This window comes from Lagopus muta, chromosome 3, assembly GCF_023343835.1.
Source record: "Lagopus muta isolate bLagMut1 chromosome 3, bLagMut1 primary, whole genome shotgun sequence".
NCBI lineage: Eukaryota > Metazoa > Chordata > Aves > Galliformes > Phasianidae > Lagopus > Lagopus muta.
In genome coordinates, this window is record NC_064435.1 from 66798662 (window position 1) to 67042454 (window position 243793).

At 38.6% G+C, this 243793-nt stretch overlaps 1 protein-coding gene across 12 annotated transcripts; it reads left to right on the top strand.

Annotated features, from left to right (window-relative positions):
• The first annotated feature begins 87213 nt into the window (after positions 1-87213).
• On the top strand, positions 87214-238319 carry COBL (cordon-bleu WH2 repeat protein). Of its 12 annotated transcripts, none has more exons than XM_048940233.1 (17): positions 87214-87513; positions 127853-128059; positions 135311-135521; positions 136041-136269; positions 138408-138452; positions 140374-140468; positions 143776-143859; positions 165584-165778; positions 188256-188394; positions 190385-190438; positions 191281-191451; positions 212873-213176; positions 225527-225630; positions 226874-228891; positions 229515-229634; positions 231769-232020; positions 236987-238319. In XM_048940233.1, exons 1-17 carry the CDS (start codon positions 87470-87472, stop codon positions 237002-237004), a joined length of 4290 nt encoding a protein of 1429 aa, XP_048796190.1. In that variant the 5' UTR covers positions 87214-87469; the 3' UTR covers positions 237005-238319. The 12 variants fall into 12 exon arrangements, with proteins under 12 accessions (XP_048796190.1, XP_048796191.1, XP_048796198.1 ...); XM_048940234.1 differs by having other exon boundaries at positions 225530-225630; XM_048940239.1 differs by lacking the exon at positions 87214-87513 and adding an exon at positions 87855-87873.
• Positions 238320-243793: the final 5474 nt, after the last annotated feature.

Below are 243793 nucleotides of genomic sequence, written 5' to 3' on the forward strand. Positions count from 1 at the left end.
TTATTTGCTAAGCAAGTTTCTGTCTAAGCCCATTTTTCTAATGAGTATTAAATTTTATTCTGAGACTGAAAGATAAACACATTGTAAATTTTGAACTCCCAGAGAAATTAAATATTTTTTTGTTTTCAATTAGATTTTCTCTGCATTGACTTTATATAGGACAGCTTCAAGACTGTTCCTTGCTACAATCAAATATTTCAGGGAGAGATGATGGAACAATAACTTTTATCCATGTTTAATATTCTGTAATAGTAGTATCTAGCTATACCAATCTGTAGCATTGCATTGATGTTCATGGAAACCACTAAAACTAATCTTTCTGCCCTTTAGCTTGCAAACAGCAAAGAATCCTTCATTCAAGACTAAGTCCTAAGTGAGGTTTGCAGCATAAAGACCACAAGTTCCTGGGCTCAGAGGAATTCCAATGAACAGTAACTGAGAAATAGCAATTGTTATTGGCAGCAGGCTCAATGGAGAGCTGCATTTCCATAAGAGCTTTCAGGGTACATAAAACAAAAGCGTAAACAATTTTTTTTCCAATTCAGATTCAATCCTTCTCTAAAACTTCTTTAGTTTTTTCAAACTCTCTCTATTACTTTAATTACAAGATCTCAGTATCTGAAGAGCAACTTGTTTGTAACTAACTTTTTGTTTGGAGATGGCCTACAGAAAGTCACAGAGTTATCTAGATCTGTGTGCATGACAGGAGGACAGCAGACCCACAGGCCCACTGGCCCAAAAAAAAGAAAGAAAGGGGGGCTGGGAGGGTGTTGATGGTTTTATGGTTTGGCCTGGTTCTGTGACTTAATAGGGCAGGGGGCCCACAGGCACATGCCCTGGGAAAGGGGAAAAGGCGGAAAGGCAGGGAGATGGGAGCTGGGCCAGGTCGTGAGAAAAGCGAGTCCCGTGACTTGCCAGGACTTTTATTTTCCCCTCTAAAAGCAAAGTCCTTTGGGATATGTAGTTCTTGTCTTCTGAGAGCCAGATATTTAGAAAAATGGCGGTCCACGGTAGTGGGGCTTTAACTCCTTACCTCCCAGTGCTTTACATGATGTTATGATGTAGAATGCTAATAAAATCATATAAATCATATAAAAAAATCACAAAACCATGAAAAGAAAGAGGACCAGAAGCTCAAGATAAGACATAGGAATTCCATATACTCACTTTATGTGCTCAAAATATTTTATTTTGCCTGCACTTTTTTCTTTCTGTAGCATTACAGGCAAGAGTTAATTATGAACTTAGATCTATGAAAAGTTGGCTCTAAGTGAAATAGAAGAAGGTTTTTGGAATGTATTACATATAACCAGAACCACCGAATGACTACTGCTTGTCAATAGGCTAGAAAGTTGCTACAGATAACCAAAATGTACTGGGAGGGAGCAAGATTTCTGGAGGAAGAACAAGCATAAATAGTGTTTTAAGGTTTTGAATTGAATATATTTTAATGTTAAATACATGCATGAACATATGCATGCATCCCAGAAACATTTATTTCACTTTTTTTTTTTTTAACTTTTTGTTTCTGTGTACTACCTCACTAGATGCTACACTAAATTTTAGTGCATGGGGTTTTTATGATGGTTTGAGTGCACTGTTCAACAGCTTGTCTTCTGTTGAGTAACAGAGCTTTTATTATACTGCCTGAGAGATACCACAAAACATACAACTCTCTCTGAGGAGTTTGCAATCTTCAGCATTACTTAACATAATATGCTTCATTATAAGGTTGTTTTGAATTTGATTACATAAAAAACCTTGCTATGATCTTAAAAAAGTTTTCACAGAACCTAGAGGACAAAGTGGTGTAGACTGAAGGGCCCTCTGTCAGGTAATCTTATAGATACAGTCATTTTATTTTGATTCTGACCCTTAGGAGAGTCACTCATGAGAGGATATGAAAAAAGTTGTATAATGACCAATGCCAGAATAGGAAGATACAGCCCTTTCTAGTGGCAACCATAAAAAGAGCTGCCCAATTTTGGCAATAAACTCGATCTGCAATATACAAAAGAGATGATGCCTAGATTTAAATCCTTATTGTACGATGGGACTATGCCTTACTTTGCAAAAGCGGAGCACGGTAGCAGCAGGATATCTGAGCTGTTTTTCAATGCACTGACACTAACTTACAGACATCTATACAAAATAACATCCAGTATAGGTTAGGAAATCAAAGCATAATATTAATTTTGCAGTCACTTGTGCAAACTGAATTCTTTTTGTTCAGTCCTCCTTGCCATTATATTAGCAACAACAGAGTATGAAGTTCATGGAGTTTGCATTCATGTAAACTCAAATCCATCATCTTCTACAGTTACCTCAGAAGACTAAAATTTCCTCTGCTGATAACCACTGAGAGGATAACACATATTCCCATCAGCCTGTAAAGTGGTTAAACCTGGAAAAAAAGGTGTCGAAGGAAATACAGACAACATTTTCTTCATTAATATTTCAAAAAGAAAGCTAAAAGACAGGGAAATATCCTTGAAAATCACAGCATCAAGTCCAGAACAGAAATGCACATAGAAAATGTAATACCGAAATACTAAGCTACTGTACTATAATAAACAGAGTATCAAAAGGACCTTTTCATGAATGTGGGGATCTAAAACATCCCTTTCCAACACTGAAAACTTTGGGTATGAATGAAATGGTTGGAGATTTCAGAAATAGAAACAAAGTGCTAGAAGAGAAGTGCTAGAGAAAGAAAAGAGAAACAGAAAGACGAAAGATTTGGAACAATATGCTATGCTGTGCTTAGTAGGTAATAATTTCAGAAAGATATTTAAAAGAAACAGAGATAAAATTTTATTTTTGGTCTGTCCTTCTTTTAGAAAGCACCTGATTCTTTCAATTAATTGATTTGAATGACAGTCGTCAACAGCTAATGAGCTACAGATGTCCAAATCTGTAAGCTGCAGTCAGGAAAACATAGCTTATTTATTAGTCTTTTACAGGGATTTTTTATTTTTTTTAAGGATCTTTTTTGTCAGTTCTTTTTTGAGTTCAGCGTCTTCTGACTTTGCAAAAATCTTTAGCTCCATCTTCAGAGCAATAACGTGCACACATCTTCAAACTAGAGAGGTAGGGATCTATTAACCATGATCGTAGTGCATTGGAAAGTAACAGCTCAGATGCCTTGGAAAGATGAAAGCAAGAGAGAATTTAAACCAAGTATGAGGCAGAAAACTTTGAAGTACAATTCTTTCCATGGATTGGCCCTGATTTTGACAATTACTTGTGCTACGTTCATTTGGGGGAGTTCTTTTACAGTTTAAACATACATGGGTGCAAGTACTTCTCTGAACAAGGTTATGTTCTGCCAACGTGCACATAAAATATCAATGAAAAATTCTTGGAACAGTTGAGATGTAAGAAAGGAGGATGTGCAGTGAAATATAGTGATTTGTTTAACTGGGAACTGAGTAGCTTAAAACTGGTGATGAAAGTTGGCACTCAACTGTTTACACTAGAGGCTGAATACTTAGGAGCCTACAGTGAAAATAGGAAGCTGCCATTTGGCAGAATTAACAGGTCTGTTGTCATCTGCATGACAGCTGGATTATAGAGTAGTAAAGCTAAGGAAGTTAGAGGAGCATAGAATAAACTAATTCTCAGTTGAGTGTATGGCTGCTTTTAATGTCAGTATTTTAAAGGCATTTCCTCACTTGGTTGTAAGTGCCAGGTCTCTTTTTGCTAGTGGCTTTTTTCTTCCTCCAACTCGTACAGATTTTGACTGAGATCAAGTAGAGATATGAACTGTGCTTTGGGGGATGTTGCACTCTCTGAATTGTCCATGAAAACAAACAAGTTTAGTGGATTTGCTACTATTTTAATTACTCAGTTTACAGTATTTTCAGAACACACATCAAACAAATAACACTTGCAAGTAGCCAGCTGAGGATCCAGTTTTAACCTAACCACATGGGTATTGAAGAACATACCTAAACCTTTATGGTCTGGATCTAAATATATCCAATCAGCTTAATGTACTGCAAGTCATATTCTCATACAATGGACTGCCTCTCTCAAATTTAGCAAAGTATAAATGCTGTAATTAAAAAACTGTGATGCCAAAAAAAGAAAAAAAGAAAAAAAAAAAAAAAGAAAAAAAAAAAAGCCCACATGAAATTTAATGTTTGTGTTGTTTTTTTTCAATAAAGGAAATTTCAGCTTTAATAATAGCCAGAATAGAGCTTAAAACAATTGAAATAAAACTGGATACATTATATTCAAGACAAGTGTCGCAAAGTGACCCTAAATAATTGTCAATTGTCCTCCTTTCTGTACCCTCTTTCAGATTCAGGGGTATATACTTTGCTGGGGAGTTTGCTACCTTGAAGTCAGGCTGTTAAAGGGGATAGCTTTCACACCTGTGAACCTGCTCCCATTGATTGACGGCTCTGCAAAGCATGTTTGGACTGGTTCAATCAAACATAAAAACTGCAAAAATCATAACCTGTTTGTGAGCTACCTAATAAAATCTACTCCTGACATTCCTCTTTCTACTGATCTCTCTCTTCACGGGTCACAAGCAGCATGTTCTGTTCAGCTGGTACTTTCTTCTTTACCTGTCAAATCCAAGTCTGTCTAACAAGGGAAGCACAGATAAAGGAGTTGAACCTCAATAAATACCAAATGAATAGTTAAAATAGAACGTGGAGAAGGCATGTGTATGATGTATCAAAGCAGCAGCTCTGGTAGCTCAAATCCTACTTAATCCCTATAGATATGGAATTGTGACAGAGAATACAGGGAATTCATTAAAGCATGGCTAGAAGTAGAAAATACCCCACCAAGAAAAATAAATGGCAAACACATATGTGGGAGTTCTTTTCTTATATAAAAGAATTCTTTCTGGAAAGATAATTGCCCTGTAATCTCCTCCACTAGTAATTCAGCAAGCTGAAGGGTCATATGCACCTTGAGGGACAATGTTTTAACAGGAAAAATACAGCTGTTCTCCCAGTCCCACACCATCATGAAGAAGAAACACCACCTCAGAATAACACAAATCCATATGAACTGATAACACTGGGAACTTTGAAGCAATTCTTCAGGCACTTCATTACACTCAGAATGAAGTCAAACCACCAAAAGAGAAGGTATTTCATAGGATCACCAAAGTTGGAAAAGACCCACAGGATCACCCAGTCCAAGGCTCTTGCCCCAGAGTAATTTCCTATTAGGGTTCTCTATGTTTTACTCATTAGAGTGCATGTGTAACAATATTGGTCCTTCAAAAATGCCCAGAAACCTGAAATAAAGCCATTCTTGCCATCTGTAAAGTGTATTAAATGAAATGAGGAGAACTGAAACACTGATTAACTAGGCAAATTATCTAATGCTCTAGGTGTGGTGCTCTGTGATATTAATTAGGTTATTTTGTAGTTGAGCTGATTTTGTAGTCTCATATAATGCTTATTTTTAAATAAGCCACTTTCAATCATTGCTTCTACATTACTTTTGTTTATTCATAATGCTAGAATGCATTCTCTGATTCTTAATTTTCATTTTAAGTAGTTTGAGTTATCAATATGATTGTGTCAGCACAGTAAAGTGAATACACAACTCAGATCTTGCGACTTGATGACTAATGAGTAATAGCTACACTTACAGATGTATCCATGATACTATGATAAGTCCACGTACAGTGGATTGTAACTGTCTGCCCATTATCTTCCAAGATGTGAACTCTCTTGTCAGGAATATAATGTGGATAGCTGAAGTAAGGCAGTCATTTTGCATAGCCACATAATATTTTTAACATTTAACATTAATAGTAATTTTAGTATTTTTCTAACCTTAGTAGGATTTGAGGGAAAGAAGTAAATATTCTGAGACAGAAGAATGTTAAAAAGAAAAATGTTCAACTAATAAAGAAAATGTTTTTCTGGGGCAATCACTGCTAACTGTAGCATAAAAATTCCTGCCCAACCAGACCAATTGGAAAAGTACTCCCCATCTTTTCTCCTAAATAACAAATTTAAACCAGGGACCAGAAACTTAATAGTTTTACAGTTAACAGCCTTTGCATATACCATGCAACAAGCCAGCCTGAAAATTCACTTCTATAGAGATTTTTTCCGTCTAGCTTCAAATTTCCACCACTGTGGTGGCCTACCTCTTCTAACACCGAAGATGCTTGAGATACAAGAGAATTCAGAAAAACTAGAAACTATAGCTTGATGTCTCACTGGATTTCAGTGCAAGTGAGCTATGGGAATCTGCAGAGCTTCATTCAACACACGACATTTGGAATTTGGAAAATAACTCCAGTATATCCAAGGCACTAAAGACTACATTAAAGATAGAGCTTGGCTGAAGGGGTGAATGAGGTAGCCTTTGGAAAGCATAGCGTTAGAGTTGATAGCACTAGGATACATGGAAATAACAAATGTTTCCACCCTTCAGGGGAAAAACAAAAAAGAAAAAGAAAAAAAAGAAGGAAACCTAATTTTTAGTGGGTTATAGGCCTGTTTCATATTATCACAAGTTCATTTTTACTTGCATCTCGGAAAGTATTTGCACGCTTCTAGTTTCAGAGTGCTTGAATAGGAGATGCAAATCACAGCCCTCAATCCAAAGACAGAGAAATAGAAATCAAGAGATGAGAACCAACCTGAGCAAAGTCTTGCTATAATGTAGTGGAATAAACAGGAACAAAAGATTATTTTGCTGAGGGGAAAGGGCTGTCCCTATTTAGCAAGACATGCTGCCTTCCATTATAAATACTTTTTTAAAGATAACTGTGGAAAATGCTGGCTTTCAATTGTGCACCTGGTTCAGAAGATGCTATCCTTTTGTGTTTAGCATGGACAACATTATTAACCACAGAATCACAGAATCACAGAATTGTAGGGGTTGGAAGGGACCTCCAGAGATCATCAAGTCCAACCCCCAATGATCAGCATTTCAGAGGAAACTGATTTTACATCTGTATTTCTAGAATCTGCTATGCTGAGCAGAGCTATAAGCATTCCATGTATTAAATTATAAATTTTTAGAAGTTATAAAATGTGTAGTTCTACATACTCAGCTTTTCTACATAATACTGTAATGTGTGTATAGATACGTTTGTAGTTTTGTTTGTTTTTTGTTTGTTTGTTTTCCTTTCCCCTAATAAGAACATGAAAATATCTTTCCCTCATGTTTTTAGAGCCAGCTTGTTCGACAGGGAAGCACAACTTGTAGCAAGCACATAACCACTCCTTAGCCTGATGAATTTACCTTTAGAGATTTCACAAAGCTCAGCTTGCTTGCAAATGCAGAGTTCCTTTTGTTGTTTCCCTGTGTTCCTGGATTGTACCATGCACCATTCCATTAGTTCACAGCTTAGTGCTCATTGAACTATCATCATTCTTTTCGTGCTTAATAATGTTTACTAAGGTTTTAACAGCATTCCTGCACACAGCAATAACTGTAGCTGACAGATGAAAACCACAGCCGTTTCAAAGCCATTTCAAGTGCAAAACAATGAGCTTACGTATCCCTGAGAAATTGCTCCAGTTGAAAAACTCAAGTTAAAAAGGAAGAAACCATGCATGTTAATTAGAAATATACAAAAAATACATTACTGACGTATATTCTCACATAGCAAAATGCAGTACTGTGATTAATAGGTTTATTTCACAGAGAGTATTGAACTGTTTTATAGCTTTGCTTCAGAAGTCTATGTAAGTCATTCGAATCATCACGTTTAAGTCAGGGTACACTTTCAGTACTCCATGAGACTGGTAGAAAATTATTTTGTTCCTTTCTCCTTCATCATATCCCAGCCTCCTACAGCATCTCCCTTTTGAACCTTCCATATCATCCTCTGCATCCAAGCCAAAAGTCTTCCCCTGATGCCTATAGGGGTATTCAGCACTGCCCATGCGTGGCTTCACTGGGAGTACCGGGCTTTCCTTGAAGGCTAAGTAGGAAACGGAGAGAAAATGCAGAGAGCCGTTTCCACGGCCGAAGGTTGTTGCCGGTGAGCTCAGAAGAGGTTAAAAGAGCGACAAGCTGCTGCCACCTGCTGATGATCCATTTCCAGACTCAAACCAAAGCTATCGCATTAAGCAGTAATTGCAAATAATTTCATTCTTCAGGGAAAAGGGAAGAAACGGCGTGCTGCGTTTAGCCCAGTGGGGGCAGGCACTACTGAGACACTGGGCACTAGAGCCAGGGCTGTGGTTGCTAACATTCTTTGGCTTTTCGACCCCGCAATCTCAGTTCTGTCAATGACTTGTGTCACCTTGAGAAAGCCAATTAAGCTGTTTAATGTAATCTTCCAAGCAGTAAAAAGGAAATAAAGCATGTGGTATTTTTCACAACAGATTCTAAAGGTGCAGAATGTATTGAAGTAGTTGTTTTGGGTTGTACATTCTATTATTATCTTTAGATCTTAATTCTTTCAGAAGGCTGTTTTAATAAAGCTCCCACTGTAATGAAATGTTCATGCTTTGTTAATGAGTAAGTATTAATATTCAACTGTGAGGCAGTAAGTCTGCTCCAATCATATGTATAACAGGCTGAAAAGAGAATATGCAGAGGGAGGAAGCAGTAATGCAACATTTTTGTAGAGGTTTGCATCCACAAATTGTATATGGCTTTGTACTCTACACAGTGGTCAATGGGGAGTCACCAAAAATACTACAAGGCTTTTCTGGGGACCTGCTTTTTAAGGGTATGAGCAATCAGCGAGTTTCAAATCAGAGGTCAGAATGGCATGTTACTTGTTTACTAATCAGTATTGATTCATGAAACTCTGTTCCTTTACTAGAGGCAATACAGCAGATATATATGTGTTGCTCTGAAAGTAATGCCTCCCATTTATCTCCATGGTTACTACAACAGACATAAAAAACACAATAGCACTATTTGATAAAGCAAATTCACAGCTACAAAACACTATTTTTTTACATAATCACCATCATTAGCTATGCATTTTCATCAGTGATGAACAAGAGCCTGCATGCCATGCTCATAAAAATCTGCATAGCCATCTGGAATATGGTTTGTCTTTCACGCCACTGTCACCATTGCTGAAACACATCATCCAGCACCTCAATGTGCTCACATCCACTGTTTGGTCTCCATAAATGTTCAGCAAGTGTTGTTGAATGTCAATGGGTGACATTTTTTCTGCATGTAGGAATTTTAATCCACACCTCTGTTCCAGCCTCTTTGCTGCCATCTGTTGCACAGTAACCCAAAGTAATGGATTATTGTTGGGAATGTTCAGACTCTGCTACTGTACTACCAACATCCACCTCTGACACTATGGGCCAACACCAGAAAATAAGAGGTATTACTTCAGGAGTGGCCCTCATAATAAATAGTAGTCAAATAGCTACCTGCTCTGATGGTGTTTCTATCTCTATATGTCAGATATTTCTTGAATAAAATCCTTTCCAGCCAGAATAATTGCAATACTAACTGCCCTAATCTTCCTGTCCAACAGAGAAGGGTGAGTTGCGCAAGTGGAACTGCTGACAGATTACCTTCTGTCACCCAAATGAGCATCCCTGTGAGAGGCAATTAGATGGCCCTGAGTGAGGACAAATTGAGATGGCTCACAAGCTGGTTTACAGGGGCAGTAGCAATTCTGAATCTTGCAGGTGGCTTAGAACTTGCCACTGGCATGAAAACTGAGTTTTTTATTGTTAGTTATACTTTGGAGATTGCACATACTTAACACCAAAGTAAGCACTCATGATCTAACAAGAGACCAAAAATAAATATGAAGTCCTCTAGTTTTCTCTATCCATTTTCAATCATTTCAAAACCAAACGGCACCACCAGCAGATGTTCAGATGTGTATTTGATCTACATAAAATAAGCTGCAGATACCAGGAATTCTGCAACTGTTTAAATGTGTATGTACTCTTTCAGGCAAATGAGCAAGATCAGGTAATGCTACGTGTAGGCAATGTCACACTGGGCACAGACTACCTGCTTGCAACATACACAATGCAGCTATTTCAGGGAGCTGAACCTTTACTTCCAGTCTTAAAGACAAAAGGCAGGGCTTCCTCCTCTGGTGCTTCTTTACTTATTTCATTTTCTCACATGTAAAATTTTATCTATATGGTTTTATTTCTCCCACTTGTATTTTGTCCAGATGAAATCCATGTTAAGAGCATTTTGGAGCCTCTTGGCTGTTCCAAATTAAAATTAACTTCAGGGGACTCACTGGGAGATTCATCTTGTTGCAAAAAACAATGCCACTCTTACAGGATGAGCTGTGCTCTGTACCTCACTGTGACAAACCCTGACATAAGTTAATTCTTCCCTTTATCTATGTGAAATTAAATAATAATAATATTTTAAGAAAAAAAAAAAAAGTGAGTCTTCTTTCTACTGTGAAAGAAGGATCTCTGTACTACAGTCCCCATCTACAACCAGGTAATAACAGTGCATTTTTATTTTCAGCCAGGAAACTTTCTATTAGTCAACTGAATAGTACAAGTTAGAAATTACCTTTTTATTCAAAGAGAAGCTGGAGTGTGAAGAAAATGTTGCTGCTGGTTTTAGTAAGGGTTTTGTTGGCTATTGGTATTGGTCTGAATGTAAAACAAAAGCCTTATCCAAGTTCTCATGAATACAGAGATTTTTAAATCACGACAAGCTGGTTAATTTTTAATGCTGTTTGTAAGTACACTGAAGTTTTTGTTTTCTGCTTGGACCACAAAAAGAAGGGAGAGAGACTTCTTTTGTTTGCTGATTATCTAACCGGAGTAAGGCATTGCCATTTTCTTCTTTGAGCCACTTTTCCTACCTTGAATGAGCCACCTGAATTTCAGTACCTTTGTTTCTCTGTTTGTTAAGACAGAGACAAGTCTGCTTCCCTTGTAAGTAAATCTTTCTGAGCACTAAATAAATACTCAAGACTCACCAGCTAATATGTAGAATATTGTAAGTCCTGTTCAGATGATACTTTCATCGCAGCTGAATATCAATAAATGCCAGAAATTCTGAGGAAATACAATCCTTTGAGATTTCCATGGAAACTGGAATGCCCAGACAAGCTGCAGAGTAGTTCAACTAAACAACTGAGACAACTCAAGTTCCTCACTGCTAAACCTATTGCAATAAAGTTACATCAGTTCATGCCCTGCATCTGTTGGTTTGAGGAACAGACTTGTTTGTTCACTTGGGAGCTGGGAACTGTACTACTCAGAGAGGAGAGAAACACATAGCAGATGTTGGAAGGTTGATCTGGACCTCATTCGTTATTTTTACTTCCATTTTCCATCACTTCTTTCTGGTAACTTTGTAAACAGAAATTAAAAATTTAAATCACATGTAACAGAGTTGTATCATGATGCTTTCTCTCAAGAGGAGTGACGGAGCAGCATAGATTAGCTTAGAACAAAGAACACAAAGGTCTCGGGACAACTGCAAATGAGCAAATCAACTGGGGAATATCAGATATTTGGTCTTTCTGTTATGGTGTTGTCACAATAGCTTATCACAGAATCAGTTGCTGATGTTGGACAGAGCCCTTAAAGAATTTCTAGTCTATTTCACCTGCTCAGAGTAGGGTGACCTGGAGCAGGTTGCTCATGTCTGCATCAGCTGTATTTAAAGGACGGAGAACAGATTGTTCCAGTGTTCAACTACCCTCTTTTTGTTTTTTTCTTATTTTAAGTGAAATATTCTTAATTTCATGCTGTTGTGTCTATTGCCTCTTGTCCTGTCATGAGGCATCTCAGAGAAGCATCTGAATGCACCTTTAACTATTCACCCCAGTCAGAAATTTATACCCACTGATAAAATCCCTCCCTGAGCTACCTTCTCCAGGCTGAGCAATCCCCAGTTCTGTCAGCTTCTCTTCATGTGATACAAGCTGCAATATCTTAATCATCTTTGTGGACCTTTTCCAGCTCACTCCAGTATATCCAATTCATTGTTCCACAAGACCCCAGACTTCTTAACTACAAGGGCAGATTGCTGGCTCATGTTCAAGTTTTTGTTCACTAGTTTTTGTTCTCCAGGTCCTCTTCTGCCAAGCTGCTTTCCACATACACATTCCAAACCTTCACTGCAGCATCAGGATTTTCCTCTCCAGTTACAAAACTTGACATTTTCTTTTGTTGCACTTCATGAAGCTTCTGTCAGTCCATTTCTGCAGCCTATCAATGTCCCTCTGTGCAGTGTATCAACCACTGCTCCCAAGTTCACATCACCTACACATTTGCCAAAAGTGCACTCTGTCCCATTGTTAAGGTCATTAATGACACTATCAAGCAATACTGACCACAGCATCAGCACCTGGGGTATTTCATTACAGACAGACCTCCAGCTGGATTTTGTGCTTATGACCCCAGCAGTTTTCAGCTCAGCTCATAATCCTCTTGTCTAGTCTGTACTTCCTCATTTGATCTATGAAGAATTTTTAAAAACAGTGTTCTACTGAAGCTAAGATAAATAAAATCCATTTCCTGCTTTATTATTTAAGTCTGCTGACTTTGAAACACAAGAAGTAATAAATGAGATGCTATAGGGGCAAAGGTAGTAAGATATGTTAAATTGAGATGCATGGCTTTTCTTAGATATGTTCACTCCAACACAGGCAGTATTTTGGAACAGTCCAAATAGGTTTATTGGCATGCAACTAATTTTCCCAATTGCAACAGATGGAAAAATATTGCCAAAACAATTGAAAGTGAGGGCTGTCAAGGTCATGGTCCTGATCATGGAATGTTTTTCAATGGCTCCCTCCTGACATGCTGTGTTGCTACAATGATTATCCACCTGCCTTAACAGCAACTTCATAAACACCAAGGAAAGCTAATCCCTTTGGCTGTAATATTCATCCCAAATGTTAAACTGCTAGATGAAAGAGGGTTATACTCGACAGTTCTAGTTCATTAAAGGGTTTCCTGGACAGATCTGAAATGATATTACAGAATATCTGGAACTCTAGAAAAAAAACATGTTTATCAAACATCCTAAGCAAAGTAAGGAAATTATCAACATAAGCAAGCACAGCAATTTGTGCTGATAAATCTCACCCAAAATTTCTGATGGAAATTGTATGTCTTTATTATACACAAAGCCAAAAGAAAAGTCATTGTGTAATGTTTCTCCTTTGCAAGATATGGATACTATCATAACACACTATCAAAGCACAAATTGAGGACTGTGTCTCCATGTTAATTTAATTTAGAAGCCCTGCATGTTAATACCTGCCAACTATAAACAGCATAATGGACTTAGTCACCTAGAAGATACTGCAATTCAGGCAGCAGCAGAAGGGTCTCCATGGACAGGGATCCCTTTTCCCTCAACTTATTTTTCTGTTCCCTTTCTTTGCAAAATAAAGCATAATCTATAATCTATAATGGATTTCTAAAGCTCTTGCTGAGTAATTCATTCAGCAGATACATAGCAAGCAAATACCTCTCCATTTTTTGCAAAACTGGTTTGGGTCTTGGAATGACATATAATTACATTGCATATATGTATGTTCACGTCATGCAGATAAAAATATTTTGTTTGTGCCTTTTAGTTTATTTCCTACTAGCTATGCATTTTAAGTTGAATTACTCTGCATAGGACTTTGGAAATCATAGCCAAGACAATTTTCAGATAACTCTCAGTAAAATGAATTCTGCTAAGATGAGTTATTTCAATCACAAAGGGACTTGCTGGTTTGGGTGTTTGCCTTCTAGCACAGTAGGGTAAAGTTCCAGGACTGGAGATGCTGAACACTGCTGTGATGCAATGAATAAGTAATAGTGCCTGATCCAAAACCAATTAAAAGCAACTCAGTTTTAAATCATGCTTAAGCACAAATGATAAACTGGAAACAAATCATAACATCATGCAAAAAATTCAGCTGTTAGATGTTGGTAGATATATTTCTTCCTAACCAGGCATTTCATGGTTTGTACTCAGGCTCTTTAAGAATGTTGACAAGGGACTTTTCAAAAAGCAAACAAAGTCTCCCAGTCTCTAAAATGAAATAAGGAGAAAGGCACCAGGAACAATTCTTGGCAAGTTGTCAACATCATGGTGTTGTGCAGCCTATCCTGACAGATGTATAGCTACCGAAGTACTTTAAAACGGTACATCTTCCCTTGATGTGGGAAGACATCAACAGTGGAGTTGTGTAAAGCAGGATGACTTTAATTTCCTGAAAATACTTAAGAGACAACAGTCTTTTCTCACAGCTAAATACCATTTAAAGACTTAAATCACTCGGGTAATTTGAATTTGTACATTACAGAGCAAGAATCCCATCTCAACCAGGACTGATAATGCAAAGACTTGCACATAAGAAGAAATCTAAAATGTAGTTCCACTTTTGGGAAAAATCTGTTACCTAAGGGAACTAACCAGTCCAGTTTAACTGATAATAAGCCAAACTAGGGTTTTGCTATCACGGTAGAGGGAAGAAGTCTCCTAAGACAAGAAGAAAATAAACTTGTCACTTTGGGTTCACACTGGAAATGTGAGTGTTGCAAAGGCAGAATTCCACAGATAATAGTAAAGAGATGTGGTTTGTTTATTTTTACCCTTCTGTGCGAAGGAAGCAAGTTGTTATTTTCTGTTTCTTTGGTTTATTTATCTTCTCCCCTCTCACACTCCCTTTGTTTTCTGAGTTCCTGGGGCAGGAAATATTCCTTATTCAACTCCAGTAAAGAGCCTTGAGCTACACCACAAGCACAGCTGTCACTGGTAAACAGACTGAAACGCAGACTCAAAATAGGATGAATGCAGTTAAACTCTTACCTTCCTGAAGTTTGCAAGCTCATTTTATTTCATATCCATGAAAATATCAGGTACTCAAGGTCCAAAATCTATTTGAATTTTCATATGGGTGTGCTCTAATTTAAAAATAAGACTTAGATGGTTGCAAATGTATTTTCAGTTGTACAATCTAATTCTAAAAAGATAGCTATATTGAATAATAGAATAATGGAATGATCCAAACCGCCTGCCATAGAAAGGGACATCTTCAACTAGATCAGGTTGCCCACAGCCCCATTCAACCTGTCCTTTAACACCTCCAGGGATGAGGCATCTACAGTTTCTCTGGACAACAGTTTCCATTGCCTCACCACCCTTGAGTAAAGAATTTTTTTCTGAATATCCTACCTAAAATTACCCTCTTTTATCTTTAAACTGTAGCCCTTGTTACCCTATCACTATGCTCCCTGACAGTCCTTCTCCAGCTATATTACAGGCCTCAAAGAGATCTCCCTGGAGCCTTCTCTTCTCTGGGATGCACAAACCCAACTCCCTCAGCCTGGCTTCATTAGAAAGGTATTTCAGCCCTTTGATCGAATTCCAGTCATGAAACATATCACAGATAAACAAAAGGATACTTTCCAAGCCTTTTCATTGAGATAGCCCACAGTTTAGAAGAACCTTGGAATTTTCTTCTCAGGAAGGTGGACTTGGAAGCGAATGTCAGCACCTCGCTCTTTGTAAGAGTTTCAATAGATGTAGCCCATTTTTCCCCTGAAGACCAGTTTAGATTCCCTGCTGTAAGTGAGGAGGGGGACTGTGGTACTTCAGAATAACAATTTTAGCAGGAGTTTAAGTGCTCTAACAGGAACCATGGAAGAATTTGCTTTGTTACACAGCATTGCAAACTTTCTTGGACACTATTCTTACTTTATGAGACTTTAAAATACAGAACCTGAAGCAACTAAATAGATGTTCCTGAGACTCTGATGAAGGTATGATATTCACAATGATGATTCAATAAATGCTTTTCTGATTCTCTTTGCACTGTATTCAAAGCTTGTTTTCTCTACCCTTTCCCTCGTTAGTCACATTTTCAGTGTGGTCAGATATCCTCTTCAGCCTCTCATCAGAGTTCATGTCTCTTCATTGCACAGACTGGCGCTGGCACTCCAGGCTTTTATTACAGTTTCTGAGTTTTTCCTCAGCTACTTGTCCATTTTTTTTTTACCACTTTGCACAACAGTGAAATTGGTCACTGAACTGCATCTCTTGGTAAAACATGTATTAGAAGAGTGCAGCCACACCAAAGGAAAAAAAGTATGCTGCAATTTGTTGTTGTTTTTTATTTTGGTTTGGTTTTTCATTTTATTGTGTAACAACTTCTCTATCTAAATCAGGTGTTATAATTTTTCTGAGAACTTTTTTTATCCATGGTTCCCCTTTCGCTCAGTTCAGTGTGTTTTCTAAAATTATCAATAATTCACAACCTATAATGGAGCCAAGAAACATTTTTTATTCATAAAGATTTTTTTGTTTGTTTTTTTTTCAAGGCAATCTCAGGCTTGGTTTGTACATATGCAACAGGAATAATATATGAGCTTGAACTTTAATGGCATATAGAGCATGCAGCCTTGAATATGTTATTGAATATAAAGCTGTGAGGCAACTTGCATTGGAGAAGAGCATCTAATTCATTTGGACCATAGATCCCTACAATACGTGACTATCTACAGATATACATTATTTCCACTGCGTTGACCCTGTCAAGAAGTGCATACTCATCATCTCATCTTAAAATGTTAAGAAATTGCTGGAGAACATGTCAAATAGAAAATCCATCAACACTGCTTTCCCTGAAAATACCACTCTGCCTGACTAATGGCTGCTTAAACTCAGTAGCAGTGAGTTTGTGAGAGTCTAGCTGACAGCACATGGCCCTGAGGTCCTCAATAACACACATAGGGCAGGGAGCAGTCTGGCAGAATGGCTTTGAAACATGAGAGAATCTGAAACTCTCTGCATGTATGGTCCTGTTTAGCTGCAGGGCTGTCAGGAGTCATTGACACCAATTACATGGGCTCTGCTGTCCTTGCACAGACAAGACCAGAAGATAAAGACACAGTTCTGGCATCTGAGATCTACGTGATCACATTTAGACATCTTTGAAGACATCACAGAAGCTTAGAACCAAACAATCACAAAATGGCTTGGGTTGGAAGGGACCTTAAATATCACCAGATTCTGCGCTTGCAACCTTGGATATACATCCAAACCAGGAGGCAAGATGCTGGAGGGCAGCTGAATGGAAAGGGATCTGGGGGTTCTTGTTGATGGCAAGTTGAATACGATTCAGCAATATGCCCTCGCAGCCCAAAGGGCCAACCATAGCCTGGGGTGCATCATGCCCAGTACTGCCAGCTGCGCCAGGGGAGTATTGTCCTGATCTGCTCTGCTCCGCAATCATCTGTCAGCATACAAAGACAAATAATAGGTCTGTTGTAATTAATATCCTACAGCTTTGTGGCATAGCCTGTAAATCTACAGGGAAAAGTTGAACAAATCAAGCTATTCAATTCACAAACTGAACTTAGCCAAGTCTTCCCCAGATTTTCTCTGTTACTCACTGGTGGTACAAACACTTTCTAGCAGTAAAAGAGTACCAAAATTTGGTGTCTGCACTGAATCATGTCCAGCAGAAGCCTGTTTCTAGTCCAGTAGATCAAAATTGGGTGTTCTTAATATTTCCCCATATCAAATCAGTATTAAATTTGTGCATCCAACTGAACACACTCTCTCTCATACACTTGTTTCCTTGAGGTTAATTCACTTACAAAAGAGCAGAATCAATGAGGTGCACTGAGTTAAGGCCTAAGGATACTATAACCTTGCTAATTGACTCCGGTCCACAAAAAGTAAGGAATTAAGTCAGGTTATTTGGAAGGTATAAAACAGAGAATAGAGTTTCATGGTAGCAATCCAAGGCAGTTTTTCCTTCTATAGCATCCAGAGTGCCAGAAAATCATAGAATCATAGGATCATTTGAGTTAGAAGTAACCCTTAAAGGCCGTCTGGTCCAACTCCCCTGCAGTGAACAGGATACCTACAGCTAGATCAGGTTGCTCAGAGCTCCTCACAGCCTGTCCTTGAATGTCTCCCAGGATGAGGCATCCACCACCTCTCTGGGCAACCTGTTCCAGTGCTTCACCATCCTCACTGATAAAGCATTTTCCTTATCTCCAATCTACATTTTCCCTCTTTTAGTTTGAAATCATTCCCCTTTGTCCTGTCACTAAAGACCCTGCTAAAGAGTCTGTCCCCTTCTTTCTTACAGCCCCGAATAGATACTGGAAGGCCTCTATTAGGTCTTCAGGTCTTCCAGAGCCTTCTCTTCTCCAGAATGAACAGCCCCAACTCTCTCAGTCTGTAAAAACAAGCTGTAAACATAGATACACAGCAGTAAATTAAAATTAAGGCACACAGCTGAAACTGTGTCCTCTATACTGAAAGATGCTAATTATAAATCTGGCACCTAGAGTCAATCATATTATTACAAACATATCTTTTTTTTTAATCAGAGTGCTGCAGAGTCACTTTCTGCTAAATTTTAAAATATTTTAAGAATGTTGTTTCATTGGACTCAGCGGAAAGGGAAAGGGACATGTTTGTCTTTTGTTTTTTTTTTTTACCCCCTGAAATACAGAAATACTCTTCAGTTCAGAGCCTTACATTGAGGTAAGAAATTTACTTATGAGTCATATGTGTCATGGCTTTGCTAAACCTCTCCAGGGGCTGACTGGGAGGTTATTTTGAAGGCAGATATTCTGGGCCATGAGTATGAGTATCCAGGGAACAATGGATAAGCTAGAAGGCTGCAGACAGGTTAAGACAGCACAGAATTGCTACTCCATTTACATAAGGATTGAAATAGTCTCCTGCATACCCAGTGCCTACAGTAGTGTTACCAGCCCCAAGCTATTACAGTATTTAAGCATGCTTGCTGAGGGGGCTGAAACTGCGCATTATTCTCAAGATAGAAAACAAGCTGCTTTCAGAAAATAATGCTGACAGCCTAAGCAGAGAGGTCAAGGAGAAAGCTGCTTTAATTCAATCAAGTAATTCAGGTTTTCCAATAGATCTTTTACTAAGCAGAGAAGATAGTAGCCACATGGATTTCAAGGAATACAAGTAAGTCAACACTGTCTGTTTTTAAATCAATCTCCTTTCTTACTAGGATTTCCATTGTTCCAATACATTTAGTGGAAGGCAATTAAATGCAATTTAGCAAAGAGTATTCTTGGTTTTGTTGCCCTCTTTTTCTTATTGTTTGATTAAAATAAATTAAAATTAACTATAATATCTATTCTATATGTGACCCAAGACAATTCCTCTTCACTCTTCACAGCCCAGGAAAGCAAAAGGTTAGTAACCCATGTTCTAAAGTGTTCTCAGGTGTCTACAGACATCCACAGCTTTGTGTCTCTGGGATGGAATAATCAGGCTCTCCCTATGGCTTCCCTTTCCCAGCACAAGACTGAGCACTGCAGAGCTGCTCAGCAGCAGCAGAGGAAACTTCCTGCCTGCCTGAGCCCTCTTCAGCAAAACACTTAAGACCATGTTCAAGTGCTTTTTCAAGTTGCAGCCTCTGGGACAAATAAGGAGGGGCAGCTTTAACTGTGCTCTTCAGACCTCTGTGAAAAATGTGATGCAGAGCACCAAGGTGAAGTGACTCAAATGAGATAAGCAACCAAAACCTGCACACAGCTGCGTAACAGAGCCTTGGATTGTCCCTCCCATCTGGAAATAACATTCACTGCAGAAATTTGAAAGCAGAGCAGATGGGACTTGAAGTAGCAGAGGGAAAAGAAGAGAAAGTACTTTTCAGTCAAAGCAACACAGAAAAAGAAGAAACTTAATTTGCAAATAACAAATAATAATGTGTCTGCAAGAGTGCCGTACAGTATTCAGCACTCCGCTGCTTCATGGCGGACCTTTGTGCCTTCAGTCCCTGAGTTTTTGCTCTACCTGACAATGATATACAACCACTGAGTAAAACTCTTAAGCACAATTTTCTAAATCTTTATTTATATTGAGGCAGATTATTTATCTTTTTGACAATATTAATCACCCAAAATATAATTTTTAAATTAAAAACTCTGTAATACTGTTAACCAGAAATACTGCATCCAGCTGAGAATATTTATCTTCTGCGTTGTTTTCCTCATAGAACAAAGTTATTACATGATTCACTTGACTATATCTCTATTAATTATGACATAGTTTTGCTATAGTTTTCTCAGTCTTTTGTAAACTATATGTAAGAGTTGACTCCTTCAGATTCTCTGCAAGGAGGGAAGATTTAGGTTAGATGTTAGGGGGAAGTTCTTTACTAGGAGAGTGGTTAGGCCCTGGAACGGGCTGCCCAGGGAGGTTGTGGATGCCCCGTCCTTGGACGTGTTTAAGGCCAGGTTGGACGGGGTCCTGGGCAACCTGATCTGAATGTGTATGTTTGGTGGCCCTGCTAGGCAGGGGGGTTGGAACTACAAGATCCTTGGGGTCCCTTCCAACCCGGGTGATTCTGTGATTCTGTGATTCTGTGTGTGTGAAATTCTGTGGTTAGAAATGGTGGGTTTTTTTCTGAAGAGGAATATGTTCTGCAAATTGTTAGAATACTCAAATATTTTGAGCATACAAATCTTTAGTAAGCTGGGCAGAATAATCTAATATAAAGTATAGCGTAGAGCTCCTGAGTACCTGTGCTAATTAACATTCATATGGGCCAGTTCCATACCCAGGATCTGGTATAAACTATTTCAATAATACATCATAGATATTACTGCTATTTCACACAGATTTCCTTTCCTCCATTTCTGTAGTTAAAGTTAGGAATGGCAAGTCAGCCACTTTGGGTTCCTTCCTGAGCATCTCTATGATCATAGTAGAAAACAACAAAAATATCAATGGGAAAGGGAATATCTAATTAAATTTACAATGTCCTACCTGTGTTTCTATAACCACTCACTAGAACGCTTGAAATATTCTTCTTGAAACCTAAGAAGAAAAATCAAAACACACAAATAAAATACGCCCCCAAAAATCACCATGTTAAGACTTTGCTGATCTATTAGATTTTTAGACGCAGCTGCACTGCAACAGTACACTTCCAAAATAGATTACAGAATTGTGATTAATTTGTAATCTTTAGGCCTACTGTATTAGATAAATTCTGATTCTTTTTTTTTTTTTTTAATACTAATTTTTGGATGGCAAATATCAAAGCTCTCAGAAAGTTTCACAAAACAAGATTGTCTTTTGCTTGTATAATATGTTGTGCCTATTGTATGGGAACTGCTGAGTCACGGCCTGAACCTCTGAATGATCACCAGGTGAAGGCAATTCACCTGTGCTGCCGGAAGGGGTGGAGCCAGGCTTCACCTCTCCTAGATCTATTTAAGAGCTGGCTACCAGTAGGGAAGGATCTTGTCTTGAGATCCCCTCTTCTGGTGTTTTTTGTGGGTGAGCCTAGCATACAGGTAAGCTTTCTATTTATTCTCTTTTGTTGTCTTAGTCTACTTTGCCTAACTCTCTTGTTCTGTTTTGTGATTGTAACATCTTAATATCCATTAATTACACAGCCTATGGACTAGAAATGATTATCAATTGCCAAGTAAGTTGGCACAATTTCACTGTATTTCAAATTATCATCCTCCCTTTCAAGTTAATTTACCATCAGTTTGTGTGCATTCATGCTCTATTGTAAGGAAATAGTTAGCTCTGGAAAATATATTTTATCAAACTGGTTGTTTTAACATGTCAACCCATAAGAAATGTCATTTAGACAGCCACATGGAATAACACTGTCAATGATCATCAGGTACAGCTCAAAGACCAAGTAGGAAGCAAATTAATAGAAGACACATTCAATTTGTTTTTCTACAGAGAGAATAAGTCATTAGTTTGCATACTTTAATTGTAATGGAACATTCAGTTCTATCCTGACCTTTTCTAAAATGTAGTGTCTGATTTTTAACAGATATTTTGGCTTTGCTCCTGCCATTTTGCCTAAAAACATAGAAAATTGATGGTCTTTATTTTCCACATAGGTTCATAGAAGTTGGTGAAAGTACACTCATGTTTAGGCTGTGTTGAATTTCACAGTTTAGTAAAATAACCTCTCTAGAATATTAAGAAGTCTTTTTTTCCTTCAGGTTTTTATACTTCTAAGAAAGCTGCAAAAAAAAATATTCCTCCTTAAAAGCCTAAGTAAATCAATAATTTAATCCTTAGCAGGCAACAATAAACAAATAGTGCTACCACTTTTCCATCACTGTTCTTGTATATTTTTTGACAGAGCCTGCTGCATGAGCAGTAATCTCAGTGCTCTATTTTTGTAATACTTCCTGTTGTCCGGAGATTTGGCTAAGCACGCTGTTGAGAAAGCATTTCAGTGTTACCTGATACCATGTTTTTTCCCATATTGAAATGCTTTTGTCTTTATCCAACAACAACAAAGTGAACAATTTACCTTGTATCTTCAATTATCATTATTAGACCTGAAGCAATTAATAATCATTTTATTCTGTTTTCTGCACCTTCTTTGGGTCTATTTCCTCCAACATAATTTTCCTCTCTTTTCACCATATCTCTTTGGTCTGTACTCAGTTTTGTTTGGATATAGCTATAAAGGTGATGATTACTCAATACTCACACTGAATCATTACTTTATTACGTTTGTCCTCCATGAGAGAGTATAGCATTACTCTTGTAGCAGGAATGCTAAGTCATTGCCCTGAAACAGTGATTGAGCACCTGGTGGGAAGGCATTGCTAACCAGGGGAGCTCAGCTGCATGCAATGTACTTGAGTGAGCAGGAGTGGAGCTAGGATGCACCCCTTCCCAGACTTCATTTAAGGGTTGGCAAGGGAGGTAGGGGTTTCTTACTGAATACTCCTCCATACCTGAGGTCTTATAAAGGTAAATGGTTTCTTTTCTTTGTTTTTGTTGCATTTAAGTAAATTCTTGCTTGCTGTAGCCTGGAACTTTGTTGTCATTACATTGATGTGCTTTCTATCGTGTTATATTCATCTAATTAATTTTGAACTGTAACAGTTCTTAGAGTTGAAGGCCTTACAAGATCAGGAGTAGTTTGAGTTTTTTCATTTAATGAGCTTTAGTTGGGCATAGTTTTCATTAAATTGCTGGTTTCTGTCACGAGTGTGACAGTTGCTTCTCTAAATATGTATGTGTCTATCAAAAATTCTCCCCAAAAGTCTACCAGTAAATTCAATGATAATTTCACATGAGGAAGCATCCTAGCATGTTCAAGGGAAAGAGTTAATTCTTAAACTTTGTCAGTAGAAAAAAAAATCTTAGTAATTACTTAGTAATTGTAAAGAAAATCAGTATATGTTTGTGATCAGTTTCTTTCAATTTACATGTGATGCATTGTATGGGAACTGTTGAGTCACAGCCTGAACCACTGATTGATCACTTGGGGAAAAAACTGGGTCAGCCCTGGGAGCACAGGTGAAGGCAGTTCATCTGTGTGACCGGAAGGGGTAGAGCTGCACCTCTCTTAGACCCCATTTAAGAGCTGACTGCCACTGGGGAAAGATCTCTTTCTGGAGATCCCTCTTTTGTGATGCTTTCCTAGTATTTCCTAGAATCTTCTCATATGGTGAGCAATCTTCTTCCCTTTCTTTATAGATCCTTTCTACTGTGCCAGTCCTTCTGTTATCACACCTCTGTTGTAACACTTTTCCCATCGTATTGCTATATGCATGAAACAGATTTTTGGCATACGTGTACACTTTTAAATAAGGTGTGTAGCCCATTCTTCATGCATTTTATATTTCATTTCATAACTCAGCCAAACCACAATAAAGAAAATATCTAGCTTGTAAATGGCAAGTTAGAGCAAAAAGCTTTCAGTTTCACTTGCAGTTACAGAGAACCAGAAGAGGTCCTCTTCAAATTCACTATGATCACAAAGCTGGAGTGGCCATATAGTTTGCGTACTTGAACAACCCTTGTCTGTGTTTTTAGAAAACGTTTAAATATGTTTGCAACTTTCAGTACTATGTCAATAATACCTGTCTTCAAAAGTTATCTTGAAAAAAGACTTTTTCAGCGCCTTTCAGATTAATAAGCAATTGTAGAAAATAATTCTTTTTTTCCTCTGAGGCTTCAATTTACAAGAGTAACAGCTAAGCACAGAAGAATAAAATCTGTCTGCATCTACTGGTAGGCAGCACCACGTAGCTTAGTGAAAGAAGGGTGCAGCTCTACCTTGGTGCCCGTTGATAGAAGCAAAATCCATCCACAAGAGCTTAAATTCCCTACCATTCATATGTATGGTGGGAAATTACTACTTTTGTGATAAGAGGTTGAATTTGTTTGGTTCTCTCTGTAAACCAAGAGTGAAGGAGAAAGTGTAAATGTGCAATCTCTGGTCTGCTGTTGAAATGCATTTTGAAGTCCTGCTTACAGTTTAATTGAATGTGACAACGTAGTCCAACATGAGGGCAGGAAAATGTCAAGAAGGGGGAGGAATAAAACAGCAGTTATTGGCATTATGAAAAGCTTACGAGTTTCTTAATTGGTTACTTGGGCACTCATCCATAGAACCCTTCAGCCACCAATCAATTACTAAATTCAGAGATGTTAAGCGCCTATGTATCTTTGATGCTGTAGACACAGTCAAGGCAGGGGCTTATTAAAAATAAATGCAATGCCACTTTGCTGAAACAGAGTGGATCCTGTTTAAAAATGAAAAGGGCTATTGCTTCATCAGGAGGAAGGAGGTGAAAGAGATTTGTGTCATACTGTTGAAGCAAATATAGGATTGGGAAGGAGATGTGAAGCTGAGACAACTGTGTCTCCTTTGGTTTCACAGAATTTGAAAGAGAGAGAAGAGCAACAGATTAGAGGGATTTGCTAATTTGGGTTTGATTTGATAATGTGAATGCTTACTACTCTGAGGGAGGAGTCAGTACTGCTATGACTGGCTGAATCAGACTCTGAGTAACCTGATCTTGCTGTAGATGTCCCTTTTTATTGCAGGGAAGTTGAACCAGATGACCTTAAAGAGTCCATTTCAACTCGATTCTTTAACTCTATTATTCTACAATAGATTAGAAATTGCTGTAATTGTATAGCATCTCCTCTTTCTTACCACTTTAGACAAATAGTGTCTAATGGGAATTGTGTCTAATATTGGACAGAGGAAGGAAAGGAGTTCCCTGAGCTCCAGATCAGAAAAGCTTTCATTTGAACTCCCAGCTACCAGAAACATTTTTGTAGCCACGCTATTACAGAAAAAATATTTGGAGAAACAGGCAGGTGTAAATTCAGTTCCACTTCAAATTATAGATTTCTGCTGCTGACTGATTAAACTTGACCGATTTCCATTGCTGAGATCTGCCCCAGAGTACTTGCCAATTTACTTTTCTATTGGAGCTACATTTCTCTTCTTTGTTGAATAGTATTAGAAATTGTGTAGACCTGCCAAATTGATCAGTGTGATCAGCAGATGGGAGAAACGTGGTTTGAGCTTTTCTTTCAGATTGGTCATATGGAGACCAAGTAACACCTCTGACAAGTTGCATAGATTTATACTGTGCAGGAGGTATTTTGTCTAATTTATTCCATTTTGAGCATACTATTTTGGAGAGTGAGGAGTTTGGCAGTTACATTTTTCTTTTTCCCTTTCCTTCTGCTAGCACTAACTCATGACAGCTAATTTTCTCAAAATAACTTTACACAATAAACTTGATATTTATTCTTGTCAATATTTTATTCATCAATTTGATTCCAAGCTCTCCTATTCTCATGTTTACTAAAGCATTCTATTTGACAAATTGGAGAAATAAACCCTTTTACTTCCAACTGCTCAGTAATTAATGCCCTCGTGCCATTTATGAGTAACAAACTCATAGGAAAATCCTTTCCTCCATAAAAGAGGGCTTGAAACCCAGGGCTGGATTATTATCTGCTCAGCCATGCAGCTTAGGAGAGAAGGAATTGACTAACACAAATAGAAGGATGACAGGCTCCTTTCCCTCTTAGTAAACCCTTGATCTTTGGATCTTCATTTCCTATGAGAGTTGCTTATCCAGTATGCTGAGCTGTCAAGTGGGGCATGAGGTCAGAAATATGCTCTGTGTTGTTTTGCTTATGTTTTCTGTATTTCAAATATCAGAAAATTAAATATTTTCTGAAGTTAATAGTCAGTGAAGTATCTCAGCCTTCTAGGCTAAGGAGAGAACTCCTTACCTAACTACTCTCTCCCAGTTTCTTTTACCTCCTACAGTTGTTCCTTTCTGTGAAGAATGTTAAACAAAGTTTTTTAAAATATTTTTCTGTTTAAGTGTTGAACCTAAAAGTCATTTTTCATGGAGATTTAATCAAAAAATAAGCAAACTGGCCCTGAGAAAATGTGCTGAGAGTAATACATTAAGTTCCTTGGTGTTGAACAGTGAAAGAAAGAAGTATGAGACGGTCATATTTTGTTATATCTCTTGAAATGCTCTGAACATGTAGTGAGGTGCAGGTAGGCAAGTGAAACACAGTACACAGATATCCCAGCTTTTGGGCAGAAAAGTGTGGAAGCCCTTTTTACCAGGTGACAGTAGAACAAAAGTGTCAATCCTGTAGCCAAGCTAAATCCGCAGGACCTGACAGATCTGTGCTTACCTCTTTGTCAGTTCTTTAAAATCCTCTTTTTTTCCGCCACAGTGTCCATGTGTGGTTTGTCAAAGCATTCTTTAAGATGTGGTTGCCAGTCAGTCCCCACAAATCCACTGTCTCATCAAAGCGATTGATTGCTGTCAAGCTGGCTTGAGACAAGGTTCACAATGAGCTGCATCTATTTATCATGCTGAGGTATGTATGTAAAGTGTGGGAAACAGTATACATGGAAAATAAACAGAATGTGTAAGGCCTCTGAACTGTAATGAGTTGTTTCAGCAGCTGAGAAAGTGCATTTAACCTTCTATCTTATAACCTGTATCTTAATTACTTAATATGATCAAGCATGGAGACTTTCAAAATGTGCATTAGGAATTCCAGAAAGACAAAACAGTTAATAGACAAAAATAATGGTATCCAATTTCTTTCTACTGACCTGGAAAAACAAGTCCTCTTTAGAACAGGAGGGATAGGTCTGGTAGGTTAGATCTTAACACAACCAGATATAACATTGCTCTTCTGCATCTTTCAAGCTAGTATTTTTTTAATCCATATTGCACTGCACATGATTTTAAGGTTCAGGCAGCACAAAGTTCTCCATTCTTTCAGGGTAGTGATGCTTCCATCAGGAGACTGTAGAGCGTGGCAGTGCTGCTTGGCCAGAGCATTGCTTTAACAGGTAAAACAGGTCCTCCATGCTGATCAGGGAATCAGCAGACATGGAGATTTCTGTGGTAGAAATAACCGGTGGCAACTCAAGTTAGCCCATTGAGGTGCCTGGGAGCTGTAGGAAAATGGTAAGAGTGTCCTTGAGTCCCAGCTACACTGAGCAGATCATCTCTCTGAGAAAGTGTGAAGTACTTGCTATTTAAGCAGAAACAACACAAGATTTCTACAGGAAGCAATGCTTGTGACTACCTTTAGTTTAGAGCACTAGCTATGGAGGTCTTATAGAAAACCGTGTTTTCACAGTAAGCAGCGTCATTTTCCCACAAACTCTTCTCCCAGTATAATTCAGGTCCCTTAAAACTACAGTAAAAAAAAAAAATCCATTCGACCAGATGTGTACTTATTCTGTAAGCCTGGCTCTCTTTTTCTACAATTTATAGATGTGTATATATCTATACATACACACAAATACATGTGTTTGAGTGTATTATTTATGTAATTACAGTTGCAAGTACTATAACTTAAAAATACAATAGACAGTGTAATGTAGATGTATGCATGTTTTACTCTTCTACTAGTCTCTAACTATGCAATCAAAAATAAGAAGATTGAGACTGTTACTTTTTAATTGATCAAAGGGGGGGGAGAAGGTGGTAGTTTATTTTACACACTAGAGTTTTTGTTGTTCTACGAATGAACTAGAATAATCTCAGCCACTGAGTCTGCCCATGATAGCTGCTAACCACTTTAAAAGATGTAAAACAGTAAAAGCTGTTTAAGTGGAAATTGCTTGCCATTTTCATTTATGCTCAAAGGTAATGGTAGCAAGTTTCACAGTCGGTGCAATGGCCTCACTGCATTAGCCTACCTTCTGTTGTTATATGCGATTCTGCTCTTTCCAAACACTTGTACATCAAACGGGATTTTTCTTTTCTCTAACCTGAATCTCCTGTTAATGTCACCTTTTGTTTCTGCCATGGTAACTACTCCCACAAAGACAACTTTCACAAAGGCTTATGGTCTTCACATCAATAGAACCCAAAATAAATATGCGTAAGGAAAGAGCACCCACTTACAAAGATCCATCTTCACTAATTAGTGATTGATAGGAAAAACAGCCATGAAATGAATGATGAATCCAAATTATTCTGCTGCTTGACTGAGTTCGAAAGTTATCCTCTAAAATGTTCATTCTCCTGTCAAAATGATAACGGTAGACATTGTTCTCGGAATCTATACCACAGAAAATGTATTTATTATACTTCATTAAGAAAAAGCACTGACTTCAAATTTTGGATGATTTTCTATGTACCATTAACAGAACACTACCTGTATTCAGAGGCTCATGTGAGTGCCCTGTTTTTCAGTGAGCATACAGATTATGGTATCGTGTAGCTGCTGTGACAAAAATAAGGATTGGCAATAAAGACTGATTGATTGAAGATACTGATGATATTGGAATAGGACTTCAGCTAGCGTAAATCAAAGCAGCTGAGCTGAATATCTAGTCCATTATTTCCAAAAGCCATTGTTCATTTTCCTCACCTTTGGTCTACTGCCAAATATGAGAAGATTGCACTGGTAGCTGTATGCATTCACCTGAACAGTAACACAATACCAAAGCACAATAGGTGATGCAGAGGACCAGGAGGCAAACAAGATTGTCTGTGGAGTTCATATGCATGGATGACCAAATTATTAAATAATGCCTGTAGTTGTTATCAGGATGACACCTGATTGAAAGTAGATGAGGATTTGCCAATGGCAAAGGGGAAGCCAAGTATCTATGGATAATGAGATTTCTGCACCACTACATGTTTTATGCTATTGTTAATGTTTTGTCTTCAATATCCTGTAAGCTTATTAAAGGAACTAGGAGTCTGTTTAAAGAAAGCTGCCACTTCTTAGTTTCTATGCATGATATTTGCATAGGTAATTGAAAGTATTAAAACTTAAAAGAATTGGTGGGTGAAATTAACATCTCTGTGGTAGTTCCTCAGAATTATCAGAAGAGGGGTGGCCAGCAGGGACAGGGTGATTGTCCCCCTCTACTCTGCTCTTGTGAGGCCCCATCTGGAGTACTGTGTCCAGGTCTGGTGCCCTCAGTACAAGAAAAACAGGGAGCTGTTGGAGAGGGTCCAGAGGGGAGCCATGAAGATGATCAGGGGACTGGAGCAGCTCCCCTGTGAAGACAGGCTGAGGGAGCTGGGCTTGTTCAGCCTCGAGAAAAGAAGGCTGCGGGGTGACCTCATTGCAGCATTTCAATACCTGAAGGGAGCCTACAAACAGGAGGGGAATCAACTCTTTGAAAGGGTAGGTAACTGCAGGACAAGAGGAAATGGCTTTAAGTTGAGGGAGGGAAGATTTAGTTTGGATGACAGGGAAATTCTTTACAGAGAGAGTGGTGAGGTGCTGGAACAGGCTGCCCAGAGAGGCTGTGGATGTCCTGTCCCTGGAGGTGTTCAAGGCCAGGTTGGATGGGGACCTGGGCAGCCTGGTCTAGTATTACATGGGGAGGTTGGTGGCCCTGCATGTGGCAGTGGGGTTGGAGATTCATGATCCTTGAGGTCCCTTCCAACCCTGGCCATTCTGTGATTCCTGGTAGTAGTGGAAGTACAGGTTATCAGGAATATCATACTAACAATAACAAACATTTTAAGTGAAGTGGTGTTTTAAATAAGTCACTGCTGGGCTAAGTTAAAAATGTTTATATACTGAAGAGATTTTTCACGTCATTGAGATGAATTGACACTAGGCAATCTATTGTTCTCTAAAAATTTCTGCTTGGGTTTCAATAGTTTTGCATGGCCTATGCTTTTAGCAGGAGAAACATTTGTTTTTCATGTTTGAATGATTATTGTGTAAATTATTATTCGAGCATTATATTTTCACAGATAGAGGCTAGCAAACAGATTTGTATTGATAGTAAATCCTCTGGGAAGTAAATCTTAGATATTCAAAAAAAATTTGTAGATTTATGCTCACGGAATATCTTCAGCTCAGAAATTCAATGAATTCATTAAATAGTTTCAGCTCAGAAAAGATACTCTGTCACAGAAAACTGACTGAGGAAGACGGGTTAGCGTGGGTGTGCTCAGTAGGGTGAGGAACAGTAAGAAATGTGGAAGGAAATCAAGGAAAGCAGAAGGCTCAGTTTAAGCTTCATTTATGGCTCTTATATTTTTCCTGTAAAACTGTAAAATACAGAAGCGTTTGATTGGGTAACCCAGTAAACCTTGTTATTAGTTCATGCCCTAACTGAGTAACTGGAGAAAAGTATGCTCCAATCACCTTTAAATGCTGGTATTCAGCTCTGCAGCATTTAGACATTAGCTAGGGAGAAAGAATATAATATTCTGAATTTGACACTTGGTGTTTGTACTGACCCACAGCAGAAAGAATTGCTGCTCCAGTTTTCAAGCTCCTATAACACATAGTATTTCACTTGTTCCCATCTGCACTGTCACTCTACATGTCTGCCTAGGCTAACTACATTCTATTTTTTCTTTCTTGATGCTTAGAAAGGACAAAGTATAGCTGGTTCGCTGAGTGTTTAAAGAGGAACAGATTTGCTGCCATTTACAAACTACCCTGCAGATCAGTCTCTGCATTACCTCCACTTGGCGTTGCAGTAGATGGAGGAATTACTTTTACTACACCGCCATTGTTTTTTCCTCACTCAAAAACTTTGTGTTACCTCACACATATAAGTATATGCAATGTAAGATGAAGTAACTCATTCTTACAGAATCATTAAGGTTGGAAAAGACTTCTAAATCTGGTCCAACCATGGTGAGACCCCCTTCACCATGCTTGATAACATCCTCCACTGCCACTTGAGCACCTCTGAGACAGTGAATCCACCATCTCCACAGGCAGCTTGTTGCAGTGCTTCACCACTCTAAGAATATTTTTTTCCTAGTATTCAGCCTGAATGTACTGTCAGTGTTATTGCAGCAACATGTGATTTATTTATGATTCAATTCCAGCACAGTTGAGCTACAAACTGTTCACTTTGAACAGTGGAATTTGTTAGGATTTCAAAGTCCTTATTATAAACTGCAGGCCTGACCCTTCTGTTATGTCCAGCATTATCAGATATTTCCCAGATAGCTGTTGGAGGCTGAGTGTTCTACCTTACCTCTTCTCCCCCAGCAGTGCTGTACTAAGGCAGAGCCTCAGAGCAGCTATATAAGCATGGAGTGTTGTCAGTAATGCACACTGGGAGAGATGCAGCTCTGCAGTATGGAAACTTAAAATCACATTGACCATTCCAAGGGATATAACTCCTTGAGAGCAAAGTTGTATCCCCTTCTGTTCCTCTTGCTGCATCTCTTTGCAGCAAGATGCAAAAAAAAAGCTCTTTTTTCTTTGGAAGAAAAAATACTTTTTTACAGGACTTGATCCACACCGAGGCATTAAATTCAACTGGAATATAAATATCTAGTGAGAGTAATAGTAAAAGCTCCATAGGGAAAAAAAGTTTCAGTTCATACAAAGCACATTTTAGTTAAATCGTTCGTATATTTCTGAAACCAGTGAAGAATTTTGCTGGCACTCAATTTGAAGTCCTGTGAAGAGTCACAGTGCAGCTCCAGCTTGGCCTTTCCTACCAGTGAGGTTTCACACAACCCTCAGCTCATCCACAGCAGAATCCTGAAGCTCCTTAATCAAGGCATTAGCATATTCCAGCAGAGTGCTAACAAAACTGGGACTAAAATATGCAAACCAACATCAGGAAGGAGTGTTTTCAGCATACTTACGCTCTGCAAATGTTAAATAGCACTCAGAAAGTAATTGCAGATCTCAGACATAATCCACATGCCTTGTTCTAGCTCTAGAAGTGACTTGGGGTGAGTCTTTATCTGAGGAACAGGCTGCTAGGATTTTCTTACAAGAAATGAAATGCTCATCACCTGTTGCAGTTGTCTTATGCTTATTTGGCAGCTACTAATTCTTTAGATAAACTTCAAATGAAAGGAATTTAGCAGCTAGATAGTCTCTGCAGCTGAGCCTGGCAGAATTGTTTATTGAAGACACTCCAAAAGGTTTCCAGCTGTTTTTAGCACCTGCTCTACTTGAGAACCCAGTGAAGAAAAATGGAAACAGCTGAGGCCAGATGCCTGTTCTAGGATTCATTTTGCTGTGGATCAGAGCAATGCATCTTTGGATATCGGAGGAATATGTGCTCAGTGTGGGGTGGCTGCCAGGAACTCATTTACGTCCTTCAGGTGGCAATCATGGCAACAAGGAACAGCCTTAGCTATTGTTAGTGTTAGCAAACTGTTCCCTATATTGGCTGAGTTTAATGTAGTCTAAAAATTATTGCAGTTTTATTCACCTGTGCAGTCTAGAAGGTAAATTTTGTTCCTGGATGTGATGAGAAAAGTGTAAATGGCATATAATCTCTTTAAACAGTTGAAGTAAATAAGATCTACTTAATAGAGTCCAGTTCCTTAGGGCTGGTTACAAAGCCATAATTCTAGAGTGAGATTCCTGCTGAGGAGCAAGATGCAAGAGCATCAGGAGGAGCTGAACCTAAAAGAGACTTCCTGGGTGTTAGAGATCTTTCCCTAGAAATTATCTTAACTGAAGGACACTTCCATTACATGTAAGATAGAGTGGCAGCTGATTTAGTTCAGCAGCTCAAACTGACTGATTCTTTGGTGAGTTGATGGTTGAACTATGATGATCTTAGTGGTCTTTTTCAACCTTAATGATTCTGTAATACATTGTCCATGAAATAAAGACTGTCAGTGAGAAGTTGTTATTAGAGTGGCTGTTGGTCTGAGCTAGGTCAAGACCAGGTTACTGCAAAAAAGCATCATGAGTTCATAAGAAGGATTAAAACATCAACTAACGCTTCCTAGGAAGACAAATATTAATCGAGATTTGTGAAGAGTAGGAATATAGTAAAGAGTGTAATACAAACATCATCAGTTGGTAGAAACTGACTTATGTGAGATCATAGAAGGCATATACTGTCTTACAAAATTAATCATAAGTGATCCCTGTGCTCATCTTTCATATCAAAACTTCTGTCATTGGTGCCACCACTAGAGAAAGATGTGTGAGAATGTGTCCTTTTTCTTAGGCATGAATGGGCTGTTCTGTCCTCAGATCCCCTCTCCCAATTGGCAATTTCTTTTTCTGGATTTGCTATTTTACCTGTAAATTTGCTTTTTATTTTCCCCTCTGTTATTAGCTGCCTGCCAAAGCTTCCTTTTTTTAATCACGAGTCTTCTATATTTCATTGCCTGATATTGTCATAATCTCCTGTTCCTTCAGCATCTTTCTCTCTGATCTCACTGATTTTGTTTTGCTTTCTGATCTCGGTCTTCTCTCCAGTGCAAGCTAATCCTTGCATTACACAACCACATGCCAGTTTATACATTTGGTTGCTTATTCCCTCTCATTTCCTTTTGTTTCACACATTGTATTTTAATGTTTCTGCTGTTCACCTTTTCCCCACTTTCCTCCCTGCTGCTCAGAGTTCCTTAGATCTAGTGCATTAACTTTAACCTCAACTTGGGCTTTGGGCTGCCCAAAACTTGCTCATTTTTGCTTTCAAGTAGTTTACCTGTTATTAGTTTGTTTTGTTTAAGAACAAGTTGTGACAATGTTTGTCAGCCTTCAGATGCAGTGGAAGTGCAGTAGGTTGAATAATTTTATTAAATAATATGCTCTCTTCCTGGTTCTTTAAATATTTAAAATCACTTTGCAACTTTTTCCACACAGTACACAAGCAGAAAGCAATTGGGCAAAAATAGCAGTCATTAGCTCTAGAGATGCAGTAAGCACAGCAGGTAGCATATATGATTCAAATTCAAACTACCTCTTCTCAGAAGGAGAGTCTGGAAGGGTTATGCAGTCTCTGCAGTAGACAGGGTATCATCTGAATGCTCATTAAAGTAAAACATAAGGGCTGATCCTTATGTCTTTATTGGCATAAGTAGACAAAATTAATTTGGGTTTCAGGATTGCTATTCTTAAAAAGATGGGGAGGGGGAGAGGGGAGGTGAAATAAACCTAAGAAAAAAATCTAGAATAATGAAATTAACTAAATGTTACTTAACTGTATTTCAGACTCTAAATGATGGAACGTTGACCTTCACAAAAGTGTATATAAAAGTAAGTAAAATGTATTTTGAGGGAAATAGATTGCTTCCCTCATCAGTATGCAGTGTGTATTCATCCCATACTGTTTTTAACATGTTCACTGTCTCTTGGGGAAAAGGTACATAGCTCATATTTGCAACAGAACATTAAAAAGGTGTGCTATTGATTGGTTTTGTTGGCTGTGCACTCTTTTTGCTATGTTAATTACCTTCCTTTTCCACCTGCTTCATGAAGGTCAAAAGTTAGCTTGTGAGCAGTAAATAGACCCCATCTGACAGACCCAAAGAAGAATTTTCTTGAAGGTCAGGCCATAATACCATGTGCCAGAGAGCATGACCACAATGCAGGTACATCAGAGCTGTTCCCAGGAACTGCAGGATTTTTGGCAAGCAGGAAGGCAGTGTCTCCACACAGCTGCACATTCAGTAGGGCCATCTAAGTCTGTCAATGGCCTCCAGAACATGTTACTGAGTTGTATAAATGCATTTCTTTCCTGCACAACAAAATCAAGCAGGTTTTACAGAATTTAATATCCCTTGGTTTCAGGGGTTTCAGACCCCTACATTAGCACGTTTAAAAGCAGCATCCACTGAACTTGTGCTTTTGCTGTGAAACTGATGACGGGAATGTTAATAAAGTAAGGGTAAGCTGGAGCACTGGCACAGACTGAAGTATGTGTGCTATTGAGACAGGATTTCTGCAAAACGTTTTATAAAAGACTTCTCCACAAGGTCTGCGAGATGTCTCCAGCCATAGGGAGATTGCTGCTGTTTGTAATGCTACTTCAAGTCCTCACAAAATTGTCTTCAAGTCTATTAACGTGAGCAGAAAACAAAAGATAAGGAAGAGGGAAGTTTATATTCCAGCAGCTTGGTATCCAGGGAGTTAAAAAAAAAAAAGTGTGCAGACCATCAACCTTTGAAAATCTTCCTGCCTACAAGCCATTTGCGGCATCTTCTATTATGTATAAGGTGTTTGCTGGTTTCTGTCTCCAGCTTTCATGAAGAAAAAAAATAAAAATCTCAATTGACACTAATTGGTTGCAGTCTCAATGAAAGGTCAAGGATTAAAGGTGGAAAAAGCCACAACTAACCTTCTGCTTGCAAAGTTGCTTTCACTACATGTGGGAGGAAGAATGCCAGAGACGTGGTGGGGTAAAGTTCACTCTGCTTTATTCCAGAGCTACAGAAATAGCTGTCCCAAGGAAAAGGCCAGAGGACTTCTGTGCCCAGGTATTTCAAGGCTTCACCTTTCCTGCATTTCCCTCAGTGATTTTTATAAATAATTACCAACATGCCATTAACTGCAGCATTATGCTGCAGCCTTCACCAAATCAAGCCTTTCTATCTATATCAAGCAGGATAATATATCTCAAAGTCAAGAGGAAAACTGCACCAGGCAACATGATAGCAACTCTAAGCCTTCTGGATATATTGCACCATAAATACTAGCAACCTCTGCGTTAGAGCTTTTATCAAATCCTGGGCCTGTATATAAGTGACTGGCGCTTCCACAAATCTGTAAAATGATACCATAAATCACTCTTTCTGATGTCACATTATTCTGAACTGCCATCCAAAAAGAACACAGGATGGTCAATAGTTGGGATGACAGATTGAGCAGCCACTCCAGCAGCTTTGAGACATACACTCATCTCAGGTTAATCAACGTAAAGGGAATAAAATATCCAACTCTTTGATACTGTTATTCAAAGCTCCTCTTTGGCAGAGTAGTAAAATATATATGGCTAATTTGGAATTCAGATTGCCTTCAACAGCAGTTCTTCCGTGCTTAAAAGTAGGCATGTGTTTAAATGCCTTGCAGGAATGGAACCTGGAAGGAAAAATGGGCTAATAAAGATTTAGGAGTCTGAGCTGACAGACTGACCAATTTTAAATTCAGACAAAGATGTTGCTTTTCGTGTTCAAAGGAAGAAGGCACGTATTGTTCATGTTTGCTGCTTTGTGAGCAATTGTACTTGTGCTGTTGGCGTTACCCTCCTGTAATTTCTTTCCTTATCCAGTTAAGGCTGTAGCTAAATTTCCCCTCATAAATCTTTCTCCCCTAAACAATTCAATTGCTTTCACTTACCTCCACCATTATTAGCTGAGTGTGCAATTTCAAAGTGTGTTTCTTCCCAGCATTCAAACCTGTGGTCGTGTGCTGACTTGAAAGTTAATTTCTAAGTGAAATGTAGTTCACTGGCACTCAGCTTCCATGAACATGGTGGAACAGGACGTGAAGCTTTCTGAGAAAGCCTTCATGTAACCAAGGGTGCAGAACAATAGTGATGCATTTAAAAGAAGTATGGAGACAGCGTACACTGACTCCTATGTAAGCATTGTATAGCTATGGCTAGCTAAATCCATGCCCAAAAATGAGGTTGTTGTGAAATCAGGCTGAGATCAATATGTGAGGTGTATGTAGGTAGACGTGTGTTGTCTGAAACAGAAAGACCTCTGTGGATGTGTAGGCTATTACTGAAAAGTTCCAAGAAATTTGGCCTACAATTGGAGAATCATCATCCTTATCCAACTATATCTAAATTCACACCAGCTGTTGCATCACGTTTAACCTTGTACTTCAAAAATTGCTAGAATAATACAAAATCAGTATCCAAATAATACTGAATCTCATTTGATATTTCAGTGCAAGGTATGAAAGAACAGCAACAATTCTGCAAGAATCGATTAGCATAAAGTCCAAAGACTGCACTTGGGCAGGTCTTTAGCGAGCTCTATTTGATATATAACAACCTTTGAAATTACAGCAGTCTATGGAAATTTAAATAACCAATGCATTATGAATGCATTTTCAAAAAATCTCCCTTAAATCTGTATACTGGAAATATTTTGAAAAGCATAGATTTTGAAACACAACACAGCGAAACAAGTATCCCTTACGTGTCCTCCTTTCTTTTTGTGTCTTTACTGTATTTATCGGCGCTCCTTCACTTGAAAGTGTAATTTTCAGAATGCTTTTGCTGTACCTTAACCTTTGCTGTATCAAATTTGTCTTTTTCAGTCTGTCTTTCTCCTCTACACATTCTCAATCTATAATTTCCAAGGGGATTTTCCTTTCCTGGGGGCACTGTTTCATGTTTCACCATTTCACCTTTTCTCTCTGCTTTGTTTCTCTGCAGATTCTGTGACTGCATACATATGCTCTCTGCCAATCTCTTCCCTTTTTCAGTTCCCTAGTTTACACGTTAGAGTTCAGAAGCATACTGAGTTTGTTGTCCGTACAGCTCCTACATCTTTCCAGCTGGTGTTGTTTCATGTTTAAATAGTTCCTCTCTTGAGTTACATCTATGCCACCATGCCAGGGATACCGATACCTCAAGATCGTGAAACGATGCTGCATAAGGCACTGATTCACAGTATTTTAAACTGTTAATATTTTTCTTCATATGTCCTTTTATCATATGCATAATATGCATAATGCATAATATGTCCATTTAGTGTTTCAGTAAAGCTACAAATGCATTCTGGCTCAGTTCAAACTACCACTGCAAAGGAAGATTTTGTTCCAGGTTGCAGGCTCTGTCCCTGCTCTCCAGCAGCAGCATTTAGATTATATAAACACCACCTTTAAAATGAAAAACTAGAAATGGAAAGAGTAAATACCACATATAAATATCACATCCCTTCTAGATTTTCATTTGTTTTTCAGGATTTCTGCTGTTTTTTCAAAACCCATATGCCTTAGCAAACTGATAATCTGAAGATGCTTAAAATAAGATGCACTAAAGTAGGTTGCCTAAAGAGACTGTGTATGCCCCATCCCTGAAGGCATTCAAGGGCAGGCTGGATGTGGCTCTGGGCAGCCTGGTCTAGTTCGTGCAGATAGCGGGGGGGTTGAAACTAGATGGTTTTTGAGGTCTTGTTCAACCCAGGCCATTCTATGATAAGAAGGAAGTGCAAATTATTTCTGTTCATATAAAAATCCTTTTTTTCTCTCCCACCTTGGAGAGTCTCTGTATTCCAAAACTCTTCCAATCATTTACTACAAAACAACATTCTATATTTTAAAGGCTGACAGAAAAATAAACCTGTCAAAATGAATATGGTATTTCAGAACTATAATTTTGCAAACAAAGTGGAAAGTTTTTGGTACTTGTGATACTGATAACAAATGCTGTTTGTTGAACAAGCAATTAAGCATTTTCCAGATGAAGCATCACTGAGAGTTGTTGCAGATTATTTTTAGCTCTTGCAGATTTTCATATATTTATCATACCAAAATGCAGTCAAGCAGTGACACCCAGTGGCTTCAGAATTCTTACTTCATTTTCTATCAGAGAAATCTTGCTTTTCGCTCTGGGTTTCAAAGCTCAGTGTTATTTAAAAAGGGTAAATAATTTCCACCTGAACAGATAGTTGAACCTAGTAGTTAGGTATAGTGGTTACATATGGCGATCTGAAGTAGTCTCATTGGATGGGTGACACTGGGTGAAATGGTTTAATCACCACAATGACAGACACTACTCAACTATGTATCATGGGGCTTGCTCAAGGAATCCACTCAAATACACTATGTAGGTAAGCCACTAAGCTAAGGGTACATCTGTAAATCTGTGCTTAAAATCCTTTACTTGTCAGAGAGAAAGAGAATTTTTCAGTTTTTAAAGACTGAAATTCATGGATGAAAAACACTGTGTAGATGCAAAATCTATTAATATTTATGATATCAGTAAAAAATAAATAAGTAGCAGCATTAGTATTGGAGGTTAGGATGACAGCTTGACATTCTCAAAGTCATCTGGAACTTAAACTACAAAATAAACAGAAGTTCTGCCAAAACAGATTTTCCTATCAAAGGTGACCAAACTATAATTTCCACAGAGGCATACCTTGAAGATAAATTGTCTGCCTAACATGAAAAGTAAATATAAGAAGTCTTATTTAGCAGTTGCTGTGTCTTGGAGACAAATAAATTTGACATTTTTCTTTTTCAAATCAATAGCTTTGCTGTATTAAAAAAGGAAAACATTTCAGTTGCATCATATTGAAGGCCTTTTAAAATCAAGTCTAATAACTGTTCTCAGGGCATGGTACATTTAAATTATCCAGTGACTAAACAAAATTAGGATCAGCTCTTCTTCAAAGATATTGCTAATATCACTAAGTGTTGCAGAGTGGTTAAAAAAAAAAAAAAGCTATAATATGATAGTAGCAATCCAATGCATGCTCTTCTCTTTCTGCAAGTTATTGGAGTTGAGGGAAAAAATACTAGTTTGATTTGCAGTTTCCAGATGAAGAGAAATCTACTTACTTTGGCTTCTGCTTCCTTGCTTTGGCTGCATACAGTGCTTTTATATGAAAACCACAATAGAGTGCTGAAAAGTTGCAATGGGGACAGATCATAGCTTGCTCGAGTGTTTGTTAGATAAAAGCTCCAGTCTCAGGGGTTGCTCCACCTAGAGGACTGCACTAACTGACTTCCCTCTTCTTTGCTCTTATCAAATCTAAATGGCAAAGGAGTCAAAGCAACTGACTTGTTTGCATCCATCTTTCTTATGCATTTCACTTCAGTGTTTTAAATGAAGGAGTTCTGACACAACCCACAAAATGGATAGGAGTATTTTAATATCATTTTAATGGAGAACCAAGGTGTGGCTGCCTGTTGCTAGGGGGGGTTTCTTCTCTCCAGGCAGGACCAGTTAATGGCTATGTACTCCAAGTTCTGTGAACACGTTTGCATCCTGCTGGAGAGTGATGGAATGAGGATCAGCACAAACACAGCTGTTGACCTTCAGGATTTATAATCTGATATTTCTACATCTCTGGAACACCCTGTATCACTTTATTTTGGTTAATTGGTAGTTTGATTCATGCATGTTTTGAGTCCACGTTCATGTTCATACAGTACTTTATTATCAACAAGCAGAAATGTTCTTTCTGCACCTTGGTGAAGCAGCAGAAGAGTACTAACCAGACTTCCTTTTCTTTGTGTTGCAAAGATGCTTCTCTGTCAGTTCATTGTAACCAGATGTTTTTTGGGGAAATTAAAGAGTGTGGGAGCTACAGTACATCTACTTCAGCATATGGGCTATATGATCAAATATAAGTTTTATTAACTGAACTCAGGAAAAAGATAAGGAAGTCCATACCCCATAGACTCACACATCTCACACAGCATTATTTATCAGACATTTGTTATCTGCCCAGGGCAAAATGTGCAAGAATGATGCATCACATCATTCCTGAAAATATCAGTGTATGCCTACTTCAGAAAAAATTTTGAAAAGCAATTATGACATATAGTCTATACTCTCATAGCAATGCTAGCAAGTAGTTGCATCTAATTAGAAATTCGTAACAGCTTCCAAGCCAATGAAAAATAAAAACATCTATTGTTGAGGGTTTTTCTCTCAGCTGAATACCTCTTTTTACATTTTCCTTCTTTAGAAAAAAAATGCAGTAGTGTGTTTGGTTTGGACAACAGATGCTGATATGGCTTGTTTTATACTGAGGTGCCAGCTGTTCCTTATGTTCCAAAAACAATGCCAAACCTGCTGTTAGGAGACTTATTATCCATTGGTAAGTTGTTCCAAGTGGGCAATTATTCTCAGTGAAGTTTTTCCTCTTTTTTATGGATGCTTGTTTTTCTGCCAGAGGTCGCTGCTGTTACTGTTACCTGCAGTGACTGGATGTCTGGAGGAATAAGCCATACAGTGTTCTAGGAAGCAGAACTACAAGTGAAAAGCAAACAGTGCATTAAGCAAAATGGGTAGTAAGTTTTTCTATAACCATAGCTACATTGTCACCTCCATTAGTTCTGCAGAGGAGAGGGGGACTGCAGTGCCAATGTTGCTTTCAGAGAAAAGCAGTTTAATTTGGCAGAAGCAAAAGCTCTTTTCCATTTGCAGAAGTGCTTTCCCAGCACAGTAATAAGACAGAAGTTATGGTGACCTTGCAAACAGAACTTCTGTTTTGCTCTTCCTTTCTCTCCATCTACATCTTCACAAACAACCAGCTTCATACACATTTGTGTCCTCTGATTTCTAACTTTTCTTCCTTCATCTCAGTTATAACTAACAAAATCAGTTTCTGTGGTTACTTAGATTATCTAATGGGAAGAGCTTAGGGCTCTTCCACTATATCTGGTAGCTGTCAAATACATGAAACCTGATCCTCAAACCCTAAAAAGCCTACAGAAGAGTCTGATCACCCCAGAAGTAGGTATCCCAAGAGCCAGGTCCTCATTTTGAGTTATGTGAAAATCTTCCACAAATGCAGTTCCTAATTGTGTTTCTTGAGAGAGTTCAAATTATACATTTTATACGTTCTGCTGTTTTAGAAAAGATCATTTCTGTAACATTTATGGCTTCATAAATAATGACAGACAATAATGACATTTCAGGAGTTTCCTCTGACTTGCTTTCTCTGTTTCCACAAACAAAAAAAACTTTGTTTTCAAATGGAGAGAATGCATTTTCTCCAGAGATCAAACTGTGGAAATATCAGATTAGCAGACACCAATAATTCAGTAGTCAATATTGTTGGTTCACATTTTTTCTCTAACATCCAGTCACGAATGTTGGGTGAAATTGCAGCTGCATCTGTTTGTTTTAACAAAATGCAGCCCAGCAAACATCTGATCCTGATCTGCACAGCTGTCTGCTGGAAATGACTCATTCTGCTGTGACGAAGATGGTAAATGAACATCAAGCTCTGGAATAAATAAGTCATAACACCATCTCTAATCTTTGCTGTTTCTCTAAAATCCAGGTTGAATTTAACCATTTTCATGAACATTTCTGTCTCCTGAAGTTATAACATGTAATATCACTGAGAAGACTCAAGTGGCTAAAGAAACTACTTTAAGACTACTCATCTGAGGCTTCATGATTTATAAAATTTTCTCTATAATTTCTCCAGTATAGCATCTCCTCACTTCAAATAGGAATACTTGTGAAAGAATTGTTATATCACTTTAAAATATGAAAAACACATATAACATTAGGATGAGAACTAGCAGTATAAACACTGCTTTCAAACTAGCATACATTATTCATGCAGGCTCTAGTTCGATAACAGGACAAATACTGCATTCAATACTTACCCTCTTTATGTCTGGAAGAAAGTAAATCAAAACAGAATACCTGCTGATGTTCTGAAAACAAAGCAAAGCCCATTCATTTTCAGGTAATTCACCATCCCTTTTTCAAGTCAAAAATTACATTCCTGTGGGCAGCAAAGACCTTGGGAGTTTTTAGGTCTGCGCATACACACATCAATTCTCAACTGAACATTCTCTTTTAGCAATATAAAGAAATAAACAGCTTAAACATACAAATAAAAATATCCCACAGGCAGCTATTTATATGAACAACTTAGTGTTTAATGATGAAAAAGACATTTAAGAACAACCTTATTTTTTCTACTCAAATGTTGAGGTTTTTGTTTGTTCCAAAATGGGAAAGCTGAACAGGAATACATGGTTTACTAAATGACATATCTACCACATGAGAAAAGGAATTATTTGGCAGTTAAAGTGGTATTGCTTCAAATCTGTGGGCTTTCTCAGCTGGTTGGAGCAAGCAATAATAGATCTTTGTTCAAACACACACCTAATGTGGATGCTGTTAAGGAGGACGTTGCAGCCTTCAGCTGCAATGACCAAAAACATAAGCTTTCTGAGAGGAAAACATAAATGGCTATGACTAACAAAATGGATAGGAATAAAAGATTAGGATAAAATAACATAAACATGAACCATAAATTCTTTTCTGAGTCCTTCAGGTGAATGTTACTGTTGTCTTTGCCATGGCCAAAAGTCTGTTGTTCCCCCTTCAAACCTGTTTGAATTCCCGAGAAGAAATGTTGCTAAATGTTATCACCTGTGTCTCACACACATCCCTATTAACGTTGCTAATGGCTTCATTTTGTCCTCTGGCTTATAAAGAGCCTTCAGAGGAAAACTTTGATTCTTACTGTAATGAGCTTTTTGGATGAGTTTTTGGCTTATGCTGTGCTTGAAGGTAAAAGGAATTTTGATGCTCCAGAGTCTTTGATAGTGAGTGTGGACAGACTTCAGAAAGAGACTGTATAACTGTAAGCACAGTGAAAACAAAAGGAAACTACAGTACTATGTGGGTTGCTCAGCGCTTGAGTACTTTTAACCTTAGTTTATGGCTTTCTGTTGGCTATGCCTCACGGAACAGAGATTGAAATAACTCCTCTCCCAAGTAATCTGGAAACTAAGGAATTGCAGTATAGTTGACAATGACCAAGCAAAAGCCCAGAGAAAATTCTGGGGAAAACAAGCAAATAAACCCGTTTTTAAAAAATCCAGCCTGTATTAATCAGGAAGTGTTGATTGAAAAGGCTGTTCTGTTGTTCAGAGGTAAAAGTTTCTGTATTCCTCAGAATGGTAGGAAATTAATATTGCTGGTAGGAAATTAAGCATCACTTGCCCACTCCCTCTAGATTGAGTGGGGAAGAGAGCTGGAAGAGCAAATTTAAGGGCAAAAAAAACTTACTAGGGAAAATAAAAGCTGCACATGAAAGCATAGCAAAACAAGGGGTACATTCAGTACTAAACATCAGTAGGCAGGTATTCAGCTGGTTTCAGGAAAAGAGTGTTTTATTGCATGTATTAGTCATTGGGAAGACAAGCACCATCGCCTAAACATCCCCTCTCCTCCTTCTTTCCCCTAGGTTTATTGATGAGCATGATGCCATATAGTATACGGTCATATCTCTCTTTTCAGTTTAGGTCATGTGTCCTGGTTCTGTCCCTTCTCAGCTCCTTATGCACCCCCGGTCCCCCCACTGGCTGGGCAGCGGGAGAAACTGTCATTTGCTCTATGCAGTGATGCTCAGCAACAACTAAACCATCTCTGTCTTACCAACACTGTGTTGGTCACAAATCCAAAGTATAGCACCATACAAGCTATTTTAAAGAAAAATAAGCCCATTACAACTAAAATAAGTATGCTCAATCTTTCATGTAAAACAAACAAACAAAAAATTATTTCAAAGAACAAGCTGGAATGTGTCAGTTGGTTGTTGGGTTGTTTGTTTTGGTTTTTTTTGTTTGTTCATTTTTTATTTATTTTGGGTAGGGTTTTTGCTTTTTCTTGGTTGGATAACAGAAATAAACAGGATAGTTGTTTTGTCTATCTGAATAGATTGGAGGAAAAAGAGAAGAATTCTGGTAAAGAAATGATTAAAACAGGCAGTCAGGGTGTATCTCAGAGAAGCCGGCTTATTCAGAATGCTGAATCCTTGCTCTTCATGGGCCAGAATCTCAGGTAGCTGCTACTTAACGTTAGTTAGCTAGGAAATGCTATGAAATAAGACAATGGCAAATATCACTTACCTGTATGATCTCCTTCATTCCTTGTTTTTTCTTAGTGACCTGTCTTTGCTTAGTCAAACTTCACCATCTCTCAGACTGAACACATCGTACAAGCAATGGTTGTTTATACAGTTCATTACTCTTTTTAATTGACTTTGCTCTTTCGACTGAAAGGTGGCCTCATATATCTAATTTACTAATTTGCCTCTTCATTCTTTTCACTTCTAGCATTCTTTAAGTAGATCTTGAAGTTTCTCTTGTTAATCATTCAAAAACATAACTACCTGAACACCACTAGGAAGTGTTTCTAATGCCCTGAGTTCTTCTGTTTGTGTTATAAAATCATGGGGATTTAAAAAAAAAAAAAAAAGAGAGAGAGAGAGAGAGAGAGAAAAAAAAAACATAGTTTATATAAACAGCTTGATATTTTTAGAGCATGGGGACAAGCAGATCAGCTCTTAATTAGAAACAGATTAAACTCTGATCACTCCTGTAAAGCTCTCCAGTGCTGACTGAAGGTAATCCTTACAAGCTTTGCCGTGAGCGCTGAGATGCTGCCACTGACTTTGCATTTAAAATCAAAGGTCAGAAAGTCAAAGCAGCAAACTAAAATTGGGAAGGTTTAGATCCTACTGGGCCACGGACACAAATGAAGTGCTACTGGGGAACACAAAAGAACAGTAATCCAAACTACAAATTGAATGCTGAAGTACTCCTCAGATGTTGAGATCAGCTCATTGATTAATGGTAATGTATGAATATAATGTATGAATATATTTATTTCATGACAGCAGAAGTTATATAGAACTATAGAGTGGTATACTTCAGCTCTGAGTAACAGAAATAAGAATCTCTGGTTCTGTGTTTTTTGGTCATGTAACTTAGTGGTAGCTTTGAAATGCAGTGCAAAGTTCTGCAAGATGTAAATTATGGTGTGTGTGTGTGTATATAATATATATTGAAACTGTCCTAATAGTCTTTGAGGTGTTTATGCTGTTTGTATGATGATAACTGATTCACGTTGTTATATCCACGTGTATCTTTGTACTTCAGCTTTGCTAGGAGAAAAAAAAGAAAAGAAAAACTTAAAGAACAGCCCCTTAAGGACATAAGGATACATTTTTATGTGCAAGACAAGCTTCAAAACACAGCAGTGAAGAATATCCTCAAATATACTATTACATAACAGTAATTAAAATATTGTTTGAAACTGTATTGGCAAAGGTATCCTTGCATGAAACTCAGTGTGATGAGGTAAAACACAAAGCTTTCTCACTGATTAACCAGAAAAATAAAAATAGCAGTTCTCATGAGAAAACCATTTATGAAAGCATTCCTTTGTGCTTTATTTACTTTATTGTGCTTTAACAGCTTCTGAAAAGTCTAAGGTTTTAAATATTCTTTGTACTCATGTGAATGTACCTCATTTAACAGTGCCTACTGTAAAACCTCTCTGAAGATATCTTCAAAGCAGTACAACCCAGTGACAGGTCAGAAGACTTCAACTCTGTAACTTACTTGACAGCAGTTTTCCTTCAGCTTTCAAGAATATTTTGCCTTACAGAGTAACAGAAGTTTATGGAGCTTAGTGGCATTATCTTATTAATTGCTGGGAAGTTATTACAGGGACCTCCTAGACCCTCACTGATGGATATAATAATTAGATGGCATAAATGAACAAAGGCAAGCCTAACTGCCATGATCTGCAGAATGTCTTCTGCAAGAGAGAGGCAATCAAATGCAGAGACAAGAAAGCACCACAATTTTTCTCTTCCTTGCTCAGATTGAAGTGCATTCAAGCATTTGAGATTAAAAGAAACTAGTCTTGGAAGAAGCCTTGTTTTATTAATCAATAGATAGCATGTGTAGATGCGTATGCAGCCCTTTCTAATGCTGTCAAGGTGATGGGAGACTTAGGTAAGGTTACTTGACAAACTAACTGTGAAGGGAAGGAGGAGTTTTGTGGTCTTTGTTTTTTGGATAGGTCCAAGATACAGAGTTCCTGACTTTAGCTTCAGTCAAAAGATTGCACTTCCAGTTTGACCAGCTTTTTAAAAACACTTAGTACATTATCTAGGCAGCATGTTACCAAACTGTGTGTATAGCTTGAACAGAAAGGAATGCTAGCTCAGAATTGAAGCTCAAAATTATTAAAGTTGTCCATATATCCAATAAAATCTGAATTCCTGCTCTGTTTACTCACTTGCATACATCCATTAGTTCTCTTTTCCTTAAGAATCTTGCTGCTTTCTACTGAAAAATTTATTGCATGCTTAAATAATGGTCTTTAATAAGTATCAAATATCTTGCTGAAATAAGGTGTTCTATAAGTGCTGGATGAAATGTAGATTCTTTTTCCATAACGATGGGGCAAAACCTTTCAGAATTGTTTACAGAAAACCTCATTGTACTCCAAGTTGCAAACAACAAGAACTAAAGACAATAAAAGAAACCACTTCTGCTCCCTTTAATAATTAAATTATAACAGCTGAAAGTACACACTCTGGATCATAAGTTTGTATGTGTATTTTTCTTTCCTTTATAAGCATCTCTTCACATGAGATACAGAAGAATTTTTATTTTAATAGAAGCACCCTCAAAAACAGTAACATCTTGTGTAGCAATGATTCCCAATTCCCAGTGATTCCCAGACTCCCAGGGAATTCCCAGGAGGGGAAAATGTTGAATGGACTGATTATAAATCAATAAACAGACAACGACAGAAGAATACATGGGTATCTGTTCACATCTGAAAAAGACATGTTAGTTTCTTTTTTCTTTTTCTTTCTTTTTCTCATTTTTTTTTCCTTTATTTTTAAATACAGTAATCATGGAGTCGTGGGAAGGCTTTTGTTGTAAGGGACCACAAAGCCCACCCAGCCCCAACCCTGTGCCATGGGCAGGGCTGCCACCCACCAGCTCAGCTGCTCAGGGCCCCACTGAACCTGGCCTTGAGTGCTTCCAGGGATGGGGCACCACAGCTTCTATGGGCAGCTGTGGCAGTATGTTATCTTTTATTAATCTTTTCTGTTTAACTTTGCATTATTATGCTGGAATTAACAGAGATTTCATTTTACTTTCAGGGTATCAGTCTTGGAATACGTAAGTTAGTAACAGAGACGTTTTCCTTCTGTATTGTTGAGTTTTCCCTGGGAGATTATTTGTCAAAAAAAAAAAAAAAGTGAAAATTAAAACGATCGAATGGAGTAAAGCTTTGAAAACCGGAATTTAGAATGAAAAGCTCTGAGTTAGAGAAGGAAGATGTTCTGTTTGGTTCGTACCTTATTTTATAGGATTTTCTTAGATCGAATTCTCCAGAGGCACAGAGAGGCACAGAGCAGAGCATGTGCACTCGATCAAGCCGAGTGTGAGGACAGGCCTCTGCCACTAGAGGGTACTGCACATCCAGGTTTTTTTAGGGTTTTTTTTTTTTCCTCTCCTTTTAAAGTATTTGGTACGTAGCGTTCTGTACTGCGGTGCATCTAACACAATTTGCTGTTTTGATTCCAAGCTCTCTAGTTACTTGTTGGATGAATGTGATAATCCTGTTAAAATAAATAAAAGTCTTAGGGAAATGACTAGAAGATGACTGCCTAGAGTTTGTTTGGAGACTGTTTTCTTGCCTTACACAGAGTCTTTTCTGATTGAGCTTTGCTTAAAATAAAACATGTTTATATCTTCGGTGTTGTTTGGCTATTGTCTTATTTTCTTTTAAGACACATAGCTCCACTTTTGAGATGTTGAATAAGGTAGATTCATGTTTTGTTCCAACCATCTTTTAAAATAGCTTTTGCACACACTAATATGCCTGGGTTTTCTGGTAACGTGGAATGGGTGTGCAAAGCAGTAGCTCATGCTCATCGGGTTGATCCACACCTGTAAATGTTATTTTAATTGCTGTGGACACCTATTGGCACTTCACAGCCAAAGCTGTTATACCTAAGAAACATGAAACTGTGGTGACAAAGCTGTAAATGTGCAGCCAGGAAACAAGACAAAAAAAAACCAAAAAACAAAAAACTGGATTTTCAGTGCTTATATCACCACTGAAAGCCAGAAAGGATAAGCATGCTAGATGCTTGCTTGAGAGGATACCTCTTCTTACCCTTCAGTCTCACCAAAACAAAGCAAAGAATCTACATCCATTTCTTTCTAATCTGTAAAGTTTTTCAGGGAAATTTCAAGGCTTTGCAGCTATATTTTTACAGGTATTAAGAGCTACAAAATGAGCTTTGAAAAGCTTACGATTTAAACTGATCACTGGAGAGAGTGGAGGCTGGATATAAGGGCTATGCTTCCCATGTTACCACACTTACCTTCAGCTGACATGTTTGATAACTTTGTATGAGCCAGCATAATGGGATTCTCAAAGCTCCTTTCCCACTGAACCAAAGCTTGGTTCTGTGCTTTATGCCAGTCTGTTCTGGAGTACACCTGGCTTTTGAGTGCTGGAAGAAGAATACTGTGCTGCTTTGTAGTGGGTTTTTTTTGGGGGGGGGTATGCTCTTTTCTAGAGGATCGATTTGGCTGGAGAACTGTATTTGAAATAGGTTGTGTTTCCCTTTGCATGTGAGTGAAATGGGGTGCTTATCCAATGAACTTCCAGCAGGATTATTCTGCTGGTGAGGCACAACTGTGTGTAGTTGTACTGTTCTACCTTCTCCTTGGGTTCGGCCCAGAGACCACCCTGCATCCACAAGCAGCATGTGGCTCTATGCGTCAGCTGTGCTTGCTCAGCCCCACAGGCAGGAATGTCTGATGTGAGAAAAAAACCTTCCCCCGCTAAGAAGTGTGTTGCAGTTAATTAGTTCTAATACAAAATAAACAGGTGTCCTTTTCCAACAGGATGTAGATGCTTCCTCCCACCTAGAAGCTAGCATTCTGCACATCAGCTGTGTACACATGTACTGTGAGATGTGCAGCCTTCTCCCATTCAGAATAAAGAGGAGTTTAAAAAAAAAAAAAAAAAAAAAAAAAAAAAAAAAAAAAAAGCCAGAAGATATTTATAAACTTTCTCCTCTTCAACTCTGTAGCAGAAATGCTAAGTTATAACCTGAACCAGTGATTGAACACCTGATGGGAAAGCAGGGCCAACCCAGGGAAGTTCACATGTATGCAGTGCACCTGAGTGACTGGAAGGGGTGGAGCAAGGACCTACACCTTCCCAGACCTCATTTAAGGGTTGGCAGTGAATTAGAAGGTATTTTGATGGAGATCCTTACCTGTCTCGGGCTTTCCAAAGGTAAGCAGTTCTTTTCCTTCATTTCTGTACCCACAGCTGTTGTATCTGGGCTTGTCCTTATTTCCTGTAGCTAAAGACTTTGCTACCTTATTATTATTGCTGTAATTTTCCATCATGTTGTAGTGTTACAACCCCAAGTTTGAAGTTGATGCTTTACAGTGATGGCTGTATCCTATTTCCATTTGGTCTATAACACGCAGCCTAGTCAAGTGATGACTTTGCATCAGAACAGATGTCATAGCCACAAATGTTTTCTTCTAGTGCTACTTAATACTATTTGCTTTAAGATAGCAACTCAGCTTCTTTTACAGTAATTTTCACTTGAAAGCAGGCCTGCAAGAATCTCCTATTTAAGCCTGCACTGACACAAAGAAGTAAGCTAAACTGTATAGGAGTTAGAGGTGAAAAGAACACCTCAGGTGGACCTGAGCATAGCTTTGCTAGTACCCACATGTCAAAATCTCCTGGCTCTTCATGGCCTGGGAGAGAAAAAGGATTCACGTGTATGGTTAAGATTTGTTTTTGATTCAGTTTTCTGAAACAGTTCTTCAAATTGTTTCATTCAGTCTTGCAATGTGAATTCTGAGGAAAGACAGTGATTTGTAAATGATGTAGTGGTTTAGGCTCTGAATATCTCTTCTTCAAAGAGAAGAAAATGAGCAGCAGCCACTTACAGAGCATGGGGGCTTGGTACTTGAGTGTCTTGTGGTAGGAACTCAGATTTGCTGAGGTTTGGAATCTGTCTTCTCAGATGTTTTTCTTTCTCAGGAGTTCATGTATGAAGGAGCTAATTAAATTTTTTCTTGAGTTTGGTTTTGGGATGGAGGAGTACATGTGAAATATCTTTGTAGCCTGGGAGGTATTGATGTTTTGTGACAAATAAATGAACTGATGTTAAGGAACTGCTGTTGAGGGCAAATCTGTGATTCACAGAGCTGAAAATGATGGTAGATGGTCTTTTTCCATTATTAGTTTTGATATTTTTTAACAATTTTCAGTTATGTAAGTTTTGCCCTAAACACTGTTCTTTTTTCCCTTGTCATGAGCTTTGGTGTACTGAAGTTTTTCCGTCAAGTAGAGACTTTTAAGTCTTTGCCTTCAGATCTTGTTCAGTTGTAATTCAAATGTTATGTGAGATAAATCTTTTCTTTTTTACCAGTTAGTAAAATAAGATCTGGATGAAGTTACTTTCTTCAGTGCTCTGTATAATGTTATTGTTATTACTAATATATGAAAATAATAACATAAAACGACATTGAAGTTGCTATCTTAGCTAAAATATCATGACTGTAACAGTGGCATCCAGTGCTACAAGCACAAGCTCTTTCTATATAGGTCAGGTCAGTCTTTTTGCTCCAAAGCTATGTCTGCTTCTACTCTCCTGCTTCATTTCTCATGCTTAAAAATAGCCAGTACTTGTGGTTGTTAGTGTACGCTGAGAGATGCAGAAGGAATTGATTTAAATCATGCTACAATTAACATAGAGTAGTGTCAAGCCTACTTTTGCCTTTGTCCCAACTTCCTTGACAGTTATTTTGGGATGGCTCTTTTAAGATTGGAGCCTACGGAGAAACTTTGTAACCACGGTCAGAATTTAAAAAAATCTTTAAAAATTTTCCATCAAGAAATTGATACTGTCTTGTGCTGCCCAGAGGGGGGAAGAAGAAGAAGAAGAAAGGGGAAGAGGAAAAGGAAAAGTGGACAAGCTCAGACATTAACTTCTTTTCTGAAATTCTTCAGTCACAACGCAAGGACCTTCCAAATGTCAAATTGTAGTTAACAGTTAAACATCCCCTACCCAGTCTCCTCTGCTCTGGCAATTGGACAAAGCAAAACAAATAATTTGTGGATTATTTGCTGTCTGTGAGAAGGATGTATTTGATGTCTGTGTGAGGAATTCAGGATAGTGATAGATGCTTGAGAAATCACCTTGATTTCCTATGTACTCTGAGTAGGTGGTATTTTTGTGATGCTTTCTGATAATGTGTTACCTTATTTACCTCTTTTGGCACAACATTTGGCAATTCCTTAAATATTTTTAATCTTCTTTTAATGTCATTACTGCAATTAGCACGTTCCTTACTGTCAGTGGAAATGACCAAGATAATCCTAAAATAGTGTAGTATGACTTCACCTGCATTCTATTTTGCCATCTTTTTGTTGGCCTTAAAAAAAACTGGGACAGGCAATCATCACAGACCCTGACTGTCAGTTGGCATGGGAACAGTCCAATTCATCAAGTTTTAGGTTACAATGGCTGAATTAACTGTGACCTGAAGAATATACTTTGGTCTGCTGGTGATTCATTATGCCATTGTCCTCTATGAACTGCAGCAGAACTCCTGTGTGTATGAGGAATATGGGTTTTTTTCTTCTATTTTTAAGGTCCTTCTGCTGATTTAACTTAATAGCGAGACATAAATTTTACCACTCTCAGGGGAGAAAAAAAGAGGATTAATAATTTTCTGTCCTTCAAGGTTGTCACTTAAGTTACTCATTATTACATCTAGCTTGGTTTGACCAAACTTCTATTACAGAATATACTTGGACATAGGTACTTTCTTGTACTGTTGTTTTAATGATGAAGGCTATTTTTTTCAGGATTTGTTTGTTTTGTTTGGTGGTGGTTTGTTTTTTAGGTTTTTTTTTTTTGATTGAATGAAAGTGGCAACAAGCATGGGAGAGCTGAAAGATTTTAGAGCATCACAAAATAACATCATCAGAAAGCCTTGTAATCATTGTGCTAGATAGCACCAGTGAAAAGGGTGTGACTACCCAAATTCATCTGTGCTGTTACCTCTTTTGACTTGGTGCTGTGCAAATAATTTAAGAAAAGAAATAGTGGGGGAAAAACAAAGGTAATGCAGGCTGATCACATGGCAAACATTCATCAGTAGATCAAAAACTAACAAAATTGGTGTAGGGAACCTGCTTTGGCAGGAGGGTTGGACTCAATGATTTCTGGAGGTCCTTTCCAGCACCTGCAATTCTGTGAAATTGAAAGAATCTTCTCAGAGCCATTTCCTACACTGTAAAAAGATTTCAGTACCTCTACTGTGACAGGTGTTTCTAAATCAGCTAATTCATCAAAACTTCTTACAATATGTGTATATTTTCCTTCAGTGTAAGATAGTATGCTGTGATGAAAGTGGGTCAAATCAGACTTTGTTCTTTTACCCAGATGTGCTCCGGTTTCTCCAATACGATAGGCTTTGATTTGTGTTGACCTTGAGGTAAAGCATGGTAAAACCTTGAGAAGATCAAGTATGGGAATGTTTCCATGGGAGACTTTGTATTGGAGAAGGGGTGGTGAACTTCTGTAGGACTTCTCAGAAACAGAAGGATCAAAATTCTGCCCTTGCTAGGCATTGTAGTTGGAGCATGTGCAAGTCCCAGCTACACCCCTTTACTTGCACGTTCATTCCCAGTGGCCTGTAACAGCAAGTAAGGAGAAAAAAAAAAAGCTGTGAAAATGAACTTCTTTCATAAAATAGAACTTGTAAATACATCTTCACCAGAAATCTAGAGCATGATGATGCAATATTGATCACTATGTTTTCCTGTGAAAAGACATTTTTGTTTTTCCTAGCACTCTGTAAGCTGAAGGTTAAAGGCTAAATTCTTGCATTACTTTTTCTCAGGCTGAATCTTATCCAAGAGATCAACCAGATCCAGGCTTTGTGTCAAAAGCCCTCATGTAAATGGGTGAGCTCAACTTGGGAATGTGTGAGAAAAGCCATGAGATAAATGATTGATAGGACAAATCTGAGGGAGAAAGCTGACTTTTAACAATAAGTTGCTTCAGCCTGGTATGTAAACAAAGCACCTGATTGTTCAGTTAGGTTTCCTTTTTTAATGTGGTGCCAAGTAATGGAGGGGAAATTTTTTTGCTGGAAGTGTAATCCCACTTCTTTCCTTGCAAGTGCTCCTTGACCAAAACATCTTTCCAGCACTGTTCTAGCACCTCACTTGTACACCCCAAATTTCTTCAAAGTTCTGGGTGCACCATCTCATGAAAGTGATCTTTACTTTTTGATTTCCTGACTGGCACGGCATCCATGTCACTTAAATATGCCAGAATCAGCTACTTCTCACTAGAGAGAAGGCCTAATACTGGGATTGGTTGCTATCCCTTGCCTCTAGCCTTTTTCTGCTACCTTTGGGCCTTACACTCAAATTCAGCCTTCCTAGGAGAGGTTGTGTGTATTCCTAGGTGACTGAAATGTGTAAAGATAAAAGCTTAAGATTGAAATTTAGGACCAAACTGTGTCTGAAGTGATACAAACTGTGGTGTGCATGTCTTCAAGGCCAGTCTTTATTTCAGATGCTAAGCAGGTGATATTTTAAGGTGAAAAATTGCCTTAATCTTGGTATTTATTAGTATCTTTTTTTTTTTTTTTTTTTTCTTCCCTCACTTATTTATTTGAATTGTTATCTCAGGCTTGAACTGTAGTAAGAAATCTACAACAGCCTCAAAGTACCTTGCTGTACTGTGTCTGGAAGTGGAGTTTAGGGTAACCCTGTAATGAAGGCTCATAATCATATGCTTGTTTTGAACACAGTATCATAAAAAACAAAGTTCTTCTGTAACACACAAAATGCATTTAGGGAAAGGCCTTTTACTGCCCCATAGACAGGACTCTTGCCAACTGCCTCCACCAACAGCTTCTCTGAACCTTTTATACATAATTTTTATACGTAATGAAAATGGTGTGTTCAGATGATGAGGCATTTCTTTTCCAAGCTCAGGTTTTAAAAGGCTCAGTAAATGGATATGATGGAGTTCAGAGTACTGTATTAGCAAGTAGAATACTGTAACACTGCTATAGCTGGTGATGCCACCTCTCCATATGAAGTCTAGAACTTGCATTCACTGAAGAATTGGAATTAAGAATTGGAATGCTTTGACATAGGAAATGTTATGTCATAACATTTTTCTTTGCCTTTTGAATTTGTGCTTTTTAGGCAGCACACCTGCATTAAAGAAGCAGTATGTATCTGAAAGAAATGCTGTTTATTCATTCATGGGGCCAGCCTATTTTAAAAGAAACAAACAATGAACACTCAACTATTACAGCACTTCCCAGAAATCCAGTGTTGAATTATTTAGTTTAGTTCAATCTGCAAGCTGCCATGAAATTTCATTATTCAGCTAGTCATTGTCCCACACACCTGAACCAAATGCTGTCATGAAGAGGCCTTATGACTTTCTGAATGCTGAATTTCTAGTTGGCTTCAGGGTTTTACTTGCTCTTAACAAGGAGCTCTGTAATTACAGAGCAAAAGAGGATAAGGTGCTGTGAAACCAGAAGGTACACAGTGTATTTCCTGGGAGGTCTAATTTGCAAATAGTCATTCAATGTAACAGATAGCCAGATGATTTTTGATGCCACTTAAAAATCAAGTATGATCAGAAGGTGAAGTGAAAAACATCATAGCAGGTAAATTAGCTTAAGCCCTGACAATAGCCTGGTGTTCTGTCTTGGTTAACAAGATGTGCCTCTCCTCTAGGCGTCTGTCTCTTGGTACAGTTTCAAGTATCCAGACACCTGTGTTAGTTATGAATTAGGTTGTTGCTGCACCACGTGTTTTTCTGTGTAGAAGACACCCTGGGACTGGATCACTCTTTTTTATTATTCTTCTATGAAGCAGCTCTCTTATCTAAATAAGTTCACTTGACAGGCTGGATGCTAGTTTTCAATTATTTGTTTTGTTTTCTATAGTTCTTTTAAACCTACTAAATTTTAAACATTATTGGAAAAACAAAACATTTTCTTTCTTAGCTCAGAAAATACATGATGTAAGCTTACAAGAGTGCTGACTAGGCAGTGTTAGGTAGTACATGGGTAAGTTTTTGTGAGCCAGCTTTATTAGCACTCAAGTTTCTGAACTTCAGCCACAAGTTGCTCTGTGCTGTACTTTGCTTTTGTGTTACTGTTCTTTAAGCTTTTGTGTAAGGCATTGCCTGGGGGACAAACAATGCTTTATGTTCTCAGTGATGTCCATCATTTAATTAATTTATGGTGTTTAAAAAATCCTGTCTGAAAGGATAGGTCCTGGTCAGGTGATGCTGTCAAACTTAGCTGGACAGTACTACAATTCTTGGGGAAGAAAGGGAAAGAAAATTGCTGTTTCTCATTATTTCTCCACTGCCAACAACAACAGAAAACACAGAGCATAAATCACATGAAAGAAGTGTGTTTTCTGTTGACCATTAACTACTTAGAATTTGCACTATAGACTTCTTTTCCTTTTGGAATGGACCTGAGAATTGCCTTCAGTATCATTGCCAAAGCATATTCCTTGTCAGTTTAGGTCTTCAAATATCTGGCATTACAAGCAGTGAAAACAAAAGATTATTCAAACCTATGTGTTGCAGATTAAGAAGTGAATTGTGGAAAATGTAATAGATGGAGATAGAAAACGATTTGTGATAGACACCAAGGAAATTTCCTTTTGAAAACAGTTAAAAAACAAAGCACAACAACAACAACAAAAAACTGCTTTGAAGTATCACTGCAGTCTAGTTCTGTTAATACATGTTTGAGGAGAATCTCAGAGCTGGGACGAGATTGAAGTTCAGAATGTAGCATGCAGGAGATGGGTGTGCCAGCTATCCCTGGGTGCCTGCCTTGGTGGTTACCTAGTTGACTGCCAGGGTCAGAGGGTGTGGAATAATCTGGAGAGGCAGGTGTTCATACAGCAGCAGAAATGTGATCAAGATCAGAATAAAAAAGCAAAATTAAGAACAAGACATGCATGAAACTGCATGAACATGATGAGACTGAAATGTCACCAAAATTAAAAAAGAAAAATTTGGTTTACTTGTGTAGCAGAGCCATAAAGATGGAGAAGCTGACTTGTTTATGCAGAACAGCACTGAATAACCCATCCTCAATATCACTTGCATATCTTTCGAGTTTATTCACAGTTAACCTTCAAAGGGTACAAGAATATTACAGTGCATTTCAGTGGACACTGATCAGTGCTTCTTAAGAGACATAACAAGTGTCTCCATATGTTAGGAGCATTTTACAAACTAAAATATTTGTGTGGTTTGAATTTTTATTTAGTTGGTTTGGGTTTTTTTGTTTAAATCTGGTCTAATCAGGGTTTTCATATAACTAGACTGCTGTTTCCTATAGGAGCAGGGGAATAGGGAAACATCATACTTCTGTGCAGATTATACTGTCTCACAGTGTATTTTTTATTTCTTGCCAATAAATGTTCAGAAGGGTTATGGTAATACACATAAATGTGGAAATAACAGTAACTAATGTCATTCCTGGACAGAAAACACAGGCTACCTCTTATAGCTCTCCAAGATTTGCACCACTAACCAAATTAATATCTAATTAATGCAAAACAGTGTTGCCAGCACACTTCCCATTTTTTAAGGCAGGGTCTCAAAATCACTCAGAAGTCCTTTGTGGCTACTGATGCTCTTTGGCCAGTTGCAGCCAGTGAAAAAGCTGAATCCTCCTCCCTCTGTCATCATCCCCAACTTCCCTATTCCCAATGGGCTGTCCCTTTGAAAGGGTCAAGAAAGCAAGTGGTTTGAGTTGTTGTGGTCTTGTTGGTTTTGTGTGTTGTTTTCCATTGTGGGGAGAAGTGTAGTTTAACAGTTGAAGACAGAGAAACTGCTGTAGGCATGAGAAAAATGCTCCCTTTGGACACATGTGCCTTCTGATGTGACTTTAATATTTTTTGATGGTAGGAACCTAGTATTTGAGTCCTGTTTACATTTCCAAATGCCAAAGCAAGCAGTTTTACTTGCAGGAATCTTCTTGGAAATTTCTCATTTTTAAGCACTGATTGGAAAGAGTTCAAAGAAATCAAGACTTGATTTTAGAAATGCAGCATTTACAGAGTAATAAAAAATGATTGTTAACCATCTGGATAAAAAAACCCCATCTGTATGCATTTTTAAAATACTTATTTAAAATACCATTGAGTATGATAGATGAATTATCTGCTGAATAATTATTATACATATATTCATTTTTAAAATATTAATGTTTAAAAATATCTAACAAGAAATTCAAGGCGACATTTTTTTATCCACAGAGTTCTGAAATTCACTGTTGAATAAATGAACATCATGAATAAATCAGTGAATCAATCAATGATACTTTCTCAGCGTGGTGTTGCAGGAGGAAAAAAGAAATCCCCAGCTGAGCAGAGATACTTCAATTTGTGGATTCTAGTAATGAGTTTTAGTGGGTTTAGTGTGATTCATACACATCAGTGCAACAGAAGCTACAAAGTGACACACATTTGCACAGCCTGTACAGTCAGCTGGAACTTGGATGGCTTCCCCCCATGTCTCCATTCTAGAAACACAGGGCAGAGAAGATTTTGAAGGGAGGACATCTCTCATTCTCCATTAAGATTGCACAGAAGAGTGTTTTTTCACAAACTGCCTACCTACGCTGCAGAATCACTTGGAGTCCATGTTGCATCCAGTAGAACTGCTGACAAAAGGACCCATTCAATTATGTTTTAAGTCAAGTGAGGCTTCTTAGTAATGGGAGTCCAAATGAAGAGTGTATTCTATTTACATGATCAGCATGGGAGCAACCTTGGCACAAGAATGAATAAATAATTAAAGGTGGTTTTGCAGTCCAGATCCCAGCTAACTTTGTGCTTTAAACACTGCTTTAGACCTCTGTTTTTTCCTGAATTTGCTGAAAGGATGAACTTTCCTCAAAGTTGTTAGAAGATAATCTTATCTCAGGCCATTTGGCTGAATTATTTTGAACAAAAATTACCTGAAAATATCTTTTGATCGCAAAAGAGTTCACAACTTACGTTGTTTCTGTGCAGATTTTATAACTCTTTCACCTCCTGGTGAAGAGGTGAAGAGCCTGACTTCAGTTCTCCAAAAAGTAAATAACAAAGCTTTTTTTCTAAATGAAAAATTTAATTCTGTTTCTTTTAAAATCCATAGATTTCCGAGGTCTCTGGCTCACTCTCTATTTATGTAATTTGTGAAGAGTTTAATTTAGAAATAATGAATAATGGGTTGCCCAGTGTATCTGGGGGCAGGAGGGAAATCACTAATTTTGAGCTTGTGAAATCATACCAATCTACACTTCTTAGTAACTAAATCATTTACAGGGGGGAAAAAGTTATTGCAAATTGCAAGTATAATGGGGGGGGGGGGGGGGGGGGGTGCGGATAGAGGAGGTTGGAGGGAACAAAGATTCTTTGTGGAATCAGCATGAGCTAGAGTTTGTTTAAACCTGTTTGGCAGGTTAAAAGTAGAGATGGCCTTTTCTTCAATAAGAAATCCCCTGGAATTGCTGACTACTCTCAAACCTAGACTTGGCGAGATTGTTGAATAAACAAAGTTGTTTGTTGTTTTTTTTTTTTTTTTTTTTAATAAATAAAATTGTGAATGTCATGATAGAAATACCTTTGAGGAAAGCTTTGAGAACTGAGACTTGGTGAGAGGCTGACAGATCTCCAGCCTTGGCTTTTCAGTAGCTCCCTGCTTTTTCCAGAAGGGTAGAGTTGCTCTCCTTCACTAAGCATCATATCTTGGCCCAGCCTACCTAGTGCTGGATCAGGTGTGCTTTGGAAAAAATCTTGGGAAGAGTAGCCATTAAGAGCAAGTTTTGCAATTGCTTTGATTACTGTATGCTCTCTAAATGTCTCCTGATGTTTAGATTTTGTAATGTGTTAGCACAGTGGTGCTTAATGGAAAAATCTCCAAATGGTATTCCCATCTCCAAACTGCTGTATTCTTATCTGAACCTAGCTGGTTCCTATTAGTTACTTAGTGTTTAAATCTGTTGATAAAAGCGTGATGGAAAGAATGAGTTGTGCATTAGCTATCTTGACATACCTCCAGTTAACAACAATGTTACTTGGTAAAACCTCTTTTGTTCGCAGCTAGAAGTGACTGAACACAAAGAATATAGTTCAAAAACAAAAAATACCACAGAAACTTCTCAGGTGGAGAGCTCTTCCAGCAAAAGAACAAACTCTGTTCTTAGGCAGACAGGTTTTTAAGTGCTCCTGAAACAGATCACGAGCAGAGAAGCTGTTTCTAGTACAAACTACCATCCAAACTTCTGACAAAACTAGATGCTTCAGCATAGCATATGAATTCATCCCTACCTTGAGACGAACAGCCTTCTGGTACACACAGCTCCTGCCTCGCATGAAAGCATCTATTGAAAACCAATGTTGTGGTCATCTAAAGGGCAGCTTGCACAGAAAGCTTGAGCAAGCTCTCTGGCAAAAGCAAGCTTTATAGGCAGTGCCTATTCTCAAAAGGCTGACTGGATATTTAGCAAAGCTAAAGAAAGTTCAGAGGAGAAAATAGTGATGGTGGAAATACCTGGGCTATCTCTTTCCTCAGAGTAATAAACTCTAATGTGCATGTAAGAGCAAAGAAAGGAAACATTACCTATTGCTGGCAAAAACTCTTTGCCAAGTGCTGGTGGCAAGGAATTTAGTTTAAAGAGAAAAAATGTTTGTGAACTTAAGGGGAAAAAAGCCTTGTTAAAGGCTGACGCACTGAAATTTTGTGTGACTGTGACAGTAAATTTTATCTTCTCTATCCTTGACTTGTTGATCGTATTGAGACAAAGAAACAAGCCAAAAATAAATATACAAGGTCAAATGTATATCTTTTATGACAAATCCAGTCTTGAGATAATCAGAAGTCTGGGCACTATTACATACACTGATTTGGTGCAATGTATGTGTTAATAGAACACTATTTTACTAATAAATTCTGTCAATGAATAATACAACAGTTGGCAATAAAACTCAATTTAAAAAAAAAAAAAAAAAAACCTGTCCTCAAAACTCCAGGCATGAGAGTTTTCTCATGAAATAAATTCTTTCTCAGTAAATGGTTTATCTTAACAAAATTGTAGTGACATTAAAGATTCATCTCTTGTTATGGCTATGTATTGAATTATAAAGGGAAGGCTGGAAGATATTATATAATGAGTGAAACTACTATTTGAGTGTCTTGTTCAGGCACTGCCAGCCAGCTGATTTACTTATGCCCTGTGCCAAATAGCATAAGAGCATATCAAAGAGACAAAGAGTGGCTTTTTTCTGCTCTTGGGACTGGTCAAAAATAATGAAAGAAAATAAAAAATCTTCAGAGCTAGAGGTATTTTGGTCCCCCTCAGGCACTTCTTATTTACAATTGAGGCAAGCAGTTTTTATTTTTGAAGGTAAATAGCAATGGGGATGTTTTTTTAGAAGATGCAGATTTTTAATCTGGTGGAGATCAAAGAGACTCAATGTCAAGAGGTGTTTGCATTTTTACTCCTTGCCTGAAAAAGTAGAAAAGAATATCTCATAAGATAACAAGCTTTGCAAAGGCCATCATCTTCACTGGGAATAAAATATGCAAAGTTGAGGAAAAATGAAATCTTTCACATGTGAATTCGTTTTTGTTTCTTTAAATAATATACGCATTTTATTGGCTTGATAACCACCTGAGTTCCTGAGTTTGTTTGTCTGTTTTTTTTGCTTCTGCTAACAGTGTACTTTAATGACCATAACAATTAGGGCAATACAAAAAAGTAAATTCTTCTTTCTTTTTTCAATATGCTGCTGTTGATAGAAAGCCACAAAGGACTAAACTAGATTTTGGCAGGAAAAAGTATTTGAGATCAATTCTTAGCAAACCTTACAATGGTTTAGATGTTAGACTAAACTAAAGTGTAATTAAAATTCTGCTTTTATTGAGCACTGATGGCTCAGGAAACTATACTGGAGATTGCTTTTTCAGGAGTATTCAAGTATGGATACTGTAGGTATCAGTGGCCTATGCATAGGAGAAGTAGTACAATTGCAGAATTGACTATAAAATGGACAGAACAGAAGAGTGTTTAGGTTTTCTTCTTTCCATTTCCATATTCCTAAAAGTTTGTGTGTTAGTTCAGCTGTTCTACTTCATTTGTTGGAAATATTATATTTTACTCTCAGTAAGAAATTCTGTAATTGCAAAATTTTCCATTTCTTCCACTTGTGTTTGGGAAATACACTAATTACATGGTTCCCAATTGTGTGTTAGGGCTGCACTGTGGGCAAGCATGAGCCCTGAGATACTTGAGCTAAGGTGCAAAGGTCTTCCTTCAGGAATAGAAGCCAGTAAGGCCTGAGATGATAAAACACAGTATATGTCTGTTGTCTTATGAAGAAACTCATGGTGGGCACGTGCAGTGAATGTCCTAGTACTTTCTTATATATCAGTGACTAAATAACTGTACATCTTGTGATTTGAGATGCTCATCTATTATGGGGCAACCAAATGTGTTGCCTGCCTCCCAACAAAAAATATAAGAATTTATGACGCTTGTTAGCTTACCTTTGTTGGCTCAGTTGCATCTTCTGTAAACCGCACATAATTCTCAATACTGTACTGTTCCATAAGCCTGTTGTAAAATCTAGGTAGATTGTTAGTAAAGCATAGTAAAGCATATGAAGATTTACTCGTAAAAGGGTCTGTGTGCACTCTAGATATATTAACTCTTTGAAGACTAACTGAGGTTACTAAGATGACAAGCCAGGAAGCTGAAGACTTTAAAAGAAGTCTCATTTAGCACACATTCCTATAAGGAATAGGACAACTATACAACAAGTATTTGCTGAGTCCCTCCACCCCAACACAGATTTTTTTTTTATTTTTTTTTTTCCCTCCAATGCTTCCTATGGCATTTTACCTTTCTGCCCCTCCCCCCCCCCCCCCCCCCCCCCCTTCTTTTTTTCTCAGCACTGAAAAGGCATTAATTTGTTTGAAGCAGTCACTCTTTTGGCTGGATGGATGCACTCATTGCATAAAAGCTCCGTGGTATGTTCCAAGGCAGCATCTGGTGCTTTGCTTTAAAGTTTATTTTTAACAGGAAATAGTTCTGAGAGCTCATTTGTAGCTGAAATGCTGACTTCTCAAAGCAGCACAATTAAGCCTGCCCCTTTAGAAGAAGAGAGAAAATATGATGGCATGCATTTCTTAAGGTAGAACTTCTACGTGGAAGGCCATGACTGCTTCGTTGTTCATCACGTTTGTGCAGTGGTGCATATCTGTGTCTCTTATATGATAATGCTGTCTTTGAAGCCAGGTTGTGTCACAAAGTCTGTGTGCTCAGTGCCAGGTTTTAGACACAAGCTTCAGCAAATTGCTGGTTTTTATTTTGAAAGTGTTTTACTTTCTATTGTCAGAGGAAATTATTGCCTTTGTAATTTCAGTGGCATTGCTGTGTTGCTGGAATCATTGCAGCCATTGCTGTGCTAAACTGTGATGTCACAACATTTTGTGATCACGTAAGACAAGAACTGAGCAGAAAGCAAGCATGGCCTCTTATGGAGATGTGACCAACAGACTTCTGCAGCGAGGTCCAGGGCAGGGGCATGCAATGGAAATGACTCTGCATTCCCTTGATGCTCCCATTGGGGGAGCAGTGGGACCATGGGCATGGCTGGAGCGTTGCGGACAAGTGTTGGGCAGCTGCAGCGGCTGCTGGAACTAGCTCTGTGCTTCTGCTCTCCTTTGGTCACTTTGATGGCGAACAGCAGCAGCCTCCATTCCAAGGGAAGCACAGAAGACAGCCTACTACAGTTTTCCAGCCTGCTGGTGCCAGGCCTGGTGGAGCAGGAGAGAATCGCTGGCCTGTTATTTCCACAAGGACTGTCAGGAAACATCTTTAAGCAGATGTCTTGTGTTTTAGCTGAGTACAGTGAGTCATCTGCATGCCCTTCAGCATTCGGAGTTCCACACAGCTTTTTAATGGCTGTGGCATTTTACTTATGATCTGATCTTATGTGCAAATTCCATATAGCTGAGTAAAATCCAAACCTTCATCTGGGGAAGGTCTATAGCACCCTGCTTATCTTGGTACAGCCATGAAGCTGGCACGAGAGCAGGATGAATGCTATACACATGGCATGATGTTGTATTAGCAATTGGAGTCAAAGTGGCATTGCTGCAGGAGTTTTCAGGGCCACCAGCATTTGCAGCCTTCCAACAGCCCTCACAAAGGCTTGTTGTGAGCTGCCTGCAGGCTGTGAGGTACAAGCGCAGCTGTGTGCTCTGTTCATGTTCCCCTCCTTCATCTTAACACATACTCAGGGACTGATTCAAAGTGAATTGAGACAAAAGCAAGGTATCCTCTTAGTGGTTTTGGCTCTTAACAGGAGTAAGCTCTGTCTCTCCTACAGATGCAAAAGAGAGTGTCATAAACCAGATAAATCACAGCCTTGCTGCATTTGACAATCCAGTGCAGCAGCCAGTTGGAAAGTTTCATTTTCTCTTACAGCCCTTTTGGTGCTTGTCTGTCTGTATCTTCCTTCACTTCTTACCAGCATGAAGGCAGAGCTTGGAGCTGAATGGAAGTGGTAGAGGAGGACCCATATCCAGATCACAATTTTGGAGATTGATCCAAGGGTGCGGGAGAACATATGTACAAACCCGTGGCCTGCAGAGCTGGCAATGAGCAGCACAACCACTTTGGTCGCATGCTGCTGGCCTTGCCACAAAGCTGAGATGTAAGAACAGTTTTTTTTCTGTATGAGCAGGAACAAAGCAAAGCCTCATTTAAAATATTTGCCTGGAGGCTTGCAAAGAATACTCATTTGCACATCTGCTATGTGCTTCATACACTTGATAGCCTGATGTCATTAGTTGATGTGACACCATTCCTTGGAATAAACCCTAGCTAAATTAAAATGTGTTAAAAACAAGTTTGAAAAAAAAAAAAAAAAAAAAGAATTTTAACAGTAGCAACTTGTGTGAGAAATAACAGAAGGAATTTGTGGCAATGTATCATCTTAGCTGAAGCATATAATACTGCAGAGCTGATTTTGGATTAGGCTTTTTTTTTTTTTTTTTTTTTTATTAAGCATGCTTTTTCTTTCTCACAGAAAGAGCTCAGTCACTTCCCTTTAAAAGAGAAAAATGTTTTTTTTCCCAGCCTGTCATCCTACTTATTCCATAAAAAAATAGTTTTCATCAAATGTCGTTTTTGCTTATGATTATTATACCAGACTCTCTTACGCACTGTTAAATATGTTGTGGAGGGAGGCTAACTTTAGAGGCAGCCTTCTGAGTGCTGCTGTTTGTTATATTCCATGGTCTCAGCACACAGTGCATGCTGCCTTTCTGACTAAGATGCATCCATTTTAGCAGAACAGTCTCTGTTGACAAACAGTTGCTTAAGAGATCTGAAAACTGGCAGTTATTTCAGACAGAATCAGGCAGTAGGAATGATTCTTTTCCAAAGAACACGGCCTCAGTTTCATCTATTGATTAATTGCAGACTAATTGTAATAGACTTTGAGTCCTGAATGCTGTCTTTGAACTGCATGGACTCCGGTGCTGAATTCATAGCAGCTGCTTTCTCGGCTGACTTAGCACAGAGTCTCTCAAACCACAAGTTGCTCCTGCAGCTCAAGTCATGGCCAATTCTCTAATATCTGCAGAGAATTCTTATTTAATCTTACATTGATGCAGATGGAATATCACTTACACATTGTGGTTGAACCTGGCAGGTGGCTTAGCACTAAACAGCCATTTGTTCACTCTCCCAGCCATGATCCAGATTAAATCTTCCTGACTTTTTTTTGTTACGGGAATGGGAATTCCCAGTAATTCTTTCCTGCATGTTTCTTGTGAGTTATTCTCTTAATGTGAGGGGATGTAATGAATAATCAGGCAGTGTATGAAATTACAAGAGGGTAGCAAAGCTCTCACAGACTACAGCAAGCAAACAGTAAAAATTGAAGTACTTGATATCTTAGAAAATGAACCTGAATGCACCAGACAGTAATGGTTCTACACTGTGGCTGATCAAAAGTTGCATCATTTAAAAACTACACTAAAACTTTAACTTAGTTTTAATAAAGATATTGGAATCTGGTTTTCTGTGTTTTTGTTTTTTGTTGTATTTGATAGAACTCAGTATCAAAGCTTTATTCTGTCTCTGAAGATGGTCGGGAATCTTCAGTTTGCTGTTTTGTTTCTTTTTTTGGGGGGGGAGGGGGGAGAGGGGGTCTTGCATTCTGTTCACACTGGTGACTAATAGGGATCAGTGGTTTAGATATTTTCCTGAAGGAAAAAAAAATATCCAACATACATTCTATTTACTGTGAACGGAAACTTGCCCTGTGAGGTTCTGGAGTATAATGTGGCTATCCAGAGAGAAGGGTGATACTTTGAATGTGTAACCCTGTATTTTTCTAATCAAATTTGAGGCAAAGTTACCTTGTCACCTGGCCCACTGATAGCCCTAGTCATTGATATCCTCAGATCTTGTCTGTACAACTAGGAATAACAAAAACAGGGTCTTCATTTTAGGGGGGGAGGAAAAAAAAAAAAAAAAAAGGAAAAAGCACTGAACTCATTGATACCTATGAACTCTGAAATGTCAGCAAAAGGGGTATGAACAAGGCGTAACTGCCTAGGTCATCTGTAAGCTCCTTGTCATTAGATAGTAATGATGTATGCTACATTGTTTGCAGAATTCTTCATACAAGTTGCTCTAATATTTATTAAATTCCATAAAGGAAGGAAACTGGTAAATGAATTAAAAATTATAGGATGGTTTGGGTTGGAAGGGGCTCTTAAAGATTATCTATTACAACCCCCTGCTATGAGCAGGGACATCTTTCACTGTGTCAGGTTGCCCCCATCCAACCTGTCTTTAAATACTTTCAGTGATGGAATACTCACTTCACTGGGCAACATGTTTCAGTATATAATCACTCTCACAGTGAACAACAAGACCTGTTTGACATGACCTCAACAGACTAGAAAGCTGGGCAGAGTGGAACCTGATGAGGTTCAACAAGGGCAAGTGTAGAGCCCTACACTTTGAGCGTAATAACTGCATGCATCAATACAGGTGAGGAGCTGACCTTTTGGAGAGGAGCAAAGGTGCTCTGCAGAGAAGGACCTTGATGTCCTGGTGAGTAACATGTTGGCCATGAGCTAGCAGTATGCCCTTGTGGCCAGGAAGACCAGTGGTATCCTTGGGTGCACTCAAAAGAGCATGGCCACTAGGTCAAGGGAAGTGATCCTTCCCCTCTACTCTGCCCTGGTGAGGCAGGGCATCCAGAATTCTGCATCTGAAATGCTGTGTCCCGTTCTGGGCTTCTCAGTTCAAAAAAGGCAGGGATGTCCTAGAAAGAATCCAGTGAAGTGCAACAAAGATGATTAAGGGCCTGGAGCATCTCCCATATGAAAAAGGACTGAGAGACCTGGAACTCATCAGCCTGGAGAAGTTTGAGAGAGGATCTCATAACTGTTATAAAGATCTGAAGTGCAGGAGTCAAGTTGATGGAGTGGACTCTTTTTAGTGGTGTGCAGCAATAGAACAAGGGGCAGTAGGCAGAAAATGAACACAAGAAGTTCCATGCTAACACAAGCAAGAACTTCTTTACTGTCAGAGTAACAGAGCATTGGAACAGGCTGGAACATGCTGTGAAGCTTCCTCTGGAGATATTCAATATCTATCTGGATCCCTACCTATGTGACCTGCTGTAGAGAACCTGCTTTAGTAGGGAGTTGTATTCCAGAGGTCTGTTCCAAATCCTACAATTATGTGATTCTGTAAATTTTTTCTTTATGTTTAATCTAAATCTACCTTCTTTTAGTATAAAACCATTATCGCTTGTCCTGTCGCCTCATGCTCTGGTAGAGTCCTTTCCCATCCTTCCTGTAAGTCCCTTTTCAGTATTCAAAGGCTGCTTCTAAGGTCTCTCTGGAGCTTTCTTTCCTTTAGGCTGAGCAAACCCAACTCTTTCAGCCTTTCTTCGCAGGAGAGGTGAGCCAGCCTCTGATAATTTTTGTGGCCCTCTTCTAGACCTGCTATAATAGGTAAATGTCTGTCTTGCACTGGATATCCCGGAGATGCATGCATTTCTCTAGACGATTGCTTATGAGTGCAGAGGCAGGGGGAAATCATGTCACTGTCACAGTGGATACAGTTGCCTTTCTGGGCTGCAAGTGCATATGGCTTGCTCATCTAAATCTTCATTCACAATGGCTCCAAGCCTTTCTTTTCAGAGCTGCTCTCAATCCTTTTGTTACAGTCTGCACCGTTATTGGTGATTGCTGTGATCCAGCCACAGGATCGTGTTGAGCTTTAAGAGGTTCACATGAACCCACCCCTGAAGGCCATCAACTTCCCTTTGGATGGCATCCCTTCTATTCAGCATATCATCTGCACCTCTCAGCTTGGTGTCCTCCACAATCTTGCTAAGGGTGCACTCAATCCCATGACATGTGTCATTACTGAAGACAATATTTGTCCCAGTACAGACCCTTGAGGGATGCTACCCTTGAATAGTTTTTGTTTGGACAGTTAGACATTGATTATAATTCTTTGAATGTGGCCATCCAGACCAATGCTCATCCATCTAATAGTTCATCCATCAAACCCACATCTCTCCAATGTTAACAGAGAAAGTAACAATAGAAAGAATAAAAATATTATAGAAACAATGAAGATTGTGAACTTTCAGAAAAAAATGGACGCTCTATCGTAGAGTTATTAGAAAAATCCACCCTATGTTTGAGTTCATACATTTTTATACACACAGTGTTTAGTTGAAAATAAGCAAGATGTACAGTGCTGATTTCATCTATTACATAAATTACCTTAGCTGTGTTAACTGTATTACATGGAAGAGCAATATTATCCACGTCTTCCCTTGAGCTGTTTGGAAATCAGCTACAGCTGCTGGAAAAAATGATATCTAGGAATTATAGTTTGTGAAAAGATGCTGGCCTCGATGAAAGACTATGCTGGAAAATAGCTCAACTAGAGAATGAAGAATATAAACAAAATGTGCCAGGAAAGACAGAATATGAAGTCATATCAAAAATATAATCCTCCAGTGAATCATTAGTGAACAAGTAAGAAGTATCTTACATGAGATAGCTGTTCTTAATAAGTCGGTTTGTTTGTTTTCCCCCATTTGATTATTTTCTCAATAGCTGCTTCAGAGAGTTGGTGAATTTGACTTGGTGAATTCATTATCAAACTGGTGTTTGTGAAGCAGCATATTTGGTTAACAAAGGTATTCCATTTTTTCCTAGTCTTTTAAAATACAGTTTCAGGTCTATAAATGTGACTTATTTACAAATCAAGTAAGACGGCAAAGACTGTCTTCTGCCAAAGAAATGCACAGTATAACACCAAAGAGTGGAGTGAATTCAAAGATGAGAAGCCGAAGTAAAGGACTTTATTACTGTAGACTTGAACAAACTTTCTTCTGTTTTTTTTATGCTTGAAGAAAATATTTTGGTGTTTGCCCCTTATTTGGACTACCTTCCTCACCATATGACAAGTCTGGACAAGGACATTAGAGAACAATTACTGCTTTTCAGACAAGTGACCTGCCAAGACCTTTTCTCTGGTGTTCTTGCTCAAAGTCAGTATTATCAGGACTAAACTTTATTTATTTATTTATTACTACTTATTGTATCTTAACAACAAGGAGGTTGTGATGCAGTCACTTGTCTGACATACATTTTATCATGTAAGAAAATAACATCTCCCTTTATAGTTAATGGAGAAAGAATGAAGGATTGAGCTTTCTCTCCAAATCAAGAAACTGGAGTGCTCAGAACAGAATTCTGTCTCTGGGAGGCACTGTCTAAAGTGAGAGAGGATGAACTGGGTTACCTAAGTTAAACACCTGAAGGTAACAATCCCCTAATGCCACTAATTTCAGTAGAAGCTGAGAGTATTAAGTAGCACGTAAGAAGTATCTAGGTCTTTGAAAGCTCCATCTGTTATTGAATAAATGAGATAACCAGCAGCTACCAAACAGTAAACAAGACTTTGCAGAGCCCTTGTACTTTACAGGTTTGTTTATTTTTTTATATTTTTTTTTTCCCCTTTGGGAAGTACAAATTGTTTCCCAAGAGCAAACTGAACTAGATTTACTGCAAACACCAATGTGACTGAACAGGAACTTTGCAGTCACAGCCAAGCCTCGGGCAGCTACAGAGCTTGAGAGCATTGCTCTCCTCTTAGCTTCCCACCCCTCTTATACACTGTTCCTGTGGAAAGTAAGACTTTTTGCAACGATCTCATACAATCTAGTGAATTTTAGGCAAGCTACAGACTACATTGTTTGAAACTGTTTTGAATGTTCACCATAAATTTTACTTTATGTATAAGTGTTTAGAGAAGTGGCTTTTTACAGCTTAAGAGCTGTCTGTAGGAGGAATGAGGATAGAAAAGGATTGTATCCAGAGCTGTTGCTGCTGTAAAGCTGAGCCTTGTAGGCTGCCTGAAATAGTAGTGGTTAAGCATAGGGAAAATAAATAAATAAATAAATAATCCAGTATTTTGTTGTCATTTGTGAGCCTTAAACTATTCCTACAGGTAAGGCATTTTCTTTATGGAATAATTCTTGCCTGAAAACAATATCATGGAATCCATCTTGACATTGGATGCTTACCAAAAATCCTTTTAGGCTGTTGTCTTTAGGGTCATGGAGGCTGTAATTTTCCTGGTGGCATTGCAGGGGAGAAACAGAGGCTGCCTCTGGGACTCAACTGCTTTTCAGTGGCTGCATGTACATACTGTGAGAAGAAAAATGAAAAGTTGCTTGAGATGTTACCTTTTTTTTTTGGTTGGTTGGTTTGTTATTCTCCATGAAGGAAGCTAGGCATCTACAGGTGTGCTCATTGTCAGTAGCATGGTTACTGATTAAGAGGTTAAGGAGAGTAATACAAATGATCCCACCTAGTGACTCTCCTGCTGGAGGGCTGATCAACAACTTACCTGTTCATCTGGCTTCTACATTTAGTATGCCTGGGAGCGTAAAAGTGATCATTGTTACTGTGTGTCTGGTACAGACAGCTACTGGATTTATTTATGCTTTTTATGTCGTTTGGCTGTTTTCCATATTATGGGTCTCCATAGTGCCATGCAAAAGTGTTTTCAGATATATTTGAAATGGGGCTACCCTCTACCAGCTCTGAAACCAGAGCTAGCAAAATACAAAAATAAAAATACAATAGCTATATTTTTCTCTGTGAGCATGTTGAGCTTTTTCTTCCTGAAAGGCAACAGCTGTGTTGAGATGCTAGTGCTGAGTTTGCTCTGTAGGGCTTCAAATTATATTGTGTATCAGTGTTGGCATTCTTCTCACTCACCAGTGAGGTACCCTGCTGGTGTTCTTGAGATCAGCCATGATGCATTAAGTACTGGTCTGTGAATGGGGAAATAGCAATCTGCAGGAGCATACAACTCAGACTGAGCTCATGTGCCTGGGAGCCCAGAACTGAACATCTCTAGAAGTGAAAAGAGCACTTCAGAGCTAAACGTACAGACATAAGCTGAGCATGATGTTATGTCTACATGTGATCTTATCTAAGTGCTTTGGGAGGGAAAAGGGGCTTTTTTTTGTTTTTGTTTTTTAATTTATTTGGGGGGAATTTCATATCTAAGTCCCCGAAGTACTTTTGGAAATCTCATCATGAGGCTTATCTGTTTAGGCATGCATTCAAGAAAAATAATTTTTGTTTGGGGGATTTTTTTTAGGGGGATTTTATATAAATAAAGATAGAGCAAGGCTAAGTCCCTAGTTTAAAACACTTTTTTTTTTTTTTTTCTTGTTGTAACAAATTCATTCTATCACTACAAAACAAAAGTTGCAGCTAACGAGATGTTTGTCATGGTTTTAAATTAACAGCCTTCTCTTTGAAGAAAGGTAGAATGCTTTGCTGTCATATTTTTCTTCTGAACACCTGTGACATGGAGAAAATGTGAGGCATGACTACAGCACTTCTTCTTTTGTCAGGATGGACAGTATTTTATGTTAAGCTTCTGTTACCCATGAGATGCCAAAGTAATATTATGATAGACCTCCCTATTTGTGTTTGTGTAAATTTTTTATAGGATCTTGTAGAAAAGATGCCTACACTGCCTGCCCCGTAGGGGCTATTGGCTTCCAGTTTTCCTGTAATGTCTGGTTTGTAGTAAATGAAGGAATCAGACTTGAAGCATGATAAGGTCTTGCTTGCAAATACTCACTTTTCTGATCAAAGCTTGACTTCACAACTTTCTGGCTGCAGTGTCCTAGCTGTACAGAATAACTTACTTGCACATGCTTGCACTGCTTTCCTCACACAGATCAACATCAGACATGCATGTCTATCTTCTAAAAAACTAGTTTCTCAAAGTCTGCCTGGAAGGTAGTTTCAGACTATAGCTCAAGTTTCTCATCCTTTGACAGGCTACCTGCTATGCCAATATAATTGCCATCAGGAGAAATGGCTGCAAAGAAAAACAGACAGCAATGCTGAAATATTCTGCAGTGCATTGTCTGGCTGGCAGTAATTGATAGCAGCCCCTCCTATGGACTGACAGTGGCACAGTGAGAGACAGGCATGATACACCACAAAATGTTATGTCTCCTTTCCACCGGGAATGGAAGTATATCCCTTATTTAGTCATATTTATTAGCCCAAACACCAGCCAAGACTGGTGCATGCAAGACTGCTAATTATATCAGAAGGCTTAAGTTTTGTTTGCTTTTTTCAATGGATTCCTGATGATGGAAAGAACTGTTTTCCTTGAAATTTAAATGTATTGGTTACATAAGTTCCATTTGTCTTAAAATGCCATGAAGCATATGCTAAGAGGGTTGTCTCAGTCATAGATGATTATTTTTTAATTGAACTTAATATTTCCAGAAAACTTGAGATCCCTATAATGCTTGCAAACGCTAATGTTTGCATTAAGATACAATACTAGCACATATGCAATATGCTCCATTCCATCCATCACACCATTAGGGCACTCATCTGCCTAATAACCCTGCTCAAATGGGCTAAAAGCATCATTTATGTTCACATCTCATTTCTCCCTGAAACCTGACAAGTAGAAGATTGTCACATGACGGGCTTAAAAATAAAATCCCCTCTGGGTCAGACCTGCTACCTTTGTGGAGATTTACCTCCTTGCAGAAAATAGTGAACAGCCAGTATGAGCTCTAGCCTGCAGAATGGAAATATCAAGCTGATCAGCATTTCCGCATTGCTAGCAAGATAATCCTTCATTTGAGCTGCTTATCTGAAATCTGTCTCGTGAATCTGATGGGAGGATTTACCCTAAATAGTTAATTATAGTGTTGCTAAACTTCCTCCTCTCTCCCTTATTCCTTCATTTTAGGAAAAAAAAGATGCATCTATAAAGACTGTAGAGTTCAATTAAACGTAAATGAAGTATTATCTTAGGTAGCTGAACATTTACTGAGGCCCCTGCAATTACCATTTTACTTTTATCCTGATCTTACTGTCTTCCAAAGATGATCTTCAGCCTGAGCTAATCTGGTTATACTTATAATTTTTATATATATATATATATATATATATATATATATATATATATATATATATATATATATATATATATATATTTTTTTTTTTAAAACTGTATTTGTTGGAAGTTTTTTTTGTTTGCTTAGATCTTTGAATGATTTTTTTTTAATTTTTTTTATTTTTTTTTTTAACTGTTCAGCTCTGACTTAGGACACTTAGCTGGAGAATTCCTTTGCATCAAGCTAAGCCCTGTCTGTTGCCCTGGCCTGAACCAGGCCATGAAGGAAGTGGAAAGACAGAATGAAGACATCATCAGATTAATTATTTCTAAGATGTATCTTGTACTCTTCTCTTCTAACTTTACCATAGGTTCTTTCCATTACTTAAATAATTTTGTTTTTAAGGTATTTTGTAGCTAACCAAATTATACGGAAGTTTTAGTATGATTTGCACTTTTAAGTGCCACATTTGAGCACTTATGTGATAGTGAAAAAGAATTGGAAAGACGTATCTTTTTGCATGAAGAAACACCATGATACATGTGGAAAAACTTTGGGGTTCACTTCTCATGCACATAATGCATTCTGTTAATGGAGTGATATTTCACTGATCGCATTTCTCATCCCATCTATTGTTCCTTTTATGCATTGTTCACACACAAAACTTCCTTTCACTTGGGAAGAAGTAGACCAGTGAAATCAGTATCTTTATTTCACTGAATGAACATCCAGTTCAATGCCTTCTCTACACCTAGATTTTGACAGTATTTTCTAGCACAGCTAATGTAATAACTGTTACTAGGGTTCTGGCCATTAATGTTAATGTATAGCCAAGACAAAGAACTGAAGTATGACAGATTTGATATGAAAGAGAGCATCAAATTGCATTACACATTCAGCTTCTACTGAGAGCTCTACTCAGAGGCTCTACCAGTAATGGAGCAGTAGTGTCCCTGCATTTCAGTGGTATGATGACAAAGAAAGCATCAGCTCATGGAAACATATGTGGGACCCTGCTTGGGATCAAGATACGCTAGTTAACTTGTCTTATTTTTCTGGCTACACAGAACTGTCCTTTATTCTTATATTTCATAGCAGTTTTGTAACTTAAGCAACACATACTGCAAAAAGAATGTGAGGAAATAAAATGACTTTTCTCCTGCTTTGTTGCACTAAGAAGTTATTTCCTAAGGCTATCTACTTAACTGCAGCTGCAGACTGTGCCTGAAGATTTTAAAAGAAATGACACTCTGGCTCAGCACAGTAGCTTAATATCTGATTTTGATTTCTTCTGTGTTTTCCATCAGGCCCTTTGGGGCCCTTATGCTACTGAGATTGAGTACATCGTTAAAAGGAGATGCAGTGGCTGCTCTGTTTTCCCTTGACTATTTTTCATGGTTGGCAGCAGGAAAGTTTCTTGCCACTCCCTTATCTGAAGTTTACGTAATGAATTGATTGTAAGCCCTGCTCTGTTAGAACTTGTTCCAGTTTGGCAGAGAGTGTTTATTCTTGAATCACAATGATTCCTGTAGGATTTTTTCTTGGCTTCAGATATAGGATGGGAAATTTCTTTCTATCACAGGCGTTTTGGAAAATGTCCCCAAGAAGAATCAGGCCCTCAAAAAGATGATGAGATGGTGTGGTTTTATAGGAAAACTGAGGTTACAGAATATAAAAGAATGGACTGAGGTTACAGAATATAAAAGAATGGACTGGCTCTGATACTTGGACACCACACTGAACTTTGTTGCGTTCACTGTACTAGAATGAAAGTGTCCATAGAGATTTGGACAGTGAGGCACACTTGTCCATGAATCCTCTGAAGTCATAACCATAGATCACACAAGTGCACATTAGCTATCTCTGTCTACTAGAGTCAGCTTGAATCTCCTTACACAAGTGTTTTAACATGCTGCCATTTATGTAGTGTGTGTGTGTGTGTGTGTGTGTGTGTGTGTGTGTGTGTGTGTGTGTGTTTCTGCTGGTCACTGATTTGCTCTCCCACAGACAAGATTTAAGTGTATGCCCAATATCCCAGGGAATCATCAAAACAAACCTTTAACTGCTAAGTAATGATGCCAGATGCAATGCTTCTTGGCATATAACTCTACTAGCTAATAAATGTCCAAATGCTCAGCAAATTGGACATTCTTCTTTGAGGCTATCAACTTGGGATAAGCAAAAAGCAGAAAAGTCTGTGAAACAATGGATGGCATTAAGTCCTCTCTGTTGTTAAAGAATGCAGTACTGCTGGTATGTCGGCCCCAGCCTGGTAGGGTCACTTCATCACCAATAATCAAAGTGCTCCAAAGTAACAGACCTTAAAATCCTCTCCCAAAAGCACAAACACACACCTCTGCACCTCTGTATGAGATTTGGATAGTGAGGTACACTTGTCCATGAATCCCTCTGAAGTCATAACCATAGATCACACAAGGTAGCCTGCTGGAAAGATTATGCCTTTATTTATTTATTTATTTATTTATTTATTTATTGGGGGGAGGGGGGTCGGGTGGGAAGGGGAGGGAGAGGAATATTCTCTTTGGATTCTGATTCATTTCCTTCAAAAAGACAAAGAAAATTCAGCTTATGCATAACTACTGATGCACACTTCCTAAGAGATGTGGGCAAATATGAGTGTTCACTCAATTTGTATCACAATTATCTATGGAGAATTTTTTGTTTTCCTCTTCTGTAACAGGTGGAGTAGCAACTTCTCAGCTATGACAATTTCAACAGGAAGCTTGCATTAAAAATAGTGCAGTTGCTTGCTTGTATCTCTAGGAATGATCCCAAATTTTAGGCTATTTCCCCCAGCCTTCCCTGATAGCTTGCTTTTAGCACTTGTACGCCTGTTTTCCTCCAGTGGTGGAATGCAAACATACCAGAGAGATGAAGTTTTCAGTATCTTTTTTGCTCCCCGTTTTTAACAGCTAAATGTTTGTTACACAGAATTCAGAGCACCTTTACTGCCAGGGAATTAAAAACAAAACAAAACAAAAAAACTTTATTCTTTAATGTGTATATTCCTACTTTCTGTGTAGAAAACTTCTCTTCAAACCTGTGCTTTGGTCCTAAATTACTGAAAATATCCTTACAAATTGTTAACAGTTCCAAACAGCATGTAAAAAGGTTGCACAATATACACATTCCTGAGAATTAATGTTTAACAATAGAGTGCCACTACTGAGAAGGCATTTGTAAACAGTGTTTGTTTAAATGGGAAACTTTTGCATACTTCTTGCAATATTGCGCATTTCAATAAAATATACACTTGAGTTATACTTTCTTTACCGTTATTTTATTCTTTTAAGGCACAACAAAGCTAACCTTCAACAGAATGAGCACATGACACTAGAAGTTATCACAGGTAAATATTTGATTTCCATTCTTTTATATGCAGTTTAAGTTTAAAAAATGCTACTGCACTTTAGCCATTTTGTCTTGTGTGTTTACCCAAGAACAAGCACAGATGTTAATTTGTGAAATTAAGTTTGCATCCATGAAAACACACAAAAAATTCACAAAAGGTAGAATTAGTAGTGCACATATTTTAGCTGAACTTTTTGAGTTCAGCTTAGGCTTCCTGACATGGGATCAACAGCTCTTAAAGTCAATCTCCTATCATAACATCCAAAAATAAACTCCCTTTTCACAAGGGTGGAAGAGTGTCAATCTTAAAAGGCCAAACATTATACATATATTTTAATGCTAGAAAGAAAGCCTGCCCAGGCCCAGATCCAATAAATAGGATTTTGCTTGCCAATACTTGGATGACTGACCAATGGGTCAGGGATGAGGGGCTGTGACCTCTAGAAGTTAATATGTTACACAACAGTAATTTAAAATGATGTTAAGCTAGAATATGCTAGAATTAGTGCTGTTTTGAGTGTGTTTCAAGTCCTAGTGTCTTCGCTGCTCCAGTTTCACCATACTAGTGGGAAAAAAAAACAAAACCCAACTTCCACACTTGTCACACTTCCACAAGTGCTTGAATTTGTTGCTGCAGCACTCTCCAAATCTATCCCAACCAAATAATGAACTCTTCTCTGCTATTTCTGGTTGTTTTGTTCGTCTGTTTGGTGACCTAATTGTTGTTTTTTGTTTTGCTTTTTTGTTATTGTTGTTGTTGTTTGTTTGTTGTTGGTTTGGGTGGGTGGGTTTTTTGTTTGTTTTTCCTACAATGCTGTAGTAAGCATGCTTGATACAGCAGGAGGCAGTGGACAAGCCTCTTACCCCACTTCATGCCACACAGAAAAAAATAAAGCTGCTCTGTGCATGCAGGGGGAGAAAAGACAGAATGGAGCAGCAGCAAGAAAAAAAAAAAAAAAAAAGAGGGAATATTGTTGCTGGGGACAGACAAGATAGGACGGCGAGACTGTTTCTTTTATAAATGTTGCCAATTTAGATTAGCTTGAAGTGACTATGAAACTGTAGACTAAATTAAGTTTCATCCTGTGCACACAGCATTATTCATAATTACTCAGAGCCAAGGAGTCTGTTGGAGCCTGGGATGGCATTTAATTACTTTAATGCAACATTGCCCTTTTTTCTCCCTGGAATCTCATTGTTTGCTTCCTTTTCCAACTAATGAGATAGACTACACAGTCAGCATATCCACAGACTAGCCTCCATCCTACATACAAGTGGTAGCAGGGATCTTCTGGAAAAGAAATGCTGTCATTTAGCTGAAACACTACTCATGTTGTTCAGATGCAGCCTTCCTGCCAAGACTTGACTGGCAGTAGCAGGGTCTGAGTACAAATCTATGGGAGTTGCCCCTAAAGCGGTGACTTGGAGAAGAGAAGACTCCAGGGAGACCTCATTGTGCCCTTCCAGTACTTGAAGGTAGCGTATAAACAGGAGGGGGAATGACTGTTTACGAGGGTGGATAGTGACAGGACAAGGGGAACGGTTTTAGACTGAGACGGGAGGTTTAGATTAGATATTAGGAAGCAGTTTTTCACCCAGAGGGTGGTGACACACTGGAACAGGTTGCCCAAGTAGGTTGTGGATGCCCCATCTCTGGCAGCATTCAAGGCCAGGCTGGATGTGGCCCTGGGCAATCTGGTCTGGTGGTTGGTGACCCTGCGCATAGCAGGGGGGTTGAAACTAGATGAACATTGTGCTTCTTTTCAACCCAAGCCATTCTATGATTCTATGACTTGAGGCTACATCTGGGAAAATTACACGGAATTAAGTAATTTTTCCTACTGGCAAACACAAATCAAATGGCTAACAGATTTTTTTCTTTGTTGTTTGGTGAGGTGTTTTTTTGGTTTTCTATGAGGAAAAAAAATAAAAAACACAACAACAAAAAACCAAATAAAAAAATGAAGAATTTGACCAAGTAGATAAACAGAGTAATAGTAACTTATGTTATAGCTATGCTTCAGCTCTAACAGCTGTAAGGAAGAAATTTCCAGTTGCTTCCCCGTAATCAGTGAAAGCTGAGTTTGTTGGGTGATAAAAAGCCATTTCAAGTGATGTTCTGCCAGTTGTTCACCTCCCTGCCAGCCATGCTTCCAGCTCTCCAAAGCCCATGGGCACTAGCAAACAGACCCCTATAGGATAAATAACCATGGCCCATGACTTGTACAGATCTTAGCCGTAGCTAAGTGAATTGAGTGGGGAATGGATACAGACCTTCAAGAAGACACAAAAATTGTGCTACAGACTGTTCAGTTTTTGTACAGTCTGTAGCACAAAACTCATGTCTTCCCTCACTGCTAACCTTGCACTCGCTGCTAGAGGTTGGTTGTTGCCTTTGACTGGGACACCAGTTTCCCTAGATACATTTCACAAAGCTGCAAACAAGTTATGAAACTATAAATGCTATTATTATAGCTTTAAACTTTGTAACTCCATTTCTCTGCAACGCCTCTCAAGCACACTAACATAATGTACTTAAAAAAAAAAAAACCAAAATATTTAGGGCACATCTATTGCTGCTCTCTGTTCAACTCCTCCTTGCCTTTATGCATGGCAAAAGAGAACTTTTCTGCTGGGGCTTCCCTCCCCTCAGAGTTCAAGGTAGATAGGGGAATTATTTGATTTTTGAGCTAAGTCCAAAATTCAGTCCTTTAGAGGAATCAAACTGAGGATTGTTCTTGCTTTGCTTTCATGGTGTCCTTGTACTCTTGCTTACCAGAGCACTGCAAAACTCAATTGCTTTTTGTGCTTCCAATTCAAACAAAGGGCAAGTTCTTATCTAATTTCTTGGCTCAACTGTTGAACCCTATTCTCCTTCTCTCGAAAAACTTTTGTTAAGGAATAAGAGTTCTCAATCTCAGAGTTCACTTTTGAATCCTCAGTTTACCAACAATAAATGCAATGATCTTGCTTGGGTGCACTAATATGCATACCCAAATATGCTCTTGTACTCATTTGGGCAATCAAGAAGCCACAGGTATTTGGAGTTTCCAAGTGAGGCAGTATGAAGAAAAAAAATAAGGCAGAGGGTGATAAAAGGAAAAAATAAAATTCTGGAATCAGAAAATTATATATATGTATATTCATAAAGATATGTATTTTACAGCTTGTATTACATACATTTATAAATGTATAGCCATTATTCATTTTTATTCATTGATAAGGAATGAGGTATTCATAAAGCAGTAATGTAAGAAATGTAATTTACAGCAACTGTATTAGACAATATATGTAATAGATAATGTCTGTATTAGTCAACAGTTTGGAAATTCAGTTGTCATGTAGAAATGAACCACATATAACTTGCTAAACTGAAAAATCCAGAAAATATTTAAATTTGATATTTAACTTGATATTTAACTTGCAATGATACCTTTGCAAATGTCATTCTTTTTCAAATAGTTAAAAACACCACACCTTGAGTTGCACAATTTGTTCTGTTATTTCCCTATGCTCTGACACCCAAACATCTTTGTATGAGAAAGCTGTACCTGTGCAGGCACTGGAGGCTGACCTGTTGCTTTACTATGTAGCCTGGGAGCTGGCAACAATTCAGCTGAGATTGGGCAATCTGGTAGAGAAGAAGTTTCAGAACAACTGAGCTGCAGCAGCTGTGTGAGAGTGCATGAAAACCTTCAGTTTGGATAACCTCCATTTTTGGTCAGAGACCTCTATAGAAGCCATGCCCCAGGCCACGAAGGCTGCTGCAGAGCTCACAGTGGTTTACTGCTTGTGTACATACAAGTCGACTTTCTCAAGCAGCCCTCATTTCATAAATACTGGGACTGTATAATGTGTTGTAAGCACAACATATATGATCAGTCAAAACGTTGCTCTTGTTTTTCATCACGTTGCAAGGAAGCTGCGGGCTGTTTTCAAAATATGGTTTGAGTAAAAATTTGCAAAGAGCTACATGCCCATTTTGGTTCACTTGTGCTTACTGAAGTCAAATTTGTGACAACTAGATTTTAAACAACAATCAGTGCTGTGAAAGCATCTCAATCATCGTGACAGGCACTAATCTAATGCATTTTAAGAGGATTTATAAGTTTGTTTGTCATCTTCTGCTGAAAGAAAAAAGTTGTATATAAATTAGTGGGTTTCTTTAATAATTGTTCAGGTTATGAATCAGTATAAGAATTAAACCAATGTATTCCTTTAAATCTCTACAGATACATGTATATTTACTAAAAAGAGTGAGTTTACTTCTGTCTTATGCACACCGTGTAGAAAACTCTTGCACTGTGTGCAAGACTTTTGTTTTCTACTCTTGTCTCTCTGTGGAGGGAGAAGGTGGAGAACAGGAGGGGTTTGGCTTGCTGCCTGTTCTTCTAGAAGACAGAGCTGTGCCGGTAGGCTGGACACTGAGTGCAGTGCAAGACTACTGCAGGCAACGCTCTTGCCACAAGGCAGACAAGAAACCCCGTGTAGCTCCTTGCATCACCATTTGCTTTCTGTACTGTCCTGCAAGCAATCCAGCAGTGTCTGGTTGCAAATGCACAAGAGGCTCTTTAATCTGGTTGTTCTAGTCAGTTACCATGAATGGTAGGCAATTAGTTTTATTTATTTATGAATTAGAAGTTTTCCATATTTATTTTTCTGAACTAAGTCTAAGTAATTACTTTGTATTCTTAATACCTCCAAACCGGAGGTAATTTTCATGCTGCACATTTTCTGGATAACTGCGTATGACTCACCTAAAGAAAGGGAGTGTTGTTTCAGTTTAACTGTGTCATAACTTACACTCCTCCCGTACACTGAGGTTGCAGAGTGAGGAGAGCTGACAAACCAGGAGAGGACAGAGAAACAAAAAGTCACCAAAGGTTAATCAATCACTTAATACAAGGTGCAGGTTATTCAAGGCACAGTGAAGACCTCCCTTGATGTTGGTCTTCATGGGCAAGTGAAAGATAGGTTTCTGTTCAAGTTGATGTAGTTACAGACTGTTCCTGGGTGTACTAATACAAGTGACTAGAGGTATGGTTAAGATATGATTAACTTCACATTCAAGAGGAAGAGAAGAGGAAATGAGAATAAAGGCTGAGTAAAATTCACAGTCATTACTGCCCATGTTTACAAGTGAGGTGAAAAATCTGGAAAAAACAGAGCCTGTAGAAAACCTTGCTAATATCAGGAGGATATAAATCAGGCCAGTTATGTTCACCTGATCATATTTCATCAACCCTTCTTTGCTGACTGGTTTATCCAATCTCTTTCTTGTTTATTCAAAGACTTTTTCTTGCTTCTAGTCATATGTTGCTTTTAGGAGCAGGGTGAGGAAGGTGACCACAACCCTACCTTTTCTTGTGTCTGCAGCTGTCCAGTGACACTGTGGTGAAGCAACTGTATACATCACCTCAGCCCAACTTCTTCTGGATCTGTACGACTGGACATCCTTGGAAGACCTCTGTTCTTCTTCTGCTATACTCAGCTAATCTGTATCTTCTGGAAACAAAGATAAGCGGCAGCATTGGTCTCAAGGTATGTTATTAAAAAAAAAAGAAAAAAAAAAGTGATGAGATGAAATGAAATGAGCCTCTGAAATGTATGAGAGTTAAAGCTTCGCAGGCCTTAGAAAGAAGGGTGGTAGGGAAGCCAGCCTCTGCACCAGAAAATGTTCCATGACTTGGTAGCGGCTACAAAATGTATTGTACATGATGACAATCCAAGTATGCCCAGTGAGAATTCCTCAAAGTAAGCTTTTTGTTGTTTACTTCCTTTGTAACTTTGGTATGAAATACATATAAGGTCTTTATGTATGTCAGTCTTCACAATTCACCTGCCTGGCGCTTTCCTGACAACAGTGTCCTTTGAAAGTCTATCCTTTAGGGGTCTGATTCTTGTATTGCTATAATTCAGTGATTCTGGCCTTTGGGTACATATGTAGCTCCCACATTTAACAGCATGTATCTATTAAGTATACATTCAGTCTGTGGAGAATTCTGGAGATAATATGTCAAAGGGTCCTGCTTTTTCTAAAGAATCAAATATAAGTTCAACATAATACTGGTGAACTTTCACGTGTCTAAATCTTTGTGTGCTTTAAGGTGTTGTTCACCTAAGGCAAATACATATTAATAAATATACCAGCAGACAAAGCCTGCTACTTTTCAATTTTTGCATAAGTTCAAACATGTACGTCCCTATCTTTGGCATATGAGCTTTGACTTAAATAGAGAACCAAATCCTGTTTTCATTTTATGCTGCTATCAATCCAGATTAAGTATCTTAAATGAAATGTGCACCAGGTGATGCAAGTATAAAATGAGAATTACGTGGTAATCTTGAAACTCTACAAGATCCCAGTTCTTTTTTATCCGTCCTGAACTTTCAGATTGAAACCTTGAGATACCACTACTTACCACAGACTAAAACTTCCTAAATTTCAGTGAAAGACTGCAGTGAAACATCTATGTAAAATTGTGTTTAATTTTAATTCAGTCTGTAAGGTAAAAGATAGTTGTAGACATTGTTGATAAAGATTATCCTCATTCAGTGTTTGATATTTTATAGAGAGGACTGTGAGTGGATATAATTCTTCTGATTATAGCTCAGTTACATTATATATATGAAAACAGAAATAGCCTTCTTGAAATAGAAACTCTGGTATTGAATATTCGGTGCAGACAATAAGGCACTTGAGAATTGTTTTATAAAGACATTTGGTCACTGCAAGGACTAATTTATTTCACATTTAGAAGCATAAGTCTTGCATAAACGTCAATGTTTCAAAGAAGGCATTCCTCACTGCCTCTATTTACAGTGCAAGCAGTTGTTGCTCAGAGGAAGCTAGGCCTGGGAGTGGCTCAGGAAGGCTTAAATGGTGGAGCCATGTGTTGCTGTATGTGCACTGTGCTGCATAAGGGATATAGGGAACATGCCATGTCAATAATTTATGCGGTGAGAGCTCTCTCTATTCTTTTTTATTGCATGGGACAATACATGGAATGTTCTTTCTGCCATCTTTTTGTCAGTCCTACCCTGCTGTACTAAAGTGTGGCCTGTCTATACTACAATGACTGGAGAAGTGTCGTGCCAAAGTAAAGTGCTATGCTATGATTTTGCTTCTAAACAATCGGTTTTCAGACCAATGGAAGGCTCTTTACACTGAAGGCTAATTGAATTTCCCCTTCTGCTAGTCCTGCTGGGCAGAGTGGTCCAAAAGAGAGGTCTCCTTCTCTTCCAAGAAAATGGAGTGGATGTTTCTAAGCATAGCACAATGTCTTTTCATTACAGAAAGTAGTAATGTTGGAGGGAGTGTCAGTAGCATTGGTACTTGGGAGGTTGTGAGTCTTTTCTGAAATGCTGCTCTGACAATTTCAGATGCTCCTTGGCAAAATAAACAAAGAACAAAGTCCTTGCAGCAAGTAATGGCTGTAGCTGGGTCATGCTGAACAGCATGTTAAGCAGGATTACCCACCTCAGTACAAGGAAGATACATTTACATCAAATAGCTAAAGCAGTTTAGTTCACAAGCTGGTAAAATGGTCCAAATGTTTTTTTTTTTTAAATCATGTCGTATGATATGCTCTTAAAGAATAATTTAATATTTTCCCTGGATAATTGCATTGTCTTCCACTACACTGTTCTCAGATGAGTATGAGTGATATAACTCCTTGACTTTAGGAAGCATCTCACACTAGCATCTTTCCTAAGAAGGCTCTGACCACAGCTGAGCCCAAGAGCATGAGGTCTAAGTCACTTGCTGAGGCCAATATTCTGTGCAGGTAAACATCCTTTCATTAAGGGTTGTTTACCTGCAGACTAGAGCCGGGGTTTCAAATCCTAAAAAAATTCCCCTAACAGGAATGGTAGAAAACAGAGGATATAGAAGATTACTTGTCCAAAATATACAAGATATATACAAAATATACAGAATGAAATCTTGGGGAAAAGCAACAAACCATAACATTTTGGGGGAAAAGAGAAGAACATTGTATAAATAAGCATGTAATCAGTTCCCAACCTTTAAAATAAAATCCCCAAAGAGTGAACCACTCATAGATTCAAGACTGTGTCAGCACACTGTAGAGACATACCAGGCTCAGTCTGAGTTATGCCAGTGTCTGCCATGTCCGCTTTTAGCCACATTTAATATAAGCCACTTTTAATTTCCTGATGGCTGAGTTCACAGAAATTCCTTCTGCTCTATTAACATCACAGTTTTAAACTGTTTTCTCCTCCAGTGTATATCACATCCCACGCTCTGTATGCGTGCTCTGAAATACTCTCTCAAGCAAAAGGACACCCACTTTCCATAATACTTCCACAGCGTGTGATGGTGCTCAGTCTTTTTGAGTAATTACCTGTTAACTCACTAGAAATACAAATTATCTCAGCTGTAGCTTCATAATATTTAATATAACATAGCTATCCGTTATCCATGTGCTTTTTTAGATAGCTTCTTTGTCATATTTTCACATGATTAGTACCTTTTTTTGATTATTTCTGTCTTATTTAGGGTTCCCAAATGACATCACAGACTTGTTACAGTGTCTCTAAAACCACAAAAGAAAACAAAATCACTGTTCCTAAGTTCCTTAACTTTTCTGAGATTTGCTATGTCATTATAGATGGAGCCAAGCGCAATATCCTACTCATAAAGACAGATCTCTCATAAAGACTAGAAAGAAATTCCCCCCCCCCCTTTTTTTTTTTTTTTTGAGGGGGGGGAAGATGTAAATATGTTCAATTTGAATGATGTTTAATGAGATTTGCAAGCCCTTCTATCACTCCTCTCAGCACCAAAGCCACATGCCTAAAATCTGAGCAGAGCACCCTGATGGTGGGATGACAATGCATACCAGAAGTACAGCCTTTGCCCTTTTCTGAGGGCTGGGCTGGGTGCCAAGGAGCCTGTACACCAAAGGCGTGTTCTTACATTGCATCGCAGGGCATGCTCCACAAATCCCCCTTGGCTCTTCCATCAGCGAAATGGGACTGAAAAGTTTTGGATGTAGGCAGTCTGTTACTGCTCCTCGCACTCTGGAGCAGTGTTGAGATGGTGTTTTCAGGGATTTATGACAGTCTTTCACTCTGCTGTATAAAATAAAGCAAACATAATAAGCAAATACTATTTTGTTGTTCATTGCTGGATTGTAGCAGCCTTTATATACTCTATATAGGCAAATATATGTTGTTTTATAGGAATTGAAGACAAAATGCTATCAAACAGAAAACATTTAGGCAATGCTGCTAAAGAATAAACTAATGTGATACAGTGAAGCCAATGGGAAAGGGTGAAAGAAACCGAAATAGGACTGTGGGCAGTGGGGACGACAGCAAGAGTGCTGCTTTGCAGGACAGCCACAAGGACATCACTGGACACATGGGTGGGTGTGAGTGGAGGAAGAGCGGGTGGATGCACGGTGAGCATGGCTTCCTTCAGGTGTAGCACAGCACAGTGGGATGTGCTAAATTCTTGCAGGTTTCTGGAGCAGAACAGTGCAGTTTGCTCTTGAGGTGGAAAGATCTTTGGGGTTTTGTAGAGGTTTTGTGTTTCTGCAGCTTTAGCAGGTGTTCTAGGGTAAAAAAGTGGTCATTTAGATTTAGGAGTGAAAAGGGGAGGTTAAAAATGTACTAAATGCCTGATATATAGTGCTATGAAATTGAGATCCTGCAGTTTAATAGAATCATAGAATGGTTTGAGTTGGAAGGGATTTCAGAGTCCCATAGGGATGCTCCCTACTACATCAGGCTGCTCAGGTCTCCATCCAACTAGGAATGGGACATCCACAAGCTTCTCTGGGATCGCCATTCATTTCTGGAGCTCTGGTAAGTGATAGCAGGGAGACTGCATCTGAGAGACCAATTCCCTTGCAAAATAACGTATGCAAGCCAGTCTGTTTTCGTAGGGGCACAAGTTACAGATATGTGGCTCATTACCATGACATGTGCCTTAGATGACCAGGGACAAGTTGTGGTGACTCAATGAACTTTTACCCATGTTAACAGGGAAATGAGAGATCCGTAACGCTTTGCTTCTGTATTGTTTTCATTCCCCATGGCAGGATGGTCAGCTGCCTCCCTCACCAAACCCTCTCTGTATGACAGGGATGGGGAGGAGGAAACAGAAAACTGCTCTCAACTTCTGCTTATCTCACAGGAGCTGAGAAGAGTCCTCACGCTGTCAAAGGGAGATGGCCAAAGCAGCTCCCCTACCCTTAGCTCTGTAATGGGGTTTTCACCCCACTCAGCCTTCCTACTCAGTGCTTTGGCAGTGGCCTGGCCCATCTGCCATCACGACCCAGAACGCAAAGTGAAGCAAACAGGCTTGGAGAGGAGCAGAGAAACTCCTGAAATGCCTGCAAGGGGCCAAGGTGCCCAGAATGAGGCACGTCAGAGAATGAGCACATCCTCCGGTAACATAAGCCCCAGCTAGCTTTCCTTTCACGTACAAGGACAACAGTTGCTCTGCTGTGGGACATGCAGTGCTTTTGACACGGCTGAGACGTTAAGGTGCCGCCGGCCCCGCAGGCAGCTGAGAGCTTCGCCCGGCGCCCGCCGAGGGCACGGTGCGCGTCTGCCGGGACGCCCCGCAGCAGCCTCCGCTCCCCCGCCCGGTGCGTTGGCGGCGGGGGCGGCCGTGTTTGTGTTTGTCCCTGGCGCTCACATGGAAACGGCTCCGTTTGCGCCTTCGCCCCCGCACGGGCCGCTGAGAGGGGAGCGGGCAGCTGCGGAGCCACCCGCTGCTCCCCGCCCGAGCGCCCGCAGGTAGGAGGGCCCGGCTGAGCCGTCACAGTTCGGGCGGTGCGTCCGTGCCGGCCCTGGGGGCGGCCGTCGCGCTCCCTCCCTCCTTCCCGCCGGGCTCCCGCCCCCGGCCGGGAGTGCCGCCCGTCGCAGAGCGGGGAGCGGTAACTTTGCCCTTTCCCAGCCCCGCCAGCGGCTGCGGGAGCGCGGCCGGGCCGGGGGGGAAAGCGTGCGGGCGTGAGGAGACGCTGCTCACTCGGTGCCCTCTGTTTCCCTGTTCGACCTTCGCTCCTCCTCGTGCCGGGACCCTTCAGAACGCCCATGGAGACCCTCGTCCGCCCCACGGCCGGCAAGCCGCCCAGCGGGTAAGTGAATCCCGAACCCCCGCCCCGGCTTCGGTCTCCGAGCGGCCGCCCTTGCGGCCGGCAGGTGCCGGGGCCCCGCCGTGCCGCCCGGCCCGGGCACGGGGCACGGGAGAGGGGCGGCTCTGGGGCCGGGGTGCGGGCTCGGGACCGCTGGGCCGAGCGGGCGGCCCGAGTGACAGGAGCGACTGGGCGAGGGGTTGCGGAGGGGCGGGTCGGGGTGTTCGACCGGTAGGGAAGCGGCAGCGAGGTGCATTCGCTTTGGTCGAAGCCGGGAGTAAGGCGAGTTCAGGGCTGTGCCGAACGCTCGGTGCGGTTTACTGCTCTGCTTTACGCTGCCCGCTCGCGCTAAGGAGAACTGCGGTTGGTTCTGATGTTTTTTATTTTTTTTAATTTTCGTTTGAAGTCCCAATATTTATGTCATAAATTCATTTAAATAAAAAGAGGCATTGAAGTGCGTGCTTGAGGGGTAGCTTAGCTTTTTGATTTTTAATCTTTAATTTCCATCGTTTCTTTATTTGATGGGAAGCCTTGTAGCGAGTGACTCAAAATTAGAACAGGGGGCAGTGGGTGATGAAAGATGCCAAGATGCTGCAGTAATAGAACTGTGTGTAATGTTTCTTGGACTTGGGAGGCAAGGCTGCTGGCTTTCTCTGTGAGTGCTTTGAAGGATAAGAAGCACTCCTCTCTATGTAACACTGATTAAAATCTTGTCCTGTTTGCTGGGTATCTGGGGTTTCGTTATAGTTTGGAATGAGAAAGCTGCTTGTTTGTGCATCTCACAGCTCAGCAATATATTGAATAGAACTCACAAACAGCTAGCTTCATCTCTGTGAGTGTGGAGCTTGTTCCACGAGCAGATGGATACCGCACGGATGGCCAGAAGTTCCTGCAAGTGCATTAACTTCAGTTACAGAATTCCCAGTATCGTCCAAGGAGCAGAACCTATCCTAAAGTTACACTGCACTTGGGATATTGTACAACAGCATGCTGGTGGCAGATCTGTTGTGTACTCAGTACTGTCTGCCCTGAGCTCATTTAAACGCTGAAGTACTCTTGCTTTTCCTTGGAAGCTGTAGAATCTCAGCCTGGATGTGCCCATGCTGTCAGCTGTGGATTTCACTGAGCAGTACGTAATTCTCTGAATTTCCAACATCAGCATTGGAAATCAGTGGATGTTTGCTCCCTAATTAGGTTTTAGTTGTTCCATGAGGAAATTGACCAGTAAAGGATAGCTTCTTCTGTCCTTGTCGCTTCCTGTAGGGATCCAGATGTTAGCGACAGCTGTGAAACTTGTCTGGGAGCACGGATTTTTAGATGACTGTGGCAGAAATGTGTTCCTTTTGCAGCAGAAGAACTGCACTACACATTCCCAGCTTGTTGATTGAGTTAGCAGGCAGTTCTGGAAGCAAGGAGTTAAAGTGATCCCAGCTTTATAACTTTTAACAAAATTTAGGCAGAGCTGTTTTGTCTCTATGTAAATCATTAACAGCAATGTTAAGAGTTTCCCTTGTTAAACAGTGAGCTGATTTAATGTATCATTCAGCATAGTCCAGCAGCTCTGCTGTGTGCTCTGCATAGGTAAACTGGCTGCATGTGTTCATGGTGCAGCTGCTGGGAATTGCACGTTTTAAAGTAGGATGCTGATGGGTTTTTGTTTGTTTGCTTTTGTCTTAAATGGCAAAGGAAAAGATCCTGTTTGTGTTGTTGCTGCAGGGTTTTTCCTTTTGCTCTGTTTCAAGAATAATTGTGGACATCAGTCAAAAGAATCTTATTAATGCTAATGGCTGGACACGAGCTTTGTGAAGCTTTATCAAGTTCATAGTGCCTTACTTAGTTAACATTTATTTTAGTTTATGAATGTGAATTTAAGACATTGAATATGTTTAGGTTAGGTATTAGGAAGAAGTTTTTCACACAGAGGGTGGTGACACATTGGAACAGGTTGCCCAAGGAGGTTGTAGGTGCCCCGTCCCTGCAGGCATTCAGGACCAGGCTGGATGTGGCTCTGGGCAGCCTGGTTTGGTGGTTGGTGACCCTGCACATAGCAGGGGTGTTGAAACTAGATGATCATTGTGGTCCTTTTCAACCCCAGACATTTTATGATACTATGAGTCTATGAATACTAGTAGCACAACATGGGATTTGCTCTGTAGTTGTGCAATGGGAGCATGGAAGAGGGAAAAACACTTGTTGAAAACCTACAGCCTCAGTGCATGCAGCTGCATTTATTTTTGTAGGGAGAGCAGAGAAGAGGCCTCTGAATCTCCTGAACTTTATTGACTATAACATGGAAAACATTGGCCTATGTTGATCGTAAGTGGCATAGAGAACTCAAGCCTAAAATGGGGACTTGCAGGATCAGCTCTTGCAAAGGGCAGAGCTTTATCCTCTGTGAGTGCAAGCATCGTCGTCCCTCTGGAGTTCATGGCGTATGGCTGCGTCTCTGCAACCTGCAGCAGAGGTGGGAGAAGTGCCTACATTAAGGCGGCACCCATACAACTTGTTTAGAGTAGGACCTTTATTTCTTGTACTGCAGGCGCCCTCCCTGTCTCACAGGATCTTATCACAAATAGAGGCACATGCAAACACACCTGCTTTGGAGTGATTTATCTAGTGGACTGATGTGACCGTGTAAGTGAGATAAAGACTGCAAAACAGCAGTGACGTTGCATGCTGAACTTGGAAAAGCAAACCCCTGGGTAAAGCATAAGTCACATATCTGAACATGCTGAAGCCTTTACCTTTTATGGTATTCCTTAATCAAGTTGCGTTGTGAAATCATACATCCACCTTTTAAAAAATAAAAGAAAAAAGCCCACAACAATGTTTAGCATATTACTTGTGATAGCTGTATGGAAAAGCCTGGAGAGGGCTACTGTCCTCATAGCGTGTGTGTAAATGTCAGCATAAAATAACTTGTGCTGTGCCATTTCTCACCTTCAGATGTTACAATATTTAAGGTACATGGAAACAACCATGTAATTAACCTTGGAAATTTCCCATTTTTCAACTTAATTTTTCACCTACTTTGTGTTATGAGAGACATTCACATAACGTGCAGAGTGCTGGATGGCAAAGGACGATGACTGCGTGTCATTGTAGGTAGCATGGTAGAAAAGTTGGCAATTCCTTTGCTGGCAAGCTGGAAGGCTGCTACTTGTCTGGTGTTATTCTTCATCTTGTGTTTTGGTTTGTCTGTACACCTCTCTTGCAGGAATCAGATGGCGTTCCTGCCAGTGTGTACATTGTTGGTACCACCACCAGTGTTAGCCCTGTTCTCCTCTCACAAGTAATTGGAATTCAAATTACTTCTTGTGTCAGTGGAAATAGATCACATTAAAAAACAAAACAAACAAACAAAAAAATCCCAACAAAATAAAACATGTAAGAGTAGCAAAAGAATTGAGCTTGCATTATGTAAACTGAAATAGGGCGGGTTTTACTGTATTTTGCAGCTCTATATGTACCTGACTATTGACCTGCAAAACATAGGCATTTTCAGTCATGACTAATATCTCATGATTGCTGAAGATAAGTGAGCTAATCGTAAGAATAAGCAAAAGGGTGAGATAAAGCAGTGCAGTTCAATCCCAACAGCTGTTCTTTCTGAATTTTGGTTTCTCATTTCTTTTTTTTTTCTTTTCCCTTTCTTCTAGAAGTCTACTTCTTAAAGTGTTATTTCTGGATTGTCCAGAAAATTCAAGATCTGTTTTCACTTTCCCAGTCTCCTAATTGTCTCATTATTTTCTTTCTTATGGATATCCTCCATATTTTTTCATCTTTCTCTTTTATGCCACTGCTGCCAGTATTGAATGGAGTTGAACTTTTCCTACTCTCTGCTGTCTCATTTGTTCATGTCTTTTTTCTTGTAATTCCAACTTCATTTTTCTGTAGCTTTTGCTTCTCTAAAAGCTTGCTTCTTCTTTACATCATGATCAAATTTCTTATCTTTATATAAGTACTCAGCAGGGGTAGCACTGCATTTTGGTGGGACAGATTTTGCTTACTGCCCCATCAGGGCAAGCTGCACCAATCACGGTAACTTTTCAGAATACTGCAGTGGATAAAACTTGGGAGAGGGGATTTGATTACAATTTAGACCATTCTTATTTGTACAGTTTTAGATGATGTTGCCCATAAAGGTAAAAAGCAACTTCTTAAATAATTTGGAAGTCAGTTTGATAAATATATGGTAGCTTAGTGTGTATTTAATTTTTTTTTTTTTCCATTCAACGAAGGAATTAGACTTTTCTTGAATATATCTATATAGTCTTTAACATCTATTATGCTTTAAGTATGTATTAAGACTCAATGTCATGGACTTGAATTCTTTTAGAAGCATTTATGAAGGCTTCCTAAGAACATTCTTCTAATATATAAGTGGACTTAGGGAGTCCATGTTATACAGGCAGGCATGCGACTGTGCTTACATGGCTTGTTTCAGAGCTGCCAGGAGGCCTGTGGCAGAGCTGGAGAAACAACTCTCTTCCCCTGAATCCCAATTCAGAGCCTAAACAAGCCTTCCCCTGTGCTCGGCTTTTAGCTACTCTCTCAGCATCAGCAAACACTTGATTTTCTGGCAATGACAATGCTCTGTGTACTGCAGCTTTTTGTGGTGCTTTGCCATTGTCATTTCCATAAAATTGACAGCTTTGACTCTTTAATGCTTCTTCTAAGAGACTGAAAGGTCTTTAGAAATGTATTTTTGCTTAGTGGGCTAAGCCTGCTCCTGCATTAGAAGCCAGGAATCCAAAAAAGCTTACTATCTCTGTTTCCACAGAGATTTGTGACCTAAGGATCTTTTAGAAGTAGCTGCATTTCCAGATAGTGGATGTTGCAGCACATACTAATCCTCTTAACGTATAGGGCATTTCCAGAGCTATCAATTGCCCCATGAGCTGGGCTGCTTATCATTAAATAAAGGATCCTGGGAATAGTGTATTGTTGTCATAGTTTCAGCATTACAATGCCAGCCATGTGCCAAGGAGTGAGTCAGAGGTTGAGTGGCAGGGCAGTGCGGGGATAGCTGCTGCACACAGTGCCCAGTGCCTGCTTTTAGAATCTTGGCCAGAAAGCTTTTAGGATTCATTATTCCCAAGCTGAAAAGCTGCATAAAACACTGGGTGTTTGTGCAGTTTGTCATCAGGGATGGGGGGGGGAGGGAGAAAAGACACCTAAAGTGATTTTAATGAACCTTTTTTATCACTGTGGTTTCCAGATAGGGGGAGTATATTGGACCAAAAATAATAGTAATAATTCTAACTGCTGATCCAGTAAACTCATTGTGGTATTCAGCTGCGTTTCGTGTGTTCCTTGCAATGTACTGCATGGGAAAAGTCAGCAGTCTCCTGTGATCACACCAGTGATGGCACTGTAAAACTTTCTGTAAGAATCAAAAAACGATACCACGCTGATAAGTTATATTTTATTAAAGGTGATTGAGCTGTGCTGAAGTTAGAAGGCAGGTCTGTGAGTTTCTCTGTGTTATGGTGATATATATAAAATAGCACAGCCTGCTAAGGTGTGATGGAGATTCTCTCACCTAATAACCAGCAGCCAGGCCATTTGGGAGCTAGCTTACAGAGAACCACATACAAGGACCAGCTGTGCATGGGAGGGGTGAAGGCTTATCTTGCACTAACTGTTGCTACACAAAATTTGCCAAAACCACCTGAAAGTGCCCTTTGCTTTGAGTAAAAGCCAAAAAAACATGAGCCTCTTGGTATTCCCAAAGCTGTTGTGTTGAAATTGGTGTTTCTCTTGCAAGCCCTAGCAACAATGCCAAAGCCTGAAGAAAGTAGTCCTACTGAGCTATTCTGGCTTGTGGTGCTAACAGTTAAAATCCCCCTTACCCAATAAAATAAGCAGATAAGATGAAAAGTAGCACTGCTGGCATGGAGCTTGAGCACAAAAATTACATTTTATGATATCAGTGTTCTAAATACAGACATACTGTAAAGTTTAACAGCAAGCACCAGTCCAGAAGCACTTCATCAGATAAGAGTTCCTTCCTGTTTTCAGTAAGGACAGCTAACAAGCACTACCATTCTCTATTCACCACACCTGTTTTCCATCTCTGTGTTGTTGGTTTTTTTAAATGTAAATGCATGCTGAGCCAATCAGCTGCTACTGAAACACCATCGTTATGTTGAGCCAGAGTGGAACTGTTATTTTTCCACAAGTGATAATTAATTATGTTTTTTTCAAGTCCACACAACTACATAGAGTTTTAAATTGAGTAATGTTGCTGGTTGATGAGGTGCTTTCTAAATTTTCAAACATTGCTTGAGTAAGCATATGTGCCTCCATCTATATTAAGATGATATGCAACCAGTATAAAAGCCCTTTTATATTGGTTGCATGTCATCTTCTGTTTCCTCTGAAAATTTTTTGCTTGGGGATGGACTGCTGGATTTCTCCTCAATACTTGTGCTAGCTGGTGGTAGGAGATGGTGTCATGGCGACACAAGGAGCAACTTGGCCTCCAGGGCTGGGCCAAGGTCCTCATCTTGCTGTCTATGGAGGAGCTGCCAGATGTAGGAAGGCCTCAGTCAAAGCTGACTTCTCCAAAGCTGTGAAGAGCTCAATTTTATGTTGTCTACATGACTTTAGCTTTACAAGCACACTTCTTTCTTCCCGCACCACACACAGTGGGGAATATTGTTGTGATCACTTGGGAGCTGTGGCAGCATCCTTCCAATGTAAGAGAAAATAAGACCTTTAGAGTAGTAATGATTCTTTTATTTTCCGTGTAGGTTACGTAGAGTGATTTAAGGATATAATCAGCTTTTTTTTTTTCTTGGTCTCGTAGATTCCAAAAAGATACTAAATACCCCAAGTTATTTTGGGATAAAACAATTATATTTTTGTTCTTATTCCTGTGCTTAAGTGACCTTTCCTTCTTTTGTTTTCTTTCTTTCATACGAGAATTGTTTATTATGTTTATTTTTTGAAGTTACAATCTTGCATATACAGCAAAAACACTATCTTGATAAATACACAAAGGGCAGCAAGTCTGCTCTTACTGCACACAGGACGTGTGTTTTCCATTTCGGTTTTGTCTCTCAGTTCCGTAAGGGCAGTCTCCAAAATCAATCTGTAGTTTCAGCCAAATTTGGAGGAAGAAACTTTCCTCTCCTGTGTTCTTTTTATATCTTCTCTTGATGCAGTGTTGTATTTTTGTGTTTCTGAACAGTGTGACAGTGGTTCTGGACAGTGATAAAGGAATATCTTGGTCTGACTCCAGATTTATATACATATATATACACTTTTTAGTATCTTCTCTTGGTACCGAGCCTACGCTTTCCAAAGCCTACACAGATACCAAAGAAATTACTCCTGGTTTCTCAGGGGATGCATCTCATGTTTCAGAATCAGTGCTGTTCTGACAACTGCGCTGTGTTGTGCTGACAAATCTCAGCTATTGAGACTTTCTCCTTGAGAAGGATACCAATTATTGGCTTTGGGAGTGATTAAAATCCTGGAGTGGTGACACCTTCAGGTCTTCCCAACACTGATTCTACAAATTCACTGCGTACAGTTACAGCTAGGTCGGATCATGTTGCTGCATTGTAATCACGATTATTTATTTTGCTTGCCCTTAACTACCTCTGTTTTCTTGCCTGTGCTGAACTGGAGAATCATTTGGTCATCTCATAGCATTCAGAGCAGCACAGTATGCAGAAGTAATGCTCTGGTGCCTGGTGTCCATAACTGCAGGCCTTTTGCGATGTGTGTTCTTTTTGTGGCCACTTTGCTGCTCCTTGAGGACTGCTGAATGCCATGGCTCCTTTTCTGCAGACAGACAGGGGCTGATTTCCCATCCCAAGTCTATCTGTAGACAGGGGAGCTGCCTGTCCTCCCATGGTGGATGTGTGCTGGGCATCCATCAAGGCTAGCTGTGCTGTGTTTGGCCTGGACATCACTTGACAACTTAATACAGCCTTAAATCAAAGCTTTGATTTAACACTGGAGTGTATTTTTAATTCTAGCCTTAAATTAGTAAATTGAAGAACCCTGTCGTCATGTAGAGTCTGTTATTCCTGAGTGTGTATTAATGCAACATTGCTTCCTTCCTACCAAACCTGGGTTTTCTATTTTAAGACAAATCTACATGTGATGGATGGAGTCTAGCATCGGACACAAAATATAAAAGAAATGGAAAAAAGACAGTAGCTATGTATCGCCTTTTACATGGGTAATTACAGAACATAATTTAAGTTAAATTAAGATATTTGTGGATTTTACAAATTACTGTGTACTTAGGAGGATAAAAAGTTAAACTGCACTTCTAACACGTAAATTTAGTTGTTTTTTTCATTTTCCCATTCAATTTTTGCAGATTGTACCTCCTGTGTAGATTTAAAAAAAGACTCTCTAAGTACAGACCTGGAACTGTATGTTCATGATTAAGCTATTTCATGATGAAGGTAAAATTGCTTTTCTCCTTAATATTTAAGCAGTTAATACAGTTAACTGTATTCTCCTTCCAGCTCTTGTTTGGACTTGTAAGAAACAAGAGAACACCATCCTGAAAATACAGGTAGTTATTCTGCAACTATTACGAATCAATCAATCTCACAAGTATGAAGAAAAAAATTAATCTTCTAAGGAAAATTTATTATACCTTTGGAGAAGAATTCTTCTTTCTGAAGAAGACAAATTATGTATGTTAAAAATAATGACAGATGAGAGACTTTTAGTACTTTTTTTTTTTTTTTGGTAGTTTTATTTTGCAGTAAATAAATAGTGGTTTTAGCGCTTGATGAAAGGATGAAGTTGCAAGTTCTTCCTTCGACACCCACCCTCCAGCTATGTTATTTCTTGTTATTTCTTTCCATTTTTTAAAAAGAATTATTTTCTTCCACCCTTATATAAAACAAACCAGGGCCTTAAAAAAAAAATATATATATATATATATATGTTATTTTGAATATATATATATATATATATATATTAATATATTCATTGTATTTATCAGTGTAATTTTGCACAAAGAGAGTAGTAGGGCTGGGCAGAGTCAATCCATGCTTGTGGTTTCTTGGGCTCCATTGGGGCAGAGGGAATGAATCTGCTTGCACCTGCCAGGAAATGAAGCTCAGCCACAGCACTGGATAATTATTTAATGCAATATTGAATAATGGGGCTTTAGTCAGCTGCTCTGGAGTAGTTTGAATTTGTAGGACCCGCTCAGTGGGGAGGAAAGAGGGCACATCCATGTGCCTGTTGGCTCAGGGCACGGAGAACTGAAATGCCTGCATCTACTGCTGTACCACGGATGGGAAGAAGGACCAGCACAGAGTCACTCCTGCACGTTGGGACTGGCTGTAGGTACTCATTGCCCATGCCTCTTTACCGGGGCTCTGCTTTGTAGTCTGTGTTTGTTCTCAACTTGTTTTTCTTTCTTTACATGATAATGAACTTCAGAGTGCTGTCTTTCCACTAGTACTTTACAGCAAAAGACCTTTTAGGCACTAAAGATAAGTTGCTCAAATTGGTTGAAGATGAAGAGGTCAATTGTTCCTGTTTTTGCTCTTGTTCTTTTTACAGGACTGGGTAGTGTTCACTTTTATTTTTTAAAAAAGCCCACAGCTTGTCGTGACATTGCCCCAGCTGTATTTAAGACGACTGCTCATCCATATCATTGTTTATTGTTTCTTATTGTGTGTTCTCAAATTAGCCGTAGTTATTTTGGAATGAAATCTCTTTACATTCAAGCGGTTAAATTCCATACTTTCTCCTATTAGAAATGGGATCCAAGTCTACGGGAAAGTATTTTACAAATATAAAACTGCCTGAAGTATAAAACCTGTTTGTACAGATACCTTGGGTTTCTTGCCATGAAAAGCACCGTAAATTCCCCATTCTGATTCATTTTCATAAGGAGTTACTTGGAAAGAAATACTGTTTGCAGTGCATTGCCAATTATTTATATTACTAATTTGCTACCTGAGAATAATTTCTGGTTTGTTTTTTTTGTTGTTGTTTGGTTGTTTTTTTAAGTTTGGTGTAGTATTGAACTGATATAAGTCTTGAATTGCCTGTATATTGCAGTTTAGCTTAGATTTACCTGGGAAGAAATTAACAGTACTGGATATTCTGTGCGTGTGCAGATGAACTTTTCTTTAAAAGAAACATATATACGAACAGTTCTTAGTCTGTCTTTTCAAATCTATTTTGCCACCTACTTTTATGATTAGAGGATAAACAATTCTGTGCAGTATATGAAATACAGAGAACTGTGTTCATGTAAATAGTCTTTGCCTGCAGAGCTCGGGTGCCAAATGTGAGCACTGGGCAGCACGCAGTGTCCGCATGGTTAGGCAGCCTGTACGTGCCAGCCCCTTGATGCAGAAAAACCATGCAGAGTGACCCAAATTCTTCAGAAGGGGCAATATATTCTATTGCTCTTCTTTTGTAGGCTATCTTTTGTACTTCAGCCTTCTGATTAATCTTGGAGGAATCATCTGGGTTCTTCTCAATCCTGACCATGTAGGAGCAGATATGTTGCTAGCATGGGGACTAAATTTTTCTTCCCAGCTTGCTCAGGAAGGGCTAGGCAGTTACTTGGAAAAACATGTGGAAGCTCAAATTGCAAACAAACCCCACATGCTCTGTTTAGCACCTGGCTGTATGTATGCAACAGTATTCAAATATCTATAAATTTTTCATTAGCATTATTTATATTAAGACAAAACCCCAAATCAGCAACAGGGAGTTTCCTGTATTAAATTGCTTTCACCAAGCATTATTTAAGGTTGAAACCTTAAAACTGTCTAGACTTTTTGTACTTTTCTGTGCTACTTTTACCTTTTACTAAGGGTACCCACAACTCTGTAGTGGCAAGAAAACCAGTAAGTGTAATGGCGATCAACTGTACCAGACTGATGCAGCTGAGAGTAAAAATAGTATTATTTTCTAGCAGCCAGATAAATGTTTGTATAAAACTCAAAGATGTTGATGGTCTGAATGAAATGAAGACTTCATGAATCTGTGGTGATTGTGATTTGTACCCTAACGAAATGCCTCCGTTCTTCCTAATTAAGTTAAGCAGCCATAGTTATATTCACATGGGGCTTGTTTGGGAAGTGGATGATTTTTCTCTTCTGGGCTACTTTGTGTGTTTCTGGTGAGTAATGTATGTACTAGCTGGTGTTGGTTTAGGGAAGGATGAGAATATTTAGGTGCTTTTTACACAGTGTGCAACTGGTCTCTGTGAGATTTTGTGCTGTGGCACAAAAGTGAGTGACTGCCTGGCATTGAGCTGACTTACTGCTCTTAGAGGGAAGTATATTCTTTAATCTTACTGCTAGGCTTCCTGGACATTTGAATGCAAGTGTGTAACAACTTTAGGATTCTTAGCAAACTTCAGTTTATCTCTGAATAATTAATTTTGTTTGTTTCACGTGGAGTGTCAGATCACAGAATCACAGAATCACCCGGGTTGGAAGGGACCCCAAGGATCATGTAGTTCCAACCCCCCTGCCTAGCAGGGCCACCAAACATACACATTCAGATCAGGTTGCCCAGGACCCCGTCCAACCTGGCCTTAAACACGTCCAAGGACGGGGCATCCACAACCTCCCTGGGCAGCCCGTTCCAGGGCCTAACACTCTCTGGATAATATGTATTGAATAATATTGAAAGAAAATGCTTTGGCAGGTAACTTTGCTTCCAGAGTCAGTGTGTCTAAGAAATTGTGTGGCTGTTCTGGTCCTTTCAGAATTGGTCATTGGACCATTTACATCTGACAAGTACGGAGTCCTAGATGGATTTTATGAGGATGATAGTCTGAAAAACTGTGCGAGTTATTGATTGTAAAATTTGCTGTACTCGAGGAAATTGATTTTCTGATGAAGTTCTGATTATTTGGACAGAAAAGCTGTACTATGAGTTGAAACAAAATTTGGCAGGTGGCTTGTGTTCCTCAAAATGCATATGGGAGGCAAGGGCCAAGGGATACGTACTTCTTTTAGTACTGCCTGATAGAGGTGCAGCCATGCAGTCTCCCAAATCACATGAAATTCTGTGTAATCTTGTGTATGAGACAAGACTCAGACTTCTGTGTGGTCAGTGTCGTAGGTAAAGCCAATGATGTGTGCAGGTTTCATCAGTTGGTGGTATTTGTGGTTTTAAGAACAAATGAAGAAAAATCTTGAAGAAAACATTTTTTCCCTTCATAGAAAAGTTTATTCTTTCTGGCCTCTTTTGCAAACTCTCTTGCAAGTTTTTGATTTTGATGGAAGAGTAGAAATGCATCCTTCAATTTACAGCTGCAGTAAAGCTATTGCTGCTCAGGGGCCAGGATTTAAAGGAGCTGGAAGGAACCTCCACTGTCCCTGCTTGTCTTCTGGCTGATTTTTGCCTGCTCCTTGGTCCCTCGCGTCCCCTCTGCAAATCACCGCTTGTGACAGGGTTGCCACTCAGGGGGTGACTTGCCTGGCCTTTGGTGGCCCAAATGGCTGGCAGCCTGCTGGTGTAAGGTCTCACAGTCTGCAGGACCTATGAAGACCCAGCTGGGCACATGGTGAAGGTACAGAATCGCAGAGTCAATGTTGGAAGAGACCTCAAAGATAACCTAGTCCAACTGTAAACCCATCACTACCATACCCACTAAACCATGTCCCTAAGTGTGTTGCTGTGTTAATCCCTTTCCTTAAGCTAGTTCTTGTCTTCTTTCCTGACATTTTTCAAGCTTCCGTGCTGATCTTGTCTAACCAGGGATTCATGTCCTGCAGTAAAAGAGGGGAAAAAATGTGTTCTCGTAGTCTGCTTCGAGTTCTTTTAAAACTTAAACAACCTGGGTGTATTCTGATATGCACCTTTGCAATTACATAAAATTGATAACAAGCCAGATGTCCTCTGGCTGCAGATCTAAATATTGGCATCGACTCATTTATTATGTCTGAGTGTGCCTCTGTGTTCGAATCAGCCTGTAATTCATAATGTGCTGTCATTATTATTGCTTGCGTAAATAAATGTATTCTATTAGAGCTGACTAGCTAGTAACACATTTATTTTTTACGGTGAAAAATGTTTTCCTTTTTAAGTAGTGTTTACTGCTTCATTGCATTAATTTCTTTGTCGCTAAGGGGTTCAATGTCTATGTACGTATTCCATGAATAGAGTCATGGTGATTTAGTACTTCAGAAAGTTTTGGTGTTTTTTATTTTTTACCTCATCACAAAACCTAATAATCAAAACAAGTGTATGTTGTGTAACTTTGAGACTATTATATAAGCCACGAAGTTCAGTTCTAGTCATGAAATGAAGACGCAGAGCGTACGAAGAGTAGGGATCTTTTCATCTACACCACAGACTTAGTCTGAAGAGAAAGCGCACAACTTTTCTGGTGGCAGATTCATTTTCAGCTGAGTTAAAAGTAATGTTTTAGGATCTGAATCCAAATCAAACAAGAAAGTAGTAACAGGAGGTTTTTCACTTCATGCAGTAAATATACATGTAGCATATCTTGCATGCCTTAGTTTCATATTGAAGAAACTACTTCAAATAAGCGGCAGCAAATTGCTTTTTTGAGAAAGGGCAGGGAAAAAGAAGTATCTTTTTCCCTGGATAAAGTTGCAATATAAAAAGTTTTTTTCCTCTGGTCTTTCTTGCAGTGGCTAAATCAAGAAGACGCTGTCTTGAAAAATCTGAGGTTTTTTTTTTTTTTTTAATTGCTTTTGACTGGGCTTTATTTACCTACTTAATCTGAAGCATGCCGCCGCCTTACTGTGTGAAGTTGCTGGCTGTTTCTAAATATACCCCTGTATTTCAGAGAGGCAAAGCCGTGCGTGAGTACTACCCATTCAGAGCAGGCTGCTGGGGCGGGGAGGTACCCACTGGTAACCTGAGAACATGAGCAGATGCTAAATTAGCAGCTGGATCGTTAGTAACGAGTCTGCAAATGTCTGCTGGGAAATGATCTTCCTGGGACTTATGTGGCGTGGGTGTGCGGGCTGCTCGGAGCCTGGAGAGGAGCTGTGCAGTGCCCAGTGCTCAGATTGTGGGGCGGAGGAGGGTTCCTTGCCCTGCTTTCGTTGAAAGGACAGGCTTGTGGTTGGGCTGGCTTCTTTATTTAGGCATGGAATCATGAGACTTTTCAGTGACTGCAAATGCAAGGCGATTGCCGGCTGCATTTTAGTTGCAAATCAAGTAGAAAATATGAAAAGACCTATGGGGAAACACACAACATTAAAAGGGCACCTTTAGTAATCCAGCTTTATACTGAAAGCTGACATAATTTTGTCTCTCCTCAAGCGAATGGTTACATGAATGTATGCATATATAAGTTACTATTTCCCCATGCATAAACAGATATAGAAATGGCACAGAATAATAGTACATGCATTCTGTTGCCCTAGTTTACACTGAAAGGTGTTGTGGTCTGCCTAATGTGGCTGTACCCACTGCGGAATTGCACTCAACGGGTTGAGCTCATCTTGTTCTGAGACACTGACTAGGATTTTTGAAATAACTAAGCTCAGTGAACCCCCATAAAGTTATGCACACACACATAACTGCGATTTAATGTACAAAGGTGCTGTGTTCTGGTCAGCTCTCCTCCTCTGCTGTTTCCACTCCAGTGCTGACTGAAGGTTAGAAGAGGGTTCAGGCTTTGGGGCCAGCAGCAAGGTTTTCAGTGACAGCATCAGGAAAAGCTCCAGAGGCAGTAAAGATTGCTCTGATGGGAGCCTTCTTGTGAGACCCAAGCCACTCAGGTGTTTCAGGGGGCTGGGGCTCCATTCAAGACATTTCTGTTCTGGAGAGGATGAGGAAGAAGCTCTCAAACAACCCCTTCTGTGTTATGCAGTAGAATATTGTTAGTGTGAAGAACATGGAGTATTACTTGATTCCAGGTACATGACTGGGAGTGGTTTTATTATAGCAAGAGGAACAAAAAAAATGTTACCTCTGGTAGCTCTTTTACGGGGAAATTAAGGAGTATGATACTTTAATTCCCCTTTGGAGAGAAATTGCTTTTCCATCTTTGTGTGCATGACTGTGAGTTAGCCTTAATGGAAAAAGAGAGTGGCTTGGTGTAAATCCTCAAGACAATACTCCCATTCTGATTAGGGTTTTAAAACGTTCTGCTGGCAGAGCTGCTGAGCTGCATGAATGCGCTGTTGTGCAGCAGGTGGGATGGAGAAGAGAGGTGGCTGGCAGTTCCTTGTGATAGCCAACAGCAGCTACAAGCCTTTTTCTTTTTCTTTTTTTTTTCTCAGGGTATTTTTTTAAAGAAATGAGTATCTCCCTCATACAGAGATTTACCAGGATCCTTTTTTGCTAGGAAAGATGATTCTTCAGGGTGACACTAGTGTTTGGAGAGCAGTAAGGCTGTTTCTCTGTACAGCTGTAAAGGTTAACCAGCTTGCTCTCTGTTTTCCAGTTTCAGTATTTTTCTAAATGACAGTTGCACATGTCTTTGTTTTTTAATATATATATATACTCTTTGGCTTTAAGATGAAACAGAATTCTACCCGTGCATTGCTCCCTGTAAAATCCTGTTGTTACTCCAGTACCGAATTAATGCAGCATTGCGTTTCTGTCTTTTGTCCTGTTTTGAAGATTTTTGGGTGGTGTCTTGTGTTATTGTTTCCAGTGCTTAACATCAAGCTTACGTGTGAAATTGTGCTGCCTGATCTCTTCATGTGACTGTATATTTATGTTACAGAAGTTTATTTCTTGCCGCTCACTTTCCTGAAGATGGCACATGTCCAATGTACGTTTAGGATTCTTGAACCAAAATCATTTTCCTCGCAAGCTAAACTAGATATTCAGGACCAGAGAGTTTGTGTTTGGCCCAATGAAGTTGATCCCTTGCACAGGTGTTTGAGCTTCCAAATTTCACATGTGAAGTGGGATGACAATAGTAAAGCTCAAGCTCATTCTCATAGAATTTTGTGTGCTGTCTTTTGCATGTATGGGGAAGAGGCCAACCATGAGATTAAATCTGCATGTTGCATATGAGTACACATCAGGAGCATTTCAGTGGAAATTGGTGATTTGCCAGACTATGGCCACTGTCTTGCAAGTGATGTGAGCCTTCAACCTGTTTGGGCTATACAGCATTTTAATATAAATTAGAGGATTCTTTTTTAAAAAATGCTATTAACATAGAAAAATGATTGTATGATTTAAATTTATCATAATTAAGCAAATCTTTGGGGATTGTGGGAGCAAATCTGGAAGGTCTGTCCCTTCACCCTGAAGCTGTAGGCTTCAGCCCTTAGCTCTGTCTGCCTTCAAGAGCCGTGAGGTTGGCTGAGGAGTTTGCAGAATAGAGCTCATGGGACTGTGGAGGCAGAGCCTCAGCAGCACCTGAGGTTACACTGTTTACCCAGGTGTATGTCTCCTTACTCTGTCAAATTCAGTAACCTTTGAAGCTTTGGTTTAAAGCAGATACTGTGAGGAGCTTTCTGTCAAGGAAGGGGAGCTGCATCACAGCTTGCTCCAGCACAGAAGCCCATTTCTGAGCAGCCCTGTGTCGTGTTGCTTGGGGACAGTGCTGGTTAATTACACAGCTCTGCAGCTGTGAGGTCAAGCAATAACAACAAACAAACTTTATCCCAGGCCAGCACTGCCTGCAGAAAGGAGGAGCAGTCTCTCATACTGCTTTTGTGTTTATTTATTCTTTTTGTTGCGATACTGTATTTAGACCCTGCTGATACAGTAGACATCTGTAACAGAGTGAAGGTAGTTTTTATTCGTTTGTTTTTGCTAAAGCAAATTGCAGTGGAATTTTCCAGCTGATCCAGCCATTGGAAAATACAGTGTAAGGATCCAGAGTCCTCATGGTTTTTGAATCTCTGTTAATGGATGCACTGTAGGCTGAGGTATACCTGGGAGGGCTTAAGCCAGCTCTGAATTATGCAATTCTGTTCTCGTTTTCTTGGTGTGGGAAAAGGAGCAAGGGAGTAATGAGGGGTATTCAGAAATGCACTTTAAAAGGTGCTACAAGCTTCCGATATGCATGGGAGCCTCTGCAGGTGTTCCGTACCTAAATGTAGTATGCCTGTTGCACTACATGCTTCATCACAGGTCCAGTGTGATGCAGGATCTTCCTGACACCCTGAGATATTTTGAACGCTTTCATGTCTGCCTTGTCTGACATGTTTCTCCAGCTTGTTGCTCCCCTCAAGTCTCCATCCGCACTTTTTGCTGAGCTGAATTGCTGGCACATCCTATCCTTCCACAGCCACTGCTTCTGCTCCATTGCTTTAGAGAGAAAGCTTTATGCCGGCCCAATACCACCTGGCAAGGCTACTTGCCCTTCTGTATTCAGCAGTCAGGTGTAAATAGTCTGCTGTTGTGTGCTGGGTTATTCTTGGCCAAGGTATTTCTAAGATAACACAGGTGTTGCCACATGTAAACTGCCTTCAGAGAGGAGGGCATGAGCAGGCAGGAGGAAGGTATAAGGAAAACATCTTATGCATTTTTGCCACACTGTGATGCCACAAAACCAACTCAGAATGGAAGCCAGCTTGCAGGGAGGTTGCTTCTCACTGCATAAACTGAGGCTTGGCTCCAGTAGCAAATGTGCTTTTTCCTGTATTTTTCTCTCTCTTTTTTTTTTTTCCTGTATCTTTTTCTTTTTTTCTTTTTCTTTTCTTTTTTTTCTTTTTCTCTTTTTGAGTGGGAAGCAGAGCATCATTTCCCTTTCATGACTTCGTTGACTTCAGACAGAGGAGCTGTTATCATTTAGTGAAGATTTGTTGATGGTCAGCTACAAATATAAATCCAGCATCCAGGAAAAAAAAAAAAAGGAAAAAAAAAGTGGGGCTCCAGTCCCATGTAGGAAATGGTTTCTCTTTCATTGCCCTGGGAGGATGAGTGAAGAAAATGTGATACTTCAGCAGCTGAAATTAAGATGCTGTGTGGAGTGATATCAGGCAAAGTTCTCCCCAGGTAGATTATGCAGTGTACTGCAGGTACATGAAAGTTAAAATAACATTATAGGGAAAGTGGCATAAATGCTCCATCTCATTTTTTTGAGTTACTTTAGAAAAGACAAGTAGCTTAACTGTCTGGATGTTATATTTGAAGAAACATATACTGTGATATACCCAAGGTAATAGGAAGAAGTCTGTCCTACTTTTTCACCTCTGATTAAGTTGTGATTTTCAACTTTTAGATTCATACCAGTTACTGTTCTGAGCATCCCTTGGCAGGCAGATTGATGTAGATGTTAACTCAAAGGTTGGTGCTGAAATAGAGTGGTGAGAGCAAAAAGGTTATTCAGAAGGGCACTGATGCTGCTTATAATAACTCATGTAATTTGTTAGCTCTTCAGAATACACAGAATTTGGATTTGACTGGAAGACGTTGAAAGCAAGGACTTAACAGAGGGTGTAGTTTCCAGTCTTGATCTGAGTAGAGGCAAAAGTACAAGGATGGTTTGTACAGGGTGTCCTTTCTTAATATCAACTTTTGGACACAAATTTTAGGAGTATTTCTGAATTGGATTGTGTGCTGTATTTAGTCTGGGACCAGACTGGTAATGGGAAGGAATGTGGAGCGTGCTCTGAGGAAGTAAATCAGACTCCTTTTTTGCCAAGGTTGTTCTAACTGTAACAGAACATCAGTTGCTTTTCTAGGATAAAGTTACGATCTAAAATATATTAAAAACATATTTTGGTTGGTGGTTTTTGTTGTTGTTGTTGTTTTATCTTGATAATAGTTTACCATTTCCTCACTATCATCTGGGAATCCTTGTTTAAGCATCTGTTGCTGTTCAGGACTTGCATATTCTTCACACTCTGTGTCCTTTCTTAGTGAACTTGCAATTCAACAGCAAAGGAGCTCTTGTTTCTATTAAAAACCACAATATTCAGGGCCAGTTTGGATGGGGGCCCTGGGCAAGCTGGTCTGCTATTATATATGGAGGTTGGTAGCCCTGCCTGTGACAAGGGGGTTGGAGCTTGACATTGTTGAGGTCCCTTCCAACCCAAGCCATTGTATGATTCTATGATTACTGCCTTTTGGAACTAATTTTTCAACAAGCTATCGGGGATCTTCAGTGTTCTAACTGTGGATCTTATACTCAAATGCAAAACGAATTTATCTATCAGTCTATTAGAAGCTGATCCACATTGCTGCTGTAGCTGGTGAGACCATTATTAAAATCTTCAGTAAATGTCAAATCTCTTCTAGTAGTCCATCTTTCAGCTCCTCTGCTAGTGCTGTTTTTAGGCTTTTGTTACGTGCAGCCCGAACAGTAATGAGTAGGAAAGAGCAGTTCGGCTCCAGGTATTTTTAAGTACAGAAAATACTAATGGGCATGGAATTTTCCCCTCCATTAAATCTCATGTTAAAAGTTGACTCTTCTGTTAGTTTTGTGAGGTCATGGAATTGAGAGGTCATGAAAAGCTGGCTTCATTTCAACCGTTGGTGCTATCAGGATGTGCCACTATACAGAACAGAAGGCGAGATTTAACTTAGTCAAGAATTAAACTGGAGATGAGTATGTTGATGTGAAAAAAACAAAAAACAAAAAAAAAAAAACCCACAATAAATGATTTTTAAAAATGCCAATAAAATACTACCTCAAGATATGAATGAGCATGCCTCATGCAGTATTAAGCTTTTTTCTTTCTTTGTGAGCTTTCCACAAAAATACTGATAAATAGCCAGGAAGTAGGAATTGGAATATATCTGACAAGTCTTTTTAATTCATCAGTTTCTTATTCTGGATGCATAATCCCATTATATTGACTGTAAATAACCACTTCCGCTTTTCTTTCTTGCTTCACAATTGAATACTGTAAAGTCGTTACTGTATTTGCAGCAGTAGTAGGGACAGTGGTCTTTTTTTTTTGCACACAATGGCTTACTTGTGACACTGAAGATTAGCTTTCAGCAGATGACTGAAAAAAGCACAGATACACTGGCTATCTGCAGTTCTGAGTTTCTCTGCAGGCTCGTTTCAGCTGGGAGGCATGGCACTTCAACCATCCTCTGATAAGTCTGGCTGGGGCTCCGCTTCCCACCTTAAAGAATAACTGAAAACATAAAACTGAGCAATTTAAAACTGCATAACAAGTTGCAGAGTGACAGGTAATGTAGCTAAGAAAATATTTGCAGGAGAACCCCAACTCTTGTTCCTCCTGTTTGGGTGAAACAAGGTTTAGTGTTTGTCCTGGACAGCCCTGTCTAGTATTAAATGTGGAGGTTGGTGGCCCTGCCTGTGGCGGGGAGGGTTGGAGATTCATAATCCTTGAGGTCCCTTCCAACCCTGTGGTTCTGTGTGCATCAAATTCTTCTCATAGCTTTGCTGTTGTTTTCTGCTGGGAGCTGGGCACCTTGTTGCCCGCTCTTTTTCTCATTTTCCACCGTAAGAAAGTAACTTGTCTACAATTTGCAGCCACTTAAAAGCAGGTACTGAAAATGTAAGATGTAGTACTTATTAATTTATGGGAGCTTATACAAGTAAAGCGTGATGAGGATGAGTGGTCCAGTAATAATAAATCATGTTAACTAGTAAATGTTTTTCAGAAGGTACATATTTTGTATGACTTGTTTCCCAGCTGGATCCTACTTTGCACAAATACACATTTCATATTCTCCTCCCTTCTGCTAACGCTGTCTGCCCCAAGGATGTGATTCGTGTGCTATTAGTATGCTCTCCTAGACTCCTGGGTTTGAGAAAGATAACACTGCTGTCATTGTATATTGGGCTTGCTGTACAATTTGGATATGATGATTGAAAAATAAACCACTGATTTCCCATTCTCAAAGTAATTATTAAATACTATAACTATGCTTCATAGATACTCTATATTTACATTTTAAACTGTTCTATTTATGTTACTGTAATGACAACTGGAATCACTTCTAAATTTCCATGCCTTAGACATATTTTCCTTTATACAAAATCTATTAATTCTTTTTCAAATATGGAAAAAAAAAATGAAAGCTTTACATTCTACGCTTAGTTTGGGACACAGAAATTTTTTTTTCAAAAATAAAGTTCAGTAATAGAATGTGCGTTAAAGAGATCCAAAGCAATGATTCTTTCACTGGTTAAATTAACCTAATGGACTATGCTGATTTACATACCCAGGCAATTAATGGCTTATAAATAAGTGTTATTTCTGTACAGGCTGTTACAAAATGGGACTCTCTGGCTTTTTATTTATTTATTTATTTAATATATTTTTTTACTCTCTTGTCTCTATCCAGTCAAGGTAGCTGAGATGCTTTCTTGCCTTTTGAGGTTTGAGTGAGTTCTCTGGCGATGGCGTAATTTGCATAGTTTTATGAAAGGGAAGGGGCTCTTTTGGCTCCCATACTTGTTTTTCATCATGAGCAGTCAGAATTCAGCAGGTGGAAGTATACGTGTGTGTCTGTCACATCTGAAGCGCCAGAATGCCGTGGGGTGTGGGAATTGCAGCTCGTGCTGCTTGCTTTGCCTTGCTCCAACACCCGAGGTCTTGCTGATACCCAGCAGAGCTCCCTGACAGACACGTCTGCCTCCCTGGGCATGCTTTGCTTCTGGACATGCTTTCATTTTACAGCTGTGCTAAAAAAACTTTTAAATTAAGAACACTAACAAACATCTAGAGACAAATGCATAGTATCAATGTAAATAAACACCTTTTTATTTTCTCCCTCTCCTTTTCATACCTCCCAAGAGAAACATAACAAGTTTTAGGGCTCTGAAAATAGAAACAAAGCTATAAGTGTGAGCCATTTAAATAGAAGTATATTACTTGACGAGATTTTGTGTGCCTTTTTGAACTGCTGACCATAGGAAACAACCCAGAATCTGTCTTCAGAAAGTGGTGTTCAAGCAGCTCTAACTCCCTGGAAAGGGTGGCAGGGTGTAAGCATGGCTGCAGGAATACAGTTGCATTACCGTGACAGTACTGTATTTTACGAGTTGCTTTTTAAAGCTGCGTTGTTTGAAGATCCCAGGTTGAGTAGGAGTATCTGAATTTGGCTCATTGCTTTGAAAACTTTTACTACCAACTCTTCTAAGTGAGAAGTTAATATCTTAAATATTTATAATCTTTATTTTACTGGCCTGTGTTCACTAGCAAGCTAATGGAAAACTTGAAACAAAAATATGGATATGGTATTTTGCAGTTTAGAATATTGAGTCTGTCTGCCATCATTCAGATCTTTCACTACTTCCTTATGCCTTAAGAGGAAGTTGGTTTAGTGTTTAGTGTTTGACACTGAAGTAACATTTTTTTTAGCTGGCTTTATGAAACAACTGTTAGAAATTTTTTTTGTGTGTAATTGATTTCACTGGGTGCTTGGGTTGCTTTATTTCTGTGTTCAGGAAAAGTTTTGGAAGTTTGTTTAAATGAAGGCTAGCTTTGAAAGTTTAATAGAAGTTTGTCTGAAGGTATTCACAAACAAGCACTTAGGAATAAAACACTTCTGTTTCACAGGTGTGCTAGATTTAAGTGTCAGAGGAAGAAATCAGGGCAAAAATGATATGGAGTTTTGTTTTCCTTGAAATAATCAGAGATTTCATGCTGAGCAGAGGCCCAGCTCTCTCAGCCTGTCCTTGTAGAGAGGCGTTCCGTCCTTTGGATCATTGTTATGGCTCTCTTCTGGATGCACTCCAACAGATCCATGTCTCTCCTGTACAGAAGACACCAAATCTGGGTGCAGTACTCCAGGTGAGGCCCCACCAAGGAGCAGAATCACCTTTCTCACCCTGCTGCCCATGCTTCTTTTGACGCAGCCCAGGATGTGATTGGCTTTCTGGGCTGTGGGGGCACATTACTGTCTCATGTTCAGCTTCCCATCTATGGGTACCCCCAGGTAGGTGGTGTTTCAACAGGGCTGCTCTCAATCCTTTCATTCTCCAGCTTGTATTGGTAGTAGATGTTGCCTTGACCCAGGAGCAAGACCTTGCACTTGAATTTTGTGAACCTCACGAGGTTCTCCTGGGCTCTGTGCTCAAGCCTGTCTGAGTCTTTCTGGATGGCATCCCATCCCTCAGTCATGTCAACTGCACCCCACAGCTTGGTGTCATAAGCAAACTTGTTGAGGTGCACTTGACCCCACTGTCGATGTCAGTAATGAAGATACCAAAAAGTAATTCTAATAAGGAGTTATAACTGACTTGTCTGTGCTTTCATAAAGTGCATAGCACCATTGGCATGGAATGAAGGTGGACTGGGTGATTCCCTGGGAGGTGAGCTGGCAGTAAGAGATGCACATTATTTTTACTGCATAGCATTCTTGGTCTTGGCACAAACGTGGGGTTTAGTGGTGACTGTTGATGCTGGCTTCAGCTGCTACAACTGGTTTGTATTTTTTCTATAGTAGCTATGGATTATCTAGCACATGCCTATTCAAACATAGCCTGCTACTTGGTCTGCTTGTGAGTCATTTCAACCCACGTGCTACATATTGTAGATCTGTTCGTAGATCACTAGACGCATCATCAAGAAATCTTGTTTTTATTGTCTTCTCTGTTTACAGCTTGCTAAGCTTTCTGCTCCCACAGTGTCTGAACACTTTGGTTAATATTTGAATTGATGGAGAAGTAGAAAGTAGATGAGCTCAAAGAAGTGGAGGGATCTGCTTTGGGTTATGGAGGGATATTGTAGAGGGGACAGCAAGATCCCATTCTATGTAAAAGATGGCAAGTGTGCAGCAATGGGAAAGTAGTGGGGCAGGCATAGCAGGAGAAGCTCTTTGGCAGAGCTGGTGGAGCACTGAAGGGACTGGTGGTGTGCAGAGGAAGACCTACAGTGGAATGCGGGAGAGGGGCGAAGAGGAGACAAGTGAGGAGAAAGGAGCGGCAGGAAGAGACTGCTTATCCCAGCCCTGCATTGCTATCACCTCACCTGGAGAATGGTAGAAGGTCATGAGCCTGAGCACAGCCTGGCTGCTGCCTGTCAGACAGGCAGGTGGAAGACTCGCCTTTCCGCTTAGACATGCAGGCCTCTGTACACGTCCTTTAGAATACCCACCTCTGACAGCCATAATTTGTATATGGAAAATGAGTAGCAAAATACTTGGAAATACACTGCCGTGTTTGGTCTTGCTGAAGCAGAAACAAATGAAGGCAGAGTATGGTTTCTGCTAACGTTGTTTTTTTTTTGTTTGTTTGTTTTTTCTTTCAATTGTGAAGATGTTTATGGATTGTTAGAATTTCTCTTTTCATGCATAAATACATAATTAAAATCTAAAAGCCTACTTCTTGTCTGCTTGGGCTAAGTTGATGTGGATAAGTTTGCTAATTGACAGGAGAGACCACTAACAGGTCAGAATATTTTATTTTTCTGAAGCATTTTTATGCTAGCACCAATTCTTTACATTGGTATTACATACTGAGTTCTTCCCAGTCCTTAATTTTTTCCAGCAGAAGTTAAAACTGGTAATATTCTATGTACTGTTCTCTCATGAATACCATGAGTATAGTCCTTTGTTTGTTTCAGTTTTCTTATCTCTTTCTAGTGCCATATGCAACTGCCAGCTGTAAGGACATGGAAAGGGTGTGTGGAATTACTTTGTAAGCCCAACCCAGATATTTTCAATTGTTCAGACTCTTCCAAGTTTAAAAATAAGTGGTTAGACTTGTTATGTGACACCATTTGTATACGTTTGACTGTCATTTGCCATGATTGTCAACATGCCAGCTATTCAGTGAAAGATTTAAGCTTTTAATTCATTATTTGTTTTGAGAGAAGCAACAGAGATGAAATGAAATTCTCACTTTTCTCCTCCTACCCCATCTCTTTGGATCTTAATCCTGCAATCAAGGAAGCTTGTGGTAAACTTTGCTTTTAACAGTTGTGTGGCTGCAGTTGGAGTAAGGTTGATGCAAGTAGTATTTGATTTGTGTGTGTTCAGTGCACTTGAGGTTGCTGCTTATGTCAAGCTGATGCTGTTGGTGTATGTCAAGAGCTTCCAGGAATATGCTTCCTCATACAAAAGCCAAGGTATATGATGTCTGATAGCAGGGGATGCAGGTTTTGGTACACATAGGCCGGGCAGAACTTCACTGTACTTTGTTCCCATGTTTATGGACCTAGCACAACAACTGCTCTGTCATACGCAGTACATCCTGCTGTGAGGGTTTGATATAGGCAGTGTCGTCTCCAAGAGACTTCATGGGTTGCAGATGCCTCCAGCATCTCTCTCCTTAGATCTGAGAGGACTCAGAATCAGACTTGTGAGTGAGCAGTGGGGTGAGGGCTGGTCATTCCTTGCCTTCCTGCCCCACTGTTGGGTTAATGATTCATGCTGAGTGCATGCAATTAGCCACAGGTACTGCGGCACGCCCAGGTTTGCTGGGGAGCCAGCGGAAGTGTTTTCTCTGGGTCCTGGTAAGACACTGAAAACAAAGGTAGGTTAGTGTAATGAATGGTAGCAGTGTTTTCATTTAGTTTTGCGGGTACCGGAACCATGTAGCAGTACTGTACCACCAGACTGTTAACTCATTTGCTTAAGATTTGATATGGTCTGTTGTGATGACAGGCTATCAAGATATTGAAGCAGAGTTCTTGTAATGATGTGACATAAATAACCCCACCTTGTGACAGCAGAAATCAACCTCTGAATGTAGAATTTTGTAAGGGTATGAAAAAAGTTATTTCATATACATGAAACAGTAATTATTTGCAATTGTTTGTACTATGAAGGAGATGGGAGGGAGGAAGGAGCTTTCATGCATGATTTTGCTTAGGCTTATACTTCAAAAAAGACACTCAAACAGTGCTGTAAAAAAAGGTTTTATGCGGGAAGGAGGGGAAACTAGGCATGCTTTGTAGTTTAACCCCCATATAACAGGGAGCATTTTTCTGTAGGGTCTGTCATATATCCCAGAGCTCTGTGTTGCTTGCTGAGGGATTAGGTCTGACTTTCATCAACTTGAAATGCTGTCTTTAAATCTTTCAGCTCCCTTCTTGCCTTCTGCTCTCCTGTATTGACCGTGGAGAACCTGTGACTCAGCTAGGAAGGTGAATCCCTTTCACTTTTTGGAATTCACCAGTGTTTCTCCTGCCCTGCGGTTTTGTTTGGATGCCATTTGCATTAGGTTCAGCAGAAGAGACCTCTCTGGAGGAAGTTTGCTCCATAAGTTGCACATAGGATTCACTTTGGAGAGGATGCTGGGTCTGTTTGCAGTCAAGCGTTCTTGTCTCTTGTTGGGAAGAACGGTGCCAACATCTGTTAAGCGAGCAGCTGTCAGGCCCTGGCCTGGGCAGTGCTGGCTCCACACTGGTAATTTCACCAATTATCACTATGCCACTGACCTTCCTATTTCGGAGGGGTGACCAGAGAGGCTGTGATGTGAAAGTAGGCGGCTTCTACTTGATCTTGCGTCCTCAGATTTCCTTGAGCTCTGTCTCCCATTTTAGAATCGGAAATGATACAAAGTCCAGGTGGTGATGTATGATGATAGATTTGCTTGCATTTTTCATTAACTTTTTTTTCTTAGATTTTCCCTTTTTTTTAAATTTAACTTTATTTTTGGATATACTTGTTATGCATGGTTCTTCCAGTTTTTGGTAAGACTTACTGAGAATGTATGAGTGTACCTTTGCAGATCTGACCAGGACAGTGCTGTGCAGCTGCTCCTGGTGCCCCAGGCTTCTCCCAGGTGCTGTTCTGCTGCTAGGGGTATCCTGGTGCTCCACAGCTGTACCCAGGCTGGGAAGTATGATGCAGAGGGTTCACTGAGCTCTACTGGCTGCTGCCAGGCTGGGAGCCTGAGTCTACAGGGTCAGTTGCAAAACTCCCATTGACCTCACTGAGGTCAAGATTTCTCCCTTTCAGGTGTGTGGAGGAGGAAACTGTAGGCTCTCCTTTCCCTCTTCTGTTTTCATCCAGCGTTCACAGATGGCAGCTAGAAGACAGGACAGGCACCCCTGTTTCTTGTGGAGTCATGTGCTGCCAGATTTTAACATGATTTTCATATGCAATTATGTTTTCTTTTCAGTTTGACTGGCAGAAGGAAAGAGAAGCCTAACATAATAGCTTTTTAAAGAGCCTTTGAGAAGTTGTTGGCCAGTAAAGACAAGAGGCTTTCTAATCACCTTGCTTGGAGGGTGCTTGGAAGCTGTCATCCAATGTTTCAGAAGTGGAAATCCTCTTTCTCTTGGTTAAAAGACTAGTTCTAAACTATCAGACTTGTTGATATACATTTGATATATGCATAGCTTGTGCTGTTTCTAATGTGACTATGGCAGTTCATGTCTGTTGTAAAGTAAGCCAGTGTATCTTGAATCCTGTATTGGTTTTGTAGGCTGTGTTGTGTTTGCAGCTAGCTAAGGCATGTCTGTACAAACTTGCTGTCACTGCTGTGATGCCCCATCACTACTTGCAGAGCAGCCTTTGGCATGTTTGCATTGGGTTATCTCTGAGTAGGATTTAAATCTCCTCAGTGGTAAGTACCTTTGCTCTCCTACTAGTGTTTCTCATTTACAATGTGTAGCACGTTTCCATGGCTTCCAGTCTGGTCCTGGGGTGATTCAAGGTCTTGGTTTTGCTCTGCAGAGTCCATAACGGCCTAGACTCTTGCCTGTCTTGTGCTGAGTCAGTGCATCACATCACTAAAATATTCAGTATGATCGAATATTTGATTTGAGTGTGTGTGATGAAGAGTATTTGGCTCCTTCCCCTCTAATTTGATTTCTCTAGGGATATGTTGGCATGTCTTTTAGTTTATTGATACTTCACAGTTTGCACTTGATGAAACTGTTAAATGCTTAGGTTGATACTATGTCCCTTTTTTGGTTTTAGATTTAAAATCCATTAAGTAGTGCATGTGCCTAAAGGATACATTAAAGGAATTTTAAATGGAGTCTGAATGAACAAATCATTTTTGCTGACATTTAAAAGCGTTAAAACATTTCTGTTCTCAATAAATCAAGATAAAACTTCAGAGCCCTACTTCTCAGCTTGGGTGTTCTTAGTGTACTTATCTGTGTTAACTTAGCATTTGCAGGTTTCTTTGTTGTTGTTTTCTTGTTTTCAGTCAGGCTTTCTGTTTGTATACTAGTGTAGGCCTTCTACACTGGAGATGAGGTTGGAGTAGGATTGGTTACTTTACAGTTAGGTTTTATTTAGGTTTACTTAGTTGACTTAAACTTAACGATAACAAAAGTTATGGTTTCCTTTTAATAAAAATAATCTGGCTTCAATTCAAACTAAAAAATACTTTATTCCTATATCCTTGGTAGTAACAGAATATCTTAAAACTGAAAGCAAAATTATTGTGGTTTTTTTTTTGTTTCTTGTTGTTGTTTTTTTTTTTAATAAGAAATTTTATTAAGTAAATTGTTACCAGGAAACAATTACCACTTGAAGCACTGAGATTTCCTAGTAAAAAGCAACTGTGGCTCCCCATAAATATGGGGTCAGAACACAGTTAATACTGTTGTGTTGAAGTTGGGTATTTCTTTATCTCATTGACACTACATACTTACTTCATTAACATTTTTTGATATACTGATACATGTGATTTTCCTACTGTGTGATAGGGTGTGAATTAAGAACAAATTATAAATGCTAATTAAGAAGATGATTAAAGGAGGAAAGAATGTATTAGTATGTGTATTTTTTATTCTTCTGAATATGAGTGCAGGCTCTCAGAAATATACTGTTCAAGCTTGTAGGGCATTTGATCTGGCTATAGATAGAAACTGGTCAGCCCTGTACTTCTGGCTCTGACTTCTTCAGTGATTTTTTTTTTTTTTTTTTTTTTTTTTCCTACGGAATTGGGGCTTACAGAATAATTTTAAACAAGAGGAGACAGTTTCTTGTTTTTTATGTTCCACACTGGGCAATGCAATGTAAGCAAATTGTCTCCCTGCTTCTCTCCAGTGTGTCATCAGATCTGGACGTTAAGTTCGTCGGATCAGTGGGCATCAGATATGGATGCATCCTGCAACCTCCCCACCCACAGAAATTTCATGTAAAATTCATAATTTCATTATTATTCATAATTTCATAATTTCATTATTTCAATAATTTCATTACATTTTAATGTAATTTCATTGTGACAAGATCACAAGCACTTCTTCAAGGGCAGGGAAACCTGGCAGGGAGCATTGAGGCCACAGAGATAGACTATTGGTTTAATTCTGCGGATAGCTAAACTCCCTCATTACTGCTGCTGGTGTGTTTTTGTAGGGTCTGTTTCAGAAAAGATGAACTGTTCTCAGCAATAGGTGAATTTCAGCAGCATGGTTCTAGAGCATTCTCATTAAAGGAGAAACAGCAATCTCTTGGCTCCTGGTTATGTATACTAATGTTTTGCATAGATGTGTGTATTTAGGCAGTTCATTACCTTGAACATAATTCTTCCCCATCTGCACATCAGATGAACACTTTTTCAAGAGCGTTCTTCATTGAAAAAAACATCAGTAGGAATGCTATTCCATAGCAATGTCAGGTACTTTTTCACTGAAATGCCCACTAGCTTGTAAACATATATAAAACTAGAAATTATCACAGGAAATACAGTCAAGTTTCACAGTGTGCATATATATGTGTAGTGAAATACATGCTGTTGGTTTCTCTGTCCCTTCTTCTATATACCTTGTGAAAAGACAATAAAGAAAAATTTTTCTATAGCAGAGTCCTAATCTATAGTCTGCAAGGCTCAGGAGGGGAATTTTCAGTAGATAGTAGTGAGGTAAAACTCTGAGCACAAAGAATACAGTCTAGTATACTCTTTTTAATTATCAGTTCCCTGCAAATACACATTGTAGTTGTATCTCAAAATTTCTGCTAATTGCCACAGGAGAATTTATAAGTGTTGCTAGGCAATAAACCTTTATATTTGTTTACTTAAACGACCGTATTGAAAGTAATTAGTGATAAGAAAAGATTAAGAAAGGACAGCCACACTGAAATCTGTAAAGCACTGGTAACTTTGGAAGACACCCCTTAACTGGGGATTTCTGGGTGTGCCTCTGGTTTGTCTAACAGTGTTTGTAGTTTTTGACCAGTCTAGAATCAACTTACCTTTTCACTGCTTTTCATTGGCTTGCTATTAATAAACATGATGAACACTGCTGTAAGTATTCGGCATTAATGAAAGCTATGAAACATCACATTTCCAGACTTCAGAGTTTTGCTAGAGAGCTCAGGATGCATTGTGGCACCAATCACAGGCAACAAGATGAGAATTATTGTGTCCTTGCAAAGAGCCAGCTGGCAGAAGGAGAAAGAGCATGTTGGCAGGATGCATGTTTGCCCAGAACGTGCAGAGGACACAATGCCAGTGTTGATGTCAGCCCAATTAGAAGTGCTCTTGGCTTTGTTTTCTTGCCAGCATATTCCCACAGGTGAGCCTGGTGAGGAAGAATCCAGTTAGCCAGCATGAACCTGGCTACATCTTCATGAACAGTGCTGAGAAAGCTCGCTAGTTGTCTTACCAGCTGATGATATTTTAATGCTGTGGTTTTCTCAGTTCAGCCACAGCAGTTACCATCTGCAGGGAGCTCGTGATGCAGTGGCTGTCTGCATGATTGTAGCCTTCTTCCTGCAAAACCATGCACCCTTACAGGAGCCCAATGAAGATATCAGATCACTAGGGAAGCGTAGAATATGTTTGTAGCAAGGCTTGGGTAATACACTGCAAGTGTAAGCAGTGGTATCTTGGATGCGTCTTATTTGGGATCTTAATATGGGCATTTTTCGTTTTTCTATCTTTTTATTGTTGCCATTGTGCTTAAGCATTATTAACATAGAAATAGCAGTTATTTTTCTTCTTTGTTCTTCCATTTTATATCAGGCTGCTTTGTATCACATTAGTCATAGCTGAAGATAATTGGTAGTGTTTCAGACGAGTGTAAGCAATGTGATGGTTACCTCAGTATTTTCTTGATTTTTATTTTCTGTTTGTCTGCTTGCTTGGAATGAAATTTGACTAATAGTTCAGTGGTTGGTAAGTGGGCAAAAAACAGTGCGACTGTGTGAGTAGTGGAGAAAGAAGACACAGATAATCGTGAGAACAGGACTAGAGAGTTGGTCACTGAATGCACGGCACCAGTTTTTTGCTGGTTTCGCTGTAGATCACTTGAGCAGTCTCATAGCCTTGATTTTCTTCACTCAGACTGGTGTGTAGTTTTGGCTCAGATGCTGGAAGCTAAGCTTTTGTATCCAAAAGCCTACATTTGTATTGCCCTTATCACATTTTTCTTCATCTGAGCTTTTTTTTTTTTTTCCTTTGGCAGATGTCTCTGTGAAACAAAAAGTTCTACCATCCTGGCCTAGTAGCCTATTTTTCTATTTTATGAAGGCAAAGATCGTTACTCAATCTCCAGTATGAATGGTTAGTGTTGCTTTTGTTTCTGTTCAGGTCACATATAATAATAATAAGTACTTTCAATGCTTTCTTCCCTTTAGCCACGAAGGATTTATGTTTTTCTTTAAGATGTATTTCAACAGATGAGGCAAATAACAGCATTAGCTACTTTCCCATTTCACTCCTGTTCACCAGCATGAATGAAGATGGTGGAACTGAGCTCAAAGGCACCAGCTTGTAGTATGATCTTCCTCACACACCGAAGGCAGACGGTATCTCTAAAGTCCTGTGATACAGCTTTTAGGCCAGATCTTGCAGTGGTTATTAGAGCACTGTTTCCATTACTGCAGCAGTCATCCCAGATGCTGGGATTTGGCTGCTTTTGAAAGGCTTTCACTAGGGCTTGTGTATGTATTTTATTTTGTTTTTGGAAATGATACAGGTAGCTCTGTCAGGCTTCCTAGTGTATCTGTGATTCGTAGGTGTTACAAACATGTGCAAGCAGTGACTGGAAAGGGTTAAGCAAGGGTCCACTCCTTCCCAGACCTTATTTAAGGATTGGCAGGGGGTGGTGAGGGCGTCTCTTGCTGGAGATACCTGTGTACCTGAGGCCTTCCGAAGGTAAGCAGCTCTTTCCTTTCTTTTCTGCATCTTTGGCTGCAGCAAATGAGGATGAGCACATGTATTTGCCACCCTGCTATCATCATGGTACTTTCCATCCTCTTACAGCGTTACTACCAGTAACGATATGATCCAGGGAATCATCGCCTTCAGCACTGTATTGGTTCAGTAGGTCCTGACAAACTTGCATACGATGTCCCTTCTGTTCGTGTTTGAGCTTTTGTGGGACCCAGCTGGTGTAAACTTTGTGATATTTCAACGTGGTCATCATTGCTTCAGATGCACTGAAGCCAATTTTCAGCTCCATACACAGTTCCTTGTTATCATCCACTGACCAGTGCAGATGAGCTGATTGAGATGCTCTTTATTTTGTGGTGTGACAGCTGTGCATGGCTATCTGAAACATGACTTGTCTTTCACATCACTGTCAGCACTGCTGAAACCCACCACCACTGCATCATTGTTTTCACATCCACTATTTGGTCTCCATAAACATTCAATATCGCTGCTGTTTTTTCCACATGGAGGAATTCAGTGACGTACTTTTGCTTCTTACGCACCTTCATGTCATACACATTTTATCAGACTGCCTCTGCTGCCATCTCTCCAACAGAAACAAAATGTAATGGAATTTTGGCAGGATGGTTCAACCCCTATTGCCGTACCACCAATATTTGCCTCTAGTGTTGTGGACCAACATAATAAAATAGGAGCCATTACTTTTTGAGCAGCCATGAGACTGTGATAGGTGAGCTTTGTTCTATTGGTGTACAAAGGGCCACACCTGTGACTGGGAGAAAGATCAGGCTTTTACTAGAAGATAGGGTGTGCTTCATTAAAGGCGTGGGGGATTTATAAGTCCCACAAACTTGAGGACAGCAACCTGTGTACTGACAGTTTGGTCTCGCTTGGTCCTTGCAGTTTGAGTGAAGCAGCACCAGTGCAGGAGGCTGAGCCATGGCAGGAGCAGTAGGCAGTACTCGTGCTGTGGCCAAGGCTCTGCTGGTGAAGGTACACCGCATTCTCTTGCTGAAGTGGGCCAGATCTGGGGATACATCCCTGGGAGCAAATTCAGATCACTTTTGCTTGCGTGTATGAGACCAGAAAACTACAGCACGTTTTATACATTTTAATGATTGATTTCTATTGCTTAAGCCTGCGAAAAGATTGAAACTGGAGCTGCAATGCTAGGAACTACTTCTGTTAAACTGTGTGTCATCTCAGCTGGATTTTTATTTTCCTTTAACTTCACCTTCAGGGAAGCATAGCCAATGTACTTAATCCCTGCTTCCTCCTCCACAATGCTCTCACTCATCTTATTTCTTGGAATTTTTTGTTTTTTTCCTCCTGGCATTAACACTTTATTTTTAAAACACATAAAGCTGTAGGGTTTCTCATCAGCAGAATCTAATGGAAGATCAAAAATATAATTAAATGACTTTAATTTCTTTGCCAGAAACAAATTATTTTTTTCTTGTCTATTTTGGGTGACTTTATCACGGCCTCAAGGAAACCATTTTCATCATATCTGTCAGTGTGAGCTTTCCTTAAAAATGGAATGGTCATTTTGAAATAATATGAAATTCAGATAAATGTTTGAAAAGAGGAAAGTGTAAAACAATTACATACCATAACGGCCAGAGAATTCCAAGTGAAGACTATGTTTAGAAAAAAAAAAATTCTTAAATATGGGGAAATAAAGCATTAGGAGCAACCTTAGCTTTTCCAGAGCTTATCAGCATGGGAATAATTCAGTTAATTAATAATTTAGTTAATTTAGTCTGAGCTGTTTAGCAAGTATAATATTTTCCTAATATTATAAAACATTAAGAAATGTGCAGTAATACTGGAAATAAAGAGTCACGTATTTTAGATCTATAATTTATTTCTTTTTGTGAAACACTTAAAGGCATAAACTATCTGCGTTGCACGTATTATGAGTCAGCATATCTTGCCTGTGACAGGCTGAATCAAGTTGAGAAAGTTTGGTTTTTTCTTTCTCCAATAAAGAACAAGCAATAAGTGTAGTCTAGTTAGTTGAAATATTGCAGATGGCAAAATGTATTGGAGTTCTAGATTGTGACATAGCACTATCTGGATGAACTCCTGTGGTAGCTACGGGCATTATCATAATCCCCTTTCCTTGCTTGTTTCTATTCTACGCCTTTGTAGAATTTGTTTCATTTTTGTTTTTGATTTTCAGCTTTATTTTTGGCTTTTTGACTGCATTTTTTTTCTAATGTGTTTGTGTTTCCTTTGCATTTGCGTTGCATTAGAATTTTTCTGAACTGCTGTATTTGGAAGCTGAAAAAATTATACTTAGGCAGAGAGAACTGTATACTGTAAGTGTGATTGAGAGTCTCTGTGTTGGTCTGTGATCTGGATTTGCTTTGCCGCACGTGATGAAAAGTGGAAGTGTATGTGCTCTGCAGGCTAGATGACTAGGCAGGAGATCTTTCTGCCCTATTGTCTGTATCTTGATGGTTTGAAGTATCATAGAAGCAAAGCATTATAGAATGGCTTAGTTGGGAATAGACTTTAAAGGTCATCTTGTTCCAGCCCCGCTACTGTTGCAGGGGTTGCCAGCCACTAGATGAGGCTGTCCAGAACATCATCCAGCCTGGCCTCAGTGGGGCACCCAGAGCTTCTCGAGGCAACCTGTTCCAGTGTCTCTAACCAAAATTTCCTCTTTTTAATTTAAAACCATTCCCCTTTGTCCCATTACTATCTGTGTAAAAAGTCAATTTTCTTCCCTTTAAGTAAGGGAAGGCAACAAGGAGGTTTCCCCAAAGCCTCCTCTACTCTAAGTTGAACAAGTGTAGCTCCCTCAGCTGTTCCTCATAAAAGGTGCCCCAGCCTTCTGACCATCATTGTATCCCTCCTCAGGACCTGATCCAACACCTCCATGTCTCTGTTGTGCTGGGGGCTTCAGACTAGGTGTCACAGAAATAACTTGATCAATCCATGCCTGTGACAGGGGGGCAGTGGGTCCCTGCCCCTGCCACCTCCACCCCCCCCCCCCCCCCAGCCTCACAAAATGGGAAGGAAAAGGGATAAGGAGGTGGGAGGGTTTCAAGGAAGGAAAAAAAAAAAAACCAACAAAAAAAAAACCAATAGCAGCGACAACAATCTATGGAGGAAAACTTATTTTATTAACTATGATATCAGAGTGCAAGATAACGCAACATAATACAATCTAATTGAAATTGAGACTAGTAAATCAAATAAAATAGGAGAGAGAGAGTTCCTGAGGCTGAGTCGAACCTGAAAATCTTGGTATGGCTAGGAAAGCACCCTCCATTACCCACTGCACCCACTGCAAGGCAGTAAGAGACTTCCCTACCAGGAAGGGCCAGATCCCATTACTTCTGTGATGTACAGGGACAGGTACCCGGAATTGGAGCATTAACAGTTTAAATCCCAGTCATTACATGATGTTACAATGTGGAATACCGAAAACCAAAAATCACAAAATCATGATACTAGGATGCAGTGCTCCAGATGGAACCTCACAAGAGTAGAATAGAGGGGGACAATCCCCTTCCTCTCCTTTTGGCCCACTCTTCTTTTGATGCTGCCTAGGATCCTGTTGGCCTTCTAGGCTGCAACTGCACCCTGTTGGCTCATGTATACCTTTTCATCTGCCCCAAAATCTTCTCTGCAGGTCTGCTTTCTGTGAGTTCATCTCCTGGTCTTTGCACATACCGAGGGTTATGCTGACCCAAGTGCAACACCTTGCACTTGACCTTTTTGAACCTCATTTAGTGACACGGGCCCACTTTTCAGACCTGTCAAGGTTCCTGTGGATGGTGTACCTTTCTATTGTGTGAACTGCATCACTCAGTTTGATATCATCAGTAATTTGCTGAGGGTACGCTCAGTCCCACAGTTCTTTTTCAATAAGGGTGTTGAAGAGCACTGAACCCAAGATAGACCCCTGGGGAACACCACTTGTGACCAGCCTCCACCTGGGTGTAGATCTGTTGATCACAATCCTATAGCTGCAGCCACCCAACCAACTTCTTATCCACCTGATAGTCCAGCTTTCAGACCCCTGTTTCTCCCATTTAGAGATAAGGATGTGGTATAGGACCATGTCACAAGGTCTTGTGCAAGTCCGGGCAAATCGCATCACTTAACTTTCCTTTTTCCACCGATGCCATCATTTCATCATAGAAAGACACCTGATTTGTCAGGCACAGTCAGCTCTACGTGAAACCATTCTGGATGTCTTGGATCACCTCTCTGTCTGCATGTGCCTTAAAATCTCTTCAGAAGAGGATCTGTTTCATGATCTTCCCATGCACAGAGGCAAGGATTGCCAGTCTGTAGTTCGTGGGTCTTTCTTTCTCCATTTCTGCAAAATGGGAGTGATGTTTCCCTTTTCCCAGTCACCAGCAATTTTTCCTGACAGCTACAACTTTTCAAATATGATGGAGAGTGGCTTGTCAACCACATCAGCCAGTTCCTTCAGTACCTTGGAATACATATCATCCGGCTCTGCAGACTTGTACATATTTAGCCTTATTTGGTGATCTCAGACTTAGTCTGAATTCATGATGGGAGGGATTTTATTCCCCCATCCCCATCAAGAGATTCACAGATATGAGATGTGTGAAAAGCCTAACTGCCAGTGAAGACTGAGGCAATGAAGTCATTGAGTACCTCAGGACTCTCCGTGTCAGTTGAAGACAGTTCTCTCTTCTCATTTATCAGAGGGATCCATTCTCCTTCATCTGTCTCTTAGAACCAGTGTATCTAAATAATCTCTCCTTACTATTCTTCACCTTCCTTGCAGAGTTCAGTTTCATCTGTGCCTTGGCTTTCCTAAGTATGAGGTGTGTCTCATAGTTCACATGTGTGCAAGACTGCAGTCACCTGAAACTCGAGTCAGTAAAATCACCTTTTTTTTTTTTCTTCTTTATCTCTGCATTGCCATCATTGCCATGAAACTCCCTTAACCAATCTGATTTGAAAGAGCGGACGTGCTTTTTCAGCATGGAATTGTAAAGTCAAGGTTGGATCATGTAGCTTGATAGTTATTTATTAATTAAGAATAGGTCCAAAGGGCTTGTGTTGCACGGTCTTGAATTCCTTAATTTGGTAAAACTTTTCTTTGTTTCTATTGCTTTTCTTCTGCAGGATGTACTACAGCTAAGCTGGCTGTTGCTCTGTTTGGTGGTGGGTTTTTTTTTCCTATTTTGGGAAGCCTGATGCTGTTGCTGAGAATGGTGCTGGTAGGTTGTTTATATGTTCTGCCTGGTTATTTCATGGCAACGTGCATTTTGTCAGCTCAGAAGAAAATGAAATGAACGATGCCTTCCTCATTAGAATTTACTGTATGTTTGTTTTAGGATCAGCTGGATGTTATGGCTTTGTCTCTTTGGGTAGAAATGCAGACAGTGGTTGTGACCATGAGTGAATCAGAGGTGTGAAATGTTCTTGCTTCTGACTGCAGCAGCTGGCTAATAGCAGCCAGTGGCTTAGCTGATATCTCAGTGTCGATCATAGGGAAGGTGTTTGCAAACAAAATTTGCTGCTAAGTCTAGTTTGAATCTGTCTCAGACTAAGATATGCAACTTCTTTCATTTTTTGTTAATACTTCTGGCATGTTATATATGTAGCATGGGAAGTAAATGTGTTTAAAACAAGCTTTTAATTCATTATTTTAAGTACATTTTAATGTTGTATTGTCCTTTGTGAGGATCACAGCTATGACAGAAGTGAGCTGGGAAGCAGACACTTGCAGATCTGAGGAAGAGCTCAGGTTCTCGTTCATCGACTCATTGAGCTGCTTTTTGCTCAGATGATGCAGAGATGTCTCAAAAAGGTGGCTGGGAAGTGCAGACCTGTGCCACATATCTCACTGCGTGAACAGAACACTGGAACAGGCTGCCCAAAGAGACTGTGAGGTCTAGGAGATCTTTTGAAGTCCCTTCCTATTCCTGACAGTCTGTGATTTGGTGAACTTGAAAGGATCTTGCTTCCACTGGAACCGTCAAATCTGTCACCTGGGAAAGCATTGGAAAGCAGTTACAGGCTTTCAGGAGAAAGTTCAATTGAGGTCACCTGAGCTGTTGCTAGGTTAACAGGGCTGTAGTGGGAATACTTCCTGGATTCCTTTTTCCCATTTCTGTGTAGGAAACGGGTGTGTACTGTCCTTCCTGAACAAAAGATAAGAAGGGCCATAGCATGTAAAAGACTGTGACTGCTCAGTGCCAAAAACAATACTTAGTGTTACATGGAGGTAGAGTGAGCATCACTGGTCAGTGTGCAGCTGCATCTTTTGGTGGTTCTGACTCCTGAATTACACCTGCAAGAGTAGCATTGTGCAAAGTCTGTAACTGCAGCACTGCATATAGAGAACACTTAAGAAGTGGCCAAATAAAAATCATGTTCCCATTTCAGAGCTATAAATTGGTGTTAAGATGTCAGGTCTTGTTTGTTCAGTCTGAAAACTGCACCTTTATGTTACTGCTAAGGAATAACACTGATACAGCACAATCCAAACTCATTCCCAGCCTTTTCATCAGCTTCAAAACTCAGTCTTTTTTCATTTCTCTACTGACACTTCAAGTCTCTTCAGTTTCAGCTGTTTGAATTTCATGCTTACTGCTGTATTTCCCAGTTTGCTGTGAGGTCTGGAATTGACAAGCAAACAGTAATTGACAGGTAAACCATAATTAAACCAACCAGCTGTGCCAGGCTCAGGACACAAGCTTTGCTTTGCTTTGAAATGATTTTGTGCAAAGCTGTGTATAAGCTGCTTACATTGATGCAGTTGGTGATATGAAGGGTAAGAGTTACGTAGTTGGTAAACTGATCTGAAGTCTTTCAGTGTTGTACTTGTTAAGCTGAGTAATATTAATGACTTCATTGGCAAGAAACGGATTTATGCAAAACTCCCATGTCTCTCACCACCTGCTTACAAACAAGTGTAGCTGGGCGTAAAGGGATTTGAGCAAAGACAAACCCAGTTTCTTTTTATTTCTTATTCTTCTCTGTAGACAAGTAAATAAATCAGGAGTTTGGTTCAGGGAGGTATAGAAAGTGAAGGTAATTTGCCAAACAGTAAAACCTTGAACTTATCATCACCTCCATGACAGGAGAGTGGAAGCCACAAGTTAGCAGTTGATGGCCTTCATGACACATTGGGTGTGTGTAGGATAAAAAGGGAATGTTTCGAGAAAATGTCTCATAGGAAAAAAATGCTGTATGGTAGTAAAGATGGCAGTAGAGCTCCCTGCTTATTTGTAGGGAAAGCTGTTTGTTATGCATGTAGCAGGTTAATGGAAGTATCAGCATCTTCACTGGTGTCCTGATGAAGAAGCTGTAAGATTTTGAAATTTTTTTGAAATTAATTTTCTCTTGACCACAGTTTTGCCCTTGTCTGATTGAACACTAAACCTTGCAGTGGTAGAGTACTTTTTCTGTGTTCTTTTTTTCTGGGTCTGCTTATGTTCTTTGCTGAATGAAAATGATGTATAGAATCATAATGTATGCTCTTCTTGCCACCCTAAAGACAGATTAAAAATTCAGTCAGTAAGCTTGAGTAATAATTTCTCAGTAAATATTTTATTGCTTTTAACCATCTGTTTCACTGAAATCTGACTTAAATTAGGCAAAAATCAGTAAAGTGACAGATATTAATCATCAGAATAATTTCTCTTAAGCACATGCTTGGTATGAGGCTGGCTATTCAGAAGTTAACAGCATGAAGCAGTTCCTTATCTACCACACTGCTTGCCAGTAAAGGAGACTTTGAGTCTGTGGCAGTTTTATCTTTCTGCAAATCATGTGGCTTGGTTGGTGCAAGCTGATGTTGCTTTTCCGTATGTAGCTCACAGCATGTATGCCTTTGCTGGAGAATGAGCTCTCCTGGCTGCTTTCAAAGCGCTGTAGTCTCTGTGTTGGGTGGTAAGAAGTATCATTGGGGTTGAGCATCTCATGGCCCTTTCTTATGAAGTACAATGAGCCAAATTTAATCCTACTCACTAAGACAGAGAAAGAGACAGTATTTCAATTAGAATAGTGCTGTGGAACCCAAACATTGCTGAATTACAGTTCATCCTAGCTCCACTCCTGCTCCTCTTACTTGGAAGCATTCATTTACATAAATACAACTGTGTTTTTAATCAGGTCTGGACTGGACCCAGTTCTGATTCTCTCTTCATAGAAATGTGCTTTGTACTTGACAGAAGAATGATTATTTTCATACCCTAATTATGGAATTGATGCTTACCTTAGGGCCTGGAAAGCAAGCAGTAGGAGTACACGAATAATTAAAAAATTAGTGCATTTTTATAGAGGAAGAAGTAAAAAATAAAACGCAGCTCTGTTGAAGAGTTTTGTGGTGAAGAAAAATGACTTTTGCTGTAGGAACTTCTAGAAATTATCTGAGATTATGGCTGAAAGGATGTGTTTTCTCGTTAATGCATATTTTAATTTGCTCATGGAAAATTTTTAATTTTCTTCTTGCCTTTTTTTCTTAAGGAGAAGAATGAAAGCTCGTGCTCCTCCTCCACCAAACCAACCTTCTGCAGCCAGTAGAACTCACAGTGAGCAGAAGTCACCTGCAGAGACAGCCGTCATTTCTGATCAGAACCTTGTGAGCATGAAGGAGAATATGATAAATAGAATGGTGGACTTCATAGTCATTTTACCCAGTGGGGTAGAACAGAAGTGCACAGTACAAGGAAGGTAAGGCTTTGACTAGCTTCCTCATTTTACAGCCTTCCATTCCCAGTAGAATAATTAATGATATTTGTGTCTCCTTTTTTAGGTTGACAAAGTTCCTCTGTCTTGTTTCTCCTTACATTTTAGGCATCTGCTGTACCAGAGTCCTGAAAGCCCATGTATAAGGGACCCTTCTTATGAGAAAGGAAAGAACTAGCAGTTATTGTGTCACTGCATTTCTTGTGAATGACCCTCACCATACGTGTGGGCCCCTGTCTTCTAATGTAGGGCTGCTGGGCTAGGCTTAGGCTGTGCTGGGTTATCTTCCGATACAGAGGTACTGGCGTAGTACTGCTGGCAAACAGCATTTGCCAAGAAATGAGATCAGAAAATGAATGTTCCATCAAATTTGGAGATCCTGTTTTCACAAATATATTACGTTTTCATAGGTAGCAAAGCATCTGCTTGTTTTGGGGAAACATTTTCTGTATAAAAACATGTTGGATTTTCCATGGAATGGGAAAGAGGTTCTCCTTGTCATTAGGTACTACCAAGGTCAGATACCAGATTAGGAGGATGTATAGTTGCCCACCAATAAATCTGAGTCTGTGCTTATTTTACATCTGTGAACTAAGTTTATCTGCTTTCCTGTAAAACTTCATCTTGATGTTATATAGCTGTCTGTACTGACTGTTTGTTGATTCGTGTATTCTGATGGCTGAGGAAGAATTGTGCAGTGGCTGATAGTTTCTGGTGCTTCGCTCTTCATTCTGATTTCTTGCTGAAAATAGTGTTTGCTTAGACACACTGAGGAGGCTAGTGCTAGCAGTAACTTCTGTGACCCTAAAGCCAAAATGATATTGAAGGTCTGAAAAGAAAGCAATGCCCGTCAGAGCTTTTTGATTATACGTTTAGTGGTCAAAATTTTATGGCAGAGGCTTGGATTTAGTGAGAGAAAGAAATGAACAGGTCTAGAAACTAGGACAGGAAATGAAATTCACAGACCATGAGGTGGCAAAATAAAAAACTAGTATTTCATTGGCAAATATAGGCATTTGGAGAGCTAATGAGAGGGAAATCATAGAATTATAGAATGGTTTGGGTTGGAAAGGACCTTTAATCTTCCTGCAGCATTTTGTATAGAGAGATATCAATGCTGTATGAGTAGTTTTTCCCCCAGAAAAAAAAAAACAACCAAGACCATCCACTCCAAGATCATTACAAGAGCAGTGTTTTAGTGGGACCTTTTGAATAACATGCTAGTTAGAGGAGCAAAGGACAAAGGGAGGATCCCTGTATAATAAACAGTGTCTCAGATGCTTCTTCTCACCACCGTTTCTCCTCCCTTGTGTTGAAGTCGAGTATTTTTGTTACTGCAGTCTTTAGTTTGTGGACTGAAACCTTGAGATTCGTGTTAAAATTAAACCTTAGATGTTTCATTAGGGCTATTCCTCTGGTCTACGTGAAGCTCTCAAGGCAATGAAAATGTCGTTCACCTTGTTCTGTGGAGCTGCTTGCTTTCCCCCCATGGACTGCATGTTGAGGCTCCAGCACAGGTGGCAGTGAAAGTGCTGCTAACACTCCTCTGCTGACCTGTGTGTCACAGATGCCTGATATGGGCAGTGGGTCTTTTCCCACATCATGGCCATGAGCCCTGGGACTGGACGCTACTGGCACCTGCCATGGGCAGCTAGCTGTCGGAAGGGAGTCTGTCTAATGAGCCCTGTGTGACATTGTCCTCATGGGTGCTGCTATTCTTCCTCACCAGCAGAAGATAAAATTTTCTGTATGTTAGAAGTGGTTACAGTTTAAGGGATTTGGAATGCAAGCTTGAAATAAATTCCAAAAGCATTTGAAATTTTTTAAGGTTGGATTGACCCAGGTCTCCAGGTTTTGGTGAGAGTGCAGGTATTCTCATCTTTTTGCATTGCCTTGATGTTGTTAACTGGGCGAAGTACAGAGATCATCAGAGGTTAAACATTTAGTGAGAAGATAACAGACTAAAAAAAGCTTAGTTTAGTTTGGAACAAGTATGGGAGCTAGTTCAGTTACTACATTATTTTCCTCTTTTGCTCTTTTTAAATATAGTGATACCACAGAAAGACATTTCAGAAAATTCTGCTATTGCTTATACTGTTGTAAATATTCAGTATTATTATGGCCAATAGTGGAACTGAATTCTTTAAAATTTGGTTTTGAATACTCTGGGAAAATAGCTTTTCTTTCATAGAAAAATTTGCAAACCCTTGCATCATAATAAAAAAAAGTGTTTGGATAATTTCAGAAAAGAGCAATAAATAATAAATAATAATTTCACAGGGCAGTGAAGTACACTAGAGGATGTTCAAAAATGTAGTTGCTGTAGTCAATTAGTATCATTTAAAGTTATTATAAATTAACCAAATTAAGAGTTAAAATTCTCTCTTTCAAATTGCTCATCGTATGTAAGCAAAGGGAGTATGTCATCAATTTTACTTTGTTCTCTTTGTAGAAAGTTCTGCTAAATCTTAGCAGGAGGACAGAAAATTATCATTGAATTTCCTTGGAAGATGATTCAAGAAAAAGAGAAAGTGTGTCTTATTTAAAGATATTTTATTAGAATCTAGAAATTTGAAGTAGCTTTATTTATGAAAATCAACAGAAGCTGACAGTCTCTCTTTTTTTTGGAAATGCGTAGCACAGTTTGAGTGTTGAGTCCTTGAGGAGTGTGTGTAGCATTAAAATGGTATTAAAAAAACCACTTAAAACAAAAACAAATACAGTCCCTGCAAATTCTGTTGTAAAACATGTAGAAGTTTTCATGTAGAACTGTTAGGCTTTCTGTCTACTTGCCTATCCCCATAGAATTATAAAATACCATCCACAACTAACCCATATTTATATTGTTCTATGAGGCCTGCATGAAGTCCTGAAAGGATAGATGGTGCTGCAGGAGATCCACACCAACTGTAAGCAGATCTGACAGAGGGGATGATTAGATATTTAGAGCATAATTGAAAAAGCTCACAAGAATTACCAGAAACCTTTTCTATTTGTGATTCTCACAAATTATGGGTAACCTGCAAATACAGGGATCATGCATCTGTCTGCATTCATGCTGAGTGACACTGAAGGGGGCTTCCTGGTTAATGCAGATACAGACCTCTAGTGTCAGCAGCCTGATAAGTCAGTAGTCCTGTTCAGTAAATAGTGGAGGAGAGATTGGTCTGCATGCATTACTTGCAAAAAAAAAGCTAATATAATCACAGAATATTTTCATATAATTTGCAGTGAGAGACTTAATTGATAATAATTGTTGGCTTATAGCTCAACATGGAGAATAATGAAAGATTGAAGATGTGGAAGGCTTGACAAACCCATCTTGCTTTCCTGATGAATATCCAGTATAGAAAATGAGAGCCAAACACTCCTCAGCAAATTAACAAAAGGAAAGTGTTTATTAATATGTTTATCATGCTTTCCTGACTTCTTATGATATAGTTTGCCTTCTGAGTTTACACATTTCTGGTTGTGTTGGAAAACTACTAGTCCTTTCATGAGATTCCTGGTCTGCTTTGGAGCATGAGAAAATAGTAGTGACGGTTCTCTGTTTTTTGACTGCACATGAGTAAAGCCTCAGACTTCAGCTCACTTTCTCTACGCTACCATTTGTCTTTTACAGTCCATCGTTGTCGATTCCTAATATGTGTTTGAAATTAACCTAAATTAAAAAAAAAATTTCCTCCAATTAGATTCTGTGAACGTTTGTAGCATGAGAGTAGAAGGGAGCAGGGGAGTCAATGTCATTCTACAGAGTACAGCTTTCTTATCATCTCCTAGATGTACAAGATAGTATTTTAAAATAGAATATTCTGTGTGGTCCCAGAGAGATTAGGTCAAGCCACATCCAAAAGAACTTGCTCTTTTTTCTGCCTCTGAAATTCTAGATGTCTTTGCTACATCTTACTTGTGAACAGCTGTACACAAATGGTCCAACATGCTCTTACCGAGTCAGACTTCAGCCTGATGAGTATCTCTGACACAACAGTTAATCTTTAATTTCCAGACTTGCTTTCAAATGTCAAACAGCTTAGTAGTACAACATCAGGATGAAGCTGAAGTATTGTCCTTTGCTAAAAATAGTTGTTTGAACCATCTTGTCTGAATCATAAATTGGGTTCATTTTCCATTTTTATTTCTGTGCTCTTCTGTTTGCTTATCAGTGATGAATGTTTAGCATCTGTCACATAGCATTTGGTCTCCACCCTGACTTCAGTGAAGTCTTGCTAAAAGAGAAAGTAGTATGTTTCTTAGCTCAACATTTGGGAATACAGAGGCATTTAATTTGTTTCAGCTTTAGAATTAGTCTTTTATGGTCCAACTTGCCTGGATTTCAAATTGTTTTCTACCCTATCTCACAGTGAGGTTAAAGTACTGATATGTCTTGAACAAGATTGAAGCAGGGAAAGGAGTGATGCTTTGCATCTTCCAAGAGCTACATTCATCTCAGGAAAAGTTATTTTAGAAAAAAAACTAGGTTTACATTAGTAGGTGGTTCAGTACCGTTTTCTTGGCTGTGCTTGATAGCTCTCTTCTGTATGTGCTACACGTATGGAGAAATAAACTTCCATTTTAAGTCAGTCTGAACAGTATTGCATTTGAAAAGAAAAATTTGTGGAGTTGGTGAAACTGAAGTCTGATAAAAGACTAACCTTATTTCAAGGACTCCCAACTCTTACATCTCTAGAAACATACGAATTTTAAATTTTGTTTGTTGAAAACCTCATGTAGTTTTTTATCCTTTTGAAGTTTTGTTGAAATGTTTTTCCCTAATTTGCATTTTGGGAAAAGCATACTATGCGCTTTGAAGCTCATTCAAAAGCTTCAGAGATATTGCTTAATTCCTACTCCTAAATGGTACAGGTGAATGCTTTTCATGAAACAGTTGCATATTCTGAGCAGTATGAAACAGGATAGGATGCTTCAGACTTCATTAAATGTTCATTAACCTTCATTAACCTGCTCTGTAATCAACAATCAAGTGAAATCTCATGTTTGGCTGGATTTTAAAATTGTTCATTGTCTGGACAAATTTCTTCAACTCGTGATTGTCTGCAACTTATTTTCTGTAATGGCTGGTGAGGTTTCTAATCTTGAAATTGAGACACTGTTACTACTTAACATATTTCATAATTTTGCTGGAAAGTACACAGAATTATAAACTGCTCTTCTGATGGAATATAGATTTTTATTAAAAAGAAAGTGTTATTTGGGGGCAGGTTTCTTGGTGTTTTTTTTAGTGTTTAGAGTGCAATAAAAGTCTACACTTGAATGAATTATCACAATATGCACTACAGCAATACATTAGCATTTCACTTTAAATAAAAATGCGTAGCAAATAGAACACCATGTGTTGTGGTTCTGCCAGGTTATTTATTTTTCTCTGAAACAATAGTAATAAGGCTGAGGGGAAGAAAAGCATGCAAATTTCACTTTAAAAGAAATGATTCTGTAAGCAGACAAGCTGAGATCTTTATCAGACAGACTGACACTTTTAAAAATGCTTACTACTGCACAGCATAATGAATGTTTATTTAAATTTCAGAGTGTGTAGGATTTTCCTATAGTCCGGACTTACTATATGTAAGTGTTTCTGTTTTATGAGTTGTTACATTTGAAGTAATAGTCACTGCAAAATAGAGGCATCTGCAGTTTGAGGATATCACCAGAATAAGTCATCTGAAAATGTCATGAAGTGACCTGGATACACGTTTCTGTTTAGCTAATCTTTATGTTAGCAGTTACCACAGTGATCTTTTTTATTGATGCCTCCTGTATGTGTTAATGTTTTCCTCATTCAATCTTCATCTTCTCACTCAGTTTCATTCTCTTCAAATGTGATCATGTATTTCAGATGTTCAATGCATGTCACTTCCTCAGTTCACATTGCATAACTCACTTAAACTTGAAATAGATTACTGTAAAGAAGGTCCTTGAACTATTTCTTATCTCTTACACAAGAGCCAGCATTTATGTATGTGTTAGTCTGTTGTCCATTAATAAGAGAGTAGACTTGTTTTCCATTTTCATTGCATTTCTCTGTCATTAGCCCTCCAGCACTCTTCAGAGACTTCTTGACCAGTTGTTGGCCAACAGTATATACCTAGAAAGAAGGTGGGCATTCCCCAAGAGTAATTTCCAGATACCTGCAGCTTGCAGCTGAGGACAATTCTTGGGCTACAAATGGTAGTTAATAATCTGTAAAGGATTCTTTTCTTTTTCTTAGATTTTCTCTGCATTTTGAATCTTCATATGCTTTTCCAGTATGCACATTACAAGAATAAGTGCCAGTTCCTTTGGGAAATGTGCTGTTTAAATGTTTGATTTCCACTAGAATAAAAATACCATTTGTGTATTAGGGTCTTCAAATAAGGCCAGTAGCTATTTTGACTTTGGTTGTTTGTTTATAGAAGATACAGTTTTACGAAATCAGAATTTTTCATAAACATCAGCAGTTTTAATAAACATGTTTTATCTGATCCTGGATGGTATTTACTGGGAATTTTCAGTACCTTGGTACTGAGAAGAGCTTGCTGAGGTGTAGAGAGACATAGCTTATATCCACTGTATCAGACATTATCAAGCTGCCTTACTGCTTGATTTGAGTTATTACCTCTGCTTTGTGTCTTGGAGTAAGAGACAGAAATGACAGACTTCTTAAACCTGTGGTTTGGGAATCACATCTGTAATGAGAGGTCTTGATAAAGCAAATACTTGAAAACAGATATTTGTAGACTGAATTAATATTCTCACCAAAATAAATAAAGAGGGGATGTTTTGTGCTTGAAAGTATTACTGGTGTCAAACTGGGGAGGACAGTAGAAATTTCTGAACAATCTCTAAGCTGAAAAAATCCTGTCTACCTCTTGTTCCAGATTCATATTCCATTTTGATTTTCATTCAAATGTAGATGGAGGTTACTGTACCTTGAACGAGTCATTTATTTGTATCTTCCCTTTTAAGAGCAGAGTTTGAGCTGGAGAATTTAATATGTGCATTAGCAGAAAAGATACAGTTTGTCCACTTTAGGCTTGGGTTTGTTAGTGTTATATCAGCACTGTGGTCTGTCTCTAATATTCTTAATTCCAGATGTTTTCATGTGATCTATGTAGCGTCAGCACTGTTAGCAACACAGCCCCAGCTTGTCCTGTATTTTTTCTCTGATATTAAAACAGAAGTGATTTTTTTTGCAGATGTTGTTCTCTGTGCTAACAGTGAATGTCTTCTTCCTTACAGTAAAGCTGTGATGGATCTTTTGGTTGATCTGTGCAGCCGGCATCACTTGAATCCATCCCAGTACAGTCTTGAATTGAAGTCTTTGGAAACTCAACAACCCTTGAGTTACAAGCCAAACACTTTGATAGGAGCACTGGACGTACAAACAGTACTCCTGAAAGAGAAGGTTCCTGAAGAGAAGATAAAGAGACCTCTACCAAGGGGTCCCGAGGTCAGTATTATGTAGCCCTAAAACAGTGACACGAAGCATAATTCTGTTCTTATCACTTCAAGCAGTTTTTCCAGTCTTTGCATCTTCAGACCGGGTGGTGGAGGCTTGAGATTTTCTATAACCTGCTCTACTAGTTTAGCTGATTTGCACATGGACTGGCTGCTGCCAGTCTGGACTGCAGCATTTACACAGAATTTTATGTTGCATGTGGTTGTTTACATGGAAGTTTGTTCTTGCTGAAATTTTTATGGTGTTTTTTTATAAATAGTGGCACAAAATTGATGGCTGCCTGTAATTCCTTTTCCTTATTTGCCCAATTTCCTGACTGTCTCTTCAGAGACAAAAACATTCCAATAATTTTTCTTTTATTAATAGTATTCTTCTGCAAGAAATGTGCATGTGGGGTAAGGTAGCCAAAGAGAGATGAAGTCAATATGGATGTCCCTAATGCCATTCTCATTGTAAGAGAGCATGGCCATTAGAAAGTGAAGACTGAGCATTTGTACTTTCTTTCTGCAGAAATCTGTGAGGCTGGTGGTAAATTACCTGAAGACACAGAAGGCAGTGGTTCGAGTCAGCCCAGACGTGCCTCTTCATAACATCATCCCAGCTATTTGTGAGAAGTGTGAGGTCAGTCAGGAGCACATTGTTCTTCTGCGAGACAGCATCACCGGGGAGGAGCTGGAGCTTACCAAATCCTTGGAGGAGCTGGGAATAAGCGAGCTGTATGCCTGGGACCGAAAAAGAGGTGAGCTACAACTGAAAGCAGTTCCTACCTAGTTAGATTAGGTGCCAACAGTTAGAAAGGCAACTGAAGAGCATTTTGGGGGGGCCTCAATCCAGACAGTAGCAGCCAAGTCAGTGGTGTGCCCAGCCATCCCCAGCTGCTCTGGAGCCAGTGCCAAGCTGTGCTGGCCCTGGCAGAGCACGCATTGGCCTAGGGCAGGGTGAAAGGAGGAGCTTTGTACCTCTCAGAGCTGCTGTTGGTACCGGTGCACGTCACCCAGGGGCCTGTCGCTGACTTGTGCTGTGGGTCAAAGAGAAGGAAAGAGGAGACGTGCTGCAGTCATGGCAGCTGCGAAAGCTGAGAGGCAGACGCGACAGAGCAGGGCTTGTGACGAACAAACTGTGAGTGGATGCGGAGGTGGTTCCTCCGAGGAGCAAAACTACTGATGATTTTGTGAAAAGAAGCTAAGAGGTATTAGTATTTAAAGTTTTATTTTCTTTCTTTTTTCTCCCTCCTCTTCTGTTCTCATAGACAGTATTGTAGTGGCAGCTGGAGCTGGAATTTCATCAGCCTTATTGTGCATTCAAAAAGCAGAAGTATGCTATGTGCTTTAAAGTATACGTTCTTTAAAAATATGTATTGACAACTGCTGCTTCCTTTGAGATCAGAAAATGATATTCATTAGTGCTGTCTCCTGCAGTTTGTCTCAATCAGTATCATTTCCAGCGCAGTAGATGTCCTTACTTATTGTTTAGATAACGTCTTGTATGCATTGAACAGCAGGCTTATTTTTTATTTATACAGTTATTTATTTATGTTGATGTTCTGTCTCTCCTTTCAAACTCCTTTGGTAAGTGACAATTCTGCCTCTTTAGGAGCCAAATTTCAATGAATTTAGACTCTTAAGTAAACTAAATGTCTCCTTTTTCTTTGGATTGTCAGGATGCTCAAAAAGTGGCTGACAATGTGTCATAACTGAATTATGTGTTTTTCTTTTTTCTTTAAAGACATGTTTACTGTAATTAAGCTAAGCATTTTGGAGCAGCATATTGAAAATGCATAATATTCAACAAGAAATGTTCATCGTACTACAGAAACAACATACAGAATAATTACCAGAGGCCTTAGTAAAACTCCTTTTTGTTTTTTTTTTTAAATGAAGGTGGCTGTGTATATATTGGTGCTGTGTGTATCCTCAAGTCAAGGTTTAAAAAATCCTGTATATTCAAAAACAATACTTCAGTCCTGGGATTACAGCAGAAAATCTGTAACATTTGATAGTGTACTGCTCTCAGCATCAGAAAAAAATATATATATAACTTTAACCTTTAAGCATGCCATTTGTCATCTTAGAATGATAGAATTGTGTAAAGGCTTGGGCTGGAAGGGACCTTAAAGCCCACCTAGTCCCACTGCCATGCCGTGGGCAGGGCTGCCACCCACCAGCTCAGATGACCCAAGGCCCCATCCAACCTGGCCTTGAGTGCTTCCAGGGATGGGACACCACAGCTTCTCTGGGCAGCTGTGCCAGTGTATTATGACAGTATTCCGTCGATCTTGTGTGTGTATCTGCCTTCTCTGCCTTGCTCTTACTCTGCACTGTGATGCTTTGTGAGAATAATGTCAAATACGTACACAAATTACTAAAGGTTCCCCTTTGTTCAAACAGGTACCTTCCCTCTGTATTTTCACTCCTGTGGAATAATCCCATTGCTCTACATAATAGTTGTTTTGTGGACTGTGCATGGAATAGGATATCCAGGCTCACTAATTATGAGAAGAAGTGGCAGATTTTTGAAGTACATTCTCACTAGCTGTGTTTGTAAGAGCAGGTTCTAGAGAAACAAAATATTCGTCTTCCTCTTCCTCCCTGAAATAAAGTGCTGAAGGCATAGTGTATTTAAAAAGCAAGCTCTGCTGCCACCTGCTAACATACTTTGGTGTAGCAGCTGAAGCTGTCATGAGTGAATACAGAAGGAGCAAACTTTTTCTCAGCTGAGTAGCTTCTGGTAGGAACTCTGCATGCCTAGTGTCAGGTAAGGTTTTGTTTCTACAGTCCTAGGAGCACAAGTATTAGGAGTAGTGAATGAATACTGTGGCTTACTGAACAATATTAGAACTTTAATATGTCTTCTCCTTTCATTGCCTGCCTTTTCCAGTTCCTCCATCAAAAACTCAGTCTGAACCTTCTTTGAACTACAGAGGTACTGTACAGTGCTGCTGAGGGGAAATCTGCTTTTCCCTTGCTGTTGTTTAATGTGGTTCTGGGAGATGGGTTTTTAACATTGTACTGTAAAATGCTGGTGTGAAACAAGCTGTTGTCACGATCTGTGTTGTCTTTTGGACCACGTTGTTTCCAGGGCCATGCTTTTTGTCAGAACAAACACACTTGTGTGCATACTTCTTCAGTAATTGCCACTAAATGCCAGCCATTAACAAATCCTGTCAGTTAACTACTGTATGGCACAGTATGCTTTGAGTCTTTTAGATTCCGACTTTTTACAGAAGCAGAGGCAGAATATTTTGAGTTCTTTGAGATCTTTCACTAACTTTAATCTATCTGTGAAACATTTTAATATCAAACTGAAATGTGTGCATACACATTGCATAACTCTGGGTGGATGCTGACTTCTGAATTGCTACAATAGGCATGATTTCATTAGATTACATTTGTGCTTCTGCTTCTTGTTAAACAGAAAAGATGTATGTTTAGTATATCGTTTTCCCCTACTGAGTCTGTTATATAACATTGTTAATTATCCTCTAGAAAGGTGTGCTTGACTTGTTACATCATTCTGTTACCAGTAAACACAGTGCAATGAAAATAAAGCAGTGGATAACTTCTATAAACTGTGAGGATTGAAGTCCATCTCCAGCAGACAGTGACAGCGATGGAGAGGATATGACTGACTAAGGGCCTGCTGGCTCTTGGCTTCACTGAAGCCAATGATTTTTCTGCTAACTCCTATGTCATGTGTGCTGTAGCTTAGTCTTATACAGAGCATCACACTGGAGTGCATAGCTACTCTATTTATTTAAGAAAAATTATCCAGATTCCTTGTTGTTTTGAGGTGATATGCAGTGTTTAAAATCCCACTTTGGATTTTCATCAAACTGTTGATGATCAGCAGTTACTGACGTGGCTTATGCTAGCCTTTAGTCATTACTGCTTGTTTTTGACTAGATGAGCTAGGGAGTCATGATCCATATCCAATTGTAGCCAAGCCCTGAGCAAAAAAAAAAAAACGGGTTTCTGGTGAATGAGCTTTGACATTATTTGAGGAAGGTAATAATTTTTGTTTTTTTGTTTCTTTCTTTGTTTGCTGGGAGTTGCAGCCTTTCTTAAGGATAGTTTCTTCCTGCTTTCCTAGTGGTTCACCACCTTCACTCTTCCACCTTGCTTTAACTACTGTATTTGCTTAACCCCTTCTAACAGCTGAATGATGTGTAAAGTGATCTTTCATGAAAATCATGTGCTATGTGTGAAATGAAAGTCAATTCACAGGAATTCTGGGATGAGGGTTTCTTGTGAAGTAGACCTTTAATTTCTGGCAAGAAACAAGCCATTTTGTACACTTACTAATTGTTGTTAAATAAATATTTTCAAGAGAATGTAACTTTTTTTTTTCTTTTTTTTCTTTTTTTTTTTTTTTTCTTTTTTCCAAACTCTTTGTGCTAGTGGGGTACTCTGATGTTCTTGAAAGCAGAGGGAAGTCTCTAGTGGTAGGCAGTGACCATTAAAAATACAGTAGTGTTTTACAGTCTGTATATTGAATATCAAACTAACGGTTGTTCTCTGTAATGTGTGACCTTATCACATTGCTTATCCAACTCAGCTAGTGTTGGGAAAGTTAAAGGTAGACAGAGTGATCACAGAGTCACTAAATTGTGATTGAAAACTTACCAAAATCTATGGCATTATTCCATTTCCCATCTCTAAATTTTTGGAACAAACTCAGAGCAAAGAAAAGTCAGATGACAAATAAAGTGCAGGATCTGGCATTTACTCAGATAATGCAGTTCATAAAATCTCTAACTCATAAAAGTACAGCATTAACCTCAGATGTGTTAAAATACTGATCATTGTTTCAGAAATGTAAAAATATTCTATTATAATTATTTCAGAACCAAGTCGAAGTGTTTCACTAAGCAATGATGCAATAGAAAAAGAAAAGAAAGGATTTCTGGGATTTTTCAAAGCTAATAGAAGCAACAGCAAGGTAAGTGTTCATCAATATATTGCTTTACTAAAGAAAATGCATTTCTTTACATGTATATTTTGCCTGTGAGTAGTAGGCTTTGTTTGTTTTTGTCATTGTTGATTTTGATTAATGTTGATTCTTTTTTTTTTCCAAAGAGTCATTTTTCAGCAGATGTGTTAACTATGGTTAATCAGTACAGATGGAGATCCGAGCTTATAACCTTCTAGTCCACTTAGTAGTGCATAGACTGAAGGGTAAAAAACCAAACATTTATGAAGGAAGTGATGTAATATAGAACACGTTAGATATTTCTAATTCTTCTGTGCATGTGTGATACTCTGTTTTAAAGCATGTATATCTGCAGTAAGTTATGTGCAGACTTGCAGATGATAATAATGCAACAGCAAAACTGATGACTCAAAAATAACTTGCTGTACTAAAAGGAATAATATACACTGAAGGATCAGTGTCTGCTGCAGTGCATGTCAGGCATTTTTAAACTTTCAGAAAGGAAAGTTGATGTAAAAAGCTTTATTAAACTAAGCTCAAGATACTGTTACAGTTGCTAAATCTAAATAACTTTGAACAGTTACAGAAGATGTAACAGTATTCTTGTAAGGGGAAAACTGGAAAGTAGTGTTTATGCATTCTATGTATTTTTGAAATTTAGAATTTTTTGAGATGCTTGTTGAAAAATATGTGCTCCTCATTACAGAAATTAAATACAGAAAATTGTCTCACTTGAGTACATGCAAAGAACATATTTTCTTTCATCTGAGTTTAAAAATCCTCTAAGGCTTTTGCAGTGAAATTGGATGACCTGGTACTAAGTAACATCTGTTTTGTTGATGGACTGGTATTACAGTTCTAGTCACGTTTCTAAAACTGTATAAGCTTTCCAGAATCTTTCAGTTCTCACCATTTTTCATTATGATCAAATTTGGAGTTATTTTGCCAGGTGGTGGCTTCCAAATCAACACTGGGAATTACCATATTGAAATATCTGATCTGACATGGATCCTGAGCTGTTCTTAACGTTGTTGAAGTACATAGCAGAGCTATATCTTATGGGAAACTAAGTCAGTTTTGGTGTTCTTATCCTGTATAAGCAAGTATTTCCCATTTAGTGTGGAGCAAAAACACAACTTAAGCAATAATGCTGCATCTGCCTGGAAGAATATAGTTCTCAAGCAAGCTCAACATGAACTCCAAGGGCATACCATGGTGCTGCAGTTCCTCTGGAGGAACTGAACATAGCATGTTTACTGCATGGTAGTTGGTCACAGAATGGCCCGGGTTGGATGGGACCTCAAGGTCCCTTAAAAGGACCTCAGTCTCCATCTGTTTCCATGTTACTGAACTTCAGTATGAAATGCGTGCTCTTCGAGTTGTAATTCCAGAAGCAGATCAGATTTAGCTTGTAAAATAATTGCACTTGCAACATTGGAAAACGTTGCTGTGAAACGCGGCAGTGCTCTGGTTACTGCAGTGGGTTTCTCACAGCTAGGATTACAAGTTTATTATGCTTCTATATCCCTCCCTCTCTTCCAACTCTCTTTTTCATACCTGTTAAAAAAGAGGTCATAGCCTGAGATTGCTTTTTAAAACACATATTTTAATAGATGTTAAAAATATTGGAAATATATTAATAATCTGCAAGTAATTTTTGTCCTGGGATATGGTGGGAAGTGCAGAAACAAATATGAAGGAACAGTTTCAGAATCTGAGATGAAGCTTTAAGTCTTGCTGCTAGTTCTGATAAGTTAATTGATTTTTCCTACTGGTTTCCTTATTGGACTCTTACTTTCAAATGAAGAGTAGAAGAAGAGAGGTTTACCTACCATTTTGTTTAGACCTGCAAGGAGATCATTGTTACCTTTTTAGTATGTTCTGTAGTAGTTTGAGCCCAAACAGATGGGAGAGTTACTGAAAACTGAAGAATCACTATTCTTCATACAAAGGAAAGGAAGATGTTAAGTGGCCATGGTAGATGTGACTCAGTGTTATGGCAGATTTACAGCTGAAACTGCTGAAGATAGTTAGCAGAATTGGGGCAAATTCATTAACTTCTTTTAAGACAGAATTAATAGGTTTACGAAGGGATTGTATTACAAAATGTCCTGTGGTTTCAGGACATGTGAAGTCCCAGAATGCCTTTTCCAAAGTTGCTTTTACTGTTTCTCAGTTAAAATTTCAGTCCTTTGCAAGACTTTGGTTCTGCTTATTTTTTTCTTTGTTTGCATTATTATTTGCATGCACACAAACAAATATAGGATCACTGTATGCGGTCATGTGTAGTCTCTATTTTAAAACTAGCTGATAGCAAGAATTGTCTGAAGTCTTGAACTGAAGACGTGCTGTGGGGTTTCAGTCATTTACGGGTAAGATGGCTTTGTTTGCAAGGGAAGAGCAGGGTATTAGCCTGTCTTGCAAAATGTCCTGGATCAGGTGTCACTCCACTCTGCAGGCCCACGCTCAGATTTCCATGCCCACACACTCTTACTTTCTCAGCTCACTGAAGGCAGTAATCATGGGATGACAATGCACTAGATACAGCTTTTTGAACTCTTCTGTGTTTGTTTTCTTTTCCAACTATATGTAAAATACCATCACACACAATGAAAACAGAGATCTTTTCTCATGGTTGATACAAATTGGTTGTAAATATCTTGTAGGTTAACTTTTTGCTTACAGGCTTAATGCCAGATCAGGTATCACCTTCTTCAGTCCATTCTAATTTTATTCTGGATCAGTTACCCTCTGTTCTCCTGCAGCTGACATGAAGACATAAAGGTGGCAGAATACCATGCCTTTTGATATGAAATATAGTCATCACGTGCCTGAGGTTGCATCCACATCGAATAGGCAGTGCTGTACAATCCAGTAGTCCAGAGGTTTTGTGCAGATGATTGTGGGATCTTGAGACGGTATCTGATAGGATGCAAAAGCAGTCTTGTCTCTGACGTGTGGAGGAAGAAGCTCTCTGCTTGCTCCTCTGTCTGTCTTTGTAGGTATAGTGGAAACTGGCAACATGGCTGCCGTTACTGCAGGACCTGCTCGCTACCTGTTTTCTTTTTCCTTGCCTTAGCATTGTTCTGTTTTTATAATATTAAAAACAAAATTCTTTATATTCCTGCTAATGAATTTCTTAAGAGCTTTCCTACCTCAGAGAAATTTTGCAGACTCCTTCAGTGTTTATCAACAATCAGTCTAGCGTTACAGGGGCAGTTTGTCCTCATTCTGTGATCAGGTTTGGTGCTTTGCTTTGGCATGTTTTTGCTCTTTCCGTTGCTACTGCTCTGTAGGATACTTGTTTGTGTTACAGACAGAAGAACACTTGAGGATGAACAGAGATTATGGTGAGGAGGATGTTTTTAGTTCTACATCTACAAGTGAAGGAAGCTTGGATGTAAGTACTAACGTGGCTTGTAGATGCTACTGCTTTCCTTTAGATCCAGCATTTTTTATAACCAGAACCTGCTGCTGTTCCCTGTGCTTAGCGAAGTAGAAGTAGATGCAACCTTCTTCCCCCTAGCTTAGTTATCTCAGTTCATAACTCACGTCTTCAAATGCAGTGCACTTTCTTCAGTTAAACTCTAGCTACCTAAACCATAAAAAACAGGTTTCTTTCAAAGCAATATTCTAAGCAGTTGTGAGCAAAAAGTGGTTTAACCAAGGATGTGCCTGCAAGATGGTGAGAATGCTGCCTTATGCAAGCCTTATCAGTGATGTTTAGGGTTGGCTTTCATTGTTTTATACATTTGTGGTTTTTTTTTCCTAGGGAACCACACCTCTTTTTTTTTTTTTTCTGTTTTTTTTAATTATTATTATTATTCCTTTACATGTCTACTTTCTGCATGGCAGCATTCCAGTTGTTTCTCAAGTAACTTCTGGATGGAGACTACTTTTGTTTTAAACCTCTGCTAATAGCATAAGGGTTTTTGTTATGTACTTCAGTAGGTTTTGTGGTACAGAAATCCTATGAACTGCATTTAGGAAGTTTTTTAAGTTCCTCACAGGCTATTAAAGAATTTAGGTTTCTAGTTAGGAAGTGTGAATCTTAAATATTTTTGAAAGCTGTTCTGATGGATTTGTAACCATAATTAATTGGATGTATCTTTTTGCTTTTTTAATTACTTGGCTCCTTGTATTTTCAAAATCTGGAGAAGACCATGTTGATAACATAATAGAAGCCTGAAATGTGTGGCTCAGCTCTGAATCCCCATTTCACAAACAAATATTTGGAAAATGATCCACAAAATATGCACATTCACCAGTCAAGGAGAAGAGCTGCAGAAAATCGTGGAAAAACTGGAACAGGAGTGAAAGAGGAGAACCCAAATTAAAAGGGTCACATAAAATAAATCAGACATGGGCAAAATGGAGAAATCATGAGATTAAAAAACACATGACTTCAAATCTGTGAAACACTCATGATGAAAGAATACAGAATTAAGAATGCTTCATATGACAGTAAGAATTTGGGTGGCACTGTATGGAAGAACTATAAACTTTTATTAAATTTTCTGTTAATATAAAGTTCTAGTAGTAAAGATCACATTGGTAACTGAAACATATGAGATAGAGTATAGAAAAAAAGCTTCATGAGCTCCCCCAAATAAAACCTGCTCGTGGTTTGTATTCACTGCCTTTGTATATTTCTTTGTTAATGCTCAGCTAGGACAAGAGAAGGAAGAAGAAAAAGAGGGATTCCAAGTGAGGATATAGTGAAGGTAGTTCAAATACTCTGAACTGTCTTTTCCACCTGTGCGTGGTGCCTTATTTGAGGAGAGACATCTCTTAATCTTTGTAGGGAATTGGATAGGGCAGATCACAATTGAAGACCTTTTTTCTTTTGTCTTCTGTGGAAAAAACTTGTCAAAACCTTTTAAAAGTATAATCAATATAGCTTAGAGAGCAGAGGTATCTTGGAGTAAAAGGTAGAAAAGCTGTTCTTTGTATTCAGTTACACAAATACAGATTTTTTTCCCTTTTAAGAGTCATTAATCTTCAAGAACAGTATAGTCATTGTTCAGCGTATATGTCTTTCACTTCTGGCCTGACACTTCTGTTTGTATAAGCACTGATCCTACCAAGACACAAGTACATGCTTAAATGTGAATATATTGAAATAGCTCAGTTTAAATTGACACTTTTCTGTTAGCATTAGTTGAAAAATGTATAAAACTAGTCTAGTTGATCCTCTCAGCAGCGTAGAATGCCCATCCTTCAAACAGGTTAGATGGGCTTCAAGAAAAAATATTAACAACTGTATATCTCAGGTGGAAAAGAAGTATAAAATACTATAAACTTGGCATAGCTTGCTGGTATAAGTCACTTGTATTACTTTAAGATAAAATTCAAATGAAATTAATGAACCTTCCAATGAAGGTACTTCCAGAACTTGAGCAGTTTGTTTTAGTGATTGCTTATAGACGTGGCTTTGAGACCGCTCAGTCATTGTAATTCTTCATTCCCCGATTGCTCAAAAGATAATCTCACTTATGTATGCTTTGGTGGAACTGAGTATCCTTTCCCAAGCAAAGTGGTATCTTACATGGCGGTCTATATGTCAAATGCACATTTAAATCTCATTATACAGAAGAAAATTCACTGAGGTAAGGTAGGTCTTTCAGCTACATATCATCCAGTGGAAGGTTTCTTTTCTGTGGTATCTTCAAGTCTGCTTTCTTTTACTGCTTTGGGTCATCTTGACAGTGTTTTTCATTGTAGTGCAGAAATCAAAACTCAAGTTTCAGAGTAGTTTTTGTAAAGAAAATAGTTTGGTATTGTCTTTCTAAGATTACCTTTGGCATAGTGAAAAGATCAGGAAAATCTTACCTATATGGAAATGGGCAGCTGATGAAGTACAGCTGATCTAAGGGCAGGATGAGATGTGCTGGTATTCTTAGTTTAAATCGTTTTACCACTGTTATGTGGAGGTAATGTGCACTGAATTGTGGAAAAAATAATGACTCTGTTCTGTATTTATTTTTTTCTTCATTGTTTGAAAAGTGGCCAATATGCAGAATGGAATAAAGCTGTAAGAGATCTTTGGTATTTATTCGAGCACAAGTTATATTCTCTTTTTATAAACCAAACTGTCACCATTTCCATATTTTTGTAATTATTGTTAGAATTATTAAAGTAATTTGGATTGCTGGTGAAGAATCAGATTTTCTAAGTCAAGATGCGAAAGTCAGCAGCTGTGCTGAAGTGAAAGTACACGTAGAGTACCAGCAAAAATAAATTAGAATTAAACACTGTAGAGACTGTAAAAAATGGCAGAATTGTCCACGACAGTGCACAAAAAACATTATGGCATGCATCAGTAGACAATTTAATGGTTCTGAAATCTAACAGTGTATTGCAAATGAAGCAGAAATCTATGCCTTTAATACGTACTGTTTTGTGCTAAGTAGAGGAACCAGAGTACCTTTTCACAAAGTCAACCACAATTGAAGCATTCTTGCTTATAAATACAACATACAGATAAAGCAGTTGGGAGATGCAGAAGGGTTAACCATATTCCTTTTTTTGGGTACCGTATCTGGTCTCATAGCTGGAAGTTTAGAACAGCTGGGAAGGAAAGAGGGAGTGTGAGTAATCTCTGCCACTTGGTGGCACTGTCCTCAAGTAAACAGTTGATCAAGATGAAACCTGATACTTGGAACGCAGTTCTAAAATTAGCTGGTTTTATTTTAGAGGCCTTTGTGTTTTCATAAATCAAGAGTGAAAAAACACATCCCAAGTGCCGAACGATGTGTATCTCTGATGTGGAATTTGTTTATGTAATAAATCAGCTCGGGAAAAAATATTTAAAAAGTAAGGCCAGGGACATTTATCAGAGGATTTGAAATTTCAGCACAAAGTCTTATCCTGCAAGGTTTCTCTAGTGCAAACCAGCAGACCAGAGTTAGAAGATTTTTGTCAGTACTTAGAGAAGAAATTACAAAAAAAAATAGTAATAATCTAGTCTTGGGTATGTATTTGAATGTCTTACTCATAACAGAATCAATGAACTTCAGCAAAGAAAGTAATCTGGAACTTTGCTGCTTAATGGAGCTGTCGTGGCTGTTATAAATATATTCATGTTTAAAATATCCAGGAAAAAAAAAAAAAGTAATTTTAGATTTCAAGTAGATAGCAGAGAAACTGTGGATATATATAGAGATTTTGTTGTTGTTTCAGTTTTGTTTTTAGGGGTAGTTGATAGTTTTTTTTAAGAAAGGAGGGTTGGGAGGTGTTTCTGTTTGTTTTTTGCTTTCTGTTCTAGTCTCTGTACAGGAAGCAAAGTTATGTTTCAGAAGAAAGATAGTGCCCTTAAGTTTGGGGAAAAAAAATCATCAGGACTTGTAGTACATTCGTAACTTTGGCACTCACTTGTTAAGTGATAAGAAACAGTTACATTCCCTAGGAATAACATATATGTACATTATTCACCTTTTTAGGGCCTTGTTTGCTCTTCATGTATTGTAACTTTCATGCTTCAGAGCTGGCAGGAACTGAAGCATTCACGATACACTTTCCCAATTCAGAAGTGTTTGGAGAAGGATCAAGTTCAGTTACACAAACATAATTTGAAAATGTGATTACTTCTTAACCATATTAGGTGTCAAGCAAAAACTGAATGCCTTGTCCACTGTTCAAGATTTGACCTCAGGTAGCCAGGTACTGTTTAGGGCAGTAGGCAGTAACAGCTGCAGCTATGAGAATGTTGTCCTTGTATCTAAATGGAAATGAGCAGCTATCAACTTTTAATACTTCTTCATTTCTGATGATTGCATTCACTTTATAGCCTTGTTTTTGTTTGCTTGTTCTTTGGTCTCCTGGCAGTTCTTAGGGTGTTTTATTGGTACTTATAGGGTCAAATCCTGCAACAGTTGTACAGCATTTAACAGTTAGACCACGCTGTCAAGACGTAGCTTTGTGATCTGGCTTTGAAGCAACTGAAGCATAGCTTTGTGTGGTTTTGTTTGTAAAATATAAATCCCAGCATTAGTATGGAGAGTCATCTAAGTATTACAGCAGACTGGTCTGTCCTCACCATTCTTTTGTTAAAGATGTCTATAAGTAGAAGGAGTTAGATGCTGGAGCATAACACTCAGGAAGATATAACAGAATTAAAAATGATTTTGTATCTGCACCTGTTCTTATGGTTAAAAGAAAAATAATTCATTAAATATAACTCAGAGTAGGGGTCATGATGATAGTAGTAACTTTAGCTAGTTTCATTTTTACATCCTTACATCCTTTGGAAAAAAAAAAAAAAACTTTGAACTTTTCTTGCTGATGAGGTGAGCTTTGCTAGATTTAGCTTGCTTGTAACTGGCATTCAGCTTATATATGGTGATCACCTTGCTTTCTCCTTTTCCGCTGAGGACAGGAGAATTTTCTTTATCGCAGTGAAAATTTAACTTGGAAAAAAATCTGACTGCATGGAAATTTCAAAACAGAGTAGGTTTTTAAAGCAACTGTGACGTATTTTTCACCTGATCACCTGATACTGCAGAACCTCTAGAAATGTCTTGAAGATGAGCTGCGCACACTTGATTCTGCCTTTGAGCAGAAGGATGGTTTAGGTGGATTGCGCTGGTGCTTCTCAGCAAGAATTACATCTGCTGAAAAGATGCAGCATTTTCCACCTCCTTTTATGGTGTGCACTTAGAGGATTCATTGTCTTCAGTTATATAAGTTGGGGATACATTCATATATTTACGATAATACTTTTAAATTTTCCTTACAGTATGTGATAGCAGAAGAGTTTGAAACAGTGGCTGCTTGACACCAGCCTTCAAATTCTTCCAAAGTGTGGTGTTACTATACCTCTTCAAAGAAAACATCCTTGCAGTTAATGTGGAGTGTAAAAGAAAATTCTGGTTCTCAGAACCAGCTGAACTACTTTGGCTCAAAGAAAATAAAATAAAATAAAATAAAAATTAGCCAGAGGCAGACACCTGGAATGGGAAGTCTCACCAGCTATGGTTAAAGCATCATAATGTTATAAGCTCTTGAAAACAGACTCTTGTGAAGAGAGGTGTTGGCTGACCCATCTTCTGGCTGTGCTTCTTAGGTTGTACAGCCACAGGACTGCCAACTTCATGCATTCAGGAGTCTGTTAGCTCCCTCCCTCACCAAGCAATAGTGACTTAAGTCATTTGGTTAAAAAAAGAAGAAAAAAAAAAAAAAAAAAAAAAAAAAAAAAGAGAATAGAAATCATTTAGGCTGAACTTTTTTTTTCCCCTCCATTCCTCTGCTGAGAATTGATTTTACAAGCCACATTGCTAAATAATTTTTTGCAGCAAGAAAAACTTTACTAAATTAAGGTCTGTCACACAGTAGTCACCAGAAGTTGTCTTTACATAAAATATCGTGATTGAGAGCAAAATCATCACAATACACTCTGATATAATCACTACAATTCACCTGCTTTTTAAAAATAGTAAGAAACAAAACAAAAAAAACCTGGAGTTGTATCATTTCCCCTGCGGTTCTACTTTTAAAAAGACAACTCAGAAAGTTCTGTTCCTCCAATGGCTTTTGAAGGGTATTTTGAAGGAAGTAATTTTAGTTATTTTGGACACTAAATCTCAGCATCGGAGTCACGTTTACTGAGTTTTCAAGCCATTTAAATCAGGACACAATTTTTATGCATTAAAGTCTGGCCAACCTGTGCATCTGCTACCTGCTTCTACTCAGGATGAAATCTTGAGTTTAAGGTTTTTACTTTGTAAAACTGCCACCTACCATTGTTAGCCAAAATGTGAAAGAACAAAGTCTGGGATCCCTTCTGTGCATTTGGAGACAGCAGCCAGTCTATCTCAGGACCATTATTGAGAGAATTATTTCTTCTTTTGTAATGTAAACCAAAGTACTGGCTGGGCTAGAGATGACTGGAACAAAGCTGTGAGGTATTCTTGATGTGGGAAGCATCCTTTTGTAAAGATACCCAAATATTCAGTGACTCAGAAGGAGAGACCAAGAGCAAGCTTAACTATTCAGACTAACAACAAATTAACTTAAGTGTGGTGGCAGCTATGTGTTACAGTGCCAGCACCAGAGATGTTTTTGTATGTCTTATGCTAAGCAGATGTTAGATCCAACAAATAAGTCACTGAAGCTAGAACTGGAGAAACCAAATGGCTGATGCTTGCTGCTCAGTTGAGATCACCTTGTCTCCAGTCTCTGTCTACCTAAAGTCACATTCATGTGTTTAAGCAGTCTGCTCTGGAGGGTTGGAAGTTTAAGTCTTCTCAACTGGAATAAAGTTTTGAGCTTGGATTTCCCATATTCTTACAGAGTCGCTGAACTTTATAGATGGGTGCAGAGGATGAGAGAGGAGAGAAATATAACAGCTGCTTCTTCCAGCAGCTAGGTTTTGTGTGGAGCTAGGTTTCTTAGGTTTGCCTAATTGGATTAAGTCCTTGCTGATGATGACAGAGATTTGCCAACTTCATGGATCCTGATGAAGGTTAGGAGTTTAGGCAAGAAGTTAGGAGCATGGGTTCTCAGCAGTTTTATGCATAGCATGCCCAGAAGCAGAATACATCCCTAAAATGAGAGTAAGCACATCATAAGGATACGTGTCAGGCTTATTGAAGGGAAAGCACTGAGAGGTATGAGTTGGAGAGGCCCAAGCTAACGAGAACGTGGTAAGTTAGGCTAGCCAGGTATATGAGGCAATTGAGCTTCCAAACCTGGACTACATGTCTTCCTTTTGTGTTCTGTGGATGTACCTAGTTGGGCTGGTGTAAGTTGGCTCAGATATCTCCCTCGGATGTTTAATTAAGACCTTGTGACACACCCTTAACCACCCAAAATCCTTTTATGTCTGATTCATCTTCTGTTACTGATTTCACTGAAAAGTTTTGAAGTTAACTCGTTAGAAAAAAAAGAAAAAAAAAAAAAAGAATAAAGCAGCAGCTAATAAGGCCAATGGTTTTTAATTTGCATTAATAAAAGGACATAAAAAAAAATATCCAGGCGAACTTAAATTCCATTTGAGATTTTTCTAGTGACATCTCAACCACTCAGGCTTTGCTTTCTTGGCATTTAATATTACCCAGAGCCCCTTAATAGCATATAATAGCCTTGTAATTCCTATTTGGTCGTAATTTATTCAGCATATTGTTCTTAGCGTAACTGGCAAGAATACAGTGGTGTTGAAAGTACCACCTTTAAAGAATATTGGATAAGCAGAGATATAGTTACTTAAGAAGGGATTTCACATATTTCTGTGTACATAAAATGTTTTTTTCTGTTTAATTTTGGAATGGTTTTGGAATGATTTGGAATTACTAATTCCATTACAAAGTACGTTTCTGTTTAATAATGAATATCCAAAATACTTTTAAAGCTTTCCAAATGTATCTGCTGTAATGAAAGGATTAGGGTGTATTTATGCCAATGCCCTTCAGTAGATGAAATCAGAAATGTCTAATTGTATGCCATGGACTCCATGTTGCTAACACGCAATAGAGATTTTGGTGGTTTTTTGGTTTTTTTGTTTTTTTTTTTTTTTTGGCAATAACACCTGTTTTTGTAGTGGCATAATCTTAAGTCCCATGTAACCATAGACTCATTATGCTAGTCTAAAATACCCTACTAGATTTTTAGATACAGTAGAGATTTTCAATATCGGTGAAGGTATAATGTCTTTTCACTTGCAAAGAATTTTTGAAGCATGAGTGCTAATAGGATTTGGTTCTTTTCCAAGCCTCTTCTGTGGAGAGCAAAGACTCAATTTCATTAAAAGTAGTGGCAAATAATAACATTTCTTTTAATTAGAAGATCTAATGATTTCCACATGTATTTGTTCTGTGCATTATTGTTCGTTGGCAAAACTGAGCTGCTTGGTAGTGTGTGAAATCGTTGTGTCTCAATAACATCTTATGACGGATGAGGGAGGATTTGCAAAACAACAGTTGCTGACAGGACACAAAACATTTCACTTTGATGGGGGAGTTTTCCAAAGTGAACTTTGTGGCTTAGTTCTGTCATGCAAAGTCAAATTTACATAAGTTTTAGCGGTCCTTACAGGTCACCCTTAAACTTGAATAGAAGTTGTGTACGTAAAGTAAGGACTGTGTGAAACTCTTTACTGTCTGTGCTACTCAGCTGTTAGCTACTAGGAGAGACGTAGTGCCTGTAGTGCCTGTAGTCTACGTAGCTGTTACACATTCCTCTTTTCTAGTACTAAATTAGATTTTATTGGTCATTTACTTGCAGCTCCAAAGCTGTTATTCTCCTATGAGCTTAACAAAAATGGTAGCAAGTATTTTAGGTGCTGCTTTTTTTTATCTTCCTGCATTTAGTATTTCAGTTCAGTTCTTGGCAGTATTTTGGGAGGCAAGTGGGAAAGGAAAAGCAGAGTGTCAAATAGTGACCAGTCTTTCTAAAGACATAATGTGAAGTAGTAATACCTTCATGTAAATATTCTTTCTTGTAGTTATTTTTTCTTTGTTTGTTTATGTTGTCATTTACACGAGAAGGAGGGCCAGAAGAAGACAAGGCAGACAGCAAAAAAAAAGCCTTGGAGAGTTCTTAAAGCTATGACGGGCTGTAGGAGGTGGACCCAGTGACATTTTCAGTGTAATACTGAGCACCTGTTGGAGTTTTTCTGCTTCAGTTCCTTGGTGACCTGGTGAGAGCCAGGTGGAACTGATGTTTGGGACATGAGCTGAGCAGGCACTCTGAAGCATGCCGGCACAGAGAGATGGAGAGATTACCATTATAATATGGTTATTCTTAATTTTTTTCCTTTCCTCTGATTATAACATACTCTCCTTTCCATTCCAGCAAATGTTCAGGTACACGTCTCAATTTCAGCACAGAGATGGTGTAATTTCACAGATTCAGTTTGTTCTGATTTACAGTTGTTTGCATAGGATGAGAGTTAGGCCAATAAAGTGCACTGTGGAGTTTTGCCTTGTAAAAACCTAATGGCAATGGATCTGACAGAAGAGGGAAGCGCAGAAGAAACATTTAAGACTATTTATTAATCAAGAATTCCAGCAGTAAGGCTTTTCTTGCCTTGATTCTGGCAAATGTACAGATGAGAGATACTGTGCAGAGAGCATTTCTGCACAAACAGAGAAAGCCCTCCAAATGTAAACATTTGAGCAGCTGGCATGGGAGATTAGTGCAGCAGGGGCAGGAGGGGGGTAATACTGGTTTGTGGCGCCGTCTAAATTTAACAAATTTTAAACAAGGTCCTTTTTCTAGTCTAAAGGTTATAGATCAGAAAGACAATATCAACCGAGTTGTAGAAGTCAAAGTCATTAACCACTAATTAATTAAAATTAACTTGTCTTTTCAAAACTGCCCACACCACCCAAAAATAACAAAAAAAAAACAAAAAACAAACAAAAAAAAAAAACAATTTGGGAGAAAATTTTCTACGCAACCTGTTGAATTAAGGAAAAAAACTTTCCTACTATGTGCAAAAGACAAGACTTTGCAGTGTTTTTGCTTTGGATTGTAAATTGTCTTAATTTATTATTCTACTTTTAATTTCCTGTGACTGAATATGAAATCAAAGGAAAGCATCATGCTGAAGCTGAAAGTGATGTAGGATCTATTAGCTCTTAGTAGTCATTTGTTCCATACACTGTTTTACATTATCTGGGTGGGGGGGCTAGGAGTGGTTACATTTTGTTTTTTTAACTCCTTTCCAAATAGTTACACAACAAGGCTTTCCATTGGTTTGTGTGCTGTATTCTTGTGGTTTTTGTTCTTGTGTTTAGATAACCTTTTTAATACAACCCTTTACCTATTTGTTGTGTGTATTTTTGGAAGGTACCTTAATTTCTTCTTTTTTTTTTTTTTACAATAGAGACGAAAGTATTGATATATGAAGCCAAAATATGTATTTAAAGAATTAGAGCTGTGCTAGCATTGTTATGATTGTCAATGAGTTCAGAAATATACTGAAGAAAAAGATTTCCTGGAGAAGTGACAACATAGTTCAGAGCACATTGTTGCTGTCATTTGGCATCATAACGTTAGTGTGTGTCCATTGGAGACTTGATACAGAAGTTATTGGAGCCAGTGGAAAAATTCTTGCTGGTTTCAGCTGGCTTTGGACCATGTCCTCTGTAAGCTATAATGGCTTTGTTAGCCATTATCTATGCCAGGCCATTTTAAAATCCTTCTTCCTCGTGCTACTTTAGATTCTCTTTCGTAAGAAAGATCTGCTGCCACTTCCGCTGTCATCTTTGAAAATATATGAACTTTGTTCCTTTTTGATGGACAGTTGACACAGATAAAGTCCTCAAAGTTGCTTCTGGAACATTTTCAAGCTAGAAGGGAGAAAACCCCAAAGTAAAACTTGTTAAGTCTTTCAGAAAATGAATTGCAAACAGTGGCAAAGTAAGGAGCAGATTCCATCAACCAGTAATTTGTTGCAAAAGCAAGTTTTTCTTTGCTATCTGACATGCGTACCCAGAAAGTAAGCACAGTTCTCAGTACTGTTTCCCCTTTTTGAGAAGTTACTGTGCTGCTGAAAGTGTAAGTGCAGGTATGGTTGTGTCTGTTTTCACAGATGTTAGCCTAAGTTTCACCTAAATTTAGAGCTGAGCTTGGAAGGATTCTGCCGCAGCTCCTTGGTGGGGAATGGATACCAATGGTTTGGAATACTCCTGTTAGTGTGAGTGTATAAAGCAGGAATGTGGTCAGCCATGGTGAGGGAGGACTGACTGAAAACAGGAGGAAGAACATCTTCAAACAGCTTGAATCAGAAATGCCTGAATTCTGATCTCATAGAAGTTCATGCAAAATCCATGTGTGAAACAAAGCTGTGTGCAGTGTGAAATTTGGTCTCATACAAGTATCAGAAATCATACATTGGTGTCTTATGGAATATCATGCTGAATTTTTTGACTTGGAGAAACTCAGTTGACTGCTGTATACTGCAAAGGAAAATAAAAATATGAAATGATGTACGTGAAGTGGATAAGTGGAAAAGGATGAAGTAGCTTGAGTTCTGGAACAGCTGTACTTCCAGTCACTTTGCCATAGCCTGTATTCCAACTTGACTTTTATTTAGAAAGTGGACTGGCATAGACAAAGAGTTAAAACTCTAATAGTGACATCTTCCATTAAGAAAAAAAAAAAAAAGGCCAAAGATATTTGAGGTTATGATGGAATAAAATTCTCAGAAAATTCTAAGGTGAATATGCTTTGTTATTCTTAAAGTGCTCTTCTTTCCTTCATTACTAAATTTGCATGATTTTTGCCAGTATGTTTAGCGTATTGATTATTCTCTGAAGGGAGTAGCCTCTGGAGAATGCTTCTGATTAGAGAGGAAGTTTGGGACCTGAATCTCTTATGATCCTGAAATGAATTTTCTTGTGACTTTTTCAGAGTTATGTGTATTTTCTACTGAAATGTTTCATCTCTAATGGAACAAACTTAACGTCTGTAGGTATTCATCTCTATCATTACGAAGCAGAAGGCAGATGTGCACATCCGCTTGGATGTGCTTCATCCATTGTCCAACAAGAAAATGTTTTCTCTATACCTTCTCCTCACCCTTGTATTGTTTCTTGACCACCATTATTGATCATGATGTTCAGCTGTTATGAATCAAAATGATTCATTGCCATCAATACCTGAGCTAATGCTGGAGCACAGTGTGTGTACATTGTTGTTTGTTTTAAAGGGTTGGTCTGCTTTGGCTAATTATTTGTTGCCAGAAATGCTTAGCATGGAAACTGTAGGTGCAGTTTGAGGACTGTCTTAGGTTTCCATCTATGGCTTAAGAATCAGACTGTTGTGCTCTTTGTGTCCAGATATGTATATATGCTCACATAATCATGCTTATAGACATTTGAAAGAGCTTATTCAAGCAATGTGTGTACATACCTATGTATGTGTATATATATATATTTATATATACGTGTATATATATACGTGTATATGTACACATGTAGTCATTTGAAAGAGCTAATTGAAATAGTATAATTCTTGGCTGTTGACTTGAGTCCTCTTTGTGACTCTGTAATTAGCATTTGTTTTATGATCTGCACTAATTTCAGAGCTCTGAAGCTGTTTTGTTCTTCTAATTTAAGTTTTAATATCTTTGGAGGTTATATCATTTTTCAGTAATATTTTTGGCAGTTTTATCGTTAAAAACTCTGAATGATTCTTTCTTGAAAATTTGCTTTGACATTTGGGTGATTTTTTTTTTTTTTTTTTTTTTTTGTCTCCCTGTAGCTAAACACATACAGTCACCATAGACTTCAAAGGGAAAAATAGTTGCACAACTTCATTCTAAATTAACCAAGTATTTGTGTGGGAATTGGATTAAAGGGACTGGAAGTGGAAGCCAGTTCCCTGAGCTTGAGTAAATCAGAGCAGCTTTTTTGACTTTAGGGAAGTTCTGCAGATCTTAGTGAAAATTAGCTTTTGCATATCAGTACATATATTTTTTTTCCATTCATCAACAGCTGTACTGTTTTTACCGAGATGAAATTTTCACAGGCCAAAAGTTGTGTGTGCCAGAAGCTCAGCAGCCACTGAACAACGATGAGAATTGATTGTTAAAATACTTTTGTCTCTGGAAAAGTCACTGGAGGACACCACTTCCACTAAAAGACAGTGGGAACACTTCAGTGTACCTCAAATAAAAACACTTTCAATAAAACTGGAAGTTCTTTCTTTAAAACCAGAAGAACAAGTACACAAAAAACTTTTGCCAGGATTTATTCTTATTTTTGATCTCCGTAAGAATTAGTTATACAGGCATTAGAGCAGACATTTTGAAAATTTTACGTTTCATCTGCTTCTCCAGTACACGTTGGAATATCTACAATGGAAATGCATTGAAGGTGGTCAAATTTAGTGGCCTGATATTCCCTGTATTGCAGTAAAAGTTCTTCTTGGTAGTTTTTGGAAGTATTTTGAGTTTCATAAAGGTATATATCACAAGTATAGCGACTCATGTCTTCCATAGACTGAGCATATTGGCTGACCGATTTAAAAGAATGATGAAGCCTATTAAAAATGACTTCTTACTGCAATGATGAATTAGTTTTGCTCAAGATCTCTGATCCTTTCTGTGGTTATTTATGATTGATGAATGCTTAACACCAGCGGAAATTATGAAAATGTCTTTTTTACTGTTGTTGGTCTTTGACATTTTGAACTCTGTTTCCTGAAGTCTGTTGCCAAAGCCTTAATAAAGATAGATCTGGGTTTTTGCCTTGGTTGTGCTATGCTATTTGGTTGAGCTCATCTATTTTTAGAGAACACTGAAGTGTAAGCGAAAAGAAGTAAGCAGCCTTTTCAGACTTAGAAAAATTTGGCTTTTTCCATCTTAATTCTTCCAAGATTGTTCTCACTAGATTTATTAATGGCCTCCTTACGGCCAAGTGTAAACAGACTCTTTTCAATTGTTCTATCCTTGGGTTGTGGTTTTTTTTCACTTCTGTTACGATATTTTTGTCTCTGTTCTATACTGAAATTTAACTGGATGTTAGTGTCCATGTGGATTTTCCTTTGTATTTTAAACACACTTTTCTTTTAGGTCAGTCACTGGTTTTTAAACATCTCTTGGTTGGTTCTAAGATATTTCTTTGATTATTTTCATCCATTTTCGTTGTTTGTCTTTGTTTGCATTTATTTTTTACCACAGAAATAGCTAATGCTTGCTCACAAATCTGTATTTTCATCCCCTTTTCCATTCCTCTCACTACTGAGTCTTTACCAATTTGAGTTCTGTTCATGTGACCTTTTTCCCCCACCATCTTCACACCAACAAATGAGCATTCACTTTGCCAGTGAATATAAACAGTCATTGCATTTTCTCGCAGAATATGGTTTCCGTTGTGCGTAAGTGCCTGAGCTTGTAGCATTTACTGAAGGCTTCTGCTTTGCTTCTGTCTTTTTCTGGATTATCATCTTTGAATTTCTGCAAAGGCTACCTCACTGGTCAAATCTGGAGAACATATCCACTTCATTTTGTCAAATGAATCATCATTTTGTTGCTGTTCTCACTTCTTATATATATAAAAATATATATTTTTTAACTTATTTCTTTTCTTCTTTTGTACCACCTGTATGGATATCCAGAAGAGACATGTAGTGTTTTCTACATTTTTCCCTATGTAATATTATAATTCATTGAACTCCCTCTACTTCTCTCATTGCAAGCTCATCTCTGATCTCTCTCTGATGATATATTTCATCTTGAATAGATAAATCTTCCTTTTTCTTTATTGTCTTCTGTTCTGGTTTTTGTTTTGTTATTGTTGTGTTCTTTTTTTTTTACTGGCATAGAACAAAACATTTTTCTTTTTGTCACGTAGCTGTCATTGCACTGTCAGGTCATGATACTCTTATTTAGTGCATACGCATTTAACTATCCAAAAATATGATAAATATCATGAATAAGGAAATTTGCTGACACTTCTGTTAGAAGCTCCCCCGTGAGAATATTTTGAATTTAATCTTTTTCCCTATATTGCCTTTACATATTCATATTTTTGACAGTTATGAAAAACCTATTTTCAAAATGCAATCTTTTTTTCATGGGCTGACACATTTTGACAGTGTGCTGTGACTAAGGGTTTGGACTTATGGAACGTAAGTTTCTAGCAGTCTAACCTGGAAGATATAAGTCAGCTCTGAAAGGGTACATTTTATATATAATCAGATTATGATATGTTCCCAAAGCAATATTAAAAAAAACAAAACAAAAAAAACAACAAAAGCAGTATTGTAACAATTGAGGCAGCTTTCTGTGCACTTCTGAAAGTCAAAATCAGTCATTTCACACTTATGAAATGCAAGGAAACCTTATTCTAAGCACCTGCCAGCAGTACAGATCTTCATCCATGGTTCAACTTGTAAATTCACTTCCTAGAACGTCTGTGGCCTGCAGTCTTACCTCTCACCACAGTGATGAACTGTGAGGTTTGTATGAAGCTACCAAGTGCCATAGAAAATATCTATTGCCGAAGTGCTTTCTGTGCTATATTGAATGAGGGTTTTGTCATCTTACTGGGATTTACGTCTCCAAAACCAAGAATATTTACATTTTAAAGCTACTTAAAATGCATCTATCGTCCAGAAGAAAAAAAAAGTGTTTATCCTGATTGTATCAAGTACATGGCACAGTGAGGGTGTGATGGAATTTGACGTGTTCTGGAAGCTTCTGCATAAACATGTCTTATTTCTCTGTTATCTGTATGTCACCCTAATCTTGATGTGGCATTTTATGGGATTGGACATGCAAGTAACACGTGCATGCTGAAGCTTGTGGCTTTCATGGATGTCATTAGATTTATACCAGTGTTGAAATGTCTTTCAAGTACTTCACATTTCACAGATCTTTAGCTATATTTCTGGAAATTGGGAATCTGGTGGAAGATAGAAAGTACTTTGTACTTGGAATATTAAGTGGAAAATATATCAGCTTCTGTGGTTATGAGCTAAAGCTTGCTTTTTTGAACATACACCTACTTCCAATACCAATCACATTTGTTAGAAAAGAATGTTCAGCAACCTAAGTTTCTTGTATTTGTGTATTTATTTTATTTCTTTTTATTTGTGTATTATTTTATTAATTAGCTTCAGATTTCAACAGAACAATTTTTCATCCTTCACAGGACACAGTGACAGTAACTAAATAAAGTAAACAGTAAGTAAATAAATTGAGCATGAGAAAGGTCTGTAGCAAGTTCATTTTCACTTTACTGGATTGAAGTTGACTTGTTAACTGTGAGAGCTCTGAATTGATGTTGTTTTGCTTTCTTCCTGTTACCGGCTTCCTCGGCTCTGATTCAGCCAGGCCCATAGCATGCATGCTTGCGAGTTACTGCAGTGATTGAAGTGATAGAGGATAGATAGAGGACACATTTCTACCTGTAGAGATACAGGGATATTTTACACTGAGTGACCTTACCACGGTGAGGACAGGAGAGAATCAAATCAATTTCTAGGAAGGGAAATTTTAATTAAATTATGAGGAAAAAAATACATTACGATAAGGATAGTTTCAGCAGTAAAACAGAGTAATTGCAAATATACCTCTCACAGGAAGATTTTAGTAACCTCTGCAAGGGCAGATAGGTAATGCTACTTTGCTGCTGGGAGATGATGAGCTTATACAGGAGCACTCTTGCTTGCGCCTGGCATTGCTAGGATTTCTGGTAAACAGACTTGCTACTAAAATGACAGAGTGTGGTCAGCCGTAGAGGGAGAACTGACAGGGCACAGGACCGAGAACATCTTCAGACCTTTCTGATTCAAGCTGTTTGAGTTCTGATGTCCGCCACTTGACGCCTGACCGTAGAATCTGGATTTGCTAGCTTGATACTAAAACAGACTTAAATAAGAATAAAATGGGGCTGGAGGTGTACAGATTTCAAAACATAACTCAGATTTTATAAGATGACCTTGAAAGCTTCATTAGATGCATAAAATCAACGTGATTCTTCCCATATGAGTTACTACCATGGATGTTGAATGTCTTTCTCTTTTAGTACTGTGATGAGTGACCTGATTATTTCCTGCCAATGCAAACATGGGATGAAACAATAAACCAACATGAGTAAATTGCATAAAAATGCATTTTTAAAAAATTTTGGAGCAAGGAAGCATGTATTTTTTTCCTTTCTGGCTGCAGGCTGTATGCAGGTATCATAGTGATCGTCACGAGTGCATCATGGAGTACAAAAACCAAACTGTATTCATTGTGGCCAGTTGAAAAGGAAGATTTGGGAAGTCACAGTTTATTTAAAAAAAAAAAAAAAAAAAAAAAAAAAAACACGTGGTTCCAAGTAATCTTATGATCACAGTATTTTGCTCTATTTTGAAACAGGAGCTTGGATTCATTTTTTGTCAAATTTAATGCTAGCATAAAGAATTTCACTATCATCTCAAGGCAAGCGGCCTCGGACTTTTAATGTGTGCAGTAGATCTGATCTAACATGTTTGGTATTCTAAATGGCCAGTTGTAGCCAGTTGCTGTGTCATTCAGCAAATCAATAAGCATTGCATTAATGGAGTTTAAATTTCCAACAGGTAAAACTACTCTTGTTGTCACTGTGTAACTGAACTTGCATGCCTGCTCTAGATCTTATTTTTCAGGTTTACCCACACTACACTTTCAAACAAAATGATTTCCTTTATATTTTATTTTGTCTCTTTTGTTTTTGGAGAAAAACCCAAACAACTACATCTTGCTGATGCATCTGGTACGTTGAGTGCTAAAAAAACAACCCAATTGATTACCTTTGATTTAAAAACTCCTCAGAAGGAAGTTGCATAACAAGACTGAGATCTCAAATATGTGAGTTTTGGCAAAGAGCTGTGGAAGAAAGGCCTCACAAGAAAGGAACTTGACATTTTGAAAAACTTTTATTGTCCGGTGTGGACAGAGAACGGGAAGTCAGATCACTCTCACAGGCAAGCTGCAGCCTCTTCCTTGCTGACCTTTAAATACCACTTAGTGTCATCAGAAAATCAAGGAAATGCTAGTAACAGAGCTTTGGGTCACAGAGCTATGTATCAAGGATATCTTTTGAAAGCAAACAGAAGCTGACATTTTTATAGATATTTTTTTGTAAAATGAGATTCTCACGACAGCACTGTTTATATTTTAGTAGATCTTAATTGATTAATCTCACATAATTTTATTAATATGATCACTAAAATTTTCCTAAATACCTGTAAGACATCAGAGCTTAAGTTCATACTTAAAAAGGAAATAATTTGGAAAAGGCATTTTATTATACTTGAGTTGAGTTCTATGGGCTGTGGTATTTCTCAATCTTGTTGACTTCTTCTGAAAATGAAACTGTTATGCCTGAACCACCGATTTATTCTGAGCCTTTATGTGCCCTGTATTGTTAAACAGTCCTGCTCTGGCCATCCAAAAGGTCTTTGAAAGCTAAATTCAAGAAGTGAGATAACACTTTGAAAATAAACTGTTTATCCTCGAAGAGTCAGGTACATTAAGAAAAAAGAAGGTCCCTTACATTTCAGGAGTTTAAGAGGCAGGAAAGAAACTAGATGGCAAATCTAACACTGAACAGTATATACATAAAATCTGATGGTACTCTCTAGTTCTACAAACTGTTTCTTCCTTCCTTCCAACATCTGTCTTGCGGAACTGAAATGAACTTTAGGCTGTAGTAGTATAGGACCTGTTCAGGACTTTTGCTCAGCTAGAGTCTAGATTTACTGGGGACCTGTGCAGATGCAACTGTGTTTATAATGGGTTTTCTTCAGCTTAATTCAGAAGAAAAGAAAGGAAAAGAAAGGAAAAGAAAGGAAAAGAAAGGAAAGGAAAAGAAAGGAAAGGAAAAGAAAAGAAAAGAAAAGAAAAGAAAAGAAAAGAAAAGAAAAGAAAAGAAAAGAAAAGAAAAGAAAAGAAAAGAAAAGAAAAGAAAAGAAAAGAAAAGAAAAGAAAAGAAAAGAAAAGAAATCTTGTTGGTTTGCATTATTTAATCGTTGGAACTGCTAGCAAAGTTCTGTAATGCTAGTGTAATTACTGGGTTTTACAAGTAGAGACATTTTGAAAAACTTTACGTAATTCAATCCAGTGATCTTTTTTTTTTTCCTGTTTTCTTTTTTAATTCTACAGTGCAGTTACAAAACACTCAGATTGTAGAAACTGAATTTGATTCTCAGCAGAACGTTTTCCACAACCTGTTGCTGTCAAGTGAAACAGATGATAAGGGCATACTTCTTCATACAACTATATTGACTGCAATACATGAGCTTGGTTTTCCCTCCACCTGTGGTACACCCTATGTTCTTGTCAGTAACCTGTATTTTTAATGCTGGGAGAGAAGCTGTTTCTCGTTTTATGTATCTTGTAAATATGTGAACAAAATTTCTCATCTTTGTGATGCAGTGAATAGGACCAAAGAATTAAAATGTCACAAAATCATAGCCTGTAGACTTCAAAATGTTTTTGTAAGTATGTGGGAAATGGAGACTACTGCTTATTTTACCCTGTGAGCCCAGACGTTTCTTCAGGAGAAAATAGAAGTTTATTTTGTAGAATGAGGTGCAATATGCACTAAGATGAACTTAAAACCTTATAGGGTTAGATGAAATTGCTGTTTTTCCCACTGCCTGAGATACAGGTCTAAGAAAAGAGCATGTTTCCTTATGAGATCTCTTCCAGTCTTTCAAACCCCACCTTCCACTTAGAGCTTTTTTGTTTTCTTTTGTTTAGGAACAGTGGATGATAGTAAGTTCAGAGAATAGTGATGAAAAAGACATGGTAAATACTGCTTTGATTCTTTAATAAAACTAGTTGATCAGAGCAATCTGGTACCATGCATTGTTTGTGCTAAATACACAATTCTGGCATGAAGTCTGTGCAGCGTGCAAAATAGAAGGTAACAAAAAAGTCCAGATATTAGCCTGAAGTCACATCCATGGCAAATTCAAGATAGGATGCAAATGGGTTTGCTATCTGCATTACCACTTTCAGTTGCTTTCGTGGGAATCTGCAAACACTGAATCTTACTAAGCAGTCAGGAACCTGTGTTGTTTATGTCTGTTTTTTCATTGCTTAATTTTTTTTTTTTAGCTTTTTATGCTTCATAAGTACTTCCTCAAAAGTACTATAATTAAATGAATTACCTTTTTGAGCTTGTTGCTCCACGTTTCTAACTTTTAGCTAAGATCAATGTTGATACATATCATATACGTATCATACATATACGTATCATATATGATATCATATATGTATCATATATATCATGTATCATACATATAACAATGTTGATACATATGGAAAGAAATTATCATACTATGTCATGAACAAATTCCTTGACAGTTACAGTCCTACAGAAATCACAGATATTTACCACAATAATAAAGCAACAGAGGCAGAACTCTTTTCAGCCCTTCCTGGACTAGAACTTAGGGAGTAAAACTCCCTCTTTTATTTGGATAGTGATAATATTTCTGGTGAGTTGTAGTTTCATGCCAGTCTTGGTCAGAATTCCACCTGAAAGCTTTACATGAGCTTTACTCACTGAGTGGTGAGTTTTGCACATGCAGTACCATGTTCTGTGGTGATGAGAACAGCATTACCAACCACGGTCATCAGCCTTCCTTTCCAGAGTAGGAATCCTGCTCCAGCTCAGAGCGGGTTGATACTGTAATGGTTCTCAGAAACCATTTTTCAGAAATAACTGTCTCATAACTAAACTGAAAAGTAATTTTCTGTTTAGTATGGAAGCTTCTCCTAATAAGTATAGCAAAAAATGACTAACAGGTTTTGAGAGAAACGTGAAAGATCTTAATTAGCAAGTTCAGAAATATGATTTTAAAGTTGAGTTAAAGTGTAAAACTAAAAAAAAAATCAAAATTTTCTTTCAATCTCAGTTCCTGATCTTCTCCTGTTAGATTTACTACTGTATGACTGCACGTATTTTTGAATGAATGTTAACATAAAAATGTATAAAGCTCTTGTTCAGAAATCAGTGAAAATTATTCCCTTGATTATAATAAGTTTTGAATGAGAACTGAAGTAATTTTTAACATAAAGAAATACTGAAATAGTTTCTGCTTTTCTTCTGAGCATGTTTAAATGCAGTGTTGTGTCTGTCAGTGGAACTTCTTTTGAGCATATTCATTGATTGGTGTTAGTAGATTGTAAATGTTTACACTTGATTATGCATATAAATTGAAAATAGTTTTATGGTAGCAGAGTTTCTTTTATGTAAATCTGTGGAGAACTAGTAATAAAAGCCTGGGATTCAGGCAGCATACAATTAATACAGTGTTCTCAATTAAGAGTAAAGGTTGCTTTTAGATATGTGTGTTACTTGTAATTCAAATATAACTGAAAACGTGTTTAGATGACCATATCTATATGGTGCATTTTAAATAGCAAACAGTGGCAATATTCCCATCAACTGTAACATAATATTGCAGTAGATGCTTGTAGTGCCTTCTGACATTCATACTGCTTGTAGGCTTTGTTCCAGTTGACCTTTAGAAGTGTCCAAAAGTTACAGTTTGCAGTTCAACAAGTTTGGCAGATGAACATACGTGACTATTCATATTGTTTTAAACGGTAACCAGATGTGTGTTGTTTTTCTTCTTTCTCTCCCACTGTTTTTAAAAAGCGATGTTAATCCAAAATGTTAATCCATTTACAGGGTTTTTCCACAGCACCAAACTCCCCTTCAGTGAATTCGCGTTCCAGTACCTTGGGTCCATCGCTGTCCCTTGGTAATATCTCAGGAATGACAGCAAACCCAGAAGTGAAAAAGCGCAGAGCACCTCCTCCACCAGTTTTGACACCTCCGTTGCAGAATATGGAGATGAGCGGACAGGAGAAGACAACAGTACAGGTAACAGGGACACCACAGAAATTGAATTCTTTGCTGAATATGCTGGCTACCATCAGTTCATTCATCACATCTAAAGTCATTCACAGACATTTTGACAAACCACTAAGTACTGCACACTGAAACTATTGATCTTAGAAAATAAAATCGTTAAAAGTCTTGGAGTTTTGTACATATTTACTGGGCTTTCTTGAGACTGCCCCAAGCTTTTCTCTTTTACGAATTTTTCTAAATGGGAAAAGTTTTGTGAAGCATTATTAGCTGAAAGAAGGAGAGAGAATAAAAAATAAGAATAGAAAAGCTGGTAATTATAAAGAGTGGCTAGGTATTATTGGCCAGGATAGTCTTGGAAGTTAGGTGAGTGTTCTAGTGAAAATCCTCTTTTCCTCCGATACTGGTCAAGGTGGTGCCTACATTCTTGTTTCTTATGCTGGATACCAGAAGATCTACCCTGTTTTCGTAGTTGTGCCATGTGGTCTGTTAAAACAATGCAGTGTTTTAAAAAGGATTGCTGTTCCATGACATAGTCAGCCTGAATTAAATAGAAATTGAGGAGAAAAGCCTTTCTGAGGACCTAACCCTTTGAAAAAAATGGTGTTTAGTGGAAAGGACTTATTAAACATACATAAGCACATTAAGATTTTTGCATCCAGCATTAAAAACAGCATTCTAAATGTGAACTGTGGAAGTCTAGATATATCTAGACGTATTCCACTAAATAGGAATGCAAGAAGCCAATACTTTCAAGGTCATGTAATGGGACTGGCTTTGTCTACTTCGGGCTTGTCTTATCTATAGCAGTTTTATCTTTGGAAAGTGAACTGTTAGTCTAAAATGGAGTCTGGAAGGAATCTTTAAATTCAGTGCCATTGATGAGGAGGAGTCTAATGCTTAGTGTAACTCCTTGCCACTCTTGTATTTGCTTGTGTTGAACACACCTTGAGTGCCTTCTCCAATGAATCATTGTGTAAGTTAACTTGGTAAAGAATCATGGGATCTTATTTTCCAATGCTTACGTTAGGCAAAAATGTGATTGCTGGGACATGAAAATGCTTCATCTTTCAAAACATGTAACACTCCTTTTGCAGACATGGCTCAAGAGAAACAATTATCTTGAGACTTTTGGTGCACTTTCTTAAGTTTCCTTTTTCCTTGTTTTCCTTTTGAAATTCCTATTGTAGGTACTGTGATGAGGTTTCTTGTGTCCCCTGGATTTAAGTGTTCACTGTGATTAAGATAAATAGGTGTTTTTCTATGAAAATGTTATGGCACTTCAAACGCTTAAAAATTTTAAAGTAAGCACATTATTCTGCCATTCTCTTAGGCTTATTTGCATGTAGTGTGGCACTGACATTTTGCATTCTTTTGGGCAAAACCAATGAGAAGCTAATCTCTCTTTAATACTAGCATTTGTATTTTCAGCATTGTTATAGATACTAAAAGTGTTGGATTTCTGAAGCCACTTGGAAAAAAAAGTATTTGTCAAAAATAGCATGCAGTTCTGTCAATTTCAAATTCTTATAGTCTAAAGGAAAAGCTGTGTTGAAGGAAAAGAGGTGAAGTTTGCATCAGAAGATATTCCACTGAGAATTTTGGGCAATACAAGTGTCTTGTTGAGCTAACAGCTAACAGTAGCCAGTGAATAGTATGGTAAGAAGTATAACACAGTTGCTAGAGTTACTTTGCCTGCATTTCTGGGGGGTAATAGACGTCTTCATGAAAACAATTGCCCATGTCAAAACTGGATTTGTGCTCCTGAAGCTCCTACACTGACAGTGGTTCACAGGCTTCACTGTTGTAGTTCAAACAAGAATGTATGGAGTGCAGTTGAAATGGAGCACAAATTCCATGAAGCAATCAAAAACTGAGGGAAGAGATTAATTATGTATTATGTGGGAAGGCAGCAAGAGAAATATCATTTATATGAATGCCCAAACAGTTCTTTATTATCTACGTGCAGACTATCCAGTTTGCTGTGAATATAGAGTAAAAAATCTCAGGGTGTAAGTTTATTTCTTTAGTTTATGGGAAAGAATTAGCACTGATCTCTTTTTTTTCAGGGAAGGACGTCAATTCCTTATTAATGGACTTCCTTCCATAAAAAGATAAGATGTTTGTTTAGAAAACTTTATTTATGTGCAACTGTTACTAACAGGAAGATCCTGCAAAGGGGGAACATGTTTATTTCCAGTGAAACTAGCACATTAATAGAAAATGAAAACAGTGGTGTTCTGAACTTTCAGAAGCATTTTTCTTTTCAAACTATCTCCTTCCATAAAGCTGTGTAGAAAAGCAAATACTGTAGCTGTTATGGAGACATGCAGTTTGACTTTCCAACCCAACAAGCACATTATTTTTAACCCATTGTTGAGCTCTAGGGCATTCCATTTTCTTTACAGTGTAGATGTTGCTTTTAGGAATATACATCTTGTCTCCCTGCCTAGTAATTATAACCAGAAATTTCCATGTGTATGAAGAGATCAGAGATGTTTAGGCTTTTAAATTTACATTTTTTCTGCTCATTTTTCTGGGTAGGTGAGTCACTGCATATAATCATACTATAGTGCAAGTTTTGTTTCTGTGGAACTTGCAGTAATTTACCTCCTTCTGGGTAAGACCCCCACAGTAACTCTAATTATCTTATAGTGTAGCATAATTAGTTTTGCTATTCCATGTTTAGTTTTCTTATTTCAGTGTCTGCTGTAAGGTACTGTTTCCTCTGTAACTGTTTTAAATCTCTTCTAGCAAGTATTCATTTCGCATTAGATGACAGTTGAACAGTGTTTCAGAGTGTGCTGAGCATGCACCAACTATTTTGCATGGGCAGGCAGACTCAAAGAAAGAAGCACGTAGATTTTTTTGTTAGAAAGTATTTTTACCCTCTTTTTGAAAACATCCCCAGAGCGTTGCAATTTAGAATGATGGGAAGCCATGTGAAAAAGTATTTTTTGAAAGATCAAGATATGGTAATATTTCCAATAGGAAATCCAAAAATTAAGATGCCTTGCTTGTAGAAGCAAGGAAATCCTTTCCTTGGTAAGTTGCAACTTGGAGCATGCACTGTTCAGATATGTAGAATAGTAGTGTATGGAGTGAACAAAAGATGAAACTCCTTTACAAACATTCTCTGTTCACTGTCCCAGCATTTTCAAGGATGTGCTAGCAAAACCCGGGGTCACCTTAAGGTAGGCAGAGTATAAAATGAGTCACCAACAGAAAAAGCACACATCATTTAGACAAAACATATGAGAGAAAATCTGTATGAGTAGAGCACTGTAGAGTACATGGAGAGAAGCTGTACGTGAAATCTGACAATTAAGCACATCTGATTCAATGACCTTACTTAAAAAGAGAAAGAAGTATAGTTCAGATCATTTCTTGGAAGAGTTGTACAACTGAGTATTTAAATCTTTTGGAGATGAAGAGTATTATACACTGGCAAAAAAAAGTTTATGGAAATAATTACCTTTTTTAATGTCTATGGAAAAGCGAAGAAATCGGAGTGAAGGGAGATGATAAATAAGGCCCGAGGGGCTTTCTGTAAGAGCCTTTTCTATGAAATGGAGTGGTTTGTTCCAAGCAAAATCATGAGGCTTTTTGGAGACAACTTCAGAATTAGAAGAGGGCTCTTCAGTGCTTCCATCTTTTTAATAGCTTTAATGTCAGCAGCCAGAAAACACAATTTGTAGAATGTGATAAAGGAGCTGTGTGCTGATTCAGCTGCTGGGATTTTCAGAATCAGAAGTCTTTCATGTTGCATGTAGACATAAAGCATGTAAGTTTTGCTGTTAGCCAGTCAAATTCCTGTACTGTGTGGAAGAGTGGGACAGTATGACAGGCACAAATATTCTAACATTTGTTTTGTAGTTTTTAATTTCAGTTTCAATGTGACAAGACAGTTTAAATAAAAATTGTGTCATTGGCTTTTATTGCAGGTGTAAAAATAGCCTCACATTTTCAGAAGGCACTAAAAATGAAATTTTCAGGTTTTTTCAATGTTTACATGATACCTTGACATTCTGTGGATTTTGCTGTGCTTCTTATGTTCCTCTTTATTAAAATCTCAAGCTTGGATTGCTGAGGACAGTTGCTGACTCATTATTTTTGGTCTTACCTTTAGAGCAGACTGCTTGCCCCAGTGTTTTATCAAGTATCTATTACCAAAAATAGCTGATTTGTTGAAGAGGCTTACTCACATGAATAAAAGGCTTTCTCAAAGCATTTAATAGCAAGTTTTCTTTTCTCTGTCTAGACATAAGATTGGTCAAAATGAACTGAAGGCAGAGAGAACAAAACCTGCCATCAATATCTTGAGAAAGCCTTCTGTTCATGTGAGTAAGCCACTTGAAGAAAATCAGCTATTTTTACCATCTTCGTTAAAAATTTCTACTGACCATCACATAAGGGTGTTTTGTTGTTTTTATTTATTTTTTTTTTTTTGGAGTATTCCTGTTCTTTTGTGGGTGGCACCTGCCTCGCACAGCATGTATTCCCCTGTTCCAGCCCATCTTGCACTTGGAATAGTTCTGATTCTAGCAGCACTCAACAAGAGGAGTGCCACTGAACTAGCAGGCCCCTAGGTTAGACCTTGAGAAGCATTTTCATGACTTTGGTAGTGATGCCTTTCTCACAGAAGTTGTGTTACAGTACTGTTCATCCTTTTCAGTATGAACCAGTATAAATAGAATACTTCAGTTATTGAAAGATGCATACTCTCTGATTTATTGAGGATATTAGGAACGTGTCAAAAGAATGATACTCTAATGAAATGACCTGTTGAAAGCCACTGAATTTATATCTATCTGCAGACAACCCTGAGATACTTCAAATCACATGATTACAGTGTATAGTGAAAACATACATGAGGTTTGTTCTGACAGACAGAGCCATAGAATTTTTGAGTAGTGAAGGTGAAGGAAAGGTATTAAAGGAAACCTATGAATGAAATTATACTGAAATAATAATTAACATACAGCATAATTATTAAACCATAAACTCATTTCCACTCTGTGCTTGAGTTTGTAGTTGTCAGATTTCCCATATACGTGTGCATACTACAGTTATGAACTTGGAAGCCACTTGCAATGATGACTCATTATCTTTCTTAAGAGTAAAATACATTTTAGAACAGTGGCCAAGATTTTAGAAACAGTTCTCTGCTGTTCATAATTAGGAAGCTCAGTTTGTAGCTTGATGTTTTCCACTTCTAAGATGTCAGAAGTTACGTCTGGTTGCCCAGCAACTCATTATCTGTCCACTGGGATTTTAATATCATATTATTTTTCATTTTATCACCTTCTGTTGCAAAATTTGAATCAAGATTGTAAATATGAACATCTGAGCGTTCTTCCACTCATGTTCCTCCTCAGCATACTCTCATTTTTTTGCATAGATATCTTTCTTGCTCATTTCCATGGTGTGGTTACCACTCTTCCATTTCCTTTTTATGTAATCTGAGGGCACAGATGTTTGGCTTCTGACTGCAAGGATAATCTTGATGGGTTTGAAATCATACTGTTACTGCTATTCACGTCAGGTTTTCAAAATGATATATTTCCATGTGGCTGCAAATTAGACCCTAAGGCAATGGATACAGACACTGTAGGACAGTGTGGAATAAGGTACATTTATAGTATGCAAGGCTGTGTCATTAAAGAGGCCATCAGTAGAGCTTTCCATCTCTCCGCTGCATAAGTTAAAGTTTCTTGAATCTGCTTTGTCCCTGTGTACTTTGTATCAGTTTGGCATTTAAATTAGCAATAATATTCCTGCAGTGGACCTCGCTTCTGGGAAGCACTGAGTGCTTAGCAAGGAGCCTGTGTTTGTGCCTTTTTTTCTTATGCGTTTCCTTCGACTATCAGAAGGATCATTTTATGGGAGAGGCACGGTACCACCAGGCATTGCAATTGCGACTCTGTTCCTCAATTTCACAACAACTGAATGAGAACAACCACTGCAGACTCGTTTGTGCATCTGCTCCCATTCATTACTGTGAAAACTTCTCTCCAACTAGAGCTCTGTGTTCTGAGAGGAGACACAAATCTGTTTATATTTACCGAGGTGGTCCTATTTTTGCACAAGTGATTATAGTCATAACTACATGAGGGTAACAGAGGGAGGAGAAGGGGTTTTTGTTGGTTTTGTTGTTTAGTTCTTTTTTTTTTTTTTTTTTTTTTTTTTTTTTTTTTTTTTTTTTGTATTGCAGCAGAATACCATTCTGTTGTAGGTATTTTTTGTCCCTTTTGAATTACACTTTTTTCTGTATTTCAACATGGAGCGAAAGGTAATGAGCAGTTCATAGTGGAGACTATGTGACAGTTGTATTCTTTGTTAGTAAGGAGCCTATTATTCAACAAGAGGGTGGACGGACTCCGATCAGTTATCTCCCTTCCACAGGTTACACCTAAGTCAAAAATGTCTGCTTGAAGTCAACAAGATATGAGTGTATGGTTTTTTTAATCATCTTTCAGAGAGGAAGGGAGGTTTCTTTTGACTCAGAGGTCTTCTGGGTGAGGACTTTGCAACCTTTCTCTTATGACACATTTCCTTTCCCCTTAAGTGTTCTGTGAATGTGGTTATTTTTTCTTTTTTTTTTTTTTTTCTGTGAGGAATCTCAAAAAAAAAAAGTCTCCTGTAAGAATAACAGATACATGTTGCACGCTCTGAGAAAGGATGCAGTGAATCAATTTCTGCACTAGGAAAAATCTGTTTATCAAAATGTGTCCTTTAGCTCTACAAAATGTTGCATCTTGTAAATCGCTTGTCAGTTTTCAGTAAGTTCTCTGCAGATAAGAAAGCAAGGTTTGTTCCAAAGAGGAAGGAGAGCACAGTTTATTTATTTATTTATTTTAATAGTTGATGAAAAGAAATTTAATGACTGGATTTGCACCTCTTTCTATTTTGTTTGTTTCTTCTACTTTGGTGTTCATTTTATGCATTAAGAAGACCTGATAGGTGAATGGTGCATGTTATTTTTAAAGTTCCATAGTCCTTTTTGACTGAGGACATCAAGAGTGCTAGATTATAAATGTCACTGATGTTGGTGGCCAACATCTTAGAACCCTTAGGCAGTTTGTGGGATTCCTCAGCAGTATTCTGTGATGAAGATTAGGATATTGAATCTGCCTAAAAGATGTTTAGTTTCTTGGAAACAGTGTTTAGATGCCCAAGGTTATGTAAGCATACATAAAGAACACTTTTTTGTGTATGGTGAACAGGTAATCAAGGATGTATGAAGGTCTTTTTATAGTTCAAAAATAAACCTAATACTACTTACCAGAGTTCTTGAGTGGTGTATTACAACTGCTATGAAAACTTGCTAAATCATCCTCTTTTCCCAATTGTTGTATTTTAGTACAGTGCTGTACAATGCCAAAGACTCCTTACACAATTCGCATGAGTCAGTGTTTTGATAGGGTCACAGTGTGATTGAGTCTACCTCCGTGTATTGATGTGAATAGATAGATAATTAATAGAGAACTCTACTCGTAATGGAAGTTCTGTCTACAAGGGGCTGCTCTGAAAGTAACAGCTCCTATTTTATGATGTTGGCCCATGACATCAGAGGCCGTGACATCAGAGGTTGTATGGCAGTAGAGGCTGAACCTTCCTGCCAGGATTTCATTACCTTTTGTTACTGTGCAACAGATGGCAGCAGAGTGGCAGTCTTACATATATCATCTGATGTATGTATGAAGCAAAGGCATGTCACTGAATTTGATACATAGCGCATTTCAGAAGTGGCAACAGTGACTTGAAAGACAAACTTCATTGTTCCAGATGGCCACACAAAACTGTCACGCCACAAAATGAGGAGCGTCTCAAGCAGCTCATCCATGCGGATCAGCAGATTATGATTAAGAAACTGTACAGAGCTGAATACTGGCTTCAGTGTATTGGAAACAATAGTTGCTACGTTGGAATATCACAAATTTAGCACCAGATGGGTCTCAAGAATGCTCATGCGGGATCTGAAAGAGCACTGCATACAAGTTTGTCAGGACCTGTTGGAACAGTAGTATGAGGCTGAAGAGACAGCTTCCAGGGTCACATTATTACCAGTGACAAGACATGGTGTCACCACTGCAAGCCAGACTCTAATTGCAATCCATGGTGTGAAGACGTGAATTCTGCATTGAAAAAAAAGATCAAGATGCAGCCCTCAGTGGGTACGGTGATGTGCGCTGTCATTTGGATAGGAAAGAGGTGATCCTTTTGGATTTCCAGTCAAACAAGCCATCAGCTGTCTGCTACATCACAGTGCTGACTAAGCTGACAAAGGGTCGGGACTGAGATGAAAACCTTTCTCATGCAAAATGATAACAGCTGGCCACATAAGAGTTCAAAGACCATGGAGCATATTGCCATATCCACATTAGTTTGGATTTGGTGTCTTCCAACTTCCATCTGTTTGGATGGACTGGTGAAGGATGGACTGCATGGGCAGTCCTAGCAACTGTGCTGTCCTAGAAGCTGTGAAACAGTGGGTAACCTCCACTGGTGCAGGTTTTTACAAGTGTGGCATTCAGGCTCTTATTCACTGCTGGCAAAAATACATAGGTAAATAGTGGTGGCTATGTTGAAAGACAGTGTTTTGTAGCTGACAGTTTGCTCTATCAGTGCTATTGTGCTCTTTATATCTGTTGTAGTTCCCGTGGAAATAAGTAGGAGGCATTACATTCAGAGCTAACTATGTATTTCTCTGTATTTCACAATAAATTCATGTAGAAAATACTATTTTGAATGTTGTAGGCTGCAAATATTTTATGGTAATTATAAGACTTTTCATTGGGCTTTTAGTATCTCTTGTTTTGGGACTTCTATTTCAGCCATCCTGTCTGAAATTTTATTTAGGAGCTTATTAACTTCGTCTGTGCATTTCAGTTGATTTTGAGAGTTCATGTGTGTGATTGATTCTTTTTCCTTAGCTCAATGAGCAGATGAAATTCTTTATAAATTAGTATGATGTAAATGAGAGAAAAAAACACTCGAGTTTTCCCCAGTAGCTTGTAAAGTGGTCTTTTGTGTGGTAGCAAGCAATTAGGAAGATCTTAGGTTCATAACACATAGTTCTGTGAAAATGTCACCTCAAAACTCAATAGCAATGAAATAAAGTCAAATGCAGAGTATTTTAGGAGAGAAAAAGAAGATAAAAGAAGTTGTCATTCTACTCTATTGTGATTCTTTTTATGCCATCTTGAATACTAGTAGTGCTGCTTCCCAGACAGAATAGAAGGCTTCCTGGAAGGGCATTAATTGCGATCAGAGGTGTGGACTAGATTAATACAAGGACAGCTGTGCAACTTAAGTAAGCTGTTTTTTTATCTTGAAAGAGTGGTATGAGGACTACAAATAGAAATTTGACTGTTCAGCTATTCAGCCAGCAATTACAAGAGCAGGTGGGCATCATCTGAAGCTGATAGAAGGCAAAACGTGTAAAACCAAAGAATATGGTTGTTCATGCAAGTAGTAGAGCTCCTTGCCAAGGGTTGATGTGAGTGTGAAGAATTTATGTGGGCTCAAAAGGAAACTAATGAAATCCTGCAAGAAAGAAAAATCTGTTCAGAATTTTTAAACAGAAATCACAGCAGGAGGTAACTAGCTGTAGAGGCTGGTGATTGCAAAACATCAGTAGGAAGGAACATATCTTTTTTCCTGCCCTCTTGTAAGTATTTGCTACAGAATCTTGATCTAATCCACTACAGCTCTTTTAGGAGAAAATTGAAGAAGTTCTAACCTAGATATTTGACCCATGTAATCTGGTAGCAGTCTGGAAAAGTCATAGATAATAGTTGCACTGAAATCACTAGATTGTCTTATCACTGATTTTTTTTGATTACTAGGCAGCATGTCTCTTGTGAAATGCAGAAACAGCTGTATGTTATTCCAGTTCCTAATCTTTGCTTTCTTTGTTTTGTGGTCTCAAGAGTGAAATTCTGCATTTGCAGAATTAGGTCTTAAGTTTTGCCAATAAATGATATGAGCAATAATAATTTTCCAAGGTGATTGCTAAAGCAACTTGCCTGGTATATGCGTTTTAGCTTTGTACTGCAACTGACGAAAAACAGAAAAATGAAAGATTTGATTCCATTCTATGTGAAATCAGCATCTTTAATGTCAAATATATTTATTGATTTAAAGAGGAAGGCGAAACAAAAGTGGATGAGTGGATAGTTGGGATGTTTTGCACTTTCATTTCTCTTTCTCCAAGAACTACCCTTGTAGCTTTGTGCGACAGGTGTGCTGCCATTCCCAGCCTTACCCCACAGCTATTGCTCTTAAGTCCAGTCATCATCACTCAGTATCAGTATAAAACTTCTTTTTCTTGAGGTAGTTTTTGTTTTAAAGCAAAAAGTTGTAAAACTGTTTCTGTTACTGATGCTTGCTCTGCTTTCATCTGTGTTTCAGCGCTTTCTGTGCTTGATGTCTAGATTACAGGTTCTTTGAGAAATGGGTTGTTAGTACACTTCTGCCTTGCAATGTGATGAAGTTATTGTTTTGCTTAGCAAATTGTGATATTTTTTCCTTTCCTAGGATGGCAAGTCAGATAGGTCTCTTATGGCGTGCTGCTTGCCTGGATCTATCCAGTTTTCTCCAACGGATTAGGCAATATGTCTTTCCTTAAGATGAGCATATAAGGGTGGAGTATTTTTTTAATGATTTTAAGCTAATTGCTTCATGTTGAAAAAGCCATTTATAAACTGTTGCCCTTCATAGACATGACAATCTGTGATTACATACTAAATTACATTTTATAGAAACAGTGGTCTTTGTAACCGATCATAAATCTGGAAAGTTTTATCTATTTAATATTTTCACTGGAGCTGAACCTGACTCGCGCAATGCTATTACATAGTCCATTATCAAGATGTACCGTAACCAATTACTAGAAGCAATTGTGAGCAGTAAAGGTCTGTGCTCCTTAGAATGCTCTTTATTGAAGTAAGTGACTATGAAATTAGAACACAGAACAATTAATTTCTGATTTGAAGGTGATTTGTTCATTTTTCCCCGAAGAGCTTTAAATGTGACATTGAGTTAGCTGAATGAGAGGTATCCATATTTGTTCCTTTCATGTCTGACAAAACAGTGCTCAGACAAACATGATACTAGTCGACGGAACATCAGATAATGTTTGCTGTGCAGTCTGGATGCTTAATTTAGCTAGACAAGTGCATTCTGGTTTGGCTAATGATGCAGGCCCAAATTAAAAGAGAGAAAAGTGCAGTCATGGCTGAAGGCTTATCTCGCTGTCATATATAGAATCAAATTTAGGAATTATATCAAAGGCTCAAAAAAGAGGCTCCTAGTAAAATGAGTAGTTATAAAAAAAAATCTGAAAAATTATTTCCAATATAGGCACATTTAAACAAGCTTTATTTTATAATGATTATCAAAGACTACAGGTAGATTATTATGCACTGTAGTGACTACTTTCTCAGTATCTTAAAAGAGTGTTGTTTGAGGATATGTTACATTTTAATGTAATTTTCAAGTTATTATATAACTTTTTCTCTGTGTCTATAAAGAAATTCCATGATTTGTGCAAATTGTCACCCATCCTCTGTAGACTTTCTAGTGCTCAACTTTGTCAGCTTACTCAGTCACAAACTGTTACATTTTTTTTTTTTTTTTTCTGAAATTTGGCCAGTGTGAATAAATATGTTACTATAGAATTTCAGTGGAGGACAGAGGTTTTGATGTTATCTAGAAAGTGCAAGGGGAGGTGATGCTGCCTCTACAATGGCCCTCTGAGAATCTGTCTTTGCTCATACAAAAAGCATGGTATCACACCAAACTTAAAAATTCTAAACCTGCTTTAAAGGTGTGTGTTTTTTAGAAGGAGAATATTGTTTCTATAGCTTGGGGGGAAAATGTTGCTTAGGAGAAAGTCTACCGTGTAGCTTTGTTGCATTTTCAGGAATAGTTATTTTGCAGTTTCATCCAGGAAATGTGGAGTAATACGCGTGTGTCCAGTAGTGATATTTAATTCTTGCTTGCTTTAACTGAAGGCTGGATTGTGCAAACTTTGGTTTGGATAGGCTGATACTGTAGGGGGATGGGAAAAGAAGACCTGTGGAATGTTATAGGAATCCTCAGTGGTCAACTTTCCTGTTCTCTGCGCAGTAGTCCAGTACTGCCCTCTAACCTGTATAGTAAAAGGAACCCAAGCAACCTGAGCTTGCTTTGCCTTTTGATACCACTTATCATGCATCATATCATAACCATGTAAAGGCATGAGATCTGTTAGGCAGGAAGGATTCTGACTTAGCAGTTAATAAAATAGATTTTTTGTTGTTGCTGTTGTTAGAAGAAAACATACAGCATGAGAGTTGAATCCTTAGATTATGTGCAAGAAAAATTCTTGGAAAAGTCTCTTCACCGACATCAGTAACATTCCTTATCTTTTGCAATAATCCAGTTGCTTCTGACTGTGAGATCATGGATCACCTGCCAGCTGTTTCTGAACAGATTATGCTACCTGCCTTGGGAATAATACCACAACTTACCATCTGGTGAGATCATGATAGTATCACTTGACCTCCACATGTGGTTTCCGTCAAACACTTCATTGAAAACTGGCAAGACATCAGGGCCTGAACATACTGTTCTATGCAGCCCTGGATTTTGGCAGGATTGCAAAATCTAGTAAGTAAACTTCATCTGGCTTGCAAGTCACAGACAAATAGAACAGGCTGATGTCATCATAAGAGTTAACTCTCATTAAAGAAGAAGTTTGTGTTGAGTAATTATTAGCTTTGTCAGGCAGATTATTTAGGGGAAGCTAATGGAGAAGGCAAGGCTTCTAAAGAACTAGCATTCAGTAAGCAATGAAAAATGACCCTAACACCATGCTTAATTTAGAAACTGGGTTTGTGTCGCTTTTCAGATTTCACTTGTAACTCCACCTTTCTTATATATTAAATTTTTTTTTAAAAAAGCAAGCATGTATATACTAGAAAAATTAACTATTTAAATGTGTACTGTGTAAATCAGGTGTAATTCAGTGGCTTAATGGCATTGTTTGCTGATCAGTTTCTAGATAGAAATAAGAGAACAAGTTAAAACATTCCAGGTAAATATAATGTACTAAAACTGTTGATTGATACCTAAAGCCACTTTTCACTTGAGTTAATTCATCATTCAGAGAGGTGGGAATGCAAATCCGATTCCTCTAACTGCATACCACTTCAATTTTTCACCTCTTTAAAGAAAGTACAGTGGAAATATGGAAGTGCAAGCATTGCCTTAACTAGAATGTCATAGCTTAGCAGACTGTCCCTGAGTCCTACTCAGCTGCATGTTAGTGCTGCTTCCAGTCATGGATAGGAAGTGGAGAGTGTCACAGTGCATTTCTCAAACTGGTCTGCAGCAGAGCACATTCATTATTTTAGATTATAAAAATCTTACACTTGTAAGGAGTGGTTGATGTAGAGCGATGTTAAGCTACAATGCATAGTAATACATCTAATTTACACTTTTCTATCACTTTGCTATTTCACCTTCTACTTGATTTCTGAAGGTTATGGAAGTAGGGGCTTTTGGCTACCCTTCATAAGTCCTGGAAGGATCTAGACAGAGAGGAAATTTTCAGGGAGCAGTGAAATATATGACATGAAACTGTCACTTGACTTTCCGCCCAGAATAGGTTTCCCAGGCATTTTGTGTGTCTGCAGGCAGAGAGAACTAACTTAAGTAAGGGAAATACTGGAAATAAGTTTGGATTGCTCTTCTCTAAAATGAGAAAACTTGTGAGGATGTTACTTAGGGCTTGGTGCTATTCTGAGTGCTTGAAATTCACATTGACTATTCCAATAGGAGAAAATTGTAAGTTCAAAGGAAAACTTAAGCTCCAGAGAATTTTGTAGCTTAGTGCTAGTAGAAATGGTGTGCTTCTCCTTGTTTCTGGTCAGATATTTGTGAGATTGTATTCTGCTTTCTAGACCTATCATGAATTAGACTACAGCTCATCCTTTTAGCAAAAAATTGGACGAAGATGCAAATGAAGTTTTGCAGATATTCAGTTGGCTCATGACATCTCTCAGATTTTTAAGGACAGACTAACAGACCAAGCAATCAACCAGCATGTAATCCTGAATATGAGGCAGAGGAAGATTATTTGTAAAATCCTTACGCTAGGGCCTTTTCCAACGACACTACTGGCTCAGGGAACTATGACTGATACCTATCAGATTCATTCATAAAGTTGCCAGAAGAAATAGAAAGCAGCAGTCTTACTCTGTATTTTAAACTCTTACTGCTGCTCAATTGTTCCAGTCAAGTGTATTTGCTCTAGCTGAAAGATAAGCACAAACATGAAAAAGGAGGATATTTTTGCCCTTTTTCTTTTACTCAATTGTCTATATCTACAAGAGAAATTGATCTTAGTAGCAAGTCAGTTCATGGTGGTTTTAAAATATGATTTTTAACCATCCGAGGGTTTTTTTTTTTCCCTAAATGAAGACATAAATGAGGAGGATTATATTGTATTCAGAGAAACAGAGGAAATTCAGTTCTCTGCCAAAACAAACATCCGCAAATTTGTGTAGTCTACATGTTTCAATGCATGTGAAAATATTTGGTGTTGCAGAGTGACTTCCTTGAGTGGAAATAATATTCCAGCTAGTAATGAGATTTTGCAAAAGAAGGAAATCACAGCTATCTTAGTAATTTAACATCTCAGATTTGTTTATAGATAGTTTCCTGTTTGACACATTTAGCTTAACAAGTTAAAGTGTTTAAAGAAGATTAGAATGACATTAATTTTAACTGCCCTTGACCATGACGATTCACAAAGGGTGTGTTCAATAAAAACAGATGGAAAAATGAGCTTGCCCCTTCACCTCGCAGTGGCTTTCTTCTGTCAACTGATTTAGCTTTCTGTTGCCAGTCAGCTGAGTATTCAAGGACATCCTTGAATTTTGTCATTTTCATTTTATGAATAAAAATAAAGCACAAGAACATAGCGATTTCTGTAGAATTCTGTGATGCTGAGCTTTTTATCTATTATTAATGTTGAAATTTTTTTGTGGTCACATCTTTGATTTTTGTAGTGACTGTCAAATTACAAAATTAATGCAAGAGTTATATAAAGTGAGGAATTAAATTTGAAATTAGCATAAAACTGGGCAGAATAATACAATATTTTGTGGCATCTAATTAAAATAATTGGTAAAATAATATGGTATTTTCAGAATAGAACTACAGTTTGCACCCTGCTTATAAGCCTGACTTCCCAATTTGATACAGTGACTGAACGTTTCTGTCAGGAACGCAGCTCAGAAACTGAGGCCATGAATATGACTGAGGCACAGCCATTTCATGAGCCCAACTATCAGATGAGTTAGCTGGTGTTGGGTTGGGGAGCAGCCTGAGATTTCCCATGTAGAAATGTGCCATGTGAAACTGGTGTATCCAAAGTAACACAATACACTGGGTCGATCCAAATGTCAGGTCATCAGTCTTTTTAGCAGCATTCATTTCTTAACTTCCTATCGCTTATTTTAATTTCTTCCTTTACATTTATTATTATTCCTTCTGTTGTTGGGTTTGCGATATCAAGAACTAGGAAACCAAGATGTAGAGAACAAAAATGCCTGATGCAGCAAAATAGCTTGCTAGTTTCTGAGAGTGTGATCATTTCTATGCTTTTTTTAATCAAAATGACAAATTTTTCAAAGAATGTGCTCTTTAATTTGTTCCCACGTGCCAAGTTGTGAGTATATCTGTGTATATTGCTTTTACAATATGTTGTTGCATTGCATGGAATCCTAGCAGGCATTTTAAATATCCCACCACTCATATGCAATCTGCAACAAAGACATGTTTTTGGGAAACATCAGACTGCCGCTTCTGAATGCCATTTGTAACATACTCAGAGATTAAAAATTCTGTCTTCAGTTAACTGAAATGGAGTACTGCCCAATAAGAAAACAAGTGCTAAATAGACAATATAACAATGTAACTGGCAGTGGTTGGCCTCACCAGTTGTTTGTAAGTTCTATTTCTTAGGGAGTTCCCAGAATTTCTCTGGGTCAGTTTATGCTTAATGTCAGTGAGAAGCCTAATAATATATGACCAGTCCAGGGAATATTAGACGTACGAGTGAATGTTGTTTAAGACAAATTAATGTTCATTTGGGACTTCTTGTGGTTTCTGGTGCTGGGCGTGTTGAGGAATCTGTTGCCCCATGAAAGCACAGCATCATCTGGATGGAGTAGCTTTTATATCATCAAGTGTCGAGGACAGATTTATGTCTCTTCTGCAGCTGAAAGATTTATCTCTCTGATTTTCCTAGTTTGGCTCCTCTTGGATCAAAATATTTTTTTTCACAATTGCTTTGAGTCATGTACAAAGTCATACAAAAAAAATGTATTTAAAAACTCTCAAGCCATAAATCTTACTAGCATACCAACCTATACTTGTCTTTCATTCACTGCTGAAAAAGCATAAGTGCAATTACAATTATATCTAGAAAACGATTAGTAAAATTTGCCTTTTCGTTTCTAGATCTTATTGTGAAATTACTCGTTTCAAGATACTGTACAGTTCTTTGTGAGGAGAAAGGGGTTGGGATAGTCAGATGTGATATTGTCATTTGTTTACTTAAAAGCTAACAGAATTTTCTGTGGTTGATACTTAAGCACTCTTGCAGTTGAGCAGGCATTCTGACCCACACAGTATCATCAGCAGCAGTTGTGTCAAAATCTGGCTTGCTTAAATCAGTGTGTGTCATGTCTGTGTTGGATGACAGAAATCAATTTGTAGTTAAGACATGCCTGCAATTGAATCCATGTGTGTTCTTCCAGTGCTCCTTATTTGGTTCTAAAAGTCATTTCTACAGATAATCACTCGCTGTTTCCCTGAACAGCATGTTTTATATACAAATGAGACAGAAGTCACAGCAATACTAACATTCTGTAAAACAGTGAAAGATACTAAATTGTGATGTTGCATAAAGAAAGATAAATGAGCAAGAGAGTATATGAGCTTACTTCACACATTTTATGTTATTTGCTATAAAATACTTAAATACTCTGAGCTATGATGGGGCATCCTTTGCATTCGGTCCTTAGTCCAAATATAATTCTTTCGCTGCTAAAATGTGCTTATCATCTGTTTCTAGGATGTTTAAGCAAAAATAAAATAATTCAATGGTGATTTTGATAAAAAATCAAACCCTGGAAAATTGTTAGGTTTTCAAATTTCCTTTTTTCCTGGTCTGTGTCAAAGTAATAGCAGTGAGAATGAAAGGAAGAATCTGTTGCTGTAAGACAAATGTTTCTTGTTTTTGTGGAAGTACTAGAAAGAGTAGTTTGCATTTTGAAATGCAAACTGTACACTTTTTTTTTAACACTACAGACATGTGTTGACTGGGTCCACTGAGGAGATTTCTTCTAAGGCACATTTAGAACAGTTTGTATCTGTCTGCAATTCCTTGAGACTTTCTCCAGGGGGTGTAGACACAGAATATGGGAAGAGGTACCCATAGTTGTTCAGTGGAAACCTTGTTAATCCAAAAGTAACTGAAGAAGGTGCTGTTTGCTTTTAATGTGCAAGTCCAAGGGAGTCTTTTCATTACAGTTTTTGGTTTGATCCCTTTTTGTGCCCTTAGTTGTGCTTCCAAGCTGAAATCACTGAGCTTTTTCCATGCTCTGTCTCAGTCCTTCAAAAAGTGCGTGTCTGCTCTCACCTCTTCGCCCCAAAATAACTCCTGGCAGAAGGAGGGTAATGTGCCTTTTACTTCTGGTCTCTGTGTCCCAACACAGCAATTGTTCAAGATCATCAGGTCTTCAATAACAGCTATTCAATAAATGGACAGAATATGTTGTTTGAAAGGCATTAGTACACAGAAAGCACCAAAGGTGGCTTTCAGCATCCAATTTAGAAGTTTTGTGATATTTTCACCTCAAACCCACAAAACGCTGCTGGGTTTCTAGCATTGCCATAAGCATTTTTACCTGCTAGTATCACCATTTTGAAATAAATTCCTACTTGCTTCATACTTTAATTGGCAAGATAAAATTGTAGTAATTAGAACAGTGCTGTATTTTGTTATTTAAGGATGCACTAGAAGCATCTTTCAAGGCTGAATTAAGCCCAGACCCTTGTTCTCTAACATCTGTGGCAAGTGCTTGTGGGCTGCCCTTAACAGGCCAGAGATGGATATGTGTGATTCTCCAAGTGTGCTGTTGCAGTCGTTAATTTGTCTTTGGAAACAGCACAGTGAGATTTCTTTTCTGGTCAGTGTAGTGATTGACAAGACAGATACATAGCCAGTGTCAGCAGGTGACTTGCAGAGCTGGGAGATGTTGGAGGACAGAGCAGTGCCATACATCAGTGTGGTTTCTGGCTTGCAGAAAAAAGTTGTTTGGGGAGCAGTAAGCTTGCAGTATATTTTGGCTTAGTTTAGTAACTGAATAGTTACCAAATACAAAATAAAAGTACCATGGTATTTGCCAGATGACTTAGCAAGTAATTACACAGATAGACATTACAATTAGAAACTTAATATTGGGGGGAGTGATTAAACAAAAGCAGTGGCTGACCTATAAGTCAAGACAGGCAAGGCGAAGGAGTAGACCTCCTACTGGAAGTTTATTTGAGAACCTCTTTGTCTTTGAATATTCAGTGAATTTTTGATGATCATTGGCTTTTGTTTCCTTCAATCTACATTAATATTTTTCATGACAGCTTATTTGGGGCAGTGTAACCCAGTCAAAATACTGAACTCTTATGCATAATATATATATATATATATATATATTTACTGGTATAATCTCCAGGGCCCTTTTGCAACTTAGGTGACTGTCAAATGCTACTGATTAGAATTTACTATCATCGTACCCTTCCTCCTTTCCTTGGGCACATTGCCTCATCATGACATTGTTTTGCTTTAAGTATTTTTTGAGCCCTCCAATTTTAATGAAGGTTTTGAACCTTGACAGATAGAAGCCACATTCAGAATATTTCTCAAATATTTTGTCTGCAGCATTGGAAGTATTTTTCAAACAGCATGTGAGCCATGATGTGAATTTAATGGATTTTTTTTTCATTATATTTGCTGTCATCTGTATGGAAACAAACTACACTGTTTGTCAGATTTAGGTCCTTTTGACCCACTTCATTCATCTCTAGTTCACTTGATGGTATTAGTTATAGTCAGAGAACAGACATGACTTTTAAATGTGTTAGTAAGTGTTGCATGAATTGAAAATCACCTAGTAATTTCATCTAGTTCCTTAAAAAATGATATTTGAAGGTGCTAAGAATCAGAAATACTCTGTTACACTCGGAGAGGGACTCCTGTAACAAAATTTGAATAGGAAATTACTTCAGATAATGTTGTTAAGGCTTGATTTCTGTATAAATAAGCAGCCAGCCATAACAAATTATTTTCAAGTTCTATTGTTTCAGTATATACAATTGCAAGAAGGAAACAGAATGTTCTCTGTGTTTTTTTGGTATTGATGTTTAGCCTCATGTGTTTACTGAGGTTAGCTTTAAAGAACTACTGTAACAATTTTTTACAACCTGTTCTTGAACTAGTCTCTTTTACATACATTGCAGTCTGTCTAGCTTTCAGCAGTGTTCATCTTCTTTATGGTGTTTGTGAAGTATGCTGTGCTTAGCTGACTATACGATACAAGTTTTTGTGTGTATTTGACCAAACTTCTGTTATTGCCACTGTGTACTGTCTATTCCTTAGCTTTTTTTTTTTTCCATCAGTAGTAGTTTATTTACCCATACGTCTGTTTAATGTTCCTTAGAAGGTTCCTCCAAATAAGAACACGTACAGCTGATATAAGTTGGCTTCACTCAAGAGTTCTTTCTTCTTTGTAACACCATAACATATATTTTAGGAATTTGGTTATACCAGACTAATATGCTTCACTTATCTGGTACTCAGTGAGAGTTGGTTACCGATCTCTATCATTTCAAGTGGAAAAACACTTTTCTTTTTGTCTTGATTCTCGAGATCTCCTAGGCTTATCATTTAAATCAGCAGTCATCCATTTTTATCCTCAAGTAAAGTGACCTTTCTGCTTGGAAAGACATAAGTGAATCTGGAAGCTAAAAAATGCTATTAAGTAGCTGCAGAAGTCGTTGCCTGTACTTATCAAGTGTGGGGGAAATTCTAATTCTGCCTGTCTTTCAGATGATTTTTTGTAGCTACTGAATTTTGGACACTAGTGTCAGATTTTAATGTTCAGTCTTATCCCCGCTTTGACGATTCTCTCTTTTTTAGAATCATAGAATCACCAAGGTTGGAAAAGACCTAAAAGATCATCCAGCCCAACCGTTCACCTATTTCCAATAGCTCCTACTAAACCATGTCCCTCAACACAACATCCAGTCTGTCCTTGAACACCCCCAGGGTCGGTGACTCCACCACCTCCCTGGGCAGTCCATTCCAGTGCCTGACCACCCTTTTGTAAAGTACCACCCTAAAGAATCAAGCATTAAAAGCTTAAATGTATTTGCTTATTCTAAAAGGCAAAGCAGAGACGTGATTTTTTTTTTTTCTAGGTGCTTTTTTCCCAATTGCCTTAAAAAAGCATGAAAATGAATTACGTAGCTGTCCTCCATGTAATTCCCAGTCTGCAAAACCAGAGCCAGATGAGTCTATTTCACTGAACAGTTTCCCATCTTTATTGACCTGCATATAGGGCATTTTGGCATGGTGAACATTTTTTAAAAAATACTAAATCCAGTTTAGTCATTTGTAGTCTGTTTCTAACAACTAGCAGACAGTTTCTGCATTGAAAGGTGCCCCATTTATAATAATAATTCGAATAAAAGTTTTTCTAAGAAACTCTCAGTTTTTGCTGTACCTATTACTGGATGTTTGGCTTGGTGCTCTTTTCTGAAGAGAAGGGTATGTTTTTTCAAGTTCCGTGAAGTTTTGGCCAACATTCTTGGCCGCTGGCTGTGCTTAGTTTTATCTAGCTTGGCCTCGCTGGCTTTAGTCACATGCTGTGTCCAATGGATATTTAATATAAAATTCAGAAGTAGTCTGTGTTAGTGGATCCCAAAACCAGGACACCTTTCTTTCCCCACCTTCAGTCTCTGTTTGCTGGAGCCTGCAGCCCATCCTGGTTAATGCACTCTAATGGCAGTGTGGTTACTACCAGATTTCTCCGTGTGCTGGAGAACAGGTGGAGAGCATCTACATGTCCTGTGGCATTGTGGTTAGAGCATTGTCCTGCTGGGTGGTAATTGAGTTTCCTTGTTTTATAAACCAGATCATTCTTGAGGACTTCTAAAAAGGAAGGTTAAGAGAGGGAGGCTCTGTTCTTTGTAAAATTTGTTTACGCCTGGAGTTTCCACTCAGCCTAGGAAAGGACTCATACAAATGAATGCTTTTCCTCTGATCTCTGATAATACCTGTGAGCAGTGTGAAGCTGGTATTGATTTAATGAAATCACTCACAACAAATGTATTTGAAGAATTCGCTAGTCTTTTGGATTAAAGGAAGGGTTATTATTAGGCCTTTGTTAATATTAGAAAACTACCAGGCAGTTCTTTATATTAAGTATCTTCAGCTAGGTAGATTATCAGGATGGACAGAGCAGTGAAGCGATATGAGGGAGCACTGAGGAACAGCATGCTATGTGTGGGCAGCTTGCATTGCCCTCTGCCTCAGCTGTGCCTGGTTCTGTCTATCGTTGCTGGTACTTTTCAAATATGAAAATTCAGCAGGTTTTCGTACACGTTTTTTGCTTTCTTTTTTTTTTTAATTATTTTTCCTGTGAAGGAAAACAGAGCTATGTTCCAACGATCAAAAGAAAATATTATGCAATGAAGTGAAACCCAAGACACTTAATAAAATTTTTCATAATATAAAAAGCACTGTAAACAGTAATGAAGTTTTGGCTTGCCAACCAACATGTTGCAGTTTTTGGACGTAGAGGTGCTAGAGATCTTTGGAACTTTGTCTGAGAAGTCCAGTAAATATAAATCAATTACAGTATCATCTCTAATCATTATACAAACAGACTTCAGATTTTTATTCTCTTCTCACAAGTCCTGAAGCATCATTTTGAGAGGAAAATGAAAGAAATGAGAGAACATTTATTCCCTACATATACTGATTTGCAGTCTTTAACCATAATTTAAGATCTAAAGAAATCAATGGTACAAACAAGAGCATAGTCTGAATTAAGCTGTTACACGTAGTTTCATACTATGCTTTGCTCTCCAGTCTCCTACCACAAGTGTCTAATGGAATAGACTGGTAGTTCTCTTGTGACATTTCTTTGCAGTTCTTGCCTATTGTTGTCTGAGTGCATTACTATGCCTCTTGTTTTCTGTCTTATCAATCTCTTGTTGTTACTGTAAATACTTACTTTAAATATTTTGATGGTTCTGTGTGCTAAATAAATTAGGTCATATGACAATCACTTTTTATGCTATTGATAACTTAAAAAAAAAAACCACCAACACATCCTTTATTTTGCATATTTTTCAATTTTACTAGATTTCACAAGGAGCATCTCTTAACGATCTACAGAAAAAGAAGAGGCGTGCACCTCTTCCACCGACTCAGTCTGCTCCACCTACTCCTGCCATGCCAAATAGGAGGGAAGAGATGGAAGACAAGAGGAAGAGCACAATGGGTAAGAGGCATTCTTTTCTCCTGTGTAATTCCATGCATGTGCTTTTGGCACTTAGTATTCAGAGTTTTCTTAATTCTGTTATGCTGTGAGTTGGGAAAGTTTATAACCTGGGGGGAAAAAAATACATTTATTCTACAGAATGAAAGTCTGGAAATAAGTATTTGTATATTGCCTCTTGTTTTAATGGCACCGTTCAGAGGATTATGGAGTAGTAAAAGCTAGATAATTCTGTGGACAATATGAATGTTTGGTACAAGTTAGATATTCCAAAGCATTTGTCCTGGGCCTTTTCCGTGCCTCTAAGGTCATGGTGGTTTTGCTAGTAAAAGGGAAATGAGGAAATAGGCCAGGCAACTCTGAATCCGTCTGAAGCCACGGAATTCTACTAGAATTAAGTACAGTCAAGCTTGTTCAGGTTCTCCTACATGTTCCTAAAACTGAAAGACATTTTCTTTTCCTGTAGTCCTCCAAAAGTTTGTTATCGACTCACCATGTTCTGTGAAGTTTTTATTTTGAATGTGTTTCTTGATGTTATTTGAAATTTATTTCTCCTTAGTCTATAGCTAGAAGAAAAGAACTGGTGTTCTTAAAGGTATTCCATATGTAGCTGGAGACAGCAAAGAAGTGTGGTCTTCAGCTGTATGTGACACATTTACTGTCATATAGGAATACTGAAAAATGCTCTCCCAGACCTCTATTGTTATCTGACTGCAAGCTCATTCAGGTCGGTGGGAGCTTTGCCCAAGTGAGGACCCCAAGATTATGCTTTTAGCAAACAAAGTGATTTTACGATGGGTAAAGATATGAGATAATAACCCCACGTATTGGAACTCATTTTTCAGTACATTAGGAGAATCATTCTCTAAGTGCTGTAATGCACTCAGTGCACTTCAGTTCATGCCTTTGACCTCATGTTCCATAAAATGCCTAAGACATACAGATATGACATCCTGTCATACATAATTGCTTACATTACGAATGCCTCACAGTTTAGAAAGAAACCTCTTGGCTTTGTTCCAACATTTATTTTCAGTAAATGCTTCACATTTAATGCCTCAGCATTTATGCAGCAGCAGGAGTCCATTATCTTGTGATATGCTCAACTCCATTGACATCTCTTATTTAAGCCCCCCAAGGGGAATGTTATGTCTGTGCTATATAATACAGGAGTTTTCAGCAAATAGTCTTAACTATTGCTGATGTCACAGCCTGACACTTCTCACATCTTGCCCTATTGCAAGTTGATGATTGATAACGCTTAGTGCTTTAACTTTTTTTTAAGTGTTAAGTTTATTTTGTATCGGTGCTCAGTGTTGCAGCTGAAATAAAGCAGAGCAGAACCACTTCTAGTTGTTCAGTGCTGTGTACGTAAGCGCTTGCTGGCCAGACTGTTGATGTAGGGTTTAGTATCGTTTACTTTAGCGGAGCCTTATTAATTACACCAACAAAGAGCTTATCCCACAGTAGCTCAATCTTCAGTGCTTCTCATTTTCTGCTACTTTCTTGAATGAATACGTTTATTAACAAGAAGAAATGTTACAGCAAAGGAAGATTGGTAAAACAGCTTCTCTTTTAGGTCCTTGGGAGAAAACGATGAGAAAGCACAGATGGCTCTGAAAGCAGGAAAGAGAAGCTGTGAAAAAAGCAAGACAGTAGTGAGGGGGAAATGTGCTGTGAGAAATAGGCAGCCTCATGATGAAAAAGGATTAAAGCTACCTGTGCATCTCCCAACTTAGCCTCATGAATCTGAGCAAAAGATCTTATTTAAAATATTCTCAAACAGGCAGATGGGGAGCACTTTAGTATTTAATATTGACTCACTTGCTCTGATCCCAAAGCATTGTGCTGTTTTCTCATAGCAGTTAAAAAGAGTGCATATTGGCAGCATTTAATTGTGTTGTGAGTCTCTTCAAACTGGTGATTCCTAACTAGTAATCATAATGGCTTCATCTTTTTTCCTCACTCTTGGTGCTACTCCTTTTCTCAACAGCACCAGAGCATGAGCATAAGAGTGCAGTAGCAGTGAGAATGGAGCAGGCAAGAGGTCCATCACCAGTATCCTTTTTTGTCAATGACCAATGTGCAGATGCCTAGGGCAGGGCATGAGGGCAGAGCAAACAGACAGTTGTGTTTCTTCAGCTTGATTTCAGCATCTGAGCACATTTTGAATTGCAGTTGTTCTAGGCCTACACACTACGAACCGGCAGCAGCTTTTCAGCACTGCAGCATAGTGCAGTGATGTTTATCTATCTAGTTATTGCATGTAGGATTGAAATAGGCTCCCAGTCAAAGTTATGAGTGTTTCCTATGATAGCTTAACAGTTTTTTTTTTTTTTAAGAATGACTTAATCAGCTGCTTCCCCATGGTGACAAAATGATACAAAAACTACCTAGATAAAGAAGAACCTGTCAAGATACCTACTTAAAAATACTGATTTGAGGCATTTTCCTTTCTTCTCTTACAGAGTGAGGAAAATAGTCTCATAAAGTATCCTAGAAGTGAAAAATTCATTCACTTTGATACTTAGGAATAATATAACTTTCTCATGTTTCATTTCCTTGTATAGCTTTTTTTTTTTTTTTTTTTTTTTTTTTTCCCCACTTTTTTTCAGTTACTTTTCACCTTCCTTATTTGGCAAAACACCGATAAATATATCAACTGTTAGTTGTGATGTACATGTATATTTTGGACCTGGTTCTACTCTCATTGATGTAGGAGTCCAGGCTTTTCCTTCTCCCTTAATTACCTGGGGTTAAATAAGAGCAGAATTATATCCAGAGGAACGTTGGATATGGGTAAAGGAAAATCAACGCGTGTTATAAAAACAGTAAGCACAGCAGTTATTGTCTTGATGCTGAAGTAACTAGTCAATTGATCCCCTGTAGGTGATGGACGGCAGGTGCCACAAAAGCCTCCTAGGGGCCCCACTCGTGACCCACCCCAGTTAGTGATCCCCCCACCCCCACCTTACCCTCCTCCTGAAAGAGACAATATGGATCCAGCAGTCTCTTACAGAGAAGCAGATGTTACAGCACCAACAAAACTGGTACCTAAACGTATGTTTCAAAATATATGTATTTGATTTCATCTCTGATTACTCTCAGGGGTAGTTTTTCCAGACTTTCCTCTCTGTACATATGTGTCTGTTTTTTCCCTTTTTTCCAGCCTGTTGTCTTTTGAAATGTCCAATGCAGTGTAACTAATTAATGCAAAGTAAATTAAGCACTTGTTTGCAGGCAGGTTTGCTAGAGATCCTTGGCCATTAACAACATTTTAAAACAACGATCAAAACACTTGAACTCACCCAAGTGGAAGCAAAAATTCACTGCCTTGTATTAATTGTCCGTCTTTGATTTCCTGTGCTAACACTTTTTCTCTCTGCAGAGACAAATTCCTTTGGGAGTCAGTGGGTCTGTGAGTCTAGGTTGAAAACTGCAGGGTGTCTCCCTTCAGGAAAATTAAACCATTTACACGATCTGTATGTTGTTAAAGGCCTTCCTGTCCTAATGGATACATTTTCCTTGATATCTCTGGATACTCTTTTGTGTGCTCTTCCCCTCGAGGCATAACTGTTATCAGACAAAAATAATAAAATAGTTTCCACATCCTTGGGTATTTGTGAAAAGCATGTTTTCGTTACTTTTTCGTGCTTGTCCATTGACTGTCTTTAATTCTTTGTACATGATCCAAGTCTTTGATCATGTAGTGTATTCCCTGTGGGCTTGACCTGCACACCCGTGGAGATCCTGTAAAGGCAGCAAAGCTGTGCATATTATGGCGTCACATGGACACTTCTTTGAAGGCTAGGAGTCTGTCTCCAAGCCACGGGGTAGAGAAATCCCTCCATTAGCTGCTAATTTGACAAGGATTTTTTTCCAGGGTGCTTTCTTACTGAAATTATTCTACAGGTAGCAGTAACTGACGCTTTAATGTTGGTGGTTTTGCTGCTCAGTACCAACTGATCTATGGTGTTGTGTTGCTTTTGTAACTGTGCCAAGGAAATAATGATTGCTGAGTTTTATTGTGGGGAGAGAAAAAAACTGAGGCAATCCATTCTGACAGAAAACCTGACCCTTATTGAGGATTAACTCAAATTCATTTATTTACCAACATATGCACAGAAATCATATCATCCCTAAAATCCTTCTTTGCTAGATACCATCAGCTTGCCTACAGTATTCTCTTTATTAAAAATCTGTTGTGACCTTCTTTACATTAATATTTCTACTTCATTTGAGTTTCTACCACTCCAGTATTTTGCAATGCTTTCCTGATCTACCTTGCTGATCAAATGCACTTTAATCAATGCAGCGCTGATATTATCAGCTTGATCATTTGCTCTTAAACAAACACAATATCCTAGCCAAAATGATTTGATTAAGCTTGTACATGGAAACATAATGTGAGCTTTTATTATCCTTGGTTTATTGAGAGCAAAGCCGTAGTGTTTAGTGAATATTTATTTTAGACATGAAGCATCAGTGTTGGAGAGGGACAAGTTTAGCTTTATAATTACGCTGTACTCTACATAGATAGAGTTACGCATATAGATTTACAGGAGAGAAATGTGTGTAGATGTACACATGAGAGTAAGCAGCACACATGATGTATGCTAATTACATTGCCTAATTCAATTCCAAAAGGTGCTTAGATACTGTAGTGACTGAGTGGTAAAGAACAGAGTTTTGCAATGATGGTTTTTATTGCCTGAGAATGCCTCAAGCACTGCAAATAGGACTTTGGCGGTAGATTCAAAGAAGAACAAAGTTTTCAATCTTCCTGACTCTAACCTCAGTAGATGTGTTTTCTCATAGAACAAGGTGGGAAGGAGGATAAGCTACTGATGCCAGATATTGATGAAAGGCATATTTGTTCTGAAAAGACTCTCAAAACAGCTTTCTTTGATGATGATTGTGGTCTCTTTTTGCTGAGTGGGTGACTGTCAGCAGCAGTTTGACAAGATGTGATTCCCATTCAGAAATTATAATTACGTGATCGTGTGGAGTTTAAATTCTTGTTCCTTATGATCTGCCATAGTTTGTGAGGCACTGCCCCACCCGTCGTTCCTTCCCAGCAGACACACAGTTGTCCCATTGTGCTCTGAGAAATCCACGTTGAGGAATTTTCATTTCATAGAGGATGTTGGTAATCGCTCTTCATGGAGTTTTCCAAACTTAGGTAGAGCATAAGTCATTCATGAATAGGGCTTTTGCTAAGATATTTGGGCTTTCTGGCTCTAGTGGTAAGAGTCTTTCCCACAAACAAGAGTGCAATTGTTCCAACTGGATTTTGTTTTTTAATCTTTTTATTCTCATTTCATGGGCTTTCCTGTTAATTTTGGTCTTGTTGACTTCTAGCTGCATGTTGTATGCATGTTTAAAATGATATGTTTATGGGATCCTGTCTTCTTCCTTATCTTACTAATCAGATTTTTCATGGCCTGTGACTGTACAGTTAACTGTGCTTTGGTAATACAGAAATGGAGATTGTCACCTCTTTTGCATGGCTTTGGTTATGTCATATTGTCTGAAAAGTCTCAAAAAACTGGGTAATACCCAGTGCATTTCAAGAATCTGAGTAGAAAGGAGCCTTGTCCCCAAATCTAATTATACTTTCATTATGTCAGTGATGTATTGATGGGTACTATAAGCCAGTTGGCAAAAGCTGTGACTATTTCACAATTTGGTCGTGTTTCTTCAGTCACCTTGGATATATATGCTGTCTTCCACAGTCAGTAGGGATAGTCTCTTTAGGGTTGGACTTTGTTAAGGCAAAAACAGGTACAGAAAGTCAGAGAAAGAAAACCACACATGGTTCCAAATTAATTGAGAACTGGAGATTGCTGAGTAGGTAGTTTTGTTGGCTTATCGTAATGCAGTGACGCAGAAGGAGTCTTTCAAGTGGCCCAGTCTTTTCTTTCTTACAGATGATCTGTAAAACAGGAAAATTGGTAAGGATGACATTAGGGCTCATACCACCATCATGCCTCATACTTGTCCAGCCTGATCTGAGGAAAAAGAATGAATTTGAATCTCCAATACCTTGTACTTTCTAGAGAATTTAAATTCAGGCCAAGTTAAGCAAAATTTGTGGACACATTGCCTATCAGTAGGTGTCACATAGTTGGGATTGAGTTAGCTTATACCTGAACCCAGGGAGCCAGTCTCAGAGTATCTGCGGAATTCAGAATTTCAGTGTATGGGCGCACGTAGTGACAGTTCCTTTGGGCATCTGGTTCTTGAAGGTTGCTGAGCATGCTTGCCATTCTGTTGTGTTTCTTACACAGTATTCATTATTTTATTGTTTTACTCTTTTTTTCCCCCAACAGTTTATTGTTGTGCATCATTCCCTTCATACAACAAGCGCGTCTGACAGACCCTCTTCCTATGACCTTCATACCTCTGAACATCCTGTTGCCTCTGCTACCCTGATTCTTCTGTTGCCTTTCTTCCTTCCCTGCTGGAAAAGAACCTTTGTTTTTTCTGACTGAGATTTTGGCTTCCTTTCTTTTTGAACTTTCACATTCTCTTCTAATTACTATTGATTATTTTTGGCTGAGGTTCATTTCATACTCATTTGTGAGATGTATGCTCCAGAACTGAATGCTGTGTTACATAAATCTATATATCAGCCTCAGAAGCATTATCTGTACATTTGTCTGTTCTTTTTTGAAGGATTCTCTTTACTTTGAGTCATGGTTCAATTTGATTTGGTGTTTCAAAGAGTGTGTGGTATGGGGGAAGGGTGTCTCTCAGTACTATCTGAAGATTTCATGAAAACTCCCTAAAAACATTTTTTCTTTTTTCCTATTAGCCTAGGTAAAGCATTTTACATTCTCAAATATATCTTATTTTTCCTTCATTGCATATGTTTTGTTCCTTTGAAACAAAAGTAGAACTGGGCATGGCCTAGTTAAGTTGAAGTACAGGATTCTTTCTGTATCTTGGCTATCATTCAAGATGTGAAGAAAAAAGGAACTAGAAAGATCTGTCTGATTAAAAGAAGCCTAAATAATACTAAGAATCAGTACCAAATATACTGATTCATAGGCTTTACGTGTGCTTTCATCCTGGTGCTTAGTATGATTAATTTTATCTTGATGTTGGAGTCATTCTATGGCACTCAAGGTGTGTGTTCTATTTCTGTAACAAACGATGCAAATGCTCTTTGCTCAAGATAAATCTCGTTCCATGACTCTCCTTTTTACAGTTGTAATAGGAATATTCAGTGAGTTATAATTAAAATATCAGCTACAGGAATGTACTTACCAAAAATTTATTTGCACTGAAGAAATTTCTTCGTGTGAGTGGCCCATAAGGCATGTATTTTTAATCATTTTGAATTATAAACATACATTTTATGAGTTGCAATGGTGCACACACCCAGAACTGTTCTGACCTCACATGTGCCATGATTTAAGACACTTACGCTTCTTAAATTAGTGAGTTGCAATACAGAAGTCTAATTTAAATGATGAAAAATTATTGTTTTACCCTCAAGCAAACAATCATGTTCATCTTGAATCCTTTCCAGGTAGGCAAAATGGAGAATAACAAAACAAAGCATTCCTACATGTGAAACATGACTAGAAAGGGTTTTGATGCCTTTTAATACAAATATGACATGCAGTTAATAAGTTTTAAGTGATGCCTAAGAATATATATTTAATACCCTAAGGTATTCTAATAAAAGTGGAGTGGAATTGATCTGTCTATGCTGCCAGGTACTTTGTTATAGTTGCTTAAGACAAGACAATAGTTTAATTGTACGTCTTCTCAAAAAAAAAAAAAAAAAAAAAAGTGGATGTACACAATGTGAAAATTAAGAGCCTAATTTACCTATTCTTATTACTGTATTTGCATCCCATTTGTAACTCCACAGAGTTACATGCCCCATGGAGTTAAGACTAGAATACGAACAGAATAATGAAGTGGTAAAACAAAGGGGTTTGTATTGAGTACAGTGTGAAAGTGCAGTATACTGTAAAAGCAGTCCTTTGCATTTACATGAGTTCAGCTTATTGGAAGGTCAACGTTTTAACTAAGTCACAGTTTTGATGAAAAGGTTTCCTTGCCATGAAAGAATGCAGCCATAATCCTCACCACCTATCTGGTAAATTTGCTTTAAAAAGCTGTTTCCAGATGGTCTGCTTGAATTTGAAAGTGCTATGGGTAAAAACTCAGAAGCTCGTTGCTCATCCTTAATTTATTTCATTTTTGTATTAAAATGCCAAATTTGCCTCTTTTGCTTTTTTTTTCCCCGTCTTTGTAGAAATTTGCGTTTTCCATGAAATTTCTGTGTAAAATTGTGATGACCAGTTCTAACTGCTAGCTCTGAATTTAAGAAAAACTTAACTTTAAGAAGAATTGAATTTTTTTTAAAAAAGAACAAAAACATAAGTTCTTCCTTGTTCTGGCTCACTCTTCGTTTCTTCAAGTTTTAGAAATGCCAGGTACATACATATAGTATTAAATGGTAAAAAAAGAAAAAAGAAAAGCTGTATCTTTACAAGAAATCATCTTAGTTATAAGCAGTTGTGCTCATGCTCCAACATTAGCATGTTTAAAACCTCCCATTATTATATACAGTGTGGGAATGAACTTCCAATGGCACTCATTATATCCAAATCTATTCAATGGAAGTGCATAGATAAGCTATTTCATGACTGTTAATTCATTAATAATGTGTGTATGAGGGGGTAGAGCATTCAAGCAAAGTGAGACCATGGGAACATGAACTTGATGGAAGTTTGGTTTGCAAGCACCAGCTCGGCACTGAGGTGCGCTCAGGGAATCCCTCCTTGCGCCGTGCCTTACCCAGGGTTTCTGAAGCCACCTCAGTTCTGCTCCTGGAAATGAATGAGTATGTTTGTTATTTTCAGTGACTGGAAGAAGCGACGGTTTAGTTCAGTTTGATGGAGTCTTAAGGTAGCAGAGATATAAATGTGCATCGGCATAGTTTTATGCCTTTCATTTTATCTACAGAGACAAGAGAAGTGTAACGAGAATGAGATGGAGAAGATGATAATAAATTGACTGCTATGCTAGACCTCTCCATCAAAATGGTCTTACCAGAGTTAGTAAGAAATTTAAGTTATTCATCACTTTTCTGCACTACCAAACAGCATTGCTGAAAGACTGTACTTCAGGGAGGAATACTTTTCTATCTGGGGTGAAAGAAAGAAAGAAAACACAAAAACCCCTAACAGCTGGGAAGTGTTTGAGTGTGGTAAGTAAATGCACTGTTAGCATATGGATCAAAATAACTTGCAGTTTTATGACTCTGGTGGCTGTGACATTCAGTCCCTTTATGAAATAAGGACAGATGTATGATTAATGATTACTACCATTTTGATGCATGATAAATGTCCTCATCCCCTACAAAATCCTGTGAGTTATTAACAGATGAGGCTTTGTGGCGGACAGATTTTACTGACCAGACATTTCAAACTTTTTTATTTTATGTTGACCACCAGAGGGAGCCAGCGTTGTCAAATATCTGCAATAAGTTGCAAGTAAGGATAATGCTAAAGGTGAATGTTAAACTTTAAGTATCATCACATTTATGCAAATAATTTCAGCCTTTAAGAAACTCATAAACATAAATGGAGTTTACAGAGTTCTTTTGTTCATTAACTAAAAATAAAAGTAGTTTTTCTGTTATTTTAATCAATTTAATCACAAATTTGAAACCAAATCGTATTTGCATATGATGCTATTGTGATGGCATTTTCCAGACATGACCTCAAAATTTAACTCTAGGTGTGTTTGCAAAGGGTGTTGGCATGTTTTGTTACTTATTACAGTGCAGATATTGCTTGTGTATTTATTGTAGCCTGTGCCCAAGGTGTGGAAATCAGTGCATATAGCTGATGTATGTGCTGAAGAGCAAGTACATAGGAGTTGGCCACATTGAGTGTAGATCTAAAAGGATGTGTTCTATGAGGAATGCTTATCAGCATGAGTTGTAGCATTTCAAAGGTGTGTGTAGATGGTTTTAGTGTCCATCCTCTTCCACAGTCAAGTGACTTCGTTACCAGCAATTCAGTCATTCAGTCATCTTCCAACCAAAGATTCAGAGACTCTCCCAGCACCCTTAAATATTTTTCTACATGAAATTCTGTCTTTTTTTATGACTTATCTTTGAGGATTGAAATGTATGCTGTCTTTTGCGCTGAGCAACTGGAATTTTTTCCAGCAACAGAGCTGCAGAATAGTAAGCTTTGAATTAATTCCATTTTTATCTGTAGAAAATATGCTCTATCTGTTCATAACTGAAACTTATTCTGAGTGAGGTGGGGAGAGAATATTTTAAATATATCTGTGAAAGGAGAAATTATGTCTTTTTTTGTTCAGTTTTTATAGAGGGTTATTTGTAGCTGGCTGTGGGGTCTAACGTACTCAAATAGGTGGTGAGGAGAGTGAAAGGCAGATAGATCATCCGGTCAGAATGATGTGGTAGATTGCAAAGGCTTGTGATGCATTTATTTATTAAACATGGCCATGCAGTCTATCATATGCCCATCATCTGTCCCTGTATTCTGCATATTTAAAGTCCGCACTGTGGGTGTGATTCTTACATGCTCATTCTTTGCATTTAAGCCCTCCTTTCAGTTCCATCGCAGCATAAAGTGCCTCAGTGTGAGAGTTGTTCTCAGCGTGTGTATATAAAACAGCATTTCTGTCTCCCTAACTTGGCTTCTCATCACTACCGTGACTCTCAATATATATTTAGTTCATGCAGTAGGCACCATTTAACTTTCCATGCTAAAATACATGTTATTTTAGAAGACAGAATGTAACTTATTCCATCCCTCCAAAATTACAGCCATGTTGTTTTCTAATGTCATTGCAAAACTATGAACTCCCCCCTCAGGGACAGTGAGACAAACTTGCTGTCACTGTTTACACACTTCTTCACGTATCTCATGCCCAGTATGCAGATAAGCTTCTCTGGCCATACAGGCACTATAAAGAAGTCCACTGCTGAAATATGTAAGAAGTTGACAGAACAAAAAGTGCCGCAATTAATTTCTTGCTCATGCAGAAGAGCTTATTCATAATGATCTTTGCTGTGTTTTGCTGAGATGGAGAAGGGTAAGGGTGGTCTTGTATTTTTCTGGGCACAAGTAAGCTGCTTGGTGACGTTTATTGCGTGTTCTTCTGTAATGGTTTAACTACAGGTGGTGAATGGCTGTTAAAAGGATCTAGCCCAGTGGCAAGAGCTGTGTCAGAACCAGATGATACACTGGCTGTACATAATTGTTAAGTCCTTTATATCCTTTGAATGTGCCTTAAACATCAGGGATTTATTTTTCTATTCAGTTCCAGTAAGCAGATTCTAAATCGTGGTCACTAAATCTCTATCATTTTTCTCATGACTGGAGAAAGCACTGAAGAAGAAGATGCAGTCCTTTGTAAAGGTAACAGCATAAAGCGTGTATTTTGCATTCCCTTACATGTTCACTCAGCTTGCTGTCATAGTACTGGAAATAATACCAGAGACTTTGCAGACTTGGAGCAGAAGTTGGCCCTGGTGTAATTCCTTTGAATATAACAAAATATTTTCTGGTTAGAATAAGCAAGGGACTGGACACCAGTGAATCAAATTGTCTTTCTAATCTCATTTCCTCATATTTAGCTCTTTGCTTATTTATCTACTTCATAATGTGTGGAGTAAAACTTAGCTTCCCATTTCCCACTCTGACTAAATATTAAAAAGTTTCTCGTCTTCTAACTCCCTTGAAGCCCAATTCTGCCATACAAGTGGTCTGTGGATAAACTTTGTTTATTCTAAGTGAAACCAAATTCCCTGTTTTCCTCTTCCTTAGTCAGAATAAGAGATTAACTTTGTGAGTCTCACCTTTAATAACTGGGTAGCATCTTAAATGTACTCTGTGGGACTTCTAGAAACTGTCACACCCATACCAGTGGAGAAGCTTTCATTTACTCACTAGCAAGCTGGACTAAACATCTGTGTCCAGCCAAGTACGTGCACATGGTGTGACTGTGTGTGTCTCCGAGCTTCAGTCCCTAGTACAGATTGGAAGTTAGACTTCATTTACACATAATGGACCAAATCAAACAGGGTGGTTGGTGTTCAAAATGGCATGAAAATTTGTGGTACAAGATCCTACTGATTCAAGTGTAGTCATGACACAGCGATGCAGAAAGCAAATGGTTGAAAATCTTGTGTTTTCTGTACCAGGTAGATGATAATGCTCATACCAAACTACTCGTCCAACCTCAAAGATACTCATACTCAGCTTTTCCTATTACCACTTCTAAGCCAGTAAGCACTCACTAAGATGACTGCCTGCTTTCTTCTAAGAAATTGAGAATTCTGTCCATGCACATTCACTTCTGGGTTTTAGGGCCTGAGGGAGCAAAAGGCTGAGAGCGGAGACAGAGCCTCTTTTGTCAGCTCCTTTTGTGGATTCCATAATTGGTTCCTGGCATGGATAAAAGAATTACTTTCCAACCTACTGTACCATAAGCGAAGGTGGGGTGTAATGGAGGACAAAGACATAAAGAAGATGGAGGAAAGAATGAGAAAGGAACACTGTAACTTGCAAATATTTTTTATAAGACTATTGTGATTAAAAGATGAAAGTAAAATTGCTAAAATATATATGGAACCTGTCATAAGCAGTGCTAGGGGAATAGTTAGTATTTTTCATTCAAGCTTATTATGAAGGTTATTATTGATACCTAATTTTAAAAAGTTTTCCTCAATTTTTGCACTTGATAAGGCGTTGAAAAAAATTTTTTTTTACTTTGTAAAACATTGAAAATTAATGAACATTTTTTCTCAGCCAAAATCTATTCTTAAACTGTTCCTATATGGGAAAGTCTTTGACAAGAATTCAAGAATTCTTATAATTCGTAATCTGTAGGAATTATAAAGAATTATATAAGAAATGTATGAACATTTTAAAAAGCTAAAGTACTGGGAAAGTTTTAGAATTCACAGTAAGAATTTTCTGCAGTTGGCTGTTGATTGTAACAAAAGGAGCAGTGTGGAAGCTAAATAGACTTTTCAGCTTGACTCTTTATGAAGGCAGCTTAATAGTGGCCAGCTGAGTGCTCTAGAAGGGCCAGCCCATGTCGCTTCTTGTTATTAGGGAGCAGAAATGTATATTGGAGAACTATCGGAAGAACGCATTACTATCTCAGTTTTATCTGACACTCTTTTTGGGTACTGACAGTCTCTCAGACATGTTCAATCAGTGATCAGGAATGACATGGTTGTCCTTTGCCCGGTAAAACTTAGCCTGCTTTCCTCCCAGAGAAAGGAATTTTTTTTTTTTTTCCCCAAAAGAAATATTATTTTGGTTAAACACAACGTATATGGATATTTTCATGATCAGTCACAATTTAAAAATACATGTTTTTTTTTTTTACTTCTTTTCTACTTGCTTTCAGAAACAGCTGTGCTGATTAACTGACCGGTCTGTTAAAGAAACTTTGAGGTTTAAGTGTCCGAGTTTTCCAAATGAAAACATTTGGTCAAAGGAAGAAAAAAACCCATGCATATACTGTAATTTGCTTGTTTGCTCCACTCCCCTGTGGACATGCCCAGCTTCCTTTGTACCTGGCAGCTTTCCTGTTCTGTATTCATCAAGCTAATCGATGTGATTCAGATGTTCCTCAAATAAAATCATTTGTCTTCAGTTTACTCCTACAAGGGACACAGATTGTACTAAAAAGGCCTTTTTACACTCTCAGGGTACACAAAATACATGTCACTGTTCATAATACAAGGCTTTGGCAGCACACTGGTTGAATTTTTTTACACAAAAAAAATCCTTGCAAAAGGCAACTCCTTGCAGTTTTCCAGAGTTAAATTAGTGCCTGTGAGAAAATTAGCAGACTGAAAGCACAAAAGTCTTTAAACTTACATGCCATGATGTGAAGAGTAATAACAAGCCGCCAACTCAATTCTGCACTGGTCTGATAGGGGCGACTCTAAGGTGCAAGGGTTATGATGAGCTATCAGGAGAGTGAAGATAAGGTTAGAGCATTACAGTATAAACTGTACTGTACAAACTGGTACAGTAACCCGTCATACATGTGTAAAATTTTCCAAGCACAGTCGTTGCATAGGTTTTTTTGGGATAAAAACCAAAATCTTTAAAAGAGATACTTCTAAAGGAAGAGATAGGTGGAGAAGGAAATCTCATCACTTTGCTTTTAAAAGACAACTTGAATATTAAGATTTGTGTTTCCTTTTCTTGTTCTTTGTTTTCTACTTTTCCTCCTCCAGACCCCAAGGTAATTCCTTAAGCAGTTCCTGCTTTAATTACTCAGTTCTCTAGACATTTAAAAAAAGATAAACTCTTTGTTTAGTTTTGTTGTAGTTTGTAGCCTCTGTCTCTCTGTCATGAGATGAATAAATAGATAGATATTCTTTCTCTAATAATTTATAAAGGTTCTTCTACTTCTTGATGAAACTCATGGAATTGAATTTTAGCACTGTTACCTTTCCTGACTAATTCAGGAAAAAAAAAAAAAGGCCAATTTTTAGGATTTAAAAGTTAGAGAGTTTCATAGACAAACTCATAAACCTACATCAGTGTGATGTTCTCAATTTTATTTTTGTGAGAACTGAGGCTAAAAATTAAAAACAGAAAATTCAGAATTTTGCGTAGGAAAAATGAGCTTTTATGCTGATCGTATTCAGAATTAAACCCATTAACTTAGGTGAAAAATTTCCCAAACTAGCGTGTCTGTTCTGAGGATATGCTCATAGTGAACCATCATATTCTAGAAATGGCCCTGCTCCAGGAAGGCACTTAAGCATGCTTAATCGGGTACCCCATTATACAGCATGCACGTTATTATTGAACGAACTGTGTAAATGAAAGTCTTAAAATGCTTCACGTGAATAAAAATGCAGATAGATTTTCCCTGTGGGGATTCTTCCCATGGAGGAGATACCTGCAGCTTTGCATTTTAATCAGTAAGTGGTCCGATCCAGCTCCCACTGCAGTCAGTGGCAAAACCCACCTGATTAAATGGAAGCAGGACCCGATGCTAACAGTAAAATATGAAAGGGAAAAATTTATTCCAAGTCAGTGCTGAGATGAAGACCCATTTCCAAAGAAAAGCTTTTCTTCCATGAGGGTGCTGGTCACAGGAGTGCCAGAGAAGGTATTGCTATTAACATTTTGCTATACACAAACCATTACAAAGCGTAACATTCGCTTACGACGTTTGCCTATTTGCATTTTTTCCTGCTGGTATTCTAAGTTAGCAGGGAAGGAGAGCCTGAGAGCAAAGCACAGTTGATGAGATAGCTTGCTTCAGAAGAGGACTGTGAAGGAATGAGCCAAATTCAGCTCTAACTTAGGTATTCTCATCTCTGCTTAAGTCTGAAATGACCTGATCTAGTCCATGTGTTGTCAAAGGGTGTATGACATGCAGACATGACTCTGCTTGACAGCAGAGCTGTTCTGTGAGCACCATGTTCTCCACCTGTCCCATATTCCCTCCTAACTAAGCTCCTGATGAGAAAGTTCTCACCGTTGTGCATGTCTGAAAAAGGTAAAGGTGGCTAGAGCCTGAATAGGAATTTGTGGTACTCAGCAATTGATTCCTGCCCCATGCAGTGATTTCTTGGCTATGTCTATGTTACTGGAAAAAACAGCTGTCCTTTAGTGTCCTTCCTACAAGTAGTGGCCTCGATGGGCTTTTACGCAGCTTGTCAGTAGCTCTTAGCTGACAGCACAGTCCCAAGCAGTGTGTTTTGTGACAAGCATCCTGGTCTTGCTGCCCTTGGTTTACACACTGCCCAGCAGGAAGTCTCATCTGCAGGACAGCCAAGAAGTGTCCATTGATAATAGCACAATGCTGCTCTGAGGGGTCTTATGCAAGATCTTCAGGGAGAGACTTCATACACTCTGGTCTTCAATTTCGTTAGCTACGAGAGAAATTGAGTGTGAATGCATAGTAAAATGTGAAAATCCTTAATTCGGAAAAGAAGTATGCTTTTATAGGATAAAATATTCCTCCACATGTAACTGACAAAGTAAATCACAACCAAACTATATTGAAGGGTCTGCTGGAGTTTGAACTTTGGAGAGGAAGCAGGTGTTCTATTGATGATGGTCCGAGAGGGAAATAGTCTGGTAATGTACAACAAAGGAGGTAAGAGTGAGCTTTGTGTCGTTGTACTACAGACATGTATGAAAAGATTTTCATATCTAAATTTGGAGCTAGCTACTGCAAAGGTATTTATGTTATTGGTGGTTAGTCTGAAGTGTGTTTTGACCAGTTAAATGGAATTATGTTGTGCTGTCCTAATTGTAAGTTAGACAAGTGGTTTGTGCATGAAACATTTCATTTTCTCAGGGCTCTGTCTGACTTCAGACAGTGCTATCGGTACTGTTCTGAACTAAGATAGAAGGTGATGTAAGGAAGCATGATGGATGCACTGAGTGGGGAACCAAAGGGAAACATCGTGGTTCTGAATGGACTGAGGTGCTGTGAGGATGAATGAAAACTCAGCAAAAACTCAACAAGGTGATGAAATTCCATTTAGTTATCCTCCACTCCAGTCCAAAGTTCACTCTTAGCTGTTGCTATTAAATGAAACAAGTTTTTGGGGGGTTTTTTGCCCTTACTGCACAATAAATCTTTATTGTGTTAGGAAGGCACCACACATATTTTCTTCTCACTTGCGCAGTATTTCTCAATAGAAGCACTTATATGCACAAAACAAGTATACTTTGTCCTGGAATCAGAACTGAGCTGTTCAAAACTTTTTACTTGTATGCATGTTGTTCCTGATGGCCTCAGTAACAGAGAGTCAATTACAGATAAACCTTATTCTTTTCCACAGTTCTCAACTTCTAAATCACTTTCAATCAGAAATAAATGCACAGTTGTGAGTGGAATGGTATCTCTGTAACACAGAATGAGTTCTTAAATCCCACAAGTGTGTGGGCATGCATGTTTGGTTTAGGAGGGTTTTTTTTGTCTTTTCCTTGCTGAGCTTGCTAGCAGCTAGTCTCTGGGGAAAGAAAATGCAGTTACAATGCAAAAGTGTTTTATGGTTCTTTTCCCTGGATTGTGGTAGCAATAGGAAACTGTAGTACAGATTTGATGAAATTGTTAACAGTAAAGACAGCAAAGAAGGGAGTGAATTTACAAGAAGAGAATGGACAGGGAAAATGATGGAGAAGTTTAAGAAGAAATGTTGAGCAAATGGCCTTTTCTTCTGTGGTCCTAAAAATCACCTAATTAAACATTGTTTTATTGCATAGGTGCACTAATCATTTCTGGTTTTAATCATTATACCGCATACGCTTTTCAGACAATTTTACAGTCTGTACTCAAAGGTGGCTCATGAAAATCACCTTCACAGTCCATTTGTTTAGACTCTGCAGCATACTTGAGTTGAAGCCAACCACCTCTGTAAAGGATGCAGATTACCAAAATCTATCAATTGTGACTAATAATTGCTAGCAAAATGTGGAGAGCGGTTTATTTCTCCATCAGGCTTATTATGTCAGACAGTTTCTGTTAGATCTAGAGTTTCTTTTCCCACAAAGGCCTCCAAAGAGCCCCAGTATTGATCACAACATGTTTCTGGTATTACATATGATGATTTATAAAGTACAACTCTGAAGCTATCTATTGTATACACTTAAATATACTTCCACATTATCCTGCTTCTTTAATCTGTGCTGTCTGTTTGTTCATAGTCTTTTGAGCTGCACAGGTGAGGCACGCTGCCTTGCTCCTCGCACGTAAGTAAGGAGAGCCAGAAAAGCATCCTGTATGTAGTTCTGACTTACTCTTAAAAAGTGACACCATCATACTTCATGGTGTGTAATAGGAAGTGGGAAAACTCGCACTATTAACTCATTTTTCTCCAAGCATGGTGATAGTTTTCTTAAATTAATCAAAAGAAAAATCTATCTACTTGCACACTTGGTCTTGTTTGCATTAAAGAACATTTTGCTCTTCGTGTCGCGTTTGCAAAGGATTGGAATCTGTTATGTCTTATCTTGTAGAAGAAGGTTGAGCAGTTGAGGGCTATGCTGTGGAGTCATCAGAGCCTTAAGATAAGGTCTTTGTAAAACGAAGGAACTAGTGAAAAGTGAGTTTGAAAGGAGTGCCAGAAGGGGAAGGATAACAATCATTATAACAACAGTAGGAGTATTTTAGGATGTATCAGTTTTATAGAGGCCAGAGAGATTTCTGTAGTCATTGAAGAAAGGATTGTGGGGAAAAAAATTAGGGATAATAAAGTCCTATGTGTTAATTTCCTATTTAAAAATCTGTTACATTATTTTGAACTTTTTTTTCTCTGTTTTCTTGTGTGGCAGATGGTAAAACTGGAGGTCTGAAATGGGAAGAGGTAGCAGCCATTTACTTGAGTTGATAGTTTCTGGTTGCAGATTTTTTGCAGTAAGAAGAACTGCATTTAAAGAACCTGTTGGCAAAGAAAACATGTATGGGACAAAAGGCTAGAAAGGAGACTGAAAATACCTCATTATATGAGAACTGCGAGTCACATGCGTGACTGCATGAATCAGCAACGTGCCCTCATGGTGATGAAGCACTAACCACATACTGAATTGCACTAGCAAGAGCACAGCCAGCAGATCAAGGGAAAGGATTACTCCCTTCTGCTTGGCTGTCTTGAAGCCACATGTGTGCTCATTGTCCAAATGTGGGCTCAGTCTTGCATTCTCTCAGACAAGATACTGACAAACCAGACCAAAGGCAGCAGCCTGGTAGAAGGTCTCTGAAATGGCTGGAGCACATGTACATGGAGGTGCTGAGGTGCGCAGGACTTTTTGATCCTGCTAAAGGGAAGGATAATGAGGATTTGAATGCTGTAGTGCAGGACGAGGAAGGCAGAGCCAGATTCTTCTCAGAGGTTCACTGCAAAAAGCTAAGAGGCAACAATAGCAAGCTGGACTGAGGAAAAGAAATTAATTTGGTATAAGAAAAAGTTCATCTTGGGGAGAAGCTGTAATGTTGCCCAGGGAATGATTTTTGATTTTCTAGAATGTCTGTGGTGTCTCTGAAGATTTTAGGAACTCAGCAGATCAAGGCCATGAACAGCCTCATCTAAGCTGCATGTTAGCCTTGCTCTGAGGAGGATGTTCACCTAGGTGACCTCCAGAGGTACTTCTTGAATGAAATTTTTCTGGAATTCTATTAGCTAAATGAACTGAGACTACTAAGCTACCTACATCTTCATTTTGGAGGACTGAAGTTGTAAAGCATCCTCACCATCACATTCTGTGGGCACATCTTCAGCCGCTGCAGGGCAGTTATGGGAATTGAAAAGAATGCATCAGAGCTCAGTCTGTTCCCAGACTTCCCTAATTCTATTGTTAATGAATAACAGTGCTATTATTTAAATAATTAGTATTTAAATTTAAAAAGTGAAAGTAGGCATGCAGGCTCAAGTATACTAAGAAACACGTTGAATGTAAATTGCCATAAATTCAGAGAAGATAGCCCATTCTGTCTTGTTCTTTAACTGAACCTATACTTCACGTACAAGTTTTTGATAGATGAGCAGAATGAGTAAAATATAACCAGTGCACATTGTACCTGTGTGAAAATTCTTACACTGCTCCTGCGTTGCTTATTTTTATAATCTCTGTTAATCACTGCCATAATTCCCCATCTTTTTCCATGAGGTTTCTTCCAAGTACGTGAAAAAATGCACACTTTTCTTGAACACTGATCTTTACTTTGTACTGCCAGTGCAAAGAATTAGAGCAACTTTTTGCCTTGCTAGAAGTTTTAAGTACTGTCAGTAAAATAATTGTGTTGCAATTTGGGCATCATTATAAGAATTATTATTCTTTAACATGATGAAGTTTGTAATATTTTTAACAATTTTAGTGTAATAGGCCATTTGAACTACAGCAGAGCAATTTCACTCCATGAAAAGAAAGTTTTTTCTCAGTGGAACAAATGGTGAAAGAAATTGGAAAATAATTGCCAACCGCTTAGGGAGAACTCAGAGGAATTATAGGAACTCTGCATCTGTAAAATCAGTATGAAGTTCCAGTTTTTCACATCAGCTGCTATCTCTTGAAAAATGCCTTTGGTTGTAGTCTGTCTCTGAATGTGACAGTAAACAACCAGCAGTGTCATAAAAGCAGGAGGGAGGTCTCAGCTCTTAGTGAACAGTTGCACTTTGTCAAGAGAAGACATGTGCCTTGTATATAGTGGACTCTGAGGGAGGGGTGGTTTGGTCTTCAGTGTTGTGGACTTGGGTTCTGATTTCGTACATCTGGGTGAGATGTGCAACTTTTGAACACTTCAATCTGATCTCAGTCCTGTTTGAAGTAGATGGTGGTTATTTTCTATCAGTAATCAAAGTGAGGATTTCACCCATGATTGTCATTTTGTATTGAGTTTAGTCTTCATTTCTGAAAGTGTGTATTGGTATTTAAACCAGGTGTTTATCTATCTCTCCGTCACTGGCATTCTGTGTGAGTAATATGTACTTATATGCAGGATCAAGCAGCACAAGTGCAGATATGGCTCTTCTGAACTCAGAGCTCTGTTCTCCTAATTACTTACTGCTTATTGAGATTAAAGCAACGAAATCTCTTTTGTATTAAACAAGAAGCTTGCATTCTTTACTGATGAGCTATTCTCCCCTTTGCTTCCTGATGATCAGGGGCAACATTCCTGCTAACAGCTTCCCCAAGAAAGCCGTTGTCGGTTGTGGTTGACCTAATTGTGCAGCGACAGGCCTGGTGCTGGGGAGTAGGGCAGAGCTGTGGCAGGGCACTCCTCTGGGCCTTGCAGCATCTCCTCCTGTTGTCCTGAGTAGGTGCAGGGCAGTGCAAGGCATGGAGGAACGCTGATTGAAGCTGTGGATGAGATATCACACAGAAATTTTAGTAGAGTTGGAGACCATAATCCACTTGAAGTCAGGAGTTGAACTCCATGATCCCTGTGGGACTGTTACAGCTCAGGGTATCCATAGTTCTAAGTGGGTTATGTCTGACTGAAAGAAGAGCTTGGCACTGTTACTCCTTCAGAAATTCAGATAGTCTTCCGAGGTACAGCACTGTTTCAGTAGTATGCTGTCTGTGGCAATCGTTATTTGTGTGCCAGGTCATGGAATAAAAGCTCAGTTTTCTATATCTCAACCCGGATGTTTTGTGTCTGCATAAGATCTGGAAAATCAGAAGCCAAACTGAAGTGTTGTTAGCATTATGACAGAGAAGAGAGCATCAAATAGTAAATTTTTCCTTCGTTTGGCCACAGACTTACCTCAGTTGGCTGCCACTGCTCTGGTCATACAGTGCTCAGTGTGTGGTGTTTTTGTGCATGCACACTCAGTGTGAGGAGAAGATACACAAAAATTGTAGGACAGAATTGCATCTGCTACTGCTCATTACCTGGTCATCTGTGTAAGACTAGAAAGCTGTAGAAGCTAGTTTCTGATTCCCCAAGTCAAGACCACTCAATATGTTGAGGTGGACTTTTTGCGTTGTGTGTTTTCTGAGGAAACTGCTGTGTCCTCGTGTGGCCTGGACATCCTAGTTTGCACAGTGCATAGTTTGCACTGGTGAAGACTTGTTCAGGTGTGTGAAAGGAAGAACAGGTTCTTACTTCAACCATCCAAGGATAGCTCCAATTCACAACAGCTGAAAGATAACATAGAACTTCAGCTGTCAATATTCACGTGTGTGCCCACGTGTTGAGATAAGCAGTAGTGATAATCAAAATGTTTTACCTCATCAAGCAACTCTGTTGACATGTGTTAATGCTGGAATTAAAGGATCTTCTCTGTGAAGATAAAAGATGAGGGAACTGCTTCAACAAAAGTGATAGACTTGAAGTGAGAGAGTCATTTTGGTTTTTCATGGGAATTTAATCACTGAATTAAAAGGTGTCTTTCTGTATTCCCGTTGTTTAGATGTTGCTAAACAAGAAGGCTCTTACACTGAACAGGACGATTCAGCTGCCAAGACCCAGGCATAACTGATAGGGATCTGTTCACATGTGCAGACATTGATAAAAAGAGAATCAGTTTTCATTCTAATAGTATGTGTGAAGAACGGGCTGGGGTGTGGAGGTCCTGCGGCAGGGCACCTTGCTGGATAAAACCTCTGAGAGAAAAGGATTTCGCTACTGCAGTACGTGAGTGAGGCTGTGTGACCAAAGATCTATAATCTGAAACAGATGCCAGAAATAGTTGCAGGCAGGCAAAAGGAGGAGCAGGAAATGAGAGAGACAGCTCAAGAGGAAAAGCCTGCCACCCTGGTATCAGGAACTGGAAGCAGGTACTTTGTCACAAACTGCAGGATGAAGATCATTTATGGCATCCTGGTGACAAATGTTGTAGCCAGTATTATGTTGAGGTCCCTTTGCATCAAAATATACTGCATTGTGCATTGCTCCAAAACTTTATGTGTGCTTCTACTCTTTACTTTCCACTTGTGATTTCTTTGCTGTATCATACTGTACTTTGTTCTGTTTTTAACCTGTTGTAACTTTTACTAATGCTTTGGTGGTAGATTGTTGCTGGGAATTTTTGTTTTTGATTAAAAGCCAAGCAGGCCATATACTCTTACCTATTCGTTCAGTGTATTTTTCTGTGGGTGTTTATTGCTGGGTGTTTAATGTCAAGTTATTCTTATTTCTCCTTGATACTGGTGTTGTCCTAATTGTAGTTCTGTCATGAGCATACCATAATCCATCAGTGTCACATAATTCATTCCTATAATTGATATTTTTACATGGAACAATCTCTTGGATTTAATCTGGAACCTGGAGTTAATGTTACAGAAAATAAGGTCAAAGAAATGGAGTAACATTACTTCCAAAGTCACAATAGAGTCTTTGGATCATCTCCCATCATTAATATTGATGCTTGACAGCACTTACAACTTGAATCATGATTTGTAACCCTATGAATTTTATTGCTTCTGCTGTCAGAAATCAATTTCAGTACTTAATGGTGTCTTGTAACCTCAGTCAAGGAGAATGTTGGTTTGATTTTTATTTTAGTTTTACTCGAAGCTTCACTAAGTTACACCCTTTGAAGATTATTTTTGTAATACTTTTTTTTAACAAAGTTGCTGTCAGTTCCCTGACTTAAAGAGAATAGTTCTGTGTATACAGTGTGATACAGAATTATTTCTATGATTTTCATTGACATGTAGCTTCATGTATGCTTCAAAACTTGTAGATTATGACTTCAGAAATAGTGAAGTGTATGTTTAATCTTAGTCACACTTGTAGACATAGGACTCTTCATGTAATTAACATCTACCACAAGTGTCTGCAAGATCAGAACATAACCAATTTTTTAACCTTCCTTTTGCTCATGGATGTTGAAGAAGAAAATGAGGCACACTTCTAATTATCAATTAAACATTCATATTAGTCTGTATTGATTCATTATGATCACAAGTAGTGTGTTTGAATTTGCTTCTGTCTTCAGTCACTCTCTGAAATTATTGACGTTATTAGCCATTCTCCTTAAATAGCATGATTGCAGGGTGGAGTGCAGAGTTCTACATCACCTAAGGAAAATAACAAAATTGCATTTCTTACCAAAAAAAAACACCAACAGAACAAAATGTTTAAATGATGTGGTGCAAAAACACGCGCAAAAAAAAAAAACAGTAACAACAGCCCACAGGTATTTCATAGGAAACAAACTAGATCAGAACATGAAAAACCATACCGTATCTAATCATCTCTCATCACTTGCAACTCTTAATACAATTAAGCATGCAAAGAGCGTATCCCTTGATTTCTTTTACATATGACTAAAAGCTGGGAAAGGTTCTGCTTTGAGTTGTGTCTACTTTTTTTTAACGCTACTTGATTTTTTATGCTTTGCTAAGAGATTATTGTTATTCACCCACTCAACACATGGGAAATTGAAAGATGGTAAAATAAAGTGACTCATCCTGTGGGCCATGTGTAGATTTATTATACCAATTCAGTGTCTTACCTGGGAAATGCTGCTCATTTTTATCTATGTGTAGTATTATGGGAGATAATTTGGCAAAATTTAAAAGGAGCAATTAGACGATGTCATCACAAGCGATAACAGGAATCATTTCTTGCATCCCATCATTTAAACTTTAGTCGTCTCCAGAAACATTCAGCAAATATGGAGGAATGTCAGATTTCATCTGCACCTTCATATGCACTTCTGTGTTAGGTGCCATGGTGTCAGACTGCCCCTCTGCTACCATCAGTCACACGGCAAAAAAATGTAATGAATATTGGTGGGAAGGTTTAACCTCTGCTCCCATACCAACATCTACCTCTGACATCATGAGACAACGTACTGAAATAGGAGGCTGTAGTTTTAGAGCAGCCTTTGTACACAAATGTTGAGCTCTGGTCTATTGTACTGTTTCTAAAGGATTTCATGTATTCATTTTCTACTTACAAAGCAGTAGATCTCTGTATTTATTTTGTGACTACTTTCAACTAACTTTACTTGGTGTATTTCATTTAGAGAGCCTGCTGCCTGCACATGATAATTTTTATGTAGTGGATGATACAGTTATGGAGCTATCAGAAGTAGAAGAAACAGCATCAGAAAGCAGCTGCTTTGCATCTGAGGACACTACTGAAGACTCAGGTGTAGTAAGCTCCCCATCTGACATTGTGTCACTGGATTCACAAAATGACAGTACGAAGTTGAGAGACATCAAGCTGGTGAATGGCTACGTGGACTCAGACGTGATCTACGGTACAGAGACTTGCTCCGTAAAGAACACGCACTGCGATAACGTGGGATATGCCAGTACTCCACGCAGGTAAGAATTCATTTGAAGCCAACTCTCGGAAAATATTTTGCATGTCCTTCTTGCAGGGAGGCATTTAGGAAAGCCAGCTGCTGCTTCTACTTTCTTCTGCTCTTTCATAAACCAGTACCAAAGCCAGGTGACTCCTCCCATTGAAGAAGAACTGCGCCAAATCCCCTCCAGTGACACGCTTGTAGCAACAGGCAAAGGTCACTTTTCTGTTTGAACTTGTAGTTAAGTTTCTTGCTAAAGAGTGCTGCCCTCCAGAGTTAATTTCTCCCAAAAGTTTGAAGTAACTTTGTTACAATTTGGCTTCTGTTGTGGTTCTGATGGTATGTGAAGTACTTGAAGTGATATTTTGTATTGATCTAGAAAAATAACTTACAGGTCATAAATGGAAAAATTCATAAAATGGGAAAATTCAAGCCATTTAAAGTCAAGTAGAAAAGGATATATTCCATGAAATCTGGGGGTTTATTTGTGGGTGTGTGCATGTACGTGCATATGTATGTTCACTTACTGCTAGCTTCCACTGGTGTTGTACCTTGGTGTTTTTTTACACTTCTTTTTTTTTTTTTTTTTTTTTTTTTTTTTGTATAAACAAACATTGTGCTGCAGTTCTGCAGGGAAGTACAAGAACCTGGAATTTAACTAGAAGCTGCCCTCAATCAGAAGTGACTCTGACACTGTTTGTTTGCCAAAACTCACATAGTTGGTGGCAGGGCCACAGTGGGAACCCAAAATTTATAGGACTTTGCAAATACAAACTGGCCAAATAGGAAGGAAGCTGTGCCTTCAGCGAGGAGGGTGGCCTGGTAATACTGACAGGGATCCACTCTGTGTGATGCTGCCGAGTCATGGGACAGAGGCCAGAAATTCCTCTGAATTCTCAGTTGACACAAAGTCTGTGCTTTCTGGTCTGTCTCCATTCAGCTACTAATCTGTAGCCCCTTCATAAGAACATGTATCATGACCTAGTTATTTCCTTCCACACATTTCTGAGGGAGAACTTCATCCTGGATCATGCAGTGGACGATGAATTAGGTACAAACTAGGCCAAGTCAGTATTTAACGTATTGGAATGATTTCAGGGCTTTTCTTTTCTCATCAATATCAAGGGGAACAGGGTCAAGTCTCATTGAGATATTTGTTCAGAAATACATTTTACTTCTGATTTTTCCTTCTGCAGTGTTTTAGGTCCTGAATATCAAACTGATATAGTTTGGAATATTAAATAGGCTGGTGTAGTAGTTACAGTTACTGTTCCAGACCTGATCCAAAAAAACAACCTATTAATTAAGATAATTAAGCAGTCCCAATTTTCCTTACAATCAAGGATCTAAAAGGTTAAGAAAACACACATGTACATTTAGGGGAAGAAAAAAAAAGAACAAAAAACATTGCCACAATACTGAGGGAAAACATCAAGGCAAAACACTGTAAGAAAATCCTAATCAGTGGAAAATATTTTGGACTTTTTTTAGATTTTGGATTTGCTTTTGCCACATAAACAAACTAAATTTTTTATTTTTAATATTTGGAAAGGGTACTTAAAGAAGAGGCAGCAGGACAATGTGACACAGTGTGACACAAAACACATAATTATTAGAATTTGCAAAAGCCACTGACCTGGGGAACCATTTAATTGGCTGGTCAGCAGGGCTGCCACTTGCCAAGTGGGAGGATTGGAAGGTGGAAAGACATACAAGGCTGCAAGAGCACAGCCCATCATAATCAGGGAGGTCATGGTCCCCCCTGCTCTGCATCTGGGAGTCCAGTTCTATAGTACTGCATCCAGCCCCGAGAGAGGATGGCAAACTGCAGAAGGTCTGTAGGAGAGCCACAGAGTTGTCAGGGTGCTGGAGATGAAAAGTATGAGGGGGAGAGAACTCTCGGGTTGCTCATCTTGCAAAAGCAATGCGGGTGTGGAGGGATCTGACTGCAGTCTCTCACCACACAAAAGGAGGACTGTGAGCAGAATCTGGATGCAGAGGCTTCTTGGGGTACACAGTGGAAGGAACGATAGTTACTAGCTGCTGTAAAGGAAATAAAAATGGAATATTAGGTGGAAATTCCTCAAAATAGGCAATGGAGCATGTTGCACAGAGACTTCGAGAAATCTCCATGTCTGGAGGTTTTCAGGACGCAGCTAGACAAAGCCTTGGAAAGACTCAGCTGACTTTGAAACTATCCCTGCTTGGAGAAGCAGGTTGAACTAGGCTCCCAGTCTGCACTTAGGTGATTTTAGTATTCTGAATATTCTGTATCTGTCTGATATGTCCATAATTCGACTAATTAATAAAGGACATAATTGGGTTGGAGATTCGTGATCCTTGAGGTCCCTTCCAACCCAGGCCACTCTGTGGTTCTGTAATTAAAAAGGAGAGGAAATAGGAGATGGTTTTGTTGCTAAAGTAGAGTGTTTCATTAATTGTGGGTATTTTAGTCTCTGGGACAGCAAAATTATTTCAGATCAACTTTAAGGTAGAGCTGAAGTCTAACATTTATAGTGGATTTTATTCTCATGGCAGCAGCCGTGGAGACTGCCACAGAGAAGATGCTAATAGTAAAATCTTTAAACTTTTGTGCTCTGAATGTGCCAGCAATGTTTGAAGGTAAATCCAGTCCCACTGCTAACGTATTTTTGTAGAAAAAACAGAAAATCGTGCTCTTCTAAATCCTTTTGAGATTAACTTGCTGAGTTTTTAAAAGCCACTTCCCAAACGTAGAGGGGAGGACAAAATGGCCGTGGGTTTGTTTTTGTTTTTTAAGCTATTCATATTAAATTCTCGTTTTTCTGGGATTTAAATCAGTTCAGAGTACAGCATTTAGTACAGTCAAATTTGGAGTGAATCAATTTCAGCTGCTGTTGTCAGAGCAGCCACCACCCCAGTGATAAAATCTGCTGGGAGACCTGACATTATGTGAGTTCTTGTGATGAATGAGCTGCTTTGAGGACCAAAGCAGCCTTCTGAATTCCCAGACAAGTCAAAGTGCAGTTTGAATGAATAATCGATACCAAGCTACACAGAGTTTTAAATGTGTTTCAAAAACTACAGAACTTGAAGGAAAATTTTACATGGAGTTTCACAAATCTTTTATGTCTTTTTCCAGTCCATGTACCAAGATCTAACTCAGTTCTAAAAGGAAGATATGAAAAGATAAAGTTAGAGAACATGTCAATGCTATAAAGAAACAATAGTTAGCGGAAGTGAAATAGCGTCCTCCTTGAGTCTGAGCTCCACTGAAGCCAGAAATTGTAGTTAATTTGGCCCAGGGTTGGGGGGAAAAAAAGTTAATAAAAATCATGGAAATATTTAGCTTTGAATTGTAAAGCTAGCAAAAACTGGGGCTTTTTACCCTGTGAAATAACTGTAATTCTGTATACTACAATCATTTTGTACTGTGTGGGTAATAAAAACTACCCTTAAAGTGGAAGCAGATTGTATTTAGAGTGTGAAGAAGCTATAAGGAAGGACCAAGTGATCTTTTGCTTATGCACCCTGACAAACTTTAGTGAAGAGCACAGTCAAGCCCACAGTTCTTCAGTATATTTGTTCTGAGCTCTTAGACTGCGCTCCAGATCATGAAGAGTATTTTGTCATGTTGCTTATTTGGTTAATTGTATATGTATTTTTAAATGTATTTTTCTTGGAGCTTCTGGAACCATTCACTGCATGGAATGTGTGGTCTCAGTGCAGCAGAAATGTCTGATAGCTTTAGAATATCACAGCAGGGTCTGTACCTCATCTGTTACTGAAGTCAGGGATAGAGTGGAGTGCTGAGGGATGCGGTCTTCAATATGCAATAGGTTTGTCTGCATGTAGCAGCATAATAGTATGGACAGGGTAGTAAGTCATGTACAAACTTTGTACGTACAGAAATGGCAATTGCAACATATTATGAATCTTGTTCCTAAAGAAGATAGACAAATTTCTAAAAGAATGTCTCCAAAGCCCAGGGATTTCCAGTCCTCGGTAGTCTTGCTTTTCAGTATGTAAGAACCATTTGTATGTGCACTCTTTTTTGTTCTGTTTTGGGTTTCTTGTTTAAGCAGCCTTAATGCGAATAAACAGAAGAGTTAGTGTGTAGAGTACCGAATCACTCAACCCTTGGTTCTGCTTCTAATCTATTAAACCATCTTTGTCTCTGCCTCTGATATGCCTGTCAGCCACTTACTGTGTAAAATTCTGCACACAGTTATGATATCTCACAATATGTTTATACAGTGCCTGGTAGAGCAGAATCCTGATCTCAGCTGGAGGTGACACAGGATAACCCCTATAAATAATTGACTACATATGATATTGGCTGTGAATGTTTTAGTAACTGCTGACTCTGAACACAGTACAACATAGTTCTCTTTCTTCGTATCCTTCCTTACAGTTGATTTGTGTTATGTATCTGTTCACCAAATTTTAATATATAGTGTTAAATGAGTAACAAGAAAACCACAAAGAAGCTGAAATGTTGCTTATGTAGCAGTAAGCACATCTCATGATCTCACAGTGTTGCAACTCTGTCCTCCCATACCCCCTCCTTTCCCATCCCTTGTATGGTGTCATCATGCAAGCTCCTTGGGGCAGGGATCAGTCAATTTTATACGCCTATAAAGCATCCTGCACACCTACTGTCTCAAGCTTTATAAATAATTACACATTAAAAATTATTTTAAAATAATGTTATTAGGGATGCTAAGTCACATGCTCAAAGTTAGCTAACATTAATAATAAGACCGTGCAACCTTAGTTTCCCCCCTTTAACCTTAATTTCCCCCATTTTGTGCACTATGATAAAGTCTCTCGTTAAATGGTCATACTCATTTTTTCTTTCTAAGTTTCAGAGCTCAATTAATGGAGCAGGTATACCAGTTTGCTCTCAGTTCACATTCTCTTCTAGAGCCAGGACCATTTAATTTCCTCTTGTTTCTATCTTACTCATCACACTAGTATCCATGTGCCATGCAGACTTTAATTAATTTCTCATCCTAGTACTCATGTGAGGTGAAGAGGAGGCATTGTGGCATTATCTTACTGTGGAGAAAAAAAGTTGATGCACAGGGTCGAGGCAGACCAGTGACCATGTAAACCACACAGGACCCATGTATGTCAGAGTGGTGAGCACTCAAACAGCATTTCATGTATCAGAATGCACCTCTCATTTCCTCCAGACTCTGTTCTTCAAAGGCATCTAAGTGTTTTGGCACAAATAAAATAACAGAATGCTCACAGGCATGATGCACATTGTTGCCTTTGGACTGCCACCTATCAAAGGCGTAAGGTGTAGGTAGCTGAAAGAAGAGTTAAGGGGCCTTTAGAGTGGGTTGTCCTACCAATCAGAGCACTGAAATACTTCAAAATACAATATGTTTTATTGAAGTTTAGAAAGGTTTTTGTGGGATTGTTTAAAATGTATGAACTTGCTGGTTTGAAAGCTGAATAAATGCATCATCATAAATAGTGACTTGTAAGGGACAATAAGACGAAATATTCTCCAAAGGCCTAAAAGGGATTTTCCTCTCCCTTGAGTTCCTCCTGTGTCAGTAGCCATGAAGGAGGATTATTTTTTCACGTACAGCTAATTGAGGGCATAGGATGGGGGTGGGGAACCTTGCAGAGATCAGTTCATGCTGTGGATCTGGACAGGGAGAATCCTGTTTCCTCCCTTTCTCTCGGGAGAATTTGTTACCTTTGGCTCTGGTTGTGGTAGCTGAGCTGTAGGGAGGAGAGGGAAAACTGTTCTCTTTGTTACCAACCTGAGAAATACTCAGCTGTTTGCTACAAAATTCTTTGGGTTTTGATGAGTTAGATTAAAACAAATGCTTGAAAGGATAGGGGTGGGTGAACTTGTTCTGCTTAATTTTCAGCCCATTCAAATTCAAATGTTACAAGGTTTTGTGTTCCACTTGGGAAGGACAGGGGGGAAAAAGAACTTGGTAGCTGGAGAGAATTTAATGATGAAGCAGGTCAGAGGAAGAGAAAGTAGAATTGTGAGTGGCAGAAGGCAGTCGGAAGGGAGGGAGAACTCTAATGAAAATAGCACTATGTATATATTATATATACACACATTTGTGTGCACAAATATACTCTATATAGTTACTTGTCACTTGTAGCAATCTTAGAGAAATACTGGAAAGCTTTGTTTTGTCATTCCTCTGTAAGATAAGTTTCATTTTAGCTGGGTGGACATGTGTTTTACTTTTTTGGAAACAGAAAGGTACTGTTGATAGGCAGGAAGGAAGAGAAAGGGTTAATGTGACAGAGAGAACTTCGTGGGTGAAAAATTACTTAATTAAGGCCCAGATGTCTGACAGATTTGCAAGCCTCTGCTCCTTACATACTTTTGCTAATTTCCTTCCTTATCTCTGGCTTTCCCTTTCCTCTTGTTCCAGAAAACTCTTTCGATTTGGATATTCTCATACACTTTTTTTCTGGCAGATGTTCATGGAGGGAAGGTACTAATCATATTATGGTTAAGTAATAGATACTCACAATCACTGCAGAGCAGGAGTGCAGATTAGCCTTTCTGCTACACTTGTTGGCTGGAAAAATTGCTGTATACTTGAGAGCTGTGTAACGCATTGGATGTTAGGAAGCAGCTTGGGTTGCTAAAGGTGCAGCAAAGGGCTCTGCTCTTTCCTCTCATATTTTTTTGTGTGTAAACCAAGAGAGGTTATTTAACCTCACTGTGCCATCATTTAACCTGCAGCACTACTGTGCCCAAGTGATGTTGCTGTATTAAGATTTAAGTCAAGCTAGTTCACTTCCCTGACTATTTCTGGCGATCCTGTCTGCCTGCGGGCTTTCCTATTGGGAAGCTGTTGCCAGAGGCCAGTGCAAGGAGGGGGAGTGGGGGCATGCTTCCAGCTGTATAGCAACTGCAAGCTGCTGCCCCTGCAGCCTATGGGAGGACTCTGAAACGTATGAGACATACGTCTGGGGCTCTGGAAGCTTAAATCATCATGGTATGTAACAGGCTTAGAGATTTCTAGCATTAAGGGACTGAAAAACACAAAATGCTATAAATAAGCATAAATTTTTTCATTTGGTTTCTATTTCTGACTGATAGACATGGAGGAGGACTGTGAAAGGTCCATAAACATATCTGCTGCAGAAAAACTATTTTCCTCCTTCTCTGTACTTGTAAATTCCTATCTTAATCAGGTGGTTTTAAATCTGAGGTCACTACTGGACTTCTGTTATTCTAGGATTGGAAAACAGGTTAATCTAATTTCTGATTATTTTTATTCAGCACAGATACAAATGCTGCCTAAAGACCACTGCAGTCCCACAGAAATAAAAGTAGAACACACACTAAGAATTTGGAACAGAAATGATATTTGCACCTTGCTCTCAAAAAGTATGCACAGCCTTCTTTTAACCGGCTGTTGAAGAATGTAAAAAGCAAGGTTACATGGCATCCAACAGAATATGAATGTGTGTGTTTTTTCCTTTCCTTAGTTTCTGCCACTTTCAGAAATCTTGCATGAAAGACAATTGAGGACTTTGTTAACTAGCCAGTTCTAAGAGGGATGTATTTCCCAGTACATTAACAGTCTACTGTCAGCATTTTAGCAGTATGACCATTTTCTTTGGTCATTCAAAGCTAGAACTTTGAAACTTCATGCTTCATGCTCACAGGAGGTAGCGTTAAGCAAGGATTTCATTTGTCTGGTCGTAGCCTCAGTTATTAGAAAGTCCATTCCTTATACTGACTACTCTTCTTTCCTTGAAAGGAAATAGAGAAAAAAATCATCTAGCTTAAGAAATGCAGAAAATGGAAAAATGGTCCCTAAGATTTTGTAAACTCCTGACTACTCTGGAAAATAGTTTCCTCCACTTCTGAAGAGTACTTTGCTGCATCAATCACAGAAGCAAGTGAATAAGCACTTCGAAATTACTTTGTCGTTTCTGGCCTGCTTGAATAGCAAGTCATATTAAAAAACAATGCACTTTCAACCATGCTTTCTACATCATTCAACATCAGCCTTTTCTGTAACACCAGCTATGATAGATCCTAGGTGGAAGCATTTATGTCCCCAGCATTTATGTAAAAGGAGAATATTTTCAATCCGTTTTGAAGAGGAAGAATTTGGATGTATGCAGCAAGGTTAAATTAAATCCCTATTAGCAGACTGAGAAGACACTTAGAACAGAGAAGGTAGCCCAGATGCATCAAAGCCCAATGCTGAGTCACCATAATACTAGTCTTCCACGTTGGTCAGTTCCTGTTGGCTGCTGAAGATGCATATGGGGAGCTGAATGCCCTCATGTCCATTGAACCTGGTCTTAGGGAAGCCACTCCTTCCTCCTGTGCACTACTGCACTGTGTGCCTTTCTGGATATGACTGTTACAGTGGTTCCGTCTGCCCTCCCCAGCTGGTGATTTAGAGGAACTACGGTCTCAAGATTTTTTATTTAATCAAGGTAGCACAAAATAGGTGAGGCTCTCAGAAAGCATTCAGTGAACTTGAGAAATGTCTGCTGCCAGTTCTCTTGCCTGTTGCTTTTCCAGCAGTCTCTATCAGTTCATGTTGTGTCTGTCAGCCCCACACAGATGTCTTGAGTGCCCTGCATTATTTCAAATGGTACTGAGTGTCCCAAATGGACAACTGGATCTTTTCCCCATAGTTTAAATAGCTCTGCATTGTATTTTCTCAGTTATGTTGGAAGCTGCATCTACCTCTGATTCCATAGGGGAGGCATTCCGGAATTCCTGAGAGGTGCCCAGAGAAGCCTTGTTCTGTTGTACCATTTGCAAAGCCCCAATAGAGCAAAAATGTAGAACAAAATGGCAGCTTCTGTTTTTGCAAATCTGTTGTACTTTAGCTGTTCCGTTTTTCTTTTTAATGCATTTCAAGCAAGATTTATCAGAGATTTTCTTCTTTCTTAGAGTGTAAACTTTCTCATAAATGTCTGTCTCTCATGGCACTAATTTGACAAAATGCTGCAGTAAGTTTCATTTTGTCTCCAACTGTGCGAATGACTGCTGAGGAATAATTATGTATTGTAGCCTGAGCTCAGTGGAGCACTAAAGGCGGTAGTTTAGTAGTCTCTCTGCTCGGTTCTGCACTCCTGCACAAATCTCAGCTAATCTACATAAGTAATAAGTGAGGAGGCTTCCAGGAACCATACATGTTTGCCATTTCGAGCTTGTGCTAAATACTCCCCATTTTTAACACCTCACGTTACCAGAAAGGCAGCAGAAAGGTTATCAAGTTGTTCCTTAAGTCAAAAAAAGCATGTGTGAGAAAATGCCACTGGTAATGTTTGTCCAGAATGTAAAACATAGTACTGGAATAAGTCCTGTATTTTTCTTGGATTCTGACCAAAATAGAGCTGTCAACAAAAGAAAAGTGTGCAGCGTTAGAAGGGAAGAAGGCTTCGAAAAAATATTAGAGGCCCTCTTGTTTTCTTTTCCCAAATACTGTTGTGTGAAAGAGTCTTTTTAGGCATATTTATAGACTGTGTGAGCTACTGGAAACTACCAGACTTTCACCTCTCAAAACACATATCACATTTTAAATTCCCAATGCTAAGAATTTAAAGAAGAGCTCTGTGATTAACATGCACCTTCTGGCTTGCTTTTTAGGTGAGTTTGGAGATGAATTGAACAATAGCTCTTTTAGGAATTTGGAAATGCAGAAGGAAAGATGTGCTTTTTCTGAAGCTCCATCTGTAAAGGACTGAGAATCCTTTCATTTTCAGTGCATTGTTCTCTTTCCTTTATAAAAATTCTCTGAATTGGGTAGTATTATCCCATTTGCCTAGATGAGGAGATTGAAGCCGAAATTGAGAGGCAAATTACCTACACTGCATAAGTGCACAGAGGATAATGAAAGACACCTCTGCTGACTGTTGCACCTATGAAGGAGAAGGTGATTTTTCTGAGTCTTTGAAAGATTCTCCCCAGTTGTGATGAGAAAAGATCTGGTCAGTGCAGTGAACCCTGTTTGGAATCCAAGAATCTCTGTCCCAGGCCCCAAATATGTTTTCTTACATGAGTCGCCCATAAAATTCTCAAGCCAATTATTTTCATTATTTGCTGGAGAAAGCCCAATACCAACAACCTTAGTAACACAGATTTTGGCTGTGTTGAAAAGGAGTCAGGCAACAGAAGAAATCAGGTAGCAGAAGGTGGTGAAGTTGCGTGGCCTTCGTGGAACAAGGTCACATTCTCTGATGGAGGTGGATTTAGACATTTATTTTCCAAGGTTTTTCTCAAACCAAAGCTCAGAGCGCCTTCTTCACTTTCTCTAAGTAGCTTAGAGAAAGTCTCAGTGAAGGTCAATAACTTGCTTCCAAGTGTGGGAAACTATCTCGTAAGGCCAGTTTTGTAAAGAAGAAAACAGTGTTTGCCTTCCATACTGCTTAGATATATCATTCAACTGGTGCACAGTTTTGATCGTTTTTCTCAGTGCAAAATAGAAAGTTCTTTCTATTATTTTGCAAATAAATGGTGCACTCAGGATAGCAAGTGATTTTTTAAATTATTTTTATAAAATTTTTCACTGCAAAAACAGTAGGACATTCAGGTGGTTCATAGTTCTTGCCAACTTTAGGTTGAGAGGGTTTTTTGCCAGGCTTCTGCTTAGTTTGAATACTGCAGTAAGCTTAAATCTTGTCAGTTTGTCAGATGAGTGGTCTCACTGATTTGTGTGTGTGAACGCTGCAGGCTACAAGTAGGATTGCTGTCTTACAGAACCAGTTGCTCCCATTAGAGACTTTGACTGAATTGTGTCACCCTCCTCATTATCCATCCTGGAGAAAACTGAGTTCATCGTGATCCTGAATTACGAGAATGAGCCTGAGCTTCATCAGTTCATGTTGGCTTCTGGAGGTGCTCAGGGCCTGCAAAGCTCTGATCAATGGCAGATGCTGGGAGAAATGATACTCCATGCAGAGAGTGCTTCCTGCACTGCATCTCTTCCTCTGCATTCAAATAATAAATGCAGATATCTGTCTTCAGAAATATATATATTCCAATTTGGGAAACAATTTAGGTATTATACGTAGCTTTGCCACTTTGGATTCATCCCTGCTTGGGAAAGGGAATCAGGTTCCAAGAATGCTACAGAGGATACAAGGAAAGGAGAGGTGAATGCAAAAAAAACCAAGCAAACAAACAAACAAAAAAGGTGCTTGAAAATATGCTTTCAGCAAGTCCTGCTAGGAACAAGAGAAAAATAATACAATTGCAAAAACAGAAGGCACACGTTAGAGATCATTTAAATCAGTGTCAAGAATCATCCGCAAATATTTATTCAAAAGATTATGTTAAAGGGGAGTGGAAAAGTGCATTTTTTCAGGTGATGCTCGGTAAACTAGGCAAAAAAGAAGAAAAAAAAAAGAAAAAAAGTCACCTGTCACTTTATCTGTGACATTAAGGGCTTGATCTTGAAAAGGGCAAAGTTGCTTCACCTGACCAAAGTGGCTTAGATGTGGTTAAATGGAAAATTATTTTGTCAGCAGTCTAATCTCAAGGGTAGAACATAGAGGCAGTGTCACAGATGACGTTTTGACTTCAGGTGAGGATCAGGTAGCAGAAAAAATGAATTGCCCAGTGTGAAATCCTGGCTTCACTGATTTAGATAGGAAAGCTCTGCTGGTCGGGATTCTTCCTAGGAAACAGAATGTCTGTTGTGTAACAGGTTTTTATGTGTTTGTTGTTGAAGTTTTTTTCAGGTTCTTTTTTGTTAAGATTTTTCTTCTTTTCGTCTTTTAATAAGCCAAGACAACACTTGGCACTCATTCTGGTTTTATACTTGTTTTTACATTATTGTACAAGTTTGTCAAAAAGCACAGAGTTATTTCTTGGCAAAATCAGGCCACTTTTCATTAGAAACAGCTCTCAAGGGATTAGTTTCTCTTTACTCCTCCCCTCCCTTCCCCCAGGATGCAGAGTGATTGTCTAACACTATTTCACTCTATTTATTTTTCATCATCGTGCAATTTTTATTTAATTAAGGTGCAGATTTGTTGGCAAAGTGTGTACATGGGATGGCTAGTGGTCTGCTTTAAAATTACATGGATATACAAAAGCTTTGCCTCAGCATATGCTGCTTTTCTGCAGTCCGGCTGAACTGCACGCTTCACAGTGAAGCCAGACCATTTCTTTGTGATGGAGTTTATTAATCCTAATCTTTTGATCACCAGCACATGGAGTATGCTCAGTCTTTGCTGAGATTCCTCCTAGATTTGGATGTGTGTGGTTTGTGTGTCCAAGGCTGCATTTTTTTTGTACTTTGGGGAATGGATTTCAAAACCTCAGTGGAACCAAAGGGGCTGAAATGAGGGTATATTTCTGAGCAGGAGCACAAGGCAAGAAAGCAGGAGACCCGACATTTTTTTCTCTTTATTTAGCAGTAAAAGTGAAGAAATGGCTGCGGCTAAGCATGAGAATGAGGATGTATTCATTGATGCACAACTCCAGCAGACTTTGGCTGACTTGGATGAAGATTTAGAAGGTAGGGAACTGTAAAGCCTCAGAGGCATAAAGGACATAGGCACAGCCTGAAGAAACACAGACAAACTGCACTCTGAGACACCTTCATTTCTCACTAAGATCACTAGCAGCAACTCACAGGTCTGAGTCAGAATGTGGTCCACCTGAAGTGGGTTCTTTCCCCTTGCTTCCTGGGCAGCCACTCTTTATACACCAGCACAAAATATTTTTCAACCTGCTTATCTGATTGTCATTGTATTTTGATGTCTGCTACCAGAAAGAGACGAACAACAGATTATGGACACATTTTGTGAGCTAAATTTGGTATTTACTTCAGTGAAGCTAAATCAGTAGTGAGTTTAGTTGTCTGTCATAAACAATACTCCTGTTGCTTATTTTATCATAGTGAAATGGAGAAGGGGGGACATTCTTGCAATCAATCTCTCCTCTCCATTAGCAGACGTGTTTTAAAGTTAAACGTTTAAAAATGTGAGAAGAAACAATAAGAAGAGATAAAATCTCACCATAAAGCAATATTGTGCTTCTCTTTATCCTACAGTAAATAAAAACATTTCATTATTAATAGTTCCTCATGAAATGATGTTCAATACTTTTTAAAAAATTTCCATCCTTATTTCAGAACTTTGGCAGTGTACTGAATTCCAGTTTAATTTCTTCGACACTGTCATTTCTTACATTCTGTGTTGTAACCCTTGATTTATACTAGCAAATCTGAGAGGGAAGTTAAGCTTCTTGCACAGTGAGGCTCCTGGAGTCATTGGTAATGAAGGAAAAAGAAAGAATGGAGAAAAAAAAAAAATACAAGTACTGTTTCTTTGTTTGCTTGCTCAAGGAAATCCTTCAGCTGGGTTGTTATTACTAACCAGGTCTGGGAAACATAATTTGAAGTTGCTCACTGTTTCTCAGAAATGTTTCTCCTTTGGAGTCATGTGGTGAAATGTTTATCACTGAGAGAAGTTAGTCAAAGATAAGGTATGAACAATAGATTAAATTCTGCTTTCAGCTGCATTTGTATGTTTCCCACTGGCTGAAGAAGGACTGCAGGAATATTTTGGCTGATTCTAATCAGCAGCCAGACAATAAAAAGGACCCAGATCTCTCCTTTTTTGTAATATAAATATATTCGTGCTAGTTTTAGTGGAACTAAAATATCTGATCTGGGTATGTTTGTATTAGCTGCTTGTGTAATTTAAAGTCATATTGCCTAAATATTGCCTGAATATAATACTACATGTGTTTTACAGCAATGGATGCTTTAAGTAACTCTGACTCTGAGCACATGGGTGAAATGCTGAACCCACATACAAGAAAAGTTGAGGTCCTCCACGATGTTGCTAGTTCTGTTCCAGTAACAGTCATAGATGATGCTCCAGAAGTTACCATCTATAACTCAGCTGGAAACCAAGAGACAAGGGGTTCACGGAATTCATCCGCTGACTCTGTTAATATGGGAAGCTTTACAAATAGAAACAACAATGCGGGTTCCTTTGATAAGGGACATGCCAATGGTGAATCTGCATGTATAGCCAAGTACCTAATACATCAGCAGCCGTCTGATAATGAGTTCAGTCACTTACCTGTGGAACAGAGGAGGGATATGTTTGAATCTCTCACATCCTCCTTTGAAAAAAGAAGTGAAAAGAATGTAAAAGTAGAAGCTCCGCCTAGACATGTTATGAAGTCTGAGGAGTGTAAATCAGAGCTGACTTCATCTTGCTCCAAGACTGCAACTGAAATCAATACAGCGAAAGAGAAAGTAAATCCATTTAATGAATGTAGTAAGAGGGAGAGACCTCTGAAAAAAAGTAAGTCAGAACTAGAAATCAAACGGCCACCTGCAAAAAAAATTGAAGTAGAAGAAGTTCCATCAACACCTCCGTGGTGTCATCGTGCCCAGAAATTGGAAGCAAATTATGAACCCAAAATGGGTTTGACGACCTTCAAAGTTGTCCCTCCAAAACCTGAAGTAAAAAATTTTGATAGAGGACTTTCGATTTCCACTGGTGCCATTAAGATCGATGAACTAGGCAACCTTATCAACCCAAAGCCTGTTGTCAGTAAGAACATACCAGGTTCCTCTGCTGGTGAAAGTGAGGAAATTCCTCTTGGGAAAGTGAAGGCATTCTGGAGGTCAAGTTCTATGGAAAAACAAAGTGATGACTCTGCTGAGCATCTTGCTAAAAAGCCAGCAGTTACCACAAACTCTAAGTCCTTTGTTACAAAGCAAGAATGCAAACCCGTCTGTCCTGCAGCTTCAAAACCTGTAGCACCACAAACTGTTATTTCCCAGGTAGGTGAAAAACAGTCTGAGAATGAGAAGACTAAACCACCTCTTCCAGTTACGCAGTCTCAGGTAAAACCATTAGTGGTCCCAGCCATTAATAAGGACAAGCCAGAGCTTCCATTTCTAAAGCCTCACAGGAGAACTTCCAGTCAGTATGTGGCCTCTGCCATTGCAAAACACATCAACCTACCTACCTTTAAGTCTGATTCTACAGATTTTCTTGAGAAAGATGAAAATAAGCATGGGGCAGGAGAGGTTAAAACTGAAGCTGATGTTTCCCCCAAAAGGTGTATTATTGTGGCCAAATATAGCCCTGTGGAAACAGAATCAGCAGAAACAAGAGAAAAAATTTCAAGTATTTTTACTTGTAGTCAAAAAGCATCCCACAGATTCACACCTGGTGATAATTCTGGCATGGAAAACAAAGTAGTGAACATCAGGGCACCGAGTCAAGCAACTCCTGCTAGTTTCTATAAAAAGAATGCCAGTGTCCCACTTAGTAAATCCTCTTCAAAGGATAACAACAAAGCAGAAGATGATCACAGTTTAAACAGCAAACAAGGTACAGCAGAGAAAAAGATGCATCTTTTGTTTGAACAGAAAAGCGAGACTTTGCCCCGTAGTAATTCAGCCTCCTCTCTCAAGTCACCTGATCTCCAAGGAGCCTCACCCTCTTTCAGCTCATCTTTGCGTATTGCTAAATGGCCTCCTGCTGACAGCATGCAAGTTAGTTCCCTGAAAGCATCGCCCGAGTTCAATGGTGTGACAGCAAAGGCAGAATCAGAACAGAACGACAGATCTGATGATTCAGCTGTTAATGCTATCGGTGAATTGGATGTTAATGTGCAGACTAATATCTTCGGACCAAAGAAGAAGTTCAAACCTGTTGTCCAAAAACCGATTCCAAAAGATACATCGCTGCACAGTGCCCTAATGGAAGCTATTCAAACAGGAGGGGGAAAAGAGAAACTCAGAAAGGTAAAGTGGAGATTTTATTTAGCCTGTTCAGGTTGCAGAAACCTGTAGGCAGCCTCAGACACCAGAGGTTTTATAACTGGCACATCTGCAAGGAAGCTGCAGCATACATGGCACTTGAAAAATTTATAGTGGCAAAGTGCAGACCACACCAGTGGTTATTTTGCACGTCTTGTAAGTTACACAACACCATTCCTGCTGCCCTAGCTAAAAGAGGCAAAGGGGGAGAGAAACAACATGAAGGAGAGGTAATTGAGGTTAGCCAGGGAGCCTCGCCTGCATTTCAGTGTGTTATGTAAAAAAGGAACACACAGCATGCAGGAAACTTGTAAATACCTGCAAAAGAAAGAAGACACCAGTTTTTGTTAGTAGACAGTACCAGTTAGCCACTGATTTTATGCTCAGGGGATATGAGGCTGCATCTCTATGTGTGGCGTTGGTAACTGGGACCTACATGGATCCTTACATTCGGTGAGAGCTCAGGTTATAAAAGCAGGCACATAGGCACACAGACTGAGTAGTCCCCATAGCTTGCATTCCAGTGCAAGAGCTAAAAATATTTCTAATAACATTTCCAAAATATCTGTATGTAAACGTCTAATAACAGTATTCTTTTCATAATGTAGGTTTCAGACAGCGCGCTAAATGGCAATCACAAGAAACCCTCGTACAGTGAGCCAGAGAATGAGCGGTCAGCCCTACTAGCAGCAATTAGAGGTCACAGTGGCACTTCCAAGCTGAAAAAAGTAAGAAATCAACATGATAAATGATCTTCTAAGTGTGGTCTGTTCTTATCGAGTGTTTCAAATAAACCTAGAGAAAATGCAAACTCGAGTTGTATTGGAAAGAGAAGAGTGTAGGGGGAAAGTGTTATGATGCAAGACCAGATCTGACTTAGACAGATAGCAGAGAGGGTCAGATTGCACCCTCTCTATAGAACTTAGCACTACCTCAACTGGCGTGCTTTCAACTGAGAAAGAAGTGGAGAAATAATCCAAATGGATTATTGGGAATGTACACAGGAAATATCAAATGTTTATTGCTTTCACATTTTAGGCGTTGTTTTTTGTATGTTAGGGGGTATGCAGTTAATATATTTGCATTACCTTCTGTATACATCCAGTTCCAGTTACCTCATAACACTAGGACTTTTTCATGCATGCTGTTTATCTGTTAACTGATGCACGCAAGTTGTATGCAAATAATTGATGGAAAATTTCACTACAGCAGAATGTTTCCTCCTATCTGAAAGATTTACCTAATCATTAAAGCATCTCTTATCCCCAGTAGCCAAAGCCTGCATTGTTCTAGCCTCAGATTTCACTCAGTTACTAATCCAGCCAAGGACATGTATTGGCAAGGAGGTTCCCATTTCCCTCTTGCAATGACTAAGACCATTAGCACATATCCAGAGAGCTGGCACTAGGTAGAAAGTCTCCCTTGTCTCTGTTTGGGAATTATTTCCTCCCTCAGAGCAGTTCTGAATATCTTACTGCCCTTGTTTCAGTTAGGATGCAGCTTCCCTTGAACTTGGGAGCAGAACGTGCGGTGCTGCAGTCACCTTCGTGCACACAACTGCGCTCTGCGTTCATTAGGAATAAATGCAGATCTGTGTGAAAGAGGCTTTGACAGTGAAATGGTGTTGTATTGCCGCAGAGACTTTTTAGGATACTTTCTCCTTGCAGTTTTAAAGGAAGTTGCCTAGAAACCATGGGCTTCTTTTTCACAGTGTCACCTGTGCTAGATGAGGTACCATGTTTGTATGCATACAGGGCAGGATATAGATGTATATAGATGTACTGCGATTGAAGTGCTGTCCCTTCCATGACATCTCAAATGTTCTTATCTGACATGACATTATTACCATGTATTTGTGTTTGTGTATGTACAGTGAAGTAACAGAACATAGGGGCTCTGTGAGTTTGGATTATTTGATGAGAGATGAGTCCTTTTTTACTAGAGAAGATCTATGCCTTAATTTCATTGAAACAGAATGTTAATGCATCTATTTGAAAACCTCCTGTTTGGCACATGGTACTGAATTTCCTAATAATTGCCAAACTCTTATAATTACTAATAATTTATTGTGATTATTATTAGTAATGTTGTTAGTGGAAAAAATATTTGTTGAGGCAGTTGCTTAGTCTAAAAGATTACCTCCTTGCCTACATTATTTAAACTAGAACAAGTTTCCAGGTAAGTAATTCGTGCTGGAATTTTAGGTTCAGAAATTCTACAGAAAGACACTTGGAAGAGTAATCTATTGATTTTTTTTTCTCCCCCAGTGCTTTCACACAATTCTCTTGTATTACCTTTTTCTTTTTTTTCTTTTTTCTTTTTTTTTCTTTTCTTTTTTTTTTTTCCCAGTGTGAGTTGAAACTTTAATATTATTTTTTCACTGAAGCCAGGTCTGAAAGCTTCAAATCTAGAAGAGCATCTCTGTCATTTGAGATTATTTCTATGTAGGCCAGAATGTGAAAAGTAACAAGATTCCTGGGTGGCTGCAGCAGCCTTAATATGTCTTCGTGATTCCAAAACCCCTTGTGGTTCTTAGCAAATGAATTCCAAGTCCAACTCTCTGTCTGTTACCTTAAATGCCAAAAAGAGTTACAGGATGCTGGAGCTTGTGGTAAATAAAGATTGAGTTTCTGAGTCAGAGTCAATGCCAAATCCTTGATGCTTGTAATCAGCCCAGCTGAGTGATGTGAGTGAGTAGTAACAGATGTTCAGCTTCATGAGCAAACAAAAAGCTCTACGTGTTTTATGTCATTCAAGCAAAGTGAAATTAGGGTACTGAAATTAAAGTGCATCAAATGTCAAGTAATTACAGTTTAGTCATGCTTGGTATTAACTGTCTCCTTTCAACTGCATCACGAACAGATCTCCTCATTGGCCTCTGAAGAGCTCCAGAGTTTTAGGAATGCGGAACTGTCTTTACAGAAAGCAGAAGACCCTCAGGAAGAACAGCTCTGTATTCCACCTGCCCCTGCCCAGCCACCGCCACCACCCCCCCCTCAGCTGTCAACAGCGACTTTTAAATTCTCTGCCACAACTACAGGTGACCCTGGAGAGGCGAGGCGAGCCCTGATGGAGGCCATTCGCTCTGGTGCTGGAGCAGCAAAGTTAAAAAAGGTAAATGCACTTTTATATTTCCTTGTGAATGAAAAAACTTGGTCTTTCTTGGCCTTGGAAACTGTTTACAAGCTGTTCTAGCCACGCATTTCATTCCGCCATCAGAAGAGCTGTGCATTCAGTGTTTTCGCTGAGTCGAAGACTGAGAGTGTTTTTCAAACCTTTGAACAGGTATTAAAATGCACTGTTAATGCTAAAACATGCCTGTGTTTATACACAACCATATGAACCACATGAGCAGCCAATTCTTTTTAAAGAGCATGAATATCACTTCAGAAAGTATTTCCATGCTCTTTTCTGTTGTTGTGAATATGAGATAATACTGCATGTCCTTCAGACTAGGAGAATTTTAAAAAGATCAGATATGAGACCCTAAAGCAAATGTAGAGGTAAATATTCTGTCCTAACTTCAGTTATGTGTAGGTTTTGATTTCCATAGGATCTGTCAGTAAAACCTGTGGGTTCCTTTTAGTATCAATCTGAACTGTATTAATTGGATGCCTGTATGTATCAGTTCTGTGGCCCATCGTGGGTTACTCTACTCCCAGATGGCTAAATGATCTGCTGCTCTGGTGTGATTTTTTGAGATAAGCTCACATACCTCTTTGACCAAAATTTGCTCTTCTGAATCTTGAGTTACATTTCTGGGTGAGGAGAAGTAGATCAGCTGTTCTCAGTTGAGTTATCTCAGTATCTTACTGCAGTATCAAAGAATGGACTTTGATCCACAGACTTCAGGGAATGCACTGAAACAGATGCTGTTTTCCCAACACGTCATTTGGCTAATGACAACCAGAAGTTGTAAATATACTTTAACCTTGCTCACTTGTCCCCTTCAAGTAATTCAGAAAATGTGATCAAATTGTAACAATAAAAAGTCTATCTAATGAAATCTTGTTTCTGATAAATCAGAAACTCCACAGAATCATCCAAAGAAGTATACATTCATTTTACTTTCAGTGAAGTTCACATCAGCATGCAAACAGAAGTCTGAATGTGCAGTTATTGTCTATGTGGAAAGATGTATTGATACTATAGATAGTAGTATAGCATACTAGTAGAAGACGACAAATTATGAAGAACTGCTACTCTAGATCAGGCCTTTGATTCCATACTTCACTAGCTTACAGAAGAGAAAAAGAAATTTGGACATTCAAGAATACTTCATGCTGTTGTTTCATTTCTAGATCCTTCCAAATTCCTGGTTTGTCCCAGTGCATAACTCTGAGGGAACCCAACTCTGAGGGGACCTATGCCACTACTCATTTAAACAGGCCTTTATTATATCCTTGGGGATTTATTTTGAAACTGTTGGATGGCCCTTGCAGACCATGAAAGTGATCTAGATATACTAATGTATTCCGCTAAATGCTGTGCCTGTCTTTTTTTATTTTCAAGACAGAGTACTTTTTTTTGTAGTTTTGACATTGAGGTGACAGAAGAGTGCATCTCTTACTGGGTAGATCTTTTATGAAAATAAAAGAGAGGAGCATTTTGTACAAAACAAAGTAAGGTGGTCTTATTATTGTGCTGTCCTTCATGTATTGGATATGCAAGCTAACTCCTAAGTATATGCTAAAGGCATCGTATCACTTTGACATCTGAAATTTCATGCCCTTGATCAGTGATAAAAGTAAAATTCAGATTTCTCGAAGAGCTTGCATCCACTGTGTATTACAATCTCTCCTAGCTTGCTGTGTTAAGTGAGAGCTAAATTCTGATCTTTTCCTTGCAGTAAGGCAATTTGTGATAGCAAAAGTTGAATTGGTAGAAGCATGTGTCTGCATATCAGGGTTTTCTTTTCTTCCTTCCTAGCTGAAGAATATATCTCCAAGGAGCACTGAGTTGTTGACAGAGGGTGGCTGGCAGGTAGTTTTGCACCAGGGCTGAGGCAAACTTTTTTCTGTGTTTAGCCTTACGTGTCCATTATCTCTGATGCCATGATTTGGAGGTATGAGTACAGGGCCATTTTTGGCTTTGCTTTCTAGAAGGTTTTGGTTTCAGCAGCTAGACAGCAGACTTGGTCGTTCCATTCTGTAATTGTGTGTTTCTCCTTCATTGTCTTCTTGAAATTTTATGGAACAGGGGCTTCTGATGGTGAAGTCATTCATTTAGCTAATATTGTGGGGGAACTGAGACTAAGAACTGTGTTGCTTAGTAATGTATGACTCAGTTTGGCCTTATTTATAAGGGGTTATTTGCAGTGGAAGTAGATCAAACAGAGCTGTCAGGAGAACTAAACATAAAAAGCAACCAATTGCATAGATAAGGAGCATCCCAACAAAAATTTGAGCTCTATTAATATCTGTGAAAAGGCAACTCCTCCACTCCACCCTTGATTACACAGCTGTTCACTAAAGTCATGAACTTTAAGGTTAAAAGATCCACTGTGCAGGAAGGGAGGAGAGAAATTGGTGTAGGCTGATGTTGCCTTGCTCAAAGTCAGAGTCTGCACCACATCGGCTGTAATTGGGTCACCCAAAACAAACCAGAGCAAAAACAGGTACTTGTGGAAAATGCCAAGTGTGGATAAGATAATATGTGCATAGGTTCCCTGGCCATTCCTTAATTGATTTCTTGGAGTATTTTGCCTGCTTTGGCTAATAAATCATACTTTGTTTTGGAGAAATGGCTTCTGTTTTATTGCACACTGTTGCTGTCCACAGAATCCTAAAGGAAAATTCTTGTGGATGCCAAGCCCAGTTGGGTCTCCTCTGGAAAATGGTTCATCCCAATGCAGTGCAGTTCAGAGAGATGCCAGAAAGGGGGGTTAGATTTCATATCCTACCCAAACATCTTCACCTCTATTCTGTGCTATTGAAAGGTGATGAAATTACCAAGCTGGAAAAGACTTTACAAGATGCAGGAAGTAACCTTTTTCTTCAATTTCCAACTTGCTTAGCACACCCAAAGTGCAATAGCAAATCATGGAGATGGCGTGAAGCAGAGACAGCAACCAGGATGGCTGATATGGTGATTTTGGCTGTTAGTCGACTTCAGAAGTAATGGGGTCTCACTAGCAAGGAGCCTGCTTTCTAGCCATGCAGTCTGGCTCCTGTACAAAGGATGATCAGTTGATCTGAGAAATAAACAACTGATCTGAGACCAAATTTTGGCTAATTCTATTAGTCAGGTCATAGAGCTGTGCCATCTGAGTTTCTGCTGTTAAATTTGAACTAATGTTTTCCTTTATCATATTAAGGAACTTTTCTCATGGTTTCATACAATTAAGATCCTTCTGATTAATTTTTGCACTTTCTATTTCTGTCTTAGAAAATGCAACATAATCTGGCTAGATTTCTGCAATTCCTTATAACATTACATGTATATTTTTGTCTGTGTAACCTGCCTTGGGATTTACTATGATTATCTGTGGAAAAAAACACAACTACACATGCAAATAACCTGTTAGACGTCTAGCTGTAGGTATAGTTGCAGCACAAGCCCATGCAGGATGAAAAATTTTACCCAACAAAGAGAAGTTACAAAAGTTGCTCATGCTACATTATACCATCTACTCATATTAGAGGAATACTTGAGGGATTTGGTAGAAATACTGCAGAATGTACCTTCACAGCATGGAAAAGGCAAGTTGCCTATCTGAAAAACAGGCTTTGCTTGTGGAAAAAGTATTTCTGTAAAGCATCTTTTAATAGAATATGCAAGAGGTATTCTACAGACTTCACATTTTCCAGTAGCAATAAGAGCCATGCAATTTTAAGCAATCTTGCATTAATAATACAAATTTGGCTCAATCGCAGTATCTACAAACATTCATTCCGTTGGCACTGGCATTTAGTCACGTGAACTCTTGATACGTGCAGTATATCACTCTGTTGGCAATCAAAGGAGCCAGGTAAGGTAATTACTGCACCCATTACAGTAGATCTGTGGTATATGCTGGGATAATTTGAAGCTGGTTGCCAATGAGTAATACATTGATCTGAATTATGGCCCATTCAGTGTCTTGTTGGAAGTGTGGCCTAGTTCTATACCTCTGTGTCTGGCACTGGATTATTCTCCTCATATAATAATCTGTGTCTGTGGGTGCAATGACAGAAATTACAGACTCAAAGCCATGGTTGATGTTGGCACTGCTATGCTGGAAATGGAGTGGGAGGCCCCACTGAAAGGTTGGCCAAGCTTGATATACAGGTAGTCAAATGAGCATAGAAGGTGATTCTCATTCCCATGCACAGTGAGAGACAGACATTTGCATGCTGCTACTTCATTTGAATTCAAAGATTAAATTTTATTTGAACTATTCACCTTAATGAGAATTTGTACCATGACCTATTTTTTTTTCCCTATGAATAAAGCTTCTGCCGTGGATACTAAGGCCAGAAGTGGAAGATTGAAACTTAATCAAATACATTATTCCTGTTTAGCTTCTGCGATCCCCTTAATGTATATCTCTCTGATAGAATCAAAGCCAAGTATCTTTGATTTTGGAAGAGTACACTGGCATTAAAATTAAGCAAATGCGTCGATGACCTGAGGACTAGGAAGGAAGATAAGCATTTGTTTAAGGATTTTCCTGCATCAAAGCCTATAAAAGTTTCTGTCATTCAATCAGGAAGCCAAGTACTCATCAGTTGATTTATATGACCAGTGACAGCTATCTGATACTGCACAGCTTTTGACTGTCAGACACTGCGTACTCACAGCCAGATCTCTGTTCATCCACAAAATGAAGGAAGTTTATAGAAAAATATGTTGTCAACTTCCATGTAATAATGTTAACTGCAACTACGAAGTGTACGTATATATGAGGAGTGGGGTTTTAAGGAAGGACATGACTTTCCTTAAGACCAATTGATAAAGCTAGAAAGAAGAATAGATAAGCTCCATGTCTTAAGGAGCTGAAGAAGAGAGTAGGTTTGAAAACAGCACCACAGGAGAATGTTTGGTTAACAATGAGGGTTTAAAAATATCTTGAATGATCGTGTTCTTTTCTTTGTTATAGGTCCCTCTGCTCGTTTGAATCATGTATAAAGAACAAGTAATTCGAAAATCTAACCCCATAAGCACCTATAATCATCATTCAGGATCTGAAGGGCAAAAAACATCAAGACATTTAGTTTATTCTTTTGTCTACACGCCAAAATAAGTTGTAGTTAATTTTCTTTGTGTTCCTGCATAATGGTTCTAAGGGGAAAATATGTTGCTCTGCTGTAAAGCTTCTGTGCCAAGGAATTGTGTTTTGCCTCTGAATATTTAAGGTTGCCAATAAACTATTCTTGTTGGCAGGTTAATAAGAATATAAACACTGTGCGGTCCTGTGTTCATACTTAATTGTGTTTATGGGCAAAATGAAAAGACTTTGCTAGCTATCTGAAAAGTAATATTCATTTCCAGTTCTTAAGAATATGTAACTGTTTCAAACCATTTACTTCTTATTTGATTTAGAAAGGGCAGTAAATGATCAGGGGGAAAAAGGAGAATAAAGATCTGTAGAAAATAATCACAAGGAAGAGGTTGTAGTACATTATGAGGAACGTCAACTGTCATACGTGGAGTCACTGTTGTCTTTTTAAGGTTAAGTGAATGTTATATCTGTGGTGGAGCTCTGAGAAAGCAGTCAATCAAGAGTGAATGTGAGACTGTGTCTACTGAAGAGTGACTTATGGGGTATGACGTATCAAATACCTGTATGTGTAGATATACCGAGCCCTAGTCATGTTCACGGCACTTTAAGAACTGAGACACCTTAAAGAATCTCTATTTGCAGCAGACTGTGAGAGTTATAAATAAGACTTCAGAGTGCTCCATAGAGGTTCAGGATTTAGAATTTATTCCCACACTGCAAAAGGAAGTGAAGCTGGTTTGCATTAGAAACCAGGACTTTGTCTCTTGGTCAAGTTGTGGGTACTTTCGCCATTTGCTTCCAGATTGTATGGTTGTTGTATGTTGTCTCATGAATATTTATAAGCAGCATCTTTCTTAAATGTTAACTACTTTGGTAGTTGCTGTTGTACATATTTTGACAATCTTTCATTGAATTGAAATGATTAACTTATAAAGGAGAGATCAGAAATGCTTTTTCGTATTTCCCGTATTGTAATGAAACTGAGGAAGACAAAGTTTGTACATTTACACTTTTATAATCACAGATCAGAGTGTTGGTAGATTTTGGGGTTTTTTTGAGGCTCAAATTTAAAATGTATAGCTGTGTAATGTTGAAAGCAAGAGAATATTTAGCCATCTGCATTTAATATGACTGTATATTATATATTGTAAAATATTGATGTCTGTTAGTGCCACAAATAAAAATAAAATGAAAACATGGCTTGAAAGACTCTTTTTGCCAACTGCTTTCCATTTACAAAAAGAAATTGGAACTAGAGATGGACTTAAGCAAACCATTATGCTGTGTCTGATATCTCGGCTCTAACAAAAAATGTCTCAAAATGAGAACCATGATAGTGGTTTTATACATTATGGTATTAATCTGCTGTAGATCCATTTCATCATTAGGGAAGCTAATATATTCAGAATTAGGGTGCTCTTTCGTGCCCTGCATTAAATAAAATAACTTCTGTTGACTGGTTAGCTTTCTTTTTCCTTGAAAATCTTCTCGGTGTGCTTTAGATAAGAAATATTAAAATTGTATTGCAGGAAAGGATGCAGGCTCTAATAGCTTGAATACTGAACAGGTTGTCCCTCCAGTAGCTAAAACAGCTTCCTTGCTGAGGTGCAGAAAGATATAATACACTGCAGTTCTTTTGTTGTTCTTAGTGTTGTCTGAAGGCCCTGCATCTATAGCTCTTCATTCCTAATGCCCCTTTTATTTAACAAATTGTATAGATATATACTTTTCAATGTAAAGGATCCAAAACTGGATTTTGAGATAACAAGAAACTCCGGTCTTTGTGATTCAAATGTTTCATCTGGCTTTATAGAACTAGAGTTTATAGAAGATTTATGCTTGAATAAACTGCTGATTATCGAATTCTCGTGGCTAAAATACTTCAAGATTAAGAACAGTGCGAGATGAGATCTCACCTTTGCTGTCCTGCGGGCTCACTCACAGCTTAAGCTAAAAATGGAAAGAGAGTTCAGCTGTCTACAATAGGAAGCTGGACTGGGTGTGCATTCCCTTCTCTTTCTGATGTGCTGTTAACATTGCCATCCTAGGTGTTGTAGAATTCCTGGTAGACAATTTAAGCCCAGACAAATGCAAATCTTAATATAAACCCATTTTCAAGAAAGTCTAATTATAGGCATGACTCTTCCATACAATAACTTTCTATTAAGGCTTGCAGCAGTCTTCACTTGGGAAGTAAGCATATGTTGTTAGTGGTTGGTGCATTTCAGGCAAGTGCTTTTGAATCTGCTTATCCTGTCTCCCACACTTTTACCATGATTCAGGACTTAAGAACTGGGTTGCTACTGGATGCAGTGAATCTGGGAGATGAGCTCCATCATAAAGCAACATTCAGTCCAAGGAACCATGCTGGAGTTTGTCCTAAGTCGAAAGAAAGACCCTGAAATGTGTATGATAAAGATGTTATTCCTCAATCAAGTATTTTGATCCATGTAGGTCACTCCAAAAGTAATTCCTCCTATATATTTCCATGGAAAACTACAATAAAGAGCAAAATAGCATTATTATTTGATAGAGCAAATTCTCAGCTACGAAACACAATTCTTCAGTGGAGTCACCACTGTTAACTAAACATTTTTGCCAGCAATGGACAAGAACCTGCAAGCTGTGCTAGTAAAAATCCACGTGGTCATCTGGTACGTGATTTGTCTTTCACACTGCTTTTGCCATTGCTGAAACACACCACTCTCCTGTGCACACATCCACTGTTTGGTCTCTCTAAATGTTCAGCAAGTGTCAATGAATGTCAGTGTCATTTTCTGTATGGAGGAATTCAGTGACACACCTGTACTTCCATGTCCGATGCCATGTTGTCAGACTGCCCCTTCACTGCCATTTGTTGCACAGCAACATGTGATGGAATGTTGACAGGAAGGTTCATCTTCTACTGCCATACTGCCACCATCTGCCTCTGATGTCATGGGCCAACATCATAAAATAGGAGGCATTATTTTTGAAGCAGCCTTGGTATATTTCTGCTCCTGTTGGTCTACTTTGCTAGTGTAAACACAGCCTGTGTCTAGAGGTCTACCTGCCACCTAGGTTAGTCCTTGACGTGTCCTTTCATGGCACTTGTAGGTAGAAAACCCGCAGGCAGTTTTTTTGAAGGACTGAAATCAGGGCAGCAAGCTCCGTTTTCCTCCTGTTTGTCTTTTGGCCTACATTCCCTTAGCTCAGTTCAACCAGAAGAGTCTGATACGCTTCTGCTGCTTCTGGTCCTTTATATTGTCCTTTAATGTGGGTAAGATATATTTAAATGAGGTGAAAAATAGCATCACCAGGGAAATGGGATGGAGAATTTGGATTTGCTGTCTTCATTCCTTGTATAGGGATAAATCAATGATCAGGGCTTAGAGAATCTATTCTTATGTCTCAAACAAAATTTGTAGCTACCCTTCTTTTTTACATGTTTTTTTTTTGTTTGTTTGTTTGTTTTTTCTGAGCTCAGAATATCACTCAACCATAAAGAAAGCATTAAGTAGCTCTGAATAAGTATCTAGTCTGCATGAGCTGTTTGACTTAGGGGACTTCATTATAGATTCCTTCTTCTTGAACAGCCAGCTTGCTAATGTTGGTCATGCGAAGTACTGCACAAAAAGGCCTTTTGACATGGACGTCCACCTACAGTTTTGAACATGGCATGTTTTAACTTCCCTGGGTCATACAAGTGATTGGTACAATTTATGTGATATTTACTGCAGTGAAAAAATTGGCACTTCATCAGTGTGTAGGAAGGTGGAAGAGAACGAGATGTAATTATGAAACAATGGAAAATGCCACCAGAGATAGTCTGTGATGTGTTTCTTCCTATCACTCCAGAAGAGAATCAGTTCTGTTGTTTAGTGTTGCTTAGCAGTTAAGTGTGTGTTTTAATTTGAATGCAAAAATGTGCACACATCTCTGTTTGAGTCAAAGTTTGTCTGAATGAAATGTTCATAATTTGGTACTTCGTTGTTGCAGTATGAAAAATAGTTGTCTTTGACAGCAGTAAATGTGCATTTTAAAGTACAATTTCTTTACTCATCTCTGTTCCTCCTCTGAGGTATGTATGTGCTGTGTGTACCAGTGTCCTTTGCCTCTGAGATGTGCACTAAGATTTATGAGAATATTCCTGTTCTTACTTCATTTGTTACTGTTGGGCACACACAATAAAATATGGAAGGCTGCATCCTACAGCTGTAGCTGCCATCGTGGTTGCATTTCCCCACTTGCAGAAAATGACCTTTCCAATGGCAGTGTTTCTTTCTGAGATAAAACGAAAAAAGGAATTCCTGGATTTTCAGGAGCACTCACCTGGATTTGGTAAAGCATTGTTCAGTTTGCATTTCTCTGTTGCTGAATAGGGCACAGAGGGTTGATTTGTTGCTGATGCCCTCGTTTGGCTTGAAAAAGTTTCCGTGTCATTGCATTCATGGGGTTGGTCAACAAAGCATGCTAAGATGGATAAACCTTTCTAAGAGCAACAAGGTATATATATATATTGTTATTGCTACTAGATATTTTTAAGTATTTCTTAGAGCAGTATAATTTGGTTTAAACACTAACAGACTGCGTGATGCTGTGCCGGATGTAGAAGTCACACTCTCCTGGTTTTGTGCAGCAATTAAGGGGGTTTGTGCTTTCATTTAAGCTCCTTTCATGACAGCAGCCTTTTTATCCTATGAATCAGGAACTTTCAGAAAGGCAGCAACCAAGTTCTGATGCAGTCACAACAGCTACATGCAGTCATTGCTGGAAGTGATGTCAAATCTAGGTCCAGAGAATGTCTTCAGCCAATTTCTTTTGCTTTTTTTTTTTCCCCTTCTTTACTTTAATTGTCTGTATGCTTATAAAAACATGCACATGCCATGTCTCTTTTCTGAGGTCTTAATTGTGTTTGAGGACCTAAAAGGTTTTCCCCTGAACAAGCATAACGTTGTTGCATTTATATATCAGACTGAAAGAGGACATTATTTCTGCACAAACACACTGTCCACTTTGCAATTCAGGAATTGAGAAACGGAAACCGTGCTGAAAGAACAAGCCTGTGGAACATCCTTGTCTTCTATATTGTAACCTGTGTTTACTGCTGTACAAACAAAGCAAACACAGTGCAAAGACGCCTGGCTTTCCTTTGTCTGATTTCATGCATTCAACAGAGGAGTTTCTGTCAGATGTGCTTGGATCTGTTCCTTGCAGTGCTTGGCACAGTGAAAGGGGGATACAACTGCAGTACCCAGGTCCCAGGAAAAAGCAGTCTGCACAGTTTCCTCTTATTCTTAAACGGGAGGTAATGGTATGGGGAGATTTAAATGGATGTATCTGCCCCCAGACAAAATCTTTTGTAAGCCAACAAGCTGCAGCCTTCCACCAACACACTGCAGTGAAAACAACACAGAGGAGGGCACCTGATCAGCAGTCACAGCACCACAGAACCATAGATTGGTTTGAGTGGAATGGACCATAAGGAACCCATGCCATGGGCAGGGCTGCCACCCACCAGCTCAGCTGCCCAAGGCCCCATCCAACCTGGCACGTCCAGGTATGGGGCACCACAGCTTCTCTGGGCAACTGTGCCAGTGCTCCACTGCCCTCTGAGTGAAGAATTTCCACCCTAAATCTCCCCTCTGTTAGTTTAAAACCATTCCCCCCTTGTCCTGTCCTCATGAAAAGTCCTCTGAAACCAGTATGCTTGGTGAACACACTGGATGTTGGCAGTCACTGCAGAGACCCTTGATTGCAGATACCTCTGTTAATACAACCGCTCAAGACGAGTGCACTGTAGATCCTTTGCTGATGAAATTCAGCCTTCCCCACAGCTCTAGTCCCCCCACCAACCCCAGCTCTGGGCACAGCCTGTGTTTTCTCTGACCAGCAGATGCTGAGCGCAGGCCAGTATCTCTGCTGCCCGCACAGTGCATATTTCCTTGCTCATTAGCCCTTGCTGTTAACATTCCAAACATTTTAGCTTATGGAAGGAACTGTCAAAGGCAATTTGCAGATAGCCAGTGCTACAGAAGTGCAAAGAAGTATATTTTTATGTGTTAATGAATAATGTAGCAACAATTCTGTGTTATGTAAAATTACTGCCTTAGTGCTGCTGGGGCTGGTGTTGGTACAAAGTGTTCTTCTAAGCCCAGTTACACAAGTTAAAGCTTGCTAGTTTTATCCTATGTGTCTGCCTTGAGACAGAATTTCTCCAGATTCAAGCTGGGAATTAGGTCTTTCAATCCAGGAGAGGGCTGTTCCTTTCTCATTCTCATTTATACTCCTGATCATCACAGTGCTTTTCTAAACAGTCAGCTCTACACAGGAGAGTGTATATTGATTAGTGCAGGTTTTCTTCACTGAGAAGGATGAGATGTAATTTTTTTCCATAGAAACACCATGGAAATCGTCTGTTTTCACAGACCTTTGCTTTGTATGAAGGAGCAAACTAAGATACCATGTGGAGCAGCCACAGGTTTCACTCCCTCTCTTGTGAATGAGTCCTGTGCACATATTTTGGTAGAGAGCACAGAATGTGGACAGTTTTGAGTGTATCTTATTTTAGTTTCAGGTTGAAAATTGCTCCCCTGAGATTCTTCTATGCTCAGAGTGGGATTGAAAGATGGGGGAATGACAACAAACCGCTATTATCCCCACCCACAAGCTCACTTGTACAGAGAAAGTGAGATTGAAATGCTA

What these genes read in the sequence shown, in the direction of transcription:
- COBL (XM_048940233.1), top strand. Translation starts at nt 87,470, where the DNA reads ATGGAGACCCTCGTCCGCCCCACGGCCGGCAAGCCGCCCAGCGG. An exon ending in TGCCTGGGACCGAAAAAGAG is followed by an intron (nt 136,270 to 138,407) that starts GTGAGCTACAAC and finishes TGCCTTTTCCAG; the next exon opens with TTCCTCCATCAAAAACTCAG. An exon ending in GAGAATGGAGCAGGCAAGAG is followed by an intron (nt 190,439 to 191,280) that starts GTCCATCACCAG and finishes GATCCCCTGTAG; the next exon opens with GTGATGGACGGCAGGTGCCA.